The sequence below is a fragment of the Podarcis bocagei genome (genome assembly GCF_964188305.1).
Source record: "Podarcis bocagei genome assembly, chromosome: 11".
Lineage (NCBI taxonomy): Eukaryota > Metazoa > Chordata > Lepidosauria > Squamata > Lacertidae > Podarcis > Podarcis bocagei.
In genome coordinates this window covers 502,960-744,649 of record NC_138136.1, presented here as the reverse complement: position 1 = coordinate 744,649, position 241,690 = coordinate 502,960, and the positions used below count along the sequence as shown (strand labels likewise).

General features: G+C 44.2%; 3 protein-coding genes across 17 annotated transcripts; 2 read left to right on the top strand and 1 right to left on the bottom strand.

Annotated features, from left to right (window-relative positions):
• Positions 1 to 3,077: 3,077 nt before the first annotated feature.
• LOC308597728 (zinc-regulated GTPase metalloprotein activator 1A-like) lies at positions 3,078 to 44,887 on the bottom strand. Of its 12 annotated transcripts, none has more exons than XR_014013124.1 (16): positions 44,567 to 44,881; positions 43,322 to 43,474; positions 42,124 to 42,210; positions 41,204 to 41,300; positions 36,153 to 36,244; positions 33,207 to 33,266; positions 32,066 to 32,103; positions 28,205 to 28,251; positions 27,103 to 27,189; positions 26,052 to 26,096; positions 22,119 to 22,175; positions 16,016 to 16,067; positions 6,181 to 6,249; positions 5,904 to 5,940; positions 4,540 to 4,669; positions 3,078 to 3,302 (listed from the first exon to the last, which is right to left on the bottom strand). XR_014013124.1 is itself a non-coding variant. In XM_081213771.1 (16 exons), the coding sequence occupies exons 1-16, from the start codon at positions 44,799 to 44,801 to the stop codon at positions 3,229 to 3,231; spliced, it is 1,347 nt and encodes a 448-aa protein (XP_081069897.1). In that variant the 5' UTR covers positions 44,802 to 44,876; the 3' UTR covers positions 3,078 to 3,228. The 12 variants fall into 12 exon arrangements, 10 of the variants coding, with proteins under 10 accessions (XP_081069897.1, XP_081069894.1, XP_081069895.1 ...); XM_081213771.1 differs by having other exon boundaries at positions 5,875 to 5,940; positions 44,609 to 44,876; XM_081213768.1 differs by having other exon boundaries at positions 5,875 to 5,940; positions 44,567 to 44,871.
• A 25,146-nt stretch (positions 44,888 to 70,033) lies between these two features.
• Positions 70,034 to 228,985, top strand: DOCK8 (dedicator of cytokinesis 8). 4 transcript variants are annotated; one of them, XM_081213508.1, is made up of 49 exons: positions 70,034 to 70,181; positions 79,330 to 79,432; positions 82,959 to 83,134; positions 95,198 to 95,269; positions 97,334 to 97,457; positions 99,072 to 99,284; positions 100,979 to 101,064; positions 102,807 to 102,873; positions 105,010 to 105,159; positions 109,537 to 109,617; positions 115,794 to 115,953; positions 127,496 to 127,635; positions 130,063 to 130,156; positions 130,890 to 131,052; positions 135,337 to 135,454; positions 135,877 to 135,947; positions 149,462 to 149,600; positions 150,422 to 150,523; positions 153,807 to 153,902; positions 155,096 to 155,330; positions 155,559 to 155,723; positions 156,540 to 156,715; positions 157,951 to 158,046; positions 159,631 to 159,726; positions 160,862 to 161,011; positions 164,036 to 164,149; positions 166,198 to 166,353; positions 168,421 to 168,549; positions 177,349 to 177,488; positions 177,968 to 178,137; positions 183,836 to 183,984; positions 184,624 to 184,806; positions 185,155 to 185,290; positions 187,862 to 187,949; positions 191,618 to 191,714; positions 192,309 to 192,443; positions 195,168 to 195,320; positions 197,185 to 197,343; positions 199,158 to 199,258; positions 200,477 to 200,669; positions 202,210 to 202,353; positions 206,936 to 207,067; positions 212,442 to 212,576; positions 214,672 to 214,761; positions 224,783 to 225,019; positions 225,371 to 225,514; positions 226,780 to 226,886; positions 227,170 to 227,340; positions 227,720 to 228,985. In XM_081213508.1, exons 1-49 carry the CDS (start codon positions 70,129 to 70,131, stop codon positions 227,778 to 227,780), a joined length of 6,450 nt encoding a protein of 2,149 aa, XP_081069634.1. In that variant the 5' UTR covers positions 70,034 to 70,128; the 3' UTR covers positions 227,781 to 228,985. The 4 variants fall into 4 exon arrangements, with proteins under 4 accessions (XP_081069634.1, XP_081069636.1, XP_081069635.1 ...); XM_081213510.1 differs by lacking the exon at positions 160,862 to 161,011; XM_081213509.1 differs by lacking the exon at positions 168,421 to 168,549.
• A 2,176-nt stretch (positions 228,986 to 231,161) lies between these two features.
• LOC308597800 (indoleamine 2,3-dioxygenase 2-like) lies at positions 231,162 to 238,491 on the top strand. The gene is made up of 3 exons (XM_081213940.1): positions 231,162 to 231,238; positions 236,763 to 236,911; positions 238,011 to 238,491. The coding sequence occupies exons 1-3, from the start codon at positions 231,219 to 231,221 to the stop codon at positions 238,361 to 238,363; spliced, it is 522 nt and encodes a 173-aa protein (XP_081070066.1). The 5' UTR covers positions 231,162 to 231,218; the 3' UTR covers positions 238,364 to 238,491.
• Positions 238,492 to 241,690: the final 3,199 nt, after the last annotated feature.

The following is a 241,690-nucleotide window of genomic DNA, read 5'->3' as shown; positions in this document are numbered from 1 at the left end:
CATTTACAAATAGAAAACAAAACAACCAAAACAATTATGCCCAAACAAAACCAATCCCCGCCCCACTCAGTGTCCACCCCCCAAAACAAAACAAAATGGAACAAACAAAAATACATAAATAAAAACCACCATTCACGGTGGTACAACAAAGTAAACAATAAAAGCACCTTTAAAACACCTTAAAATATATAAAAACATCTTTAACATTTGCAGCAGATAATGAAATAATATAATATTATAAAAAACAACAACCCCCATTTAAGGTGCTGCAAATTAAAAGCAATTAAAACATTTAAAACTATTTTGTCCATTGCTGCCGGTAGCTGCTCTGTCCTCTAAACTGTGATGGTAGTGCAGGCCCCGCCCCCTAGGCCGGATGGAGTTGGCAGGAGAGGGAGCGGTCTTCCCAGCACTCACGAAGCAGCAACAGCAGTCGTGTCCCGGGGGCCTCTCTCAGGCCTCTTATGCTGTGGCGATGAGTGCAGGCCCCGCCCCCTAGGCCAGATGGAGTTGGCAGAAAGGGAGCGGTCCTCCCAACACTCACGCAAGCAGCAGCACCAGCAGTCGTGTCCCGGAGGCCTCTCCCAGACCTCTTATGCTGTGGCGATGAATGCAGGCCCCGCCCCTTAGGCCAGATGGAGTTGGCAGAAAGGGAGCGGTCCTCCCAACACTCACGCAAGCAGCAGCACCAGCAGTCGTGTCCCGGAGGCCTCTCCCAGACCTCTTATGCTGTGGCGATGAGTGCAGGCCCCGCCCCCCAGGCCAGATGGAGTTGGCAGAAAGGGAGCGGTCCTCCCAACACTCACGCAAGCAGCAGCACCAGTTTGGATCCATTGCTCCGTGTCCGCTTCTCTGGAGCAGCAGAAAACAACCTTTCTCCCTCCTCTATGTGACATCCTTTTATATATTTGAACATGGCTATCATATCACCCCAGACTTGCTGGATTTGGAAGGTTTTGACCTAAGATTCGGGTGGCATGCTTATCTTTGGCAGAATAAGGAGAAGGTGCATAAAGGCTTCTCAAATCACATTATCAGAGGTGTATTGTTAGAAGTGTGGGAAAAGAACAAAAAACTATTGGAAAAAAATACCCCCTGGTGGCTATCGCCTATTGATATATTAACTATCAAAAAAACGAATATGGAAGCTGAAAGATTGACATATGAAGATCTTCTTGAAAGAGCGGGAGGAAGATGGAAAATCAGACCTTATGAAGAGTTGAAAAGTAAATTGATAGGTTGGCTGCAGTACTATCAGATTAATGCCCTATGGAAGGAGGATAGGAAAATTGGAATGAACGAGAAAAAATCTAAATTTCAGGTAGATATAATAGAAGGTAAAACTAAATTGCTATCTAAAATGTACAATCAATTGTTAGATTGGGATACCAAAGATGTAGAGGTTAAAGAAGTAATGTTAAAATGGGCCACAGATATTGGATATAATTTGGATTTTGAAAAATGGACGAAGCTGTGGTCTAAAGGAATGAAATTTACTGCCTGTACTGCCCTCAGAGAAAATATGGAAAAGATGATGTATCGTTGGTACATCACCCCCGTGAAATTGCAAAAAATGTATAAGACTGGGGACAGAAGGTGTTGGAAATGTAAATACAAAGAGGGTACCTTATACCACATGTGGTGGAAATGTGAAGAAATTAAAAAAAATTGGGACTCCATCTACAACGAACTAAAGAAAATACTCAAATATACCTTTGTTAAAAAGCCTGAAGCCTTCCTCCTGGGAATGATAGGAGATGAGATTAAGAAAGAAGATTATGTAATGTTTCAGTATGCGACCGTAGCTGCCAGGATTTTATTAGCACAAAATTGGAAAACCCCAAACATCCCGACTATCAAAGATTGGCAAATTAAATTATTCGAATATATGGATTTAGCAAGAATGACGCAGAATATTAGACAGCAAAAAGGTAGAAAGTTTATTGATGAATGGTCTAAATTTATAACATATATAGAAACAAATTCTAGAGACATAAAAATCATAGTAGGCGTAACATAACTCTTGCGACATGATGATGCTGTATAATAAAAAACTGCAGATTGGATTTAGCATTGACATAACCCAAGACAGAGATGGAGGGAAGTCAACTGATATTTATTGTAATGTTTGTTTTGTTTGTCTCTTTTTGTTATATGTTTGTGTTTGTTATTGTTGATTTTGTTGTTGATGTTCGATATTAGAAAATGAATAAAAAGAATTAAAAAAAAAGAGCATTGCAAACAATTAAAAACTTTGGTAGGATTAGATTAATACTTGTAACATAAAAACAGACAAGGAAAAGATGACAATATTAATAACAATTTAGATAAAATTGGATAAGCTGTATGGAAAAGGGGAGGGTAATGGAAATCAGAGAGGGGTGGTGGGAAGTCAAGGATTAAGAGAATCCTATGTGTAATGGTGAATGATATGCTTTGATGGAAATTTTATTTGTAAAATTCAATAAAAAATTTTTTTTAAAAAGAAATAATATTGATAATAATAATAATAATAATAATAATAATAGTAGTAGTAGTAGTAGTAGTAGTAATTATAATAGGGTTCTACTGTGCAAGAAGACAAGAAGACCACATCATCTCCATTTCCTTCTAGCTTTGTGATCTGATGGCATTTGATTGTGACAACTGATAACTTACCTTCTGTTTTACCATTATATCAATAGCCATGACAATCTTTTTTTCAGTCACTCTTCAAGTCAATATAATAAAGCAACACTAGACCCTGGTAACTTGGGGAAGCTAAAGTGAATTAGGTTGTGCATGCACGCAAGCCCATTCTTTCAAACAATAACTACAGACGTACCTGGGTTCTCAAACGCCTTGGTACTTGGATGTTTTGGCTCCCGAATGCCGCAAACCCATAAATGAGTGTTGTGGTTTGCAAACATTTTTCAGAAGCCAAACGTCCAACGCGGCTTCCGACTGAGTGCAGGTTTCTGAACCGTTTCAGGAGTCAAACAGACTCCCGGAATGGATTAAGTGCAACAACCAAGGTTCGACTGTACTCTATTATTTAAGTATACATTCCAATGTCTGTGAAGAACCAGTTTACGAAATTAATTTAATGAAATTTAATAAAATAAAATATGCTAAACTGTAGAAGAATCAAATTTTAACAGCAGTGCAAAAGCTGAAAACAGCTCCAGGACTCTGGCTCATTCATTATAGAAATGAATTGTTGAAAGGTACTTTCTTCAGAAGATGACATTAACCATTTCCTCCTCTCTTAGTCACAGTAGCTATAAAGGCATCTTTAAGGATATCTCTATCCAAGTTTCTACCTATAAAGAGGACAACACAAAAAAGAAAAACATTTTTAATCAATATTTTGCATTGTTAAATAAGCAATAATCTACACTATTGAAAGAAAGCAAGCACTTAGTACACTTAGTACAGCCAGGTTCCACTCAAACGACAGATATAGGGATGCAGGGCAAGTGTCCCAGCAAGAGAGCAGCATAGCTCCATTATCTTGTCTAACCTGCTGCAAAAATTTTCTTTCCCACCTCAATACAAGGATATTATTGCAAATAGCTGAACATATAAAATAGGGGGATGAAACCTCTCATATTTCCTAACCCTTCATTCATATTGGGAAAGTTCATTTTGTTACCTAATCTCCCTGCTTGTAGTTGAGCAGCTATTGGGGGAAGGAAAGCAGGTAGTTAAACGAACAGCAAATGGTGCAAAAGTAGCTACGGCATGATGCTTTGTTATTTTTCTGTCCAGTGTGTTCCTTGGATCTGCCTCAGCTACAGACTCAGGCACAATCATCAACGGCACAGGTTGTATTTCTTCAACACTCTGACAGGGCAAGATAGATGTTCACCCCAAGCTTGTTTGCACTGCCTCCACCCAGGTGAGAGAAACCCTGGCATCCGGAGTTACCATACTTCAAAAGGAAGAAGTCTGCCTAAAAAATCAGTGAAGCTACTCTGCTGTGAACCAATTGCTACTGATTGAGGTCCATGATAAAAACTTACTTGTGGATAACGACAGGTCCAAGTCTTTAGATAAAAAACTGTCCAGATAACTTATAAGCTGAGGAGTGCTAAACCATGATCCCCGCCAACACATTATTCACTTCCCTCTAGGTACATTTTTCTACTAAAGCTTATTTCTAGTTTTAGAACCACACTGAAGGAAAGAACGGTGTGCAAACTACAAATAGGTAGAGAACTTGTCATTCCCTGTTCATGTGTTCTTTTTGCTCTTTTAAATAGCTCTTCCCCACAGCCTGCTTTATATGTCATTGGAAGACGCCCCACATTTTAAAACACTCTTCTGTAGCTTGGGCCACAGAGAGAAAAATAGACATGCCAAGAAGAAACAAACAGCACTACCGAAAAGCCCATAATAGCTTGATAGAAACTTGACATTATCTCAGTTTTTAGTAGATCTTGCACAGTACTGTATCAAGAACAATTTTATGAATTATCATTATGTTTTTGTATAATCATTTGGCTTTCTTCAGTGATTTTGTACAATAGGCCTATGAAATGTATATACTGCTCTTACCTATTACAACCAATCTATTTGTTCGTTCAGCCTCCTCCTTCCATCTTACAGTGGTTTCTTCTAGATCGTACAGCTCATGAACACCTTGGACTATCACCTGATGAGGTTTGTTTTTGATAGACACAAGTCCCTGGTTAGAAAGAATATAAATAAGTTACTGGAAAAGGAAAGTATCTATAGATTTAATTTGAGGTGTAATATTATGTAACCAACACACACACAAAAATAACATTGCCTGGTGTTCATTCTAATTACTTTGAAAGATTGAGAAAAGGTTAAGCTCATTACAGTAAATACAGAAAGTATTTCTGATGCAAGTGAAAATATAATTCTATAACTATTTGATTATATAAAATTATATGATCTATTATGATATAACATTATTGTTGTACTTTGGGTTTTTTAAAAATTCCAATATAACTGGGGAAATGTTGTCCTCACATTAAGAATGGTGGATTTAGCAGACCTTGGAAACTGGGGCATGGGAGGAGGTAACAAGTACGCACAAATCTTCTACTGGACAACAGTATAGAATGATAGAATTATAGAACTGGAAGGGACCACGAGGGTTATCTAGCCCAACCCTCTGTAGTGCAGGAATCTTTTGCCCAAAATGAGGCTCAAACCCACAACCCTGAGATTAAGAGCCTCATGCTCTACCGACTGAGCTATAGGTTAAGAAGGCCTGCTCAGTGATCATGGCATGCCCCTCTTCTACAACACTGGGTATTAGTAGAAGTCCTGGGCTGCCTTGGAGGAGCCCACAACATGGTTTCTTCCCACACCACCACTGTCCTAGATTAGAGGTAATGCTTATACAGTGGTACCTCGGGTTACATATGCTTCAGGTTACATACGCTTCAGGTTACAGACTCCGCTAACCCAGAAATAGTGCTTCAGGTTAAGAACTTTGCTTCAGGATGAGAACAGAAATCGTGCTCTGGCGGCGCAGCAGCAGCAGCAGGAGGCTCCATTAGCTAAAGTGGTGCTTCAGATTAAGAACAGTTTCAGGTTAAGTACGGACCTCGGGAACAAATTAAGTACTTAACCCGAGGTACCACTGTATAGGGAGGAGTGATATATCACAGATTTCTCCCAGAAGGTTTACAGATTCAGATGCAGGAAAGTGCCATGCTGATGGCTCCAACAGAACAAACCTAAATCTCAGTATTCAAATACTACTGATTCAACAGATACATCTGAATTGACACACACTACAGTAATTTATGCTTATGTTTGCTGTGCATGTATTCACTTTTTGTGCCCAAGCAAAATAAAATAAAATAAAATAAACAATACTTCTGAAAACAAGTTTGGTAGGACTGAATACTGAACCTTGAGTCTTATTACTTCCATGGGGTTACCTCTCTTGTCTTTTACATTCTTCTCCCACAGAAGATCCTATAAACAGAAAGGGGCTTTTAATAATGAGGCATTCATAATGCGATACACAGGAGTGTGCATGTTCCCTTTTCTGTTCTCTGCCTAGTGGATGAATAACAGTCATAGACTTGTAGAGTTGGTAGGGACATCCGAGTCATCTAGTCCAACCGCCTGCAATGCAAGAATCTCAACTAAAGCATCCATGACAGAGAAATTCACAAGTGATTATGCTTCAAAAGCAAAGTATATAGCACTTACTTGAACAAACACATTTAGCTCTTCTTCAGTTGTGCTTCCTAGCACTTCAAATGTGAATGTAACAATACTCTGAAAATAGAAATGTAAAACTTGCTGTGATCAGCTCTTTAATAAGGGCAAAATGCACCTTAATTAAAAAGTTTTAATACATATTCATGGCAGTGTACAAAAACAATATGAAATAGGACTTCCGGGTTGGCGCCATCGCCGAATGGCGGACTCCCTCCGAGCTCCGGAGGGAGTCTGCTCGGCAGGGGCAGGGTCCTACCGCGCCGGTGACGCGGGGACCCTCAAAAACCACGGGCACGGAGCCCGTGGACATGGGGACCCGGCTGGCACCGCTAGCGCCCTCCCGACTCGTGAAAGAGCCTTTTTAAAGGCTTCGGATCGGGTGCCGGGGAGTGGCGTGGTGCTTTGGGTCTATCGCTTCCCCTGCCGAGCGCAGCCGCATGCCATTCGACGGAGAGCGCTGGCTTCTTCCATTTGAAATTCGGACTATCAACAACAACCCGTGAGTAATTGGGAAACCGGGCACAAAAGGAGAAAAAAAGAATTTTTTTTCGGATTCGGCACGAGCGGGGGCGATCTTAAAAGGAAGTCAATCCCCCCCTGACTGTAAACATTCTAAAACAAGGACTGGGTAACCAAGATCGATTCAGAAGTTTACCGCTGATAAAAATCATTAATTCCACGATGCGAAATTACAAGAATTGTGCTGGAGGAGAAGAGTGGAGGGTGAGAGGGAAAAGGCAACCCCCCCTGGGAACCGGGGCGATTCGCAAAGCCTGGCGAAGAGAGACGGAGACTTTGACAGCTGTCAAAGTAGCTGTCAAAGCTTGAGAATATAAAGAGGACTTTGTTACAAGTATTTTGTTGGCTAACTCTGTTACAAATTGACATTATTTGGACATAAATTGTCGGGAAGAAAAGAAACAACAACTTGACTTTTGGATTAGAGGATACAAAGTTACTGCAATCCCCCTAGAGGGGTTTCGGGACATTACAAGTGGTCGTATGTGGAAAATTACTCTGGGCTGAGCACAGGACTTATTTTCTGGGAAAGCGGCAAAACGGAAACAGTATTTTGTCTACAGAGGTGTTTACACTAAAAGGAGACAATAGAATTTTCTATTGAAGAAAGGAAGGGACTGGACGTAAGTTTTTGTTCCTGAATAACAAACCTCTGTAGAGATACCAGAATTCGGAAAAAGAACGTTTTAGCAGCTGAACAAGATAAGAAACCTGAGAAAGTAAGGAATAAAAAGATCAAAGGACTAATTATGACACGGAAAGAACAATGGGAGGAGCAACAAAGACTAAGGAAACTAAAGGCCTCTATTTGACTAGATTTTTGAAGTTAAACATCATTAAAATAAATTAAAAGAAAACCGGCAAGGCGAAACGGGGAAAAATCTGGCTATGGACTTGAGATCTCCAGACTGATAACATATAGACTGATGGACATGGGGAATTCAAACCGGGGAAGGGAGGGGGAGTTTTGGAATCCAAAGGCTATGTAACCAACTTTTTGATTTCTTATATCTTTTGTCTTCTATTTGTTCATATAACTTTGGTATTTTAATTTAACATGTTTTAAAAAAAAGGGGGAGCTCGTGGAAGGAAATTGGGACAGATCTTGGGGGAAAAATCTTTTTATTCTTTCTGTTAAAGATGAGGAGTGATGGTAAGATTGTATAAACTTTGGCTAATGGGTTAAACATATTGGTTTTAAATTGGGAATGAGAGCTTGTGGAACCAACTTAAGGAAAGGGGAATACAGTCGGGAGGGGAAGGAGGGAGTCCCAGAAAGAAGGTTATGAAAGTAAGGATTTAAGCTTCTCTCTCTTTTTCTTTCTTTCTCTATCTTTTCTATCTTTCTTACTCTGTTATTATTGGAAAATTTTAATAAATATGATTTTAAACAAACAAACAAAAACAATATGAAATAAAGCCATAAAATATATAGAACGTGTGTGTGCATGTGCGCTTTTGTAATACCCTGGAATGCTTTAAGTCTGAAAGTTCGTAACTAAACATAAGCATAGTTAGTATCAGTACATGCCCCATCCTCCTAGTGCTTTGTATCAGCTGAAATCCCCTGCCAATACTTTCCTATCATATATTGAATTTGTAGTTTATACTGAGGTAGTTATCTGAAAAATATTTCAAGTGGCGTTTCACACATTTCTGAACCACACGACAGCTTTATGCAATACAGCACCAAGCAATGGTGTTTACTTCAGTATGGCAACATTGAGGAACATTGCAGTACTAATGCAAATCCACATGCCATGATGATGTTTATTGTGAATCCAATTCTGATCACTTATTTGCTAGTACAATATATTATTATACAGCCTTATTAAAATTGGAGATTTTTCATAAATTAGTTTCCATTTGGTCCACATAAAATTGTGCCTTTGAAATAAATGGTATACCTGATGAAGTGTCTCTACCCCCATCATCCAGCCCGGACACTGAGGTCCAGTGCCAAGGGCCTTCTGGCAGTTGTCTCACTGCGAGAAGCCAAGTTACAGGGAAGGAGGCAGAGGACCTTCTCGGTAGTGGTGCCCACCCTGTGGAACGCCCTCCCATCAGATGTCAAGGAAATAAAGAACTACCTTACTTTAAGAAGACATCTGAAGGCAGCCCTGTTCAGGGTAGCTTTTAATATTTTATTGTGCTTTTAATTCTGTTGGGAGCCGCCCAGAGTGGCTGGGGAAACCCAGCCAGATGGGCGGGATATATAAATTTTTATTGTTATTGTATTATTACTGTATTATTATTAGGGACGTGGGTGGCACTGTGGGTTAAGCCACAGAGCCTAGGACTTCCCGATCAGAAGGTCAGCGGTTCGAATCCCTGCGACGGGGTGAGCTCCCGTTGCTCGGTCCCTGCTCCTGCCAACCTAGCAGTTCGAAAGCACCTCAAAATGCAAGTAGATAAATAGCTCCGGCAGGAAGGTAAACGGTGTTTCCGTGTGCTGCTCTGGTTTGCCAGAAGCAGCTTAGTCATGCTGGCCACCTGCTCCTGCCAACCTAGCAGTTCAAAAGCACCTCAAAGTGCAAGTAGATAAATATTTTTTTTTTTATAAAATTTTTATTGGTTTTACGAAATTTTTAAAAAACAAACAAACACTTAAGAGAACAAACATACACGTATAATTTCATAACATATTTTCATAAACCTCTTTTCTAAGACTTCCCCATACCCCCCCTTTCTGCATCCCAATGTCCATAATTTTATAGCAACTCCCAATTGTTACTTTCCAACCTTAATCATCTTAGTCATCTCTATATTCTAACCTTATGTCACTGTATCCCTTTGTTCCTAAGAACCAAAACATTCTAACATTCATTAAGTTTATAATAGTCCTTAAGATATCTTTTAAATTTTCTCCATTCTTCTTCCGTTGTCTCTTTTCCTTGATCACGGATTCTGCCTGTCATCTCTGCCAATGTCATATAGTCCATCACTTTCATCTGCCATTCTTCCAGAGTGGGTAAATCTTGTGTCTTCCAATACTTTGCGATGAGTATTCTTGCTGCTGTTGTAGCGTACATGAAAAAAGCCCTGTCCTTCTTTGACACCAATTGGCCGACAATGCCCAAGAGAAAGGCCTCTGGTTTTTTAGGAAAAGTACATTTAAGTACCTTTTTCATTTCATTATAAATCATTTCCCAGAAAGCCTTAATCTTCGGGCATGTCCACCAAAGGTGATAGAAGGTACCTTCAGTCTCTTTGCATTTCCAACATTTGTTATCGGGCAAATGATAAATTTTTGCCAGCTTGACTGGGGTCATGTACCACCTGTATACCATTTTCATAATGTTTTCCTTTAAGGCATTACATGCCGTAAATTTGATACCGGTGTTCCATAACCATTCCCAGTCGTCTGACATAATGTTATGACCAACATCCTGTGCCCACTTAATCATGGCTGATTTGACTGTTTCCTCCTCTGTATTCCACTTCAGCAACAAGTTATACATTCTAGATAAATTCTTAGTGGTAGGTTCTAGCAATTCAGTTTCTAATTTTGATTTTTCCACCTGGAAGCCGACTTTCCTGTCCTGTTTAAAAAATTCCATTATTTGACGGTATTGAAACCAATTTTCCACTTTATGTTTCAATTTTTCCTGGCTTTGTAATTTAAACTTATCTCCATCCTGTTCTAAGATTTCCCAATACTTCGGCCATCCGACCTCCATATTGAGTTTTTTCACAGCATTAGCCTCCACTGGTGACACCCATCTAGGGGTTTTATTTTCCAATAGATCTTTATATCTTATCCAAACATTAAACAATGCTTTTCTAACAATGTGATTTTTGAAGACACTGTTAACTTTATCATACCAAAGATATGCATGCCAACCAAAAGCATTGTTGAAACCTTCCAGATCCAAAATGTCTGTATTCTCGAGGAGCATCCATTCTTTGAGCCAGCAAAAAGCTGCTGCCTCATAGTACAATTTTAGGTCCGGCAGGGCAAAACCCCCTCTTTCTTTAGCATCTGTCAGTATTTTAAATTTAATTCGGGGCTTTTTGCCCTGCCAGACAAATTTCGAAATATCTTTATGCCACCTCTTAAAACATTCCATCTTGTCAATAATCTGCAAGGTCTGAAACAAAAATAGCATTCTAGGCAATACATTCATTTTAATTACTGCAATTCGGCCTAACATTGACAGTTTCAAATTTGACCATATTTCTAAGTCTTTTTTGATTTCTGACCAACATTTCTCATAGTTATCCTTATACAAATTCTGATTCTTGGATGTTAGATAAACCCCTAGATATTTGACCTTTTTGACCACAGTCAAACCTGTTTCCTCTTGAAATTTCTCCTTTTCCATATCTGTTAGGTTTTTCCCTAAAACTTTGGTTTTTAGCTTGTTCAACTTAAATCCAGCTACCTGGCCAAACTGTTGTATTATTTCTAATACCTTTTTCGTACTAGTGTTTGGCTCTTGCAAAGTCAATACTAAGTCATCCGCGAACGCTCTTAATTTGTAATGTTTAGCTCCGACCTGCACACCTTTAACCTGCTGGTCATTTCTTATCATATTCAGCAAGACCTCCAGAACTGTAATAAAAAGTAATGGGGAGATCGGGCACCCCTGTCGTGTTCCTTTTTCTATCTTAAGCTCCTCAGTCACCACATTATTTACAATCAGTTTGGCCTTTTGTTCAGAGTATATTGCAGCCATACCATTCTCAAAACCCGAACCTACCCCCATCCTATGCAGATTCTTCTTCATAAAACTCCAAGAAATATTGTCAAAGGCTTTCTCCGCGTCTACAAATATCAATACTGCTTTAGTGTTTATATTCACCTCTAGCTTTTCCAGAATGTCTATAACATTCCTTACATTGTCCGCCAGGTGTCTTTTAGGGAGAAAGCCTGCTTGGTCCTTATGGATCATCTCCATCAAAACTCTTTTAAGTCTTTTTGCCAAAATGTCTGCAAAAATTTTGTAATCCACATTGAGCAGTGATATTGGGCGGTAGTTCTTGAGTTGGGTCTTTTCAGTCTCTGACTTTGGTATGAGTGAAATGTAAGCCTCTTTCCACGATTCAGGTGCCCTTTTTCCCTCAAGGATCTCATTGCAAACTTCTCTTAATGGTTGAATCAACCATTCCTTCAGCGATTTGTAGTATCTAGAAGTCAATCCATCTGGTCCCGGAGATTTGCCCAGTTGCATATTCTGAATGGCAGCCTCTATCTCTTGTTCTGAGATTCTCTGGTTCAAGTCCATCTTACTTTGCTGAGAGATGTTTTGTAATCCATATCTTCCAAGGAATTTGTCTATATCTTCTTCATTTTGCGGGCCTTGAGTATAGAGTTTTTTGAAATAACTTAAAAAGCAATTTCTAATTTCATTGGGTTTAGATATGTTCTTTCCATCCACCTCTAGGCTTGTAACTGTATTTAGTTTCTGCCTTTTCTTCAATTGCCAAGCCAAAAGTTTACCACATTTATTTGCTGATTCAAAAGTTTTTTGCTTCATTTGCTTTATCTTCCATTCAATCTCTTGGTTCATCAATTCCATATATTGGGTTTGATATAACTTGATCTCTCTTAAAATGTCCTGAGACTTTGGTTTTATTCTTAATTTCCTCTCTCCTTCTTTTATCATTTCCAAGATCTTCTCTTTTTTCTCATTTTGTTTTTTCCTCTTTATTGAGTTTTGTTGAATCAAAAGTCCTCTCATAACCGCTTTACTTGCATCCCAGATCACTCTTTTCTCGACGTCGGTCCTCAAGTTTATTTCAAAATAGTCTTTTAGGGTCTTTTGGGCCTTCGTGAGAATCTCCTTATCTCGAAAGAGGGTGTCATTCATTCTCCATCTAAATTGACCAGTTATTGTGGGTTTCATCTCCATCTTCACGGCGTTATGGTCGGAGCAAGTTTTTGGGCAGATTTCCACTTTCTTAATCTTTGGAGCCAGTCCACTAGTAACCCAAATTTGATCAATTCTGGTCCAGGTCATCATTGCTTGGGAGAAAAAGGTTCCCTCTCTCTCCAGAGGGTTCCTTGTTCTCCAAATGTCTATCAAGTCCATATTTTCTGTCATTTCGAAAAAAGTCTTAGGGAGTCTCCCTTCTTTAGTGACTGTTAATCTTTGTGCCTTGTCCATATTAGTGGAGACCACGCCATTCATGTCTCCCATGATTATCATATTGTAATCCAAATAGTCCGTCAAGGTTTCATGAAGTCTCTTAAAGAAGTCAGATTTGCCTTCATTTGGTGCATAAATTCCAACAACTAAGAATTTTTCTCCATGTACTTGTATCTCCACAGCCAGATATCTCCCTTGTTCATCTTTAAATATCATTTTTGGAGCCCATTTCTCCTTCACATATATTACAACTCCTCTCTTCTTAACTTTATCTGATGAGATAAATTCTTGTCCTAGCCTTTTATTTGAAAGTAATCTCCTATGGGCTCTGGTTATGTGAGTTTCTTGTAAGCATATCAAGTCCAATTGTTCTTTATTCAATATATGAAATACTTGTCTTCTCTTCAAAGGCCCATTGAGCCCATTACAATTCCAACTAAGGAATTGCAGAGCCATCTTGTTATTTTCTTAAGACTCCTCCAACAGCTCCAAGTTGTTGCTCTTCTTCTGATGGTAATGATTTTTGTCCAGGCAAGAGATTCAAGATGTCCAATGCTCTCCTCTGTTCTGCAAGTACGTCCACAGTCCCCTTCTGTAAATCCTCCTGGTATCTTGCCAAAAATTTGTCTTTGTCTTGAATTGTCTTTATTTTCACTTTCTTTGCCTTGTAGTCAAATGACAGTCCTTGTGGGAACTCCCACCTAAAACGAATAGAGTTCTTCTTTAGCAAGAGAACCAGGTCCTTGTAAAAGTTTCTTAAGTCCAGAATGTATTTTGGGATGTCTTTAAAGATCTGTACAGCTGAGTTTCCAATTTGCAGGGCCTTTTCGAAGTGTAATCCTAATATTTTGTCTCTTTCCTCCTTGGATCTGAGTGTAATCAAACAGTCTCTCGGTGTCTTTCTATCTTGCTTTTTACCCAATCTGAAGGCAGTCGTAATTTTAAATTCGTCTTCCTCAAGGTCCCAACAATTCACAAACTCCCGTGTCAAGTATTCCACAAGGCTGTCTCTTTCGTTCTCCGGAATCAGTCTTAATTTTAAATTTCTCTCTTTCCTCTGTAAGTCCCACAAGGCCAATGTTGCATCATGCTCATAGACCTTCTTGGCAAGGGGTTCTAGCTTCTCCTGTGTCTCTCCGGCAGTGGCTTTGGCCTCCTCGGCAATTTGGCGCGTGGTGGCGTTCTCCTGTACCAATCTATTTATAGATTCTGTATTCTGATTCAATCTTGCTGATATTTCTGTTAATTTTTGTGTGTTCTCTGAAGTCTGTTTTGTCAAAGACTCCAGGGTTTGGTTTATTTTAAGCAAGGCCTCTGTCACAGCTTCCATAGAGACGGCTGCTCCTTTGTCTTGACCTGTTGTTCCTACTGATCCGGCTGTTGCGCCTGAAATTGAACCTCTTTTCTTTGCTTGTTGCAGCTGCAGCTGTTGTTGTTGCTGTTGTTGCTTGATCTTGGCTCTTGTCACTATCTCTTCTTGTGGGCCACTCATGTCAAGGTCAATTCCCACGGGATTTGTTCTCCCTTGGAAAATTCCACTGTCTTAAGCCGTGCCGAACTTTACTTTATCCTCTAGAGGGAGCAAATCAAAATGGCCATAGAACAAAATTTCCAAGTACCAAAACAAAGGAGACAGTCCAAAAAGTGAGAAAAAGGGGAAAATTAACACAGTCCAAGCCAATGTTACTAAATCAAATTGCCACAGTTGCCCAATTTATACTGTTTCTTCTTGTGATATACAATAGTCAGGCAGTGTAAAAACTTTGTATCAAAGTATCACTTCACAGGGAAAAGTCAGTTCAGTGTACTAAGAAGGCAGACCGTTTCGTAAAATCAAACAGATGAGACAGCAGATGTTTTTTTTCCTCCAAATAAGTCATGCAGTTAATGGTCAGATTCGCTTCCCCTCTGCCCTGCTTGCTAGAGGGGAGATCAAAGGTTTAAATGTCCGGTTTAGCTGATCAAAGGACAGATTTAAACGGATGCAGGTTAAAGTTCCGTTGCTTTCGCTTTCATGCAGTCGGGGGGAGGCAGACTTCCTTTGTTTAAATCTCCCCCGTTTTTAGCCCAATTTTTAAAAATAAAAGAGTCCCAGTTATTTTTCAGTTCTTACTCACGGGGAATCAGTCCGAATTTCTTTTCAGGAAGGAATCGGCGCTCTCCGCTTATGGCGACGCGGCTTCACTTCGCAGGCTGGGTAGCGACTCTCAGCACCGCGCTCACTCCCGATGTCGATCCGTAGCCTTTAAAAAGGCTCTTTCACGGTACCGGGGGGCGCAAAGGTGCCCACCGAGTCTCCTTGTTCTCAGGCTTCTGCGCCTGGGATTTTAGGGGTCCCCCGCTTGCCGTAGCGGGTAAGACCCGAACTTGCGAAGCAGTCCTTCTCCGGAGCTCGGAGCTAGGACCGCCATTAAGCGCTGGCACCGACCGGAAGTCAAAAGTGCAAGTAGATAAATAGGTACCGCTCCGGCAGGACGGTAAACGGTGTTTCCGTGCGCTGCTCTGGTTCGACAGAAGCGGCTTAGTTATGCTGGCCACATGACCCGGAAGCTGTACGCCGGCTCCCTCGGCCAATAAAGTGAGATGAGCACCGCAACCACAGAGTCGGTCACGACTGGACTTAATGGTTAGGGGTCCGTTTACCTTTTACCATTATTATTATTATTATTATTATTATTATTATTTCCTTTCAACTCTCCTAATGTAAAAAAATCCCATTTGGTTCTAAGGCAAAGAAGGTCACTCAATCCTCAGGAGAGCTTGATACACACAGAGGGCTGCAATTGGGTGTGGAGAAGGACTGTGCAAATGGAGTTTTGCTTGCTCTTCTATGTATCCAGCCTTAAGACTGAAAAAACCACAAAAAAATGTAAATACATTAGCAGTTAATGTCTTTAAAATGTTGCAGGTTAAAAATAAGCAATATGCTGTAAAAATATACCTGTACATGTGCACAGAACTACTAAGTTTTCAAGCTCTTATGTGCTTCCTCCCTTTTTACCATTCATTAGACTGACTTTAGCACGTTTCCCTGTATCCCAAGATGACTGATCAAGTTATGAGGGGTGAAAAAGAAAAGATTCAAATGCATTGTTATGTACATTTTATAAATGAAATAGATACATAAATAATGTGTAAATAGTTACAAACACTTGCCTAGCAAATCATGCTTAATGTAGAGCTGATAGATGGATATAAGATAAAATAATTACCTTATCAAGGTGTGGTTTAGGTACTTCCTCAAGCTGCAGCTTCTGCTGCAAACTTAAAATAAGTAGAGCACTGTCAGCGTTATGTTAAGCAGAAATAAATACAAAGTATCTAATATTGTGAATATAAAATTCATTTAAAAAGCATTTGCAAGATATTATGATGAGCAGTCAGAGGTAAATTGGCAAGTGTAGAGTCAAGATACCACCAAAGACAAACATTTTGGCTGTGTACAGATGTTCCATTATCCTGGAGCAATGGAAACTCTGCTGTAGTGACATAGATTCTTCCACCCAGGTCAATCTTTCATTGCAGGGAATACAGCAGCATATCCCCAGCTGAAGGTTAAATGCAATTTCCACCTTTGCTTTTCAGGCTACTGCATGTTAAAGTGATTGTGCATCTGACTAATTTGAGCCTGTGACCTCAATAATTAAATGGAATTCACACCTCCACCCCCTAGTCCTAATGGCTTACAGGTGAAGATGGTGACAAATAAGACTGCTTGTCTTTGAGCTCCATGGTTTTGTTTTAATCTTGAATAGTTGAAAAGTCTGTTGGCTCAGCAGTTAAGGTTAATTCCTCTAATGAAAGCTTAGCTCACTGGTCACTTGATACAGACTTGTAAGGAGCAGATATATATGCTCCCAGGCAACCTCAGCTTCCTCCATAACAAAAACTAGGCATAATCTCAATCTTGGCATAATAGAATCGACCACAACAGAGCCTGAAACTCCCTCACTGTGGGAACTTTTATGCGATCCTGTCTAAACAAACAGCAGAAGGAATCTTTAGCAGAACTGATGCATTGGAAAAGGAAGTTTGGGATTTGAATGCTATAATTAGTACACTGGTTGGTAGGTCTGGGCAATATATCATTCAAAACTGGTTTGAAGTCCCTATCATGATACTGATTTCATAATTTTTGACCTGGCAATATATTGTGAATCATGGTATATATGTGTGTGCTAAGCAAAAATCATAATGTGGGGAAAACCATCCTTATTTTAGATATAATGATATATTGGTATATTGCGATGTTTAGCTGGTGATATATCACAATGTTGAAAACCAGATATCGTCTAGCCCTACTTGGGTTAGTGGAGACAGGAATTCTGACTGTAGTCCTGCAGATAAGGCCTACCAGCAAAGAAACTGAAGTTAGTGATGTTTTGAAGGTACATCAAGATGGGGATAAGTCTGAGTTCATTAAGTGCTTATCAGATTCAGTAACCAAACAAAATTACCTCTATCAAGACTGGAACTTGAACACAGAAACCTGATTTTACACCAATATGAATGTTCAAGACATGGAGTTGTTTTCCACTCTCAACTTAACTTCTTCAGATCCAAATGGATAAGTGTGATAATAACCCACTTGCTGCCTTCCAAAAAAATGATCTTGGCTGGTCACCTAATCTAATTTGTTCAAGTCCCAATCTGGTATCTTTCGATGAAACCCTGAAGGCTTTAGGTAGGTACTCCACTACTCTACAGTGCAGCCAGGAGCAAAAGGAAGTGAATGGTGGATTAATAAATGTACTTGGAAAGGTAGTGAATGAGGGGGAAAGTCTTGTTTTGGAAAGAGGTCCCCAGATGTTCTAGAGGTGATCATTCATGAATGGCCAATGAAGAAACCCAGCAGAATAGTGAAAACAGGATCTGAACTGCAAGCAGGAATTCAAGCCATTATAGGGCCTTTCCTGGATTTCAGAAATGGTTTACATTGTAAATACCTGTCTAATTGTGACCAGAAGAGCCAGTATCAAACTAAACTTTCAGGGATCCTGATGCATGGGTAAGTTCGGATTTCTAATTCATATGTTTGCTGAGAGAGCTGTTATTTGAATTAAAAGGTGGTTCAAATAACCTCACCACAATGACATTAGATATCCATCCTCATTTCTAGAGATAGGGAAGCCTGGAAAAGGCAGTTTGAGAGAAAGGAGCAGGAAGTTCTCAAGCTACAAGATTTCTGCCTTTGTCATCTATCCTAATATTACTCAGATATGCTCCAATAAGCAAGAAGGGAAGATTCATTATATTGACTTGAATGCAGGTATTGGGGGGAAATATGCCCAGGTTAGAGGCTCAAAACTCCTACCCTGCCAGCAATCCATTTCCCAGAAATCAAAGGGATTATCCATTAACAAACGATCAGGATAAGCCCAGGCCTAGTGGTAATTATAGAAAAGCAAATGCTCTCCTCTAATATACCATATGGGACGCGGGTGGCGCTGTGGGTTAAACCACAGAGCCTAGGACTTGCTGATCAGAAGGTCAGCGGTTCGAATCCCTGCGACGGGGTGAGCTCCCATTGCTCGGTCCCTGCTCCTGCCAACCTAGCAGTTCGAAAGCACATCAAAGTGCAAGCAGATAAATAGGTACCACTCCAGCGGGAAGGTAAACGGTGTTTCCGTGCGCTGCTCTGGATCGCCAGAAGCAGCTAAGTCATGCTGGCCACATGACCCGGAAGCTGTACACCGGCTCCCTCGGCCAATAAAGCGAGATCATAGAATCATAGAGTTGGTATAGACCACAAGGGCCATCGAGTCCAACCCCCTGCCAAGCAGGAAACACCATCAGATCACTCCTGACTTATAGTTGTCAAGCCTCTGCTTAAAGACTGCCAAAGAAGGAGACTCCACCACACAAACTCCTTGGCAGCAAATTCTACTGTCAAACAGCTCTTACTGTCAGGAAGTTCTTCCTAATGTTTAGGTGGAATCTTCTTTCTTGTAGTTTGGATCCATTGCTCCGTGTCCGCTTCTCTGGAGCAGCAGAAAACAACCTTTCTCCCTCCTCTATATGACATCCTTTTATATATTTGAACATGGCTATCATATCACCCCTTAACCTCCTCTTCTCCGGGCTAAACATGCCCAGCTCCCTTAGCCGTTCCTCATAAGGCATCGTTTCCAGGCCTTTGACCATTTTGGTTGCCCTCCTCTGGACACGTTCCAGTTTGTCAGTGTCCTTCTTGAACTGTGGTGCCCAGAACTGGACACAGTACTCCAGGTGAGGTCTGACCAGAGCAGAATACAGTGGCACTATTACTTCCCTTGATCTAGATGCTATACTCCTATTGATGCAGCCCAGAATTGCATTGGCTTTTTTAGCTGCCGCGTCACACTGTTGGCTCATGTCAAGTTTGTGGTCAACCAAGACTCCTAGGTCCTTTTCACATGTACTGCTCTCAAGCCAGGTGTCCCCCATCTTGTATTTGTGCCTCTCATTTTTTTTTATTTTTTATTTTTTGCCCAAGTGCAATACTTTACATTTCTCCCTGTTAAAGTTCATCTTGTTTGTTTTGGCCCAGTTCTCTAATCTGTCAAGGTCGTTTTGAAGTGTGATCCTGTCCTCTGGGGTGTTAGCCACCCCTCCCAGTTTGGTGTCATCTGCAAATTTGATCAGGATGCCCTTGAGTCCATCATCCAAGTCGTTGATAAAGATGTTGAATAAGACCGGGCCCAAGACAGAACCCTGTGGCACCCCACTAGTCACTCTTCTCCAGGATGAAGAGGAACCATTGATGAGCACCCTTTGAGTTCGGTCAGTCAGCCAGTTACAAATCTACTGAATGGTAGCATAGTCAAGACTGCATTTTACCAGCTTCTTTACAAGAATATCATGGGGCACCTTGTCAAATGCCTTGCTGAAATCAAGGTAGGCTACATCCACTGCATTCCCTTCATCTACCAGGCTTGTAATTCTGTCAAAAAACGAGATCAGGTTAGTCTGACATGACTTATTTTTCAGAAATCCATGCTGACTATTGGTGATCACAGCATTCCTTTCTAGGTGCTCACAGACTGTTTGCTTAATGATCTGCTCCAGAATCTTCCCTGGTATTGATGTCAGACTGACTGGGCGGTAATTATTTGGGTCCTCTCTTTTCCCCTTTTTGAAAATAGGGACATTTGCCCTCCTCCAGTCTGCCGGGACTTCGCCTGTTCTCCAGGAATTCTCAAAGATGACTGCCAGTGGTTCTGAGATCACATCTGCCAGTTCTTTTAATACTCTTGGATGCAGTTCATCTGGCCCTGGAGACTTGAATACATCTAAACTAGCCAAGTATTCTTGTACTATCTCCTTAGTTATTCTGGGCTGTGTTTCCTTTGCTGAATCATTTGCTCCAAATTCTTCAGGTCAGGCATTGTTTTCTTTATCAGAGAACACTGAGGCAAAGAAGGCATTGAGGAGTTCAGCCCTTTCTGTGTCCCCTGTTTGCATTTCACCATCTTCTCCTCTGAGTGACCCCACTGTTTCTTTGTTCTTCCTTTTGCTACGAACATACCCATAAAAGCCTTTTCTGTTGCTTTTAACCTCTCTAGCAAGCCTGAGTTCATTCTGTGCTTTAGCTTTTCTGACTTTGTGTCTACACATGCTGGCTATTTGTTTGAATTCCTCTTTGGTGGTTTCCCCCCTTTTCCATTTTTTGTACACATCCTTTTTTAATCTTAACTCAGTTAAAAGTTCTTTAGATAGCCACCCTGGCTTCTTTAGGCACCTTCCATGTTTCCGTCTCATTGGTATTGCCTGAAGTTGTTCTTTTACTATCTCCCTCTTAACAAACTCCCAGCCATCATGAACTCCCTTTCCTTTTAGTCTTACTGTCCATGGCATCTCACCTAGCACTTCCCTAAGTTTTATGAAGTCGGCTTTCTTAAAGTCAAGAAATTGAGTCCTAGTATGCTTGGCTTCTCCTTTCCGCTGTATAGTAAACTTCAGAAGAGCATGATCACTCGTGCCTAATGATCCTTCCACTTCTACCCCACTAACCAGGTCATCAACATTGGTTAGGACCAGATCTAAAATGGCTGTTCCTCTTGTTGCTTCTCCCACTTTCTGGACAATGAAGTTGTCTGCAAGGCCAGTGAGGAATCTGTTTGACCTTATGCTCTTGGCTGAGTTTGACATCCAACAAATATCCGGGTAATTGAAGTCCCCCATTACTACTATCTCCGTCCCTTTTGCATGCTTGGCCATCTGTTCCAGGAAGGCATCATCTATGTCCTCTGTTTGGCTTGGGGATCTATAGTAAACTCCCACAATGAGGTCTCTGTTATTCTTCTCTCCCTTAATTTTGACCCAAATGCTCTCCCTTTGGCTTTGAGGTTCTAAATCTTGGATCTCTTCACAGGTGTACACATCCCTGCCATATAACGCCACTCCTCCTTCTTTCTTGTCTGGTCTGTTTCTCTGAAATAGATTGTATCCCTCCATTATTACATTCCAATCGTGGGACTTATCCCACCATGTTTCAGTGATGCCTATTATGTCATATTTAGTTTGCTGTACCAAGAGCTCAAGCTCATCTTGTTTATTTCCCATGCTTTGCGCATTAGTGTACAGACATTGAAGCCAATTAATCATTCCCCCGTGTCTCTTATTTAAGGATTTTTTCCTCCCAACCCCAGTGCCGCAACCCCAGAGTCGGTCACGACTGGACCTAATCGTCAGGGGTCCCTTTAATATACCATAACTGACTAGAAAGCATCCAAAAAAGATGTTGGGAAATTGGATTTTTTAAAGGCAAAATAATATTAGAATTGATGCTGTCTGAGATGTACAAGGGAAACTGTGTTTTAATGGTCAGGAACTTGGTAAAGTTTTTTTTTTGTTTTGTTTGTATTATGGATGTATTTTCTGTATTCTTTTATTAATACTATTGTTAATAATGTCCTTTGGCTGGAACTGAACTGAACTGATTTTAATGTAATATTTGCAGTTGACTAATCTTTGGTGAATTTATGTTTACAGTACAGTATTAAAGTAATTAACTACATTTTCAGCTCATTCCTTCTCTAACTTGGGTACCTCTGGGTATAGAGTGGTATATAAATTCAATTAATAATAATAATACCTAAAGACCATGGGTTGTATCTAATGCTAGGTGTACTCAGAGTCGACTCACTGGAGTTACTAGACATGACTAATTTAGGTTCAATTAGTTGGATATAACTGACTAATTATGGCAGTTCTGAACCTGGGTGTGTACCTGAGACTGTGCTACAAGTTGAATTCTAAATCATAACTATACATAATTCTTATGTAAAAGCTAGCAATCTGCTGATCAAGTAACAGTGTAAAATAAAATCTTACCTTTTTCCTGACAAACTATCAAAAGCATGAAGATCTAAGACATCAGAGATGTCAACTCTAAGAAAAAAACAAATAAATTTACTTTTCCCCTACTGAAGTGTTTTATGGGTTGCATACAGCCTATGGATGAGCAGAAGGCCTCTTTTATAAAAAGGCTTTTCCACTTTCCTTCTCCCCCCCCCCCCGCAGCCCCTGAAAAGCTTCTCTTGATGGTCAAGGGACTCTCAATAAATGTCTGGGATCTAGTGGGGAGAGGCTGTCATATTAAAAAGACAACTGCAAAACAGAGAAAGGAGTTTAAAGCAAGACCTTTTTCTAAGAGAAATCACTGTAATGCACAGATAACAGCATAAGCAAATACCATATTTTTCGCACCATAGGACGCACCGGACAATAGGATGCACCTTGTTTTAGAGGGGGGAGAACAAGAAAAAAAAAATCTCCCCCTCTCTGCCCAGCGCCCCTTCAGCGAAGCGGCAGGAGGCACTGCGCAGAGAGGGGGAGAATTCCCCCCCTCGTTTCCCCCCTCTAAAACAAGGTGCCTTCAGGCGGCTACCTTGGAAGCCTGGAGAGCGAGAGGGGTTGGTGCGCACCGACCCCTCTCGCTCTCCAGGCTTCAGGTTCCTTTTGACCTGCTCTTTGGGGCTGGCGGGGGGAAGCCCGCCACCAGCCCCAAAGAGCAGGTCAGGGAGCAGCGGAAAGGCGCGCAGTGGAGAGGCTGCTGCCATAGTCGCGCATCACCTCTCCAGCTGGGAGAGGGTCGCAGGGCTATGGCTTCTTTAGCCCCGCACGCGCTCTCCCAGCTGGAGAGGTGGCGTGTGGCTAAAGAGGCTGCTGCAATAGCTGCGTGTCACCTCTCCAGCTGGGAGAGGGTAAGTGGGGCTTCTTTAGCCCCGCACGCGCTCTCCCGGCTGGAGAGGTGGCGTGCGGCTAAAGAGGCTCCTGTCATAGCTGCACATCACCTCTCCAGCCGGGAGAGGGTCGCGGGGCTATGGCTTCTTTAGCCCCGCGCGCGCTCTCCCGGTTGGAGAGGTGGCGCGCAGCTATAGAGGCTCCTGCCATAGCCGCGCGCCACCTCTCCAGCCGGGAGAGGGTCGCGGGGCTATGGCGTCTTCGCTCCATAGGACGCACACACATTTCCCCTTCATTTTTGAAGGGGGAAAAGTGCGTCCTATAGAGCAAAAAATACGGTATTCTCTTTCATTTATGGCCAGCTGTGTTTGAACTATCTGCTCTCTGCAGTGCTCCAAAATCTGTATTCAATAGAAGAAAGGAAGCATGAATGGAATGTAGGGGCTGAAAAAAGCATATCACGGTTACAAGTAGTAAGGATATTTTGAGTTCCTAAGGCTCAGTTCAGACATAGGAGGAAACACAGGCACCAACTCCTAGGGGCCAAGGTCCCTTCAGAGCCCACCCTAAAATATTTGAGGGGGCCAGCCCCCAGTTAATGGGCATTGCCATTCAAATGGTGTGTGCGCACCATAACTTGTAACTGATTATACAGGGCAGGGCTTACCTGGGCTCCCTCAATATTTTATTCAAGTTGGCACCTGTGGTAGGAAAATACAGTTTCCTGGACTGTATGAGTTCAGGAAATGAGCCGCTGTGAGCCTTGGACTTGCATGCTCCCGCTCCTCCTCTTTTGAGCTTTTGTAAAAGAGAAGTTTTTCGTTTTAAACTAGCCACAGTACCCTGTCACATCAAAACCTGGGGAACTGCAGTTTTAATGCTGGGTTGAGAACAAGTCAGGATCTTAAACTTTGATTTTAACCTGGCTTGTTCCTACGAAGCAGTTTAAATATAGTTTAAGAACTAGAAAAAAAATCTTTAAGTTTGTTATTTAGTTTTAAAATATACAACAAAAAATCATATTTCTGTCTCAGTTTTTAAAAAATATATTCAACAAGCAACTACATATCACTCTTAGAAAATATTCTGCTTTGGACACACAATGAAATTATCAGATCTTAAGAATTGCTCAGCACCTCCTACCAACTTCTACTGCTGGTTCTGGAAGCTGAACTCTTTTGAAAAGTGTCATATACATTGGCCATATTAACAATACTGTTTATACAGTGTCCTGTGGGAAGAATAGTTCTGATCAACAGAAAATGTAAAATATTGGCAAGGTAATATACCCACAGAATAACTGTGCATTAAAAAAGGTGAGCTATAGTACTTTATATTTCGAGTCCCCTTTAATAGAATTTTAAAAAGTTTTTGAAACTATTTTAACACTTTCCTCCTTCCTACCTGAACAAAAGAATTGCAAGGACAGTAATCCATATAAATTAACATGGCCATCACTACAGAGAAGAATCTTCATAGAGCAACTGTTTAGCACAGGGCAAAGCCTCCAGAATGGAGCAGATTGAAGGCAGAATTCCTAATAAGTTATATCAATGGTTCTGTTAACAGGATTAAATGTCTTGAAATGCAGTATTCAGCTGATTACCTTGAGATATACATATACATATACATATACATATACATATATATATATATATATATATATATATATATATTGCTTGTGAACTCATGTATATACACCAGCAAAAATGTTTGTTGCACTGTATTTTGGTGTTGCTGTCAGGTAAAATATAGGATTGTCACACATGACCTTTGATGCCCACACAATTGCCTACCTCAGAAAATATATAAAATATATTATCTCGCTCCACTTTATACTGTTCGATTCATACAAAAAGAGGCCTGCACTGCTATAAAGTCCATTATGCTTGCCTATGGTGCTTAGGAAAATACTTCCTGGAATGAATAGGATAGTTAATATGATACAACGAAGAAAATTTACTAGCTTTAGAAGCATTTCTAGCTTTAGAAGCTTACTCCCCCCATGACTGTTGCAGTGATAATAATGAGACACAAATTACCCTACTGAATGTTTGAAAAACTAATTTACAAAATACAAACTATTTAAGGCTGTATAAACATATATATGACAGTATCTAGTGACTGCTAATTTTCAGCCTGTTTTGCATTGAGCTACTCTTTACAACATTTAGGATGCTGATTATGTTGGTCTGAATGCTCTTCTCTCAAAAAAATGATTTATTTGAAACTTTAACCTTATATTTACTGGACTATATGCTTTTTATTCCTTTCCCTACCAGTGTTAGGTTTTAAAATCTGACATTATAACAAAAAATCAGCAAATATTCAGTCATTGGATTATAACAAGGAAGTTTATGTAAACTTTCAATAGGTTTCCTCATTAGTTTTCCTCTGCCCCTTTTTGGGTGGGGACGACATTTTCAATCCAAAGTAGCAAGGCTACAAAGACTTTCACTGCGAAACAGCTACATAACGGCCACTTAAATTATTGGGGGGAGGGGAAAATAATATTTTTTCATATTTCTTTCAATGTATCTACTTTCCTTTGATGTAATTCTTTAAGCATACTTATAATGGATCTTGAGATCATGATTTATGAATTCCCTATGGAACTCTGAGCTGCTAGCTAACCAAGGGGCTTTTAGAGTAGGACTTTTTAATTTCTGATACCAACTCCTAATTTGCAGATAGGACTTAATTCAAATTAATATGGAGATTACGGTATTTACAAATGACCCAGTTGGACACTGTTGGAACAGAACATCTGAGTAGGCAAGCCTTTACTTTGAATAGTGTAATGTGGGGTAGCCTACAAAAAGCTCTTGGAAGGCTACACCAGCCTTGCTATGGTCCTTAGTAAAGCGGAACAGACAAAATAATCTTCTTGTCTTCCACACAGTCTCCAGCTTCCAGGCAACAGGAATAGTGAGAGAAGAAAACCAAACCAAAACCAACTGGGTACTGCCTATGGGCCATATGTTGCCTTTCTTGATCAAATATACATTTCAGATCAATATGTAGCAATCACAAGAGGAAGGAAAAGTGGCAATAACTATTTCTGATTTACATTATCATTACCTGGATCTCTTCGTTTCTAAAATTTTGACAACTCCATTTATTGACCTAACATCATTGAAAAAAGAGAAGAAACATAAATTTAGATTGTGACAAGAACATTTGTACCCAGCCATATATATCTTTACCTATATCTGATACTCTTCAATGCTGTGAGCGTAAGTTCTCAAGAAGTAAAGACACTAACAAAACCCTGCAAACTCCATGCACAGTTTGTGAGGATCCGGGGCAAGTCAAGGAAAAACTGGGGGTAGAGGGGTTTTCGGCCTAATGGTGTCAAACTTCAGAATCATGGTGCACTGTGATGCACTGTGAGTAAGCATGCACACATCTGTCAATTTAGTTTTCAATACATTTCTCATTTTTCCGTAAGTTCAGTTCACTCCTGTTGCATTTCCCCCCCCCCAAAACGTATGCATGAAAATTTGTATGCATTCTTCTGCACAGAGACATTTCTGCAAGTAATGTTCCCTAATATAATGTGGTTTTGTATGTTGTGCATACTTATGCATTTTGTGCATACTTTTTGGTTGCACTAAACATTTGGATAAGTTCAAATTTTGAAGGATACCTATTTTTTATTCATTTATTGGTTAGGGATGTAGAATATAGGTGCAAACCATTTTTTATTCCACCCCCAACTACACGCAACATTTTACACTCCTTAAATTGTGTCCAAATCTGTTAGAACATGCCACTGCCCCTCTTTTTATAAGGCCACAAATGCCTGTATTTCAGAATAACTTGAGTACTGATCATTTCTCCTTGAAAGACTGACACTGATCCATGTAAAACCCATCAGAATTAAGAAAGGATTATGCAGCTACTACACTAACACTTTAGTCTGCTTGATGCAAGCAAAACATCAAGCTTGCAGCAAGTAAATGCAGCTTACTGCTCTCAAGAAAGAAAGCATACACTTTCCTCTTGAGTCCTAACCCATACTGTCATAGTAATCATGCAATCTGCAATTCTAGTTGCTACCAGGCATAGATAGGAAACAGGTAGGAGTCGAAGAAAAATTCACCAGCACCTATAATTTATTCTTGCTTACCTGACAGCTGTTCTCAGTTTCATCAGTGCTTCTTGAGAAACCAAATCAGTTTTATTGAGGATTATAAGATCTGCTAATGCAATCTGTCTACACAAGAAAGAGTGAACTCATGAATAGGAGGCGCAGGAGTGAACTCTTCATTGTCTATCAATACAGGATTGATCTTTTTGCCACTCTTAACAGAAATTCCATTTATACCGTATTGGCCTAAATATAAGCTGCACTTTCCCCCCAAATTCCAACCATAAAAAGTTAAATGTGTGGCTTATATTCGCAACCTCATGGCATGCAGCCTGGAGTACAGGGCAAACAGGGCCAGGAGCGTGCGAAGCAGCACATAGTTCCACATCCTCTCCCCCAAGGCAGGGAAGGGAGAGAACCAGGGAGGGGAAAGGCCGCTGGCAACGCAGCACAGCCCCCCGCCCCAGGTATGCAGCCAGGAGCAGCGAGGAATGGAACGGCTTATATTCGGGTATTTTTTTCTCTCCTCCCCCCCTCCAATTTTAAAGCTGCAGCTTATATTTGGGTGCAGCTTATATTCGGGCCAATATGTTATATCAAGACTAGGGTTGTGTTATGATGCTGCAAAACCCTTCACATAAATTGCCCAAGTAAACTTTACCAAGCTCAGTAGACTGTAGATGGGGGTGGGCTGAAGTTGAGAGAAGGTGTCAGAAGTATTTATGGAGTTCATGACTAAAGTGAGATTTGAATCAGGGATATCCCAGTTCACACTTTTAGCCACTGTCCTATGCAGTTTTTCTCTTATTCATGTCCTTAAGAGCAATTTGTCTAAATGGCTAGCATCCATCATTTTAAAAAAAGATATAGTGAAATGCTGCTGGCAACTTGACATTAAATTGGAGTACAAATCAGAAAAAATGAATACTGGAAATGAAATTTAACAAAATAAAACTACCACAAAGAAACTGGTACAACAGGATAAATCCACAAAATGAAAACAGCTAGAACAAGCGAGTCAGGTCTAGAAACTAAAACTCAAAATTAATAATGTCCTTGGTCAAGGCTGCCTTACAATACTATGCTTCCCAATAAACAGTTCAGGATTCACACACATAGAAAATGGACATTGTAGTAATACCTAGCTGCTTCATTGATAAGGCCACTGGGTTTTTCTTCTAAGAGATGCTAAACAAAGATTTAAAAAAAAGACAGTTACAATAGGAAAATTGATTTTTTTATTAACTGAATTGCTGACAGATACTGAAGGCACTTTATGCCGCAACTATTGAGGGCATCATTTAGCTCTTCTGTTCAGACAAAAATAACTGATTTAGAAGGAAAGCTTGGGTTACTTGCAACCATGAATTTACACATACAAAGTCTTAAGGACCATGTGCTTCAAAGGATGTGAACTAGCTTAAGAGACAGTATGCAAGGTGAAATGCTTTGAGGCTCATGTTGTCCAGCTGTCATAATTCAAAGACTTTTGGATCTGTCTCAATACTTCTGACTTCGAAACGTTTACAGATGGTTTTTGCACAGAAGACAAAATCCATGGGTTTGTGTGTCCACAGAAGTAACAAATTTATTAATTCAACAGTGTACGGTATTGGGACTAGATGACCCTTGGGGTCCCTTTCAACTCTACAATTCTATGATTCTATAATGTACATACTACGTCATTATGTTCATGCCTGTTTAAAAGTAATTTCTATTAAGTTCAGGGAGAGCTTCCCCCATGTAAATACATATAGGACTGCACAGTTAACTTATTCATCTACGTGATTATCCATGTTCCAGGACCATAATTGAAATAATTTTAGATTTATGCATATGCTTCAAGCTTTACATAGCAGTGAGAGTGTGTGCATGCACACGAAAGCTCATACCAAGAACTAACTTAGTTGGTCTTTAAGGTGCTACTGGAAGGATTTTTTTTATTATAGCAGTGAGAGTTATACTAACGTATATCATGGGCACCCAAACTGTAACAAGTGCGCTCTATCTACAAGCTCCGAATAAATTTATTTACTTTTCACTAACTTTAGGTAAGGAGTAACTTATTTACAAACAGCAATGTTTCAATAAGGAAATTAAATATAAATATTTTTCTAATGTAGGCAATTTTTTCAGCAGCCCCTGGATGGGGAAAAAAGAGCAAACTTCTTTTAACTAGTAGAGGTTGCTGCTACTTTAAATGCAAACGATTTCATTGCACAATGTCTATTTTCCTGACATCTCCAGTCAAAACTGTTATCTGACTAAGTGGTTTGAAGAGTTTGTGCAATAACAGGATGACAAGAACAAGACCTCTCTTTTGACCTTTTCTCTGTAACTCCAACATTCGTTTATTCTTCTGCATGAAATACTGTCAGGCTTTGTAGATTTGCAAAGAAGAGTGTTAATAGCATCGCTTTAGGTCCTCAGAGTTGTGACCTGTCACTGCAAGTTGTCCAATCGTTTGCCTTTTGATTAAAATATGAATATTTCAGATTGCTGGGTGACAATCCCATTAGAGTGACAGCCCATGATATCAATTACCACATCCATTTCAATTTGGCTTGCAAGCCACAGGGTACAATTTCTCAGCTTTACATGGACTAGGCTAGATCCATGAAGCATGACACCTCTAAATTGCTGCCTATTATCCTAGTGTATTGCCTCAGAATTCTTTAAATCACAAGCCAAGGTGGACGTCAAGCTTTGAAACCGGAGGAATTGGACAAGGGCACAAAGTTTCTACACAAAGCAAAAGTTATTTATTTGGCATATAACTGACAAAATTTAAAAGCTGCTATCACACTGACAGCATGTCAAGCTTTGTATCTGTTTATTGATTTAAGAATGCAAGATGATGCATTGAATTCCAAAGCTACTGAATGTGTTGTTGTTGTTGTTGTTTAGTCGTGTCCGACTCTTCGTGACCCCGTGGACCAGAGCACGCCAGGCACTCCTGTCTTCCACTGCCTCCCGCAGTTTGGTCAAACTCATGCTGGTAGCTTCGAGAACACTATCCAACTATCTCGTACTCTGTCATCCCCTTCTCCTTGTGCCCTCCATCTTTCCCAACACCAGGGTCTTTTCCAGGGAGTCTTCTCTTCTCATGAGGTGGCCAAAGTATTGGAGTTTCAGCTTCACGATCTGTCCTTCCAGTGAGCCCTCAGGGCTGATTTCCTTCGGAATGGAGAGGTTTGATCTTCTTGCAGTCCATGGGACTCTCAAGAGTCTCCTCCAGCACCATGATTCAAAAGCATCAATTCTTCGGCGATCAGCCTTCTTGATGGTCCAGCTCTCACTTCCATACATCACTACTGGGAAAACCATAGCTTTAACCATACGGACCTTTGTTGGCAAGGTGATGTTTCTGCTTTTTAAGGTGCTGTCTAGGTTTGTCATTGCTTTTCTCCCAAGAAGTAGGCGTCTTTTAATTTCGTGACAGCTGTCACCATCTGCAGTGAGCATGGAGCCCAAGAAAGTAAAATCTCTCACTGCCTCCATTTCTTCCCCTTCTATTTGCCAGGCAGTGATGGGACCAGTGACCATGATCTTCGTTTTTTTGATGTTGAGCTTCAAACCATATTTTGCGCTCTCCTCCTTCACCCTCATTAAAAGGTTCTTTAAATCCTCCTCACTTTCTGCCATCAAGGTGTCATCAGCGTATCTGATATTTCTTCCAGCAATCTTAATTCCGGCTTGGGATTCATCTAGCCCAGCCTTTCGCATGATGAATTCTGCATATAAGTTAAATAAGCAGGGAGACAATATACAGCCTTGTCATACTTCTTTCCCAATTTTGAACCAATCAGTTGTTCCATATCCAGTTCTAACTGTAGCTTCTTGTCCCACATAGAGATTTCTCAGCAGATAGATGAGGTGATCAGGCACTCCCATTTCTTTAAGAACTTGCCATAGTTTGCTGTGGTCGACACATTCAAAAGCTTTTGCATAGTCAATGAAGCAGAAGTAGATGTCTTTCTGGAACTCTCTAGCTTTCTCCATAATCCAGCGCATGTTTGCAATTTGGTCTTTGGTTCCTCTGCCTCTTCTAAATCCAGCTTGCACTTCTGGGAGTTCTCGGTTCACATACTGCTTGTGCCTACTTTGTAGAATTTTAAGCATAACCTTGCTACCGTGTGAAATGAGTGCAATTGTACGGGAGTTGGAGCATTCTTTGGCACTGCCCTTCTTTGGGATTGGGATGTAGACTGATTGTCTCCAATCCTCTGGCCACTGCTGAGTTTTCCAAACTTGCTGGCATATTGAGTGTAGCACCTTAACAGCATCATCTTCCACTGCCCTTGTTATTTGCAGTGCTTTCTAAGTCCCATTTGACTTCACTCTCTAGGATGTCTGGCTCAAGGTCAGCAACCACACTACCTGGGGTGTACGAGCCATCCATATCTTTCTGGTATAGTTCCTCTGTGTATTCTTGCCACCTCTTCTTGATGTCTTCTGCTTCTGTTAGGTCCTTACCACTCTTGTCCTTTATTATGGTAATCTTTGTACGAAATGTTCCTTTCATATCTCCTATTTTCTTGAACAGATCTCTGGTTCTTTCCATTCTGTTGTTTTCCTCTATTTCTTTGCATTGCTCATTTAAGAAGGCCTTCTTGTCTCTCCATGCTATTTTTTGGAAATCTGCATTCAATTTCCTGTATCTTTCACTATCTCCCTCGCATTTTGCTTGCCTTCTCTCTCCCGCTATTTGTAAGGCCTCGTTGGACAGCCACTTTGCTTTCTTGCATTTCCTTTTCATTGGGATGGCTTTCGTTGCTGCTTCCTGTATAATGTTGCGAGCCTCCATCCATAGTTCTTCAGGCACCCTGTCCACCAAATCTACTGAATATTATACATTAATTATTTCAAAGCCTTTTTGGAGTCTTTCTTTCTTTGCTCACTAGGATAAGAATAAAATCTGTTTTTATTTTTGTGTAGTCTAGAAAAAAGATGCAAGGAACAAGTACTTTACTGAGTAATGATTGCAGTCTTACTACTTTACCTGTAGTCCATACTTTGCATCAACAACAGATATGATACCTGCAAAAAGAAGTTTGTAGATAGGAATTTGAACTTGAGAAGCACAAACAGCAAAGTGAAGTCAAAGTTGCTCTTCAGCTTTTCTACATAGAGATAGGAAAAACCATCAGAGATCTCTAAACCAGTGGTCAGCAACATATGGCTTGGCTTTGGCCTAGTTTTATGTAGGTGATAAGGAGTCTAAAAGAAGAGAAGGAAAAGGGAGTGGGAAACAGGATTGGGGAATCAAAGTGAATGGAGCAAAGGAAGGAAAAGGGAAGAAAAATCCTTGGCAAGTGTCTAGTTCAGACCTCCAGCAAGAATGTAGTGTCCCTCATCTATCAGCCTGTTGGAAGGGGAGGAAGAGAAGAGAGAAATGGGATGACCCCGCCCACTTTTGGTTCTGGTCCTGCCCACTGCTAGAAGGCAGCCCTGACAAAACTAACCATAAGACAATGTGACCCTCAACATAGAGGCTCCCTATCCATGCTCTAAACTATAGAACCTAGTCATTTTACCCACCTTCACGCATACTGTCTAAATCATTAGCACACATTATGCACATTGCTATCTTGAACTCATAATGCACATACACTAGATCATGGGTAGGCAAACTAAGGCCCAGGGGCCGGGGCCGGCCCAATCATCTTCTAAATCCGGCCCGCAGGCGGTCTGGGAATCCGCGTGTTTTTACATGAGTAGAATGTGTGCTTTTATTTAAAATGCATCTCTGGGTTATTTGTGGGGCATAGGATTTCACTCTTCTTTTTTTCAAAATATAATCCAGACCCCCACAAGGTCTGAGGGACAGTGGACAGGCCCCCTGCTGAAAAAGTTTGCTGGCAGAGGCTTGGGAAGAGGGAGAGACCTTTGACACCAATGTAAGCTGGGGAGGGAAGAGAGAGGGGAAGGGGGGAAGTATGTGTGAATGGATATGTGAGGGGTGAGAAGAGTGTGTGTGTGCATGTATAAGAAACTACAACTGTGCCCCCACCCACTGTCTGCTCTGTGCCAACACACTGCAGGGATGTATCCTCCCCCCAAAGAATGTGGCCCCTGTGGGAACAAAGTTTCCCAAACATGCACTAGAAAAACAATTGAGTAACTTGGATTTAATTTCTTACCATCAAGATAAATGTCACTTCCTAATTCAGCATCAACCCAAAACATGGAGGCAACAGCACCTATCAATACATAGCTCAGAATATATATGCATCACAAAAGGCAGGTTTTTAAAAACTGGTTGAAAAACTGTTACTTTTCTGCAATTCTTAAAGGCTAAAGAAAATCAGAAAGTTGGGGGGGGCGCAACCCAGTGGCTATATCTAGGCCAAATCAGATTTTACTTGCCCTAAATTATTCAAAGGCACATAGAAACATATATTTGATCTACATTACCAGTACTGAAAACCTCTGGCCAGTATCCTGGGCAGTTTTTTTGCACTTAAAACAGCACCATTGTTAAGAAGGCAACATTTTTAGCCAGCCTACCTTCAAATTGTGCATTGATAAACACACCATGGCTTAGATATTACAATTGTCATTTCTGACTTGTAGCTGCCATCTGTATGTATGGGAGTGCTCTTTCCCTGGATTTAAAACAATGTTCAGGACAATTGTCTCTTAGAAGTTATGGCTATAGATATCAATGATACATACTTTCAACCAGGCATGTAACACTATTATGGAACAAAAGTGTTTAGAAATTATGAACTGAAGAATGCAATTACTAGGTCTGAAATCACACACTACTCTTACCCATGACTGGAGTTAACTATTATATACAGAATTAAATTCTTCTCACCAATACGATTTTATGGGAGCAACTCCAACCTACAGAAAGAACCACGGCTGCAATCCTAACCATGTCTACTCTGAAGTAAACCCCACTGAATTCAATGGAGCTTACTCTTGGGTAAGTCAAGTTAGGATTGTAGTCCAGATCATCACACCTGTAAAGTTTTAAAACATATTGGATTCCCTGGAGTTAAGGGATACCCATTTTTAATAAAGAACAGTCTGAAAATTATTTAGTAAGAATCTGTAAAATTCTTTATCTTTCCTTTGTGGAAAAGTGTGAATACATGAACATTTATTACTGAACAGTAAAGAAATAACAAAACTTCTGCAGGATGCTATATTTTGAAAAATAAGAAATCAAAATTTGTATTGACGTTCAACATGCACTTATGTCACAACATGAAGGATGCAAGAAATAGACAGCAATGAAAGTATTATTTTTTTCAAAAGCTCACAAATATAATTGATTCCAGGGCTGTCTTAAAAAACGAAACACACAGGCATAAACAATAACAGCTGAAGACTGCTGTCCACCCGAGGTGACAAGATGTGGTCTCCCAAGCATCACTGGGTGTCACGACTAAAATACCTGTCAGCTGTTTACAGTGATTACTCATGCAATATACAGCAAGGGCCACAGAATCTATTGATTTCTTTCTCAAATGCCTTAATAGTTTTCCAACTAAACTGAAATAGGATTTGTGTATAACAGAAACAGAATCAATGTTATTTCTTTTGAAGAAAATTATTTTACCATTACAATTATTTTGCTTTGAAATGTAGAGTGTCAGTCTCCTTAACATGAAACAATTGAATTGCAAAAAGGAATTTTATTCACCCTCCTAGCCAACAGCTCAGAGGTTTAATTAAAATGGCCCATAAAATATTTAGGCAGCTTTTATTCATCACAATGACTGTTTAGGCTTTATTTTTTGCAAGGACTATGTACTGCTGGACTAGTAAACAACAAATATGCAACTTCAAGCAGGGTTTAAAAAGCATATTATACTAGAGTACATTTGATTTCACTGAAGCCCCCAAGGGGCTAGAATTAAATAAGAAAGATTCCATCTAGATTCTGTATCTTGTTATAGGTCTAGACACACAGCTTTTCCCATGGAAAACAGGGCATACAGCCAAATCATAAATATGAATTCTTAAGCAATTTTTTTTTATCCTGGCTTTCTCAGATTAGCTTTTAGACCAAATATAATTATAGCTGTTGTGGGCTGGTCTGAGATATTTTGTCACAGTAAGCAAAATGCTCAAAAAGGTAAAGGTACCCCTGCCCATACGGGCCAGTCTTGCCAGACTCTAGGTTTGTGCGCTCATCTCACTCTATCGGCCGGGAGCCAGCGCTGTCCGCAGACACTTCCGGGTCACGTGGCCAGCGTGACAAGCTGCATCTGGCGAGCCAGCGCAGCACACAGAACGCCGTTTACCTTCCCGCTGGTAAGCGGTCCCTATTTATCTACTTACACCCGGGGGTGCTTTCGAACTGCTAGGTTGGCAGCCGCTGGGACCGAACGATGGGAGCGCACCCCGCCGCGGGGATTCGAACCGCCGACCATGCGATCGGCAAGTCCTAGGCGCTGAGGCTTTGCCCACAGCGCCACCCGCGTCCCTCTTATGCTCAAAGCCACCCCCAAAGTTGCCACACAAGTGTCCCCTCACCTGCCCCCACGCTACTGCCAATGCAGCAGCAAGGGCGCAGCAGTGAAGGCAACAGTACTGTGTCAGCAGTGTGAGCCAAGGTGTAGCAGGGCTGGGGGGCAGATCTGCCACCCAAGGCAAATGGCTTCACCTTGCCTCACTGAGAAGCCACTCCTGGATACCATAAATGTGTGTGTGACTAGAGGTTTGAGAGGAGCAAGAAGATTTTGCATTGATGTTGCTCTTTAGGTTTCAAAAAATGCTCTCTCTGTTTGTGGTTGGCCAGTGTGAGAACAGGATGCTGGACTAAATGGGTCTCTGTTCTGATCCAGCAGATTCTTGAATTGCAGGGGTTATAAGATGCACTATGGACAGAAAGGATGGTTGTTGTGGAATCACCTTTGGCTGCTCTTGTTTCCTGACAATTCCATTCTTTTTCTTTTGTATCCAAGCTACATCTACATCCTGACAGACAGGCACAACGGAGTACCCAATGCATTTCTGCTCATCCCATAAAGAAAAATTTCAACCCAGATTCTCACAACACAATCCTAACCACATCCTACTGAATTCAATGGGGCACTCTTAATCCATCCCCTTCCCCAAATTATATTTACCTGGATCTGCCAATCCAGTTGTCTCTAGCAAGATGTAGTCAAACTTGCCTTTCTTCTGCATTAAATTTTCAATAGCCTTCAAACCATTGTCCCTGATAAAAAAAGAAATGATTTAAAAGGAATTATCATTATTGCTATTTATGCTACAGTACTTTCTAAATGAAACACAATACTATCCTAAAACCTATTTAGTATCCAAATTAGAAATCTACATGGTAATAAATTTTATTGTAATTCACTCATAGAACTTTGATTAGGCAGTAAAAAGTGTAGCAAAGTGTAGCAAATAAATAAAATAATAATAAAATAATAAGTTCATCAGGGCTTTTAAAAAACTTTTACGAACTGCAGTACCTCATACCCTGTAATTGGAAGCTTGTTTTAAAAATCCATCCTAATTTTTTTTTTTAAAAAAGTGCTTCCACATATCCAACCTTCAGCACATTTCTGCTATCTTGCATCTTCTTCAGTATACAGTGGTACCTCGGGTTAAGATCAAGGGAAGTAATAGTGCCACTGTATTCTGCTCTGGTCAGACCTCACCTGGAGTACTGTGTCCAGTTCTGGGCACCACAGTACAAGAAGGACACTGACAAACTGGAACGTGTCCAGAGGAGGGCAACCAAAATGGTCAAAGGCCTGGAAACGATGCCTTATGAGGAACGGCTAAGGGAGCTGGGCATGTTTAGCCTGGAGAAGAGGAGGTTAAGGGGTGATATGATAGCCATGTTCAAATATATAAAAGGATGTCACATAGAGGAGGGAGAAAGGTTGTTTTCTGCTGCTCCAGAGAAGCGGACACGGAGCAATGGATCCAAACTACAAGAAAGAAGATTCCACCTAAACATTAGGAAGAACTTCCTGACAGTAAGAGCTGTTCGACAGTGGAATTTGCTGCCAAGGAGTGTGGTGGAGTCTCCTGCTTTGGAGGTCTTTAAGCAGAGGCTTGACAACCATATGTCAGGAGTGCTCTGATGGTGTTTCCTGCTTGGCAGGGGGTTGGACTCGATGGCCCTTGTGGTCTCTTCCAACTCTATGATTCTAAGTACTTAATTCATTCCAAAGGTCCGTACTTAACCTGAAACTGTTCTTAACCTGAAGCACCACTTTAGCTAATAGAGCCTCCTGCTGCTGCCGCGCTGCTGGAGCACAATTTCTGTTCTCACCCTGAAGCAAAGTTCTTAACCTGAAGCACTATTTCTGGGTTAGCGGAGTCTGTAACCTGAAGCGTATGTAACCTGAGGTACCACTGTATTCATTGGTTTCAATATGAAATCATTAAAAAAGCAACTAATTTTCAGGTTTGGTCCTACAGAGGCTAATGTTATTTATTTAAAACACAAATGAATTTGATTCATCTAGCTCAGCTTGCAAAAAATATTATTATTAAGTCTCCCTATAAGCCATTTTTCTCATATTAAAAAAGAATAGAAATAATGAGAAAATGTACACAAAATCAAAGTCCTTGATGCTTCTGAGCTTCCTGAAGGAGGCAGTGGTAAGGCCCCATCCCCAGAAGACCTTCTCGACACAGAGGTATTGAATAATGCCTGGACAAAAATGCCCCCTTTTGCATGGTGAGCTCCAACAGCATCTGAATGAAGCTGTCCAGACACATTTCAATCTGGACTCAGACCCAGGTTCAGAATTAAATAGATTTGGTCTCTCAAACTGATGACCTTTCTGAAGAAAGGGATGGAGGACTGTGACCCTGTTAATTCTCCTCAATCTCTCCATGGCTTTTTATGCAACTGATCCTGTATTCTCCTAGGCCAGCTTCTGTGGGCTGGGAGTTGGAAACACCATACTACAAGACCTCTGCTTTTATTCGCAAGACCAACACCAAAGAGCAGCACTGGGAGACCTTTGTTTAGTTCCCTGGCACTTGTGCTGTGGGGTCCTGCAATCCCATCTTATCTCTTCAGCTTTTTAGCATTTATATGAAGCCGTTGAGATCTGTTGCCCAGCTGCTTGGAGTATAGTACCATCAGTATGCTGATAACATGCAACAAGTCAGGTGATAGACTTGTATCTGCAGCAATGGATTCATGAGGACCAATAAATGGAAGCTGAATCCTGGTAAGATGAAGAGATTGATGTTGAGTGGTTCCTCGTGTTGGGAGATGTCTGCTCTGAAGAGAGATCATTCTTTTGATGTTTGTAACTTGTGGCTGTTGTTGGAGTCATCACTGCCACTTGGAACCTAGGTGTCTTTTGTGGCAAAGGAACACCTATGCGTATCTCTGGCTGGTTCACTAGCTTTTTCTTTACCTGAACCAAGATAGCATGGCTATAGTACTAAGTGCTCTTACAACCTCTTGCTTAGACTACTGTAAAGCTCTCAACTTGGGGCTGTCCTTGAAGGTGGTCTAAAAACTCCAGGTGGTGCAGAATGTGACCTCCAGCTTGTTGACTGGCTCCACTGACTTCAGGTCCAGTGTTGGACCATTTCGATCGGATACTCCCTACTGATGTGGATAGATTCCTCCAAGTTGGTAGGCCCACCACCTGCCTCCTTGATCCGTGCCCGTCTTGGCTGGGAGTGTCCAGATGTTGCGCGGACCCCCCTGGTTGAAATTATCAATTTGTCCCTTGACACGGGGACATTCCCAGGGGAACTGAAGGAAGCAGTGGTGCGTCCACTCTTAAAGAAAACTTCATTAGATCCCTTAGACCTATCCAATTACCGCCCAGTTTCAAATCTTCCATACCTGGGTAAGGTAATTGAGAGAGCGGTTGCTGAACAGCTTGGTAGGTTTCTGGAGGAAACATCGGCATTAGATCCATTTCAGTCCGGTTTCCGTCCTGGTTTTGGGACGGAGACGGCTCTGGTTGCCCTAACAGATGATATCCGTAGACAACTGGATCGAGGCGGGTCAGGACTGCTGATCCTTTTAGATTTGTCAGCAGCCTTTGACATGGTTGATCATGATCTTCTGGACCATCGCCTTGCAGACGTGGGGATACAGGGCACAGCCCGTAACTGGTTGTGCTCTTTTATCTCTGGTCGGGGACAGAGGGTGGCACTGGGGAGGGAAATGTCGTCATGCCACTCCTTGGTGTGTGGAGTGCCGCAGGGCGCAATTCTCTCCCCAATGCTTTTTAACATCTTTATGCGCCCCCTTGCCCAGATTATCCGGAGCTTTGGGCTGGGCTGTCATCAATATGCTGATGACACTCAGCTCTATCTGCTGATGGATGGCCACACCAAATCGGCCCCTTACACACTGACCAGATGCTTGGAAGCTGTGGCTGGATGGTTTCGTGGGAGCCGATTGAAACTAAATCCTTCAAAGACAGAGGTCCTATGGCTAGGTCGGGATAGCATGGGGATGAGGGACCAACTCCCTTCTCTTGCGGGGGCCCAATTAGTGCCATTGCCTTCTGTTAAGAGTTTAGGTGTAATCCTTGATGCCTCCCTTTCCATGGAGGCGCAAGTCACAGCAACAGCCAAGGCGACATTTTTCCACCTTCGCCGCATCAAGCAGTTGGTCCCTTACCTTTCCCGCCCCGACCTGGCCACAGTGATCCATGCGACAGTCATCTCCAGGCTTGACTACTGTAATTCGCTCTACGCGGGGCTGCCCTTGAAGCTGTCCCAGAAACTCCAGCGGGTACAGAATGCTGCAGCGAGGCTCCTCACGGGGTCTCTGCCATGGGAGCATATTCATCCAGTGCTTTTCAAGCTACACTGGCTCCCGGTGGAGTACAGGGTCAGATTTAAGGTGCTGCTTTTGACCTTTAAAGCCCTTCATGGCCTAGGACCCTCGTACCTACGGGACCGCCTCGCCTGGTATGCCCCACGGAGAGCCTCAAGGTCCATAAATAACAACACCCTAGTGGTCCCAGGCCCTAAGGAAGTTAGATTGGCTTCAACCAGAGCCAGGGCCTTTTCAGCACTGGCCCCAACTTGGTGGAACGCTCTGTCTCATGAGACCAGGGCCCTGCAGGATCTGATTTCTTTCCGCAGGGCCTGTAAGACAGAGTTGTTCCGCCTGGCCTTTGGATTGGAGCCAATTTGATTCCCTCCGCCCCCTTTTTCTTTTCCTTCTCCTGCAATGAGGCTTCATTTTAATATTTTAATGTTCCATTATTTTAATGTTGTATTTTATTTTTGTTTTTAGTTGTAATCACTCATCTTGTTTTTATTATTGCTTGTAAGCCGCTCTGAGCCCGGCCTTGGCTGGGGAGGGCGGGGTATAAATAAAAAATTATTATTAATTATTATTATTATTCACAAAATGGGATCATGGAATAGCTCAGTCAGTAGAGCAAGAGACTCTTAATCTCAGGGTAATAGCACAGAACAGGCACTCTTGAATAATGGCACCCCAAATGCAGAGCTCCCTCCCCACATTTGTCCTCTACTGTTTTTAGGCATCAGCTTAAGTTGCATTTGTTACTTCAGACCTATGGGAATTGATGTATGATCTCAACTGCTGCTAGACTGTTTGATCTTTGAGGTTTTTTCTGATACTTATTTTCTTTATTGTTGGCTCTTATATTCACTGTGTTTTAAGTAGGTTGCTATGTACTGCCCTGGGAATCTTTGGGTTGAAGGCAGAACACAACTTTAATAAACAGCAATATATTATGTATTTTTTTTAACACTGGAATTCTCACCAACTGGTTCCTGCCACAGGAGAACTACTTAATAACTACAGGAGAATCATGCTGAACTATGAAGACACATGAGTTAAAAGGAAAAGGATCAATTTTAAAGTCAGTGGTTGTTGTTTTAAAAGGTGAAAGGTAAGGTAAAGGACCCCTGGACAGTTAAGTCCAGTCGAATTTGACTATGAGGTGCAACACTCATCTCCGCTTTCAGGCCGAGGGAGCCGGCATTTGTCTGCAGACAGCTTTTCCGGGTCATGTACTGGTATGCTTTCGAACTGCAAGGTTGGCAGGAGCTGGGTTTGCAAACTAATGGGAGCTCACCCCGTTGTGTGGATTTGAACTGCCGACCTTGCGATTGGCAAGCTCAAGAGGCTCAGTGGTTTAGACCACAGTGCCACATGGGTCCTTTACCTTACCTTAAAAAAAACCCTTACTTTACAGAACAGCATAGACATCCATTTCTGAGTTCCAGCCATTCTTCATAGAGTTCTCCACCCTGACTTACAGCCAAGGATTTTTCCAAGGCGCTTCCTGAAAATACAAGAAAAATACTACCGTAACATTGTGTCTTACACTCAATTTTCATTCTGTCTGATAAACGTGAGAGAGCAGGCACAATGATCAAAACTCCAGCAGTCACAAAGCAGAATCCAAAATGTCTTGGCTTATATTCTTCTCGGACTAAGACATTATACCTTTAGCCATGGGTGGCCAAAAAAATCCTAGTCTAAGTCCAAATCAAACTCCATTTTAATTAGTCTGAGAACCTTTCATACTTCATACCGTCTTCAGTTATAACATGCTAACATGAATAAGAGGTAAAAGGAAAATATAGTAAGAAAGAGGAAACTCTTCAGACAATTTGTATTGCTGAGCCTTTCCTCTAAACTAGATGAAGACCATGGATTGATGTCTGAATGAAGACGTGACAAGTGAGGTGTGCACCTTTTACCAAACAAAATGAGAATTCAGGTAGGGTTTAATTTTGTTCCACACCTCATAAAGAGCAGTCTAGATTATAATATCCTATAACAATGCCATCCAAGCTGATCAAACAAGGTACTTCATACCTTGAAAAGTCAGCTGAGAACCTTTGTGCTGGTTGAAAATACTATGTACTCAGCCTACAGGGATTAGTCTAATACCAAAGAGCACCCAAACATATACGGCTGGGTGAGCAGATGTACATGTTTCTAAGCAACAACTGTACTTCAAATAATTTAAAAGATAAAAAATGAGTTTTTTCCTCTCTCAAGGATGTAAGTGTGCAAAGTGTTTCAAGAACATTTTTATTTTTACAAGATTCGGGCTCTGATATACAAAACCTTTTTGTTTTATGCATAGTTATACATACCTTCACCAAATTCATTTAGAATAATTGCTATCCTCTTGTTGTGCTGTTCCGTCAAAATATAATTAAGAAGAGTGGTTTTTCCAGCACCTAAAAAAACAGAACAAACTTTTTATGCAAAGAAAATGCGTAAATACATATACATATACAACTTAGAAATAAAAATATGCTTTCAAATAGAACTTTACAGGCAGTGACCAGAACATCCTGAAATGTTAATCTTAATTCCTGATCTCTTCACAAACATTGCACATATTGTCTTAAGATGGACCTCATGTTCTTAATATAAATTTATGGGACACAGCACATTTTTCAAGTTACACTAAAAACATTTCTTTCTTTGCTTCATCATGTAATTTTAACACCCACTTTTGATCACTACAAACTCATTTCCCAGTATTTATAAACAACTACACCGAACAATGGAAAACTCCTAGATTTGATATCATGGTATATCTTCAGAAACTTATGAAACCAACTTTGAAACTAGGAAATAAACTTCAATGTACTTTGGTCAAATTTCTGGGGGCTAAAAAAATACAATTTTAATAAGTTCTTGATTCAGTTAAAGTTATAGAAATGTCTTTGAGTTAAAAATAATGTTTCTTCATGGTCAAGAAGCACACCATGACTCTAGCCCCTTAAAAGATACCAAGGCACCATCATCACCTTGCTGTCATAGAACTCAAAAACTTATCTGTGATAGCAATTTAGCCCTGTACAGATGCTCAAATCCTGCAAAGTAGGGAATCAGCATCATGACTGATATTTGCATCTTGACTTCTGATTTACCTAGAGATTATACAATGCATGTAAGCTTCTGTGCAAATTTAGGTGATGGGCTGCTGCAAACTAATTCTCCATCTCACAAAGAGAACCAGTATAAGGCATTTCTTTGCTTTTAAATGCAGGCTTGATGCTCCAACAACTGACCTGAACATCCTTGCTCTCTAATCACATCACGTCAACAGCACAGGGATTTAATTCATAACACAATTTATTTATTTTTTTACATTAGTTTAAATTTCTTACATGAACTCTACTATACTCTTCTCTAGTATAGAGCATATACAAGGAAAACAAGACAAGTGCAAAAATTGATGTAATGCTACTTTTAAATAAAACAAATCATAGTTCCATATAATAATAAAAATGCATTATTAAGCACCCTACAGTGACAATTTGGCATACAGTTTATTACCTAAATAGCCAGTAATAATGGTAACAGGAATCTTATATGGAATATCCTGTCCTGCATGGTCCTTTATCTGCTGTTCTCTTATTGGAATCAGCTCAGGGCAATCCTCTTCTTCCTCCACAGTAGAGCCTTCCATTTCTGAGTCACTATAACCACCTGCCAATCAAAGACAACAGTTAAAACCAATGGGGAAGGGCTCAAGAAGGGAAGCCTTTAAACACTAGGAACCAGAGGGCTGTGAATAAGAGACCCTGAAACCCTAACTCTTCACAACCATTTACAGGTAGGTAGCCGTGTTGGTCTGCCATAGTCAAAATAAAAAAATTCCTTCCAGTAGCACCTTAAAGACCAACTAAGTTAGTTCTTGGTATGAGCTTTCGTGTGCATGCACACTTCTTCAGATACACTGAAACAGAAGTTGCCAGATCTTCACAACCATGTGTGCTATGCCTCATTTTTGCCCCTCACATATTCCTCATTGAAGCATCATGCAGTTTCCCCCTAAATCTATATAAAAGCCAGTCTCCTACCTTGCAGCACAATAAAGCAAAACAATCCAGAACGGAGCCATTCAGATAGGAAGAGGCCAGTTGCTCAGTGCCTTAGGTTTCAATCGCTGCATGACTAAGAGCAGGACTTGGTGTGAAGAAGTGTTCCACTTTACTTTCTCCCACAATACTGAATGGCTGCCATTCACTCCTATGGGATCAGGTCAAGTTCTGCACTTGAACACAGCCTCACAGCAAGGAAAAACCTGCAGACCATGTGATCGCTGACATCAACAATGTGTGCAGTACCTATCTCCACTGAAGGCATAGCTGGGGGGAGGGACGTGCACCTGTCACCATTCTGTCTAGCTCTCTTGCAGATTTGGAATGCCTCAACAACAGTTGTTTTAAACTACTTTCTTTTGACCCCAAGTGTTCAGAAAATTCTGTCAAAATCCTCAATCATTGAAAACTAGGAAGTTACATCAGGGGGAATCTTTCATGCGGCTGAAATATTTTGCAAAATTACAAAGAACATGATTTTTTCCATCTTATTTTAATAAGTCTAAAGTAAAATATTTAATGAAAGTATTTTGCAAAAATATATTCTGATTATTTCTACTTTTAGTTTAGCGTTTTTATTTGTTTACTTGATTGGGGGGAGGCCGCTGGCCCCCCCCCCAACCCTTCCTTAGTAAAGGGCAAATATCCAGCGCTCCAGACGGCACATTCAGAGGGTGTTCTCACCAGGGGCGAAAGCTGAGAGGAGCGAGGCCTGGAGGCTGAAGAATAATGTCGTCACCCTTTTCGACTCTTCGGAGCCAGAGAGAATGCCTGAGGTGAGGATTAGATTCCGAATCGGGTCCCCGAAGGCGGGGGGTCGGGTCCCTCGGGGAAATTCCTCTCTCCCTCGCGACCCCAAAGGAGATCCGGAAGCCCCGCGCAGATCTCGCGGGACCCCGCTGCGCGAGGAAGCCCCGCCACACTCTGCACATGCGCAGGAGTTCGCGCAGAAGAGGCACCTATTGGACGGACAGCCCCCCTGCCTTCTCTCGCGCACCTGCAAGCTCCGCCCCGTCGCCTCGCCGCTTCCTACCCAGCCATGCAGGCATGCGCGCCTCAGCTTCCTTCCCAGGCGAGGAACGTCGGTTCCTTCCTGCTGCCGTACAAGAGGCTGCGAAGGGCCGCGTCATCGGAGACGTCAGAGGGCATCTTGCCATGTCGGCATCGGCGTCACAGGAAGAAGGTTCGGGGAGGCAGCGGACCCCTCCTCTCACTCAAGGAATTCTGGGCCCTGTAGTTTACAGAGCTTCAGCTCCCGGCGAAACTTCACAAACCAGAATTCTATAATTGCACCTTTTAAAAAGGAAACACACACACCCTTCAGTGAATTTTTTTTAAAAAAGATTTTAAAATCAATTGTGAAAGACTTGGGTGCTTGGGTGGATTGTTCTGCGCGGCAATACCCGGCCCCTTATTGTGGATGGAGCACAGTGGGGTTGAGGTTCCTGCAGAAAAGGTGCTTTGCCCATAGCTAAGGGTGGAAAGAGCAATGGGTTGGTAGCATTAGAAGCACCCATCTGAAATGGCAAATTCTTCCATCCAGCCATATGGAGCTATGCTCCATTTCTGAATCAGAGAAGCTGGTTATAGTTTGGTCATAGCTGCCAACTTTCAGATTTGAAAATAAGGGATCAGCAGCCTCACCTGTCCCGGGGACAGTCTACAGGTTATCTAACAATCCAGGATAGCAGCGGGAAACAGCACTGGAATAAGGGGATTTCCCACAAAAAAGGGAAGGTTGACAGCTATGAGTGGTTTTCACGTGGCTTTGAAAAAGTGCCAATAGTCTCCAAATCAGCCCCACACGGAAAGACGGCTGCTCATGAACACTGCTTCGTGTGAGTCCCGCCAGGCAAACTGTGAGTGGGGGTGTAGCAGGGGCAGGGCCGCAGGGGTGGCTGGCCATCAATGGTCAGAGAGAATTGAGCGGAGGCAGGGCCCAGTGAAAGCAAGGAAGATCTTATTTTTCATTTGCAACAGAGGAGTGAGGAGGACCTGGAACAAGGGTGTGCAATAACTTTTAAAGATTTTGGAAATTGCCCAGTCCCTTAGTCAAAGACTACCCAAACGTATCTGTCAGAGCTGCTTGAAGATCCTAGCTCACAGAGGATCACGCTAGCCAGCGATCATTAAGTAAAAGTCTTTATTGAATTGCAGTTTCCATTCTCACGCTGCTGCGCGCAACTCTACGTCTAGTAGCTAGATCGGCGAAGCTCCGTCTGAGTCTCCGCCCCTTGTGCACCAACTTAATATCCTAGCCCTGCTCCACCTTTTCCGCCTGACTGTCCTCCTCTGGGTCCCTCTACCCCCCGGGGTTTCTTCCTTCCTGGATTCTTCTGACGCTGACCCGGACCCTCCTGCCTCCTTGCGCCGGGCTTTAGGACCTGGTTCCCTTTCCGGGCTGCTTACTGCGCCGCCTTCCTCTGCATTTGAACTTGGCGCGCGCGCCCAACCTTCCACTTTCCTCTTAACCGTTTCTTCGCTCCCCGATGGAGGTGTGGCCACTCCTGACTCATGCCCTCCCTCCTGTGGTGAGCTGCCAGCGCTTGCCCCCTGGCTCCCTTCTTCTTCCCTGCTCCCTGGCGGTGACGCTGGTCCCGATTTCCAACTGCTCTCCCCTGAGTCCCCTCTGGCTCTATCTTCCTGGGGTGCCCCCCTAGACTCCCCCCTTGCCCTGGCCACTGGTGCTCCTTTCTGTGAATCCTCTGATTCACTGGAAAGACTAGGAGATCTCGGGTCGTCGTCATCACTCATCTTTTCTTCTGCCTCCTCCCCTTCGCTCTCTGTTTCCTCCCTTGGCCTTGCCTCTGCTCCTAAATCCCTGACATCCATCCCCCCCTCGAAGCCCCCCATTCCCCCCTCCCCTCCTTCCGGTGCTGGAGCTGGGTGCTGCTGTTGCAAAGGGACGAACGTCGGATATCGTTCGCTTCCCGTGGCGGGCCTCCATCTGAAGTCTCGCGGGTCTTCCTCCCTGCTCTCGTCGACGACGGTCACCTCCGCTTCCATCTCTGTGCCGCCGTGCTCGAAACCAGGGTCGTCCCCGAAAACGTCCATGTCCGTTTCTCCCTCACTTCCTCCTGGCGGCGTTGCTCGTCCTGGGCCTTCCAGCCACCTTCTGCGGAACTGCTCCTCTGGTCTATCGTCCCACCAATACGAGGGTTCTGATGCAGATCCCGAGGGTGACCCCTCCGGGGAACGGACGTCTTGTGTCGGGTCCTCTTCCGAGTCGAACCCCCGGAAAGTGCTGGCCGAAAGCGTGGGCGTGAAAAGCCAGTCGTCGAAAAAGTCTGCTGGCATAGGTCTATGTGGGAAGAGGGCATGAAACTCGTCTTTGAGTAGAGGTTCGTCCAAGGCGTAGCCCGGCACCCAGCTGTTCGCACTGGCCGGGGTGCCCTCCTTGGCGAGAAAGTATTCTACCCCCTCTTCCCCCCATCTGGAGTCCAAAATCTCCGTGACTTCGTTGATGCGCTCCTTCTGTGCCACTCCCACGTGCCCTGTTCTGTCTCTGACCGGACTCGGCGCCGTTCCGGGTTCCTGGAACCTGTGCGGTGCCTTGTAGGGAGTGAGCACCAATCTGTGGAACACCGGATGCATTCTGGAACCCTCCGGAAGTGCCAGTCTGAAAGCTACCGGGTTGACCTGCTCTTCGACTTGGTAGGGCCCCAGTTGTTTATGCCCTAGTTTCTTCTTGGCCAACGACCTGGCCGGCACTGCGTGGGCTGCTAACCAGACCCAGTCTCCCACGTGGAGCTCTTCGCCAACCCTTCTGTGTCTGTCCGCTTGTACCTTGTATGCGTGTTTGGCCAGCTCCAGGTGGCGCCTCAGCTGATCGTGGACTTCCTGCAGCTCCGACGCGAACGCATCTGCCGTCTGCGGCTCCCCCTCCCCCATTCTTTCCAGTCCCGGGAAGGTTCTGGGGTGCCTCCCGTTGTTGGCGAAGAACGGCGTGACCCCCGTGGACACGTGCTTCGTGTTGTTGTAGGCGAACTCGGCAAGCGGCAGGTAATCCACCCACGTCGCAGGCTGTTGATTCGCATAGCATCTCAGGTACTGCTGCATGATGGCATTGACCCGCTCCGCTTGCTCGTTGGTCTGCGGGTGTCTCGCCGACGCCAGGTTGATCTTGACGTTCAGGAAGCCCATCAGCTTCTGCCAGAAATTCGAGATGAACTGCCGCCCGCGGTCGGACAGAATAGACCGTGGCAGACCGTGAACCTTGAACACGTGGTCTATGAACAGTTTGGCGGTTTGCTCCGCCGTGGCCACCTTAGCACACGGAATGAAATGGGCCATCTTGGAAAACAGGTCCACCACCACCAGCACTGCCGTCTTGCCCCTCGAGCTGGGCAGATCTGTGACAAAGTCCAGAGCCACCCTTTCCCAAGGTTCGACCGGAGTTTGCAGCGGTTCCAACAGTCCGGCTGGCGGTCTGTGCACTGGTTTGGCCCTCTGGCAGGTGTCACACCTCGCCACGTAGTCTGCGACCTCCCCTCTCATTCCAGGCCACCAGAAATCCCTGGCTACTAATTCCACCGTCTTCTCCTTGCCAAAGTGCCCGGCCGTGGGCGCGTCGTGCAGCTGCTGCAGCACCTTGGCGCGAAGGTCGTCTCCCGGCACGTAGATGGCCCCTTTACGGATGAGCAATCCATCTCGTAGCTGGAAACCGTCGGCCACAGCCTTGCCCCTTTGCACCTCTGCCATCTTTGCTTGCGCGAAGGAGTCATCCTGCAACGCTCGTCGCACCGCCTCCAGGTCCACGGTGGCCGCGGCGCACGCCCATACTGTTGGTGCGAAGATGTGCATGGCTGCCGCTGGCGTTGCGTCCTCCAGATACTGTGGCTTACGGGAGAGGGCGTCCGCCATGATGTTAGTGTCCCCCGGGACATACTCTATGCGGAAGTCGAAGTTCGCAAAAAACTCAGCCCAGCGTATCTGCCTCTGGTTTAGGAACTGTGCCGTGCGCCAGTGCTCCAGATTCTTGTGGTCCGTGCAAACCTGCACCGTGTGCTTGGCGCCGATCAGGAAGTGCCGCCACGCTTTGAACGCTGCATGAATGGCCAGCAACTCCCTGTCCCAGATGGTGTAGTTCTGCTCGGACTTGCTGAGCTTCCTGGAGTAAAACGCTCCCGGTCGCCACACCCCCTGCTGGTCCTTTTGCAGCAGGACCGCCCCCACGGCTCTGTCCGAGGCGTCTGTCTCCACCCTCATCGGCCTGCTGGGGTTGACGTGAAGCAGCTGCTCTTCCGACGCGAAGAGACGCTTGAGTGCCTGAAAGGACTGCTCCGCCTCCTCCGTCCAAACGAACTTCTTTTTCTTGGAGCTAAGCGTGTCTGTGATGGCCGCTGTCTGCATAGCGAAGCCCTTGATAAACTTGCGATAGAAGTTCGCAAAGCCGACAAACCTTTGGACCTCTTTCCGGTTGCGTGGGCTCTTCCAGTCCAATACCGCTCGAACCTTGGCGCTGTCCATGGCGAGCCCCTTGTCAGACAACTTGTAGCCCAGAAAATCCACCTCCGTCACGTCGAATTGGCACTTCTCCAGCTTGGCGTAGAGCCTATGTTGCTTTAGTCTGGTCAGCACTTCCTTGACGTGCCTGTCATGCTCCTGCTGCGATTCCGAAAAGATCAGGATGTCATCTAAGAAACAGACGCACGTCTTGTAGAGAAGTCCCGCCAACACGTGATGCATGAAAGCTTGAAAAACGTGGGAGCCATTTTGCAGTCCAAAAGGCATAACTCTGTATTCGTAGGTACCCAGTGGCGTGAACATGGCCGTCTTCCACTCATCCCCCTCCCGCATGCGAATGAGGTTGTACGCCCCTCGCAGGTCTAATTTGGTGAACACTTTCCCCTTCCGCACCTTCGCCAGGAGGTCGTCGATTCGGGGCATGGGGAAGTCCGACGGCTTGGTCACACTGTTTAAAATGCGATAGTCCACGACCCGTCTTTTTTGGGGCGTGTCTCGCTTTTTAACAAAGAATACAGGACTGCCCCCCGCTGCCTTGGACTCTCGGATGAAACCGCGCTCCAAATTATGATCGATGAACTCTTTGAGTTCCTGCAGCTCGTCCTCCGACATGGAATACAGTTTCCCTTTAGGCAGCGCCGCCCCCGGCAGCAGGTCAATTTTGCAGTCATATGGTCTGTGAGGGGGTAGCCTGTCCGCCTCCTTCTCGCAGAAAACTTCCAAAAATTCTGCGTACTTGTGGGGAATCGCTTGCAGCGTGCCTAGCAGCAGCTGTGACTCCTCTTCCTCTCCTTCCTGCCGGTGCATGATGCAGTGTTCAGCACAAAAGGAAGAGCCGAAGACCAGCTGCCTCTGGTACCAAGCCAGCGTTGGGCTGTGCTTGTCCAGCCAACTCATTCCCAATACAATGGGCGTATCCGATAGTTGAGTGACATTGAAGCTGATGATTTCTTTGTGATTCCCAAGTCGCATCGCCATTGGCGGCGTCTGCTTCACCACTTGCACCCCTAGCAACTCCCTGCCATCCACCGTGACAACCTGCAGGGGCAGTGTGGCCGGCAGCAACTGTATAGCGTGCTTGTCGACAAAGTCCTGCCCTATAAAGTCCGCGTTGCTGCCCGAGTCCACTGTGATGGGCACGTCCATGGTGATTCCATTGGGCAGCTGGAGAGATGCGGTGAGCCTCACCACTGGTTTGGGCGGGAGGGGGTTCACGGGCTGTAAAATCTCTGGGGACTGCGGCACTAACACGTCTGGCTGGGCCCCAGGGCCTCTTCCTCCAGCCAGACTGCTTCGTTTCCCTGCTGTGTTCCTCCTTGCTGCGTTGCTGCAGTCACCATTGCCGAGGCTGCAGTGAGCTTGTGGAGCCTCTGGGGACACTCTTTCGCCATATGCCCTGGCTCCTCACAGACGTAACACTTCCTGTTCCCTCTAGGAGGCTTCGCTTTCACTGCTGCCGGTGCTAGGGCTCTGGTTGCTGACTGAGCCCTTGCACCTCCAACCTCCATAGGTTCGGCTCCTCCTCCTGGCGGAGGCGTGGATTGCGCCCGCGCTGCTTCTCTGGGAAGGAAGGAGGGGCCCCTGGCTGGTTCGCGCCCTCCACGCCCTTCGTCCCTGCTCCACGGGCGTTCTTCCAGCCTCACCCCCACTGCCAGTGCCCTCTGAACGACCTCCTGGGTGGTTCGGGGTCTCTCCCCCCTCGCGATCTCATCTTTAATCGAGCTGTGCAACCCCTCCCAAAAGAGGTCTCTTACAGGGGCCGAATCTCTGTCCCATTCCAGGGCACTGACCAAGGCGAAAAAGCGGGCATGGTACTGCCTGACGCTGGCCCTCCCTTGTCTTAGCCCATGCACCTCCTTCCGGGCAAGATCCACGTCAATGCTTGATAAAAAACACCCATCCATCGCTTTAATAAAGGCATCTGCATTCTGGAGCGCCGGATCCTTATCTCTCCATAAATTGCGTAGCCATGCTTTAGCATCCCCATGCAAATGAGACATGATGAATCCCACTCTCTCTTGCTCATCTCTAAAGTCTTTATGCAGCAGTTGCAGTGCGCACAGTACGTCTGCTCTAAAGTTGGGATACTGTTGCAGGTTCCCATCGAAGTGAGAGACCAGCCCGCCTGTGCGTCTCGCCAACCCAATTCCCTCCTGCCGGGGTGTCTGCTTTGTCAGCACATCTAACCTGACCTGGAGATCCCTGCAGGCGGCAGCTGCCTCCTCCTCTCTCTTCCTGGATGCGAGAGCCTCGGCATTCAGTTGTGCCACTGCTTTTCTGAGTTCCTCTATCTGCTGCTCAGCCGTCATGTCGTCTGCCGTTCGTGAGCTCGCTAGTGGGCACCTGCTTCTCTCCCCTCCTCGAGGTTGTAGATGCCCACAATTGAGTGAGACGGAGCTTACTGTCAGAGCTGCTTGAAGATCCTAGCTCACAGAGGATCACGCTAGCCAGCGATCATTAAGTAAAAGTCTTTATTGAATTGCAGTTTCCATTCTCACGCTGCTGCGCGCAACTCTACGTCTAGTAGCTAGATCGGCGAAGCTCCGTCTGAGTCTCCGCCCCTTGTGCACCAACTTAATATCCTAGCCCTGCTCCACCTTTTCCGCCTGACTGTCCTCCTCTGGGTCCCTCTACCCCCCGGGGTTTCTTCCTTCCTGGATTCTTCTGACGCTGACCCGGACCCTCCTGCCTCCTTGCGCCGGGCTTTAGGACCTGGTTCCCTTTCCGGGCTGCTTACTGCGCCGCCTTCCTCTGCATTTGAACTTGGCGCGCGCGCCCAACCTTCCACTTTCCTCTTAACCGTTTCTTCGCTCCCCGATGGAGGTGTGGCCACTCCTGACTCATGCCCTCCCTCCTGTGGTGAGCTGCCAGCGCTTGCCCCCTGGCTCCCTTCTTCTTCCCTGCTCCCTGGCGGTGACGCTGGTCCCGATTTCCAACTGCTCTCCCCTGAGTCCCCTCTGGCTCTATCTTCCTGGGGTGCCCCCCTAGACTCCCCCCTTGCCCTGGCCACTGGTGCTCCTTTCTGTGAATCCTCTGATTCACTGGAAAGACTAGGAGATCTCGGGTCGTCGTCATCACTCATCTTTTCTTCTGCCTCCTCCCCTTCGCTCTCTGTTTCCTCCCTTGGCCTTGCCTCTGCTCCTAAATCCCTGACATCCATCCCCCCCTCGAAGCCCCCCATTCCCCCCTCCCCTCCTTCCGGTGCTGGAGCTGGGTGCTGCTGTTGCAAAGGGACGAACGTCGGATATCGTTCGCTTCCCGTGGCGGGCCTCCATCTGAAGTCTCGCGGGTCTTCCTCCCTGCTCTCGTCGACGACGGTCACCTCCGCTTCCATCTCTGTGCCGCCGTGCTCGAAACCAGGGTCGTCCCCGAAAACGTCCATGTCCGTTTCTCCCTCACTTCCTCCTGGTGGCGTTGCTCGTCCTGGGCCTTCCAGCCACCTTCTGCGGAACTGCTCCTCTGGTCTATCGTCCCACCAATACGAGGGTTCTGATGCAGATCCCGAGGGTGACCCCTCCGGGGAACGGACGTCTTGTGTCGGGTCCTCTTCCGAGTCGAACCCCCGGAAAGTGCTGGCCGAAAGCGTGGGCGTGAAAAGCCAGTCGTCGAAAAAGTCTGCTGGCATAGGTCTATGTGGGAAGAGGGCATGAAACTCGTCTTTGAGTAGAGGTTCGTCCAAGGCGTAGCCCGGCACCCAGCTGTTCGCACTGGCCGGGGTGCCCTCCTTGGCGAGAAAGTATTCTACCCCCTCTTCCCCCCATCTGGAGTCCAAAATCTCCGTGACTTCGTTGATGCGCTCCTTCTGTGCCACTCCCACGTGCCCTGTTCTGTCTCTGACCGGACTCGGCGCCGTTCCGGGTTCCTGGAACCTGTGCGGTGCCTTGTAGGGAGTGAGCACCGATCTGTGGAACACCGGATGCATTCTGGAACCCTCCGGAAGTGCCAGTCTGAAAGCTACCGGGTTGACCTGCTCTTCGACTTGGTAGGGCCCCAGTTGTTTATGCCCTAGTTTCTTCTTGGCCAACGACCTGGCCGGCACTGCGTGGGCTGCTAACCAGACCCAGTCTCCCACGTGGAGCTCCGGAGGGAATCGGCTCCGCAGGATTTGGGTCTAGCTGCTGCGGCGACGCGGGGACCCTTAAAAATCACAGGCGGTGAGCCTGTGAACCTGGTGACTCGGCGGGCACCATTTGCGCCCCCGACCCGCGAAGGAGCCTTTTTAAAGGCTTCGGAACGGGGGACGGGATGAGTGGCGCGGTGCTGAGAGTCGACTGCTTCTCCTGCAGAGTGAAGCCGCATGCCATGGTCGGAGAGCGCTGACTTCTTCTTGTGAACAATTGGATTTTAAAGCAGCAACCCGTGAGTAGTACGGAAATTGGATTTGTAAAGAAAAAATTTTCTTTCTGAATTAGGCACGATCAGGGAAGGCGCAAACAGGAAGTCCGTCTCCCCGTCTTGTATATAATCTAAAGCAAGGACCAGCTAACTAAGGTCGAGAGGATTTTTTCTTTTTTATTGGGTAAAGACATTAATTTCATGATTTGGCAGTTTAAGTAATCTTACTGGAGGATAAGAGCTAATTTTGGGAGCTGAAGTGCCACCCCCCTGGACCCGGGAGTGATCCGCGAGAGAGCCTGTTGAAGAGATATTGAACAGTTTGACAGCTGTCAAATTAGCTGTCAAGACGGGAAAAGAGAACTTTGTTTTCTATTGTCTCTGCTGGTTATATTCGTTACAATTTGGCTATATTTTGTTGAAAACAAGGAAAAACTGATACAAACTAACTTGATTTTTGGATTTGAACTGGAAGGAATACTATGTAACCAAAATCCCTCTAGAGGGGGTTTTGGGACATTACAAGAATGGCTGAAGGAGGGAAAATTCAAGCTAAATTGGACAGAGTTTTTTTTCTCTTGGGAAAGTTACAAGGCCAAATTGATGTTTTGGCTACCAACATTGCAACTCTGGACTTAACAGTAAACAAATTCATTGAATTTGATAAGGACTTGATCCAGGAAGTTCATGCAGCTGGACAAGAGGAGAAATTTGAGAACTTTGAGAGTGTGGAGAAAGAGATACATGTTGTTTCTGAGGAAAAGGAAGGAGGAGATGTAATGTTGCAGATGACAAAGGAGAGCCAGAGGCCTGACATGATGGCTATAAAGGAAAATAAGAACTTGATGATGAAAATCTGGTCCGAACTGGAGATTGAAGAATGGAGAGATCTCCTTATGTGGAGATCTGAAGACCCAAGGATTACAAATTTGATTAAGGTGAAAGTTGGAGCTTTGGGGACATTTGGACTTGAAAGGAGTAAGAAACAAGATTTGGACTCCACTTTTAAGTATGGAGGTCTGGCTGGAAGAAACTTTGTCCCTATCGGGCCAGAGCGTCTCCGAGATCTGGTGTTTAATACTAAAGACTATCAAAAAAACCGGCAGAGAGGAACTGAGAGAGAATTAAGAGCCTCGGACGTGAGATCTCCAGGCTGATAGCAGATTAAGACTGATGGATATTTGTTGGGGATTGAAACCGGGAAAGGGGACGGGGTGGGGTTTGGGGATCCAAAGGGTGCATAATTATAATCCGTCTTTTTCTTTTTATTCTGTTTTGTTATTAGTATGAAAAGTGGGGAATTCGTGGAAGGGAATTTGGGTCGACTTTAGAAAAAGGATTTAAGAATGAGCACTGATGTATAAATTTTGACGTTGTAAAACTGGTTTTTTAAATTGAACTAAATATAAAAAGGTTAAAAATTGGGGATAAGAACTTGTTGAATTAACAATTTGAATTGGAATATAAGAAGGGGAGGTGTGGGGAAGTCAGGGAAATATGTTATAGAAAAATAAGGATTGTAAACTGTATATGTTTTCTTTTTTGTTTTTTGTTTTTTCTTTTTTAATGTATTAAAATGGAAAATTCTCAATAAATATCTATTAAAAAAAAATTCAATAAAACATCAGTCATTAAAAACTTCCCTAAACAGGGCTGCCTTCAGATTTCTTCTAAAGTCAGATAGTTGTTTATCTCTTTGACATCTGATGGGAAGGCGTTCCGCAGGGCGGGCGCCACTACCGAAAAGGCCCTCTGCCTGGTTCCCTGTAGCTTGGCTTCTCATAGTGAGGGAACCACCAGAGCTGGATCTCAGTGTCTAGGCAGAGCGATGGGGGTGGAGACGCTCCTTCGGGTGTACTGGGCTGAGGCCGTTTAGGGCTTTAAAGGTCAACACCAACACTTTGAATTGTGCTCGGAAATGTACTGGGAGCCAATGTGTCTTTCAAGTCTTTCAAGACCGGTGTTATGTGGTCTCGGCAGCCTTTCCCAATCACCAGTCTGGCTGCTGCGTTCTGGATTAGTTGTAGTTTCTGGGTCATAGAATCATAAAGTTGGAATAGACCACAAGGGCCATCAAGTCCAACCCCCTGCCAAGCAGGAAACACCATCAGAGCACTCCTGACATATGGTTGTCAAGCCTCTGCTTAAAGACCTCCAAAGAAGAAGACTCCACCACACTCCTTGGCAGCAAATTCCACTGTCGAACAGCTCTTACTGTCAGGAAGTTCTTCCTAATGTTTAGGTGGAATCTTCTTTCTTGTAGTTTGGGTCACTTCCAAAGGTTGCACCACGTAGAGCGCATTGAAGTAGTCCAAGCGGGAGATAACTAGAGCATGCACCACTCTGGCGAGACAGTCCTTGGGCAAGTAGGGTCTCAGCCTGCATACCAGATGGACCTGGTAGACAGCTGCCCTGGACACAGAATTAACCTGTGCCTCCATGGGCAGCTGGGAGTCCAAAATGACTCCCAGACTGAGCATCTGGACCTTCAGGGGCACAGTTGCCCCATTCAGGACCAGGGAGTCCCCCAAATCTGCCCCCTGTCCCCCAAGAACAGTACTTCTGTCTTGTTAGGATTCAGTCTCAAGCCATTAAATCCATCCTCCAACCGCCTCCAGACACTCACACAGGACATTCACTGCCTTCACTGGTTCCAATTTGAAGAGAGGTAGAGCTGAGTGTCATCCACATACTGATGAACATCCAGCCGCAACCCCCTGATGCTCTCTCCCAGCAACTTCATATAGATGTTGAAAAGCATGGGGGAGAGGACGGAACCCTGAGGCACCCCACAAGTGAGAGCCCAGGGGTCTGAACACTCATCCCCCTCCTCACCACTTTCTGAACACAGCCCAGGAGGAAGGGGTGGAACCACTGTATAACAGTGCTCCCAGCCCCTCTAGACGGTCCAGAAGAATGTGATGGTTGATGGTATCAAAAGTCACTGAGAGATCCAACAGAACTAGGAAACAGCTCTCACCTTTGTCCCTAGCCCGCTGGAGATCATCGAGCAGCGCGACTAAGGCAGTTTCAGTCCCATGATGAGGCCTGAATCCCGAATGGAAGGGATCCAAATGGTCCACATCCTCCAAGCATGCTTGGAGTTGTTCAGCAACCACCCACTCAATCACCTTGCCCAAGAATGGAAGATTTGAGACTGGGCAATAGCTGGCCATATTGGCCAGGTCTAGAGATGTTTTTTTAAGATGCGGTTTAATGACTGCCTCTTCCAGCAGGTCTGGGAAAGCTCCCTCACAAAGAGAAGCATTCACCACCCCGCCAAGCCCATTGCCCAGCTCTTCCTGGCTCACTTTTATAAGCTAGGATGGGCAAGGATCAAGGAGACAGATGGTCAGTTTCACTTGTCTAAGCAGCCTGTCCACATCCTTGGAGGTAACAGATTGGAATTGATTCCATGCAACTCAACCAGACAGGGCTCTAGCACTCTCCTACCCTGACCCTTCTCCCACGGTGGAGTCTACCTTTTCCTGAATCTGAGCGACTTTATCTGCAAAAAACTTTGCAAAATCGTTGCAGGAAATATTTTACCAGACCCCGGTGGCAAACGTGGTTCAGTTAAATTGTGAACCACCTGAAAGAGTCTCCTGCTACTATTTTCTGCAGATGCAGTAGAGGTGGTGAAGGAAGTACACTTTGCCCTCGCTATCACCACTTGGTAGGCTCGACGTTGAGCTCTAACCCATGTCTGGTCCGGTTCAAAATGAGTTTTCCGCCACCGGCACTCTAGCCATCTCAATGACTGTTTCATCGCCCTCAGCTCCAGGGAAAACCACAGGGCTGTCCGGGCTGCATACAATTGGAGGGGGCGCTTTGGAGCAAGACAGTCGATAGTCCTGGTTAACTCTGCATTCCAGCGGGCCACTGGGGAATCAGTTGAAAGGCCATCAACATGGGATAAAGCATCCCTTACCACTCTCTGGAAACCATTTGGATCCATTAAGTGCCAGGGGGCAGACCATCTGAATTGATCCCACCTCCCTGCAGAGGGGAAGGGCTGCAGAGAAGTCCAGTTGCACCAAGAAGTGATCTGACCATGGCACTTCTTTTGTTTCGCTTTTACTTATTGTCAGACCATCCACATCCATAGAGGTAAATACCAGGTTTAAGGCATGTTCGTGACTATGAGTTGGGCCAAACTTATTCAGGGACAGCCCCATGGAGGCCATGCTTTCCATGGAGTCCCGAGCAGCCCCTTGTAAGGTTGTGTTGACGTGGATGTTAAAATCCCCCAGGACAACCAATCTACGTGTCTCCAGGAGAACATCTGCCACGACCTGAAGCAGCTCGGGCAGGGAATCCTTGGTGCAGCAGGGAGGTCAGTATACCAAAAGGAATCCTGCACTGCCCCTATTGCCCAACTTCCAGAACATGCACTCAGAAAACTGGGTCTTCCCAATAGGATGCCTGGTGCAAGCTAATGACTTCCTAAAAATCACTGCAGTCCCCCCTCCCCACCCACATGACCTGGGTTGCTGTGCGTAAGAGAAACCTGGTGGAAAAGCAGCAGCAAGAACAGGCCCATCTGCTTCACCCCACCAAGTCTCTGTTACACATGCCAGGTCAAGTCCTCCATCCACGATCAAGTAATGGATGGCAGTGGTCTTATGAATCATTGACCTTTCATTGCACAGAAGCACCTTCAGGTCATGTGTTTCTCCCTTGCTGATTCCAGTATCCATCCGGTCAAGACCAGACCTGGAGGCAGGGATAGTCCTCAAACAGCAACTAAATCTGCTTCCTTGGTAATGACATGGTCTGGTCTTAGCGTAACTCTTCCTCCTACTTGTGACCACCGAGATCAGATGCCCCAGTGCCCCCCCCCATGGAACCTGCTCCAGCCATTCTGTTGGCTGGGGCCCACTCCCATCCAGCCTTGACCCCGCCCCTTAAAACAAAATGCAAACTATACAACAGCTAATACAACAATAAAAAACAAATAAAACAGTAACAATTATACTAAAATTAATCCCCAACCAGTTGTTCATCCCATCCCCAACAAAGCAAAAGGGGAGGGGGAAAATTAAAAAAAACTTTAAATGCCACAGACTACTTAAGAACATTTTAAAACACATAAGACACTTGGAACAGGGAAGCAATCCGAAGGCAATATCATTGACTAACCTAGTATAGTTATTTTAAAATATTTCTATCCCACCTGTCCACATTTCAGCCTGTAAAGCGGTTATAAGAATAAATCACATATCCAGGATTCCTACTTGCTTAACAGAAATCAGGGGGGGGGGTTGGTTTGGTAATTTTGCTTCTCCTCGTGCCCTCTCCTAACCAAGGCTAGGTGGTGAGAACAAATGGGGAGAGCTGTAACCTTGAAGGACTGATAATAATAAGCTGAAATAACTATTGTTTTAAGAACAGGCCAGGAAACTGGCTGGTATAGAAATAGTATAAAATAATTTAGAATAACCAGAAAACAGGCAGCCGCAGCTACAGCAACCAGAAGGGCATCTGTGCAGGACATACCTGATAGACCTGTCTCCCCAGAAATGGCAGACTTTTTGTTAGAATTTTTAAAAGATATGTTAAAATATTAGGAATTAATTGGCGAAATAATACGCAGGATGAATAAATTGAAAGTAAAACAAAGTGGAACTATGAGGGAAGTCCAGGGGAGTGGGGCAGGAAAAAATGGAAATATTTCATAAAGGATGTATATATTGAAAAAATAAAAACTATTTTTTAAAAAAGATATGTTAAAAGAAATGCAAAAACATTCTGAAAAGATGGTAGCGGAATTGGGAAAAAATACCAAGATGGTCACAGAGATGACCAATAAACTAGAGAATTTGACAAAAAGAAGAAGAAGAATCTTTGGACCTCTCTGTGAAAGGTTTGGAGGCCAAATCTCAAAAAATTGAAAGTGACAACACTGATTTGAGAAAAGAGCAGGCAACAATAAGGGGGGACATGGCAGAACTCTCTGGTAGGATCAGTCTGAAGACAGTTTAGTAGTTTTGGAGATGAGGCAGAAATCACAGGTAGTGAGAAGGAGGGGCGTGCCAGATGAGGGGGAAGAGGACCTCAAAGTTTATCTAGCCAAGGCAATTGGCTAGGTGAAGAACAGGATTACATTTTGGATGCAATTGACAGCTGTTTTGGGGCGAGGTCTAAATTGGTTAAGGCCAGGAAATTAGCTGGAGACTGTTTAGTGACTTTTAATTCCAAGAAGTTAAAGGACGCTATAGTCCAAAATAATTATACACAACAGACTCCAGATTGAAGGAAACCCGATTCTCATGCTGAAAGAAATTCCCACTTGTTTGTTACAGAAACGAATTCAGTACAGATTCCTGACAGATGTTTTGAAAAGAGTCAACATACAATCAGGGACGCGGACTTAGAAAAAATATTGGGGGGGCCCGGGAAAGCTCATGAATAATAAATAAGCTCATGAATATGCAAATAAAGTGGCTCCGGCCCTAAATAGGGAAAGCCACGCCCCCCCAGCCAGCCGATTGGCTGGCTGGGAGGTGTGGCCAGTCGGGATTCCCCTGTTCTCGCGGGATTTCCGGCAGTGCCTCCGATTAGGGCGCGCGGCTGGCTGGCTGGCGAAGGAGCCGGTGAGGAGGAGGCGGGGCGGGGGACGGCGGCGGCGCTCTGCTGGAAGGGCGCCCGCCCGAGATTATTGGGGGGGCTGAGCCCCCCCCAAAATTTTTTTGAGGGGGCTCGAGCCCCCTCAAGCCCCATGGAGTCGGCGCCTATGCATACAATATAAATGGGAATTTCCAAAAGGAATTTCCTTTACATATAAAAGACAAAGACACAGATTTACCAACATAGATCAAGCACAGGACTTCTGGCGAAGACATATGAGAGATTGTGACAACCCATATACACCAACTGAACCAGAGGGAGCAACAGGAGGAATAGGAGAGGGGACAATGGGGGGAAATAGATAATTTCAATAATCAAGAAGAGAAGGAAAAAAGACTCTAGGAAAAAATGGCAGATTTAAAAGTGTGGAATTGGAATGTAAATGGTCTAAACAATAAAGCTAAAAGAAACAAAATTGAACATATAATTATAAAGCAAAATATAGATCAGAAGTCAGCAAACTTTTTCAGCAGGGGGCCAGTCCACTGTCCCTCAGACCTTGGGGGGGGGGGGCGGACTATATTTTGAATAAAAAGATGAACAAATTCCTATGCCCAACAAATAACCCAGAGATGCATTTTAAATAAAAGCACACACTCTACTGATGTAAAAACACCAGGCAGGCCCCACAAATAACCCAGAGATGCTTTTTAAATAAAAGGACACGTTCTACTCATGTAAAAACACAGATTCCCGGACCATCTGCGGGCCGGATTTAGAAGGCGTTTGGGCCGGATCCAGCCCCCAGGCCTTAGTTTGCCTACCCATGATACAGATGTAATATGCCTACAAGAGACCCATGTAGCAAGAAGACATAAAAGAGTTTTAATTAATAAAAAGTTAGGAATGGAATTTATAACAGCAGACAAATAAAAAAGAGGCATGGTTTTGTACATTAAACAACAATCTGAGCCTTTTTAAAAAAAAGATGAGGAAGGAAGAGTGATTGCAGTACAGATAGTAGTACAAGGTGGAAAAATCTTATTAAATGGAATCTATGTCCAAACTTTTTCAAAGAGGGCCAGATTTGATGAAGTGAACAAGTTGACTTCTTAGGATTGAAGTGAAGCTTTTTGGGGGGATTTTTGCCCAGTTATTGAGCTTTTTTTAGAAAAATGATCTTAATAGGTGATATTTTTAAAAAATATATATTTATTGAAAAAAGAATTTTTTTTAAGTTACAAAGAAAAAAGACAAAAACAGAAAAAGAAAAAACAAACCCATCATTTTCAAATTCTCCACTTTCATTACCTTCTTTCCACGACCTCCTCCTCCTCCCATTTCTTGTATCTTGATTAATAATTGTTACAGCAAATCCTTTCCATAATTCATAATATTCTGTCATTACATTACCTTACTCTATTTTCATCTTATCTTATAAAATACCTTAAAACTTAAGACTTAAATCTTAATTTTTACCAACTTCTCATAACCATTACCATTTTACCTAATTCTTAAAACATTTTTACAAGAGCCAAGTAATTTCATTTCAACATTTTTCCAACGTTCATCAATTTTATAAAACATTTCTAATGATAAAAACAATCCAATCTTCTTCCAGCGTCCCCTCCCCCCGGTCCCGGGATTGTCAGTCCTTTTTATCCCATTAGTCTGGCACATTAACCTGGTGATCTTATATCCGAGGCCTTCAAATCTCTTCCATGTCCCTTCCACAGCTCTTCTTCATATTTTCCTTTCACTCGTGGGAACTCCAGCTTGGTAGTGTTTTTGACCCTTTTCAACAAATCAGCCCCTTTCCCATAGTCCAGACTAGACTCCATGTGGTATTTTAAGACATGTTTCAAATTCCCTCCAAATTTGGAAGTCCCAACAGCTCCAAACCTCTGACGGCCCATTGCCAGACTCGGAAAGTCCAAACATCCCTGCAAAGGGGGGGTCAATCCAACCCCCCATTTCCAAATCAGTCCAAACTTTGTCTTTCCAAATCTGGTTTTTTCCAAGTTCATTTGTCAAATCCAAAGGCTCATTTTTCTGCTGGGCCAAAAGTCCCTCCATCTCTGGCGCCCCAGATTCTGCAACATCCTCTTCTCTCATCTGCTCTGTCAGGACACACTCCTGTTTAAGTTCCTGGGTGGGCTCCATATAGTTTCCCACTACCTGTTCAAATGTTCTGGCCGCATTAGTAATCAAATCCGTCTTCTAACTTAACTGATCCAATAGGGCATTTATTTTACAGAAAGCACCCAACAGTACTTCTGAAAACATTATCCTGCAAGGTCACAAGTCCTTTCCCACAGTTGTAATCTGTAGCAGCTGCAAGCTCCCTAGAATTGGTTACAGTTTCACGGTCCCCCTCTAGGGGAAAAACTTCTGGTTGTTCTTTCTTTTAAGGACAATAGCAACAAAATTTCTTTTTTAAGATATTTTGTCAATATTTGTTCCTTTAAGATGCGAAAGGAAACAATGGAATCACAATGTTACTCTTTTAACTATCTGTCAAAAACCTTTGTCTCTGGTCAATGAGCTTCAAAACGTCAATTTTCACCCCGCTCCAGGGTCAGGACGGTGGAAAGTTACTTTACTTTAAACTCACTCCTGCAGGTTTAAACAGTCCAAGAAAGATCCCCCTTCTTCTCCTGCTACCGAAGGGGGGGTTCAACGATTTTAAATGGTGACAACCGATCCTTTGAAAGTGATTTTCTAAGCTCTAGTGTACGTTATCTTTGCTTTCTTCTAACTACAAGGAAACGGAAGGCTGACTTCCTGTTTAGACCTTCCCGTTTCAGTACCAAATTATGGTGAATTTTAAGTCCAATTCCTTTCTAATCGCCAGTTCTTATTTGAAGTCCAATTGTTCAATGTTTAAGTACTCACGGGTGATTATGTTAGATGCCAAATTGTCCCAGGAAAAAGGCAGCGCTCTCCGGCAACGGCTATGCGGCTTTGCTCCACGGAAAAAGCAATTGACTCACAGCACCACGCCACTTCCCCCTCTTCGCTTCGGAGCCCGTTAGTGGGTTCCTTTGTGGGTTGGGGGGTGCTAAGGGTGCCCGCCCAGTCCCACGGTCACAGGCTTCTTCCGCCTGTGGTTTCTGAAAGGGTCCCCACTTCGCCGCAGCGGAAAGGACCCGTTTCACGCGGAGCTGGTCCCTCCGGTTCAGAGGGAGTCCGCCATTGCCGATGGCGCCACCCCGGAAGTCCTTAATAGGTGATTTAAATAGGGTGTTTTCACTTGAAATGGTCAGAACAATTATAAAAAAGAGACTAAAGAAGGGAGACTCCCAACAAGTTTGTTTTATTTGGCATACATTTGATAGATGTACAGTGGTGCCCCGCAAGACGAATGCCCCGCAAGACAGAAAACTCGCTAGACGAAAGGGTTTTCCGTTTTTTGAGCTGCTTCGCAAGACGAATTTCCCTATGGGCTTGCTTCGCAAGACGAAAAACAAAAACGTCTTGCAAGTTTGTTTCCTTTTTCTTAACACTGTTAATACAGTTGCAACTTGACTTCGAGGAGCAACTCATAGTGGTAGCCTTTTTTGAGGTTTTTGAAGACTTTGGTGATTTTTGAAGCTTTTCCAAAACTTCTTTTAAACTTTTAAAACTTTTTTTTGGGGGGGTTGGATTTTGGGTTGGGTGTTTGGAATTCAAGGACTTGGTGTTGGGGAGGGGTTTGCAAGAATCTGGAAGCTTGTTTTTTTCTGCATTTTTATGATTTTCTGTGACCATTGGGCCACTCTGCTGTTCTTTTAAAAAAATTCTGGATTTGAATTTCTGTGTGGTGGGTGGCGGGGGAACAGTTGAGGAGGGGTTTGCAAGAATCTGGAAGCTTGTGTGGGTTTTTTCTGCATTTATATGATTTTCTGTGACCATTGGGCCACTCTGCTGTTTTTTTTTTTTAAAAATCTGGATTTGAATTTCTGTGTGGTGGGCGGCTGGGGGAACAGTTGGGGAGGGGGTTCTTCAGCAAGAAGCAAAGAGTGGAAGAGGAACCTTCTTCGAGTTGTCCCCCAGAGTCTTAGAAAATGTACTGTACACTTTGTTGATTTTTAAATGTTTTTCTGTCATGTTTAGAAACTTAATTTATTGTTCCTTCAATTTTTGAAATGCTCTTTACAGTATGTGTGACTTTAAAGAGCACTTAATAAACTCTTGTTTTACCAAATTTGGCTTTGTTTAGACTTTTTTTGACCATAGGAACGCATTAATTGAATTTCAATGCATTCCTATGGGATTTCGTGCTTCGCAAGACGAAAAATTCGCTAGACGAAAAAACTTGCGGAACGAATTAATTTCGTCTTGCGAGGCACCACTGTATGGAGAGTCAAACATCCTCTAGATAGAGAGTTCACGTTCTTCTCACATGTGTTTGAAAGTAGTGTGAGAATTAATGCAATGTGGCTCCCTAAAGAATTAGAACTAAGAGTAAAAAAAACAGAACTATTGCCAAGAACATTATCAGACCACAATCCATGAATTTTAGAATTGCAAAATGAAAAACATTCCACTTTTAGATGGAAATTAAATGAAGATCTGCTAGACAACCAGAATATGTTAGAAAAGGCAGAAAAATATTAGGGGACCATTTTGAGTTAAATTTAAATCAAGGAATTTTGCAGATTTATATAAGATAGGATCAGAAAAAAAAATTGAAATAGAGGAATTATTGAGAGCAAGTAAATTACCAAAAATTCCAGAAGAGAAGTTAGTAATTCTAAATGCCCCCAAAACATGTTCGGAGGCATTGGAGGCATCAATTTGGCAAAAACAGGGAAAATGCCAAGACCAGATGGATTGGCAGCTAAATACAGTGGTACCTCTGGTTGCAAATGGGATCCGTTCCGGAGATGTAATAATGAAGCAAAATTTGGTATAGAACTGATAATAAGAGTATTAAGTTATAAGGTTATAAAAATAAGATAATAATTACCTAAGCAGAAGTAGTAAATATTTAAAAGGTTCTTTAACTCCTCCTCACTTTCTGCCATCTAGGTTGCGTCATCTGCATATCTGAGGTTGTTGATATTTCTTCCAGCAATCTTAATTCCAGCTAGGGATTCAAACAGCCCAGCCTTTCGCATGATGAGTTCTGCATATAAGTTAAATAAGTAGGGAGACAATATACAGCCTTGTCGTACTCCTTTCCCAATTTTGAACCAATCAGTTGTTCCATATCCAGTTCTAACTGTAGCTTCTTGTCCCACATAGAGATTTCTCAGGAGACAGGTGAGGTGATCAGGCACTCCCATTTCTTTAAGAACTTGCCATAGTTTGCTGTGGTCGACACAGTCAAAGGCTTTTGCATAGTCAATGAAGCAGAAGTAGATGTCTTTCTGGAACTCTCTAGCTTTCTCCATAATCCAGCGCATGTTTGCAATTTGGTCTCTGGTTCCTCTGCCTCTTCTAAATCCAGCTTGCACTTCTGGGAGTTCTCGGTCCACATACTGCTTGAGCCTTCCTTGTAGCATTTGTTTTGATCTACAAGGCCAAACTTGCCAGTTGTTCCTTTTATCTCTTGATTCCCTACTTTAGCATTCCAATCCCCTATAATGAGAAGAACATCCTTCTTTGGTGTCATCTCTAGAAGGTGTTGTAAGTCTTCATAGAATTGGTCAATTTCAGTTTCTTCAGCACCAGTAGTTGGTGCATAAAGTTGGATTACTGTGATGTTAAAAGGTCTGCCTTGGATTCGTATCAAGATCATTCTGTCATTTTTGAGATTGTATCCCAGTACAGCTTTCGCCACTCTTTTGTTGACTATGAGGGCCACTCAATTTCTTTTATGGGATTCTTGCCCATGGTGGTAGATATGATGGACATCTGAACTGAATTCGCCCATTCCCGTCCATTTTAGTTCACTGATGCCCATGATGTCAATATTTATCCTTGCCATCTCATTTTTGACCACATCCAACTTACCCAGGTTCATGGTTCTTACATTCCAGGTTCCTATGCAATATTTTTCTTTACAGCATTGGACTTTCCTTTTGCTTCCAGGCATATCCGCAACTGAGCGACCTTTCGGCTTTGGCCCAGCCTCTTCATCAACTCTGAATCTACTTGTACTTGTCCTCCGCTCTTCCTCAGTAGCATGTTGGACGCCTTCCGACCTGAGGGGCTCATCTTCCAGTGTCATAACTTTTATATGCCTGTTGTTTTTGTCCATGGAGTTTTCTTGGCAGGGATACTGGAGTGGCTTGCCAGTTCCTGCTCCAGGTGGATCACATTTGGTCAAAACTCTCCACTATGACCTGTCCATCTTGGGTGCCCTGCATGGCATAGTTCATAGCTTTTCTGAGTTATTCAAGCTCCTTCGCTACGGCAAGGCAGTGATCCATGAAGGGGATTAAATTAAAGAACCTTTTAATGAGGGTGAAACAGGAGAGTGCAAAATATGGTCTGAAGCTCAACATCAAAAAACGAAGATCATGGCCACTGGGCCCATCACCTCCTGGTAAATAGAAGGGGAAGAAATGGAGGTAGTGAGAGATTTGACTTTCTTGGGCTCCATGATCACTGCAGATGGTGACAGCAGTCATGAAATTAAAAGACGCCTGCTTCTTGGGAGGAAAGCAATGACAAACCTAGACAGCATCTTAAAAAGCAGAGACATCAGCTTGCCAACAAAGGTCCGTATAGTTAAAGCTATAGTTTTCCCAGTAGTGATGTATGGAAGTGAGAGCTGGACCATCAAGAAGGCTGGTCGCCAAAGAATTGATGCTTTTGAATTATGGTGCTGGAGGAGACTCTTGAGAGTCCCATGGACTGCAAGAAGATCCTACCTCTCCATTCTTAAGGAAATCAGCCCTGAGTGCTCACTGGAAGGACAGATCCTGAAGCTGAGACTCCAATACTTCGGCCACCTCATGAGAAGAGAAGACTCCCTGGAAAAGACCCTGATGTTGGGAAAGATGGAGGGGACAAGGAGAAGGGGACGACAGAGGACGAGATGGTGGGACAGTGTTCTCGAAGCTACCAGCATGAGTTTGACCAAACTGCAGGAGGCAGTGGAAGACAGGCGTGCCTGGCGTGCTCTGGTCCATGGGGTCACGAAGAGTCGGACACGACTAAACGACTAAACAACAACAACATTGATGGTAAAAACAAAATCCTTGCGATGGTCCATGAATCCACTAGGTCTTATTCAACATCTTTATCAACGACTTGGATGATGGACTCAAGGGCATCCTGATCAAATTTGCAGATGACACCAAACTGGGAGGGGTGGCTAACACCCCAGAGGACAGGATCACACTTCAAAACGACCTTGACAGATTAGAGAACTGGGCCAAAACAAACAAGATGAATTTTAACAGGGAGAAATGTAAAGTATTGCACTTGGACAAAAAAAATGAGAGGCACAAATACAAGATGGGGGACACCTGGCTTGAGAGCAGTACATGTGAAAAGGATCTAGGAGTCTTGGTTGACCACAAACTTGACATGAGCCAACAGTGTGACGCGGCAGCTAAAAAAGCCAATGCAATTCTGGGCTGCATCAATAGGAGTATAGCATCTAGATCAAGGGAAGTAATAGTGCCACTGTATTCTGCTCTGGTCAGACCTCACCTGGAGTACTGTGTCCAGTTCTGGGCACCACAGTTCAAGAAGGACACTGACAAACTGGAACGTGTCCAGAGGAGGGCAACCAAAATGGTCAAAGGCCTGGAAACGATGCCTTATGAGGAACGGCTCAGGGAGCTGGGCATGTTTAGCCTGGAGAAGAGGAGGTTAAGGGGTGATATGATAGCCATGTTCAAATATATAAAAGGATGTCACATAGAGGAGGGAGAAAGTTGTTTTCTGCTGCTCAAGAGAGGCAGACACGGAGCAATGGATTCAAACTACAAGAAAGAAGATTCCACCTAAACATTCGGAAGAACTTCCTGACAGTAAGAGCTGTTCGACAGTGGAATTTGCTGCCAAGGAGTGTGGTGGAGTCTCCTACTTTGGAGGTCTTTAAGCAGAGGCTTGACAACCATATGTCAGGAGTGCTCTGATGGTGTTTCCTGCTTGGCAGGGGGTTGGACTTGATGGCCCTTGTGGTCTCTTCCAACTCTATGATTCTATGATTCTATGGCACTTCATACTGAACATTTCTACATTATGAATCACACCAACCTTTTGTTTATCCCCATCTGTCATTCCAAGGCATTTTGTTCATCCCGGCATCTGCAACCACACACAGACTTTCTTGGTGGAATGTACAGGATTAGGCTGTGAAATTGTTCCTGGTTAAAAAAAATAACCATGCTATGCGTGTTATGGGAGTTTCTCACTGGAAATAATCTGAAAATGTATTTTTATCTTTTTTTTACTGTCCTAGGTGGACCAGAAATCCAAGTAATTTAAAAGCCAGGTGGTTAATTTTTTTCTGTAGTAAGACAAATGTGTGCAGTTTTGTTTATTCTTTGACTCCCACACAGTTAGCTCTAGTCTAATTTATCTTAACTGATCCACATCACAACCCTATACATGCCTACTTCACTACAAGGTTTAGGATTGCTATCTCAGTATTTTGTCTAGAAGTGCAAAGGAATTAAACTTTTGTATATGCTGTAAATCTGTATTCTCTGAGCATCAGAGCCGCTGCGCAAATCGAAAAGTCAATGGATGAATGCTATACTTCAATATACTAGGTCCCATTGTGACCTGGATAGAATGGGAGGTGGGGTAATAAAATATAAGGGTGAACGGAGGCAAAAAAGATATTATCCTGGAGTCGTTTTTATTTCCTCCGTGCTGTGTAAAATACATGTTTAAATTGCATGGCGGCTTAGGCTTTCCCTCCTGTACTGTGCTAGACTGAGTGCATAACTTGCTCACATGCCTGGATTTGTTTTCACAGCCTGTGATTAATTTGTATTTATTTGTCTGTTAAATCCCCACCCTGGGCAGTTGCTCTTCCCCCACCCCCAGGCACAGAGACGCCGCCTTTGCAACCCACGGGCGCTGCTTCGTGCTATCGGCGTTTTGCGTTTCGCACGCGCTGCTGCATGTCCAGCCGTCCTTCCCGAACTCCGTCCCGAGGAGCCCCACATCCCGCCGCCCAATATTTCCCTTGGTTTGAAACCCGAATCTTGTTCAATGAGCGATCTTCTCGAGCTTTTCCCCGCAGGCGCCGAGACTGAAGGGCGGCGAACGGAAGGCTTTGCAAAAGAGCGGCTTGTGCAAGCAGCGGACACGTTCTTGCAACGGCAGCTCGGCTGCCAAGGGCGGCTCGGTCGTTTTTGCACCTTACGATGCAGGACAGTCCCAAACTGCGCCCCCGCCCCGGTCCTCGGGGAAGGCAGGACGAGAGCTCCCAAGCGGGGCCGACTTCTGAAAGGCTTTCTCAGAAGGAAACAGATTCCTCCCGAAACGAAAGAAACGTGTTCGGTGTCACTTAGAAGCCGTTAAAAAAGAGTACTGTAATAATATTATAAAATGGCGCAACGTTTTAACAAGCTGGGCAGAGCAGGTCTGGAGTCCGGTCAGCGGCCGGCCCTGTGGCAGGATCCATCCCATGCGGGAAGAAAGGTATGAAGACGACGCCGCCCTCAAAATGGAAAGCCAGCACCTCAGGGGACATGGTTCGGCTTCGTCTTCCCCCTGATGAGCTAGACTTCTTTTGGACTTGCAGGGGTGTTTTGATCCAGGCTACGCCACGTTCCCAAATGGGACGCCCCCTCCCGCCCGCCCGCGTGGGGGACCCCGGCTGCCTCCCGCCGCGGCAGAGGCGTCGCTGGCCCCTCCCCGCCCGTCGCCTGCGGATTTCAAGGAGGAAGACCGAAAAGGCGGAAGTTTCTTCTGCCGAGGAGGCGCCGGAGCAGGGCTCGAGAAAGAGGCTTCCTCCTCGGCGGAGCGGGATCCCGCGGGGCGATCGCCATGGCCACTCTGCCCAGCGCGGACAGGAGAGCCTTTGCTCTGAAAATCAACAGGTAAGGGCACCTGGGGGCATTTCCCAAGAGCGGCTCTTGACTGGCCTCGCTGGCCGGGGAAGCTCCGGGAGAGACGCGCCCGGAGAGCAGATCTGCTGCCGCTCGCCCCACCTGCCCACCGCCCGGGACTCCGCCGCAGAGCCGCGGTCCGCGGGGCGTTAAGGAGAGGCGAAGCAGAGCGCGCGCACACGCACGCGCCGAAGGAATTTGCTTTTTGGCGGGGGGAGTTGGAATCAGTCTCCCTCATTCCAGACTTGTTTGCGCTTGGCATTGGGTTAGAAATCTAGATGCAGCTTGTTGATTGGTCGATTCTGAAGGAGAAAGCCTCACCTCCTGGGGGGGGGGGAACCCTGATCATATTATTATTTGCACAGAGAGGTGGTAATAAGTTGATAGAAGGTTTTCATAGCTCTGAGAAATAGGAAGTGTCAAAAACTTGGTCAGAACTTGTTCTCAGCATAGTTCTAAACTGCAGCAGTGGCATAGCGTGGGTTGTCAGCACCCGGGGCAAGGCAAGTAATTTGCGCCTCCTAACCCGTGGATTTTAGCACTCGATTGCGAGTGCGTCCCCCCAAATGTTGCACCTGGTGCGGCCGGCCCCCCCTGCACCCCCCATGCTACGCCACTGAACTGCAGTGAATATATGTTTGGCATACTTCCATTAAAAAAAATCCTGGTGAAAATCCTGGGATTATGACAATTGAGTGCAATTAAGGCTGTAACTTGTGGCTTGCTGTTGCTTGAATGTTTTGCTTTTTCCATACACCTTTAATAACTGTACAAGCAGAAATTCAACAGGCACTACTTTCCTAGGCATAGAAATACAGTAACGGGCAGACTCACCTGCTGAATATATGGCTCACACAAACTTTAACCAACTCTTGACCTGTTAAGGCCCAGGAAATGGCTCGGGGTAAAAAAAAAAAAGTTATTTGAAACTCTGCTCAGTTTTGCTCCCCCCCCCGCCCCGCCCCTTTTTGGTATCTAATAATACAACCCTAATCCTATTAATCCCAGTAGAGCATACTTTCAGGCAAGGCAAATTTTCCTACTAGAAAAAAGTATGGAATTAAATTTACTTTTTGTGGATGCATACTTTGATCACTTACTATATTTCCTACTGTCCATTTCAATAATCTTGTTTGTGGATGAACTAATATAACATTTTATTAAATCCTTTATGTTGCTTTACGTGACTAACTACCTACTGAAATCAGAGACGTGGAGAGCTTCCTTCAGTTCTTTTATTTAAATCAACAGAAATACATGGAGACCACGGAATATGCTCCCTCAATCTTGAGCCGCTGATCTGGCAGTTACTTCCTAGCTTCCACACCCCTCCTGCCGTCTACGGTGGCCAGCAATGAAATCTTTCTGTCCAGATACAGGAAGGGAGAGCCTAGTTCTAGGAGGAGGAAGGGGCTCTCCCAGGCTTTCAAGTGGCTGTACTGTTTCTACTACTACTGACTCCTCTCTCTGTTCAGGACTAGTTACAGATAGGTAGCCGTGTTGGTCTGCCATAGTCAAAATAAAAAAATTCCTTCCAGTAGCACCTTAAAGACCAACTAAGTTAGTTCTTGGTATGAGCTTTCGTGTTACAGTCTATTACAGTCGTTAAGAGTCGTCAACAGACTCATCTCAGCTATCTGCCAATCTCCCATTCCCACCACCCTTCTGAGTAATACCCCTCCCCACCTTCTCACTATATAGAAGGATCTGGCAACTTCTGTTTCAGTGTATCTGAAGAAGTGTGCATGCACACGAAAGCTCATACCAAGAACTAACTTAGTTGGTCTTTAAGGTGCTACTGGAAGGAATTTTTTTTATTTTGTTCAGGACTAGTGCATCTGCTAGCTTGCTCCTGTTCCTCACCCTCCATTATTTCCCAGCTCTTTGCTTCTTCTTCTTCTGAGGTGTGCCACCACCACGAACCTGGGCCCATTCTATCTTCATCTGTCTCCTGCCTGGAAGCCTCCAGGGATGGCAGTCTGCACCACTCCTCATCTGCCCAGTCCCTGACACAACAAGATGGAAGGCTTTCGTTCTTTTAGATAAAACTGCAGATAAAAATGTTAAAGGTTTTTCCCAGTCTGAAGCATTTCACACCTTTTGATTCTTTTCTATGTGTTGTCAAATTCAGTAAGTTGAAGGATAGAACAACCGGGAAATTCTGCAGTTGTGCAATTGCAAAAATGTCTTTGTATTGTGGCAGTTGGGGACGCGGGTGGCGCTGTGGGTAAAAGCCTCAGCGCCTAGGGCTTGCCGATCGAAAGGTCGGCGGTTCGAATCCCCGCGGCGGGGTGCGCTCCCGCTGCTCGGTCCCAGCGCCTGCCAACCTAGCAGTTCAAAAGCACCCCCGGGTGCCAGTAGATAAATAGGGACCGCTTACCAGCGGGAAGGTAAACGGCGTTCCGTGTGCTGCGCTGGCTCGCCAGATGCAGCTTTGTCACGCTGGCCACGTGACCCAGAAGTGTCTCCGGACAGCGCTGGCCCCCGGCCAATAGAGTGAGATGGGCGCACAAACCCCAGAGTCTGTCAAGACTGGCCCGTTCGGGCAGGGGTACCTTTACCTTTACCTTTATTGTGGCAGTTGAGTAAAAGTCACTGCAGAAAATGTAAGTGATTGTAGAAACTCAACTGTTGGGACCTTTCAGATGCTTCAGTGCTCTCCCTCTAGCATGTCCAGGTATATGTTTAGCTAAACAAATCTAATTCCAGTTGCTAGGATAAATGAAAGGAGATGACTATTATGGGGCATCTTACTGGTCACAGGTATAGAATAAATGTGGGTATAGAATAAATGCACTTTTGTCTACTCCAGTAATGCAATTAATATTTTCATGCTCTTTTGTCAAAAGTGTAGTGTAGTGTAGTGTAGTGTAGTGTAGTGGTTAAGAGTGGTGGACTCATAATCTGGTGAACTGGGTTCGATTCCCCGCTCCTCCACATGCAGCTGCTGGGTGACCTTGGGCCAGTCACACTTCTCTGAAGTCTCTCAGCCTCACTCACCTCACAGAGTGTATGTTGTGGGGGAGGAAGGGAAAGGAGATTGTGAGCCGCTTTGAGCCTCCTTAGGGTAGTGATAAAGCAGGGTAGCAAATCCAAACTCTTCTTCTTCTTCTCCAATAATCACTGCCATCAGACTGAAGAATTCCAGGTTGTACTACAAGGTTATCCTGCTTTTTGTACCAGAATCATGCACATTCTGTGTTTATAGAGTAAGGCATCTTGGGGAGCAGAACACAGATAAATGTTTTAAGAATGACTGTCACATGCAGATTTTATTTTTGAGTTTTCATGATCTTATCAGATCTTATGAATAATGAGATCACAGTGTATAAATAGCAATTGTTCTTCAATATGTGATGAAAGTTACCGATCAAGATAAAGACAAATTAATCTTGTTAAAGAGCCCATTTTAGTTTTCCGTTTTACAATTCATGTTCTTAAGGGACTTCTGATCACCTGTGATTATTCCTCAGGAGACTCATATCTCTGGTTATTATCTAGTAAAATGTGTTTCACTGTACATGCAAGATTAAATTGTCTTAATTATTTTAACTGTTTTTAACTGACAACTTATTTGTGGTCAAAGTCAGGTCTCTTTGTTGGATGTGCCTGAGAGGAGAGGAGTGAGGGAGAGCAGGGGGCCCCAATCACAGTGGTTCAAGGTAGGGGGAGGTATGGCATGGGGGGGCAGGCCGAGTAAGGGGCACACAACACAGGCAGTTGGTGACTGTGCCGTGGTCCAGCCCCTCCTCCATCCTGGGGAATTGCAGTTGTCCTATCGGCCAGCCCTCGGGTCTGTGGCTCCTGTTGCTGAATGCCAGGTCCTTGGCTCAGTCAGGGAGACCACTTGCGCTCTGGACCCTTGCCCCTCTTGGCCTATAAAAACCAGCAGGGAGGGGACAGCTGGCTGGGCCAGGGAGATGGTTAATGCCTCTTCACGAGAGGGGGTGGTCCCTGCCTGCTTGAAGGAGGCAGTGGTAAAGCCACTTCTCAAGAGACCTTTCAGTGGCTTTTGATACCCTCAACCATGGTATCCAAATTAGGGGTGGGTGACACCGCTTTGCGGTGGTTGCAGTCCTACTTGGATGGTCATTCCCAGAGGGTGTTGCTTGGGGAGTATTTTTCAGCCCCGTGGAAGCTTCGATGTGGGGCTCAATTCTCTCCCCTGTCCTGTTTAACATCTACATGAAACTGCTAAGTGGAGGTTTGGAGAACGTTTGTCAGCAATATGCTGATGACACACAGCTCTACTTCTCCTTTACATCCTCAGGTGAGACAGTGGAAGTGCTGGGCCATTGTCTTGTCTTGATAATGGACTGGATGAGAGCCAGCAAAGTGAAGCTCATTTCAGATAAGACGAAGGCACTGTTAGTGGGTGGTTCCCTAGACCGGACGGCTGGGAGGTTGCCTGCTCTTGATGGGGTTACACTTCCTCTGAAGGAGCAGGCTCGTAGCTTGGGGTTGGCTGGTGGCCCAGCTATGCCCCTATCTGAACAGGGATAGCCTAATTACTGTCGTCCATGCCCTGGTAACCTCAAGGTTAAATTACTGCAACATTATATGTTGGGCTGCCTCTGAAGATGGTTCAGAAACTTCAGTTAGTTCAGAACTCAGCAGCGCACTGGGACAAGACCATTTGAACGTATTGCACCAATCCTGGTCCGACTGCACTGGCTGCCAATTAGTTTCTGGGCCCAATTCAAAGTGCTGGTTTTGAGGTATAAAGCCTTAAACAGCTCAGGGCCGCAATACTTCAAGGACTGCCTGTCTCCATATGAACCTACCGGGACCCTGAGATCATCCTCTGAGGCCCTTCTTCATGTGCCTCCTCCTTGAGAGGTCCAGAGGGTGGCAACACGAGAACGGGCTTTCTCTGTAGAGGCTCCTTGTTTGTGGAAGGCTCTCCCCAGGGACGTTTGCCAGGCACCTTCATTATACACCTTTAGGTGCCAGGCAAAAACGTTCCTCTTTAACCAGGCCTTTGGCTGATAAACATCTAGGTAAAGGTAAAAGTACCCCTGACCATTAGGTCCAGTCTCGGATGACTCTGGGGTTGCGTGCTCATCTCACTCTATAGGCTGAGGGAGCCGGCGTTTGTCTGTAGACAGCTTCCAGGTCATGTGGCCAGCATGACTAAGCCGCTTCTGGCGAACCAGAGCAGTGCACGGAAACGCCGTTTACCTTCCCACCATAGTGGTACCTACTTATCTGCTTGCATTTTGACGTGCTTTCGAACTTCTAGGTGGGCAGGAGCTGGGACCGAACAACGGGAGCTCACCCCATCACAGGGATTCGAAATAGAATCATAGAATCATAGAATCATAGAGTTGGAAGAGACCACAAGGGCCATCGAGTCCAACCCCCTGCCAAGCAGGAAACACCATCAGAGCACTCCTGACATATGGTTGTCAAGCCTCTGCTTAAAGACCTCCAAAGTAGAAGACTCCACCACACTCCTTGGCAGCAAATTCCACTGCCGAACAGCTCTTACTGTCAGGAAGTTCTTCCTAATGTTTAGGTGGAATCTTCTTTCTTGTAGTTTGGATCCATTGCTCCGTGTCCGCTTCTCTGGAGCAGCAGAAAACAACCTTTCTCCCTCCTCTATGTGATCGGCAAGCCCTAGGCTCTGTGGTTTAGACCACAATACCCCTTTAAAGTGTGTGTGTGGGGGAATTATTGGGGTTTTAAAATCATATATTTAGGGCTTTTATATTATATTTTTATGTTGTGAACTGCATCTGGTTGAATGCCTACCAGGTGGCAAGCAAAACAGAGCCATCTTAAAAATAGGTTATGGCTTCTACATGTTTGAAGGATTCGCTACGTATATAGAAACGTATAAGTTTGTCCGTTAAAAGAAAAACATTTTCTTAAAATGGCACACAAGGAGCTTTGAGCTTCCAGAACGCCTACAATATGTTGAGATGTTGTTGGGGGAAGAGGTGGGATAAGGAAAGAGAATGCGGTTGTGCTGCTTAGGCCTGTAAGCCCTATGGCAAACGTCCTAGGCATAGTCAAAATAAAAAAATTCCTTCCAGTAGCACCTTAAAGACCAACTAAGTTAGTTCTTGGTATGAGCTTTCATGTGCATGCACACTTCTTCAGATACCTTTGGATACCTTTTATCACGAAAGCTCATACCAAGAACTAACTTAGTTGGTCTTTAAGGTGCTACTGGAAGGAATTTTTTTATTTTGACTATGGCAGACCAACACGGCTACCTATCTGTCCTAGGCATAGAGGGTTATGTTTGGTGGGGGATCTTTCAGAGAAGGGGAGGAGGAAATGGCACCTTTTCTGTTTCACAGTATCCAGATCCACACCCACCTGCCACCATTCAGAATTACATAGTTATAAAATACTGAGATCTTGAGTTGGCAGCTAGTCCATCCAACCTCCTAGTAGATTTTGTTTTGTATAGGATTTCTTGAGTCTACTGATACGTTCAGGGACACCCTGCTATTATGTGATACCATCACAGCAAACTTAACTGCTGGCCGCCTGATTTCATGACAAAACCATACAATTTTGAACAGTAAGGGTTTTTTGAACAGCTTTGTGGTCACTGCCAGCATTTCCTGTGTGCTGTCTTCCACAACTGTGTGTCATGAGGGATACGACTTGTGCGCACCAGGGACCCTGGTGGATTGTTGTGACATAGCAACTTCCTATTTCTGAGTTTCCAGTTTTGAACAAAATTCGCATGACTGGCAAAACATTGTACCAAATATCCATCCTGCTGTTATGGTGCTGGCAGTAATAATCTACACAATTTTCTTTGGGGTTTTTTAAAAATATTTTTTATTGAATGATTTTATGTTACAAAAAACAATACAGCCATACTACCACTAAATATAATTAAGAAATAAAAATTACATACATCGATATTTAGTTTGTTATTTGTTATTTACCGTCTTATTTCCTCCCAAACATTGCATACAACAACACACATATATGCAGACACCCACACACCCACACCCACACACAAAATGATAATAATGAAAGTAAATATTTTCCCCCTTTTATCTTCCAAAATCTTTTTTTCAACTTTGACTTCCTGTCAAGTCCCTTTGCATATATTTTATCTTGCATTTGAATGTACACAAAACAATAAACCTTTCTATATAATTTTTCTAATACCTTCTGAAAACATAATAAATCCTTAATTGTTGTCCACCTCCTTTTAGTTCCTTTATCACTCGAATGCTAGCACGGAGTCAAAACTATTATTGTATTTTTGAACATATCTTCTATAACCACCCCATTTTCCCGCAAATTTTTGCTTTAAGTTTCCTCTGGGTTTACTAGTCAGTTGAGCTGTCTCCACCAATTCCTGTAATCTACACAATTTTGAGATGTCTGCTACTTTTGTGATCTTGCCTCATGTCTTGCCTTGGTAATGGACTGGATGAGAGTCAGTAAACTGAAGCCCAGTCCAGATAAGACAGAGGCACTGTGAGTGGGTGGTTCCCTAGACCGGATGGCTGGGAGATTACACTCCCTTTGAAGGAGCAGGTTCATAGCTTGGGGGGAGGATCTTGCATCCACTACTGTCACTTGAGGCTGAGGTGGCCTCAGTGGTGTGCAGTACCTTCTGCCAGCTTTGGCTGGTGGCTCATCTGCCCCTATCTGGACAGGGGTAGCCTGACTTCTGTGGCCTATGCTCTGGTAAGACCTCTGAATATGTCTCAGAAACTTCAGCTGGTGCGAAATTCAATGGCCAGATTGCTCACCAGAGCAAGACGATTTGAGCATTTAACACCAATCCTGGCACAACTGGACTGGCTGCTGATTAGGTTCTGGGTCCAATTCAAAGTGCTGGTGTTACCTATAAAGCCTTGCACGGCTCAAGACCTCAATGCCTTAAGGATCACCTTTCCCTTACAAACCGACCTGGACCCTGCGCTTGTCATCTGACGCCCTTCTCTATGTTTTCCTTCCCAGAGAGGTTTGGAGGGTGGCAACAAGAGAACGGGCCTTTTCTATGGTGGCTCCCCAGTTATGGAATGCTCTCCCCAGAGAGGCTTGCCTGGCACCATCATTGCATGTCTTTTGGCACCAGGCAAAAACATTCCTCCGAATAACTACCAAAGGAACTTCCTGCTTCGAATCTGTTGCTTCCTCTTTGCAGACAGTAGATTCACACACACACACACACACACGGTTTTAAATATTTATGTAAGATACAGAATGAATGGCACATACTTCTGAATAAATTAAGATTGCTCAGAGTCTTTTAAATCCATACTTGATGTAGTATTGTAATCATTTTCTTTCCACCATGGTCTTAGGAATCAACTCCCACCAGCCTCAGCCACCTTGGCCATGGTTGAAGCATTCTAGGGGAGGGACACAAATTCCTCACCCATGATAAAAGGGATTGTTTTGCTTCGTAGTCACTAGAGGCTAGACACAGAAATATTGAGAATTCACGCTCTGCTAAACATATCTGCTAAACATTTTTATGGGATTCTTAAATTGGTGGTTTGATTTGACTTCTCCCTCCTTTCTCTTTTCTGCACTTGCTATATAGGCATAGAAGCTCCACTTGATTTATCTTGCTGTGAGTTCATTATGCCTAGTTTAGAGGCCATGAGCATATTTTTATACAAATACATGCAGGTCTCACTATCCAAACACAATGTGTTCTCAGGAAATCATTTGTTAGGCAAACATTTACATAACGAGTCTGCAATTTCTGTGGATTCCTATGGGGAAATTTCTAATGCGTACCTAACCACAGAATGTTGACCCTGAAAGGATGAAAAAACCAGGGGAAACCATCTGAAACCTTGCAAAAGCTAAACAAAGAAGGAAAAAATGCTCTCTTATTTGTTGAATCTCCCCCCCCCCCGGGTTTCTGACAAAGTGGCTGCTGAGAACCAGTAAAACACAAAGAAGTAAGGCTTGTTTACTGTGCTTATTTGTTTATAGTACTACATGCTAAACAGTACATGTTTGGAAATCTGAATTTGTTGTCTGTATTTTTGGGTGCTAACTCCTCATGTTTGGATAAGTGAATTTTTGTATGACAAATGTTTGGATAGCAGGACTTGTGTGTATCACGTGTCAAAATACTTAAAGTAAAATAGGACCTAATTTGGGAATGGCTGGTATCTTCTTCCTTTTTATGTCAAAGGCATTCCTCGGCAGAAATAAGACGACACTTTGTGCAGCAGGCCAACCATGAACAGTTGTCTCAGCGAAGTATCAGCAACCCTGGTTTCTCTTCCCTTCAGCTAGTAAGTATGGAGCTTGTGGTGTATTTCTGTGCTCTTTACATGACGTTAGCTCCAGTTAACACAAGGAACAGAGCCTTTGAGTGTGTGGGATGGGCTATAGGAGGGAATTTGGAGTGGAGAAACATGGTTCTGCCCATGAGTCAACATTGGCCTGGGGCGGGGGGATGGAGATAAAGTTTTTGCAAAACATAACTTCTTATTATTTCTCAAAGTGGTTTACAACAATCTAGAATAAAACATGACTGAATAAAGTAAAATATAAAGTATACATTCAAATCACCATAATTAACAGGAAACTAAAATATTATCTTAAATATTTCAAAATAAAACATTACAAAGGAAGACAACTACAGACTGCACATTTAATGCAGCAAAATTAACAATAAATAATAAACAAATAAATACTGTGTGACTGGATATTGCTTTTGTTTGTTACTATGTTATATATTTTTGTGTTTTTATATTGCATACTGATCCTGGGATGAAGGGAGGTATAGACATTTAATAAATAAAAAGAAATAAAAATTATCCTACCCCCACTTTAGAGTTATACAATCCTAAGGTTCTACAGAGTATTACTTTTTCTAGACTGTCCCCATGATGTTTTGAAATAACATGGAATCTTTCAGAATAGCTGCCTATTATAAACTAAACATGACAACCCCTATTATTCAGATATAATTATTCCTTTCTGTTTCATCTAAATGTAAAGGGTATTTTGTCATTGCATAGTTTTTGCTGAATACAAGATCTTCAGACTTTTAAAACTACATTTTCTTAAGCTACAGCTTTGGAACGCTATAATAATTGTATGCTTCCTGTCTGTCAAAGCTAACCACCATCATTTTACTCACTTCCTCAATCTGAGAAGTTGTGGTGTTTAACTTGTTCTTTGTGGGTTATTCGTTGGGAGGGGGTGTGTGTCCATCTTTTGCTCTCAAATGTTTCTGCTAAGAAGCTTGCTAAAACTGTTTGTTTCCTGTATCCGCCATTTTGATTGCTGGTGACTGTACCGTACAGAAAAGGTATGTACCCAATTTGTGTGATCCTTACTTTGCTTTTCACTGGATAAACCATGTTTCTTAAATAGGTTCAGTTCTTCAGCAGCTGCACTGAACTTCTTTTTTTGACAGATTTTCTTTTATAATTAATACTCTTTCAACCCTTTTCTCATATTTTTTATTCTTGCCTCAGAAGTTTGCAAAACTTTCTCTCTGGAAGTGACAAGCACACAATTTTAGAGCAGCAAATTATGCACAATTTACATGGATGGAAAGCAAAAACACATGGCACAGCCTGTGTTTATCCACAAGTACATTTAGATTTTGTTTATTAATTTTAAAACTCTTTGCAGCCTAATGTGTGCCTGATATAAATTCCAGAGGGGCCAAAAGTGGATCCAGTATACAAAATCTGACCCTAGAGTACTGTATATTTGTTAGTCTTTAACCTCATGGTGTCATAAGGTATCATAGTACATGGTTCTTCTCAAGGAAAATGGGAGTGTTCAGTTATGAACATGTAAGTGCCATTGACTTAAAGAGGATTTAAGCTTGGAGAACCAAGCAATGGATTGCGAAGCAAAAGACTTCTCAGATGGCTTCCCTTGATTATACCAAAACAGTTAAAAGATACATCTAACGTAAACCTTGTTTCCTTGAAAGAAATCATTTGACTGTGAAAAATGTTATATGGTGAAATAATATTTTTGGCTACTGTCCAGTAAATGAATGGGATTTAAGCACCCTAACACATTGTAAGTTTGTAGTCTCAACAGTTAACTTATCTAAAGCTGCTTAAGAACCTCAAGTGGCATTGTACTTCTCCACAAGAAGGGTTTGGCAAGAGACAGAATAAGAATGCTTTTTTTCTGTACACTATTTCTCTTGGTCACATTTCTTGAAGCATCTTTAAAAAAAAAAGAACTCACTGAAATGCAAATGCACTTTACTTTTCATTTTATACTAGCAGTTAAGCAAAACCTCAGTGAGATTGAGAAAAGAAAACAAGGACTTGAAAAAACACACCTTAATTATACTTATCAAAATATTCAACCCAATAAATTATTGACAGGACTGTTTAAAAAACTGGTGAGGTGAGCAAGGATGTAGAGAAGGGCTCACTTTTTAATACTATCTCAGGATAGAGAATGAGTTTCCAGTAGCAGGATAGAAAACTGATGCTAATTTCTAGGGTTTAATTTGAACCCAGGCTCAGCAGGACTAACTGTGCAAGCCTAACAATGTCTATTCAGAAGAAAGTCTTATTGAATTCAGTGGGGCTTCCTCCCAGGTACGTGGGGATAGGATTGCAGCCATGGTGCTTAAACCAGTTTCCGTATGAAGGCAATTTTGAAGAACATATGAAGTCCTGAAAGTTCCTATGGGCAGAATGATTGTCCCTCTTCATTAACTATAAATGCTTGTTCACACATCCTTGGATGTTTTTAGTCACTACCCTTTTCTTGGCTAGATTGCACAGTGATATCTAACCCATCAAATAATGTTGCCCTTTGCAGTCTCCCACCATTGGGAACTATGTGAAAAGTAATGTTTTTAGAAACAACTTGCTTTTCTTCTGACTTACAGTTAAGAATACAGTGGTACCTTGGGTTACAAACTTAATTCGTTCCGGAGGTCTGTTCTTAACCCGAAACTGTGCTTAACCTGAGGTGCGCTTTCGTTAATGGGGCCTCCCGATGCCGTTGCGCCACCGTTGCACGATTTCCGTTCTCATCCTGGGGCAAAGTTCGCAACCCAGAGCAACTACTTCCAGTTTAGCAGAGTTTGTAACCTGAAGCGTTTGTAACCCGAGATACCACTGTAGCTCCTTCTACCATAGGCCTTTTACCCTCAAAATGTCACCCACTCACTTTTCATGACACCTCCAGATGACATTGCTAAATTACTGCATTCTTTTTTTATAAACACAGTTGCTGTGTCATATTGCCTACTTATTGTGGAGAGGCTTTTGAGGATTTTAAGGGCTTCTGTTTCTTTAATCAAAAGCTTCCTGTTTGAAAAGTTTCACTGCTTCCTGTTAATTGCTGAGGGGTTAATATTAATTCCCTTGTAATTATCCAGCATCTGGGGATACTGTTATATTGAAGTAGTGCTATTTGTCCATAAAAAGAAAGAAAAGGAAAAATGGTTGAAAGGAAGCAAATAATTAAAGCCAGTGCTTTTTTCCTGGGGGGATGCAGGGATACGTATACCCCTAAACATTTTGTGAATCTAAGCTTCGCCTCATTGAGGGGCAGTATTTCAATATGAGTAGGATAATGAGAGTACCCCTAAACATTTTTTTTTATAGAAAAAAAGCACTGATTAAAGCCCACCCACCCAAGAAAGAGAGGGCTCATCCATGTTTGCCCTTCTGCTTTTCTTCAGGAAAACTTGGAGGCACCATTAATTTAATTGGGTTTACCCTAAGTAAAACTTAACTGAATATGATCCATAGTCATTGGCTGTACTTAGAACATTCCTATATAAAAAAGTTATGAGCCACTTGTTTCTGTTTCATCCAGCCTCAGTTCTATGATGCTGTAGAACCAGTGGATTTTGAAGGTTTCCTAACAATGCAGCTGAATAACTTGGATTTGGAACTCCTCCAAGAACTTGGTGACTTTCCTGAAGATGATTTGGAGGTAGTCTTTACTCCAAAGGAGCACAGGACCTTGCAGCCATCATTGCCAGAAGAAGGGTATGGAAACAGGGATTACTTTTTTATATAATTATTTTTATTCAATTTCCAATATAAAATTTAAACATACATTTTCAATATTATCACAAATACAAATTTTGACTTCCTTCGACTCATCCGCAAATCTTCCGTTATCAAATCTTCTATCCGCAATTCTAAATTTAACATTGCCTTTTGTTTTAAATAAACTTACTCCCTTTCCCCCCTTTTTACAGTGTTTCTAATATTATTTCTTCACAAAGCTTCCTGTAAACCCACAAACGTTGTTTGCTCATCACATATGCTTTTCATATAATCCACAAATTTACTCCAGTCCTTGACTTGAAACAGGGATTACTTTTTAAAGAAACTCCCAACAGGTTTGCAGCCCACCAGAGAGATAGTACACTTTCCGAGCTAAGAAGCATCTCCCCTTAACCATCAGATGATGTGTAGAAGTGGGCTGTGAGTACTCAGTGGCTTAGGGAATAGACTATTATTATTACTCTCGTTTGGGGCTTCACCTGGTATTGAAAATATGTTCCAGGGAAACATCTGGAGAAGAAAGGCATGTATTAAATTCTGTGGGCACATTACTGTATTTTTCCATGTATAACGCCCCCGTGTATAACATGCCCCCTATTTTTGGGGACTCCAAATTGAGAAAATGGCCCAGAGTTGTTGAGCCGCCAGTTGCACGCCCTATTGCTGCAGCAATAGCCAAGCAACCCCAGCCCTTGACACAGCCACCAATAACATGCCAAATAGCCGCTGACAATCTCTGATTTGCAGCAGCTACCAATCCCACGTCCTCCCTAGGCACTATCCATGTATAAGACAACCTCAATTTTAAAACATAATTTTTAAAGACAAAACATTGTTTTATACATGAAAAAGTATGGTAATTGCCACAATGAAACATTTTGTTCCTTCAAGGAAGGCTTTGTGTTCAATGCCGTGTTTCCATAGAGAACCAGCATGGACTGAGTTAAGTGATAGTGGAGGATGGTGGTTTTCAACTAGTGTGCCGTGGCACCCTGAGGTGCTTTGAATGATGGTCGGGGTGCTGCGGACAACACAGCCTCTGTCCTTCTTTCCTTCTCTCCCTCCTCGGATGCCCTCTCGCATCTCGGCCTCCAAAGCTGTTCATTGCAGCAGCCCTGGCTACAACCTCCCCAGGTGCTGGGTGCCAGGAGCTGAGGCGGCTCAGAGTAAGCAAGCAAGCAAGGGAGCCCAGCCAGCCAGCCAGTCCGCCAGCCCTTGCCATTGGGAATGGACAGACTAGTGGGAGTCTGGGCAGGCGGGCAAGCACTGCATTGGCCTTTCTTGTGCTTGCTGTATGCAAGGCCTGCCTGGGAGCGAAGTGCCTGGTGCTGACGGGGAGCCTTTCCCGCACACAGGCCCAGCAGCACCTGCTGCCTCCACTGCCGCCTCCCAAGGTGAGTAAGGTGCTGGCCTCACATTCATCTTTGGCCAGTCTCTGTTGGGCCACTAAGGCTGGGGAGATCCCCTTGGCAGGCCCCTGTGGGGCAGTGTGAGGAGGCACCTCTCTTTGGAGCAGGGGAGGGGTAGGAGACCGGGGGGGGGGCAGCAGCAGTGAGAGGCTGCCAGCTCTGCAGGCAAGGGGGACATAACTGGGCTCCTGGGCCCCACAGGGGTGCTGCAGAAAGAATGTAGTTGGTCAAGGGAGGTGTGAACTCAAAAAGGTTGAAAACCTCTGCTTTTGGGGATTCACCCCTCATCCAGCAAAGCTGCAGAGATTGCATTTTGAACTGGAATATCTGTGTAGGATGAAGGGAGAGATGCACTCACGTACTCAGATTTGAATGGATGTATAATTATCAGGATTTGGAGTGATGTATCACCCTTACAAAAAGCAATAAGAGGGAGATTGGTGGAGATGCTGCACTCCATCCCGCCCCCTTCATGAAGCTAACAGCAGTTCCCTCTCCCTGTCTCTGTTACGGTGGAACTTCAGTTTTTGAACTTAATCCATTCCGGAAGAACGTTCAAGTTCTGAAATGTTCAAAAACTCAACACAGAAGCCTCAAAACAATAGGGAAACTCAAAATGGAAGCTGCCTTGGAAGTTCGACTTCCAAGGCGCGTTTGAAAACAGAAGCATTTACTTCTGGGTTTATGGCGTTTGGGTTCCAAAATGTTTGTGAACAGAGACATTCGAAAACCGAGGTTCCACTGTAAAAGCTAGATGTTGTACCTCTCATTCTACCCACTCCTCCTTCAGAATTAGTAGCTATAAAAGAAATTATTTAGATTATTACACTGATCCCAGCCCAACTGCATTGGCTGCCAATTAGTTTCTGGGTCCAGCTCAAAGTGCTGGTTTTGAAATATAAAGCCACAGCTCAGGGCTGCCTCTCTCCATGTGAACCTACCCAGACCCTGCAACCATCATGTGAGGCCCTATTTTGTGTGCCTCCTCCGCGAGAGGCTTGGCTGGCGACAACTTTTCTGCAGTGGCTCCTCATTTGTGGAATGCGCTTTCCAGGAAGGTTTACCATGCGCCTCCATTACATACCTTTACGCGCAAGGTGGAAATGTTCCTCTTTAACCAGGCCTTTGGCTGACTGACATCAAATGTGTTGGAGGGTTATTGTTTTGGGGTTTTTTATTATGTATTTTGTGTCTTGTATTTTTATGCTGTGAAGCTCCCTGAGATCTGTGGCTGAAGGACAGTTTCCAAATCTAAATAAATAAATAAATTTTAAAAATAAGGACAGGATTAGACACCTTCTCCTAGAGTGCCACTGCCCTAATCTAAAAACATTTGCTTAGAGTTACTATTTAAATCTTCCAAAAAATATATGTGGGGAGGAACCTAGTCACAGCCCACATATTACATAAGGTATAGGCCCTCAACCTGGATGCGACACTTGAAGTGCCACAGTCAGCGCATAAAAAAATCCCTTCTGGATCAGACCAAAAGTCCATATTCTCTCAAAGTGGCCCCCCAGAAGCCCAAGGGGAGTCCACAGGCACGACATGAGTGCAGCAGCACTCTTCCCACTTCTGAGTCCCAGCAACTGGTATCCAGAGGAATATTGCCTCTGACAGCATTTTAAAATTGTTAATAGTCACTGAGAGGGTGGGTTTTCATCAGAACCCAGTGACGATCCCAGCCCCACTTCCCCACTAGTACACACACCGTGGCTGTTCGTCTTCAAAGGCATTATTCCACTGGAGGGAAAGGAAAGGTTCTCCCCTTCCTGTACAACATGGGTCAAACTCCATTGAAAGTCAGGACACAAACCTGACAGCGGTTAGGAATTTACAAGGCCCAACTAAGTTGTGTCAGGGGATGTATTTAGCATCATGTCTGGCCCTCAGTCAAGGGCAACTTTCAGTGAGGGAGCCAGGCCCCCTCAAGGTTCTGTGGCGGCTGTGCATGCGCGCTGTGGGGCATGCGCGCATCACATGCGGAAGATGAGTGATGCCTGCAGGACACATCAGCATGCCCTGCAGTGTGTGCACCCACTGCGTGACCCCAGCCCCCTCAGTTGTGGAGGCAAGGCAGTGCATGTGCCCTCAGTTTAGACCATTGAATGACTGGCTTATAAAACATGTAAAAAGTGAAGTATAAATACGAAGCTATCTGTGAAATAATATTGATCAAACATGTCTCTCAGTTAGGACAGGTTTGTTTTAAAAATTAGATATAAGTTTCATTAGTCTTAAGAAAGCAGAATATATATATATTAACCCACAGCGCCACCCGCGTCCCATATATATGTGTGTGTGTGTGTGTGTGTGTATATATATATATATATGCAGGTTTTGGTGTCTTCGGGTATCTTCCCGTGTAAGAGTTGGGGTGTCTAGGCGACGTTTCGACGAGGTCTCACTCATCATCTTCAGGCTGGTGCTTTCGGCTTCTTGTTACTAGAACAGAGCTCTGGTCCAGTTAGAAAACCAAGGGGTCCATGAGGGTCCAGTTAGAAAACCAAGGGGTCCAGAGGGTCCAGTTAGAAAACCAAGGGGTCTATGAAATACCCTGCAAAGTCTGCCCAGCCACGTACATTGGACAAACAAACAGACGAATAAATGCACGTATCGCAGAACACAAGAATGCCGTCAAAAAAGAAGAAAAAACTTCCTCTCTTTACCAACACATGAAAGAAACAGGACACGAAATTAATTTTGCAGATTCCAAATTGCTCTTTAACATGGAACATCACCACAAGAGAATAATCATGGAAGCCATCGAGATAGAGAAACACCCTCACAACATGAACAAGCGTGACGACACGTCCCGCCTGCCAGACATCTGGAAATTAGCCCTCCCCACAAAAACCGACACCAGAACCAGAGGCACACAGAACGCCATCTCCAATCAACCACACCAGACCCAAACCCAGACCCTCTCCACAGATAAATTACAGACACCATCCAGTAGCCAAACCATAGTGGCACCTCCGGATGCTGCACCCCCCTGCAATCCCTACACAGATCTGGCTGGCACAGGGCACAAAACCACAGCTCGCCCCTATACACGAAGCCAAGCCAGAGCACAACTAAGTGCAGTACAGCCATCTTCTCAGAAAAACTCTTTACAAGGTCAAGAGGTCAAGACACGAAAGCTTTAGCAACTAATCCACACCTAATGACCCTCCTAAGTGGTACTCAGAATATCACTCAAGTAATCACTCAAGATATCCCTCAAGTAATTAATGAACAAAAGAAGAAAAGGCACATTAACCTAGGAACTTCCTCTCTGCCCAGAACGTTGGAGGCTATACACCACACCCCCTCAACAGTATTTATAGGAACTCAAACACTGAGATCCTGCTCTGTTCTAGTAACAAGAAGCCGAAAGCACCAGCCTGAAGATGACGAGTGAGACCTCGTCGAAACGTCGCCTAGACACCCCAACTCTTACACGGGAAGACACCCGAAGACACCAAAACCTACATTCCTGTACCCGTGAAAATCTACGAAAGCAAATATCTCACCTCTACGGGGAGGAAACCTTCCAGCTGACAAGAACCTACGAGAAACTAGAAATCCGAAGAGCCACCATCTTATGTGATCTCTTGTTCCTACGCAACTGCCGAGACAACAACTTAATTCCCACATGCTTCCAACTTAAATTCCACTCTAAAACCCCAGCTACCGAAAGGATCCTGAAACGAACTGAACTATCCCTAATCAGAAACGAACTACATAAGAAAAGATACCTACTAAACCAAACCAACAAAGATCTGCTCACTCTTCACCTCAAACTCTGTAACAAAATCCACCCTGCACTCTGGGACAAATGCAAACAACTAGCCGTTTGGAGAGCTGAAACAGAGTCCTCACATAAGACAGACATACACACCAACAAACTCCACAAACTAGAGAAACGCCAGAAGCCCAGCCACCCTCCACAACAACCCATGAAACAAACAGTACATAACATATCAGACAGGATCCTCACCTCAACTGAAACCAAAGTACTCTCCAAAGGTTTCAACTTTGCAGTCGCCCCGAGACGCATCCCCACGGAAAACATAATATGCGGAGTCGAAGCTAGCCTAACCAAAATCAACCCAGATGAAGCCAATAAAATCAGACTTGAAGTCACCAACATCCTCTGCTCCAGCAAACCACCCAGAAGCAATTTACACAAAGAAGAACAGAAAGCACTCACCAACCTGAGGAAAGACAACAACATAATCATTCTCCCAGCAGACAAAGGTAATGCCACTGTTGTGATGAACACATCGGACTACCAAGCAAAACTATCAAATCTACTCCAAGACCCTACCTACCAACCTATAAAAACAGATCCCACCACCTATCTGGAAAAAACCACCAAATCCAAAATAAAAGCCTCTCCTATCAGTGAAGAAATCCAGCTAAGAATCATCCCCAGAGAAAAATCATCCAGATGCCCCAAACTCTACGGCCTCCCCAAGATACACAAAGAAGGAACACCACTCAGACCAATAGTCAGCTCCATAGGCTCACCTCTACAAAATCTCGCTAAATTTCTCGCTAAGCAACTTCAGCCCTATGCAGAATCTATCGCTTCACACGTTACAAACTCCTTCCAGTTCATAGAAACAATAAAGAAGCAAAACCTACATCCCGATGACCTACTTGTGAGCTTCGATGTTGTATCTCTCTTCACACAAGTGCCCATTAATGAAGCCTTGACAGCCATTCAAAACAAATACAATCCCCCCGAATACATCCTGGACCTGACCAACCACTGCCTAACCAACACGTACTTCATCCACAATGGACAAAGATACAAACAGATAGAAGGAGCACCTATGGGATCACCCCTCTCACCGGTCATCGCAAATCTGTACATGGAACACTTTGAAACCAATGCTTTAGACAAGTCAGAACACAAACCCAAACTTTGGCTCAGATATGTTGACGACACCTTTGTAATTTGGCCACACGGGAAGGAAAAACTAGATAGCTTCCTCACACATCTCAACAGCCTACACCCCAAAATACAATTCACTATGGAAATAGAAGCCAACAACCAACTTCCCTTCCTTGACGTCCTAATCTACAAAAAACCTGATGGCACCCTAGGACACACTATCTACCGGAAAAAAACACACACCAACCGCTACTTACATGCACAATCACACCACCACCCTGCACAAATAAACTCCGTAGCCAAGACTCTCATCTCCAGAACCAAACGCCTGGCTGACAAAGACCACTTGACAACTGAGTTACAGAATCTCTCAAATGTGTTAATCGCCAACGGATATCAGCAAAACAGGGTTACGAAGCTAATCCAAAAAGAAACACCCCCCAAAAACCAAGACACAGAAGAAAACAATGGCATGGCCCTCCTTCCTTATATCAAGGGCACTACAGATAAAATTAGCAAAATCCTCCATAAACACAATATCAAAACAGCCTTTTGCACCAACCAAAAAATAGCCAATATCCTCAGAAACCCAAAAGATAAAATCCAGTTAGAAAACCAAGGGGTCTATGAAATACCCTGCAAAGTCTGCCCAGCCACGTACATTGGACAAACAAACAGACGAATAAATGCACGTATCGCAGAACACAAGAATGCCGTCAAAAAAGAAGAAAAAACTTCCTCTCTTTACCAACACATGAAAGAAACAGGACACGAAATTAATTTTGCAGATTCCAAATTGCTCTTTAACATGGAACATCACCACAAGAGAATAATCATGGAAGCCATCGAGATAGAGAAACACCCTCACAACATGAACAAGCGTGACGACACGTCCCGCCTGCCAGACATCTGGAAATTAGCCCTCCCCACAAAAACCGACACCAGAACCAGAGGCACACAGAACGCCATCTCCAATCAACCACACCAGACCCAAACCCAGACCCTCTCCACAGATAAATTACAGACACCATCCAGTAGCCAAACCATAGTGGCACCTCCGGATGCTGCACCCCCCTGCAATCCCTACACAGATCTGGCTGGCACAGGGCACAAAACCACAGCTCGCCCCTATACACGAAGCCAAGCCAGAGCACAACTAAGTGCAGTACAGCCATCTTCTCAGAAAAACTCTTTACAAGGTCAAGAGGTCAAGACACGAAAGCTTTAGCAACTAATCCACACCTAATGACCCTCCTAAGTGGTACTCAGAATATCACTCAAGTAATCACTCAAGATATCCCTCAAGTAATTAATGAACAAAAGAAGAAAAGGCACATTAACCTAGGAACTTCCTCTCTGCCCAGAACGTTGGAGGCTATACACCACACCCCCTCAACAGTATTTATAGGAACTCAAACACTGAGATCCTGCTCTGTTCTAGTAACAAGAAGCCGAAAGCACCAGCCTGAAGATGACGAGTGAGACCTCGTCGAAACGTCGCCTAGACACCCCAACTCTTACACGGGAAGACACCCGAAGACACCAAAACCTACATTCCTGTACCCGTGAAAATCTACGAAAGCATATATATATATATATATATATATATATATATATATATATATATATATATATGGGACGTGGGTGGCACTGTGGGTTAAACCACAGAGCCTAGGACTTGCCGATCAGAAGGTCAGCGGTTCGAATCCCCGTGACGGGGTGAGCTCCCGTCGCTCGGTCCCTGCTCCTGCCAACCTAGCAGTTCAAAAGCATGTCAAAGTGCAAGTAGATAAATAGGTACCGCTCCAGTAGGAAGGTAAACAGCATTTCCGTGTGCTGCTCTGGTTCGCCAGAAGCGGCTTAGACATGTTGGCCACATGACCCGGAAGCTGTACGCCGGCTCCCTCCGCCAATAAAGCGAGATGAGCGCCACAACCCCAGAGTCGGTCACGACTGGACCTAATGGTCAGGGGTCCCTTTACCTTTACCTTACATAGGATTTGGTTGCAATAACTCTATAAATAATTCCATGTCTGGCATGAGAAACTGTGCTAGTAGCTAAGTGCAGAGATAAAAGTACAAACCATCTTTGATGCAAGTACCGTATTTTTCGCACGATTGGACGCACCGGACCATAGGACGCGCCTAGTTTTTTTGGGGGGAAATAAAGGAAAAAAATTTTCCCTTTATTTCCCCCCCAAAAGCAGGTCAGGGAAACCGAACCAGGTCGAGGAACAGCGGGATAGTGGCGCTGCGCCTCCCTGCTGTCCCCCGAGCTTGTGGGGCTGGCTGATGTCTGCCTAGCGCGCGGGGCGCTCTGCTTCAGGGCGCCCTACCCGCCGGGCGGCAGGCTGCTATCCGCAGCTTGGGGAGCCTTGTGGGGAACTGCTGCAGGGCTCCCCACGCTGCGGATGTATGCCTGGCGCGAGGGGCGCTCTGCTTCAGGGTGCCCCACCCGCCGGGCGGCAGGCTGCTATCCGCAGCGTGGGGAAGCTTGCGGGGAGCTCCTGCAAGGGTCCCCATGCTGCGGATGTGTTCCCAAAGCGCCGGGAGCTCTGCTTTCAGGGCGCCCGACGCTCCGGGAAGCAGGCTGCTATCCGCAGCCTAGACACGGCTAGCGGAGCGCTAATCCCGAAGCTTGGGGCGTGCGGAGCTCAGCGTGCCCCAAGCTTCTGGGCGCCGGCAAGGTCTCCGCTAGCCCTGGGAGAGCCCCGCGACGTCGCGGGGCTCTCCCAGGGCTAGCGGAGACCTTGCCAGCACCCAGAAGCTTAGGGCGCGCTGAGCTCCGCACGCCCCAAGCTTCGGGATTAGCGCAGTGGTCCGCTAGCCCTGGGAGAGCCGCGCGACGTCGCGGGGCTCTCCCAGGGCTAGCGGAGACCTTGCCGGCACCCAGAAGCTTGGGGCGCGCTCAGCTCCGCACGCCCCAAACTTCGGGATTAGCGCAGTGGTCCGCTAGCCCTGGGAGAGCCGTGCGACGTCGCGGGGCTCTCCCAGGGCTAGCGGAGACCTTGCCGGCACCCAGAAGCTTGGGGCGTGCTGAGCTCCGCACGCCCCAAGCTTCGGGATTAATGCAGCGCTCCGCTAGCGGTGGGAGAGCTGGGTCTCCCTCTGCTAGCAGATAGCTTCCTGAAGCCTGGAGAGCGAGAGGAGTCGGTGCGCACCGACCCCTCTCACTCTCCAGGCTTCAGCGAAAGCCTGCATTCGCTCCATAGGACGTACACACATTTTCCCTTGCTTTTTAGGAGGGAAAAAGTGCGTCCTATGGTGCGAAAAATACGGTATATTTTTAAATACCTGACAGTGAAGCTTCAATGATAGCATCTCATATGCAACAATTTGCCCTTGTAAAAAGATTGGTCAGCAGACTCCAGTGTAGTTCAGCTATTCAAAAACAGGTATGGCTGGACAGAGATAGAGACTTTACATTGCAGAGATCACAGGTATCTTGCAGGGAGCCAGTCTATGGTATTACTGCACTTTCCTATTAAATTCGAATTCTCTCACAATAACAACACCTTCCAGATCAGTACAGTGGTACCTCTGGTTACAAACTTAATTCGTTCCGGAGGTCCGTTCTTCACCTGAAACTGTTCTTAACCTGAAGCACCACTTTAGCTAATGGGGCCTCCCGCTGCTGCCGCGCCGCCGGAGCACGATTTCTGTTCTCACCCTGAGGTAAAGTTCTTAACCCGAGGTACTACTTCCGGGTTAGCGGAGTCTGTAACCCGAAGTGTTTGTAACCCGAGGTACCACTGTATTCTAAAGGGGCTATAAATCTTCTGAAATATTTGAATCTGAGAGTTTCCATACTTTATGACAGATCAAGCCTGGTACACTCAAGCCTGTATCAACAGAGGATACAGATGGAAGCTGGAGTGCGATCCATTTCAGATACTGTATCACTGTTCACTATTGACTTAGGAAACCAATGAAAACATTTTGAAATGCACTTTGAGTGAGAATTTGATGCTGTGCTGACACCTTGTGGTCTTTTTCTGCTATTATATTGACACATGCAAGCATCTGCCACACATGAGCCACTCACTTCATTTGAGCTCTGTATTAATATAGCTGCTCCCTCCTTTATCCACTAATCACTATATTCTCTTTTCACTATATTGTGGGTGGGACAGAGTGAGAATGTAATTCTAACCTACCTGTGAGGGAAGTTTAGAAGAAGTTATGGATAAAGCTGACTGGCACTGCATTTTGACATTTGCTGAGTTACCCATTACTGCAAACATCAGGGATGGGCAACTCAGCAAATTAAGTACTTAGCAGGTGCAGCGTTAGGCCCTGGCCAAATAGAAGAGTGAACAGATGAAGATGTCTGGTCTGTCTTGTTCCGTTTAGTACTGCCTACTTTCCAGATGTTGCTGCATCTGTAGCTCCTCTCCTCCCTGACAACTGGCCCTGCTGGTTAGGGACTGCTGGAAGTTGGAGTGTGAGAACACCCAGAGGGCACTAGGCCGGGGAAGGTTGCACTGCCTGGTCCTTTAAAACCTAAAGAGCCTGCAGAATCAGGCCAATGGTCCATCTAGTTCAACCATCAGCTAGATGCCTCTGGGAAACCCACAAGCAGGACATGAGCACAAGACCCCCAACTGGGATTCCCAAGGAGACTGCCTCTGAACAGGGAGGCAGAGCATAGTCACCATGGCTAGTAGCCACTGATAGCAAAGACCTGAGCATCACTTAGCAATTCCTCCTTCCAGGCTTGAGATAAATGAATGTTTATCTCATTTGAGGGACGCAGGTGGTGCTGTGGTCTAAACCAGTGAGCCTCTTGGGCTAGCAGATCGTAAGGTCAACAGTTCGGATCCACGCAACCAGCTCCTGCCAACCTAGCAGTCTGAAAGCATCCCAACAAAAGTAGATAAATAGGTACCACTGTGGCAGGAAGGTAAGTATTTCCATGTGCTCTGGCTTCCTTCACGGTGTTGTGTGTGCCAGAAGTGGTTTAGTTATGCTGGTCACGTGACCCAGAAAATCTGTCTGCAGACAAACGGCGGCTCCCTCAACCTGAAAGTGGAGATGAGCGCCACATCCCATAGTCGAATTCGTCTAGACTTAACCGTCTAGGGGTCCTTTAGCTTTTTTACTTTTATCTTATTTGAGTCAGAATGCATTCTCCCTCCACTCCAATTTTTCCACTCCAAGAAGACCAATCATTTAGTCTCCTGCTGCTCCTCACTTCACTGGCTGGAGATTGCATGGATTATGTTTTGGAGTTTAAACAATATACTCCTTTAAAAAAATGATATTTTTATTTGTGTGGTTTATTATTTGGCTTTGCATGGTTTGTTCCTTTTTAGCTATAATTCAGGGGTGGGGAACCCTTTTAAACCCAAGGACCACATCCTCTTCTGGACCATGTTTGAGTGGGGACAGTTGCCGATGGGGGATGGGGCCAGAACAAGAAGCGGGCAAAGGAACAAATGTAAATTTTACATTTGTAATGGTAGGAAATTTCTGCACACACTCGCAAGCTCCTCAGTATCTCCCTTGCAGACAAGCTAGGGGCATACTCAAAGTTTAAAGATGCATTTTGGCCAGGACAAAACACTTGGAGAGTAAATTAGGGCTGTTGAGGGATGTGACTTGGGGAAAGTTCTGAAGGCTAGATAAAGAAATTTAGCAGGTTGTGTTTGGCCCCCGAGTCTGGAGTTCCCCATTCATATTCCTAAAAAATAAGTTGTGCATTGTAATTAGCTATGCATATTAATATTCTTGTACCCTCTCTAGGGCTGAGTTGGATCCACATGTCCGGGATTGTATTCAGACCTATATTCGTGATTGGCTGATTGTGAATCGAAAGTAAGTGCCACATTTGCAGCAGAGTGTCAAAACAATGATTTTTAATATTTTTTCTTCCCAGAGGAATATTAACATCTTTTGTTTTGACTAGTCCCTTAACTTGTCAAGATGTAGGATTAGTCTCTCACAAGATATTCTCACTGGCTCAGTCTAGAAAGGCCTGGCAACTAGAAGGAGGAAGGACCATAGCTCAGTGGTAGAGCATTTGCTTTGTAGGCAGAAGGTCCCAGGATCGATCTCCAGGCAGGGCTGGGGGAAAAACTCTTGCCTGAAACCCTGGAGAGCAGCTGCCAGTCCGAGTAGGTAGTGCTGAACAAAGATGAACCATTAGTCTGACTCAGTATAGGGCAACTTCCAATGGTTCCAACTTGATGGTTATTTGCCTATCCTGGTATACTGTAGATTCTGGCAGTTGCAGTTGCCAATTTGGTGGTTCGTTTTCTAAGTCCAGTTGCCTAATACGCTGGGCAGCTCCGTGCCGGGAGAAAGCCACCCAGCCCGAAGCGGAGCCCACCACCTGCTGCTGCTTCGGCGGCAGCTTTGGCAGCTTCCGAAGCAGCAGTGGGTGGGCTCCACGCCGGGAGAAAGCCGTACCCGGCATATAAGACGACCCCCGACTTTTTAACCTCTTTTCCGGAGTTTAAAAGTCGTCTTATACGCCAGAATCTACGGTATTTTGAAACATGAAAGCAGCAAAGCATTCAATGCTTACAAAGGAACTATCTACATTTTCACCACATGAAAACAATTCTCAGACATTATAGCTTCATAATAAAAACTATCCAGCACTCTTGTCTTTAATGCTGTGTAGTTAAGACTGTTTCCCAAGCAAGGTCATGCCCAAGGAGAACAGGGCTTCATTTTTCATTCTCAGTCAACTGGCAAACAATTAAAATGCAATCTATTAAAAGACAACCACCAGTGCATATAATTCATTTACTCCCCAAAAATATAATAAAAAGTGTCTTTGTGATCAATAATTGCATGACCTCCAACATTTCTCTGATGCAAATAGGGACATCCCATTCCATAATGATAATTTTACTATTTATACCCCACACATCTTACTGCAGCCACTCTGGGCAGCTTTCAACATATATAAAAACATAATAAAAAATTTAAACACTTTTAAAAAACCTATACAGGATTGTCTTCAGATGACTTGGGGTTCAGATAACTCCATAACCTGCAAATTTTCTCCAATAAAATGGGGACATCCTAAGGAAAATTGGAACATTTTAGGATCAAATCAGAAACCAGGATGTCTTCTCTAAATCAGGGATGTCCCTGGAAAATAGGGACACTTGGAGGGACTGCAATTGTTTATTGTGGCATATTTGTTATGCAAGACAACAAAGCATTTCAGTGTATTGTTGTTGCTTTGGAAAGAAAGAAACCTGAATTAATCAACATGGTGTTGCTTAGTAGGCCTGGCTGCAAAAAAGTGTTTTCTCAATATCTCAAAATGAAAGCGGCTCTGCTCTGGTCATAGCTATGGGGCACCCATGTAGAGTCTTGGGTTTCAGTCTAGCAGTAAATTAAGCTGCTTGTAGCAGAATCTCAATAAAGGGCAGAATCTATGATGTTTAAGGGTGTGCTATGGGACCTAGAGCTACAGGCAGATAGTTCTGGTGAACCTGCAGTGGAGACGGTCAGAACTCAGAGGGGCTGTCAAGTGGCATGGGATGAGTGAGTCTGACTGGTAGGTTCAGATGATCCTATTTATGGCCTTAATAGAGCCCTGCATGGAAGCAAACATTAGAAAGTCTAGAGATTTAGAGCGGGTAACTAGGCCAGAAGTAAGACTAGATACAACCAAAGCAGTGGCAGTAGTCTCTTGGTGGCTTCCGCTGGAACACAAATTGTGGCTTGGAATGTTATACAGAGTCTGGCATTGCATGGAGATATTCCATTTAAGCACATATGTTAATTCATTAGACTGGCACTATTGTATGGATGCCATGATATTTCAGCTGAACTTATTTATTTGATAGCAATTGTGCTTTCATCCTCCCCCCCCCCCATTTTAATTGAAATCTAACTTGCTATTTTTTATTATTTAAGAAACCAAGGAAGTCATGAGACATTCATCATAACGAAGAGGGGATCCCGGAGTGATTTCCACAAGTCCCTTCAAAAGCAAACATTTGAATCTGAAGTTTTAGATGACAGTGATTCAAATTATCAGGTATTTTCCTTTGAGATAGCTTCTCACCTGGGCTGAACAGGGAAAAGGGGTAGAACTATCAGCAGCAGTATCATTTATTTATACCCCTCCAATCTGGCTGGGTTTCCCCAGCCACTCAGGGCAGCTCCCAACTAATTGCATTCTTGCCCGCTACATACCAAATATGTATTTGGTATATTAGGCACACTAGATATTTAATTCATCACTTGCTCATTGGTAAATCTAATGACTCTAAAGGGCAAATCACTTGAAATTTTTAATAATCCAAGCAATGTGAGATTCCAGGGGTTCCAGGCGCTTACGCAGGGATTGTGTTTCCTTTGGGGAATGAGGCACGGTGGAGACTGGTATCTTTGTGATGTATGATTTATTTACATCTATATATAACATGGGCCTACAATGTAGAGGTTCACAGCATCAACACCCCAAAAGGGTCTTGTTTCTCTCATAGCTGCAGCCTTGGATTCAAACAGAAATCAAATATCCTTCTCTCTCCAGCTTGCTGCTTTTCTTCTAGGTCACATCACTGCTACAATTCTTTACTACTCCAAACTCTGACTTTATCTGTTGAAGGAGGAGGTCATCTCACACCAAACACCTTAATATCCCATCACCTCACCAGGAAATTAGCTTGACTTGATTAGATTTTAACACTTGCTGGATCCAGGGATTAGAGGGATCTGGCACCCCCCCAAAACCCCCTCATAAACTGAGCTTTTTTTTAGCCACTGGAACTCAATTCTAGCACCTCTCAGTTAGGCACCATTGTCATTATAAGAGAACAAGGGAGTTCCGGCATCTCTTTTTCTAGAAAAATAGCACTGTTCATAGCAATACATGCTCTGGCACCGGGGGGGCGGAGAGCAGGCGGGGCGGGGCTGGCACATGTCCCAGAGGCATGGTGCGCTGACTGCAGGGGCGTGGCGTGCGTTCTGGGGGTGGGGGCACTGCCTGCGGGAGCGGGGCGCCCAGCATGTGAGGGGCACAGCCGCAATGGAACCCCACCAGGATCGTGCTGGTGGGGGCGGTGCGTCCCCCCCCCACTCCTCTTCCTCTGCCAGTGCCCAAAGCCCATCTTTATCCATGTGTGGCTACTTGCACTACAACTGGGGAGAGGGCATTTCACATGACAATGCTTTCATGTGACTGGCTCTCCATATGGTCCCAGTGATTTCACCCCTGAAATATCAGTGCACCCTTCCCTTTTCCAGTAAAGGTTGCAGTTCATAAATATCACCAGAGCTTCTACCCTATCTTTCATTTTTTGAAATAATAATAATAATGAAATAAAGAAAAAGGAGAAACCATGCCACCTTTTCTTTACCCCCCTACCCTAAAGTTATTAGAATTCAATCACTTCTCTTGTGAGAACCCAAACTCCTGCCCGTTTTTTGCAGGGGAGAAACGATCCCACAAAAACGAAAGGGGAAATATTTGGCTTGGCCTTAGTCTGTCAGTATCATCTGTTACTTGTTTTGGAGAATAGTTCTTTCAAAGGTATTATTGCAGTGAGTTGAAAAAGAATTATGGCAGAGAAATACTGAGTATCTTTAACATCTGCAAACTAAAAAGTGATTAATGATGTTGCCTCCTACTTCATGCCCACTTGAGCAGACAGCTCCCAGGCATTTAAAAGTCCTCTGTGATGACTCCAGTCGAGCCACACTGACATCTGGGGACTTTGACCTGCGCAGCCTACAGCCAGATGCTCGTCTGGCAGACCTGTTGCAGCACATTAGTGCAGAAGACTTTCGAAGGCAAAATGAGGAGCAACGACAAGCCAACAGGCCTGCCGAACTGTTTGCACTGTATCCCAGTATAGATGAGGTGAGCCATAAACCTGCATTGTGCAGTTGCATGCTTAACAAGGAAATATCTCACAAAGAATTAAGATTCAAACAAGAGTTGTGAGCTTGCCTCAGTCTGTGCCCACAAAACATCTCACCAATGTGCTTTGCTTGCTGTCTCTGTGTTGACCACGTTATGTTAGTGCAGGCTTTGCCAACCTGGTCACGCCAGATGTTTTGGGCTACAACTTCCAGCATCCCTAGCCAGAGCACCAGGTTGCCAGAGGCTGTAGAAAGGCAACATGCTCTTAGAATGTGTCTCTGTTGGTGCAGTTATATTCCTCCTTAAGTTGAATTGGAACAGTAGCATGACACAATGTGTAGTTCCATGTGATGTTTAAGAGGAACCAACTCAGGTTAACAGCAGCTCTACATGCTCTTGTCAGTGGTGCACATAGATAAGTTTAGACTCTGAATTTAATATGTTTTTCGGGGGGAGGTTCTTTCTATAGTAACATTCATTGCTTCACTTGCTTCAAAATGTGGTCATCCAGCCTTCTGTCCTACATTTAGGACCCTCATTCTCATGATGTCGAATATAGCCTTGGGTATCTTTGGAACAGATAGTACATCTTACCATGACTGTCTAGGGGAAATAAGTGTCACACACAGATCCCACAGGCTAGAAGTGTGCCAAGTGTATCCAGTAAAGAACCTCAACCTGTGGAAAACCAGAACCTCAGACAAAGCCTGCAATGTGGCTTTTTGCCGTGATACTAAATCATTACCTCTGAGCTCTGATGGAGCGCTCAGATTATCATGCAGCCAAATTCACTCCAACTTCAATGAGAGCTAATTAAAAGTTGCCATTCCACAATCAAATGAAAGCCTGTTATGGCCTTGTGGATCAGCCTTACTTTCCTTAGGTTTCATGTGCAGATATCGCATTCTTTCATTAGAACTAGAAGGGTTTGTGAGGTGGGTTGGCATTTCCGACTTCAGCTGAAGGAATACATTAAAGGGATTAGCATGTAGGTTATAAATTAAATTTAAAGGATTAATGGCTTTGCTCCAACTTGTTCATGGCAGACTTGTTGGTTGAATTGCCTGAAGCATATGGTTTGGGAGATCTGTACAGTAGTACCTCGGGTTACTTACGCTCCAGGTTACATACGCTTCAGGTTACAGACTCCGCTAACGTAGAAATATTACCTCGGGTTAAGAACTTTGCTTCATGATGAGAACAGAAATCGCGCGGCGGCAGTGGGAGGCCCCGTTAGCTAAAGTGGTACCTCATGTTAAGAACAGTTTCAGGTTAAGAACGGACCTACAGAACGAATTAAGTTCTTAACCCAAGGTACCACTGTATGTGAGTATCTTACTGAATGTTACCAAACTAAGTCATGCACAAAGTCAAGACTGGGGAGCCTTTTCAGAGGGAGGACCTATTCTGCTCTTGGAAACATTCCAAGTGCCACATGCCAGGCCAGAGGCAAAATTAAGGCCTGAGGTTCCCCACCCCCTTCTCAGAGGAGACCCATTGAAATCAATGGACTTAAGTTACTTGCATTCTTTGATTTCAGTGGATCTGCTTTGGATATGATTTAGTTGGATATCACCCTTGTTGTTTTGTGTGCAGCCTGGGTTACGTCTGCTTTTGTTGGGACTGATAACACAGAAGCATCATAAATATTTGGATCAAAAAGAACTGTTCCATAATGTGTTTGTTAATAGGAGGATGCTGTGGAAATACGTCCGGTGCCTGAGTGCCCCAAGGAATATCTGGGCAATAGGATATTGGTGAAAGTACAGACTCTGAAGTAAGTATCTCTGTGACTTCTGGTTCCACAGGGCATGTTTTCAGGTTTGGATATTGTTCCATAATGTGACCTTCAGAGGTTGAGGTTACACCTGCACATGCAGTAGAATGAGGTGGGACACTTCTGAGATGGTAGAATAGACTCTGCAACTTCAGCCTGCAGATGTGAGATCATATTGGTGGATTCTTCCCTTATTTACCTTTTTCTTTAGGCAAAAAGAAAATTAGCAGATCAGTGAGAGGACAGGTGTTGAACTTTTCTCTCTAACGTGGTAGTCTTTTGCTTGTGTGAAATGTTTCTGATTCTCTCACAGTCAGTACACCACCTACAGAGGTAGCCTCCTGAAATATTTACCCGTCTAGTATTTTGCAAGCCTTGTCTCTACTTCAGGATATTTTTAAAAACCCTCTCATGTCTTAGTTTAACTGAATTTTTTTTGGCTTTGAAGGCCATGAAGAGGGGAGAAACCCACCTACGGATCTGCTCTTTTCTGCTGGATTGAAAATAATAATACCATATTGGCCTGAATATAAGCTACACTTTTTTTTCTTCCAAATTCCAACCATGAAAAGTTAAAGTGCGGCATAAATTCACGAACTTACAAAAATTGGCTTCGCTGCTGAAACAGACATACGGTAAAATGGAATGGGTGTGAGTGCCTGTGGAATTTTAAGGGAGTGGCTTATATTTGGGCCCATACGGTAATATGGAAAAATTGCCAAAATGCACTAATAATAGTGAACAATTAATAGTAACCCATATATTCCTCTTCATATTATCACTGACAACCATTTTGCTTGTATCTGACAATGTGCTCTTCTTTTTAAAAATGGAACAAATTTAAGCTAACAAAGATCAAATGTAATATCAAATGCTATTTTACTATGGCAGAAGTCAAAATGTAGTGGAGTGATAATCAAATGTGTATCTCAGATTTTATCATCATCTTCTGTCAGGGACTGGACTTAAGGTGGGGGGAGATTGAGGAGACCGCCCCCCCTCCTGAAGCTTCCAGAGAAGAGGAAGGCAGTATTAATTTACAGCAGGGGTTTGAGGAAGATCACAGCTCAGAGACAGGCAAAAAGGAAGAGTTGGGAGGTGTTGGGAGAAGAGAAGGGGGAGACAGAGCCAGAGCAGCCAGCTGACATGTTGTCACTGGAGAGTATAGCTGACGCCCCATCTCCTAGAACTCGGCGTTTGTTAAGAGTGCGAGAGCAAAGGATGCAGAGACACTTGGCCTCGGGCAGACACCGTAAGGGGAGGTGCTGTTGCTAGGAAGGGAGCAGGGAGGAACTCAGTTGGAGCAACGCCATCAATTTATTTGTCTCTCACCGTGATGATTAAATAAACTCATTAGTCAGGACTCTCTTTGATATTCCCTGCTTCTTGCTGCCACCAGGGGAGGGATAGAATTCCCCGAGCCTGACATCATCGTCTACAGTTGGTCATAGGCAGAAACAGCCAGGTCTCTGTCCCCGAGGAGCTTACAATGTAAAAAGGACAGTGGAGAAAAACAGAAGGAAGGATGGAGGGAGACGGGTTGGAAGTGAAGAATATGCAAAGCACATACATTTAAAGTTTGGTTAGAGTAGGGAAGGAGGATTAAAGGGACAAGCCAGAACTTGAGTTAAATTAATGTTGCCAGTGCACAGATACTGCACATTAACCCTTGTGTTGTGTTTTGTTTACATGTGTCAAATGTGCGTAGTTATTAATCAGTACCCCATCTTTTCCTGTTTCAGATTTGAGATTGAAATTGAGCCATTATTCGCAAGCTTAGCCCTCTATGATATAAAAGAAAGGAAAAAGGTAAGAGTGCAGATGAACAAAACCAAGGGTAATAATAAAACAATGTAAACAAGGCATTAGTTAAAAACATCACCCCCTCCCTCATTTCAAAATTGTTCACATATGAATTGTTGGGACTGTGCTTTGGGTGGCTACAGATGACTGTGGGAGATAGGAAGCCACATGGAAAGTTGAGGCAACGTTTACCAGAGCTCTGCAATCAGTTGAAGCAGTAAGGTAGCAGAGGCATGGGACGTGTCCGAATGTGATAGGTAGCCATAGATTTCCCCTTAGCTGCATGCATGCTGCAACAATATATTGACAAATGGTCACCACACGGTAAATATCCTTTGGATGTACCCTATCCTTAAGTTTGTGCAACTCAACATTTTCACAACTGACTGTAGTTTATGAATCATAATAATCAACCATAATAAGCTGCTTGCCATGTTTTGCAAAATAAAATCAGTCATTATGAAATTAATTCAGCAGTTTCTAAAATATGCTTTGAGAAAACCACCACCTTATTTATCCACTGCAGTTAATTAGACACAGTGATGGATGAGTGAGAACTACCGTATTTTTCGCCCCATAAGACACACCGGCCCATAAGACGCACCTAGATTTTTTGGGGGGAAATAAAGGAAAAAAAAATTATTTCCCCCCCAGGTGCGCTGCGCTACACCAGGAGCTTGGGGCGTGCGGAGCTCAGCGCGCCCCAAGCTTCTGCGTGCCGGCAAGGTCTCCGCTAGCGTGGGAGAGCCGGGCGCCTCTCCCAGGGCTAGCGGACCCCTGCGCTAATCCAGAAGCTTGGGGCAAGCTGAGGTCAGCGTGCCCCAAGCTTCTGCGTGCCGGCAAGCAGTCCACTGCCGCCCCAAGCCTCGCGCACCGGGCAGGAGGTCCCACCGGGTGCGCGAGGCTTGGGGCGGCAGCGGACTGCTTGCGCGCACCTAGAAGCTTGGGGCGTGCTGAGCTCAGCGCGCCCCAAGCTTCTGCGTGCCAGCAAGCAGTCCGCTGCCGCCCCAAGCCTCCCGCACCCGGCAGGAGGTCCCACCAGGTGCGCGAGGCTTGGGGCGGCAGCGGACTGCTTGCCAGCATGCAGAAACTTGGGGCGCGCTGAGCTCAGCACGCCCCAAGCTTCTAGGTGCGCGCAAGCAGTCCGCTGCTGCCCCAAGCCTCGCGCACCCGGTGGGACCTCCTGCCGGGTGCGCGAGGCTTGCAGACACTCGCACGAAGCAGGGGGAGCCCTCCAGAGAGCTCCCCGTGCTTCGAGCGACAGGCTGCCGCCCCAAGCCTCGCGCACCCGGTGGGACCTCCTGCCGGGCGCGCGAGGCTTGCAGGTATTCGCCCCATAAGACGCACCCCGATTTCCCCTTCATTTTTGGAGGGGAAAAAGTGTGTCTTATGGGGCGAAAAATACGGTAATTTTGGTGGACTTTTGAGATTCTGTCTCTGGGTTGTATCCAGAGCTAATTAACTTGAGAGCAGGCCTGTTGACGGGCGTAACTAATTTAGGGCAATTGATTTCAGTGGGTCTGGTCTGAGTAGAATTTACTTGGCTAAAAACCAATATTTGCATTTGTGTGGTTCTTTCATTTTAACCTCACCAAAATCCTGCAGAGGGACCTTTGGGATTAGAGAGAGTTCCTGAGTGTAAAAAATCACATTTCTCTGACTCCCCAGAGCCAAAATGTCCTCTGAAGCTGTGCAATCTCACCTCTAAAGCAACTGGCTCTGTTCCAGTGCTTAAAACAACACCCACACCAGAATTCACACACACATTAGTATAATAATAATAATAATAATAATAATAATAATAATAATAATAATAAAAAAAAAAACAACTTTTATTTGTATCCCGTCCTCCCCGGCTGAGACTGGGCTCAGGGTGCCTAACATCAAATATATAACATTGATATAAAATCAAACAATAATTAAATCACCTCTTAAAAACAAGTCAGGATCAAATTAAAATCTGAATTAGATGGCTTTCCGCAGGATTAGAGTTGGGAACAGTAAATGCTCATCAGTCCCAACTGTGTACGCTGATCTTTTATGGGCCTGTGAGAATGCTGTGATTATTTACTTATGATAGGTTGTGCACCAGTTCCTGCAAAAGTTGTGAAATATCTTTTTGTTTTTATATTTTTTTTAAAGATCTCAGAAAATTTTCATTGTGACTTGAACTCTGAACAATTCAAAGGGTTCTTGCGATCACATATACCATGTATTGACTCATCTAGTCAGGCAAGGTCTGCAGTATTTTCTGTAACATATCCATCTCCGGATATCTATCTAGTAGTGAAGGTAAGTCATATTTGTGGATTTTAAAATCGTATTTTCTGACTCTAACAAGAACTGATGCAGAATAAGCAAACTTGTGTATATTAACTTTATGGAAAGATCGGACTCGATAAAATTCTCTTGAGTCTACTGAGCATGACTGTAAGGGGGGGGAGGTTTGCCCTTCGCAATAAATCCCTCGGCTTGACGGTAGTGGTATTTACAGTCTTTATTGTACAAATATTTACAAAGTACAGAGCATCTCTTCATGCATCCGAATCATCGGCAACCAATCCTGGCAGTGGGGGCTTCCGGCTGCGCCTCCAGCAAAGCAGTCTGGGTAATCTCATATGTCTGCGTTGTTCCCTACACTTTAACCCCCTCCTGTCCTTGGCAGGACAGTGGTGTGCCTTCTCCCTCTGTGCCAGAGCTGGAGTGGTCTGGGGCTCCCTAACATCAGGCAGCCCTGCCTCCACCTCCCCTTGCTCTCCCACTCCTTCCAGTGCTTCCTCTTCTGCTGGCCCCTCTCTTTCCTCCTCATCCAACTCAGGAGCCGTCTCAGCTAGCTCCGTGACAGTGACCTGGTTCCCACTAAGCCAAATGCAGACTTAGCAACACCATGTACACTTGCAGGCTCCTGGAGAGGAGCACATGGCCACTTGGGCTCCTGCTCAGTCTTATTTACTGCCATACCGTTTGGAGCATCGGGGCACATGGTTAAGCTTTTTCTTTACTAACCAGATGTTGTAACGAAGATCAAACCTGGTCAGGGAGTTGAGAGCTTAACTGCAAACCTCGGTTCAGATCATGCACTAAACCAAACCTTGGCCTAGCTTAGTGTAGTATAACAGTGAAAAGGATTGGGGAGACAATCTCCCTGGGTCCTTGAACATTCATGCGGCCTCTCTAAGCCATAGTTTGACTTACTGATTTATGTGGACCAGCCACCTTTCTAAAGCAGGGGCAGGCAGTTAGGGCCCATGATCCACATTTGGCCCATTAAGTATTTTCTCCAAAGATAATCTCCCCCCAGCCCCAGAAAAGTTTCATAGGGTGACAGTATATAGATAAGTTGATGCTGTCCATGGGCTTATCATGCTTCCAATTATTTTTATTGATTTTCCAAATTACAGCCCAATTTTTACAAATTATTAGCAAATTAATACAGTTTTATTTAAGTGACCTTCCACTCGCCGTTGTCAATGCATCCTTAGTTTTTGATGTTGCTGCAATGAATATTTTAAATGATTTCCAATTGCAATCTATTACCCAAAATTATCACTTAATCATCAGCTGTATTCTTGGCAATTTCCATTCATGTTGAAACATTATTTAAGAGCTTCCAGTTCCAGTCTGAATTTACAGAGGCAGCCCCCACGACAGCAGGAGAATGTCGGCAAACGAAAACCAAGGATGATAGAGGGTAAATCATTCTTGCAAATTCCCCCAGGGATGGGGGTAATGGGCTTCACTTGCAGTCTGTCTTAGAATCATAGAATCATAGAGTTGGAATAGACCACAAGGGCCATCGAGTCCAACCCCCTGCCAAGCAGGAAACACCATCAGAGCACTCCTGACATATGGTTGTCAACCCTCTGCTTAAAGACCTCCAAAGAAGGAGACTCCACCACACTCCTTGGCAGCAAATTCCACTGTCAAACAGCTCTTACTGTCAGGAAGTTCTTCCTAATGTTTAGGTGGAATCTTCTTTCTTGTAGTTTGGATCCATTGCTCTGTGTCCGCTTCTCTGGAGCAGCAGAAAACAACCTTTCTCCCTCCTCTATGTGACATCCTTTTATATATTTGAACATGGCTATCATATCACCCCTTAACCTCCTCTTCTCCAGGCTAAACATGCCCAGCTCCCTTAGCCGTTCCTCATAAGGCATCGTTTCCAGGCCTTTGACCATTTTGGTTGCCCTCCTCTGGACACGTTCCAGTTTGTCAGTGTCCTTCTTGAACTGTGGTGCCCAGAACTGGACACAGTACTCCAGGTGAGGTCTGACCAGAGCAGAATACAGTGGCACTATTACTTCCCTTGATCTAGATGCTATACTCCTATTGATGCAGCCCATAATTGCATTGGCTTTTTTAGCTGCCGCGTCACACTGTCTTGGCACCTAGCTCTCGCTCCAGCATGGATTGCAGGGGCCAGGGAGGCTATGAGTTCAGAAGCACTTTGCCTGGTGAAAACCCTCCTACGCTGCCATTAGGAAGCAGAGGTTCTCCGTTAAATAGGATTTTTAATTGGCTTTAAAGTACCGGCACGTGCTGGAAAAGGATTGCAACAACATATTGCAGATCATATCAGCTGCATGGATCAAAGGTTTGGATTGTGATAAGATTTTCTTCTGCGTGAGTCAGAAGAGGGAAGCCTATGGTTTGTTTATTCTAAGTTTCTTTTATATATTTATGATTCTGCAACCCTCTCCAGAATATAAGATAAAAAGATATTTACAAGTGAGGCAGAGACTTAGAGGTAATATTGATATTAACAAGCAAAAATGGAAACTGTGTGTGATCTGAAATGAAGAAAGGAGGAGGAGGGGAAGCTCAAGTATGATGTGTTGGAAAGACAGAGTAATTCCCCTCACCTCTGTTTAAAAAAACAGACAAGGAAAAAGAGACAGATTTGTGTGTTCTACTGACAGAATGTAATATAAGATAAAGTTTAACAGAGCCATAAATCTCTTGCTGGAAGGAAAATAATTTGGGGGACTGTGATAAGAACGCTGCAGAGATTCTGGGAGTTGGAAAGGAGTATTAAATCCTGTGGAGGACAGAAGTGCCTGGCGTGCTCTGGTCCATGGGGTCACGAAGAGTCGGACACGACTAAACGACTAAACAACAACAACAACAATTAAATCTTCAGCGTGTTCGAAAACTGCCCACCTTTTTCTAGTATGAGGGGAAAATGGCGAAGATCTGCAACGTGTTTTATTAGTGAGACAGAATGGTTTCTAGCAGACTGTCACCTGTTCTGAAGACATCGAAGCAAGGGATGGAGAGATAAGACCCCTGAGAAACTTGGAGATTCAGTTCTGCCAGTAGCAGTGATGGGAGAAAACAACAGCTGGGAAGTAAAAGAGGCAGTGCCATATATGGAAAGAAGGAATCTCCATGAATAGAACAGTTTTCACACACAGGGCAAAAGAAAGATAATAGTTTGAGTTCCTCACTTGAAGCTTTATAAATTTATATATTTTAACATAATGAATGGAAATCATTAATAATGGAGCTGTTCTGGGGTTAGAATGGTGTCCAGCACACTTTCCTGTGCCTCTCTGAGTCTTCAGACTTCTTCCTGGCTCCAAGCAGAGTATCGCAGCAGCGGTGTGTGCCTTGTGTAGGTGCAATAAATCATAGTCTGTACGCAAGCTTCTTGCTAATCTAAGAAGGCTTTAATCATGTATAGAAAAACACAATAAATCAGCCGGGAGATCGAGCAGACATTCTCTCTGGCTCATCAGCGAAAAGTGAAAGTAACTCACATACAAAGAAAGATTCCCGTATGTGAAAGAAACCATGCCTCAGTATGCAGAGACGTCACACAGAACTATTTAACCCTGTAAATTCCGATTCTCCTCACAGCTGTTGGCTCATGGATTATTATTATTACTGAAATGTAACTGATATTAATTAAGATTATAGAACACAGTGATATAACTTTCGGAAATGCACCCAAACCGTCGTGCAGAGAGCCACTTTAACTAAAATGTATTAATTGGAAGTAGATTGGCATTTTGAGAATTGTATAATTTGGGAATTGTTATAATCTGGCTATTATTGGAGGTATATTGGAGAATTAATTTTAAAAATTTACAAAAAAAGAGAAACACAGATTTAAAGCATTTACTGGTACATACTTCTGTAAAGCTTCAAGTGATAATATAATACTGCTTTCATTTCATTCTGTGTATGACAATTCTAGTATATAATTTTCATTGACCTTATCCTCTGCCATTTATATCAATCATCACCATTTCCAGAGATGATGAGCGGCATTCCTCTCTGGGTGCCTGCAGTGCTCTTGTGGTTGTTATTCAGTGCATAGCTGGTTTCTCAAGGTGAACTCAGCCCCTCCACTCCCCAGCTCAGCACTGCCTCCTCTTTCTTTGTTAAATAATTTTTATTAATTTTCACCAGTTTAGCACTTCCATCCCATAATACTCCATGTACATCTTTTTCAACGTCTGAATATCTCTCCATTTTCTCCTTTCAATCTCATCAGCACAGGAAGGGAAGGTATTTCTCTCAGTACTGACCAAGGTTGTAATTAGTAACTATAGCTTATGTTCCAAATTTTACTATGTTGACATATACTAGCAATGCACTTTATTAAATTTCATTTTCTTTTCGGTGTTTTGAAATCTCTTTTTTCTTTTCTTTCTTTTTTGGTAGATTGAAAAAGTCCTTCAACAAGGTGAAATTGGAGATTGTGCAGAACCCTACCTGGTTCTAAAAGAAAGTGAAATTGGGAAGGTACATATGTGTGATGGGATGATTAGCTGCTTGTGCGTAAAATCGTGGTCCCTCAGAGTTTGTGCAACTCCACAAACCCCTGTGTGTGACAGAGCTCCTCAAACATGTCTGCCCTAGTCACTTGTAGATTCCGACAGTGGTTTTTTTCGGAATCGTCTCCAGCATAAGAGCTCCTTAACGGAAACCCGCCTTCTGGACTCACGGCGTGACAGTTTCCGGCGAGGCGTGGGTCTCCCTATGGGAGCTTCAGATACCTCCCCACTGTTCTCGCTGGAAGCGTCTCTGAGCCCTCCCTCCTGCTCGCATTCCCTCAGAGATCCACTCCTCCCCCTGCTGGTTCCTGCTTCGGCTGTTGAGTCTCTACCTTCCTCCCTGAGCCCCTCCACCACCTGTTCCTCCGATGGCAGTTCCCTGACATCCACCTCCCCTCCAGGGCCCCCCTCACCCCCTCCCATTTCCTCTCCTCTGGGAGGTGAAGAGGTAAAACCCCGAAAAGAATCTTCTTCATCTTCAGACGTCTCGAACAATTCCCTCCATCGATCGCCGTCCTGGCTCGCTGAATCCTCCTCCTCCTCGGAATCTATGAACCCCTCCAACTCCTCTTCTTCGTCGGTGGTGGCAAAGTATTCCCTCCAGAACCTCGCTACAGGCTGAGGTTTACGTGGGAACCTCTGATGAAAAGTTTCTATTAAAACTTCGTCATTGACATCCTCTGCCCTAACCCAGGTGTTTTCCGACTCCGGTTCCCCTTCCCACATTACCAAATACTCTACTTGATCTCCCTTCCACCTGGAATCGAGGATCTCCGCTACATTGTAGCTTTGTTCCCTTTCCTCCATTGCTGGTCCCCGAGTGACCCTCCCTTCTCTGTCCCCTTTATACAGTGACAGCAATGACCTGTGGAAAACTGGGTGCAGCTTCATGTGGTTCGGTAACCGGAGTCTGAAAGCCACTGGATTGACCTGTTGTGTGATTTCAAATGGGCCCAGTCTTTTGGGTCTTAACTTCTTACAACCCCCTTTGAAGGGTAACCCTTGGGTTGACAGCCACACTTGGTCCCCCACCCTAATGGTTTCACCTTCTCTCCTGTGTTTGTCTGCCTGCCTCTTATATTCCTCCTTGGCCCTGTCTAAGTTAAGTTGGAGCTGGCGATGGATCGCTTCCATTTCTTCTACGAACTGTTCGGCAGCTGGAACGCTCCATCTCTCCCCTTCCCCCCCTGGGAAAGCCCTGGGATGGCACCCGTAATTTGCCAAAAAGGGGCTCATCCCCGTGGACACGTTCTCCGCATTGTTGTAGGCAAATTCCGCCAATGCCAACTTCTCCACCCAATCATTCTCTCTGTCATTGACGTAACACCTCAAATATTGTTGGAGGATGCCATTGGCTCTTTCCGCCTGCCCATTGGTTTCAGGATGCCGGGCAGTCGAGAAATTTACCTCTACATGCAGTAAGCTCATGAGCTTCCTCCAGAACCTGGAAGTAAATTGTTTCCCCCGGTCTGAAACCACCCTCAAGGGGGCGCCATGCAACCTAAACACATTTTCTACAAACAATTTAGCGGTTTCTTCTGCCGTGACCGCATGCGAGCAGGCTATAAAGTGTGCCATTTTGGTTAACAGGTCTACCACAACCATGATGGCTGTTTTCCCTCTGGACCTTGGCAGATCAGTCATGAAATCTATAGCCACTGCTTCCCATGGTCTTTCTGGTGTGGGTAGCGGTTCTAATAACCCTGCCGGCGCCCGCCTTTCCCCTTTGGCTCGCTGGCATTGGTCACAACTCCTCACATACTCCCGCACGTCTTCCCTGACCTTAGGCCACCAAAATTCCCTGGTCACCAGCCACATGGTTCTGTGTTGCCCAAAATGCCCCGCTGTGGGGCTATCGTGCAGCTGCTTGAGTACCTTCCCCCTCAACTCTCCTTCAGGTATATATAACGCTCCCTTGTAGTACAACGCCCCGTTTCTCTCCTCAAAACCTCCGGGTTTATCTCCCTCCCTCCTGAGTCCCCTGAGTTTGTCCTGTGCGTATTCATCGTTCTCCGTTCCCTCTACCAGTTCTCTTTGCCCCACCAATGCCGCCCCACACACCCAGCGGTCCTCTGGAATGACATGTCTCTCTTCGGGTGCTCCCTCCCCCTCCAAATATTCAGGTTTACGTGAGAGAGCGTCCGCCCTAACGTTCTCTGGGCCTGGCACATAACAAATCTCAAAGTTAAATCTGGAGAACTCCTGGGCCCATCTCAACTGCCGTTGGTTGAGCACTCGTGCCGTTCTCCAATACTCTAGGTTCTTGTGGTCAGTGCACACTTGCACCTTATGTTGTGCGCCAATTAGCAGGTGCCTCCATCTCCGAAAAGCCTCATGGATAGCAAGAAGTTCTCGATCGTACACCGTGTAGTTCCTCTCGGATTTGTTCAGTTTTCGCGAAAAAAAAGCACACGGTCTCCACTCTGACTCCTCCCCCCCGGCTGCAGGAGAAGCACCGCCCCAATGGCTCTGTCTGATGCGTCTGTTTCGACTCTCATCTTTTTTTGTAAATCCACATGCAGAAGTTGTTCTTCAGAGGCGAAGGCCCTTTTTAGCTCCTCAAAAGCTCGCTCCGCCTCCTCAGTCCAAACAAATTTCTTCTTACTGCTGAGACAGTCCGTTATGGGCGCCGTCAGGTGGGCAAAGTTTCGGATGAACTTACGGTAAAAGTTCCCAAACCCTAGGAACCTCTGCACATCCTTCTTTGTTTTGGGAGTTTTCCATTCCAGCACTGCCTGGACCTTGCCGGGATCCATAGCCAATCCCTTGTCTGACAGGCGGTACCCCAGGAACTCTACCTCCTTGGTATGAAACTGACACTTCTCCAGTTTCACCCACAGCCGGTTGTCTAGCAGCCTGCGCAACACTTCTCTGACGTCCCTCACATGCTGCTCCTCATTCTCAGAATACACCAACACGTCATCCAGGAAGGCCACGCAATTCTTGTAAAGCAAAGGCCCTAGTACGTGGTTCATCAGCGATTGAAAGCACGCTGAGCCTGCTTGTAATCCAAATGGCATAACGAGATATTCAAATGCCCCCAAAGGGGTGAACATGGTGGTTTTCCATTCATCCCCTTTCCTTATACGTATCAGATTGTACGCCCCCCTTAGGTCCAGCTTGGTAAAAATCTTTCCCTTCCGCACCCTGTTCAAAATGTCATCTATTCTAGGCATGGGAAAGGCCAATGGTTCTGACACTGCGTTTAAGGCCCTAAAGTCACACACAAGTCTCGGCTTGTCCGTGTTTTTTTTATCCACAAAAAACACTGGGCTACCTCCCACTGCCCTTGACTCTCTGATGAAACCCCTCTTCAGGTTCTTGTCAATGAATTCTCGTAACTCCTGCATTTCTCTGTCTGACATGGCATACAACTTGCCTGCGGGGAGCTGCGCCCCAGGCAGTAAATTGATTTGACAATCAAAGGGTCTATGCGGGGGTAGTTGGTCAGCTTCCCTTTCGCTGAACACATCGCTGAGATCTGCGTATTGTCGTGGTACCTTCACCTTCTCCGTTACTTCCGTCCCTGCTAGGGTAGCTTGGACTCCTGCTGAACCCTTTCCCTCCCTGCAGTGTTCTAAGCAATGTGCGGAACCAAAGGAAACCACTCTCTGATGCCAGCCCACCAGTGGATCATGTAACACCAGCCAGCTCATCCCCAAAATAATGGGAGCCCCTCCCAAGGTAGCCACATTAAACGCTATCAGTTCCGTGTGCCTTGCCACCTTCATTGTCATTGGGACGGTCTGCAAGCTGACTTCCCCTCCCAACAGCTCCCTGCCATCGATCGTGGTCACCTGTAGGGGGTTGCTTAAAGGGATCGTCTGTATCTGGTGTTCAGCTGCAAACTCCTTGCTCATGAAATTGCAGGAGCTGCCTGAGTCCAACAGCGCCTTAATCTTCAGAGGGTATCCGTTTTGCAACTCTAGTGACACCTCTATCACTAGGGCAGGTTTGGGAGGTTCTGGCGTGGGCACTTTCACTGCTCTTTGGCCTGGCTGCTGTGCCCCGACGGTGGCAGCCAGGCGTTGGCTTTTACTTGCTCCGATATCTCTTCCACTCCTCCCTCAACAGCTCCCACCATTCCTTGCCATTCCTTCCTCTGGGGGCAGACTCTGGCAAAGTGACCTGGCTGTTGGCAGAGATAGCATTTCCGGGCGCCTTTTCCCTCCTTCCTACCCCCTTCGCTGGGCTTTGAAACTGCACGCGCGCGCGCTGTTCCGATTTCCATCGGCTCTGCCGGCGGGAAAGCTGGCTCAGGAATGTCTGGAATGCGGAACTCCTTCCAACGTTCCCCTTTACCTTCCCGCCTCTCCAAGGCTCTCGCCTCCTGGCGCGCTCCTATGGTCAGCGCAGATTTGGTCAGCTGATCCATAGACACCGCCCTGGGGCTCCGGGACAGTTCGTCTTTCACAGCCGAAGAAAGACCTTCTTCAAATAGCATCTGAATGGGTGCCGCCGATAAGTCCCACCCCAATCTGTGAACCAGCATGGTGAACTCAGTCCAGTACTCACAGACAGACCGGCTTCCCTGCTTGCAAGCCATTAGCTGTCTGCGCACCACTCCCTCCTCAATATCGCTGGAAAACATGAGATCCATTGCACGAAAGAACTTCATGGTGTCCTTTAGGACGTCATTGTGCGTTGCCATCAGGGGTCTAACCCAGTCCTTCGCCCCCCTCTCAAGATGCCCAATCACGAAAGCAACTCGCGATTCCTCGTCAGGGAATTCATCAAACTGCACATTGAGGGCATATTGCATCTCTGTCCTAAAGGCATGGTAGTCCTTGGGGTCCCCCCCAAACTTCTGCACCAATCCTGGTACCTTTCTGGTGAACTGGGTGGCTCTCCCCTTCTTGTCTGCATCCTGAGCCCTTCTCTCCTCAAGCCTCGCCGTCTGCAGCGCAAGTTGGATTTCCAACGCTCGGTACCTTTCTTCCAAGCTTGGACCAGCTCCAACCCCTGCTCCTTCGGTTCCGGCTGGGTCGCTCATGATGCCTTCTCCTGCACAGGCAGCGTACAGAGACTGTCGGAATGCTGTGATGGGATGATTAGCTGCTTGTGCGTAAAATCGTGGTCCCTCAGAGTTTGTGCAACTCCACAAACCCCTGTGTGTGACAGAGCTCCTCAAACATGTCTGCCCTAGTCACTTGTAGATTCCGACAGTGGTTTTTTTCGGAATCGTCTCCAGCATAAGAGCTCCTTAACGGAAACCCGCCTTCTGGACTCACGGCGTGACAGTTTCCGGCGAGGCGTGGGTCTCCCTATGGGAGCTTCAGATACCTCCCCACTGTTCTCGCTGGAAGCGTCTCTGAGCCCTCCCTCCTGCTCGCATTCCCTCAGAGATCCACTCCTCCCCCTGCTGGTTCCTGCTTCGGCTGTTGAGTCTCTTCCTTCCTCCCTGAGCCCCTCCACCACCTGTTCCTCCGATGGCAGTTCCCTGACAATATGATATAATAAAGATTTTTACATGAAATGCACACCTGCTTCCCTGATACATCTGTCAAAGATGGCTTGCGAAAGCTTAAACCAGAAATATTATTAAAGCGCTCCTATTCCAGTCTAATTCAGTGCCTCAGGACTGTTGTTGTTTTTATCTATGTATAATAACGGTGTGTGTGTGTGTGTGTGTGTGTGTGTGTGTGTTCCTGCTCTCCCTGCTTACACGCTCCACCTGCCATTCCCCCACATTTTGGCTTAGTCATTTTTATCTGTTTTTCTACTGATGATTTTGGTTTTTTTATAAACCAATTTGAGGCTTGAGTCCAATCAAAACAGTATATAAATCTTGTGAAATATATAGATTAATAAATAAAATAAAGTAATGAATTAGCAAACTTTTCTCCTTCTCAATCCCATTTCTGAAGCTATTTCTCTCTTCTATTCTGCCACTTCACTTTTCACTCCACCCCTGTTCTAACTACCTTAATTTATGGCATCCATAGAGGAATTAACAGAGGTTGCTAGTGTGTGTTACAAACTAATTTTCACAGTCAAAATAAAAAAATTCCTTCCAGTAGCACCTAAAAGACCAAGTAAGTTAGTTCTTGGTATGAGCTTTCGTGTGCATGCACACTTCTTCAGATACACAGTGTTTGGATCCATGTCTTATTTTAGCTAATCCCCTTTTCTGCTTTCTTTCAGACTAAAGAAAAAATTGAGAAATTAAAAGTGCATGCTGAGTCCTTTTGCCAACGTTTGGGAAAGTATCGTATGCCTTTTGCTTGGGTTCCAATAAATTTAGCAAATTTCTTCAGTGTTTCAACACTTGAAAGAGATATAGCAGAGTTAGAAGTTTTAAATGGTAAGTTTAAATGTTGTGTGTATGTGTACAAAAGAATTAATATTGAAACAGGAAGTTTTAAATATCATGTCAAGGAAGTGGCTTTGCTTCAGCCTCTAGATTATAATGTAATTTGTGTCCTGTATTTGTAAAGCACATTTTGGAAGATCCGTGAAGTTGGCAGTTTACAAGGATATGAAGGAGAAAAAAGTATGGCAAAAAATAACAGGTTACTCTCCAAAGGCAATGCATCCCTCCACAGGAAAATAAAAATTCCAGTCTTCAATTGGAGCTTAAAAGTGCGCTAGATAGGCACAGTCACCCTTTACAGCAGCATTGCTAAGATGATTTTATTAACACTTGTTGTGAGAGTTGGATGGGAAGCCATTGACTCTGTTCAGACCCAAAGGACTAGTACTAAACTTCTCAGTGAGATGTAATTCAGCAATTTCATGCTGCTGCCTTCACTGATGTGTTAGTTTATAGCGATGAGAGGAACAAGCCCTTATGGGAAGGCTTTCTTCCCCTGTGGCAATCCATAGCTTGACCTTTAGCCCTGCAACAGGGGAATTATAATCTCACAGCCTCTGGTTATATTTCCTGCAAGGCTGTTATAGAAATGAATAAAGTATGGAGGTGTCAGGACTGGTCGTTGTCCTCTTCAGATCACCACACAAATGCTTCTTGTTCTTTTATAACTTTTTATTGCGTATTAACAAAACAATCTTATAAACGGTTCTTAACTTTAACTATTCTTCCTCAGAGTCACTTCTTTCAGATACCTTCTGAGCTCTGCTTCTCCGTGACCAGCCACCCTCAAAATGGGGAAGGCGCCCTTCCCTTCGCTTTCCTGCTCTTTTTCCTACCCTCCTGGCTAGAGCTGGCTTGGATCTCCCCTCCTCCGAATCTGAGATAGGACTTAACTCTTGCCTTTCCTGGGAACAGCCGGTCCCTCCCTGTTCATAGAATCATAGAATCATAGAATCATAGAGTTGGAAGAGACCACAAGGGCCATCGAGTCCAACCCCCTGCCAAGCAGGAAACACCATCAGAGCACTCCTGACATATGGTTGTCAAGCCTCTGCTTAAAGACCTCCAAAGTAGGAGACGCCACCACACTCCTTGGCAGCAAATTCCACTGTCAAACAGCTCTTACTGTCAGGAAGTTCTTCCTAATGTTTAGGTGGAATCTTCTTTCTTGTAGTTTGGATCCATTGCTCCGTGTCCGCTTCTCTGGAGCAGCAGAAAACAACCTTTCTCCCTCCTCTATGTGACATCCTTTTATATATTTGAACATGGCTATCATATCACCCCTTAACCTCCTCTTCTCCAGGCTAAACATGTCCAGCTCCCTTAGCTGTTCCTCATAAGGCATCGTTTCCAGGCCTTTGACCATTTTGGTTGCCCTCCTCTGGACACGTTCCAGTTTGTCAGTGTCCTTCTTGAACTGTGGTGCTCAGAACTGGACACAGTACTCTAGGTGAGGTCTGACTAGAGCAGAATACAGTGGCACTATTACTTCCCTTGATCTAGATGCTATACTCCTATTGATGCAGCCCAGAATTGCATTGGCTTTTTAGCTGCCGCGTCACACTGTTGGCTCATGTCAAGTTTGTGGTCAACCAAGACTCCTAGATCCTTTTCACATGTACTGCTCTCAAGCCAGGTGTCCCCCATCTTGTATTTGTGCCTCTCATTTTTTTGCCCAAGTGCAATACTTTACATTTCTCCCTGTTAAAATTCATCTTGTTTGTTTTGGCCCAGTTCTCTAATCTGTCAAGGTCGTTTTGAAGTGTGATCCTGTCCTCTGGGGTGTTAGCAACCCCTCCCAGTTTGGTGTCATCTGCAAATTTGATCAGGATGCCCTTGAGTCCATCATCCTGTTGTTCCTCTTGCTCTCTTCTATTAGATTCACTGATCTCTCTCCCCCCCCCCTTGGGGAATGCTTTCTCCCTCTGGGAAACCGGAAACTGGAAACATCTAACTCTAACTCTTCCCTGACATCACCCCATCCCATAAGCCCCCCTTCATCCTCCTCCTCACTGTCCTCTGTTTCTGAAGGACCGAACCCTATGAACTCCTCTTCCTCGCTATCTGTCTTTTCAAAAATTTCTTGAAGATGCCAGTTATGGGGTTTTGGCTTGTGGTGATATTTTCTATGAAATTTCTCTGCAATTCCGGAATGTTTATTTTTTCTGTTGGTTCCCATGAGTTCTCATTTAACCCTTTCCATGCAACCAAATACTGTAATTTCCTCCTACTTATTCTTGAGTCTAATATCTCTTAGAATCATAGAATCATAGAATCATAGAGTTGGAATAGACCACAAGGGCCATCGAGTCCAACCCCCTGCCAAGCAGGAAACAATCTCTTCCACTTTGGTCTCCTCTTCCCCCATCATGGTGGGTAAAGGAGGTGGTTCCCTTGAAATTTGATACTTATGTGCTGGTACAAACACTGACAATAAAGATCTATGAAATACAGGGTGTATTTTCATATTTTCAGGTAAATGAAGCTTGAAAGCGACTGGGTTAATTTGAGCCTTTACTTGGAAAGGTCCCAATCTTCTTGGCTCTAGCTTTTTACACCTCCCTTGTATTGGTTGTCCCTTGGTAGACAGCCATACCCAGCTCCCTACTTGGATTTATTCCCCAACTCGCCAATGCCTCCCTGCAGCTCTCTTGTAAACCTCTTTACCTTCTTCCAAATCCTCTTTCAAAATCTCATGAATGCACCTCAACTCATCTATCATTTGTTCTGCTGCTGGTACTGCTAACTGCTCCTCTTGACCCGGGAATGCCCTTGAGTTCAAGCCATATGTGATGGGATGATGAGCTGCTTGTGCGTAAAATCCAAATCCCTCAGAGTTTGTTCAAGTCCGCAAACCCCTGTCTGTAACGGAGCCCCTTAAGCATGGCTCTGTCAGTCACTGGCAGATTCCGACAGTGGTTGCTTTCGGAATCGCTTCCAACATAAAAGCTCCTTAACGGAAACACGTCTTCTGGACTCACGTCGTGACAGTTTCCGGCGCGGAGTGGGTGTCCCTATAGGAGGTCCAGAAACCTCCCCACTGTTCTCGCTGGAAGTGTCTCTGAGCCATCCCTCCTGCTCACTTTCCCTCAGAGACCCGCCTCTCCCCCTGCTGGTTCCCTCTTCAGCTGCTGAGTCTCTCCCAACCTCCGTGAGCCCTTCCACACCTGCCTTTCCGATGGCAGTTCCCTGACATCCACCTCCCCTCCAGGGCCCCCTTCACCCCCTCCCACTCCCTCCCTTATGGGCGGTGAGGAGGTAAAACCCCGGAAAGAATCTCCTTCATCTTCAGACGTCTCGAACATTTCCCTCCACCGGTTGCGGTTCCTGGTCTCTAAGTACTCCTCCTCATCGGAATCTATTCCTCCTTCCAACTCCGATTCTGTGAATCCTTCCAACTCCTCCTCCTCATCGGTGGTGCCAAAGTATTCCCTCTGGAACCTCGCTACAGGCTGAGGTTTCCATGGGAACCTTTGATGGAACGTTTCTATTAAGACCTCGTCATCAACATCCTCTGCCATGACCCAGGTGTTTTCTGACTCCGGTTCCCCTTCCCACATTACCAAATACTCCACCTGATCACCCTTCCACCTGGAGTCGATGATCTCCGCCACATGACTGCTATGTTCCTTTTCTTCTATTGCTGGTCCCCGGGTGAACATCCCTTCCCGTTCCCCCTTATACGGTGACAGTAACGACCTGTGGAATACTGGGTGCAGTTTCATGTGGTTCGGTAACTGGAGCCTGAAAGCCACTGGGTTGACCTGTTGCGTGACCTCAAAGGGACCCAATCGTTTGGGTCTTAACTTCTTACAACCCCCTTTGAACGGCAACCCTTGGGTTGACAGCCACACCTGGTCCCCCACCCTAATGGTTTCACCTTCCCTTCTGTTTTTGTCTGCTTGCCTCTTATACTCTGCCTTGGCCCTTTCTAAATTGAGTTGGAGCTGACGATGGATCGCCTCCATTTCTTCTACAAACTGTTCGGCTGCCGGGACGCTCCATCTCTCCCCTCCTCCCCCGGGAAAAGCCCTGGGATGACACCCATAATTGGCCAAAAAGGGGCTCATCCCTGTGGACACATTCTCCGCATTGTTGTAGGCAAATTCCGCCAGCGCCAACTTGTCTACCCAATCATTCTCTCTGTCATTGACATAACACCTCAGGTATTGCTGGAGGATACCGTTTGCCCTTTCCGCCTGCCCGTTAGTTTCCGGGTGCCGGGCCGTCGAAAAATTTACCTCTACCTGCAGTAAGCTCATGAGTTTCCTCCAGAACCTGGACGTAAATTGTTTCCCTCTGTCTGAGACCACCCTCAAGGGGGCGCCGTGCAACCTAAAAATGTGTTCTACAAACAATTTAGCTGTCTCTTCCGCCGTGACTGCATGCGAACAGGCTATAAAGTGGCACATTTTTGTTAATAGCTCTACCACGACCATGATGGCTGTTTTCCCTTTGGACTTCGGCAGGTCAGTCATAAAATCTATTGACACTGCCTCCCATGGTCGTTCTGGCGTGGGTAACGGTTCTAATAACCCCGCCGGCGCCCGCCTCTCCCCTTTGGCTCTCTGGCATTGGTCACACCCTCTTACATACTCCTGTACATCTTCCCTGACCTTGGGCCACCAAAATTCCCTGGTGACCATGGTCTTATGTTGCCCAAAATGCCCCGCTGTGGGGCTGTCATGCAACTGCTTGAGTACTCTCCCCCTCAATTCTCCTTCGGGTATATACAGTGCCCCCTTGTAATATAATGCCCCGTTTCTTTCCTCAAACCCTCCGGGTTCCTCTCCCTCCCTCCTGAGACCTCTGAGCTTATTCTGGGCGTATTCATCATTCTCCGTTTCCTCTACCAGTTCTCTTTGCCCCACCAATGCCGCCCCACACACCCAGCGGTCCTCTGGGATGACATGTCTCTGTTCGGGTGCTCCCTCCCCCTCCAAATATTCAGGTTTGCGTGAGAGAGCGTCCGCCCTGACGTTCTCTGGGCCTGGCACGTAACAAATTTCAAAGTGGAATTTGGAGAACTCCTGGGCCCATCTCACTTGCCGTTGGTTGAGAACTTGTGCCGTCCTCCAATACTCTAGGTTCTTGTGGTCAGTGCACACTTGCACCTTATGTTGTGCGCCAACCAATAGGTGCCTCCATCTTCGGAACGCTTCGTGAATGGCGAGTAGTTCTCGGTCATACACCGTGTAGTTCCTCTCGGATTTGTTCAGCTTTCGTGAGAAAAAGGTGCACGGTCTCCACTCCGACTTCTCCTCCCCAGGCTGCAGAAGCACCGCCCCCAACGCCCGGTCCGATGCATCGGTCTCCACTCTCATTGGTTTTTGTAAATCCACATGTAGGAGTTGTTCTTCAGAAGCGAACGCCCTTTTCAGTTCCTCAAAAGCTCGCTGCGCCTCTGCCGTCCAAACGAATTTCTTCTTACTACTGAGACAGTCCGTAATGGGAGCCGTCAGGTGGGCAAAGTTTCTGATGAACTTCCGATAGAAGTTTCCAAACCCTAGGAATCTTTGCACATCCTTTTTCGTTCTCGGTGTCTTCCATTCCAGCACCGCCTGGACCTTGCCTGGATCCATGGCCAATCCCTTGTCTGACAGGCAGTACCCCAGGAATTCCACCTCCTTGGTATGAAACTGACATTTCTCCAGTTTCACCCACAGCTGGTTCGCTTGCAGTTTGCCCAACACTTCCCTGACGTCTCTCACATGCTGCTCCTCATTCTCTGAATACACCAACACGTCATCTAAGAAGGCCACGCAATTCTTGTAAAGCAAAGGTCCCCAGACGTGGTTCATAAACGATTGAAAACACGCTGAGCCTGCCTGCAGACCGAAGGGCATAACGAGATATTCAAATGCCCCCAATGGGGTGAACATGGTGGTCTTCCATTCATCTCCCTTCCTTATCCGTATCAGGTTATACGCCCCGCTCAGGTCCAGTTTAGTAAAAATCTTTCCCTTCTTGACACTTGTCAAAATGTCATCAATTCTGGGCATAGGGAAAGTCACTGGTTCTGACACTGCATTTAAGGCCCGAAAGTCCACGACCAGCCTCGGCTTGTCCGTGTTTTTCTTGTCCACAAAAAACACTGGGCTACCACCCACCGCTCTGGACTCTCTGATGAAACCCCTCTTCAGGTTCTTGTCAATGAACTCCCTTAACTCCTGCATCTCCCTGTCTGACATGGCGTACAGCTTGCCTACAGGGAGCTGCGCCCCAGGGAGTAAATTGATTTGACAGTCAAAGGGTCTATGCGGGGGTAGTTTGTCTGCTTCCCTCTCGCTGAAGACGTTGCTCAGGTCGGCGTATTGTCGGGGCACCTTCCCTTTCTCCGTTACTTCCGTCCCTGCTAGAGTGGCTTTGGCCCCTCCTTGAGCCTCCCCCTCTTTGCAGTGTTCAAGACAATGTGCTGACCCAAAGGAGACCACTCTCTGATGCCAGCCCACTAGCGGATCATGTAATGCTAGCCAGCTCATTCCCAAAATAATGGGAGCTCCTCCCAAGGTAGCCACATTAAACGCTATTAGCTCAGTGTGTCTTGCTACCCACATTATCATTGGGACGGTCTGTTGGCTGACTTCTCCTCCCAACAGCTCCCTCCCGTCAATCGTGGTCACCTGCAAAGGGTTGCTTAAAGGGATAGTCTGTATCTGGTGTTCAGCTGCAAACTCCTTGCTCATGAAATTGCAGGAGCTGCCTGAGCCCAATAGCGCCTTTATTTTTAGTGGGTGTCCGTTTGGCAACTCCAGCGACACCTCTATCACTAGGGCGGGTCTAGGCGGTTCCGGCGTGGGCACTTTCACTGCTCTTTGGCCTGGCTGCTGTGCCCCGACGGTGGCAGCCAGGCGTTGGCTTTTACTTGCTGCGGAACTTCTTCCTCCTTCTCCCCAACAGCTCCCACCATCCCTTGCCATTCCTTTCTTTGGGGGCAGACTCTGGCAAAGTGACCTGGCTGTTGGCAGAGATAGCATTTCCGGGCGCCTTTTCCCTCCTTCCTACCCCCTTCACTGGGCTTTGAAACTGCGCGCACGCGCGCTGTTCCAATTTCCATCAGCTCTCCTGGTGGGAAGGGAGGCTCTGGAATCTCTGGAATGTGAAACTCCCTCCAACGTTCCCCCTTCCCTTCCCGCCTCTCCAAGGCTCTCGCCTCCTGGCGTGCTCCTATGGTCAGCACAGATTTGGTCAGCTGGTCCATAGACTCCGCCCTGGGGGCCCGGGAAAGTTTGTCTTTCACAGCCGAATAAAGCCCTTCTTCAAAAAGCATTTGTATGGGTTCCGCCGATAGATCCCACCCCAATCTATGGATCAACATGGTGAACTCAGTCCAGTACTCACGGACAGATCGGCTTCCCTGTTTACAAGCCATTAACTGTCTGCGTACCACTCCCTGCTCAATATCGCTGGAAAACATCATGTCCATGGCACGAAAAACTTCATCGTGTCCTTTAGGATGTCATTATTTGCTGCCATCAGGGGCCTAACCCAGTCTCTCGCCCCCTTTTCAAGATGCCCAATCACAAATGCCACCCGCGATTCCTCGTCGGGAAAGTCATCAAACTGCAGATTGAGGGCATATTGCATCTCTGTCCTGAAGGCAAGATAGTCCTTGGGCTCCCCCCCAATTTCTGCACCAATCCTGGCACCTTTCTGGCTAGCGTGGTGGTTTTCGCCTTCTCTGCATCTTGAGCCCTCCTCTCCTCAAGCCTCGCCGTCTGCAGCGCTAGCTGGACCTCCAACACCCGGTACCTTTCTTCCAGGCTAGGACCAGCTCCAGCTCCTGCTTCTCCGGTTCCGGCTGGGTTGCTCATGATGCCTTCTCCTGCACAAGCTGCTTTCAAAGACTGTCGGAATGCTGTGATGGGATGATGAGCTGCTTGTGCGTAAAATCCAAATCCCTCAGAGTTTGTTCAAGTCCGCAAACCTCTGTCTGTAACGGAGCCCCTCTAACATGGCTCCGTCAGTCACTGGCAGATTCCGACAGTGGTTGCTTTTGGAATTGCTTCCAACATAAAAGCTCCTTAACGGAAACACGTCTTCTGGACTCACGTCGTGACAGTTTCCGGCGCGGAGTGGGTGTCCCTATAGGAGGTCCAGAAACCTCCCCACTGTCCTCGCTGGAAGTGTCTCTGAGCCATCCCTCCTGCTCACTTTCCCTCAGAGACCCTCCTCTCCCCCTGCTGGTTCCCTCTTCAGCTGCTGAGTCTCTCCCAACCTCCGTGAGCCCTTCCACACCTGCCTTTCCGATGGCAGTTCCCTGACACCATAGTTTGCCACAAATGGGGCTCTGCCCGTAGACACATGTATTGCATTATTATATGCAAACTCTGCTAGACTCAACTTCTCTAACCACCCGCTTTGCTGACAACCAGCATAACACCTCAGATATTGTTGTAGTGTTGCATTCGTTCTTTCAGCTTCCCCATTGGTTTGCGGGTGTCTCGCTGACGTGAGGCTTAGCTCCACATCTAGTAACTGCATTAACCTCCTCCAAAATTGTGATGTAAATTGGGCCCCTCTATCTGAAATGATTTGTGATAGCAAACCATGCAACCTAAAAATATTATCTAAAAACATATTTGCAGTTTCCTGCGCGGTCGGAATTTTGGCACATGGTATGAAATTTGCCATCTTGGTTAGCATGTCAACCACCACAAAGATCACTGTTTGCCTATGCGATGATGGTAGATCCGTTATAAAATCCATAGACACCACATCCCAAGGCCTTCCCGGCGTGGGCATAGGTTGCAACAACCCTGTGGGAGCTGCTCTGGGTGCCTTGGCTCGTTGACATACTTCACAACCTCTTACATATTGTGTTACCTCCTCCCTCAACTTTGGCCACCAGAACTGCCGTGTGATTTGATACAGGGTCTTTTCTCTACCAAAATGTCCTGCAGTTGGGTTATCATGATGTTGCCTCAACACTTTACCTCTTAATTCACATTCAGGTACATACATCACCCCTCTCCTGTACAACAATCCACCTTTTCCCTTGAAACCTTCCTCTTCCCCTCTACCTTTTCTCAGTTCCTCCATTTTCTCTTGTGCAAACTCATCTGTTACTGTCAATCGCTGGAATTCCCTGCCGTCCACTACTACAGCTGCACACCCCCACTGATCCGATCTCAGCATTTCTTGCAACTTGGGAGGTGCTTCCCCTTCCATATACTCAGGTTTGCGTGATAGCGTGTCTGCACGAACATTTTGATGCCCAGGTATGTACTCAATCCTAAAATTAAACCCAGCAAAAAACTCTGCCCACCTAATTTGCCTTTGGTTTAGCTGTCCAGCAGTTCTCCAATACTCTAAATTCTTATGATCCGTTTGTACCACTACATGATGTGATGCCCCTTCCAAAAAACGTCTCCACACTTTAAAGGCAGCATGCACAACTAAAAGTTCCTTGTCAAATATGGTGTAGTTTTGTTCTGATTAATTTAATTTTCTAGAGTAGAATGCACAGGATCTCCAGTCCCCTTCCTTGTCGTGTTGCAGCAGAATAGCCCCAATAGCCCTATCAGAGGCATCAGTTTCTACCTTCATACGTTTACTTGGATCTAAGTGCATAAGATATTTTTCTGAAGCAAACACCGCCTTTAATTTATCAAAGGCCTTCTGTGCTTCCTCAGACCATCTGAATGGCCCCATGCCTCTTAGACAATCAGTCAGTGGCGTTGTGATTTTGGAGTAATTACCTATGAATTTATGATAGAAATTAGCAAATCCTAAAAACCTCTGCAGATCTTTCTTAGTTTTAGGTGCCTCCCATTCCACCACTGCCTGAACTTTACTGGGGTCCATGTGCACCCCTTTGTGGGAAATGCAATATCCCAGGAACTCTACCTTTTGTGTGTGCAACTTACATTTCTCTAACTTCACATATAACCTGTTGGTCCTCAATCTCTCTAACACCTGCGTGACATGTTTTACATGTTCCTCCATACTTTCATTATATATTAAGAGGTCATCTAAATAAGAGACACAGAACTGATCCAGTATACCTGCTAAGACGTGATTGATGAAAGTTTGAAATACCCCTGAGCCATTTTGCAAGCCAAAAGGCATTACCAAGAATTCAAACGCACCATATTTAGTACAAAAACTGGTTTTCCACTCATCTCTGACCCTTATCAGATTATATGCTCCTCGTAGCTCAAGCTTGGTAAAGACTTTGGCTGACCTTGCTCTCTCTAAGAGGTCATCAATACGTGGCAGTGGGCACACACGAAGCTTCATTTGGCTGTTAAGGATTCTGAAGTCACATACTAATCTCGGTGCCCCTTCCTCCCCTTTCTTTTTGAAAAAAAAGACGGGAGCACCCCCCGAGGCTGTGGACTCTCTAATAAAACCTCTCTGCAAATTCTTTTGCAGGAACTCCCTCAATGCTGCAGATTCTAATTCCAACATGGCATATATCTTGCTTGGTGGCAACTGTGCCCCAGCGACTAGGTCTATCTTGCAATCATAGGGCCTATGTGGTGGAAGTTTATCTGCTTCTTTTTCACAAAAAACATCCTGATAAGCAATATATTGTGATGGAATCTCACTTTCATTCCCCATCAACTTCCCTTCCACCTCTGTTCTCATTACTTCCACCAAGATTTTTCCCTTTTGCCCCAAACAATGTGTCATACAATAGATCAAACAAAAAACCAAAGACCTTTGATGACAGGCAATCACCGGATTGTGATTGAGCCAACTCATGCCCAGCACCATTGGGTACCCAGCTAGTTTGGTCACATGAAATGCCCTGGTCTCTTTCCCATATCCATTTTCATTGGTAGAGTCTCGTAAATCACTTCTCCTGACAGTAGCGGCCTGCCATTGATTGTTTTCACTCGCAGTGGGAAATTTAAAGGTAACAAAGAGATTTTGTGTTCCTGTACCAATTTCTGGTCTATGAAATCTGCTGACGCTCCTGAGTCTAACAGCGCCTCTACCTGGACCCTATGTCCATTGGGTAGTTGTAGTTGCACCTTCACCATTAGTCCTGGGATAGGTGGTTCCGCGTGAGAGCCTTCTATTGCTCCTCCACCCAGCTGCAAGCTCCCATTTCCAGCCGGGGACATTCATTTCCCTGATGCAGTTCCTTCAGGCAATTGTCTCCTCCCATGTCTGCTCCCACTGCTCTCCTCCCCCCCTTGGGGAAAACATTCTCCCTCTGGGAAACTGGAAACGTCTAACTCTAACTCTTCCCTGACAGGAGGTGTTTACAATTTTCTTGAATTAAGTATGTGATAGTCTTTATTTATTTATATACTACTTAAATGTAACACTTGCTTCTATGAAATATATATATGCATATGTTAATAAAATTTGCAATCTTATCACATGCTAAAACATAGGATACAATAGTTTGATTCTGCATTAAGTGATATCTTGCAGCTTCAAGATGAGGTGATGGAAAATGTAAGCAAATGAGGAGGTCTTTCAGTTTTTTACATCCCGAAAGTGTGCAACATAACAATAGTAAAGTGATTCATTTTTTTATTGAAACTAAGATGCATTTGAAATTTTTTCTCTGAAGGCAAAGGCTCCACTGGTGACAGAAAATCAATGGCAATGCAAGGTAGAAGACTTTCTGAAAGAAGCCTTGGATTGGAGGATGTTCCTGCCTTGCCAACCTTCAAAAACACCACTCTGACTTTCAGCACATTTTTTAAACAGGTATAGTATAGACTGACATCTTCAAGATTTTTATGGTTTCCCCCCTCCAGTGACCTAGAAACAAGTAGCCTAACAAAATAGCATGAAAAGTAAGAGGAGTACTTTTACCACTGTATTTTTGGGTAGTAATGTAGAGGAAATTGAAAATACCAGTATGCAGTTTTTGAGTTTTTCTTGTCTAATAAATATTGAAAACTAAAAAAGTTAAGCATTTTTAATTCTGTTGCAGAATTATGAATTGTTTAAGCTGTAACTTTAGCCCCACTTCCCTGGGAATAAGCTCCATTGAATTCAGTAGGACTTATTTTGAGTAGACAAAAGTTCTCCTCTGTCAAGGCAGTTAAAATAACTTGGCTCCCATCAAACCTACTTTTTCAAATTATGTACCCATTATGTCATGTTGTTGTTTAGTCATTTAGTTGTGTCCGACTCTTCGTGACCCCATGGACCAGAGAATGCCAGGCACTCCTGTCTTCCACTGCCTTCCACAGTTTGGTCAAACTCATGTTTGTGGCTTCAAGAACACTGTCCAACCATCTCGTCCTTTGTCGTCCCCTTATCCTTGTGCCCTCCATCTTCCCCAACATCAGGGTCTTTTCCAGGGAGTCTTCTCTTCTCATGAGGTGGCCAAAGTATTGGAGTCTTAGCTTCACAATCTGTCCTTCCAGTGAGCACTCAGGGCTGATTTCCATCAGAATGGAGAGGTTTGATCTTCTTGCAGTCCATGGGACTCTCAAGAGTCTCCTCCAGCACCATAATTCAAAAGCATCAATTCTTTGGCGATCAGCCTTCTTGATGGTCCAGCTCTCACTTCCATACATCACTACTGGGAAAACCATAGCTTTAACTATACGGACCTTTGTTGGCAAGGTGATGTCTCTGCTTTTTAAGATGCTGTCTAGGTTTGTCATTGCTTTTCTCCCAAGAAGGAGGCGTCTTTTAATTTCGTGGCTGCTGTCACCATCTGAAGTGATCATGGAGCCCAAGAAAGTAAAATCTCTCACTGCCTCCATTTCTTCCCCTTCTATTTGCCAGGAGGTGATGGTCCCAGTGGCCATGATCTTAGTTTTTTTGATGTTGAGCTTAAGACCATATTTTGCGCTCTCCTCTTTCACCCTCATTAAAAGGTTCTTTAAATCCTCCTCACTTTCTGCCATCAAGGTTGTGTCATCTGCATATCTGAGATTGTTGATATTTCTTCCAGCAATCTTAATTCCGGCTAGGGATTAATCCAGCCCAGCCTTTTGCATGATGAATTCTGCATATAAGTTAAATAAGCAGGGAGACAATATACAGCCTTGTCGTACTCCTTTCCCAATTTTGAACCAATCAGTTGTTCCATATCCAGTTCTAACTGTAGCTTCTTGTCCCACATAGAGATTTCTCAGGAGACAGATGAGGTGATCAGGCACTTCCATTTCTTTAAGAACTTGCCATAGTTTGCTGTGGTCTACACAGTCAAAGGCTTTTGCATAGTCAATGAAGCAGAAGTAGATGTCTTTCTGGAACTCTCTAGCTTTCTCCATAATCCAACGCATGTTTGCAATTTGGTCTCTGGTTCCTCTGCCTCTTCTAAATCCAGCTTGCACTTCTGGGAGTTCTCGGTCCACATACTGCTTGAGCCTTCAATAAACTTGGATTACTGTGATGTTAAAAGGTCTGCCTTGGATTTGTATCAAGATCATTCTGTCATTTTTGAAATTGTATCCCAGTACAGCTTTCGCCACTATTTTGTTGACTATGAGGGCCACTCCATTTCTTTTATGGGATTCTTGCCCACAGTGGTAGATATGATGGACATCCGAACTGAATTCGCCCATTCCCGTCCATTTTAGTTCACTGGTGCCCATGGGCACCAATATTTATCCTTGCCATCTCATTTTTGACCACATCCAACTTACCCAGGTTCATGGTTCTTACATTCCAGGTTCCTATGCAATATTTTTCTTTACAGCATTGGACTTTCCTTTCGCTTCCAGGCATACCCGCAACTGAGCGACCTTTCGGCTTTAGCCCAGACGCTTCATCAGCTCTGGATCTACTTGTACTTGTCCTCCGCTCTTCCCCAGTAGCATGTTGGACGCCTTCCGACCTGAGGGGCTCATCTTCCAGCGTCATACCTTTTATATGCCTGTTGTCTTTGTCCATGGAGTTTTCTTGGCAGGGATACTGGAGTGGCTTGCCGGTTCCTGCTCCAGGTGGATCACGTTTGGTCAAAACTCTCCACTATGACCTGTCCATCGTGGGTGCCCTGCATGGCATAGTTCATAGCTTCTCTGAGTTCTTCAAGCCCCTTCGCCACGGCAAGGCAGTGATCCATGAAGGGGCCATTGTGTCATAGTGTTTCATATATAGTTAGCTGCAAAAGAAAATATTTGATTATATATATAATCGTGAGACTGTTATCAAATTTCTCGCTGTTTACAGGAAGGAGATCGGCTGACTGATGAAGACTTATTCAAGTTCTTAGCTGATTACAAGAGATCATCTTCTTTGCAGAGAAGAGTGAAATCTATACCAGGTACTTTTAATAATAAAGCTAGGTCCAGCCATATACAGTGACTGGATTCAGACAGGCTTTCCCAGCTCCATGAGCAATGGCTTATTATCCTGGTTTGTTCACTGACATTAAGCCGCTGTCCACCATTTTGGACGCAGTGAGGAAATTGGGATTAATACAAGTCAGGAATGAAATACCTAAAGATGATGGCTGAAGGAAGAGCATCCCACACAGCACGCATTCCCTGCTTCATAAACCCTGGTTTGTCAAGCTGAGAAAGATTATCCAAACCTGGCCAAGTTTGTTTCTTGGGATTCCTCAGGTGTTGGAGCAGGCAAGCAGTATTCCTGCTATTGGGGATTTGCCTTGAAGGATTCATCTGTTCTCCTTGCCACCCCGGGCTTCTCTTAGCATTCCTTCTCCTGGGCTGAGGCTGAGGCTACCTTACCTCAGTTCATGTCATGTCATTATAATTTTCCCTAATCAATGCTTTACCTTTCCTCCCCATTCCCATTTGTTCCCCACTGCATCAAATGGCAGGTGGTCCTGTGAGAATCACCTCATGCTAAATATCCTGTGGAGGATGGTGTACCCAGTGTTCACACTCTCAGCCATCTCAGGCTGTGTACATGCTGAGACTATATGTGAATCAGAGTGTATTGACCTGTCTCATTTGTTAGATTTGGCATTTTCTTCTGTCTTGTTTATTTTTAATAAAGCATTTGTCTTTCATGTTACTATATTTTGTTTAAAGGATTGCTCAAGTTGGAGATCTCCCCTGCTTCAGAAGGTCTCAGTTGCTGCCTCAGCCCAGAGTTGTTGCTGGTGAAGCCATTCCCTGAAAACCGCAGCCGGCCTCATAAAGAGATTCTGGAGTTTCCAGTACGAGAAGTCTATGTCCCCCATACTGTATATAGGTAAGAGGATTAACATGATCAAGGTACATCCATTCTCTTCCTGGATTAGGACCCACATCTAAATCAAATGAGCTAGACCTCTTGTCTAGTTGGCATTACCAGGTAATGCTGTTGAAGACATACGGGGAAAGTAATTCATAGCAAAGTTAATCAGACAATAAATGTTGAAGTATAACTAGCTGAGGTTGCTGAATGCCTCCTCAAACTTTATTTGTGGTAATTCTAGTGACAGAGAACAGCTATTGCATGTGGGGTGGGGTGGCCCAGTCAAGATGCACCCTGGGAGAGGATTTGAGAAAAGTCTCGCCCCTTTCCTGGGAGCCACTGCATTTCCATAAAAAAATCTGCCTCCTTTTCTGAGGCAACTGTGAACAATCGGGATAAAATGTTAAGTGGTTTTTGAAAGGATTGAAAATGTCCTCCTTGTATGTTCAGTGCCCCTCTGCAAATATCCCAACTGTCTTCATTTACCCAGGATAGCCACTGACTTCTGGTTATGTATGGTTGTCCACATTTGGAGAGATTGGGAGTGGGGGGGGGGGTGCTCTTCTAAAATACTGGTAAGGAGAATTGCTTGGACCTCCTGGTCTTGAAAGGTTAAATCGGTGAGACTAGGCAGGGGGTATGGAAGACAACTGCCATCTGTCCTGAGTCTGTGTGCATGCCAATGCGTGTTCATGAACACTTAATACACAATCCAGCACGCTGCCTGCAATTGCACAATTCAACTGATGAGGTTTGTTTTGAATAGTCAGCAGCCTATCATCAGGCAAATAAGTAAAACACTTGTGTCTATTCAGTGTGCTGTTTGCTTATACGTGCGTGCAGAATAGGCTATGAATGAATGAATACAGCTTATAAATGGCTGAGACTTTTGGAATGTGTAGTGGATGGGCAATGTGGTAGTGATCCTTGACACGAAAACAAGAGTCTTACACAGTACATTTTGTGCTCATTTCCACCTGTGAAATGTTAAGAGGGTGTGCATGCCAGATATTAACACCCATTGCATTCAAAACAACAACAACAACAACTTATTTATACCCTGCCCTGGACACAGAATTGACCTGCGCCTCCATGGACAGCTGTGAGTCCAAAATGACTCCCAGGCTGCGCACCTAGTCCTTCAGGGGCACAGGTACCCCATTCAGGACCAGGGAGTCCTGCCCACCTGCCCACCTCCTGTCCCTCAAGAACAATACTTCTATCTTATCAGGATTCAGCCACAATCTGTTGGCTGCCATCCATCCTCTAACCGCCTCCAGACACTCACACTGGACCTTCACTGGTTCTGATTTGAAAGAGAGGTAGAGCTGGGTATCATCCGCATACTGATGAACACCCAGCCCAAACCCCCGATGATTTCTCCCAGTGGCTGCATGCAGATGTTAAAAAGCATGGGCGAGAGGACAGAACCCTGAGGCACCCCACAAGTGAGAGCCCAGGGGTCTGAACACTCATCCCCCCCCCACTTTCTGAACACGGCCCAAGAGGAAGGAGCGGAACCACTGTATAACGGTCCAGAAGGATGTTATGGTCGATGATATCAAAAGCCGCTGAGAGATCCAGCAGAACTAGGAAATATCTCGCACCTTTGTCCCTAGCCCGCTGGAGATCATTGACCGGTGCAACCAAGGCAGTTTCAGTCCCATGATGAGGCCTGACTCCCGACTGGAAGGGATCCAAATGGTCCACTTCTTCCAGGTGTGCCTAGAGTTGTTCAGCAACCTCTCGCTCAATCACCTTGCCCAAGAATGGAAGATTTGAGACTGGGGAATAGTTGGCCATTGTGATGGCCTGGGATTCGAACTCGGAGGCTGAACCTGAGGGATCCCAGCCTGCACAGGATTCCCCGCCTCCAGGACCAGCTGAGCCGGGGCTGGAGCCTGAGCCTGAAGGGTCCTCACCTGTGCTGGATCCTCAGGTGCAGGCACCAGCTGAGTCTGCTCTGGCCCCTGAGGTGATGGAGGACCCATTGCCTGCAGGTGCTCCACTCTCAGCCCCGTCAGGGGAAGAGGAGGTTGCCTCTGGGTCCGGTAACCCTCCAGCCTCTCCTGAGCTGCAGAGGCTCAGGGCAGAGAGGTGGAGGGAACTGAGTTCCTGCAGGAGGAGGGCTCGCCTCCAGGCCAGGAGAGGCGAGTCACCTGTGGACCGGGGCCTCCCTATGCCTCGGGGGAGATAAAAGCCAGCCAGCCCCAGTCCCAGGTTGCAGGAGCAACATTGTTGGTAGCCTGTTCCTGCTCTTCTGCCAGAGTTCCTGACCTCACCTGACTCCCTGCCTTGGACCCAGCTTCAGCTTTGACGGACAGCCTCCATACTGCACCCTTGACCTCGGACTGGACTCAGACCTTGCTGCACGGTTAACCCTCAGGACCAGCACAGCCATATTGGCCGCATCTAAAGATGTTTTTTTAAGAAGCGGTTTGATAACCGCCTCTTTCAGGGGGGTCTGGGAAGGCTCCCTCACAGAGAGAAGCATTCACCACCCCGCCAAGCCCATTGCCCAGCTCTTCCCAGCTTGCTTTTATAAGTCAGGATGGGCAAGGATCAAGGAGTCAGGTGGTTGGTTTCATTTGTCTAAGCAGCCTGTCCATATCCTCAGAGGTAACAGACTAGATGGGTCTCTAGCACTCTCCCACCCTGGCCCTGAATCTGAGTGACTTTATCTGCAAAAAACTTTGCAAAATCATTGCAGGAGATCATGTGGCCCGTACTGGGCCCCGATGGAGCAGGTGGTTCCACTAAATTGTACACCACCTGAAAGAGTCTCCTGCTACTGTTTTCTGCAGATGCAATAGAGGCGGTGAAGAAGGTCTTCTTCGCCATCACTGTCGCAACTTGGTAGGCTTGACATTGAGCTCTAACCTGTGTCCGGTCCGATTCAAAATGCCACCAGCACTCTAGCTGTCTCAGCAATTGTTTCATTGCCCTCAGCTCCGGGGAAAACCATGGGGCTGTCCGGACTCCATGCAATCGGAGAGGGTGCTTCGGAGCCAGACAGTCAATAGCCCTTGTTAACTCCGCATTCCAGAGGACCACCAGGGAATCAGCTGAGAGGCCATCAACATGGGATAAAACATCCCCTACCCCTCTCTGGAAACCATTTGGATCCATTAAGTGGTGGGGGCGGACCATCCGAATCTGTCCCACCTCCCTGCATAGGCCTGCTGAAGTTTTATTTCTCTAGTAGAAATGACTGAAATTGCCTAACCTACTGTTTCCATACCACTGTTCTGTGTACTCAGTAATTTGGGGTGCAAATCCTAGAATACAGATGAAGATTATTAATTTTTGCTTGAAGGCCAGATTTCCTCTGGGGGTCGCAAGCCAGCAGTGGGTGTGACCAAGTCAAAAGTGGGCATCCCCATCTTACTCACTGTGTGTGCATGTACACACACACAGTGCAGCACATCCCACCCAAATGCATGCATTCATCACACACAGAGACATACATGCATAATTTGCATTCAACACACACATTCAGAGAGTCTCCCAGCATAATCTCTGCAATCCCTGTTTCCTTCCTGCAACTTCTGCTTCTAAAATCAATAATTTGGATCAAAGTATACATTCCTCTGTTGCCCACCCCCAAATAATCCAGAGAAATGCCAGGGAGGCCAGCAGCCTTTGTCTGGCTCAGTTCTCCAAAAGGATATGGGAGAATGGGATGCTAATGTCTAATAGCAAGATGGAGGTCTATCAAGCTGCTTTATAGAAGTGAGTCATGGGCACTGGTGCCAACTTCAGTGGGCACTGGGTGCCTGGCACCCACAATTCTTTTGTTGTGGGTGCCCAGCCTCTGCCGCCCACTAGCTTTGCCCCCCCACCACTGCGGCGCCCCAGCACCACCCAGCACTCCGCCCTGCCACTACCGCCCAGCCTTCTTCCCCTGCCACCGCCACTCACCAGCACCGCCTTAACTCCAGCACTCAGGTGGTGACTGGGCTGGGGCCTGTGTCTTCATCATGGGGCCTTTGTTGGGGCCCACTATGGCCACAGATGGAGGTTGCGCAGCGGCCAGAGTCCTCATGGCAGAGGTGCAGGCCCCGGTCCAGGTGGGTGGCACTGGAACACGCAGTGTGTGCATGCTGGGCACCCACAGTGTGGGGCCCAAGTTGGTGCAGTGTGGGTCAAGTTCAAACCGTCAGGAGTGACACCTCAACTCCTTCCATATGTGCTGCATCAGGAATATTTGGGGTATCAAATGGCAGGACAGAATTCTAAACAAATACAAAAATGACATAAAATTATCTCTTGGTTTTCTGAAATTTCATTTCCCCCCAGAAATCTTCTATATGTGTATCCACAACGGCTGAATTTTGCAAACCGCCTGGCTTCAGGCCGGAATATTACCATTAAGATACAGTTTATGTGTGGAGAAGACCCTGCCTGTGCAATGCCGGTAAGATTGTTTATTGTACGTTTCTAGCCAAAATAAAAATAGGCAGCATTTTAAATTTAAAAGTAGTCCATTAATTTCAGGGTAAGACTGAACCAATTTATAACAACATATATTTACTAGGTGGCAAAACAGATCAGATAGTAGCCGAGCTAATAAAAGCTGAAATCAACTATGGTGAGATCTAAATGCAATAATATATATTTTTAAAATGTTCATGTACTACCAATTAAAGCCATTTCTGTTAACAAGTCAACTTTAGTTTTTATATTTTAAATTAGCATTTACATGACCTGAGCCTGATTCAAACCTGACCCTGTCTTCAAATGAATGCTCAATACTGACGCATTATGTTATAACCATATCTTTATGTCTTGGTCATTTTTTAATTCATGTTGTTTAATGTATTCTGTTTTGTCATGTAGGTCATTTTTGGGAAATCCTCAGGTCCAGAATTTGTTGCAGAAGTTTGCACACCTGTTACATATCATAACAAGTAAGGTTATCATTACCATCTATGGCATGGGTCGGCAAACTAAGGCCCGCAGTCCAGATCAGGCCCAATTGCCTTCTATTTTTTATTTTATTTCTTTTATTCAAAGTTATAACAAGACATATTATCCAAAAACATATCCTTACCCGCCCCCCAATTCCCCCCCCCCAGAACCCCCCCCCCACCTCTCGACTTCCCTCAGTTCCAGTCTTTGGTTTCTCTAATATTGCTATTTTCTGCATGTTACTCAAACTTTTTAGCTGATTATTATCAGTAAAAAGAATTGTGGATGTTTATTCAAAACCTGCCAAGGAGTCCAATTCGCTTTGTTGCGTCTTCAGATACTTTGTAAAAGGTTCCCATTCATCCTTAAAGTTACAGTTAACCTTGTCCCATAGCTTATATGTCAATTTTGCCAGTTCTGCATAGTCCATCAATTTTCCTTGCCATGATTCTTTAGTTGGGCCCAATTGCTTTCTAGATCCGGCCCACGGATGGTCCGGGAATTGCCACGTGGATTGCCAGCACGCACGTACTTTCCCTCTCCCTCACATGGCGGCGATTTACTCCTCAGGGACGGAGCAATCTTGTCCCATGCCGGGCAACGCTGTGAAGGGGGTGTGTGACACTGGCTGCCAGCTGCTGCTCCTGCGCTTTCCTCCTCCTCCCTCAGTCTGCCCTTCCTTCCTTCTCCGTGCCTCTTTTCCACACGCTTTCTTCATTGCCACCTGCCTGCCTGCCTCCCTCCTTCATTCCTCCCATGGCGTTCAGGTGGGTTGTTGCAGTGGCTGCGGCCGTCGCTTGTGCGTTGGCGGGTGGCTCTGTCTTCTCTGTGATTCCTCTCAGGAAGCAGCAGCAGCAGCAGCAGCAGCAGGTGGTGAGTAAAACCTCCATCCACGGCTCCTCCGCCGGGGCTGTTGCTTCTGTCTTCGCTGGCCAACTCAGCCTCCTACCCAGCCATGGCACCTGGCTGGCTGGAGAAGCCCAACTGCAGCTATTGGGACGACAACTGGAGCAGGTAAATCAAAGCACCTTCAGGCCTCTTTGCGGGCAGGTGAAATTTGTTCACTGCCACAGCTTAAGAGGCTCCAGAGATGGCTCCAGAGCACTGCTGCTGCTCCTGTTGGTGTTTGGGAAGACCGCTCCCTCCTCCAGCCAATTCCCCGCCTAGGGGGCAGGGCCTACACTCACTAGTACCCTGAGCAGCTCTCTGCAGCAAGTGGCAAAAATGTTTTCAAAATTTTAAAAAGTGTTCTTAATCTGCTGCACCTCAAATGGTGGGTTTTTAAAAATATTATTTTATTTTATTATTTTCTTTTTGTTTGGGCAGGGACAAATGTTTAGTCGGGGTGGGGAGTAGTTTAATTTTAGCATAACTGGTTCTTGCTTTGTTTTTACTTTCACTATTTTGTTAAGTTATTGTATAGTTTGTATTTTGCTTTTTAAGGGGAAAGGCTCAGGGCTGCCTGGGTGTGGGCCTCAGCCAACAGAATAGCTGGGGCAGGTGCCACGGGGGGATGTATTGGGACACCCGATCTCAGTGATCACGTGCAAGAGGAGGCGTTATGCCAGGACCAGACCGTGTCATTACTGAAGAGGCAGGTTTAGTTGCTTTTTGAAGACTATCCCTGCCTCTAGGTCTGGTCCTGACCGGAAAGATACTGGAATCAGCAAGGGAAACGCACATGACCTGAAAGTGTTGCTCTGCAATGCCAGGTCAATGATTCACTGCCATCCACGACCTGATTGTGTATGGTGGATTTGACCTGACATGTGTGACAGAGACTTGGTTGGATGAAGCAGATGGGCCTGTCCTTGCCGCTGCTTGTCCACCAGGTTTCTCTTACACACAGCAACCCAGGTCATATGGGCAGGGTGGGATTTTTTGCAGTGATTTTTAGGAAGTCACTACCGTAGTTTACACTGGGCATCCTATTGGGAAGACCCAGTTTTCTGAGTGCATGTTCTGGAAGTTGGGCAATAGGGGCAGTAAAGGATTCCTTTTCGTGTACCAACCTCCCTGCTGCACCAAGGATTCCCTGCCCGAGCTGCTTCAGGTCGAGGCGGATGTGTTCCTGAAGACATCTAGTTTGGTTGTCCTGCGGGATTTTAACATCCATGCCAAACTTACAAGGGATGAACTTACAAGGGGCCACGCGGGACTTCGTGGAAAGCATGGCCTCCATTGGGCTGTCCCTGAATAAGTTTGGCCCAACTCATAGCCGTGTACATGCATTAGACCTAGTGTTCACTTCTACAGTTGTGGGTGATCTGACACTAGGTAAAAGCGAAACAAAAGAAGTGCCATGGTTAGGTCACTTCCTGGTGCAACTGGACTTCTCTGCAACCCATCCCCTCTGCAGGGAGGTGGGACTGATTCGGATGGTCCGGCCCTGCCACTTAATGGATCCAGTTGGTGAGGAGATTTCACCCCTCCCATATCCAAGAATCTCCTGATGAGTCTGCTGATTCTCCAGAGAGGAGGGGCGGTGTTCTGCTCTCTACTTATTCTGCTCCAGCACCAAATCAAAGAGTCAGTCAGTCAGTGTCGGAGAGAGAGAGACTGAGTGTTAGAGATTGTGTGTATAGATAAGGTTGCTGCTAAGAGCAGCTGCAGACACTCAGTGCAGTTTAGCATTCATTTATGCTTAGACCTCATTAAGCTCTGTATATAGTTGTATAATAGTTGTAGATACAGTGGTGCCTCGCAAGACGAAATTAATCCGTTCCGCGAGTCTCTTCGTCTAGCGGTTTTTTTGTCTTGCGAAGCAACCCGATTAGCGGATTAGCGCTATTAGTGGTTTAGCGGCTATTAAAGGCTTAGCGGCTTAGCGGCTAAAAGGCTATTAGCGACTTAGCGGCTTAGAAAAAGGGGGGAAGCGGAAAAAATCTCAAGATTCACAAGACTTTTTCGTTTTGCGAAGCAAGCCCATAGGGAAATTCCTCTTGCGAAGCGCATCGAAAAAGGAAAACCCTTTCGTCTAGCGGGTTTTTCGTCTTGCGAGGCATTCGTCTTGCGGGGCACCACTATAGAATAAAGAAGATATTCTACAGAGCTGCATTCCGAGTCGTTTATGCTCTGCTAGACTCTGCTGTACTCTGCTGTGCGGCAACTGTCTTCTTGTGGAAGTGAATCTGGTGCTCACAACTCTAAGCTGTGAGTCCACAGCACTTTGACCTGTTCCTGTGCAGAAGGTGGTCTCTGGAAGCGCTACCCAGCTTGCCTAGCCCAGTCAGGGCTGAAGTGGATGAGTCCAGTCGGTGGCACTGGCTCAAGGGCGATGCTGACAGTTGGCTTCCAGAGAGTGGTAGGGCATGTTTTATCCCATGTTGATGGCCTCTCAGCTGATTCCCTGGTTGTCCTCTGGAATGCGGAGTTAACCAGGGCTATTGACTATCTGGTTCCGAAGCACCCTCTCCGAATGCATGGAGTCTGGACAGCACCATGGTTTTCCCCTGAGCCGAGGGCAATGAAACAATTGCTGAGACAGCTAGAGTGCCGGTGGCGGATAACTCATTTTGAATCAAACCAGACATGGCCTAGAGCTCAATCTGGAGCCTACCAAGTGGCAATGGTGATGGTGAAGAAGACCTTCTTCACCACCTGTGTTGCATCTGCAGAAAACAACAACAGGAGACTCTTTCAGGTGGTTCACAATTTATTGGAACCACCTTCGTCGCCGGAGCCTGGTACAGACCCCAAGATCTCCTGCAATGCTTTTGCAAAGTTTTTTTGCAGATAAAGTCACTCAGATTCAGAAGGAGGTAGACTTCACTGTGGGAGCAGGGCCGGGGTGGGAGAGTGCTGGAGTCCTGTCTAGTCATGTTACATGTGATCAATTCCAATCTGTTACCTATGAAGAAGGGGACAGGCTGCTTAGATAAGTGAAACCGACCACCTGTCTCCTTGATCTTTGCCCATCCTGGCTAATAAAAGCGAGCCGGGAAGGGCTGGGCAATGGGTACTGCGGGGTGGTGAATGCTTCCCTCTGGGAGGGAGCCTTCCCAGACCCGCTGAAAGAGGCAGTCATTAAAACGCTTCTTTAAAAAAAGATCTTCACACCCAGCCAATATGGCCAACTATTGCCCAGTCTCAAATCTACCAATCTTGGGCAATGTCAGGTTTAGCGCTTCTCCCACACAAGACGCTGGCAGTTTAAGTAGCTGAGGTTTATTTCTCAATAACAGGCTTACAGCAGTCCAAGCTCATCCTTCGCCATGGGAGTCAGTTGACTCGACTGGCTTCTGACCCTTCCCAGGCCAGATATACGCCACGTCCTTGCCCACCTCTTCTCTAATTGCCTCCTACTTCTTGGTGTCTCAGATGCAGCTAATTCCTCTTCCTCTGGAGGTGGAGACTCAGGTGCAGCCAATTCCTCTTCCTCTGGAGATTCCTTGCTACTAGTAACCTAGTCTGCTTCCTTGCTACTAGTAAACTCCTCCCTCCACCCTCTTTGTTTGGGCTTGTGCAGGAAACAGTGGTGGAACTCTCTCTGCAGTAATGGGGCATGCACATCCTCTGCCTTCTGCCAATAATTATCCTCAGGCCCATAACCTTTCCAGGCAACTAAGTATTGCAGCTTCCTCCTGCAGAGCTGAGAATCCAATATTGCTTCTATCTCATATATCTCCTCTCCCTCCATTACCTGTGGTGGAGGAGGTTGTCTAGGTTTCTGATATTGATGGGCTGGTGTGATCGGTGATAGGAGAGCCCTATGGAATATGGGGTGTATTTTCATAGAATTTGGTAGTTTGAGCTAGAACGATGCAGGGTTAATTTGTTCCACAACCTCAAACAGCCCTACCCTTCGTGGTCCTAACTTCTTGCACCTCCCTTTCTGAGGCAAGTCCTTGGTGTACAACCATACTTGATCTCCCACCTTGATCGCAGGCCCTGACCGTCTATGCTCGTCTACACTCCTCTTGTACACTGCCTTGGTGGTGTCTAGCTGCTCCCTCAATAATCCGTGTAAGGTCTGCATTTCTTCCACAAGGTGCTCCGCTGCCGACACCGACAGGTTACTCCAAGGGTCTGGGAATGCTCTTGGGTGTTGTCTGTAGTTGTCTGTAGGCTACAAATGGAGCTTGCTGGGTTGACGCGGCACAGCATTATTGTATTTTTTTTTATATAAAATTTTTATTGGTTTTACAAAATTTTAAAGAACAAACAAACACTTAAAAAGACAAACATACACGTATAATTTCATATCATATTTTCATAAACCTCTTTTCTGGGACTTCCCCATACCCCCCCTTTCTGCATCCCAATGTCCATAATTTTATAGCAACTCCCAACTGTTACTTTCCAACCTCTGTCATCTTAGTCATCTCTATATTCTGACCTTATATCACTGTATCCCTTTGTTCCTGAGAACCACAACACTCTAACATTCATTAAGTTTATAATAGTCCTTAAGATAACTTTTGAATTTTCTCCATTCTTCTTCCGCCGTCTCTTTTCCTTGGTCACGGATTCTGCCTGTCATCTCGGCCAATGTCATATAGTCCATCACTTTCATCTGCCATTCTTCCAGAGTGGGTAGATCTTGTGTCTTCCAATACTTTGCGATGAGTATTCTTGCTGCTGTTGTAGCATACATAAAAAAAGTTCTATCCCTCATTGACACCAATTGGCCGACAATGCCCAAGAGAAAGGCCTCTGGTTTTTTAGGAAAAGTACATTTAAGTACCTTTTTCATTTCATTATAGATCATTTCCCAGAAAGCCTTAATCTTCGGGCATGTCCACCAAAGGTGGTAGAAGGTACCTTCAGTCCCTTTACATTTCCAACATTTGTTATCGGGCAAATGATAAATTTTTGCCAGCTTGACTGGGGTCATGTACCACCTATAGACCATTTTCATAATGTTTTCCTTTAAGGCATTACATGCCGTGAATTTAATACCGGTGTTCCATAACCATTCCCAGTCATCTGACATAATGTTATGACCAACATCCTGTGCCCACTTAATCATAGCCGATTTGACTGTTTCGTCCTGTGTATTCCATTTCAGCAACAAGTTATACATTCTGGATAAATTCTTAGTATTGGGTTCTAACAATTCAGTCTCTAGTTTTGATTTTTCCATCTGAAAGCCAATTTTCCTGTCCTGTTTGAAAAACTCCATTATTTGATGGTATTGAAACCAATTTTGTACTTTATGTTTCAATTTCTCATGACTTTGTAATTTCAACCTATCTCCATCCTGTTCCAAAATTTCCCAATATTTCGGCCATCCGACCTCCATATTGAGTTTCTTCACTGCCTTGGCCTCCACTGGTGACACCCATCTAGGGGTTTTGTTTTCCAACAGATCTTTATATCTTATCCAAACGTTGAACAATGCTTTTCTAACAATGTGATTTTTAAAGGCACTATGCAGCTTGATTTTGTCATACCATAGATATGCATGCCAACCGAAAGCATTGTTAAAACCTTCCAGATCCAAAATGTCTGTGTTCTCGAGGAGCATCCATTCTTTCAGCCAGCAAAAAGCTGCTGCCTCATAGTACAATTTTAAGTCCGGCAGGGCAAAACCCCCTCTTTCTTTGGCGTCTGTCAATATTTTAAATTTGATTCTGGGCTTTTTGCCCTGCCAGACAAATTTCGAAATATCTTTCTGCCACCTCTTGAAACATTCCATCTTATCAAGAATCTGCAAGGTCTGAAACAAAAATAACATTCTAGGCAATACATTCATTTTAATCACTGCAATTCGGCCTAACATTGACAATTTCAAATTTGACCATATTTCTAGATCTTTTTTAATCTCTGACCAACATTTTTCATAGTTATCCTTATACAAATTCACATTTTTAGATGTCAAATAAACCCCTAGGTATTTCACCTTCTTGACCACCGTCAACCCTGTCTCCTCTTGGAATTTCTCTTTTTCCGTATCTGTTAAATTTTTCCCTAAAACTTTGGTTTTTTGTTTATTCAACTTAAATCCAGCTACCTGGCCAAACTGTTGGATTATTTCTAGGACCTTTTTCGTACTAGTGTTTGGCTCTTGCAAAGTCAGTACTAGGTCATCTGCAAATGCTCTTAACTTATAATGTTTAGCTCCGACCTGCACTCCTTTAACCTGCTGGTCATTCCTAATCATATTCAGCAGCACCTCCAGAACTGAAATGAAGAGTAATGGGGAAATTGGGCACCCCTGTCGTGTTCCTTTTTCTATCTTAAGTTCCTCAGTTACTACATTATTTACAATCAATTTAGCTTTTTGTTCAGAATATATTGCAGCCATACCATTCTCAAAACCTTGGCCTACCCCCATCCCATGAAGATTCTTTGTCATAAAGCTCCAAGAAATATTGTCAAAGGCTTTCTCCGCGTCCACAAAAATCAGTACTGCTTTAGTATTTATATTCACCTCTAGCTTTTCCAAAATATCTATTATATTCCTTACATTGTCTGCTAGGTGTCTTTTTGGGAGAAAGCCTGCTTGGTTCTTATGAATCTTTTCCATCAGCACTTTCTTAAATCTTTTTGCCAAAATGTCTGCAAAAATTTTGTAATCCACATTAAGTAGTGATATTGGGCGGTAGTTCTTCAGTTGAGTCTTTTCAGTCTCTGTCTTTGGTATGAGTGAAATATATGCTTCTTTCCACGATTCAGGTGCCTTTTTTCCCTCAAGGATCTCATTACAGACTTCTTTTAGTGGTTGAATCAACCATTCCTTCAGCGATTTGTAGTATCTGGAAGTCAGTCCATCTGGTCCTGGAGATTTGCCCAATTGCATATTCTGAATGGCAGCCTCTATCTCTTGTTCTGTTATTCTCTGGTTCAGATCCATCTTACTTTGATGAGAGATTTTTTGTAATCCATATTTATCAAGGAATTTGTCTATATCTTCTTCATTTTGCGGGCCTTGAGTATAAAGTTTTTTAAAATAGCTCAAGAAGCAATTTCTAATTTCATTAGGTTTAGATATATTCTTTCCATCCACTTCTAGGCTTGTAACTGTATTTAATTTCTGCCTTTTCTTCAATTGCCATGCCAGAAGTTTGCCACATTTATTTGCTGATTCAAATGTCTTTTGTTTCATTTGCTTTATCTTCCATTCAATCTCTTGGTTCATCAATTCCATATATTGTGTTTGATATAACTTAATCTCTCTTAAGGTCTCCTGGGACTTTGGTTTTACTCTTAATTTTTTCTCTCCTTCCTTTATCTTTTCCAAAATCTTTTCTTTTTTCTCATTTTGTTTTTTCCTCTTTATTGAGTTTTGTTGAATCAAAAAACCTCGCATCACCGCTTTGCTTGCGTCCCAGATCACTCTTTTCTCCACGTCAGCCCTCAAATTTATTTCAAAATAGTCTTTTAAAGTTTTTTGGGCCTTCATAAGGATCTCCTTGTCTCGAAAGAGGGTGTCATTCATTCTCCATCTAAATTGACCAGTTGTTGTAAGTTTCATTTCCATCTTCACGGCGTTATGGTCGGAGCAAGTTTTTGGGCAGATTTCTACCTTCTTAATCTTTGGAGCCATGCCACTAGTAATCCAGATTTGGTCAATTCTGGTCCAGGTCATCATTGCTTGGGAGAAAAAGGTTCCCTCTCTCTCCAGAGGGTTCCTTGTTCTCCATATATCTATCAAGTCCAAATTTTCCGTCATTTCAAAAAAGGTCCTAGGGAGTCTCCCTTCCTTGGTAACTGTTAGTCTTTGTGCCTTGTCCATGTTGGTGGAGACCACACCATTCATGTCTCCCATAATTATCATATTGTAATCCAAATAGTCCGTCAGAGTTTCATGAAGTCTCTTGAAGAAGTCAGATTTACCTTCATTTGGTGCGTAGATTCCAACAACTAAAAGTTTTTCTCCTTGTACTTGTATCTCCACTGCTAAATATCTCCCTTGCTCATCTTTAAACATCATTTTTGGGGCCCATTTCTCTTTTACATATATCACAACTCCTCTTTTTTTTACTTTGTCTGATGAGATAAATTCTTGTCCTAGTCTTTTGTTTGTAAGTAATCTCCTGTGAGCTCTGGTTATGTGGGTTTCTTGTAGACATATCAAGTCCAATTGTTCTCTGTTCAAAATGTGAAAAACTTGTCTTCTCTTCAAAGGCCCATTGAGCCCATTACAATTCCAGCTAAAAAGTTGCAGGGCCATTTTGTTATTTTGTCTCCAACAGCTCCAAGTTGTTGCTCTTCCTCTGATGGTGGTGGTTTGTGTCCAAGTGAGAGATTCAGAATGTCTAGTGCTCTCCTCTGTTCTGCAATTGGGTCCACAGTCCCCTTCTGCAGGTCCTCTTGATTTCTTTCCAAAAATTTGTCTTTGTCTTTAATAGTCTTTATTTTCACCTTCTTTCCTTTGTAATCAAAAGACAGTCCCTGTGGGAATTCCCACCTGAAGCGGATGGAGTTTTTCTTTAACAAAAGAGCTAAGTCCTTATAAAAGCTTCTCAAATCCAAAATATATTTTGGGATGTCTTTAAAAATCTGTGCAGCTGAGTTTCCAATTTGCAAGGCCTTTTCAAAGTGTAGTCCTAGTATTTTGTCTCTTTCTTCCTTAGATCTAAGTGTAATCAGACAGTCTCTCGGGGTCTTTCTGTCCTGCTTTTTGCCCAGTCTGAAGGCTGTTGTAATTTTAAATTCGTCTTCCTCCAGATCCCAGCAATCAGCAAACTCCTGTGTTAAAAACTCCGCAAGGTTGTCACTTTCGTTCTCTGGAATCAATCTCAATTTCAAATTTCTCTCTTTTCTCTGTAATTCCCACAGAGCCAAAGTTGCGTCGTGTTCATGGACCTTCTTGGCAATCGGTTCTAAATTCTCTTGTGTCTCTCCAGCGATAGCTCTCGCTTCTTCAGCAAATTTACGTGTAGTAGAATTTTCCTCAACCAATTTATTTATAGATTCTGTGTTCTGGTCTAATCTTGCTGATATTTCTGTTAATTTTTGTGTATTTTCTGAAGTCTGTTTTGTCAGAGACTCCAGGGATTGATTTATCTTGAGCAGGGCTTCTGTCACGGCTTCCATAGAGACAGCTGTCACTTTTTCTTGTCCTGTTGTTCCTGCAAGTCCGGCAGTTATGCCTGTGATTGAGCCTCTTTTCTTTAGCTGTTGTTGCTGCAGCTGGTGTTGTTGCTGTTGTTTGGTCTTGGCTCTTGTGACTATCTCTTCTTGTGAGCCACTCATGTCAAGGTCGTTTCCCACGGGAGCTGTTCCCCACTGGAAAATTCCACTGTCTTAGGCTGGGCCAACCTTTACTTTACCCTCTAGGGGGAGCAAATCAAAATGGCCAAATATAAAATGTCCAAATACGAAGGCAAAGAGAATATCCAAATACGTAGGAAAGGGAGAAAGAGAAAAATTAAAGCAAGTGTAGCTGGAGACTTGTAACTGCAAATTGCCACAATTTCCCAATAGATACTGTCTCAACTTACTCTGATGTACTGTATCCAGTCAATGCAGAAACTTTATATCACAATGTAACTTTCACAGGGAAAAGCCAGTTCAGTGTCCTATTGTCCTAAAAGGCAGACCGTTTTCATGCTCTTAGACAGCTGAGGCAGCAGAGGATTTTTCTTTTAAATAAATCATGCAGTTGCCAAAGTCACTTTTGCCTCCCCTCTGCCCTGCTAGCTAGAGGGGAGATCTAAAGTCCAAATGTCAGGTTTGATTAAATAAAAGCAAAGTCTTTAACGGATGCAGCTTTAGAGTTCCGTTGCTTTCACTTTCATGCAGTCGGGGGGAGGCAGACTTCCTTGATTTTGACCTCCCCGCTTTCAACCAAATCTCCAAATTTTAGATCCAAATAAAAGTTCTGTTTTACTCACGGGTTTTTTCTGTCCGTAATTTACAGGAAGGAATCGGCGCTCTCCACTAATAGCGACGCGGCTTCACCCTGCGGGCTGGGTAGCGATTCTCAGCACCGCGCTCCCCCGATGTCGTTCCGGAGCCTTTAAAAAGGCTCTTTCTGCGGTAAAGGGGGGCGCTTTTGGTGCCCACCGAATCTCCTCGTTCACAGGCTTCCGCGCCTGTGATTTTAGGGGTCCCCCGCTTGCCGTAGCGGGACAGACCCGAACTCGCAGGGCAGTCCTTCTCCGGAGCTCGGAAAAAGGACCGCCATTAGCGCTGGCGCCGACCGGAAGTCTGGCACAGCATTATTGTAGGCGAACTCTGCCAGTCCCAACTTGTCTACCCAGCCCTCCTGCTGATAATTAACATAACAGCAAAGGTACTGTTGCAGCGTCGCATTGGTTCTTTCCAACTCTCCTTTGGTTTGAGGGTGCCTTGATGAGGTCAGGCACACTTCCACGTCCAACAGCTGTATCATCTTCTAAACCAGCGTAGTGAATTGTGTACCTCTGTCTGAAATAACCCTCAATGGCAATCCGTGCAACTTAAGCACGTGGTCCACAACATCTGCGCCATTTTTGTGAATAAGGCCACCACCACCCATATCACAGTCTGTTTCCTTGACTCTGGCAGATCTGTGATGAAATCCATTGCGACTGTCTCCCAAGGTCCTTGCAGGGTGGGAAGCAGCTGTAGCAATCCGGAAGGTGCTTCCCTCAGCGTTTTTGCCCGCTGGCAGGTCTCTCACACTCTCACATACTCTTTTGTCTCTTCTCACACTTTTGGCCACCAGAATCGCCTCGTGAGCTGATACAGTGCCTTGTAGTATCCAAAATGACCCGCCTCTATAGCTGCGCATCACCTCCCCAGCCGGGAGAGCGCGCACGGGGCTAAAGAAGCCATAGCCCCGCGACCCTCTCCCGGCTGGAGAGGTGACGCGCGGCTATGGCAGGAGCCTCTCCGCTGCGCCTTTCCGCTGCTCCCTGACCTGCTCTTTGGGGCTGGTGGGGGGCTTCCCCCCACCAGCCCCAAAGAGCAGGTCGAAAGGAACCTGAAGCCTGGAGAGCGAGAGGGGTCAGTGCACACCGACCCCTCTCGCTCTCCAGGCTTCCAAGGTAGCCGCCTGAACGCACCTTAAACGGCACCTTGTTTTAGAGCGGGAAAACAAGAGGGGGAAAGTTCTCCCCCTCTCTGTGCAGCGCCTCCTGCCGCTTCACTGAAGGGGCGCTAGGCAGAGAGGGGGATAATTTTTTTTTCTTGTTCTCCCCCCTCTAAAACAAAGTGCGTCCTATTGTCCAGTGTGTCCTATGGTGCGAAAAATACGGTAAACAATCTGTGGCTTTTTTAAACATATTGTTTTGTTAGTTACTAGGTTATGTATTTTTGCGTTTTTATATTGTAAACTACCCTGTGATCCTCAGATGAAAGGCAGTATAGAAATTTAAATGAATGAATGAATGATTATTATTGGGTTGGGTTTTAAAAAAACAGGCCAATTTATGGAAGAAAATCAGTGATTAAGATGGCTGCATCAGTTGCTCTTAAATATTAGATGGCAAAGGGAAGAAAATAATCAGTCGGGAATAGTCAATCTCAAGCCCCCAGTCAGTGGCAAACCAAGGTCAGGTGGTACCCGATGCGGAAAATTTCTTGTCCCCCCCCCCACATTGGGGGGGGGGATGACTGCAGAAATGCTGCTCCCTGCCTGGTAGGAGGGGGAGGGGCAGACGCCCCCCCATTAGGAACTGGATCCTAGCCTGCACCCTGTTTTGGCAAATGGGGGTGCAGGCTGGGACTTGGGCTGTGCCAGGGGGCGGAGCAGGCAGAGCTGATGGAGGCAGCATGTATTTTGTTAAAAATATTGATTTATAACTAACCAGGTTTTATGGAAGCGACTATCATTTGTTGTTATTTTTATCATAAGCTCAGCCAGATATAATATGTTTAAGTTGAAGAATGACAATGGGAGAGTGTGGTAGATCACTACCAGTTTTTGATATTGGAAAGTGGATCAAATCTTGCTGGAAGTTGGACATGCCTGGTCTAGGACATCAGGTGCTATTAAACAAGCAATACCAGTCTTGATGGACCACTGATTCACCCTGAGGCTATGAATCAGTAGAGGCAGGAATCTTCAAGGCAACATTTTTAGCATGGAAGCATTCTCTTTACTTTTCTCCTAGTATCAGACTCTTTATCAGGAAGGGTCACCTGGGTAGAGCAAGGCTTGCTGCTTCTTTTTGCTGCTTTAGTCAGAAGGTTTTGCCCAACTGTTCCACTGCCAGAAGGCTGTGCTCGTTTGCCAACATGAGAGGCTGGACAGCCATCACTTGGGAATTTCTGGATGGAACATCTTCGTGATGGATATTGAGTAGTTTGGTGGGACTGGTTGTGTTGGTGAACAAGGTGTATGAATTACCGTCTTCCTGAACAGCGAATATTTCTGCAAAAGGAGAAATTGATGCAATAAAGTTGTTCTTCTGATCCACCAAAGATTTTTTGAAAAAAATAGTGGCACTGAAATATGAAATCCTCAGAGGTGGCTGGTGAAGGTACAGTGCTGCCAATGGCTGCATAGTGCTTAAAAAGCCAGGAGAAGGCTGCAGGTTCACAGGCTCCTCTCCACCTCCTCTGTCAAGTTGGAATTCTGCTACTTGGCTTTAACACTGCTACGTATATTTGTTTTGTTTTATATTTTCAAATGTAGATCTCCTGATTTCTATGAAGAAGTGAAAATTAAGCTGCCAGCTAAACTCACAGAAAAACATCACCTGCTATTCACATTTTACCACATCAGTTGTCAGCCAAAGCAAGGAGCCTGTGTAGAAACTCTCCTGGGATATTCAGTAGGTCAATTTTGGTTCATGTTGGCAAATTCTTAAGGAAATAGACATTTTCCACAAAGCTCAACGTTCCACTGTAACAATTTCCCCCTGCAAAACTTGCAAAAGATTTTTTTCAACCAAAAGCAAAATTATTTGAATTTCTTATGCATGGATGCAAGATTTCAAAGGAGCATGAGTGAAATATAACCCACCACACTATCATGTTTGTAATATGTGTGACAAAAGCGTACTAGAAACACAGTTGCAATACACTTGTATATATGTGAAAGGCATATGTAGCATAGTTCAAATGACAAGAAAATGAGACACGCATAGGTCACAGACATGTGTGCCAGTGTCTGTTGCATCTGTTGCATGTATGATAGTGAATGGACTGGGTACATGTCTTAGATCCCACATATAACTCATGGTTTACATGTATATCACACCTGTCATATAGGCATGTGGCATGTCATCTGTCATCCCAACTAGGAATGACTCTGTCTAGGGGCAGCTGCAGCTCTGGTGTATAAATGTATAGCCTACCAAGAAGAGTAATCTGCCTTCATTTGGTTGGACTCTTAAAAAGCTATTCGTAATTTTCGGTTCAGAACTAATCACTTTTACAGAACAAAAGATGGTGGCAGTGATCCAGATAACATGTCTACAAAGTAGCTATCAAAGAAATTAGACTGTAAAAGTCTTTACATTATCCACTATAGGAAGGAATACAATCTCAGTTGGTATTTAAATCTTTTACTCAAGAATATAATTAAGCCAGATCAGTATCCAGCATCACATGAAGTAATGATATAACACTGTTTTTCTATTCATTTCTTCAGTGGCTGCCAATTCTGTTAAATGATCGTCTCCAGACAGGCCATTATTGCCTCCCTGTTGCCTTGGATAGACTGCCTGCCAACTATTCCATGCACTCAGCAGAGGTAATGGGGAAAACCACAGAAAGAAACAGTCTCCCCTTTTAAACAGACATGATCGACTTTATTTTCAGTATAATGCAGAGGTGGGCCACTTTCCCTCAAGAGTGGACCCAGAGACAAAAGTGTTCTGCATTATCTAACATGGAATATAGATTGTCCAAGTCAATTGATTGACTTTCTCCCAAGTCAAGCATCCAGAATAAAAGACGGGGGTGGCAGGCGCACCGAGTTCCACCCATTATTGGCACACATGCATGATGTCACATGGTGGGAGGAAGCCCGACGGGGCCTAGTTGCAGCTGCAACCTGACGGGGCCTGCCAGGCTGCGGAATATTGAGGGGGCCCAGCCTCCTCTGGCATGCTGGGGGGGGGGCATTTATTTTTTATCAAATAAAATACCACTCCTTCCAATTGTTCTGAAACTTATTAAAAGGAAGAAGAAAACACTTTGGGGAAAATAAGGAGGGAAACAAATAGGAAGGAAAGAACTCTGATGAGATGGAAGACTGAGGAAGCTTCCTAGGCCCTTTTAAAATGTGGGGTTTTTTAGGGGGGGTGCTTTTGTTTTGTTTTTATTTTGATTATGTATTTTGTGATTTTGTATTTTGATTTTGTTCTGTGAACCGCACTGAGACCTCTGGGTATAGGGCAGTATATAAATTCTAACAACAACAACAACAAGGTGTAAGGGGCTGCATAAAATGAAGTCCAGGCCACAAGTTGCGTAAAGGTAAAGGGACCCCTAACCATTAGGTCCAGTTGTGGCTGACTTTGGGGTTGCAGTGCTCCTCTCACTTGATTGGCCGAGGGAGCCGGCATCCAGCTTCTGGGTCATGTGGCCAGCATGACTAAGCCGCTTCTGGCAAACCAGAGCAGTGCAAGGAAACTCTGTTTACCTTCCTGCTGGAGCGGTACCTATTTATCTCCGTGCACTTTGACATGCTTTCGAACTGCTAGGTTGGCAGGAGCAGGGACTGAGCAACTTGAGCTCACCCCGTTGCAGGGATTCAAACCGCCGACCTTCTGATCGGCAAGTCCTAGGCTCAGTGGTTTAACCCAAAGCACCACCCACGTCCCACTACAAGTTGCCAACCTGCATTCCAATATTTGCCTTACTTAAATAGAGTATCATATATACTGTATTTTTCGCCCTATAGGACGCACTTTTTCCCCTCCAAAAATGAAGGGGAAATCTGGGTGCGTCCTATGGGGCGAATGCAGGTTTTCGCTGAAGCTTGGAGAGCGAGAGGGGTCGGTGCGCACCGACTCCTCTTGCTCTCCAGGCTTCAGGAAGACATCCGCAGCCTAGGTAGCCCTGCGGGAGTTCCCACAGGGCTGTCTGGGCTGCGGATAGTAGCCTGCTTCCCGGAGCGCCGGGCGCGCTGAAAGCAGAGCGCCCGGCGCTTCGGGAACACCTCCGCAGCCTAGGCAGCCCTGCGGGACCGGTCCCGCAGGGCTGTCTAGGCTGCGGATAGCAGCCTGATTCCCGGAGCGTCGGGCGCCCGGAAAGCAGAGCGCCCCGCGCGCCGGACAGACATCCGCAGCATGGGGAGCCCTGCAGGAGTTCCCCGCAGGGCTCCCCACGCTGCGGATAGCAGCCTGCTGCCCGGCGCGCGGGACATCCTGAAGCAGAGCGCCCCGCACGTCAGACAGACATCCGCAGCGTGGGGAGCCCTGACATCAGCCAGCCCCACAAGCTCGGGGGACAGCAGGGAGGCGCAGCGCCGCCATCCCGCTGTTCCTCGACCTGGTTCGGTTTCCCCGACCTGCTTTTGGGGGGGAAATAAAGGGGAATTTTTTTCCCCTTTATTTCCCCCCCAAAAAACTAGGTGCATCCTATGGGACGGAGCGTCCTATGGGACGAAAAATACGGTAAATGCAAAATACGGTAAATACACTAGGGGTGGAATTCGACATTGCACTAAAATGAATTTATCAGCTTGCAAGGCAGAATAATCCTCTTCTGCCATGTGCTGTTCTTGGGGTTCTCTTGGCACCACCAGAGCCACACAGGATGGAAGAAAGGTTGGAAAATCCCTTCCATAGAAATCCCATTGAAGGGGTTCATTAGGTGGATCCTGCCCTATGTATGTTAAATCTCAGCAAAGTCTCTGGAAGTAATATGGGGAAAGGCATAATCTAGTTCTCCAGCATGAAACAAAACAGGGTCTTAATTGCCGGCCATTTAAAAAAGACATGTATCTGAACTTTGTTATTTTCATAATGGGACTTATGACTTGGTCCTACAGCTCAGTAAGTTTCATGTTAAAAATTATGGAATTATTTGGTTTGTTCCTCTAGGTTAGCAAGCAAATATGAGGCTCTAATATTCAGAGGAATGTTGCAGCTTATGTTCCTTTGGGACATTGTTTGTGGGAGAACTTTCTAGGAATACAAGGTGTAATGGATATAGATTTCAATTCCACCACTGCAACGCGAGAAGTAGTCCAGACACTGCTTTATTTTGTTTTAAAACTTCATCTGCCCCCACCTTTGTGCTTACACAATCATATGTAATCATGTATAGACTAGGAGATCATGATTATTTCCAGCAACTTGCTCATGAGCACTTTCTTAGCTAATGTCTTGGTCAGTTTCAAGAATGAGCATTGGTAAAAACTTAACCCAGGTGAATTAATTACATACTGTAAAGCCATATAAAATGCCGTGCCATAATCTCAGCAACGTGATAGGCTGAGAATGACCTGCACTGGATTGCAAATGTTAATGTTGGGTGTGAGCTGTCTGAGAGCCAGTGTGGTGTAGTGGTTAAGAGCGGTAGTCATGTAATCTGGGAAACCGGGTTTTTGTCTCCGCTCCTCCACATACAGCTGCTGGGTGACCTTGGGCCAGTCACACTTCTGTGAAGTCTCTTAGCCCCACTCACCTCACAGAGTGTTTGTTGTGGGGGAGGAAGGGAAAGGAGAATGTTAGCCGCTTTGAGACTCCTGAAGGGGAGTGAAAGGCGGGATATCAAATCCAAACTCTTCTTCTTCTTCTTCTAAACATTAATAATAATAATAATAATAATAATAATAATAATAATAATAATAATAATTTATTATTTGTACCCCGCCCATCTGGCTGGGTTTCTCCAGCCACTCTGGGCGGCTTCCAACAAAGATGAAAAATACACTAGAATAGAATCATAGAATAGAATCATTATTCACTAAAGTGTTAATTGCAAAAAAGGCCAAAAACTTAGTAGAATTGTATTGGCATCTTGAATACATTGTGTGTATGTGTGTGTGGTTTGATCAACAAGTTGTTTTATCTTCATTACAGAAAGTTCCTCCACAATCTCCTCCAGTTAAATGGGTTGAAGGACACAAGGGAGTGTTTAATATTGAAGTGCAAGGTATATCATCAGTTCACACACAGGTGAGGATTTAATTTTTACCTGGAGACTGGCAACTGAAATCCCAAGCGTAAGAGAAGCTACTTCAAGTTCATAGCTTGGATAAAATGACTTGCTTAAAAAAATTCTGGCATTAGAAAAAAAAATGTGTTGGAATACCTGAAGCCTGAGTTACAGTTGTCACCAGCTTCCTATTCAAGGAAACCCAACTTAAAATATAATGCAACTTCCTTATTTGTGTAGTTCCATAAGACTTTTTTTAGAGTCTTAAAAACAACAATGCAGCACAGGTGCTGAGCAAGACTGGTTTGTAGTCCTGTTGTGTTCCAAACAAAGTTCTCAAAGAAGCCCCCTAGATGAAAATGGTGTCATAACTTCCAATTGAAATCATGTGCATTGCCCTTACAAGTATCCATGAAAAGAACCAGGGAGAAAGTGTCAACTTCCAGTAAACTTGGAGCCTGTTCATATACCAGTATTAGCGGAAGGGGTGCTTCATAAGCCTTTCCCATTAGACCATTTTAGGCATGAACCCCCAACACACGTAAACCAGTTCTTCTGCTACTTCGGGTGTGTGTGTGTGTAATGGAATATGGGTGCCCATTAAGTTCAGCAAAGTTTATTCATGTCTATCTTAGAATAGGTTTGCACTTCAAATGGGGAAATAAAACCTGTTCCAGGATAAAAGGAATGATGTAGTAGTCTCCAAATGTAATCTTAGTTTCATTGCTTTGTTGGCTTTTTCACTTTAAACTACAGTGGTACCTCGGGTTAAGAACTTAATTCGTTCTGGAGGTCTGTTCTTAACCTGAAACTGTTCTTAACCTTTAGCTAATGGGGCCTCCCGCTGCCATCATGCCGCCAGAGCATAATTTCTGTTCTCATCCTGAAGCAAAATTCTTAACCCGAGGTACTATTTTGGGGTTAGCGGAGTCTGTAACCTGAAGTGTCTGTAACCTGAAGCGCCTGTAACCCGAGGTACCACTATAAAGCAGTTAAGATCACAATCCTGAAAAAATCCTCGTGTATGACGCGTCTAGTCTTGTATTTCAAAGCAGTTTTGAATTTTTGAGAAATATCAGAAATGATTAAACATTGATCCTTTATGATTTCTTACCTTTTTCCATTTTCTGTTTGGATTAATATTTAGTAGTGGAAACTAAATTACGTAGTAGATTCCCCACATCATATACATCTTTCTGGCTTATATTTATAGGACAATCACCTGGAGAAATTCTTCATCCTGTGCCATGCACTAGAAAGCCAAGTTGCATTCCCCATTCGAGTGCTGAATGAGAAGATCACAGAAACCACTCTTGAACATGAACTAAAACTCAGCATTATCTGCTTGCACTCCTCCCGCCTGGAGCCCCTTGTGTTGTTTTTACACTTGGTTTTGGATAAACTCTTCCAGTTGGCTGTCCAGCCCATGGTTATAGCTGGCCAGACAGGTACTTATCATTGTAGTTTCACAAAATGATGCTGTTGATGGCCAAACCCCATCATACTTTCTGCAGCGTTTTGTTTTGGTTTAACAAAAAAATGCTATTTGCTACATCAAGCAAGATTTAAATAAGAAGAAAAGTGATTTGAGGAATGTCTGTGATAAAGTGGACTTGGATCCTTTTATACCTTTTCTTTGATGTATCAGAAACTAAGTATTTCCTTTTTGTCTCCAGCCAACTTCTCCCAGTTTGCTTTTGAATCTGCAGCTGCGATAGTGAACAGCCTCCACAACAGCAAAGACTTGAGCAAGGACCTGCATGGCAGAAACTGTCTCCTAGCATCTTATGTCTACTATGTCTTCCGCCTTCCTGAAATACAGAGAGATTCTATCAGGCTAGGTATTGCTTTTGGGCTTCTAGTAAAAATAAGCTGCTTATGAACTGAACCTTCTGGTTGTGGGCAGCAAGTAAGAAGGTCCTGACATCCTCTTTGCTCATTTATAGCTCAATCCTGTGGATATGTGCTTAAAAATAAATTGCAGTGAGTGCAGCTGGTCTTAACTCCAATTAAGGGCGCACAAGTTAACAGCTTCACTGAGGATAAGGCAGATAAGGAGATGTATGTGACATAGTAAATGCTATGTATGTTGAGTGATGCAATGTCTGAAATTGCATCATCACTAAAAGGTAAAGGTAAAGGACCTCTGGACAGTTAAGTCCAGTCAAAGGCGACTATGGGGTGTGGCACTCATCTCACTTTCAGGCCAAGGGAGCCGGCGTTTGTCCACAGACAGCTCACCCCAGAACTCACCCTGTTGCGTGGATTTGAATCTTGCCAACCTTTTGATCGGTAAGCCCAAGAGGCTCAGTGGTTTAGACCACAGTGCCACCCGCGTCCCTAATGCACCATCAGCACTATCAGGTGGATGTCTAATCTTTCGCCAAGGGGCAATGACATACCCCACAGGCTTCCATGACTTAAGGATGGAACCTAATACATAGATTATAAGCACAGAAGAATGACATAAAAGTATATGTACATCTGCAGTGGCCTTCCAATCCTCCCCCTCCCATGTGTGGAGTGGACAGAAGAGGCTGCCTAGAGAGCCAGGGTATCTGATGAGGTGCTGGATAGCACATGGATGAGCATCACCTCTTGAGTTAGGAGCAAAGGCTGAAAGGACATGAGCTACAATAATGTTTTACTCCTGGCAGGTGCAACAGGCAGCACTAACCTGGCTGAATCTCGTTATTACACTTATGGCCGTACCACAGCTTTCTCCGTGGGCTCTCGACTCTTGCAAAGCCGGGCAACAAGCTGCAGTAATCCAGACATTGCTGGGACACAGGCTTCTACTGATGAAGAAGTCAGGAACATCATGTCTTCCAAGGTAAGAGGCAAGAAAGCTGAAATTCAGGATGGGTTTCATTTTTGGTGCTTATTGTTGCTGCACCCAGTAGCAAATGTGTCTGGCTGTAGTATATTGGAGCAACTAGAGTCGCTTCATGGACTAAGCATATTATAGCAGTTGTTTAACAGTTATAGCGAGCATTATATTGCTTAGGTTTACAGTTATTGGATCACCAAATGGCTAGAGCCATTTACTGATCTCATTTGAGGCTTTGAGGCAGGTAATGCAAAGGATGCCAGTGCTTTTTACAGTGACAATCATTGCTTTGCATTGCAGAATATAGGAAATCACCGGATACAAACAAAAGAGGAATAAAATCCCAAATGCACCTCAAAAGTTCCAAATAACTTCATAATAAAATAGGGCAAAAATACAAAATCTTCACTAACTTTCATTTAATGCCCTTCTGGTACCTTCAGCATTGTTTAGGATCAATGGGCAATAAATACCTATGTTAGAGAGTTGAATATTAAAAGCAGATAACTCCAACTATTTCCACGATAAAGCATACTTTATTCCAGAGGTGTGTCGTGTCTACATAACAAATGAATCTGACCCTAAAGTCTATGCAAGAAAGGTTCACTCAGTGCTGGATGGGATTGAGAGCTAGCATGAAAACTGGGAATACAGTCCTAAACTGAAACGTATGAGGCCAGTTGTGTATTTGCATTGTTTAATTTACTGAGTATATAACAACACTTGCACACTGCGCCATGGGTAATGGTGTTCATGTTGTCTTTCTTTTTAAATATTTGTATTTTATTCAGTTTTCATAAAACATACAACACATAAACAACCATAACCAACTGAAGTACTATTGGATACAACATTGTGATATATAATATCCGGTTGATTTAATTCTGTGTCCCTCCAGAGAAATCCATGAGTCGAAGGTGGCTCTATTGGGGGATCTGCTGTATTAACATTAGAAATGAAACAAATATAGGAATATAGGAAATCACCGGATACAAACAAAAGAGGATGTCAGCATTTGGCCACTTAATTTCTCTGCCAGAACAATTTGTCAGAAATCTAGTATACCATATGCTAGTATACCACCTGTGTAGGGTTAAACCAAGTTTATTCTTCCAGTGTAAGCAAAGTTGCCAAGCAGTCACCATTAAAAAGTCACCATGTCTTTATTTGGTAAGACTGTGTATGCTCAGGCATTCATTCATTTCATTTTATATATGGCTTCTGGTGATTTTATCCAGGTTGCAGATCGGAGCTTTAACCGGATGTCTTGCTACAGTGAGCCCACCAGTGATATGTCAAGCCCCTGTGGAAGCCCTCGGCCGTCTAATAAAAAGGTAGTCTGCAACACCAGTCACTGATGAGGTCTGCAAGCACACCAGTTTTGGCAATAAATATTCTTGTGAAGAAAAAGGAAGGTGTGGAGGATGAACCCTTTGCAAGGAGGGTTGTATCGGGCAGACAGATGAACCATTCCGCAGAGATTCAGGTGATCAGTAACTGAACACCTAAGCCAACCATCTTTGGATAAATTACTTAAAGGGTCCATTTGGACCAGAATAGTAGCATATGAAATTAAAAAAATAAATAAAACCAATGTGTTTATAAAATTACTCTTAAACAAGTGATCTCTACACTGTAACAGAGTGTTTTTTTATTTTAAAAAAAAACTTCTTGGAAATATACTCAATCACCTTTCTCCAGTGCAGCAGAAAAAGAGTGAAAGGCAAATGATAAAAGGACTGAAGTTATTAGCAGATCACCCTGGGGGGCTGCGGGGAGAGCGGCTACGAATGGCAGGAAGCCCAGTGTTCAAGGGAGGCAACGTATGGTCAGGCAAATCAAAAGAATGAGCCCATTTTGGTGTCCAAGCCTAAATGCCCAAGTGCATTCAGCCACATTTGAAATATATTATTCAAAAAATGATGCCTACATTGATTTCAGCATTGCTTTAAATAATGCTAGTGGCTCCCATATTGTTTTCGTGTGACATTCTCCTTGTGCATATATATTTTTATGGAATTAAAGATTTAGAATGGTGTCTGGATTCCATTGAATTCATAGGCCAGCCTGGCTGCACATTAGCCATTTTACCTTCACAAGGTCTCTGGCAGATTGAGCAATATGTACCTAATATTATTGTAATACCTCCAAATTATTTTGGCCTTCAATAAATGAACTTTATATTTAATATATTTATATCTATGCATTTTGTTTTGTTGGCATTGTTAATTCATTTTACCCGAGATGTTAATGATCACCACTGTCCTGTTTTCCTTCATGCTGTTTTGTTTCAAATCTGCTACTTAGGGTTGCAGCTACCTGCTTTTTCATCTACCTGTTATCTGTTTTCATTAATCTTAGTCTATGCATGCGTGTGTGCACTAATCAAAAAAGGCTCTCATTTTAGATTCCCCATGAGGGCAGTGGCGTCGCAATGGGGGGGCAGTGTGCCCCGGGTTCCATGTCTGCGGAGGTGACAAGAAGTCACCCTGCGGGGGCGAGCAGCGGCGTGAGCAGCCATCGCATCGCCGCAGCCACATGTGGAGGATCCTCCGTTTGCGGCTACAGCCGCGAACAGAGGATCCTGGTGCTGGCGGCAAACCACTAAGTACAACACATGCGTGCGATGTAGTTCACAGCCTCTGTTCACGGCTGTAGCGATGATGGAGGGATCCCAGCACCGTCCGTACGACGCTGGAGCGATGGTGGCAGCAAACCACTATACAGCACATGTGCGGCATCACTACGTATGGCGCATGCGTCGTACGTAGCGACGCTGCACATGCGCCCTACGTAGTGACGCCCGCCCCAGGTGTCACAACATCTTCCTTCGCCCCTGTCTGAGTTATGTTGTGTTGAGGTCCAATGTTGAAAACCAGATTATCCTATTTTTGCTTTGTTTTTAATATACTGTGTAGCACTTCCATGAAGAGTTAGCACTTCAAATGGTAGTCAGCACTGGCATCGTGAGAGAATCTGTCTTCAAGTATGCCTGGTTCTTCTTCGAATTGTTGGTAAGATTTTATAACGGTGCTTTGTTTTCAGTAACCAGGCAAGTTCAGTGCATTCTCATTGTTGGAGGTTTTGAAGAGGCCCAGTTGAAGGAAGGTGGAGAATGCTTTAATCCTAGCATGGTTCCTTGGCCCTTGCAGCTATCGAGCCTTTCTCTGTAATCATATGAAAGTGTGAATTATGGGCAACCTATAAATGATAACAGCTTAGTCAGGGAAGGAGCTGTGGTGAGGGAATAGCTTTCAAGGAATCAGGAGCGTTTCTCCAACAGCATAGTAGAGAGTTCTTTAGGCTCTGCTTAAACTCTGGGTCACTGATAAACCTGTGAGGATTTGACTGAAAGGGAGGGAAACTGACTCAGCTGAGCTGATCACTTACACAGCAAGAAACAAAAGGAGATAAATTTAAACATGATGCCAAGTGTGTGTGGTTCATTTTTAAAACAAAACTCTGTGTCTAGTGTTACATTTAAATATGGAAACCATTCACCATGTTTGCACGCCATCATTTTGTGGGCCAGATGTATGCCACACCAGAAGATGCTTGCCTGATGGAGCAGAGCCACAACGCTAGCTTCCTGGCAGTTGTGTCACTGCAGGGGAGGCCAGGACTAATATGGTGCACCAGTGAAGTCAACTTAGCAATGCCGCTGGTGTGCCCACACAGCCCCAACCTCCCTTTCCTCCTCTCACTCAGTAATCCACTGCCATTGCAGTTCTGTCTCACTCGGCAAGCCTCTCATGTGCAGGCAAAGGCAGAAGTACAAATATAGGCCAATGTAAACATGACATCAGTTGCATGAATCCCTGCACTGATGTCTTTGTGATTTTTTTTTAATTTTAAAAAACCACCAGTATTATATTTAAATCAAGCCAGGGAGCTTGTGTATTATTGCATTATATGCAGGAATTCTGGAAATTTGGGTATTGATTCTGAGTTGATGTTTGAATACTTGACATTCCTTGCAAAGATTTTTGGTACAGATTTTAGAGGTTTTTGTCTCAGGTTTCAGGGAATGCAGGAAAAGCTTGAGGAGGGTTTCTTGAAGGGCTCCAGAATATGCTGATTTTCTCAAGTCCCCAGTTTGGCCTCATTTTAAAGCCACACATTTATTAAACAGTGCCTATTCTTTTAAAGATCAAGAGCATGGCTCAGTATGTTGATAACATGAACAAACAGGACACGCCCCGCCGAAGTAGATTTTCCAATCGCTTCAAGGATGACATCACCACTATAGTGAATGTGGTCACCTCAGAGATTGCAGCACTTTTAGTCAAACCTCAGAAGGTAATTTTCTCCCATTAATCAGCTTCATTGGATGACTACTGGCTCTAGTATTATCAAAGGCAGAGCAATTGAAAAACTTCCCTTTATCTGCTTTCTCTACTCTATCGATAAGACAGAAAGACATTCTGAAATTTGGTAGAAATGGTTTGAACACCAATAAATTGCATTCCAAGGTACAGTGGTGCCTCGCAAGACGAAATTAATTCGTTCCGCAAGTCTCTTCGTCTTGTGAGCTTTTCGTCTTGCGATGCACGGTTTCCCATAGGAATGCATTGAAAATCAATTAATGCGTTCCTAGGGAAACCGCCTTCAGACCAGGTCCGGGGACAGTCTGTCCCCGGACCTCTTCTGAAGGCTGGGGGGGGGGCAAGGGCTTTTCTTCCCACCCCCAGCATTTTAAAAAACCCCGGGACAGTGGAGGACTTCTCCGCTGTCCGGGCGATCTTAAAATGCTGGCGGGCGGCATTTTAAAATCGCACCGGACAGCGGAGGACTTCTCCGCTGTCCGGGGCGATTTAAAAGCCCCTGGGAAGGCAGGCAGGGGGGAGCAAAGACTTTCGCCCCCTGCCCGCCTTCAGAAGGTGTTCCCACCCCCCCGCCCGGCTTCGCAGCAGCGCTACGAAGCCCGGCAGCTGGGGCAGGTGCTCCCGCCCCCCCTCCCCACTTCGGAACAGCATTCCGAAGTGGGGCGGCTGGGGCAGCTGTTCCCGCCCCCCCTCCCCACTTCGGAACAGCGTTCCGAAGTGGGGCGGATGGGGCAGCTGTTTCCGCCCCCCCTCCGCACTTCGGAACAGCGTTCCGAAGTGGGGCGGATGGGGCAGCTGTTTCCGCCCCCCCTCCGCACTTCGGAACAGCGTTCCGAAGTGGGGCGGATGGGGCAGCTGTTTCCGCCCCCCCTCCGCACTTCGGAACAGCGTTCCGAAGTGGGGCGGATGGGGCAGCTGCTCCCGCCCCCCCCTCCCCACTTCGGAACAGCGTTCCGAAGTGGGGCGGATGGGGCAGCTGCTCCCGCCCCCCCTCCCCACTTCGGAACAGCGTTCCGAAGTGGGGCGGCTGGGGCAGATGTTCCCGCCCCCCCTCCCCACTTCGGAACAGCGTTCCGAAGTGGGGCGGCTGGGGCAGATGTTCCCGCCCCCCGCTTCGGAACAGCGTTTTAAAATGCTGGGGGTCGGCAGCGAACGCTCCCGACCCCCAGCATTTTAAGATCTCCCCGGGACACAGGGAGATTTTAAAATGCTGGGGGTCGGCAGCCAATGCTTCGCTCCCGCCCGCCAGCATTTTAAAATCTCCCCGGGACAGAGACTTCTCTGCTGTCCCTTGGAGATTTTAAAATGCTGGGGGTCGGCAGCGAACGCTTCGCTCCCGCCCGCCAGCATTTTAAGATCGCCCGGGGCAGGCGGGGGGAAGGCAGGCGGGGGGGAGCAAAGACTTTTGCCCCCCGCCGGCCTTCAGAAGAGGTCCTCTTCTGAAGGCCGGCTGTGGGCGAAAGTCTTTGCTCCCGACCGCCAGCATTTCCCTATGGGCTTTCGTCTTGCGATGCAAGCCCATAGGGAAATTCGTCTTGCGAAGCGCCTCCAAAACAGAAAACCCTTTCGTCTTGCGGGTTTTCCGTCTTGCGAGGCATTCGTCTTGCGGGGTACCACTGTATTTGTTTTATGAATAACTTTTGAATATGTTCCCCCCAACTATTATACTCTGATTTATGTTCTTTCATACTGCTATGTGAGCAGACCAACAAAGGTATTTTAAAATATATTCATTTTCTTACATTTACATCCTGCTTTTCTTCTGTCATGAAACCCAAGGTGGTATCTCAGGTGCTGGGCAGACCTACTTGGCTGTAGCAAGATGGTGGCTTCATGTGTTCAGAACATACCATGGGACCTAATCATTAAACGTAAATGGCATTTACATGTGCTCTGGCTTCCGTCAGTGTCCCGTTGCACCAGAAGTGGTTTATTCCTGCTGGCCAAGTGACCCGGAAAGCTGTCTGTGGACAAACGCTGACTCTCTTGGCCTGAAGCGAGAGGAGTGCCACACCCCATGGTCGCCTTTGACTGGATTTAACTGTCCCGGGGTCCTTTACCTTTACCTTTTTCACCATGGGAACTAATTATTATATAAGGCAGCCAGGTTAAGAACTTTCTATTCTTGCAGGCTTCAACAAATGTAACAGCAACAAATTTGATATGGTCTTATACAGATTTTCTGCATAATTTGTTTTCCAAAAGAGCCCTAAAGTGGCAAAGTTCCAGGGCTTCAAAATAATTTTTTATTTTAAGATGATTTTGAAATTTGAATTTTATAAGACACCAGGATTAATTTTATTGAAGGGTGGATAATAAATTATATAAAGATTACAAAACCCATGGATTTTATAACACCATTGAGATTTATTACTTCAGAGGTGGCCCAATGCATTTTACTACCTCAGGTTGAACAGAAAATGACATTTTCCTCACCACCCACACCTTCACAGGTCAAGGTTCATTGTACTCAAGGCTGGCCAAGTTATTTTGACATGAGGCAGAAAATCAGACAAGTGCTTCTCTCTGGCAGTAAAAGAAAAATAGTAGTATGTTAAACAAGGAACAAATACTGCCCATTTATGACTTTCTAACTCATCCTCACACTGCTTAATGCTAAGGCTGGCCAATGCCTTCTATTAAAATCAGTCAAGCTTTAGATTGTCAAACAGGTTTTTGCACTTTGTGTTACGTGTTACAAGTATTATCATGATTAATTGCCTTAAATGACACATTGCCATTTTCATTTCCAAATGCTAATATTAAGTTTCTTCCATGCCTGTAAAAGTGGTTGTTTCTGGGCTATTAGCTGCATGGCACTCATGTTATGTGGCTTTCCAGGTGCTTGACAAACTTGCATGGCTGGTCAAGAGGGCACTCACATAAACAATGACCTGAAAAGTCCTCTGGTTATTTTATAGGTTTCCCCCTTCAAAATATGTGTAAAAAAAAAAGCTAATTTTAAGTGTAGTAACATATTTTAATTGTTATTTTAAAGGAAAGTGAACAAGCAGAAAAGATCAACATTAGCCTAGCATTTTTCCTGTATGATCTTCTATCTCTCATGGATCGTGGATTTGTCTTTAACCTCATCAAACACTACTGCAATCAGGTAGGCCTGACTGAAACCTCCACCAGAACATGGAGCACCATCCAAGGAAGCCCCACCATGTTCAGTAGGAAGAGTGTGCCCTCCCTAGTGGGCCTAGATGGCAACCTTAGCTTCACTTCATTCCTTCATATAATTAACTTCTGTTTTAATTATACGGCTGGGACAGTTCCAGCTAATAAGCCCTATTAGCTAATTAGAGCAGGAGAATCAGTTCCTCGAACGCAATGCAACATCACAGTCATCTTGCACATGCGATGCTAATTCGTTTGGCAGAAGGCTTCTTGTTAGGCCTCCTGGTCAAAAAGCCATCTGTGAAGAGAGGTGGGGTGTCTGAACAAGTGAACACCCGGGGGGCTTCTGGACTAGTATACAAACCCATGAGGACTGTGTTATGAGGGCATGGTCTTCCTGAATGTCTGAATCAACTTTTAGTCCAGTGGGGTGGTGTCAAGCAGAGAGCAGCTCCTGCCAGAATCTGTTAGGAGACGAGTCTTTTCCCCCACTCTGACACTGATAGAGCTTAGTTCTTAGACCTTTGTCATTGAGCCACATACTGTATACACCAGGGGTCAGCAAACTTTTTCAGCAGGGGGGCTAGTCCACTGTCCCTCAGACCTTGTGGGGGGGCTGGACTATATTTTTTTGGGGGGTGGGAATGAACGAATTCCTATGCCCCACAAATAATCCAGAGATGCATTTTAAATAAAAGCACACATTCTACACATGTAAAAACACACTGGTTCCCAGGCAGTCCATGGGCCAGATTTAGAAGGCAATTGGGCTGGATCACCTTGGAGAGCCCTGCCTCTCCTCTCACGCACAACGTGCTTACTCTGGAGTAGTTCAGGGACCACAGGCCCCCCTGGGCAAGGTGGCACTTAGCAGAGCCTTCTTTCCTATTGGGCTTACTGGCTCGTTGCACCAGAGCGCTGGCCTCTCAGCGAGTGGGGGAGCTGTGCGGCTTTTCCAGCGGCCTCCCCTTTCCCTGCACACCCGCCAGCTGTGCCCCGTCAAGCATATGGCTGGTGGGTGTGCAGCTTCCTTCCCAAGCCTCCGCAGAGGCTTGGGAAAAGGTCGACAACAATGGGAAAGGGGGGTGGTGCCGGCCGGAGGGATCTTTGCACCACGGTGCCAGATATGCTTAAGATGGCCCTGGCACTGAGAGACTCCTCTCACCCTCGCTGGGCTAGGGACTTTTGGGGGATAGGGGAGCAGGCTTTCTCTTCCACATGCCTCCTTGCCCCCTTCAATGCTACAGATTTCCATCTGCTTGTAAGTTACAATGTCATTCATGGTTTTGGCAATCCTAATTTAAAATATTGATTTCTTAATTTGGGATTCAAAAAAATAGGGGTCATCTTATGCATGGGGTGTCTTATACATGGAAAAATATGGTATTTTGTTTTTATACTTTTGTGCAAAGAAAGCTAAAGTTCTCTCATCAACTTCCTGTATCCAAAATAAAGTGGATGAAAAACACTTTAATGTTTGCTGGTGTAATGCAGTTGTGTGAAGGGCCTTTGGACTCTATGTGTTTACTTTGTTGTTGGTAACAATTGCAAGTGTTATTTTTAATTTCACAAGCAAGGAAACTACTTTCCAGTCAAATTTGCTAAAGCATTGCATTAGTGGAAAGTCGGTCAAGTGATAAAACATTATTGCTAGCAAAGAACATCAAACCATTAGATTCTAATGGATGGAAACTTACAAGAGAGAGCTGTTTGACAGTGGAATTTGCTGCCAAGGAGTGTGGTGGAGTCTCCTTCTTTGGAGGTCTTTAAGCAGAGGCTTGACAACCATATGGCAGGAGTGCTCTGATGGTGTTTCCTGCTTGGCAGGGGGTTGGACTCGATGGCCCTTGTGGTCTCTTCCAATTCTATGATTCTATGATTCTAAGATGCAAGTATTAAAAGGAGTAGTTTACAGTATTTGATGCTCCTTCATTATTTTTATTAAACAAAAAATTATGCTAAAGTGAGGCAGGGTATTTCTTTCTGTTTATACAATTATTCACTCTAGTCATGTTTTCCTTTGTAATTTTTTTTCAGTTGTCAAATAAACTTAATACTCTTCCAACACTGATTTCCATGAGGCTGGAGTTTCTCCAAATTCTCTGCAGTCATGAACATTACCTCAATTTGAATCTCTTCTTTATGACTTCAGGATCTGCTCCAACATCTCCCTCTCCTTCTCTGTCATCTCAGGTAAGTGCCCACTCCTATAGTTTGCTATGTGTGATGAAAGTATGAGTAAACATCTACCGGGTAGTGTTATGAATTTGGGGTGTTAAGCTGTGTGCTAGACTCTTCTAATTCCTGGATCCAGCAAGTGTTAGAATTTAACCAAGGATTCTAATTCTTGGAATAGCCAGGGTAATCTCCTGGTAAGCTTATAGCCTGGGTGATAGCCTGGGATCCATTAAGGGGGGGTTGGTGCAAGATGGCAAATGGGGGCGGCACCTCCCTTAGCAGATAAGGTCAGAGTTTGGAGTAGAGTTAGTAGTGATATGACCTAGAAGTAAAGCAGCAAACTGAAGAAATAGTCTGTTTGAATCCAAGGCTTGAGCTATGGGAGAAACAAGACCCTTTTGGGGTGTTAATGTTGTGAGCCATCATAGGCTATCATAGCCATCATAGGTATACGTGTGTAAATAAACCATATATCATAAAGACACCACAGTCGCCACCATGCCTCATTTCCAAAGGAAACACGAACCCTGGGTGAGTGCCTGGAAGCCCTGGAATCTCACACTGCTTGCTGATTGGGGTGGCAGGCAATACTATAATGGTAAACAGATGGTCAGCTTGTTGTTTTTATTGGTTCATTCTTAGCAGAAATGGCTCAATTGGTGAAGCCACAGCTCTACATTTCTGTTCATGTAGTCACTGCCACATACCAGGAGAGGGAGAGATGGTGGAGAGGTTTGGAGCTGCTCAGGTGTTCTGGCAGGAGCACCAGATTGGCTCCATTGTTGTTCCCTCACAGCCAGGTCCAGAGGGGGTGCTGCCCATCCTGGGTGTCATCCTTGAGGGGTGTGACAAAATGGCGCACCGCGGGGGGCAGCACTTACCGCAGGGCCTGGCCTGCAGCGCGCCCAAGTCACGCTTCTTCTCTCCTGGGAGTGATACAGTGGCTCGGGCCCCGTGCTGCCCAAAACAGCAGTGTGGGCCTTGCGCCCACCAGGCGAACTCCGTGGGCAGGTCTCTGTGCCACCCCCCTGGGCAGACCACAGTGCCCCCGTGGGCGGATCGCCCCACCCCCTGCCGCTCCAGGTACCGGAGCAGCTAGCTACGACTCTGCTCACAGTCCCAACCTCTCCAACACTCATCCCTCCCCCAGTGACTCTGTAGACAAGAGGCCAGATGTGGCGCTGCCCTCCCCCACTGGCCACTACTGATTTGTGCAGAGAATAAAAAGGTTTCACAGTTTAGCCTTGTCTGAAATGCAAGTTCTGTAGCTTTTCAAGCAGGAGAGCTGTTACCAGTTCTAGAACTGCCAGGTCATTCTACATCAGTTCAACGCGGTCATGCCACCCACCATCTCGGATTTTGATGAAACTTGGTGTATGCCCTTCCCTTATGGTTGAAAGAAACCCCCTTAAATTTTCCCCCTCTTTCTCAAACAGTTTAAATTTTATAGCACTTCAAACTTTCTTGGAATCTGTGTTTCTGTCCCTCTTGAGATCCTCGGCCTTGTATACATTTTATTTTTTTTCTCCATAACCAATGATCAGATCTCTTTGAAATTTTATGCAAAGCTCAATAACATGCTGAGAATTTCAGGAAAAAGTACACCAGAACTCAAAAGATTTTATAAATGCCTTAAAAAATTATAAATGTAGTTTTTTTGGTGGGAAAACTAGGTTCAGGAAACCTAAATTTTCAGCATGTGGGCATGATGAAATCAAAAGTTTTTTGATGATGAAAATTATTGCAAAGACATGATATTTCTCAACAAAGAATGAAATTTATGGGTTTTTTAATGTATTGTAACAGAATTTTACATTTTTTGGACATCATGTGGGGAAAATTGCTACTGGGTACAACTTTCGTACTGTAGCCTTTTCAGGCTTTGCCTTCGGGTGGGAAGAACATTGCGCCCAGGAAGGGAAGTGGGAGTCAAACAGACACTCAAGGGTTAATTTCAGAGAAAGAGCTTTATTGCTGGTAGAAGGAGCAAGCGTGATAATTCACAAGCTTAGCACAAGTTTTACAGCCATTGCACAGAGTATATATTCCCTCCAGTTCCCTCCCCTTTCTCCCCCTCCTCAGGAGCCCTGCCTCATGAGTTTTCCTGAGCATACACAGAAACTCCTGTCTTGGGACTCCTGGCACCCTTCCCAGGAAAAAGGGGGGTTGAGAAGCCTGTGTGTCAGCGTGTCCGAAATTTGTTGCAACTGGGTGAGACAAGACTCAGTTCTCATGCCTGCTTCTGCTTGGCATTGACAAAGCCATTCATTAGCTTTGAAGCTTTCTTGTACTGATAAAAATATCGTTTTGCTTATGTAGCAGCATCTTGTGAGAAAGCAGAGAAAAGCTGAAGCTGTAGATTTTAGAAGAGAGAAAGGGGAAATTTGGTTTTGAGGCCTGCGGTGACTTCGGGCCTAGGTGGGGTCACCTGTCCTCACCTCCTTCATTACAATCCATAGCTGTGATAGAAAAAAATTAATGAAACAAAGTTGTTCATCTTAAAATTTAAAATAATATTGGTTATTATAGGTTTGTTTTTTTCTGAAAGTGCAGATTTGTTTTTTGTTTTGTGGTATTTAAAATTATGAAAATTGAAGACTGGAGTATATTTACGCAATGTTTAAAGGATACAGTGGTGCCTCGCAAGACAAAATTAATTCATTCCGCGAGTTTTTCCGTCTAGCAAATTTTTCGACTTGCGAAGCATGGTGTCGGGAAAGTTTTGGAAAAGCTTCAAAAATCACCAAAAACCTTAAAAAAGGCTACCACACCGCGTTCTATGAGTTGCTCCTCGAAGTCAAGTTGCAACTGTATTAACGGTGTTAAGAAAAAGGAAACAAACTTGCAAAAAAACGCAAGATGTTTTCGTCTTGCGAAGCAAGCCCATAGGGAAATTCGTCTTGCGAAGCAGCTCAAAAACTGCAAAACCCTTTCATCTAGCGAGTTTTTCGTCTTGTGAGGCATTCGTTGTCAGGGAAGAGTTAGAGTTAGAAGATTCCAGTTTCCCAGAGGGAGAAAGCATTCCCCAAGGGGGGGAGGAGAGCAGTGAATTGAAGAGAAGAGAGCAACAGGGAGGGACCGGCTGTTCACAGGAAAGGCAAGAGTTAAGTCCTATCTCAGATTGGGAGGAGGGGAGATCCAAGCCAGCTCTAGCCAGGAGGGTAGGAAAAAGAGCGGGAAAGCGAAGGGAAGGGCGCCTTCGCCATTTTGAGGGTGGCTGGTCACGGAGAAGCAGAAGGTATCTGAAAGAAGTGACTCTGAGGAAGAATATTTAAGAAACGTTTATAAGATTGTTTTGTTAATACGCAATAAAAAGTTATAAAAGAACAAGAAGCGTTTGTGTGGTGATCTGAAGAGGACAACGACCAGTCCTGACAGAATACCTTCTGCTCTGCGCCTCTTCACTATAAGTAAAGAAGGAGAAGCCAAAATGGAGGGAGCTGTGGCGCCAGTTGGGCAAAGAGAAACCCCAGGGCTCCAGCTAACATTACAGGACTTATGGCAACAGAACTTACAGTTGAAAAGTCAAATCAACATACTATCAGCAGCATTGGGAGAACATAGAGCCATGTTGCAAGCGACGCAGGGAAACAGAGTGAGTAAAACATTTACTGTACGTCCGCGTAGCTTCAAGGGAGAAAGCTCTGAATACATGGCTTTCAAGACAGAAATTTCTTACATAATAGAGATAAAGGATAAAGAATTTCAATCTGAGCAAGAGAAGGTTGCTTATGTGATTAATTTCTTGGAAGGGAAGGCTAAGGACTGTGTTATACCCCTAATATCTAGGAGGGATGCTGCCCTAGGAAATCTACAAATTTTTCTGCAGTATCTAGACACGATTTTCTTAGACCCTGCACATGAAACAACCACAGCTAGGCAGCTGTTGAGAATGAGACAAGGAAAGGACACTGTGGGAGTTTATTGGTCCAACTTTAGTTTGCTGGTGCAGAAATTCCCCAACAGTTGCAGCCCTTTTTAGGGAAGGACTGAATAATGAGATTTTAGACCAATTGGCCCAAATGCCAGAACCCAGTTCCTTGGACTCTCTGGTCCGAACGTGCCTGCAATTGAGCCTACGCGTGGAACGGAGGGCTAGTGAAAAGAAGGAACAATGGTGGCGGGAAAAGAATATTATCGAAAGTACAGAGAGCAGAGTGGGCAACGTGCCAGGACGACAGCGGCCAGAGCTCATGGAATTAGGAGCAGCCAGACCCCTCCCAGTGACTACCACTTCCATAGTAAGAGGAAATGCAGGGAGAGGAAGAGACACAAGACATTGCTTCGTCTGTGGAAAACCAGGGCATCTAGCACGACAATGTCACAATCGTAAAGGATGGGAGTCTCTATCTGGAGCAGACATGAGAGAAGAAAATTGCCCGAAGGAACTGCATCAGGGAAATGAATGTCCCCGGCTGGAAATGGGAGCTTGCAGCTGGGTGGAGGAGCAATAGAAGGCTCTCACGCGGAACCACCTATCCCAGGACTAATGGTGAAGGTGCAACTACAACTACCCAATGGACATAGGGTCCAGGTAGAGGCGCTGTTAGACTCAGGAGCGTCAGCAGATTTCATAGACCAGAAATTGGTACAGGAACACAAAATCGCTTTGTTACCTTTGAATTTCCCACTGCGAGTGAAAACAGTCAATGGCAGACCGCTACTGTCAGGAGAAGTGACTTATGAGACTCCACCAATGAGAATGGATATGGGTCATCACTCAGAGACCAGGGCATTTCATGTGACCAAACTAGCTGGGCACCAGATGGTGCTGGGCATGAGTTGGCTCAATCGTCACAATCCGGTGATTGCCTGGCATCAAAGGTCTTTGGTTTTTGGTTCAATCTATTGTATGACACATTGTTTGGGGCAAAAGGGAAAAATCTCAGTGGAAGTAATGGGAACAGAGGTGGAAGGGAAGTTGATAGGGAATGAAAGTGAGATTCCGTCACAATATATTGCTTATCGGGATGTTTTTTGTGAAAAAGAAGCGGATAAACTTCCGCCACATAGGCCCTATGATTGCAAGATAGATCTGGTCCCTGGAGCACAGTTGCCACCAAGCAAGATATATGCCATGTCGGAAGTAGAATCTGCAGCATTGAGGGAGTTCCTGCAAAAGAATTTGCAGAGAGGTTTTATTAGAGAGTCCACGGCCTCGGGGGGTGCTCCTGTCTTTTTTGTCAAAAAGAAAGGGGAGGAAGGGGCACCGAGATTAGTATGTGACTTCAGAATCCTTAACAGTCAAATGAAGCCTCGCGTGTGCCCACTGCCACGTATTGATGACCTCTTAGAAAGAGTAAGGTCAGCCAAAGTCTTTACTAAGCTTGATCTACGAGGAGCATATAATCTGATAAGGGTCAGAGAAGGGGATGAGTGGAAAACCAGTTTTTGTACTAAGTATGGTGCATTTGAATTCTTAGTAATGCCTTTTGGCTTACAAAATGGCTCAGGGGTATTTCAAACCTTCATCAATCACATCTTAGCAGGTATACTGGATCAGTTCTGTGTCTCTTATTTAGATGACCTCTTAATATATAGTGAAAGTATGGAGGAACACGTAAAACATGTCACGCAGGTGTTAGAGAGATTGAGGAACAACAGGTTATATGTGAAGTTAGAGAAGTGTAAGTTGCACACACAAAAGGTGGAGTTCCTGGGATATTGCATTTCCCACAAAGGGGTGCACATGGACCCCAGTAAAGTTCAGGCAGTGGTGGAATGGGAGGCACCTAAAACTAAGAAAGATCTACAGAGGTTTTTAGGATTTGCTAATTTCTATCGTAAATTCATAGGTAATTACTCCAAAATCACAACGCCACTGACTGATTGTCTAAGAGGCAAGGGCCCATTCAGATGGTCTGAGGAAGCACAGAAGGCCTTTGATAAATTAAAGGCGGTGTTTGCTTCAGAAAAATATCTTATGCACCTAGATCCAAGTAAACGTATGAAGGTAGAAACTGATGCCTCTGATAGGGCTATTGGGGCCATTCTGCTGCAACAGGACAAGGAAGGGGACTGGAGATCCTGTGCTTTCTACTCTAGAAAATTAAATCAATCAGAACAAAACTACACCATATTTGATAAGGAACTTTTAGCTGTGCATGCTGCCTTTAAAGTGTGGAGACATTTTTTGGAAGGGGCATCACATCAAATGGTGGTACAAACAGATCATAAGAATTTAGAGTATTGGAGAACTGCTAGACAGCTAAACCAAAGGCAAATTAGGTGGGCCGAGTTTTTTGCTGGGTTTAATTTTAGGATTGAGTACATACCTGGGCATCAAAATGTCCGTGCAGACGCGCTATCGCGCAAACCCGAGTATATGGAAGGGGAAGCACCTCCCAAGTTGCGAGAAATGCTGAGATCAGATCAGTGGGGGTGTGCAGCCGTAGTAGTGGACGGCAGGGAATTCCAGCAATGGACAGTAACAGATGAGTTTGCACAAAAGAAAATGGAGGAACTGAGAAAAGGTAGAGGGGAAGAGGAAGGTTTCAAGGGAAAAGGTGGATTGTTGTACAGGAGAGGGATGCTGTATGTACCTGCAGGTGAATTAAGAGGTAAAGTGTTGAGGCAACATCATGATAACCCGACTGCAGGACATTTTGGTAGAGAAAAAACCCTGTATCAGATAACACGGCAGTTCTGGTGGCCAAAGTTGAGGGAGGAGGTAACGCAATATGTAAGAGGTTGTGAAGTATGTCAACGAGTTAAGGCACCTAGAGCAGCTCCCGCAGGGTTGTTGCAACCTATGCCCACGCCGGGAAGGCCTTGGGATGTGGTGTCTATGGATTTTATAACGGATCTACCATCATCGCATAGGCAAACAGTGATCTTTGTGGTGGTTGACATGCTAACCAAGATGGCGCATTTCATACCATGTGCCAAAATTCCGACCGCGCAGGAAACTGCAAAGATGTGTTTAGATATTTTTAGGTTGCATGGTATGCCATCACAAATCATTTCAGATAGAGGGGCCCAATTTACATCACAATTTTGGAGAAGGTTAATGCAGTTACTAGATGTGGAGCTAAGCCTCACGTCGGCGAGACACCCGCAAACCAATGGGGAAGCTGAAAGAACGAATGCAACACTACAACAATATCTGAGGTGTTATGCTGGTTGTCAGCAGAGCGGGTGGTTAGAGAAGTTGAGTCTAGCAGAGTTTGCGTATAATAATGCACTGCATGTGTCTACGGGCAGAGCCCCATTTGTGGCAAACTATGGCTTGCACCCAAGGGCATTCCCAGGTCAAGAGGAGCAGTTAGCAGTACCAGCAGCAGAACAAATGATAGAGGAGTTGAGGTGCATTCATGAGATATTAAAAGAGGATTTGGAAGAAGCTAAAGAGGCTTACAAGAGAGCTGCAGACAAGCACCGGCGCGTTGGGGAAGAAATCCAAGTAGGGAGCTGGGTATTGCTGTCTACCAAGGGACTACCAATACGAGGGAGGTGTAAAAAGCTAGAACCAAGGAGATTGGGACGTTTCCAAGTAAAGGCTCAAATTAACCCAGTTGCTTTCAAGCTTCATTTACCTGAAAATATGAGAATACACCCTGTATTTCATAGATCTTTATTGTCAGTGTTTGTACCAGCGCATAAGTATCAAATTTCAAGGGAACCACCTCCTTTTCCCACCATGATGGGGGAAGAGGAGGCTGAAGTGGAAGAGATATTAGACTCGAGAATAAGTAGGAGGAAATTACAGTATTTGGTTGCATGGAAAGGGTTAGATGAGTCTGAGAACTCATGGGAACCAACAGAAAAAATTAACGTTCCGGAATCGCAGAGAGAATTTCATAGAAAATATCCCCACAAGCCAAAACCCCATAACTGGCATCTTCAAGAAATTTTTGAAAAGACAGATAGCGAGGAAGAGGAGTTCATAGGGTTCGGTCCTTCAGAAACAGAGGAGAGCGAGGAGGAGGAAGGGGGGCTTAGGGGAGGGGGTGATGTCAGGGAAGAGTTAGAGTTAGAAGATTCCAGTTTCCCAGAGGGAGAAAGCATTCCCCAAGGGGGGGAGGAGAGCAGTGAATTGAAGAGAAGAGAGCAACAGGGAGGGACCTGCTGTTCCCAGGAAAGGCAAGGCTTCAGTTCTAGCTCAGATTCGGAGGAAGGGAGATATAAGCCAGCTCTAGTGAGGAGGGTAGGAAAAAGAGTGGGAAAGCGAAGGGAAGGGCGCCTTCGCCATTTTGAGAGTGGCTGGTCATGGAGAAGCAGAGCTCAGAAGGTATCTGAAAGAAGTGACTCTGAGGAATAATATTTAAGAACCGTTTATAAGAATGTTTTGTTAATACGCAATAAAAAGTTATAAAAGAACAAGAAGCGTTTGTGTGGTGATCTGAAGAGGACAACGACCAGTCCTGACATTCGTCTTGCGGGGCACCACTGTAATTGTAATCAATTAACAAATCTAGCAGTATTGGAAAAAGTCTTGTAATGTTTACAATTAGTACCTTTTTACTTTTATTTAAAGATTGAGCTAAATTTAAAAAGAAAGTGTAAATTTAAAAAAATTTATAAATGCGAGGATATATTTTGAAAGCCATGGGTGGGATGGAGGGAAGTTGCTAAGCTTCCCTCCATCAAATGAGCAAAAAATTAATAGAAGGAATAATTTGATTGTATTTGAATATATAAAATGGAAATGCAATGAAATATTTTTAAAGAATTACGAAAAGTGGCTATATTGTGAAATAATAATAAAAAATCGGTCAGAAACTTTAAATGCCGACAAGTAAGGTAATAAAACCTAGCAAGAGAAAGATTAAAAGAATTTAAAATTATGCATTATATTCAATTATGCAACATTACATGATCCCCAATTTGTTTTTCAGAATATTATTGCATACAAAGACATGTCTATCTTGTGGGGGGGGGGGAATGATGTTTGCATGCCAACTTGAAATAATAGATGCATGGAGACTTTTTAACATTTATGTTAAATATATTCAGGCGCAATTCACAATGAGGCAGTTTTATGACAGCAGATGTGTCAATAAGGACAACAATTAAACTAAAGTAAAAAATTACCATAACAGATTATGCTATTATCACAGTTGATTACGTTACAAGTTCAATGCTCCTCAGTTTCTTTGCTGTAGCCTCGGTATCACCTGTAAGTTTTTCATTTTTTCTTCCATCAAGTATGATCATTTTTGGTACTTTGGAATGATATCGGAGATTAATCAAGATGAGGGAGATGTTTTGGTTAAGTTTATTCACCCAAATGGACCTTCACCTTCATTCTAGCCGTGACGATTCTTGTGCAATACCATTTCCTCATATGGTTGGTATTGTACAACGCCCCCCCCCCCCAGACAATAACTGGCAGAAGATACTTCTTTCCCAACGAGTGTATGGTTCTCTCCGTTTGTAGTGATTAGACTAGACCAAAACCAGGCCTCAGATTTTGTGCTGCCCTACAGCCAAGTAAACTGAGCTTCCATGGGTAGATAGTCTTAAGATCCCCTAGGTCTCCATAACAACAACAACAACAACAATTTTATTATTTGTACCTTGCCCATCTGATAGGGTTGCCCCAGCTACTCTGGCCCTTTGCTTGGTTCCCTGTTCAGCAGGGTTAGAGATAGGAAAGTAGCTATTCAAGGCAACTCTTTCTGCTAAGTAAGGACACCATCTCCTTTTGCATTTAAGAATGACTTACAAAGTGAACTTACTGAAGTCAGCAGTGCCTTCTGCTAGAATTGCATGATTTAATACTGCAGCTGGCTACCAGCTGAACAATTCTGGTCTCCTTGCAGAACTTCTGCCAGCTTGGGGCATGCCTGCACGACAGCTAAAAGATGTAGTCCCTGCTTTCTGCAGTATTGGCTAATATGGATTGTTGTGTGATGATCCATTGCCTTTCTGTACAGTCATACCTCTTGTTGCATTCGCTTCAAGTTGCAGCTTTTCAGGTTGCAAGCACAGTAAACCCAGAAGTGTATACTTCCGGGTTTCGCCGCACACACAGAAGCGTTCTGCACGATTTGCACGTGCGCGGAAGAGCTCTATCACGCTCCACACTTGCTCAGAAGCACCAATCTAGTTGCAGACTTTTCGGGGTGCAAATGGCTCAACTTAGATTTCTCCAGATGATTTGTATTGATCTAGAGCAGGGATGGGGAACCTGTAGCCCTCCGAATGATGCTGGAATACAGCTTTCACCAGCCTTGGCCATTGGTTATGCTGTCTGGTGCTGATGGGAATCCTCCCTTCTGAGGCATGTGGAATAAAACTAAGACTCAGGAGGTGGATGCTGTCTGGCAGTGCTGCCCCATGGACTGGTTATAAGTAAAAGGGCAGGCAGGTGAAGGGCTGGATGAATGCAAACTGGTATTCATTTGGTAGGGCAGTTCCCCATTTGCCCTAGTAGACCTGCCAACACTGCTAATAGCTGAATCAAGCAGCCTTGGCTCGCTTGTTGCCCTGTGAGGATATGGGAACTACACACCTAAGACCTATTTCATCTTTTGCACAGTAGCCGATTTCCATGAGTGAATTCTCATGGTAAATGCATGGACTGACCTCCTAAATGTCCAGGAACACCCACTGGAAAGCTCCAATTGGCTGCAGTGGCTAATGGGGCATGAAAATAATAAAAATAAGACAAATTTCATACATATAAATTATTATGTAAACTTTAAAGTCTACAGTTGGGCATGTCCTGTAAAACATCACAAAAACATGACAAATTTTTGCATTCTCAGGGTTCTTCATCAGAATACAGAGAAAGGAGGGACAGACCTGAGTTCATGAGTGCCCCATCGTGGTAAAACAAAATGAAATGAGTTGAGAGCAATGATGTGGACCTTTGTTGAGCTGGACAGTTTTATGCTGATGCTATTTTTTGAAAAGATTTAAAGATCTTATAAGGAGCAATATTTTCAACAAATATTTTAAGTACTTAAAGAATGTTCAATAGTGTGATAATGGCGAGGGCAGCTCTGTTACTACATTTATGCATTTGAATTGAATGCAAGCACCGCCTTTTTTTTTCTTTTGCAGAATTCAAGCTCCTGCTCAAGTTTCCAAGATCACAAATTTGCCAACATGTTTGACCTGACGGCAGAATATCGGCAGCAACACTTCCTAACAGGGTTACTCTTCACTGAACTGGCAGCTGCCCTGGACACAGAAGCAGAAGGGTAGGTTTTGTTTCTTCTTCTTTTTCCGGAGACCTGACTATGTGAGCAGATTATAGGAGTTGACAGTGCCAAATTTTACGCTGCCCATAATATTCCTTGCGCTGAGTCCTTCTTTCTTACTGCACTCTGGGTGATAGTTCGCTAGCAGCTGAAGGGCAGAACTACGTGTGACCTTGAGTGCAGTCCCACTCCACCTGCAAACTGCCAGTGAGGAGGTGAGATCCAAATCAGTACCCTAGTGTGAGGGGTGGGGAGTTTAACCATTTGCCCCGCTGACTGCACTCTGAATCTGGATTGTGTCCTCTCTCCAAAGGGGACTGCAATTTACATTGCAAAAAAAGAAGCCCATTCAATTAACATACCATGTCAATTAATATCATATGTTATTTTCATCTTTGGCTATCGCTTGAAGCCTGCTTAATCCATACTGTCAACATATGCATCAGTCACAAGCGTTGTTCTCTTGTTTGTGCTGACAGAATAAGCAAAGTGCAAAGGAAAGCTGTCAGTGCCATCCACAGCCTGCTGAGCACCCACGACTTGGACAAATCCTGCTTGAAACCAGAAGTGAAAGTGAAAGTTGCTGCCCTTTATCTGCCCCTGGTTGGAATAATTTTGGATGCACTTCCACAGTTACATGACTTTACAGGCAAGATAAGTTTGTTGTTGTTGTTGTTGCTGTTGTTAAAGTACCTAACATTTTCAAACTGTTGCACAAAGATTTTAAAAAGGCTTACAAGCTAACAGACTAGGAAGGAATTGCTGTTTTGGTCAAACTTCAGAGATCATGTATTTTGTCGTCCCCCCCCCCCATGACATCACGGGGTGTGGGACGAATGCCTCGCAAGATGAAAAACGTGCAAGACGAAAGAGTTTTCTGTTTTTTTAGTCATTCCGCAAGACGAATTTCCCTATGGGCTTGCTTCGCAAGATGAAACGTCTTGCGAGTTCTTGCGAGTTTGTTTCCTTTTTCTTAAAGCCGCTAAGCCGTTAATAGCCGCTAAGCCGCTAATAGCCGTGCTTCGCAAGACGAAAAAACTGCAAGATGAAGAGACTCGCGGAACGGATTAATTTCGTCTTGCGAGGCACCACTGTATATTGCATATGCCTCCAACTACAGAGAGTTTTGTAGTAATGGCAGGTTCTTTTTCGTATTCTTGGTGTAGGCACACAAGTGGGGAAACCTGTGCCTGCTGAGTGCATTCCTGAAACAGTGTTAGTCTATAGAGACTTCTTGGTGGCAAGGTCTATCCTACAGTTCCAGTGCATATGCGTGGTTCCACATGCTTAGTTCTTCTTCCACAGCTGCAGTTGTGACATCATGAAGAACATTCCCTTGGTCTGCAGACGAAGTGAGCAAGACACTGAGTCTTTGTTTCTACAGCTCTCTCTCTCTTTCCTTTACATTTCCCCCTCCATTGGTTTTGTGATTTTGTTTTCTTCCCTTCTTTGTTCCCCCCTCCCCTGCGCCTTGTGGCATAGCAGCCTACATTTAAGAAATGCAAAAGTTGAGATGGGAAATTGGCCATCATTGGTCACAAGTCTTTTGAGTAGAGGATTTTGATGGCTTCTTGTGTGCATTTCCAAAAATTCCCTAAGCAGGCTTGCCAGAACCATTCAATCTTTCTGTGTTGTGCTTTGGTTATTACTACCTTATTTGATTCTGGCCAAAGGCTGTGTACCCATTAGTACTGAATCTGGCTCCAGTGCACTCTCACCACTGACTTTTGAATCTGTGTGCACACAACATTACCCATTATGAAGCACAGTGGTACCTTGGTTCTCAAACTTAATCTGTTCCAGAGGTTCGTTCCAAAACCAAAGTGTTCCAAATCCAAGGCATGCTTTCCCATAGAAAGTAATGCAAAATGGATAAATCCATTCCAAACTTTTAAAAACAACCCCTAAAACAGCGATTTAACATGAATTTTACTATCTAACGAGACAGTAGATCCATAAAATGAAAGCAATAAACAATGTACTGCAGTCACACACACACACACAATCAATCAATCAGTATCTGAACTTGGTTCCATACAGTCACAAAACAAAAAAAAGAGTCACAAAAAACGCAAAATAAGTAGCAAAAACAGACTGACCTCAGTGTAACACTCCATAACAGAAGCGTGGCACTCAAATTAGAAGCATAACTCTCAAATCGGAAGTGTAACACTCAAATCAGAAGTGTGGCACTCAAAATGGAGCTTCTGAAAAAAGTTCTCAAACCGGAACACTTACTTCCGGCTTTGCAGTGTTTGGGTTCTAAGTTGTTTGAGTATCAAGGCATTTGAGAACCACTGTAGTTTCTGTGGTAATTCATAGAATCATAGAATCATAGAGCTGGAAGAGACCACAAGGGCCATCGAGTCCTGTTGGCTTTTTGCAGTATGGTAGCGCTGCAGAGAGCTTGCTGGGGAGACCATGCATTAAAAAGGGACTCAAAAATAACTTAAAGAAGGTTTTAATAAGAAAAACAAAAACTCCATTTACACTAAATACATCAACAAACCAGACCCAACCACCAACCCATCCCCCAGGGTAATGGGAGAGCTAGGTGCTGCTCCTTATATACTCTACCCAATTGCTGACACAGCTTAATCAATACAACTCAGCAGCACCTGCTATGTTTCACAGCTGTAAAGCTGGGTCTCGTTAGTTTGCTCTGGCCCTTGCTCTGGCCCCTTAAAGACACACACATCGATGCATGATGAACCTTTACATTTAAAGAAACCATTCAACAAGTCCAACCCCCTGCCAAGCAGGAAACCCCATCAGAGCACTCCTGACATATGGTTGTCAAGCCTCTGCTTAAAGACCTCCAAAGTAGGAGACTCCACCACACTCCTTGGCAGCAAATTCCACTGTCAAACAGCTCTTACTGTCAGGAAGTTCTTCCTAATGTTTAGGTGGAATCTTCTTTCTTTATAAGTTTTTACACAAAGCAGTTCAATTTTCTTCAGTCATATGCATTGAAGCATTTCTAATTACCTCATTCAGTTATTGGATGCTGTAATGATTCTAGAGGTTGCTCGTGCGTAAGCTCGTCCCAACCTCTGGCTGGGTTGCCTGAGTGAACCTTTCCTGTCCGGACAGCCACTCGCCCATGACTGTCTCAATCGCTGGCAGAATCCGCCAGTGGGCGTTTCTTAAACTTCTTCCAGCAAAGAAGCTCTTTGACGCCAAGTCTCCGCCTACTCTCCCTGCATGGAAGCCTTCTGCGCAAGGAGGGCATAGGCAGCGGAGGACCCTTCCTCTCCCCGCTGGTCCCCGGCAAGGAGTCATGTGACCGCCTCTCCGATTCCCCCATCTGCCCCCTTCTCCACTGGAGCTATGCTGATTCCCTTCCCCAGAAGACGGGCTGCCTCTCCCACTCCCGGGACGCTCTCTGGGATCCCTTTGGAGCTTGCTCTCTCCCTCGGACCCTGATGGCAGTTCCTTGACAGATACATTTCATGTTAGTGTGCTTGTGCAAACTTAGCATAAGCATTGGCTGTTTTGCTGTCATCTATATGGCCTCCATGTAGAAACATTGTGTTACCTTTTTTTAGCAAAATCTATTGTGCTTTTGTTGAACCTGCATGTATAGCTGTGTATGTTCTGCAATAAAAATGTTAGCTTCTTCTCTTCCCATGGGAAAGGGTGCTTGCATAACAAAAGCTTTCTCAGCAGTTCCAAAGCTTTTTGCAGTTTCTTAGCATTTCCTTAAAGCAATAGGCTTTGGGGGCCCTTGGGGCCCCTCCCACATTTCTAGCTTGGCACAAGTGTGGGGATGAGTGAGAGAGAATATTTTTCACTGTGAATTACAGTCCGTCCGGGGCTCCCTCTTTTAAGTTCATTGCCCCTTTTTCAGTCAAGCTGAGTGTGAGTGAGTCAGTGGAAGGTGGTTTCATTTGTTTTTCTTGATTACTAGTCATCAGGGTATTATTTAACCCCTTTGAGGTAAAGGCTCCATTAATTTTCTCCCGGCCACGTGGTTGATTCCCCTCAGGTCCCTTGCTATTGTGCCACCAATAACTGGAAGTGACGGAAGCAGCTGCTTTCTTTAACTTTCTTTGGCACCTGTAGCAATTTTAAGTGAAGTGGTGGGAAGAAGCCAAACGGTTGAAGTTCATAGTTACAATAAATATGGCAAAAATAATGGATAATTAGTAAAAGCAAGCAAGCAAGCAAGCAAGCAAATAAATAAATAAATAAATAAATAAATAAATCTATTATTTTGTTGTTGAAAGTTAAGAAGATAGCAATATATCACAGTTTCTATAGCTGTAGGCTATAGAAGGGTATTTAAAATGAGAGTTTGCAACTTCCGGTCGGCTGCAGAGCCATTACAGATGCGGATTTAGCCTCTTGGGGAAGTCCGAGCTTGGCAGGAGATTTGGAGCTACACAACGGCGCTGTGAGCTGCGTTAAAAGCCCCAAAGGGAGTTTTGGGTGCAGGGGATCGGGCGGCGCCCTTGGTGTCTATCCTTTTAGTCGGACGGCTCTGTAAAAAGAGCTCAAATGACCAGGGGGTTGAGGCGCGGGTGCTTTGGATCTATCGCTGCTCCTGCTTTGCAAAGCCTCTGTTTCCGGTGGCAAAAAAGCAGCTGGCTTCCTGATGCAAAAAGACTGAATTTGACTGGATGTGGAGTAAAATTTTGGAGTACTTGGCGAACAGATGGCATAATGGGATGTACACAGGGAGTCCGTCCCATTGCTGGTGAGAAAAGGGCGCAGTAAGAATTTCTACGAGATCGAAAGTACATGAGTTCCTTTTTCCGCAAGCGGATATAATTTTAGTGCTATTCCACTAGCCTCATAAGGCAGGGCTGAATGGATTTCTAAAAAATATATAATTTTACTCCAGATTTATAGACTTTAGATTTCATTTTGACTGAAAGACAGTTCTGAAACGCTGGGGGAGGAGAAACCCCGGCCGGCTCTGCCAAAGGCAACTTTGTTTCCAGGGCTGCTGGCGATCGATACAGACATGTTATAAAGTAATAACTATTCGGACTACTCATTTCTAGCAACGAACGGAGCTAATATGAAAAAGTGTGGGATGAAGTTAAGAGAGATTTGGAAGTGTGGGGAAGAATGAAACTATCACTTATGGGAAGAATCTGGAATTATGGAAGCCAGGGAATGGGGGGGGGGAGTCGATGCTCTGATTGAGCAAAGATGTATGTGATGATAAAATTTTATTTTGATTGTATTAAAAAAAGGAAATTCAATAAATATTGTTATAAAAATAAAATAAAATGAGTGTTGGCAAATGTGTCCTCTTTTTTGCTTCTCAAAATATGGCGACCCTACTTCAACATAACCACAGACTGTCTAACTTGTAATCAAGTTTTTCTGTACAACTTTTAATGAAGTTTTTTTCTTAAAGTATGGAAACTGTTGCCTTGGTGGAGTCTTTAATTGGTGCCAACACAACTTATGCACCATCCTTTCAAACCTTTGGCAGTGTGCCTTTCTCCTTTGTTTTTTGGAGCGTAGCCTTTTTTTGGGCAATTAAAGCTTCTGAGGATGTAGGGTAACTTACAGCTCTGCACTCCAGTCCTCTCTTCCTGACATTATATTGGGACAAGGTAGTCTTCCATCCAGATTCTTATTTTCTGCCAAAGACTTCGTCAAACTCCACCCCAACTTTATATTACCTTTTTTCTTGCCCCCTGCTCTGTGTTGATCTTTGTGTTGATCGTATCTTGTTATCCTAAAAAAAATTAACCCTAATATTTTTCATTGTTAATGCCACTCTGTATAAAGATCACAAACTTTTTCCTCAGTGGGTGGGTTACAAGAGTGCTCATCGTCCCCTGCAATATGGCTTCAGAGTGTGCTGCATGCAGGCTGTAGCTGCCTTTGCAGCAACCAGTAGGATAATGTTAATCCCAGAGCCATGTTGAGCTACAACATCGTCACAGCTCTTGACTTTCAACTTCCACTGTGCTCTTAATACTTCAGCCTGTGCTGATGTATTTTTTGGAACAATAATCCTCCAATGTGTTAACTCTTTAGGACAACCTACTACAAATTTCAGATGAGAAAGCTTGCTATTCTCCCATATGTGCACAGAGACCATGAAGAAGGATGGGCAGCTTGACCTTAACTGAAGTTCTCTTGAGTGATCATATGTGGAGTCACACAACTTTCTCAGCCGCACACTGTGGTTAGATACTGAATGTTGGTATGGTAATTTTTGAACTGAGCAAAACCTCTTTGGACTTGCAAGCTGGAACTTAAGGGGTGGAGTATGTGAAGATGCACTGCATAGACATAAGTATTTCCATATGAATGGTTCTATAGATGACCATTCTCAAGAACTTCAGTTACAAGTATGCAACTTATATTTTCTAATATAGTTTCAGATGGCCGCAATGGGAAAGGCCGCATCGGATCTCCAGATGAAGAACAAGAAGCTGCAAGCCAAATTAACCAAAATATTGCTCTGGCCATTGCTGGGAATCAGTTTAATCTCCTACGGTCCTATGGTTCATCTGTGTCCACAGTGGTAGGTCTACCTACACTATGTGTTTGCATAATTTTTTCTTGCTTTGTTACTCCCCATTACTGACCCAAATTCTAGGAGCCAACTTTTAAGGATTTATTATGTTCTTTCATTTGATCTAGTGGGCATACTGAGCATATTTTCCAGGGGGGGGGGGCGTAGCTCAGTGGTAGAACATGCATAAGGTCCCAGGTCCAGTCAGTCTCCAGCATCTCCAGGTAAGGCTGCAAGAGACTCCTGCCTGTAAGCCTGGAAAGCCACTGCCAGTCAGTGTAGACAGTACTAAGCAAGTTGGACCAAATATCCAGTAGCTTCCTTGCTGTTTGGAGCTGATGGGACTTGTAGTCCAAGACTTCTGGAGAGCCGCAGATTGAGGAAGGCTACTCCAGAGTATTTGATGCTGTTTTTTGTTTCTGCAAGTGTGCCGTTCACACCTGCAAAAAACCCTACAGAGGTGTACCACCTGAAATAGAGATACTCCCAAATCTAAGTGGCTACAGCAGATTTATTAGCTGGAAACGGCACCTTAAACAAAAGAAAGGAGCCCTACCAATTGTGTGACTGGTGACATTCATTAGGACTATTAAATATGCCCTTCTTTATGTCTAACTTTCTTGAACTTCTTATTTTATTTGTTCCAAGCCTTACAAACAATACAACACTTTAAGTCCAGAAACTACACGCCACCTTTTGATCTGTTTCCTGTGGATCATGAAAAACGCTGATCAGAATCTTATTCAGAAATGGGTTGCAGACCTGCCATCTATGCAGCTAAACAAGATTTTAGATGTCCTTTACATCTGTGTTTCAGGCTTTGAGTATAAGGTAAATAGAATGGTGCCCAGTCCATACTTGTTGCTAATTGTTTTGATGCGTTACAGACACAGTGTACAGGTTTCCTTGGATGGAAATATGCTACATTTATTTTACAAGTGTGCTTCACTTTTAACTTTGTGCAAAACTTTGTGCAAAATTGAACTTTTCAAGAGGTACAAAATAATTGGTTTGTAGATTTCTTTGTACAGGGTGAGTCTTTTAAAAGAGGCCCCGTGGAACATGTGTACTCTGTGTCCACAGGCGCCCCTTTTGAAGGACTCACCCTGTACATTTAAAAGACATACTAACCTTTTGATACTGATGGTTTAGCTCACATAATTCTTTATGTCTGTGCAGGGCAAGCAAAGCTCAGACAAAGTCAGCACTCAAGTACTCCAGAAATCAAGGGATGTAAAAGCTCGGCTAGAAGAGGCCTTACTAAGAGGAGAGGGAGCCAGGGGTGAAATGATGAAGCGGTGCAGGATGCCTGCTGGTATGCTCCTTGCTTTTTTTATCTCATTTGTGAAACCAAAAAGAAATTGTAGATATAAAAACACAGTTTTCCATAACAACTTTTGACAGCAAAAAATGTCTGAAGAAATATTTGAAAAGAGTTTGATTATTAATGACTGAGTCAGAAAATTAAGAAATTGCCTTATACTCTACCTTCATCGTTCAGCCCGGTCACTGAGATCCAGCGCCGGGGCCTTCTGGCAGTTCCCTCATTGCGACAAGTGAGGTTACAGGGAACCAGACAGAGGGCCTTCTCGGTAGTGGCGCCCACCCTGTGGAACACCCTCCCTTCCTATGTGAAGGAAATAAACAGCTGTCTTATCTTTAAAAGAATCTGAAGGCTTCCCTGTTTAGGGAAGTTTTAAATATTTAATGCTGTATTGTTTTTAACACTTGATTGGAAGCTGCCCAGAATGGCTGGGGAAACTCAGCCAGATGCGCGGGGTATAAATAATAAATTATTATTATTATTATTATTATTATTATTATTATTATTATTATTATTATTATTATACTAAGGGTGCCCTGGAGGATTGTTACTCTTTTGTGGGAGGGATTCAAGTGCATACCGGAACTTTAGGCTTATGCAATTAAAGTGGCTGAGAGCAAAGAGAAGCAAGAGACCTTTCTGTTGAGCTCTGCCTCATAATAATAATAATAATAATAATAATAATAATAATAATAATAATAATAATAAGTTGTTGTTGTTGTTGTTGTTAAACTTAGCTTCCTACAACTAGATGGGATAAACTGTGCTTATATACTTGAAAATGCCTAGGGGGAAAGTGTCAGCAGTAGACAAGGCACTGCATCTGAGTGGATTATCATTGACTATTCTTTTCCAAGGCCTTTTTTAAGCAAATCACTTCTTTAAGCAAGTAACTGTACTAGTTTGGCTTCTTCTTGATTGCTCTCCCTCTTCTTTCGTCCTCAAGTTTCTTTCTAGAAAGTGACCAGAAAGCTGGTTTGATCATTGTTTCAACTCCCCAATTTGATCCTTACTACAGTATAGGCCAATTGAAGGTGCCCATTTTATGAGGACGTGCATGGAACTAGTCCTCACCTGCTGCTGTTGCTTGCCTTGGCTGCCAAAAGAAGCATACCGGCTGCTTTTTTCTGGTAGCCAGAACAGGTAGCAACCAGCTCAGTAGCACAGCCACTTCTGTAGAAAGGTGAACTGAGTCTTGGGACTGGTTGCCAGCCATTCTCTCTTTCTGCTTATTGAAAGAAGGTGGCTTGCAGGTGTTGGTTACACACATATTTTCACTAAGAGGGTAATGCAAGAGTACATCCTATACCTAAGCTGGTGTGGTAGTCCCAGATGATGTTGGGCTGCAACTCCCATCATCCGTTACCATTGGCCATAGTGCCTAAGGCTGGTGTGAGTTAAGAGTCCCAACAGCATCTGGTAGCACCATGTTGGCTACTCCTGCTGTACCTCACCCAAGTCTGGACTTCTGGGCCTCATTCATTTGTCTGCCTCTGTCCAATATTTTGCTTCGTAAAGGTAAAGGACCCCTGACAGTTAAGTCCAGTCACGAACGACTCTGGGGTTGTGGTGCTCATCTCGCTTTACTGGCCGAGGGAGCCAGCGTTTGTCTACAGACAGTTTTTCTGGGTCATGTGGCAAGCATGACTGAGTTGCTTCTGGTGAAACCAGAGCAACACACGGAAACACCATTTACCTTCCTGCCGGAGTGGTACTGTCAGGAAACTGCTATCAGCTCAGAGGCGAGAGGTGGAAGGGCAGTTGTGTTATAGGGAACCTCTGAAAATCTTGCAAAGCAGTTCCTCCTCCGGCGAAGAGGAAAGCCCCGCCTCCAGTGGAAAGGGGGAGCAGGGAGCAGGGGATGCTAGGGAGAGCCTGAGCAAACCGGAGAGGAGGGAAGTACCCCTTTGCCAGCGCCCATTCTGTGCAGTAGGTTTCGGCGCAGGGAGGGGCAGAGAAGGCTGAGGGTCACGCGACTGTTATGCTGGGGGAGGTACAAAGACCGACCACTCCCAGATTCTGCTAGTGATTGAGCCAGACATGAACTTACGACGCTCTTCACTGTAAATAGTTTGCATTAAGAATAAAGCCTGGAAAAGACAGGTCAGAGTCTTCCCTGTTTGCTCTTGAGCAACCACACCAGCACCTGACAGGTACCTATTTATCTACTTGTACTTTTTGGCGTGCTTTCGAACTGCTAGGTTGGCAGGAGCTGGGACCGAGCAACGGGAGCTCACCCTGTTGCTGGGATTTGCACCGCCGACCTTCTGATGGCAAGCCCAGCGGCTCAGTGGTTTAGACCACAGCACCACCCCTGTCCTGTTTTGCTTCTAGGTTGGTTTTATTTCCTGGCTCTAAGCCCCATTGTTCTCAGGGGCACATGGTTCCCATCTGTTGTATTTCAACAATTCCATACCAAATGTGCTCTTTTAGTTTGTGTGCAAAAAGATACCCTTTCCTTCACTGCTAGCACAATGGATGTAGCCTCTTGCAGAACTCATATCAGTAGGGAAATATTGATATTAAAGTTTCAGTGTGATTCTATGTATGTTGCCCTTGTAGGGAACGATAAATTCCCAGGATTTAATGAGAACCTACGATGGAAGAAAGAGCAGACACACTGGCGGCAAGCAAATGAGAGGCTAGATAAGTAAGTAATTTAATGAATTTTTATTGTTTTAACCAGAGCAGCTTCTCTCTGTGGCCATCTAGTTTCATTCCTGAACCGAGGCAGAAAACTCTATCCTTAAAGCATCCTGGACTGTATAGCTGTATAGCTGTTCTGTCCTTAACATATGTGTCAACAGTGGTTTAGACTGCAGCCCTGGTAGTAAGTTCCATTGAAGTAAATGAACAATATTTCTGAGTAGACATTTAGAAGAATTTACTGTTAGAGCTTCTTGTTTGCTTCTCCCCCGCCCCCCCCAAATAATAAATCTATGGTGGAGGTACCTCTTGTCAGTATTGCAGTGTTTCATTCTCTCGGCCCACACCTTTCAGGTGGTTTGTCAATTTTAGACTTCATGATAAACCAGAGTTATCATAACCATGCTTCGTAAATCCAGACAAGGCACCCTATCTGTCACAGAACGGGACTCTCTGACAGGACAGAAACAGAGACAGTGGAAGAACAGAGAGAATTCCTAAGAGAAGAGGGGGAAGCAATTAGCAAAAGGAATTTGATCTTTGTGCACACAGAGGAAGGAGAAACACAGAGAGCAGGAATACAGCTGCAGAGCTCAGAGAGTGATGCAGACACAGATTAGGGGGAGTACAGTCTCCCAGATCTCATAGAATAACGAGATTAAATGAGAAGCGAAACTACCCAGAAGAGAAGGTGGCATTTTTCCTGTTGGGGGGAAAGGGGGTGGAGCTTAGTTCTGGCAACTGGGTCATCAGAGGAACTGAAATTAGCGGAGCTCCAACCGGAGCTTTTAAAAGTGCCAATAAATTGGGTTCCGCCAGGGGCGCCTTGGAAGATGGCCGACAATACCATCTCTCCAGCTCACACGAGGTAATTAAGAGGCTGAGATGGGAATAATGAGCCTCCCTAGATTCTTCCCGGTGGAAGGGAAGACGCAGTGGACAAGCCTGGTAGATGAAGGGAACGCAGTGGATGTAGCCTACCTTGATTTCAGCAAGGCATTCGACAAGGTGCCCCATGACATTCTTGTAAAGAAGCTGGTAAAATGCGGTCTTGACTATGCTACCACTCAGTGGATTTGTAACTGGCTGACTGACTGAACCCAAAGGGTGCTCATCAATGGTTCCTCTTCATCCTGGAGAAGAGTGACTAGTGGGGTGCCACAGGGTTCTGTCTTGGGCCCGGTCTTATTCAACATCTTTATCAAAGACTTGGATGATGGACTCAAGGGCATCCTGATCAAATTTGCAGATGACACCAAACTGGGAGGGGTGGCTAACACCCCAGAGGACAGGATCACACTTCAAAGCAACCTTGACAGATTAGAGAACTGGGCCAAAACAAACAAGATGAACTTTAACAGGGAGAAATGTAAAGTATTGCACTTGTGCAAAAAAAAATTGAGAGGCACAAATACAAGATGGGTGACACCTGGCTTGAGAGCAGTACATGTGAAAAGGATCTAGGAGTCTTGGTTGACCACAAACTTGACATGAGCCAACAGTGGGACGCGGCAGCTAAAAAAGCCAATGCAATTCTGGGCTGCATCAATAGGAGTATAGCATCTAGATCAAGGGAAGTAATAGTGCCACTGTATTCTGCTCTGGTCAGACCTCACCTGGAGTACTGTGTCCAGTTCTGGGCACCACAGTTCAAGAAGGACACTGACAAACTGGAACGTGTCCAGAGGAGGGCAACCAAAATGGTCAAAGGCCTGGAAATGATGCCTTATGAGGAACGGCTAAGGGAGCTGGGCATGTTTAGCCTGGAGAAGAGGAGGTTAAGGGGTGATATGATAGCCATGTTCAAATATATAAAAGGATGTCACATAGAGGAGGGAGAAAGGTTGTTTTCTGCTGCTCCAGAGAAGCGGACACGGAGCAATGGAGCCAAACTACAAGAAAGAAGATTCCACCTAAACATTAGGAAGAACTTCCTGACAGTAAGAGCTGTTCAACAGTGGAATTTGCTGCCAAGGAGTGTGGTGGAGTCTCCTACTTTGGAGGTCTTTAAGCAGAGGCTTGACAACCATATGTCAGGAGTGCTCTGATGGTGTTTCCTGCTTGGCAGGGGGTTGGACTCGATGGCCTTTGTGGTCTCTTCCAACTCTATGATTCTATAATTAGTCTCATCCGTGGCTGCCCATAAATCACCCCCGAGTTTGAAAAGAAAGAGGGGGTGAGGGCACTGGATGGAAAGCCCTCGAGCGAGCTCGGATCTCCTGGACGCTGTCTCTGTGAGCGCTCCAAGTTCCATTTCTTAAGATAAAAGATTGGATATAAGGTTTATTGGACATGCTTGGAGGAAAGAAGGGGTACTTTATCTGCCAATTAAGCCAGCCACTGAGACGCTAAGAGTGATGGATTGGAAAGAAGATAACATCAAAGAACAACATCTAAGCCAGTATGTTGAAACGGAACGGAAAGGAGGGGGGATAAAACTTTTTTCTTCTTCTACGATACTACCTAACATATCCCCCCCCCCCCCGAAGAACCGTCATACTACCTATACAAAGTGAGATTGGAAAATAAACTCTGTGGAAATAAAAATATTAACTAAAGCCTTTGTTTTTCGAAATATTTGGAAGAAGATAAAAAGACTCTCTTGTGACACACTATTTCATCGGGATCCGTCATTATGAGACAGAATATGTTGCAGAGATTGATAGTCAAAGGGGGAGGCGAGCTTTTACTTTGTTATTATATCTGTATTTCAAGTTCGATTTGGCAAACCTCCCCTGGAAAGACTAATGTTTGGTGCAACTTTTCTGAGAAAATTAACGAGCAAACGCCTAGACTCTATTTCATCGGAACTGAGAAAAGATGGCGCCTGCCACCCGAGAAGGACTTTCGGATGGATTTGGCATAAATACCAGCGCACAAGGATATACTGCAAACAAAAGACTTACCAGCTGCAAAAAAAGAAAAGAAAAAGGGATAGTCATCACAAAGTTCACACAGAGACATAATAATGCTCATTTCTGCTCGCCTGTGGAAGGAACTCAGAGGCTATTAAAGAAGAAGGATAATAACAAGAAGATTTAAAGAAGGGACTTGTGGACACTTAAAGCAGTAGAAATATGAGATGATTGGACCCCACTGACCTCGAACCAACAAAAAAATTATAATTTGGCAAAATATTTGGACTTGATGATATGTATTTGTATAATTTGGAATATTTAATGTGATTTGATTGGATTCTTAAAATGGAAAACTTAATAAAAACTATTATTTTAAAAAGTGCCAATAAATCTGAAATAATTAACTGCCAGAGCCGTCTTGTTTGTGTGGGAGAGACCCAAGCCTTACAATATCCCACCCATGTCATGTACCTAATGGCAGCAAATTTAAGGGGTGCTGGACAGGCTGGCATACACCAAATTGTCTTCCACCATGTCAGTGTCACTAGCATCTACCACCAAATGCAGCTGCCCCAATCCTTCTTATAAAAGGGATTAACTAATTCTGTTAAACTTGTTTAACCATGGATCACAGCATCTGAGCCGAATAAAAGAGAAACAAAGAAGATAAATATTTCTGATGATAAACTAAAAGTAGACCCAGCATTGCAGTTTCAGGGTTAGTGTAGGTCCTGTTTCTAAAGCCTAGTACGCTAAAGTAAGAGGCAATTTGATTAATGAATTAATTTGGTAACTTGATTTGTCATGCTCCTAGAACAAAAGCTGAGATTGACCAAGAAGTGTTGGTTAGTGGGAACCTAGCCACAGAAGCTAATCTGATTATCCTAGACATGCAAGAGAACATCATCCAGGTGAGAAACTGGCTGCATACAAATGTCAGGAGAGCTCTGATGGTGTTTCCTGCTTGGCAGGGGGTTGGACTCGATGGCCCTTGTGGTCTCTTCCAACTCTATGATTCTATGATTCTATGATTCTATTCTATGATTCCTCTACCCTTGGAAAGGGAGGCTTTCTTTCTGCCTCTGTTTTTGTTGTAGTACATGGTATATTTAATTGCTATATGTTGAAATTTTAAAAATGATTCTTTGCTTATTGCCCAATTGTTAAGAGTTAATTGTTTTCATGCTATTCCTGCCACCCTATACTTTCAGATAATATGAAATTGCATCTTTCAGTTTGCTGTTCAGGAGAGTCCACAGACAGGTTTCCTCAAGTCCCATTGACTTCTGGGTCTTAGATCACTACACTCATTGAATGTAATGCTTGAAAATCCCTGTACGTGAATACACTCTTAACAAATCTTTTGTAGCTATATGCCTTCTCCCCTCTACTGTGAAAAGCATCAAGGTAATTTCTGTCTATTGCTTAGGGCTATCTTATTGTGTCAAGACTGGCACTAGTATAGCATAAACTCTGTTTTTTAAGAATCCTCTTCTGTGATGTAGGCGACTTCAGCTATGGATTGCAGAGATAATGTCTTGGGAGGTGTGTTGAAAGTCCTTGTAAATTCTTTGACCTGTGATCAGAGCACAACCTACTTGACTCATTGCTTTGCTACTCTCCGAGCATTAATTGTCAAGGTAAGTACTTGGCTTACTTATGTTATCAGGTTCTTTGTCAGGATCCTGAAGGGCACATTATTGAAGTTCAAACCCCTTGTGATACTCTCAAAACATGCACTGTTATCCCTGTACAAGAGCCCTCAAGGTAACCTTTTCACAAAATTGTACATGCATTTGATAACTCAGTGAGTGGAGACTTCTGTTTCCAGAGTTTGAGTTGCTGGTGGTACACATGGCAGAAAATGAGATAGAATAAGATTGATGGGTTATTACTTAGATTTCTTTAAATTTTAAAATAGCAGAGAAAGACAGGCCTTGTGATCCATCCTCAGAAAGAAAGAAAAACCAGAATACAATAATAAATAATAATAATAAATTTTATTTATATCCCGCCCTCCCCAACCGAAGCCGGGCTCAGGGCGGCTAACAACACTAAAATAGTGCAACGTTTTAAAATACAAACCTGGGCAACATTTTATGTAATGGCTTGCTTAGTTGTCATCAAGGTGAAGTTCAAGAGACAGAACTCATTAGCTACATTTACCATCCTGCAAATGTTTTATTGTTAGGAATAAACCTCTGAATAAATTGTACATACCCAGTGTTGTAGAAAAAGGTCATTGGGTGGAGCAGCTCAGCTTTGTGGAAAGGATACAACCTTCTTAGCTTAGAGAAAAGAAGAGGAAGGAGGAACATGTTAAAGACTTTAAAAAGTATCTGTGATAGAGAATAATACTAGGAAATGTTGTCATCCAGTGAAACTGAATAGCGGGAGGTTCAGGAGAGACCAAAGGAAGCGCATATTCACGTAGTGCCACCAGATTCAGCTGTTGATGACTGTGATGGCTATATGCGACCTCCAGAATCAGAGGCAACATATTTCTACGTACCAGTTGGGTTGGTAAAACAGTATGAGATGGGCTCTTGCCCTCGTGCCCTGCTTGAGAACTTGCTGGAGGCATCTCATTGGCCCATAGGAGTAGTTGACCTTTGGTCTGATCCATCAGGGTGGTTCTTAAGAAATATATTGTATAGGTGTAAATGTAAATGTAAAATCTCAGGATAGCCTTTCTAAATAAGAGCCAGTGTTGCCTGAAATGTGACTTGGTTAACAAGTTACAGAGCAGTGCCATTAGTTGTTTTGAAATTCATGATTAAGCTCTTATTTCATGTTATCTGTACAATCTCTCTTGCAATTAAAATTACTGTACCATTGAAGAGATCTGTCTTCTAGACAAAATGACTTGACACTGTGATTTATGCTACCATTGTAAATAGTTAACCATGCACCATAGGTATGCATAGTTCATTTTCCTTTGACAATGAAATCCAAAGAATTTCAGCAATGTTAGGATAGCCAGAGAAATAAGCAAACAGAATATCTGGTATAGTGGAATTGTCTTACCAGTTTACAGCAGTAAGGGATGGTGGGTGTGCCTATTGTACAAACGTTCATTCTTACCTGTCTTCTTGGTGATAGAACAGTAGAGTTGGAAGGGACCATGAGGACTATGTGGTCTAACTCCCTGCAATGCAGGAATCATTTGCCCAGTGTGGGGCTCAAGCCCATGACCCTGAGATTGAGAGTCTCATGCTCTGCCAGCTGAGCTCTCCCACATGCCAGCTTATCAGAATCATTTTTTGTTTTATTGTATTTATGAAACTGTTCTGTAATTAAAAACATTTTTTCAGAATGTCATGCATGTAGTTAAAACTCACAACTTGCAACACATCTCTTAGAAGAAGAAAGAAGTATAAGGAGTAGCTCCTCCTCCCTTCTCAAGCTTCCAGCTTGTCACAGCATTTTGCTGTGCATTATATATAATGTATTTCAGTAGAACTGCCTGGCCAAGGGGGTTATATCTGATGTGTGCTGTGTTTGTACAGCGTCTGATGTTGTGGTGCCTCTTTGGAACCGTAATCTGGACTGATGAATTCTTCTTGCTGCTGCAGAACATGAAGAATTCAAAACTGGCAGTCATCACTGCTGACTTGATGTTCCTATATCATTAGATTAGATCTAATAAAATTTATGAAATGCCTTATACTGAGACATCTCAAGGCAATGAGCAATACAAAAAATGTTAATTAATTAAACTTGATATTTAATGTAATTTTCCTTTTTTATAAAAAAAAATACATTAAATATCAAGTTAAATTGATTAAGTAGTGAATTTGGTGAAGCCATCAAAACCATCATACACCAAAATCTTCCACAACCATGACATGATTATCACAAAATAAACGTAAGTACTGCAGCCATTCCCAAGAGCAATAACATTCAAACATCTTCTGATAAAGAAAAGTTTTTGCTTTGTTCTTAAATGATATCAAAGATGGTGTCAGGCAAGCATCTCTGAGGAGAACATTCTTTAAATGAAGGGCTGCCTCTAAAAGGGTCCTCTCGCTTGTTGTGACTCTGAACTTCTTTCAGAAGAGATGGAGAATCAATACAGTTGCACTGCCCTTGTCACTTTCCTGGCACAGGTCACCATACAGGGTCACCTTCCATTGGACTCCAATTCCAATCTTCCCTCACTAAAGGCCATGGTCTCTAGGGCTGGTCTCTAGGGCTAGTCCAGCAACATCTGGAGGACCACAGGTTCTGAACCCCTGGGTGAGGTATCCCTTGTCTCAGAAGGTACAGAGGCAACTTTTTAAAAAATCCTCTCGCTACTACCTGTTCATTTTAGAGCTCTTATGATGACACCATCTTACAGTCTTTTCTTCTGCTTCCTTTAGTTTGGAGAGTTGTTCTTTGAAGAGGAAGTGGAGCAGTGTGCTGACCTGTGTCAAAGACTCCTTCAGCACTGCAGCAGCAGCATGGATACCACTCGGATTCAAGCCTGTGCTACTCTTTATCTCCTTATGAGATACAGCTTCAGCTGCATAAGTGTAAGATACTTCCTTAGATACTCACAGCCTAAATCACAGATTCAGTGTTTGCATTTATTTTGTTTTCCCACAGAATAATTACATTACAGTGGTACCTCACATCACATACGCTTCAGGTTACAGACTCCGCTAACCCAGAAATAGTACCTCGGGTTAAGAACTTTGCTTCAGGATGAGAACAGAAATCGTGCAGTGGCGGTGCAGCAGCAGCAGGAGGCCCCATTAGCTAAAGTAGTGCTTCAGGTTAAGAACAGTTTCAGGTTAAGAACAGACCTCTGGAATGAATTAAGTTCTTAACCCAAGGTACCACTGTATATTCTACTTCATTGTCTGTTTGCCTGATATAATTACTTTATATTAGTAGAAGTTATTTCCTTCTAGCCGAAAATGACCTGGCCATGCTACACTGTGCAGCTCTATGCAGTTTGAGGGATACCATGTATGATGAGGCTGCACTGGCCCAAGTTTTTTGGCCTTCATGTACAGGATTTGTAACTCTGAATCCCATAATATGGAACTATATGATACATTAAAAACAGTATGCATGCAAACTGTTAAGAGTAAACTGGAACCTGTAATTGAAAGAAGATAGGAGAGTGTCAGCTGCATCCCATTGCTGACAGAGGGGGAGAGGAGGAGGTAATTAGGCAGGAGGAGCAGTCTAGTAGCAGTAGAAGCCTGAGCTCCGAGAACAAGAAGAAGGAAGGGGGAAGTTCAAGGGGGAAGACTGACAGTTTAAGCTGGGACTCAGAGGGAGGGCCACCGGAAGTAACCCATTCGATGATGTGCACAAGAATTAATGAGAGGTGTGAACAGGTAAGGAAGCGAAAGTGGGGACCAGGAAGGGGCGGAACTCAGACTTGGCAACAGCTAATTTGGAAGCAGTCACTGAGTGACTGAGTTCCAGAGTGATTTGTGTGTCTTGAGCAATAAACTTGAGTTAATTACTGCCGGAGTTGACTCGCTTCTGTGGGAGAGACCCAATCATTACAGGAAGGGAGAATAATAGTCTAGTAGCCTTTGGTTTGAGAAGAAGTAACATTTTAATGATGTAACCTCATTTTAACTTGTTATTACTATTGATTATGGAAGGAGGAAAATATTCAATTCAGTTTGCATTTAAAGGGAAACCTTCCTAATCTGCACTTTCTGAAACTATGTGAGAGTTGAAACACAGCTATCCCTTGAAATTCACACTTGCCAAATGTTTCAATGCAGTTATCCAGTCAATTAATGCATACAAATATGCATGTGTTAGGAGAAAAAGATACATACATTTGTGAAGGTAATGATAGCCAGATGTTGGAAAACTGGTGTTGGGCGGAACATTGATTCTTGGTATAACAAAGTATGGCCAAAAGTATGGCTCTTGGTATGACAGAGTATGGTCAATAGCATGCCAGGTGAGAGCAGCAAGGGGCAAACACAATCCACAATCCTTTTATAACATATAACAAACGTTAATTGAATACATAAATTGTTCAGACGCTTAGAGTAATCAAATGAAACTTTAACACATGGCATGATAAAAGTCTGTAATTTCATCAGGACAAGTTATTTGTTGTTTAATGTTGTAACAATTGTTTTCACAAAATTTATCTTCTGTACCATGAAAATAAATAAAATTTTAAAAAAAGAATTAGTGAGATTCCCAGTGCCTATGAAACTGAATTTTATGTGTTCCCATGACTATTTGGAAGGAAATCCCATTTATTTTAGTGGGGCTTATTTAATCCTTTATAACAAATTCTGTCTAAGCCAAAGGGAGATTTAAATTTCATGCAAACAAAAACCAGCTAACGGAAAATCAGTACAATACATTTCATTTGTACAATCTGACACTCACTTTTCTGTTTTTTAAAAGAACTTTGCAAGAGTCAAAATGCAAGTGACAATGTCATTGGCTTCTCTGGTTGGTAAAGCATCAGATTTTAACGAGGAGTATCTCAGAAAGTCTTTACGAACTATTTTGGCATATGCAGAGGAAGATGTAGACATGCAGCCAACTCTCTTCCCGGGACAGGTAAGGCATTTTGCTACTTTAGTCCAAAATTTGAGTAGGTTACTGGACAAAAGTTAATTATTTGTATGCTCACAAAAATCAGCTGGCATTAATGGCTAAGGGAGCTGGGCATGTTTAGCCTGGAGAAGAGGAGGTTAAGGGGTGATATGATAGCCATGTTCAAATATATAAAAGGATGTCACATAGAGGAGGGAGAAAGGTTGTTTTCTGCTGCTCCAGAGAAGCGGACACGGAGCAATGGATCCAAACTACAAGAAAGAAGATTCCACCTAAACATTAGGAAGAACTTCCTGACAGTAAGAGCTGTTTGACAGTGGAATTTGCTGCCAAGGAGTGTGGTGGAGTCTCCTACTTTGGAGGTCTTTAAGCAGAGGCTTGACAACCATATGTCAGGAGTGCTCTAATGGTGTTTCCTGCTTGGCAGGGGGTTGGACTCGATGGCCCTGGTGGTCTCTTCCAAATCTATGATTCTATGATTCTATTCTATGTGAGGGAGGACGGATGGAAGGAAAGCTGATCATACAGAGCTACCAGAACCACCTGGAAAACCATTTTGTGTCTTGCTCCCAGCCCAAGGGAGAAGAAGCAGGACCCATTATCAGAGGTCAACATTCTCTGGCAACCTACCAAGACCCATGCTCCCAATGTGGGTTCACTGCCAACCCTTTGTGCCTTTTTGCGCCACTGCTGCTTTCTCTTTTGGGCTCAAGACACCCTCTTGAGCATATTGGGGTGTGCTTGCCCTCACGTCACCCCAGCACCCTCCCAATGGCGCAAATCTCCGAGTGATCTGTTTTGGGACACAGCCAAACCAGAAGTCCTTGAAAACTCTGCATGTCTCGTCCTCTGTGGATTGTCTCAGAGGCAGGATGGCAACAATGGTAAGGAGGAGGAGAGCAAAGAACCAGCACTGAACATTGAAAGATCTACCCAACCAGAATCTAGTTGTGGAATTGCTGGCAAAAGGCTCTGATGGATAATGGCATTAACTTTGCTGAGTCTTTGCTTTCTGACATCCTTGGTGTAGTGAATCATTCAGTTCTGAAACCTTAAGGATGGTAGTTGTGTTTACTTGCAGGTCTACCACATTATCTAGTTGTTGCCCACTCCCCAAATTTCATAATTGTCACAAATTGAACACTTCAGAAAAAATATTACGATATGCCATTTTTGTAGATTAACCCAACAAAGAGAGCCAGTGTAGTGTAATGTACTGCCATGGTTAGAGTGTTGGACAAAGACCTGGGAGAACAGGGTTAAAATCCCTGCTCAGCTATGAAAGTCATTGGGTGACCTTGAGCCTTGAGCCACAATCTCTCAGCCTAACCTGCCTCATAGGTATCTGAAGAAGTGTGCATGCACACGAAAGCTCATACCAATAACTAACTTAGTTGGGCTCTAAAGTGCTACTGAAAGGGATTTTTTATTTTTTTATTTTATTTTATTTCGACTGCCTCATAGTGTTGTTGTGAGGATAAAATTGGGGGAAAGGTATGATAATGCAATAAACCAGGGGTTGTCAACCTGGTCCCTACCACCCAATAGTGGGCATTTCAGGATTCTAGGTGGGCAGTAGGGGGTTCTATGGCACAAGCTGAATCCTCCTTCCATTGAGCACTGGTGGGCGGTAAGGAAATTTTACATTTGTGGGCAGTAGGTATAAAAAGGTTGACTACCCCTGCAATAAACAAATATTCAAAATAAAATTCCATCATAAATATGACTTTTCAAATATTGATTATGAAAAAAATATTATATTTATTTGCACATCAGTAATTTGTTCATTTTAATGTTGGACTTGTTTGTTTGCTTAGGTGGAAGAGCTGTTGTATAATCTGAACAGCATATTGTCAGACACAGTGAAAATGCGAGAGTTTCAGGAAGATCCAGAGATGCTCATGGATCTTATGTACAGGTTGAGCTCACTAATATTTCTCTTGAGCAATTTCCGATGAATGATGCAGAACCTTTCAGATTTAAATTTGTCAAAAACAAAATATCTGCTGTGCAATTAAGGGCATACATCAATGACAGATTTATATCAGTTATCAGTACCTTGGCTTCTGACAAACAGTCCTGGGAATTCTCTATACAATATCTCTATGCCCATTTAGAAAATGGTGGTTATCAGATTCCATGGGGAATGAAATCCTGGGTTAATGCCTATTTAACCAGGTTTAGTGTAGATAAACATTTTGACCCAGATATTTTGTTAGTGAGAAAGTCAACATGATGGGGCCAAGCTTTGTGTTGGTGTGTGCCTTCTCGTAGTCCCTTTACTGTGAATACTGTGAATAATATCAAGATTCCTTTAAATGTTACCCTACAGATGTGGGATCACTTTTCTGTGAACGGCAACCGTGCAGTTACACCCCACTTGGTGATCTGCTTCTTCCCCTCTTGTTCTGAAAATGGGATGGTAGGACCAGAGAGATGTGCATGTGCATACACAGTGTAGCTTGGATCATTCTGTATCCACCGCATAGGTTCTCTAGCAGCGTTTCTACTCAGTCAGTTTTTGCCTGGGATGTTACACATTGACAATAACTCAATATTAGCAGGTCTGAAAATATTTTTTATAATTTTTCTTTCCTAATCTATCTAAAGAGAACAAAGAGAGAATATTATGGAAAGTATTAGAAAGGAGGTGCTTGGAAAGGAATTCTGTAGTGTCAGAGTCATTTATTAGTAAAAGTAATGCCAGGTTTGGTGGAACAAATGAAGTATTTACAATGCTATAGAGCAGAGGATCCCAAACTTGAAGACAGGAGTGCCTGGTGTCCTTTGGTCCATGGGGTCACAAAGAATTGGACACGACTAAACGACTAAACAACAACAACATCCCAAATTTGGGTCTCCAGCTGTTTTTAGACTACAATTGCCATCATCCCTGACCACTGGTCCTGCTAGCTAGGGATGGAGGGAGTTGTGGACCAAAAACAGCTGGAGAACCAAGTTTGGTAAACCTTGCTGTAGAGAATATTTAGTTAGGCTTCTGCTATCTTCAAATCCACAATTCTCTGTAAGAATTAAAACCCAGCAAATGATGTGGCATCTCCACAAAAGAAAAGGAAGTGCTTTTAATTTAACCCCAAGACAAATGAAAGATACATCTTTTATGCTCTGTTATTAGAATTGCCAAAGGATATCAGACATCACCTGACTTAAGGTTGACCTGGCTCCAAAACATGGCAGAGAAGCATGCTAAGAAAAAATGTTACACAGAGGCTGCCATGTGTCTAGTTCATGCTGCTGCTCTTGTTGCTGAATACCTGAGCATGCTGGAAGATCATAGTTACCTGCCAGTTGGCAGTGTCAGCTTTCAGGTAAAAACAGACAATTGTTATTTGTGTTTGTGAGCGTTCCCCTGGTGCCCTCCACTTGTTTTTGTTGATTGACAACTCCCATCATCCATGACCATTGCCCTTGTTAGCTGTGGATGGTGGGAATTGCAGTCCAAAATATCTATAAGGTACCAGGTTGATAAATGTAATGTCTTGATTGTGGTAGATGTACTGACCACTCTTTTTTGCCAATTATTTTTATTTATTTTCTGAATTACAAATCAGACCAAATTAATTCAATTTAATACAGTTTCTTGAAAAATGGTTTCCTGCTCTCGATATAGGATATGTCCAAGATGTACCCCCACTGCTCCATCAGTTCTCAGTTACTCTCTAGTTGACAATACTTCACACTTGCCAATATTATTAATTCAGCTGCCCCTTTACAGCCCTGCAAACAACAAATAGCTCAATTAAACCTAAGTATATATAATCCATAACAACATATGTGTTTCCGTTAATCTTTGTTTCTAGACTTGGGTGTCTTATTCCAACCTAAGTCCTCTCGCTCTTTGTTCTATTCATAAATCTTTACCTAGTTGAGTGTTCTATTGCGGTGTCTGTTTTATCTGTGTGCTCCTTCAAGGTCGAATTCCATCTCAATGATAAGACAACTGTCTTATCATCAAGGTGGAATTTGACCCTGAAGGAGTGATCAGTGATCAGACCACGGTCAAACATTTTGGAGGGCGAATCTTCCAGAACTTTTCTTTCAGCCATTGGATACCACACTACTATGCCTTCTCCTCCAGCACAAAACGCATCCATTCTCTCTCAAATTCAGCCTCTCCTCAGCAGTCCGCCCCATTGGAAAGTAGTCATAAATTTCATCCATTCACTCCTCAGTTGAGGTGGGGGAGGGGATAAACGTAGTAAAACCATATTAAATTCCTTGTAAGACATAAATCAAAGGTCTACCTCCCCTTCTTCTTCTTCCAAGAAACAAATGACTACACATGTCTCATTCCATTGTGCAGTGGAGGGCAGAGGGAAAGAAAACTGCATCCGGTAATCATAAGAAAACATAAGGCATCCTGCCCTCTTCTTTCTCTGGTCTTGGCTGTTGCAGGGATTTTCAAAGCTCTCAAATACCATTCAAATACCTTCAAAAGTCCTGATTCTTTCAGCACAGACTGCTTGCATATCTTGCATCAAGAGCGCCTCATGAGTTAGTCAATTAGTCAAATTACGGAGGAACCTTAGTCAAATTAAGGAAGCTCGTTCCTTGGCAGAGGCTCACTCCCAGGTCGCTCCCATTCTGCCTCCTGAAGTAGGAGACATGGGATTACACGACTCAGTGGGTGCCTTAGCACCTCCGGAAAGTTTCAGGAGGGTTCATGCCTCATTTTCTCCCTCCTCACTGCCTGAACTACTTCACAGCCCCCAGAGGGACTGCAGAGAACATCCACCATGAAATGAGGGCATGGCCAGAAACTGTACTGACCACTCCGCTCAGCTAGGCTTCAATAGCAGAAGCAAAGGGTTGAATAGCTTGGAACCAAACAATTGTTCTGTCTTTTAGAATATTTCCTCCAATGTGCTTGAGGAGTCTGCTGTTTCTGACGATGTTCTGTCTCCAGATGAAGATGGAGTGTGCTCTGGAAGGTATTTCTCAGAGAATGGTTTGGTGGGACTGCTGGAACAAGCTGCAGAGCTTTTTAACACTGTGAGTAGTATTATATTCTAAGGCAGAGCTTTCCAAACTGTGGAACATGTTAGTGTGTTGGCTGCTGTGTGTAGGTGTGTCATATAAACACTCTGTGAAATTGAACATCCGGCATGCCTCCACTGCGTCTCAGTGCTTCTCCCGGCTTCTACCAGAGTATAGCGATCAGCAGTGTAACCTGTATGGAGGAATCTCAGAAGGAATCTCAGGCAGTGGCGTAGCGTGGGGGGTGCCAGGGGTGCCGGCCGCACCAGGCGCAACATCTGGGGGGGTGCGAGTCCAGAGGGAAGGGACAAGTTCCTTCCTCCACTGGGCTCCCCGCCGCCACCGCCAGCCTTGCGCCCTAGCGCGCGCGCCCCCCTGCTGCGGCTGCGCTCCACTCACTGCTCGCAGGAGGAGCAGCCGCTGCAGCAGCGCCGACGCCACCACCGACGCCTGGCCGGGCACAGGCAGCCTCCGCACCCCGCCGCCGCCGACATCCCCTCGGCCCAGCCACAGGCGGCGGCTGCTTCTGCCGACTGGGAGGGAGGAGAGCTCCGAGGGGCCTCGCCGCGCCCTGCGCTCCCCAAAACCCTCCGAGAGGAAGCCGGCGGGTGGGCGAGGGTCTCCCGGCAGAAGGGGGCGCCGCTGGCTCCGGCTCTCAGCGCAAGTCTCCGCCGCGGGGGGGGGGCAAGGACGGAGCACGGCTGGAAGCCCCCGGACCCGGCCGGGAGGAGGAGAGGCGCTCGCCAAGCCCGGATCTGGAGCTCCACCTACAGCCCAAGGAGAGGAGGGGGCGGGGAGGCGCCCGAGGGGAGGGGGCTTCGGCTGCCTCGGCCCGCGGGGGCTCCGCAAATAATAAATTTAATAAATTCCTGCTGAGCCTTTGGGGGGGTCCTTGGCTCCTTCGCTCGCCCCCAGCCCCAGTGGCGTAGCGTGGGGGGTGCAGGGGGGCCAGGCACAACATCCGGGGGGCGCGCTCACACTCAAGTGCTAAAATCCACGGGTTAGGGGGCGCAAATTACTTGCCTTGCCCCGGGTGCTGACAACCCACGCTACGCCACTGATCTCAGGCATACAGAATAACACTCCGTACGCAGCTTCTTTCTAATCTAAGAAGCTTTATTTACAGCGGCATAATAAATCAGCAGTCCAGGAAAGCGAGAAGACATGTTGTCTCTCCCCTTGTAGCAAAACAGAAAGTAAAAGAAGCAGAAACCCGTATGTGAACGCACCCTGAGGGACAGGACGTAATTGGAATGTAATAATGGGGGGATACAATCTATTTCAGAGAAACAGACCAGACAAGAAAGGAGGAGGAGTGGCGTTATATGTCAGGGATGTGTATACCTGTGAAGAGATCCAAGATTTAGAACATCAAAGCCAAAGTGAGAGCATTTGGGTCAAAATTAAGGGAGAGAAGAATAACAGGGACCTCATTGTGGGAGTTTACTATAGATCCCCAAGCCAAACGGAGGACATAGATGATGCCTTCCTGGAACAGATGGCCAAGCATGCAAAAGGAAGGGAGATAGTAGTAATGGGGGACTTCAATTACCCGGATATTTGTTGGATGTCAAACTCAGCCAAGAGCATAAGGTCAAACAGATTCCTCACTGGCCTTGCAGACAACTTCATTGTCCAGAAAGTGGGAGAAGCAACAAGAGGAACAGCCATTTTAGATCTGGTCCTAACCAATGTTGATGACCTGGTTAGTGGGGTAGAAGTGGAAGGATCATCAGGCGCGAGTGATCATGCTCTTCTGAAGTTTACTATACAGCGGAAAGGAGCAGCCAAGCATACTAGGACTCAATTTCTTGACTTTAAGAAAGCCGACTTCATAAAACTTAGGGAAGTGCTGGGTGAGATCCCATGGACAGTAATACTAAAAGGAAAGGGAGTTCATGATGGCTGGGAGTTTGTTAAGAGGGAGATACTAAAAGCACAACGTCAGGCAATACCAATGAGAGGGAAACATGGAAGGTGCCTAAAGAAGCCAGGGTGGCTATCTAAAGAACTTTTAACTGAGTTAAGATTAAAAAAGGATGTGTACAAAAAATGGAAAAGGGGGGAAACCACCAAAGAGGAATTCAAACAAATAGCCAGCACGTGTAGACACAAAGTCAGAAAAGCTAAAGCACAGAATGAACTCAGGCTTGCTAGAGAGGTTAAAAGCAACAAAAAAGGCTTCTATGGGTATGTTCGTAGCAAAAGGAAGAGCAAAGAAACAGTGGGGTCACTCATAGGAGAAGATGGTGAAATGCAAACAGGGGACACAGAAAGGGCTGAACTCCTCAATGCCTTCTTTGCCTCAGTCTTCTCCGATAAGGAAAACAATGCCCGACCTGAAGAATTTGGAGCAAATGATTCAGCAAAGGAAACACAGCCCAGAATAACTAAGGAGATAGTACAAGAATACTTGGCCAGTTTAGATGTATTCAAGTCTCCAGGGCCAGATGAACTGCATCCAAGAGTATTAAAAGAACTGGCAGATGTGATCTCAGAACCACTGGCAGTCATCTTTGAGAATTCCTGGAGAACAGGCGAAGTCCCGGCAGACTGGAGGAGGGCAAATGTTGTCCCTATTTTCAAAAAGGGGAAAAGAGAGGACCCAAATAATTACCGCCCAGTCAGTCTGACATCAATACCAGGGAAGATTCTGGAGCAGATCATTAAGCAAACAGTCTGTGCGCACCTAGAAAGGAATGCTGTGATCACCAATAGTCAGCATGGATTTCTGAAAAATAAGTCATGTCAGACTAACCTGATCTCGTTTTTTGACAGAATTACAAGCCTGGTAGATGAAGGGAACGCAGTGGATGTAGCCTACCTTGATTTCAGCAAGGCATTTGACAAGGTGCCCCATGATATTCTTGTAAAGAAACTGGTAAAATGTGGTCTTGACTATGCTACCACTCAATGGATTTGTAACTGGCTGACTGACCGAACCCAAAGGGTGCTCATCAATGGTTCCTCTTCATCCTGGAGAAGAGTGACTAGTGGGGTGCCACAGGGTTCTGTCTTGGGCCCGGTCTTATTCAACATCTTTATCAACGACTTGGATGATGGACTCAAGGGCATCCTGATCAAATTTGCAGATGACACCAAACTGGGAGGGGTGGCTAACACCCCAGAGGACAGGATCACACTTCAAAACGACCTTGACAGATTAGAGAACTGGGCAAAAACAAACAAGATGAATTTTAACAGGGAGAAATGTAAAGTATTGCACTTGGGCAAAAAAAATGAAAGGCACAAATACAAGATGGGGGACACCTGGCTTGAGAGCAGTACATGTGAAAAGGATCTAGGAGTCTTGGTTGACCACAAACTTGACATGAGCCAACAGTGTGACGCGGCAGCTAAAAAAGCCAATGCAATTCTGGGCTGCATCAATAGGAGTATAGCATCTAGATCAAGGGAAGTAATAGTGCCACTGTATTCTGCTCTGGTCAGACCTCACCTGGAGTACTGTGTCCAGTTCTGGGCACCACAGTTCAAGAAGGACACTGACAAACTGGAACGTGTCCAGAGGAGGGCAACCAAAATGGTCAAAGGCCTGGAAACGATGCCTTATGAGGAACGGCTAAGGGAGCTGGGCATGTTTAGCCTGGAGAAGAGGAGGTTAAGGGGTGATATGATAGCCATGTTCAAATATATAAAAGGATGTCACATAGAGGAGGGAGAAAGGTTGTTTTCTTCTGCTCCAGAGAAACGGACACGGAGCAATGGATCCAAACTACAAGAAAGAAGATTCCACCTAAACATTAGGAAGAACTTCCTGTCAGTAAGAGCTGTTTGACAGTGGAATTTGCTGCCAAGGAGTGTGGTGGAGTCTCCTACTTTGGAGGTCTTTAAGCAGAGGCTTGACAACCATATGTCAGGAGTGCTCTGATGGTGTTTCCTGCTTGGCAGGGGGTTGGACTCGATGGCCCTTGTGGTCTCTTCCAATTCTATGATTCTATGATTCTATGACGTCACCCCATGAGCTGTTAACCCTGTAAGCTCTGGTTCTCCTCACACACTCCCCACTAGTGCTTTCAAAAAAAATGTTTAGGGGTACTCTCATTTTGACTCAAGAAAATCACCATTTTATAGTTCAAATCGGGGAAAATAAATACAGTAAATGGACAAAAGTACAAAGATTCATAAAATGTTTAGGGATCTGTGTGTCCCCCAGAAAAAAGCTGGAAAGGGATTAGTTTAACCTCTGGTTTTCTAGTAAAACTGAATTACCTTGTCACAAAATGTTGCATGTCTAAAAAATGTGTCACCAGCATGAAAAGTTTGGAAAGCTATGCTCTAGGGCCATGCTTGTGTCAGGATTTGAGAGGACTTTTATTCATTTATTTAGCCACTTTTACCTTGCCTTCCTCTATTGTTTGAGCTGGCTGACAAAACTATAATGGCGCAACTGACAGCCTGCTTCTTTGTTTGCAAGGATAAACATGAATCTGGAACTCCCATGTTCCAGAAGGTGCAACAACAGTAGAAAAATAGTAGGTGTGAAAAGGGTTAAGCAATCCCTGTCAGCTTGTTGTTGAAAATCTGTCTATGTCATCAGAGACTTGACACCGGTTTTAATTTTATATCTTCACGCAAGGGAGGACTGTGTGAAACTGTGAATGAGGTCTACAAGATTGTCACCCCCATCTTAGAAGCACATCGAGATTTCAGGAAACTTTCTTCCACTCACAGTAAACTTCAGAAAGCCTTTGAGAGCATCATAAATAAGGTATGTTAGCTGCAGCATTTGTTGATCATGAATATAAGACAATCTGTAGTACAAAACTCCCTTGTTTCTCTTCTTAACTACTATTAATGTCAATTTGCACTTCATGGTGTAACTCAGATACTGCCTATATTTTAAAGTCTTGCATCAGCATAGTATAGTATAGAATTGCTAGCTATCTTTGAAGGAGCTCCACAAGCACAGAGGACTCTTTTCCTTGCTGACTAAAAGGACACATGGACCGATTGTTTTTACCCCAGTTAAATACTAAATTATTCATTTTTGGTTTTTCCATCAACAATATCCTAACCCAAGGATATTGAACTTCAAAACCACTTAGCCCAAGCTGATTGTCCCACACTCAGGACAAACAGATTGGCTCCAGTACCTACCAAATATTTGACAAATTTGACCATCCCCAAATTTAGAAAGGCAGAGAAATACTATTTAAATTACCTCTTGTCTGACTGGAATTTGTATGGTACTAGAAATGTAGCTAGATTTTATGCGATAGTCATAAGTCACAGAAAGCAAACGATTACACAGCTGCATAAATTGTTATATGGTTCTCAGTTAAATCTCTTATTCTTTTAAACTTTTATGATGTTGTATTTGTCTGGACACATATTTCAAGTACATTCAATTAGTATATTGATTGTTAAATCCCATATTGATCGTTTTTATTGCTTATGTAGAGAATTATGCAGAAATTCTGGTTTAATATGCTGTCTGTTTGCCATAATAAACATTGATTGATTGATTGATTGATTGATTGATTGATTGATCAACTGAATCAATCTCTTGTAACTGTGTGTTGTAAGAGAAATAAAGCCAGAAATTAAATTAGCAACAGCAATATGTTATATTGGATGAGTAAAGTTTTGCCTTTTCACTGAGCAAGTCATGTTTAACATTAACTCCCCTTAGAATATATGCTTTCCTATTCTTCAGTCAGTTATGCATATTGAAGTCCCCTTGGTTGTAATGGGATTTATGTGCAATGAAATTGAACACAGCATAAGCTGCCTTATCTCATGTCAGACCATTGATCCATCTAGCTCAGTATCATTGACGGTCACTGATAGTGGCTTTCCAAGGTTTCAGGCAGGAGTCTTACCCTATATCGAAACCCCAAGGATTGAACCTGCACCATTTGCAAATAAAGTGTGCACTCTACCACAGAGCTGCAGTCCTTCCCACAAAATTTGAGACAGAATCATTGTTGTTGTTTAGTCATTTAGTCGTGTCCGACTCTTCGTGACCCCATAGAGCAGAACACGCCAGGCACTTCTGTCCTCCACTGCCTCCTGCAGTTTGGTCAAACTCATGCTGGTAGCTTCAAGAACACCATCCAACCATCTCATCCTCTGTCGTCCCCTTCTCCTTGTGCCCTCCATCTTTCCCAACATCAGGGTCTTTTCCAGGGAGTCTTCTCTTCTCATGAGGTGGCCAAAGTCTTGGAGCCTCAGCTTCACGATCTGTCCTTCCAGTGAGCACTCAGGGCTGATTTCCTTCAGAATGGATACGTTTGATCTTCTTGCAGTCCATGGGACTCTCAAGAGTCTCCTCCAGCACCATAATTCAAAAGCATCAATTCTTCGGCGATCAGCCTCCTTTATGGTCCAGCTCTAACTTCCATACATCACTACTGGGAAAACCATAGCTTTAACTATACGGACCTTTGTTGTCAAGGTGATGTCTCTACTTTTTAAGATGCTGTCTAGGTTTGTCATTGCTTTTCTCCCAAGAAGCAGGCGTCTTTTAATCTGCAGTGATCATGGAACCCAAGAAAGTAAAATCTCTCACTGCCTCCATTTCTTCCCCTTCTATTTGCCAGGAGGTGATGGTCCCAGTGGCCATAATCTTCGTTTTTTTGATGTTGAGCTTCAGACCATATTTTGCGCTCTCCTCTTTCACCCTCAATAAAAGGTTCTTTAATTCCTCCTCACTTTCTGCCATCAAGGTTGTGTCATCTGCATATCTGAGATTGTTGATATTTCTTCCAGCAATCTTAATTCCGGCTAGGGATTAATCCAGCCCAGCCTTTCGCATGATGAATTCTGCATATAAGTTAAATAAGCAGGGAGACAATATACAGCCTTGTCGTACTCCTTTCCCAATTTTGAACCAATCAGTTGTTCCATATCCAGTTCTAACTGTAGCTTCTTGTCCCACATAGAGATTTCTCAGGAGACAGATGAAGTGATCAGGCACTCCCATTTCTTTAAGAACTTGCCATAGTTTGCTGTGGTCGACACAGTCAAAGGCTTTTGCATAGTCAATGAAGCAGAAGTAGATGTCTTTCTGGAACTCTCTAGCTTTCTCCATAATCCAGCGCATGTTTGCAATTTGGTCTCTGGTTCCCCTGCCTCTTCTAAATCCAGCTTGCACTTCTGGGAGTTCTCGGTCCACATACTGCTTGAGCCTTCCTTGTAGAATTTTAAGCATAACCTTGCTAGCGTGTGAAATGAGTGAAATTGTGCGGTAGTTGGAGCATTCTTTGGCACTTCCTTTCTTTGGGATTGGGATGTAGACTGATCTTCTCCAATCCTCTGGCCACTGCTGAGTTTTCCAAACTTGCTGGCATATTGAGTGTAGCACCTTAACAGCATCATATTTTTAAATTTTAAATAGTTCAGCTGGAATACCATCACTTCCACTGGCCTTGTTATTTGCAGTGCTTTCTAAGGCCCATTTGACTTCACTCTCCAGGATGTCTGGCTCAAGGTCAGCAACCACACTACCTGGGGTGTACGAGCCATCCATATCTTTCTGGTATAGTTCCTCTGTGTATTCTTGCCACCTCTTCTTGATGTCTTCTGCTTCTGTTAGGTCCTTACCACTTTTGTCCTTTATTATGGTAATCTTTGTACGAAATGTTCCTTTCATATTTCCGATTTTCTTGATCTCTGGTTCTTCCCATTCTGTTGTTTTCCTCTATTTCTTTGCATTGCTCGTTTAAGAAGGCCTTCTTGTCTCTCCTTGCTATTTTTTGGAAATCTGCATTCAATTTCCTGTATCTTTCACTATCTCCCTCGCATTTTGCTTGCCTTCTCTCCCCCGCTATTTGTAAGGCCTCGTTGGACAGCCACTTTGTTTTCTTGCATTTCTTTTTCATTGGGATGGTTTTAGTTGCTGCCTCCTATATAATGTTGCGAGCCTCCACCCATAGCTCTTCAGGCACTCTGTCCACCAAATCTAAATCCTTAAACCTGTTCCTCACTTCCACTGTGTATTCATAAGGGATTTGGTTTAGATTGTATCTTACCGGCCCAGTGGTTTTTCCTACTTTCTTCAGTTTAAGCTTGAATTTTGCTATAAGAAGCTGATGATCCGAGCCACAGTCAGCTCCAGGTCTTGTTTTTGCTGACTGTATAGAGGTTCTTCATCTTTGGCTGCAGAGAATATAATCAATCTGATTTCGATGTTGCCCATCTGGTGATGTCCATCTGTAGAGTCGTCTCTTGTGTTGTTGGAAAAGCGTGTTTGTGATGACCAGCTTGTTCTCTTGACAGAACTCTATTAGCCTTTGCCCTGCTTCGTTTTGATCTCCAAGGCCAAACTTGCCAGTTGTTCCTTTTATCTCTTGATTCCCTACTTTAGCATTCCAATCCCCTATAATGAGAAGAACATCCTTCTTTGGTGTCACTTCTATAAGGTGTTGTAAGTCTTCATAGAATTGGTCGATTTCAGTTTCTTCAGCACCAGTAGTTGGTGCATAAACATGGATTACTGTGATGTTAAAAGGTCTGCCTTGGATTCGTATCAAGATCATTCTGTCATTTTTGAGATTGCATCCCAGTACAGCTTTCGCCACTCTTTTGTTGACTATGAGGGCCACTCCATTTCTTTTATGGGTTTCTTGACCACAGTAGTAGATATGATAGTCATCCGAACTGAATTCGCCCATTCCCGTCCATTTTAGTTCACTGATGCCCAGGATGTCAATATTTATTCTTGCCATCTCATTTTTGACCACATCCAACTTACCCAGGTTCATGGTTCTTACATTCCAGGTTCCTATGCAATATTTTTCTTTACAGCATTAGACTTTCCTTTCGCTTCCAGGCATATCCGCAACTGAGCGTCCTTTTGGCTTTGGCCCAGCCGCTTCATCAGCTCTGGATCTACTTGTCCTCCGCTCTTCCCCAGTAGCACGTTGGACACCTTCCGACCTGAGGGGCTCATCTTCCAGTGTCATAACTTTTATATGCCTGTTGTCTTTGTCCATGGAGTTTTCTTGGCAGGGATACTGGAGTGGCTTGCCGGTTCCTCCTCCAGGTGGATCACGTTTGGTCAAAACTCTCCACTATGACCTGTTCATCTTGGGTACCCTGCTCGGCATAGTTCATAGTTTCTCTGAGTTATTCAAGCCCCTTTGCCACGGCAAGGCAGTGATCCATGAAGGGGGACAGAATCATAGCCTAGTGCTTTTATGACTCTTCAAACCACCATTTGTTATGATGCCTACTTCTCAGTCCCTGCGTAGAGATATTCCATATGGTGACTTAAACTGAACTGTAAGGCTACTGTGAACAAATAACCAGCTCTCCCCATGATTGAAGCTATGAAGCAGGACATGCTTCATGACACTCATGTAGTAAGTGGTAATCTGTTTCACCTATATATAGTCAACTGGCATAATCCTAAATTACACAAGATCAGGATCTTCCAGAAAGGAAGTGGCTTTGCACATGCATCAGAGAATGCAAAAGAGTGATGGGAGTGCATCAACATTCACATAGCTTCACTAAATCAGTCCATGTGTGCAAATAAGCCTTTTTGACAGCAACAAAGAGTGTCTTCTGTGCTTGTGGAGCTCCTTCAAAGATAGCTAGCAATTCAATACTATACTGATGCAAGATTTTAAATTATAGGCAGTATCTGAGTGCAAATGGACATTAATAGTTAAGAAGAGAAACAGGGCAACCCTTATGTCTGACAATGTTTTTATTTTAGGAGAATGGGCAAAGCACACTGGGAGGTGCTTACCTGCAAGCTCAATTTAAATCAAACAGGAGGAGTGCGATGGGGCTTGTATAGGAGGGCAAGCCAGTGGGTTCTGCCCAAGTTTTATTTCTTCTGCTGATGTCTTCCTTCATCTTCTCTTCTTCTATTTGTCTACTTGGACATATAGTGTTTGTTGCTCTTGTGATGTAGAAAAGCTTTTTCAAGTTTGCTTAAATCTTTAATTTACAGACCATATCTATTTCTCTTGGTTTCTTTTAATTATGCTTAGTTCTACTAAGATACAGCTGCTTTGTAGAATAACAAACACAAATGTATAAATTACCATAAAAATTAATTTCATCACTGCACAAAAATAGAAAGCTATGAAAAGAAATTGAAATTTAGTGACTTCATATTCATCAAACAGGGTCAGAAGAGAATGTTTGGCACTTACTTCCGTGTTGGCTTCTATGGAGCCATATTTGGAGATTTAGATGAACAGGAATTTGTTTACAAAGAGCCTGCTATTACCAAACTTCCTGAGATTTCTCATAGACTGGAGGTAAGTGGTTATACTTCTGTAAACGTTAGGACATCATGGCAAAAGGATAGCATTCAAAGAGGAATAACATCTATACCTAAAATGACAGGGAATGAAAGAGATAATGCAGATAAACACTCCACAATTCACTTCTCTAGTTAACCTTCAGAGCCTGGCAGTTTGCAAAAAAGAAAAAAGAAAAGAAAAAGAAAAAAGAGCCTTTCCAAATGGGAAGTAATCCAGCACTATAATTTCCAGTGCTATCTGGTGTCACAGCAGTGTGACAAATATACCTCTACAATATCCTGCACTTATTGTCATCCTGACCAGGATGAGGTGGATAAGATGTGTTGATGGTGGAGATGAGTGGGAAGCTTTTGACAGGAAGGCACTTCTGCATCCATTATTCCCCAAATGAGTGAGGCTGAAAGGGAAAAGCACATGTTTTCATCACATATTCATCCCCTCTAGTAGCCATACTTCTGTGCCTCATGGATGGATGTAGAGGAACAGATTATTTCCAAAAAAATCCCCATGGAAACATAAAACCCTTTCAGATTCTGTTGGGAGTTTCAGGATTTGGATCATGGGGGTGGAATTCATAAATTCAGCCACAACTTTGTGTTGTGCCTTCTATGCAGTGTATCTGAAGAAGTGTGCATGCACACGAAAGCTTATACCAAGAACTAACTTAGTTGGTCTTTAAGGTGCTACAGGAAGGAATTTTTTTATTTTGACTATGTTCATGCAGTGTGTGTGATAATGATTGTTCTCTTGTGGGGGTAAAAAGCCTCTATTGCAGTTCCTAGAGTGCAGTTAACTGCTCCTACTTGCTCTAACTAGCAGGGCTTTTGCAAATTCACCTTTGAATCTTTGTCCCAATCAATTGGAGGTGCAACTGCCCTTTCCTCTTCCATGTCCTGATCTTCTGAGGAACTCTGGCTCCATCTTCAACTTTCCTCAACATGTTTAAGCAACGTACTGACATACTTTTCTTCCCCATAAACCTAGATTAGGTTGTCAGTGCACAAAGGGAGTTTGCCACTGTGAACTCTTTAGAGCAAATCCATTGTTGAAATTGCTTAATCTTTTGCTTATGGTGTTGTGCTTGGTACCTTTGGAGTAGATTTAATCTAAATGGCCAAGTAGTACAACCAGTGTGGCAACTCTGGTATTTTTAGCTTGGATGATGATAATATTTAGCATTTCTATTCCACTTTTTGAACATTCTAAGTAGTTCATATACACAATCACAGTAATTTGTACAACCAAGGTGGCGTTGCCATTTCTAATTTACTGATGGAGGACTCAGGGTCATACTTTATGTATGACTAGTGCATGGCAAGTAGCTGCCTTTATTCATTACAGTTGCGGAGGGAGAAAGAGCTTATGGGGGTGGGGAGGTTTATCTATTCCTACTGTGATTAGAATTAAAATCCCCTCTATGGGGCTAGAATGCTTGGGGGTGGGAAGTGGAATTCCAGCCATCAGGGGAGGCATCAAATATAAACCAAATTGTTAAGGGCAGCCTGCAGTGTTCTGACCATAGACTGATATGTGTTTTGAAGAATGTCTGTAGCAAGATTATGGCCTAGTTCACATGACACATGAAGCCAAACCTTCACGTAGCAGGATTTCACAAACATGCAGCCCCCCCCCCATACAGCTGCTTTACTCCTCTTTGTTATTTATTTATTTTGCTTCTGCACCATGCTAAGCAAAGCCAGAGTTTGGCTTAGTGTGTCATGAGAACCAGGAGTTGCAGCTATGCTTTCTCCTCACTAACCACTAGCTGTAACAAGTGGTTGCACAGCAGCTAAAAGGATTGAGCAAGAGAAAAGAGGCAGCGAGCTCTTCTCACATTCGCCAATTTGTCTTAGTGTGTTGCAGGAACACAGTTGGTTTCACTTTCAGGTTTCACTCTTTTCCACATGGCAGGACTGAAACCTGCAACATTTATATGTGACCTTTTTCTTTGTGAAAACTAGTGTTTAGTTGTAAAGCTATCTTCAGTTAATAATCTCATCTTTTTTACAACTTGTAGACCCAACTAAGTACATTAAAAAGGACTGTAAACAAAAAAGCTCCTCAGCCATAATCTTGTTTTCCTTTTCAGGGCTTTTATGGTCAGTGTTTTGGGGAGGATCGCATTGTAGTGATTAAAGATTCTACTCCAGTTGACAAGAGCAAGCTAGATCCCAGTAAGGTATGGAAGGCATTTCTTCCTTTATTACCATTGAGCTAGGAATTCTGTATTGAGCATTCTTACATTTTACAACCATAAAACTGAAGTCTAAACCTGGAATTGATTATACACATTTGACAAAAATATGTAATCATAGCCATATATAGATTTGCTTTGGCTAGGTTTAAAGGAAGAGTTAAACAGGTACATCCCTTCTCTCATACTCTTTCACCATGATTGAATACAAGCATTTAATTGACAATTCCACAGCTTTGCTTTCACTGGGTAAGTCCAATTAGAGCTATATAGGTTTTTGCAGTGTCCATATGACACTGTCTTGATGACTCTCATGGTCCCTTCCAACTCTAAATTCTATGATCATAAAAATGCCAGCCATTTTTTTTAAAAAAATCTAACCTGAATCCAGTTAGACACCTTCAGTCGCTGCTGATGTGGAAACTCTGTAGTGCACTTGGGGAGAGTGGGGTTTGTCCAATGTGGTGAGGCTTCAGTGGATAGCCTCTGGTGCCACACCCCTTCTTCCTTTTGATCATCACTTGAGCACAACCTAGCCATTTTGTTTCCAGCAGTACAAGCATTCCTGTTTTTGCCATTTGTGGCATGCTGAAGACATGCTTGAGTTTCAACAACCCGGTTAGGAGAAATGTTCTTCTGAGTTTTCCACAGAGGACATCTGGGGGATTACTGTACACAGTACATTGGGCTTTTTTATATATATAAAGAAATTTATCTCTGTATTAAACTATTAATTAATGTATTAATCTCTGTATTAAACTAAAAACCAAATAGAAATAGATATTGCCCTTGGCCCCACTCCAAAACAAGCCTCCCTTTAGCCCATTGTGATAAATAAGGCTGGTAACATTGGCAGTCTTGCACACTTCCTGAGGAGGTGGAAATTCAAAGGTGTACATGCACAGAGGAAGAACAAGTGTGGAAGAGAGCTAAAAAAGAAAAAGGAAAAAACACCTCCTGAAACATTGTCAAATTCCACTGTCTGATGCCAAGTGGGGGAATATCCACAACTGAACAAACAGGAACGTGTGGAAGCTCATATGCCAAATGCACAAAAACAAACATTTTATCTGAACAACCCATTTGCAGTATAAAGCCTCTGCACTTCGGCCAGGGAGGACGGGATATAAATAAATTATTATTATTATTATTATTATTATTATTATTATTATTATTATTATTATTATTATTATTATTCATAAAATCATGCAGGGGCCTGTGCTTGTCTTTATTTAACCACTGGGAGTAAGAACATAAGACTTGGCTAAATATGTACAGTAGATAAAAATGGTGAAACATATTCATGGGTGTAGTACCCCCCCCCATCCTCAAAAAGTATTGAAAAGCATTAAAAATACTTAATTAACTGAAGTTGCCCCTCCTAACAAAAGCCTGCCCCCATAATGTATTCCTTTCATATGGAGTACCATGAGTATTTGCAGGGGCCAGGCCCTGAGCCCAGTGAGGAGTCGGTGCGGCCTGGCAAGGGTGGCCAGATCAAGAGATGCAAGGCCAGCATTGTGCCCTGGTTCTTTGCCACAGCAACGGGGTTTATACCCAGCTGCTGCCAGTTCCTGCTCCTGGCCTTGCTCCAGTGCCTCCTCCTGTTCCAGTTTCTGTTCCTGGGTTCAAGCCTCATTGGGTTTTCGTCCTCCATTGAACTGCTGCCATTATTACCCTGGTCCCGGTGTGTCAGATCTTGAATGCTGCTGCCTACGACCTGGACCGTGACTCTATTGGGGGGAATTTTTACCCATAATCTCCCCCAAAAAGCTTGGATGACCTCCGAAGAAGAAAATCCTGGCTATGCCCATGAACATATTATAGAAATACCTTCTCAAAAGAGAGAGCCCTGATTGGATTGGATTTGGTTGTATCAGGTATGCCTCTTACCTGAGCCTCCTCCTCGTCCTCCTCCTTCTGTGTTCACTCATGGCCGAATTTTAACAGTGAGTCCATACGTGACTGGAGGCCAATTCTGGATCCATACGTGGGGACATTGGTTTCTGGGTTGATCATGGGGTCATTCTACATCAGTTCAATGCCACCCACCGTCTCGGATTTTGATGAAACTTGGTGTACACCCTTCCCTTATGGTTGAAAGAAAGCCCCTTAATTTTTTTTACCTCTATCTCAAACGGTTTTAATTTTATAGCACTTCAAAATTTCATGAAATCTGTGTTTCTGTCCCTCTTGAGATCCTCGGCCTTGTGTTCATTTTATTCTTTTTTCTCCATAACCAATGATCTTTGAAATTTTACACAGAGCTCAATAACATGATGAGGATTTCAGGAAAAAATACTCCGGCACTCAAAAGGTTTTATAAAACCTAGGTTTAGAAAACATAAATTTTCAGCATTAGCGCACGATGTAATTAAAAGTTTTTGATGGTGAAAATTATTGCAAAGAGATGCTCTTTCTCCACAAAGAGACCCACAAATTTATGGGTCTCTTATGCCTTGTAACAAAATTTTACATTTTTTGGACATTGTGGGGGGCAAATGGCTACTGTGTACAACTTTCCTACAATCCATAGCTGTAATAGAAAAAAATAATGAAACAAAGTTGTTCATCTTAAAAAAAATTTTTAAAGTAATATTTATTAAAGTTTTACAGACATTAGAAAATTTCAAAGTTTAAACTTAAAAAATAAAGACAGAGAATAACCCTAATAAAATAAAAAAGAGTTACAAAAAACAAAAGCAAAACACATGAAAAATACAAAATAGAAAACAGTTAACATGAAAAAAAGAAAAGAAAAGAAATCAATAATTTCATATCTTATACTTCATTTACTAGTTTCCTGACCTCCTCACACCTCCCTTTTTGTATTCCAGTTCAGATATTTAATTCAGCAAGTCCTTACCCTCTATCATTTATCCTTACTCAGCATCTTAACCTATAATAAATATATATTTTCCACCATTGTCAATCCATATTTACATATTCTTGTTAATCTTTTTACCAACACCGCTTGTTTTCAATCCAACATCCCTTTAACATTCATTAATTTTACAGTATTTCTGTAAATAGTCTTTAAATTTTTTCCATTCTTCTTCCACCGCCTCTTCTCCCTGATCTTGGATTCTGCCAGTCATTTCTGCCAATTCCATCTGCCATTCTTCCAGGGTGGGTAGATCTTGTGTCTTCCAATACTTTGCAATGAGTATTCTTGCTGCTGTTGTGGCGTACATAAAGAAAGTTCTATCCTTCTTTGGCACCAATTGGCCGATCACGTCCAGGAGAAAGGCCTCTGGTTTCTTCAAGAAGGTATATTTAAATACCTTTTTCAGTTCATTATATATCATTTCCCAGAAAGCCTTAATCCTTGGGCACGTCCACCAAAGGTGAAAGAATGTACCTTCAGTTTCTTTACATTTCCAACATTTATTATCGGGCAAATGATAGATTTTTGCAAGCTTGACTGGTGTCATGTACCACCTGTAAATCATTTTCATAAAATTCTCTCTTAGGGCATTACATGCCGTAAATTTCATACCTGTGGTCCACAACTGTTCCCAGTCAGCAAACATAATGTTATGACCAACATCCTGTGCCCATTTAATCATAGCAGATTTCACCATTTCATCCTGAGTATTCCATTTCAACAGTAAGTTATACATCTTTGACAAAATCTTAGTTTTGGGTTCTAACAGTTCTGTTTCCAACTTTGATTTTTCCACCTGGAAGCCAATTTTTTTGTCCAAATTGTATGCTTCTCTTATTTGGTAATAATGAAACCAATCTCGCACTCTATCTTTTAGTTTCTCAAAACTCTGCAATTTCAATTTGTCTCCTCCTTGCTCCAAAATCTCCCAATATTTTGGCCATTTGGCCTCCATATTGGGCCTTTTCTGAGCCTTCGCCTCCATTGGTGACAACCACCTTGGGGTTTTATTTTCAAGTAATTCCTTATACCTTGTCCAAACATTAAACAGTGCTCTCCTGACAATATGGTTTTTAAATGCTTTATGAGCTTTAACTTTGCCGTACCACAAGTATGCGTGCCACCCAAAAACATTATTAAAACCTTCTAGATCCAAAATGTCAGTGTTCTCAAGAAGTAGCCAGTCTTTCAACCAGCAGAAAGCTGCTGATTCATAGTAGAGTTTAAGGTCTGGCAGGGCAAACCCCCCTCTTTCTTTTACATCAGTTAATATTTTAAATTTTATTCTGGGCTTTTTGCCCTGCCAGACAAATCTAGAGATGTCTCTCTGCCACTTCTTGAAACAATCCATCTTGTCTAAAATTTGTAATGATTGGAACAAAAATAACATTCTTGGCAGTACATCCATCTTTATAACAGCAATTTGGCCCAACAAGGAAAGCTTCAGATTTGACCATATTTCTAAATCCTTTTTAACCTCGTCCAACATTTTTCATAATTGTCTTTAAACAAGTTCCCATTTTTAGCTGTCATGTTTATCCCCAAATATTTAACCTTCTTGACCACTGTTAAACCTGTCTCAATCTGAAACCGTTCATCTTAAAATTTAAAATAATATTAGTTATTACAGTGGTACCTCGGGTTAAGTACTTAATTCATTCCGGAGGTCCGTTCTTAACCTGAAACTGTTCTTAACCTGAAGCACCACTTTAGCTAATGGGGCCTCCGGCTGCTGCCGCACCGCCAGAGCACGATTTCTGTTCTCATCCTGAAGCAAAGTTCTTAACCTGAGGTACTATTTCTGGGTTAACGGAGTCTGTAACCTGAAGTGTATGTAAACTGAAGCGTATGTAACCACTGTACAGGGTTTTTTTCAAAAATGCAGACTTGTTTTTAAAACTATGATAATTGGCTATATCGTGAAATTAATTTTTAAAAATCGGTCAGAAACTTACATGTTGACATGTAAGGAAATAAGACGTAGCAAGAAATAAGACGTAGCAAGAAATAAGACGTAGCAAGAAAAAGATTAAAAGAGTGTAATCAATTTTGTACAACACCAGTTATTGTCTGTGGGTGTTGTACAATATATTCAATTTTGCAACATTACATGATCCCCAATTTGTTTTTCAGAATATTATTGCATACAAAGACATGTCTGTCTTAAGGGGGGCGGGGAGAATGATATTTTTGTGCCATCTTGAATTAATAGATGCATGGAGACTTTTTAACATTTATGTTAAATATACTGAGGCGTAATTCACAATGAGGCAGTTTTATAGCAGTAAGGACAACAATTAAACTAAAGTAAAAAATTACCATAACAGATTATGCTATTCTCACAGTTGATTATGTTACAAGTTCAATTCTCCTCAGTTTCCTTGCTGTAGCCTTGGTATCACCTGTAAGCTTTTCATTTTCAATGCCATACACTCATTGGGAAAGAAGTATCTTCTGCCAGTTATTGTCTGGGGGGGGGGGCGTTGTACAATACCAAGCATATGAGGAAATGGTATTGCACAAGAATCGTCATGGCTAGGCCAGCAGAATGAAGGTGAAGGTCCATTTGGTTGAAGAAATTTTACAAAGCATCTCCCTTGTCTTGATTAATCTCTGATATCATTCCAAAGTATCACAAATGATCATACTTGCAAGCGACAAAACATCCAGGATACAGATCATCAGCATTCACAGAAAGTTTGGGGAGGCTCCTCAGGTTGAAAGTGAGGGAGGGCTCTTTACCAATGCTCATTCTTGCTTCAATTTTGCCTGTATGTGGTTTAAAGTTGTGGAAATTGCGAGTTCCAGGGAGTGTGTGCACGTCTCTGAAATGGATTTTGAAGGAAGAGCGGATTATGTCCATGTCTTCCCTTGCAATATAATGGAATTTGACCTTTTCATATTTTTTTTTCCACAGAAATAAAAAAATGTTTTTGGAGTAGTAATTGCTTGTCAAGACTCTCTTTTCTAGCAGTTCCACCAATACCGTTGCATTCTGACTTGCCATGACTAGCAAAGAAAGACTACTGTGCGTTTATTTGGAAATCTTCCTGATGATGACAGAGATTTAGGAAGTTGAACTTATTTTTGTAGTGTGCTGCACAGCCGTCACTAAAGTAATGTATCTGTTTGATGTGAGGAAAATTATATTCTTGAGTTTTGTATACTGTATTCACATCATGCTTTAAATCATCAGAAACAATGCAATGGGATAAGATCAACTTCTCTCCATCTGGGCTTTTATAATGCACCTCTACAGGATGCAAAGTACAAGAATCAGAAGTCCTTGTACCTTATATTGGATGATGAATGAACAGTTTTCACTGAAATCTAATAGAATAACAGCAGTGTGTGATGGAAGGTTTTCTTTTAAATTTTTAAGGAAGGAAGACTGTGACTTTGCTATGAAAGGAATCAAAGTTCTATTTTGTCTGTTAAATCATCAATGAACTCATCTAATGCTGAAGTGGTTTTGATCACGTGTATTCGATCTGTGGAAATCCATTGAGAATGGTACACACACATATATTGTGGGCTCCACTAGAACCAGCGAAAAACACCACTCAAAGCACAAAACTTTGAGAAACCTACTTTAACACTGGGATATTCCTTCTTGAAGCCTGCATACAGTTCTCAGAGGCTGCCCAGTATTAGCCGCTTCCTATGATACTCCTATGATACCAATGCTGACCACATCTTTCAATCCTGGCATTATTCTGGACTGCTCGTCACTGTGATAAAAGTTTAGAACCTTGCTTACAGTTTCAGATGGAAGCTTTTTTCCACCTCTGGGATCTGGTTCAGCTAAAATTCCTCTTTAAAATGTTTCTGTGCCTGGCGAACTGAATAATCAGATACACTAAGTGTTTATTGAATTTTTCTTCATGGCCATGAAAGAGAAGCAGGAATGGTCAGCATCTGGATTTGCTTCTTCTGCATTTTATGGAATATTTCATCACCTCTACAAGTTTGTCCATGTCACTCACTTTATCTGTAATCACCATCTCTCCTTCAGTCTCTTTCGTTGGGATTTCAACCTGTAGCACTTTTTTCATTTTATCATGAATATTTTCCTCAAACTTTTCTATCTTCCTCTTTCCATAAGATGTCTTGCAGTGTTTCAGGTAAACCATGTAATTTTAAAGGGATGTGTTCAGCTTTTCTATGGCTTCTCTTCTCTCCAAACAGGTCTTTTCTTCAGGTTGAACGCAACTATCTTCAACATCACTTTGATTTACATCGCTGCTATAAATAATTTGTCCACATCTTCTGCACAATTTATGGCCTGGCTTTACTTTAATTCCTGTCTCTAACAAATCTTTAGACTTCTGTAATGTTACAGAGCGTAGATATTTTTTGACTGGTCCTTTGTGCTTTTTAAAAGGATCCCTGTAGGGTTTTTTTGGGCGAGATTCAAATTTCTTCAAATATACACTTTGTTAATGTAAGCAAATAGTTTCTAAGTCTTCAGCTTTAGCTTCAGTTTTAAATGTAACAGCTGTCTGTCCTCTTCGCTTAAACAATTAACATTCTCAATCCCCTTTCTGTGACTGAAAGTTAACTTACGGCATTCACCAGCAGTTAACTCTCTACATATTGAATTTTCCATCTTATTCCAGTTGAAAAACACAGCAAGAACTAGCACCCAAAAAATCAAAGATTGGATAAATTATAAGAGTACACCACACTGATACCAGAAGTAGATTGACTGCAAGGTGGAAGAAGGCCTTGCCTGGTGGAGTCTCTCTCCCCCCCCCCCCCCAGTTCTTCCTTATAAGCGCTCCCTGTGGGGGGCAAGGCAGGGGGAAGTCTCTCCCCTCACCTCATATAGCATAAACAAAAGACTTCTCTGAACTGCAATCTGAGAAAACATATTAAAATGTCTCATATTTTTTATATTTCTGAAATGAATATTTTTTAAAAACATAATTTAAGCCTAATTTGATGTATTCAAATTAGAATGCATAATTTTACATTCTTTTAATCATTTTCTTGCTAGGTCTTATTTCCTTACATGTCAACATTTAAAGTTTCTGACCGATATTTTTTTTTAGATTGATTTCACGATATAGCCAATTTTCATAGTTTAAAATACCCCCAAACTGAAAAACAAGTCTGCACTTTTGAACTCCCCCCCCCCCCGGTAATAACTAATATTTTAACTAATATTTTAAATTTTAAGATGAACAACTTTGTTTCATTGTTTTTTTCTATTACAGCTATGGATTGTAGGAAAGTTGTACCCAGTAGCCATTTGCCCCCCACGATGTCCAAAAAATGTAAAATTTTGTTACAAGGCATAAGAGACCCATAAATTTTATTCTTTGTGGAGAAAGAGCAAGATGATTTTCACCATCAAAAACATCGTGCACTAATGCTGAAAATTTATGTTTTCTAAACCTAGTTTTTCCACCAAAAAAACCTACATTTATACATTTTAAAGGCATTTATAAAACCTTTTGAGTGTTGGTGTATTTTTTTCCTGAAATCCTCATCATGTTATTGAGCTCTGTGTAAAATTTCAAAGAGATCTGATCATTGGTTATGGAGAAAAAGGAAAAAAAATGCACACAAGGCCGAGGATCTCAAGAGGGACAGAAACACAGATTTCATGAAATTTGCTATAAAGTTAAAACCGTTTGTGATAGAGGTAAGAAAAATTAAGGGGCTTTCTTTCAACCATAAGGGAAGGGTGTACACCTAGTTTCATCAAAATCTGAGACGGTGGGGGCGAAACCCTTGTTTTTTGGGTTGATTTGATGTGAGGGTTTGCCGAATGTGCTTTAGCACGTTTCTCCCTTTCGTCCTGAGTTCAATCATTTTCAAAGCCCAAAGGTGTTTGGTAAAGGCTGCTCTCCAGTTGAAGCACTCACAGGACAGTGTTTCCCAGTTTTTGGTGTTTATACTACATTTTTTTAGATTTGCCTTGAGACCTTTAAACTTCTTTTGTTGACCACCAGCATTATGCTTTCCATTTTTAAGTTTGGAATAGGGTAGTTGCTTTGGAAGACGATAATCAGGCATCCGCACAACATGACCAGTCCAACCAAGTTTGCCCAGGCTTTTGTGGAGGGATGAAATGCATGGTGCTATTTCCCACCACCACTACCTCTGCAGCCTGTTAATTAATAACAATTTGCAATTGTTATTAATGTTATGGTGTTGATTTGTTTTGTTTTAAATATTTATTGCTAATTGTGGTTTTAATGTTGTTTGCTCCCTTGGGACTCTTGAGTGACGGATGAACTAAAAATACCTACAGTCTGTCAATATATATGTCCAGTTCTTTAGAACCTAGATGCACATTATACACAGTTCATATGGCAAACTTCTCTGCATAGGTGTAGCCAGAGGGTGCCGCTCCCTCCCCAATTAAGTAAATACATAAAAACACTTAATTAAATAGCTAGATAGCTAGCTAGGTTCTGCCCCCTGCTAACAAAAGTAATACCCTGCAAATAAATAAATAAATAAATAAATAAATAAATAAATAAATAAATAAATAAATAAATAAATAAATCCTGGCTACACCCGTTCTTCTCTGCTTGTGTATAATAAAGAAGACCTGGCTCCTTCTATACACTGTCCCAGCTGACAGAGGCTATTGTCCAGTCATTCCTGGGAAAACCTTTTGTCTTCTGTTGTTTGCCTCGAACTCTTTATCTTCCCTTAACCCCACAATATTTTTATGAGGGGGAGAAGAAACCAGGTTGCAATATAGGGTGCTGTCCTCAGATAGGTCGGTATTCCTCCCACCTCCTCCAACAAGCAGAGCTTGTGCAAATCAGCTTTAGAGCATTTAGCCCTGGCAGTTGGAGAAGCTGTCCTGTTTGGCTTTGGAAAGACAAGCTCCCGCTGGAAACAAGTTGCCTTGCTTGCTCTCAGTTTGGTGCACAAGTGATTACGATGCCAGAGGGAAAATCAAGGGGCAAGCCAGCACTTCAAGCTTCTTTGCTTATAGGGACTGTTTGTAGAAGGATACCTTCATCTAAACATCTTATGTTTGTTGTGTGAGTAGTATAATATGTCTCTCAGTTGCAGGTTCAGCTTCATGCTTAAATAATTTTTATTGACATAAGCTTACATATAAAACATTTTTCCATTTCCCCGTCTTTCCAGGCCTACATACAAATTACCTTTGTGGAACCCTATTTTGATGACTATGAGATGAAAGACAGAGTGACCCATTTTGAGAAAAACTTCAACCTCCGACGATTTATGTATACCACCCCTTTCACTCGGGATGGACGGCCACGAGGAGAACTGAGTGAGCAGTATAAGAGGAAGACCATTTTGACCACAATGCATGCTTTCCCCTACATCAAAACTAGAATCAATGTCATTCAAAAGGAGGAGGTAATGTCTGCTTCCAAAGCAATAGAACTAAAATAAAATGTGCAGTAGTACTGAGACAAAATATTAAATCACAAAAAACTGAGCTACAGCATGCGGGACTGGACACTCTTAAAATTGTCATTTCTGCTTTCCCTACTCTTCTTTCATTTAAGCTGTCTGATGGGAGTGGTTCATTTAACTCCCTCCCATTTAACTCTTTTGCCAGTCTTTTATCAAGTGGCAGAGAGTGGAAAGACCATGCTATCTACTTTTGGCTTAAAAAACAACCACATAAAAACAGCTTGTCATCCTTGTGGCAACTGTTATTTGCAGTTTCTTTGTTGCAACATATCTGTCCCTCTGTAATTTCAGTTTGTTTTGATGCCAATTGAAGTAGCTATTGAAGACATGCAAAAGAAAACGCTTGAACTGGCTGTTGCCACCAGACAGGTGCCACCAGATCCCAAAATGCTGCAGATGGTGCTTCAAGGTTCTGTAGGGGCCACAGTAAATCAGGTATATTGTCAGAATATTGTTGATTCTTCTTCTTTTCTTCTCTCTGCTTAGCCATGTTAGCGGCATAAACAAAACATTAAAATGGCACACACCTACACCTATTAATGGTGTAGATTAATCCTCCTATTAAAGGAGTCTGACATCTCCTTGTCACTAATGCCCCTTCCGATCGTCAGGAGGAGGGGGGGTTGCGGGATCACGACCCCGCCCACACTCGCTCTCGCGAGGCTGGCGCCAGCCTCGCGGGAGGCAGGAATTCCCCCAATTAGCATACCCTGTGGCGCCAGCCAATCGGCTGGCGGCAGGGGCGGGCCTTCGTAAGGCCACTTAAGGTCGGGGCAGCCCTTGGCTCGCCCCTTTCTACCCCTGGAGACCACGCGGTTTCCCACCCACCCGCCCTTTAGGTTTGCCACTGACCTTGCTATGGGCTTCGGCTGGTCGCCGCAAGGGGCCTGGTAGGAGTTTTTCCATTTGGCTAATTGGCTGGTTTTGTGAGCCACTTGGTTTTTTCGCCTACCTCGTAGCAAATCGTCACAACTCCCTCGGTTTTGGCGGTAGGCATTGGCCGGGGTATTGTCATGCAGATGAGGTTGGGGGGGAGGAACGCCATCACCTCCCCCAATGCTTGAAGGGTAGTTTGTTAAAGGACTCCGAGGGGCGACGCCTTGTCCAAAACCTACGGAGGCTAGGGCCTAAAGCGCGCCCCCGAGCGGTAACCCCTCGGGGAGCGCCTAGGGATATGCATCTCGGGTTGCTCCCCCTGTTGGTGTTTAACCCTTCCCGGTTAGACCGGATAGTCAGTTAGAGGCCAATGCCTAAAGCCAATACCCTTCTTTCCTGTAATCAATAAAGTTGTGGCCATTTTCGCCCATTAACCTAAAACTCTGTGTCCGTTGTCTTCATTTATTCCACTGTGGGGGGGGAGGGAATAGCCACGCAATCCCAGTGACTTCTTAGGCCCAACATGAAAACTGCAGCCCAATCATCCTATAATACCTAGATTTCCCTCTCCAGGGGATAGAGAAAGCTGGGTGTCCAAAGGCATTTTCTTACCAATTCCTGTTTTTGAGTACTGTCCCACTGAAATCCTCTCCTACTCCCTCCTGTTGCAACTGAGTTGCCCTGAAAGTTGTGCCTTCCTGAAATCTGACTAGATTTTTTGCCATTTATTGGGTTTTACATGATAGTAATTCTGGTTGATACCTGGTCATCCGTTTCCTCATGAAATATGCTTTATGTAATACAATTTTATGTTCTTCCATAAGGGACCACTAGAAGTAGCTCAAGTGTTCCTGGCTGAAATTCCAGAGGATCCAAAACTTTATCGACATCACAACAAGCTGAGGTTATGCTTCAAAGAATTCATAATGAGGTGAGTAACGTGGCAAAGTAAAATCTGTGTCGGCACATTCTTGTGCGTTAGGTGGCTTCACAGCAAAGATTACACAAATTACACAATCCCCACTGTAGCATGGAATGCAGCCTCTGATCAAATTATTGTCCCATTGGACACTAAATTGATCCTGGTAACGACTAAAAAGTAACTCCAAATCTTCATGTTCAGTCCCAGCCAATAATGAAACTTTATGCACGTGGTCCAATACTGTGCGGTTATATTAATCAGCAAAATTGTTTTCTTCATTTTTTGGGAACAGATGTGGTGAAGCAGTGGAGAAAAATAAATGTCTGATTACTGCTGACCAAAGGGAATATCAACAAGAACTGAAAAAGAACTACAACAAGTTGAAAGAGAACCTCAGACCAATGATTGAGAGGAAGATCCCAGAGCTGTATAAACCTATTGTGAAAGTTAACAGTATTTCAAGGTATAAGAAACTCCCTTTCCCCCACACGCCCAATAACCATAGCAAAATACAGCATAGGACGGGGGTAGCCAGTGTGGTTCACTCCAGATGATGAGTGAACCAGTTATCATGAGTCCAACAACATTTGGAGGGAACCACCTTGGCTAACCAAAATCTGAAGGCAATTCTGTATCAAAATTTAGTGTCTAATGTTTTACGATTTTTTTTGTGCTGTAAGCCGCCCACAGTGGCTGGGGAAACCCAGCCAGATGGATGGGGTATATTATTATTATTATTATTATTATTATTATTATTATTATTATTATTATTACTACTACTACTACTTACTTACTTACTTGTCCAGCCATTTCTATTCTCATTTTCTTCTTATTTATTTTAGGGGCTCTTTCCTTAATTCTAGTTTTAGGAAATATGAAAATCTGCCTCCACAGAACAGTTAAAAGCAGCTTCATGAAAAGGAGCTATCTACTTGCAGTGGATCAAATACAAGAGGATATGCAAATGCTGTTCCAAATCGTAAAATTTCCCCACAATTTCTCATGAACACATTTTGGAAAGATTGCTTTCTGTACAAGACTCAACAAGGAAGAGTTATAACTCATCACATCTTCTAAGGGAGTGGGTATTGAAACTAGTTGCAGAAAAACAAATATTTTATTATAAATTGACATGGATATTTGCTCACACAGAGAAAAGAGTTTTGTGTTTTCTCCAATATTCTAAAGGCCAGTTCACAATATTGCATTGTCAACAGATGAAACTTCATCTGTGGATGTTTTATCATACTAAGCTCATGGAAATGTTCCTGAATGTAACCCAAAGCCCCTTCTGACCAATCATGGATTTGCATCAATGTTACATAAGCACATTCACCAAGCAGCAGATACGAACAGTTAATCAAAACAAGTCAACCCAAGTTTTAGGCACATTTCAATCACATTTATTGTAATAAGAAACTTACAGACATTTGTAAGTAGATTCCAACTTACATAAAATTATTGTTGTTTGAATCGGAATAATCTTACTGCTTGATGGAAAGCATTGTAATGTATCTGGTAAAAACTTTTCTCATGGAAGTGGATGTTGTTATGCTTTTAACAAGTAGGATCACATATTACTCTGCAATATTTAAATCTCATTGGATGGAGGCCACACAAATGCAAAATGGAGACCACTCAGGTGTGACCAATATTCAAATGCTACTATCCTTTTACTGTGGAAGTTATATTTCTTCCTGTGGGCTCCAGAGATGCATTCTAGTTAGAATGTTTTATTATTGTAATTATAACTATAATTGTTATTTAAAACAATTTTATTTCTTCTAATACTTGAAATACAGTGTGTGTTCCTGATGACCTGACTTGTATTTTTGCTTCATGTTGGGTGGGACTCATTTCCTTCACGAGAGGCAAGGTAAAATGTTCACGTGAAATGTTCACACTTTGGAGAGTATTGTGGGAACTTTTAGCACTTAGCAGTTCTTTTGTTCTTAAAGGCCTAAAATTAATCTATGAAATAAAAAAATATAAAAAATACTGTATTAACAGAAAAAACCATTTTATTTCGAGTTCAAACATTACTTTGTTTTTCTCTCTCTTCCAAACACCATGCTTGAAAAAGTTAGAAATAAAGATTAATGTGCAAAGTGTTGTTTAAGTGATCCTGATTGTACATTATGGAGATTACTCAGTGTTAAATAGATTTATAATTGTTAGGAAGCTGATAGTACAACGTATATTTCTTTGCTTCTTTGGAGTTAGTTGTAAAAATGGATTATTTATTTTTGTGGTATGTGCCCAGGAGGTTTTAAGAAAAGGCAAGGCTTGGAGGGAGGGCATTTAGTGTTCCAGATCAATTCTAACAGGGAACTGACACTGAACCATTTGTGTACCATTTGCTTTAATTGCAAAGTACAGCATGTATACTTTTTGCTCTCCAAACGTTTTCCAAGTAGGAGTAGAGGATAAGCAGGGGTACACTCTTGAGAAAATCCGCACTCTAGAAACAGCCACACATGCTGCTCTTATTTCTTTATGCATTTGATTCCATTTATGCATCATTTCCTGTAAAATAAGTTGAGGTGAGTCCACAGTGAAAACATCAAGGATAACTTTTTATTTCATTTATGAATTGCTTCCCACAAGGCATCTTGAAATTATTTAAAATGCAATAAAAGCATATGCAAAACAATTGTATGCATTGTATAAAAGCGGCTAAAACATTAAAAACATTAAAACAACAACACATACATAAAATCAATTCTAATCCATTACAGATACTAACTGGGATAAAAAATCTCAACCTAAAAGCTTGTTGAAAGAGGAATGTCTTTAACAGGCCCCAAAAGACTGGCGAATGCCACTGGATTCTTCCTCTTCCCTGCTGGAAAGGGGAGTGGAAAATTTCATACCAGTGGCCTTAGTGACTCCAAACATCCAAATCACTGAATTTATTTATTTTTTAATTTATTTTTATTAATTTTCCATTAAGAACCTCTAATTTATAACAAATCAAATCATAATCCAATTCAAAAATTAAAATTAAATTAAAAAACAACCAAATTACAATCCAAATTGTTAATTATTAAATTTCACATGGACTTCCCATATTCTGGACCTCTGAAGAACTCACCTCAGATAGTTATATTTCTGCCCTCTTGTTGTTTTCATATTTTCCACATTCTGATCTTAAACTCTCAAAGTCCTCAGTCCCTGGCTGATCGATTCTCAGTCATGTTAAACAATCATGTTAAACATATCCAGTTTAATTTATGTATGTGTATGTCCTGCCGCCCGCCCTCTCCGTCCATGGCTGAACTAGGTTTACCTCAGGGTGCAGACAGCGAGGCTCTGGATTGGCTACAGGAACTTCCTGCAGCCAATCCGGAGCCACGCCAGTGTTGCCGTCCACCCAGAAGCCGTCCCAGCGTCACAGAAGTCAGTCCCCGCGTGGTGAGGCATCTGCACCACGCAGGGACTGACCGAGCATGCGGCAGAGTCCGCAGGCCAGATTTACAAGCCTGGGGGGGCACATCCAGCCCCCAGGCCTTAGTTTGCCAACCCCTACTCTGGACTAACTCAGAAAGCAGGCAGGTGGGGGCTGACAGAAATTATTGGGAGGGTGCCCCATTAGCCCTATAGGGTTATGTAGTTTTCTCTGCTGGAGAAAATGACACATCCAATGATAGCTGCAGCTGCCAAGAAGGGGGTTGGCTAAGGGTGGAGAAGCAGAGGAAGCTGTTGAGGAAGAACTGTTTCTCAGTGATAAAGCATCTACTTTGCCTGCAGATGGTCCCAGGTTCAATCCCAGGTAGGGCTAAGAAAGACTTCTGTCCGAAACCTTAGAGAGCCACTGTCAGTGTAGATAAATAATGGTCAATGTGTGCCAATGGTCTGACTTTGTGTAAGGATCCTATGCTCTTTTATTCTTACTCTTCCCCAATAGTGCTCAGTATCATCTACATTAACTGGCAGCATCTCTCCAGGGTTCCAGAAAGGAGACATTCCCAACTCTTGCTGGAAATGGAGTCCATGACCTTTTGCACACTCAGCCAGTGCTCTACCATTGGGCCTCAGTCCTCTGCCTTTAAGAGAAACAGAACTGTCTCCCAGCGACAGTTCCACATTGCTTGGCAAAAATTCTCAGAATGCTGCAAGGTCTTCCAAGCTGTTGAAAAGGAGCGGGTTTTTCAGCTTGCATTTTTCTTTCTTCTGTATGTGTGTGATCATTTTAATAAAACAACTGCCTAAAAATTGAGCCTTGCTGATCTCCAGAGTCGCACCTAACATCTGGCAGGGGCAGGTGGCAAATGAGCCTGCATACAGCTTGAGTCCTAAGTGAGCCCAATCCTCATTTCTATCTAAAGCACATTTCCTGCAATGTGTCACCAAGCAGAGAGGTATGAAAGCTTTGCAATTCACATCTGTTGCAGCCAGAGAATGCTCTGAAACTCTGCTAATCAGGGTTGCAACTAGGGGCTGGCTCCTTTGCAGATATAGTGGATGTTATTATTAATATTGCTGTTGTTATTTCATTTATGGGAGAAGATGCAACTCTGAAGAAGTTGCACATTTTCTATTTGCATTGAGACAGAATGCTGTGCCTTGTCAGGGAGATCCAGAACGCGAAGTTTATTTTATGCTTTTACTCATTGAGGTTTTATTCTGGGTTTTGTGCATTCATTTTTTCCGTTCTATTTTATTTTAACATTACATAACTTTGTTAAAAGAGGAACATGCCCCCTCCTTTTAAAGGGGCATGTCGCGATCTGCCAGTGAAAACTGGAAATTTAACTTAGTTTAGGTTGTAGTTGGGGAAACCTTGGCCCTCTGGATGTCTCTGAACTACAACTCTTGTGAGCCCTAGGAAGCATGGCCAATAGGATGATGGGAGTCGTAGTTCAGCAACATTTGGAGGGGCAAAGGTTTGTTTGGATCTCGGGTAACTTCATGTTATACTTTCATAGCGGCAAACTTTTGTTTTGTAATGGTCTGATACATATAAACAAATCTACTATACTACTAATTACTACCATACTATTTTTACATAAAAAAGAAAATCTACATTTGTCTCTTCCACAAGTCTCCCAATAAATTTAGAATCATAGAATCATAGAATCATAGAGTTGGAAGAGACCACAAGGGCCATCGAGTCCAACCCCCTGCCAAGCAGGAAACACCATCAGAGCACTCCTGACATATGGTTGTCAAGCCTCTGCTTAAAGACCTCCAAAGTAGGAGACTCCACCACACTCCTTGGCAGCAAATTCCACTGTCAAACAGCTCTTACTGTCAGGAAGTTCTTCCTAATGTTTAGGTGGAATCTTCTTTCTTGTAGTTTGGATCCATTGCTCCGTGTCCGCTTCTCTGGAGCAGCAGAAAACAACCTTTCTCCCTCCTCTATATGACATCATTTTATATATTTGAACATGGCTATCATATCACCCCTTAACCTCCTCTTCTCCAGGCTAAACATGCCCAGCTCCCTTAGCCGTTCCTCATAAGGCATCGTTTCCAGGCCTTTGACCATTTTGGTTGCCCTCCTCTGGACACGTTCCAGTTTGTCAGTGTCCTCCTTGAACTGTGGTGCCCAGAACTGGACACAGTACTCCAGGTAAGGTCTGACCAGAGCAGAATACAGTGGCAGTATTACTTCCCTTGATCTAGATGCTATACTCCTATTGATGCAGCCCAGAATTGCATTGGCTTTTTTAGCTGCCGCGTCACACTGTTGGCTCATGTCAAGTTTGTGGTTAACCAAGACTCCTAGATCCTTTTCACATGTACTGATCTCAAGCCAGGTGTCCCCCATCTTGTATTTGTGCCTCTCTCTTTTTTTTGCCCAAGTGCAATACTTTACATTTCTCCCTGTTAAAGTTCATCTTGTTTGTTTTGGCCCAGTTCTCTAATCTGTCAAGGTCGTTTTGAAGTGTGATCCTGTCCTCTGGGGTGTTAGCCACCCCTCCCAGTTTGGTGTCATCTGCAAATTTGATCAGGATGCCCTTGAGTCCATCATCCAAGTCGTTGATAAACATGCTGAATAAGACCGGGCCCAAGACAGAACCCTGTGGCACCCCACTAGTCACTCTTCTCCAGGATGAAGAGGAACCATTGATGAGCACCCTTTGGGTTCGGTCAGTCAGCCATTTACAAATCCACTGAGTGGTAGCATAGTCAAGACCGCATTTTACCAGCTTCTTTACAAGAATATCATGGGGCACCTTGTCGAATGCCTTGCTGAAATCAAGGTAGGCTACATCCACTGCGTTCCCTTCATCTACCAGGCTTGTAATTCTGTCAAAAAACGAGATCAGGTTATTCTGACATGACTTATTTTTCAGAAATCCATGCTGACTATTGGTGATCACAGCATTCCTTTCTAGGTGCTCACAGACTGTTTGCTTCATGATCTGCTCCAGAATCTTCCCTGGTATTGATGTCAGACTGACTGGGCGGTAATTATTTGGGTCCTCTCTTTTCCCCTTTTTAAAAATAGGGACAACATTTGCCCTCCTCCAGTCTGCCGGGACTTCGCCTGTTCTCCAGGAATTCTCAAAGATGACTGCCAGTGGTTCTGAGATCACATCTGCCAGTTCTTTTAATACTCTTGGATGCAGTTCATCTGGCCCTGGAGACTTGAATACATCTAAACTAGCCAAGTATTCTTGTACTATCTCCTTAGTTATTCTGGGCTGTGTTTCCTCTGCTGAATCATTTGCTCCAAATTCTTCAGGTCGGGCATTGTTTTCTTTATCGGAGAAGACTGAGGCAAAGAAGGCATTGAGGAGTTCAGCCCTTTCTGTGTCCCCTGTTTGCATTTCACCATCTTCTCCTCTGAGTAACCCCACTGTTTCTTTGTTCTTCCTTTTGCTACGGACATACCCATAAAAGCCTTTTTTGTTGCTTTTAACCTCTCTAGCAAGCCTGAGTTCATTCTGTGCTTTAGCTTTTCTGACTTGGTGTCTACATGTGCTGGCTATTTGTTTGAATTCCTCTTTGGTGGTTTTCCCCCTTTTCCATTTTTTGTACACATCCTTTTTTAATCTTAACTCAGTTAAAAGTTCTTTAGATAGCCACCCTGGCTTCTTTAGGCACTTTCCATGTTTCCGTCTCATTGGTATTGCCTGAAGTTGTGCTTTTACTATCTTCCTCTTAACAAACTCCCAGCCATCATGAACTCCCTTTCCTTTTAGTATTACTGTCCATGGGATCTCACCCAGCACTTCCCTAAGTTTTATGAAGTCTGCTTTCTTAAAGTAAAGAAATTGAGTCCTAGTATGCTTGGCTGCTCCTTTCCGCTGTATAGTAAACTTCAGAAGAGCATGATCACTCGCGCCTAATGATCCTTCCACTTCTACCCCACTAACCAGGTCATCAACATTGGTTAGGACCAGATCTAAAATGGCTGTTCCTCTTGTTGCTTCTCTCACTTTCTGGACAATGAAGTTGTCTGCAAGGCCAGTGAGGAATCTGTTTGACCTTATGCTCTTGGCTGAGTTTGACATCCAACAAATATCCGGGTAATTGAAGTCCCCCATTACTACTATGTCCCTTCCTTTTGCATGCTTGGCCATCTGTTCCAGGAAGGCATCATCTATGTCCTCCGTTTGGCTTGGGGATCTATAATAAACTCCCACAATGAGGTCACTGTTATTCTTCTCTCCCTTAATTTTGACCCAAATGCTCTCACTTTGGCTTTGAGGTTCTAAATCTTGGATCTCTTCACAGGTATACACATCCCTGACATATAACGCCACTCCTCCTCCTTTCTTGTCTGGTCTGTTTCTCTGAAATAGATTGTATCCCCCCATTATTACTTATCCCACCAGGTTTCAGTGATGCCTATTATGTCATATTTAGTTTGCTGTACCAAGAGCTCAAGCTCATCTTGTTTATTTCCCATGCTTTGCACATTAGTGTACAGACATTGAAGTCCATTAATCATTCCCCCGTGTCTCTTATTTAAGGATTTTTTCCTCCCACCACTAGGTCTGCGTGCTGTTTGCTCCATTTGGTCTATGACATTTGGATGATCATCTTCATCAATTGATAGACTCCTACCTTCAGGAGCACTGTCTTTGGGGAAAGCAACATCTGATTGGTTGAAAAAAAAATTTGATGTAAGAAAGAACCTTTTATTCTTGGTACTCCTTGTGCCTCTGATGGTTTCAGCTACAGGTTTATATTTCTGTAAATCTTGCAAGCCATGTGTGCCACACCTCTGGGTCTCTCATTTCTTATGATGGTACTCTCCACTTGTACCAATTGTAAATGTAACATTCCATGCCACCCTTGGTTTGGTTTGGTTTAGTTTTTATGTGTTGGTCTCATGGTCTCTATTGTGATATGGGTTATATAAACAAAGTGAAATATACTCAGAGTCGAGAGTGGAGTTTAATAAAAAATACTTTCGATAAAAGAATACTATTTTACTGACAGTACTATTACTACTATGGTCTAAACTACTGAGCCTCTTGGGCTTGCCGATCAGAAGGCTCCCAGTTTCTGCCAATCTAGCAGTTCAAAAGCACAGCAGCACAAGTAGATAAATAGGTGGTGGGAAGGTAAATGGTATTTCTGTGCACTCTGGCACCCATCATGGTGTCCTGTTGCACCAGAAGCAGTTTAGCCATGCTGGCACATGACCCGGAAAGCTGCTGTCTATGGACAAACACGGGCTCCCCCCCCAATGCTTTTCTTTATGTGCCCCCTTGCCCAGCTTGTCTGGAATTTTGGTTTGGGTTGCCATCAGTATGCTGATGACAGCCAACTCTACCTGTTGATGGACTGCCATCCTGGCTCGGCCCCAGACACACTGATCAGATGTTTGGAAGTTGTGGCTACATGGGAGCTGGTTGAAGTTAAATCCTTTGAAGACAAAAGTCCTTTGGCTGGGTTGGGACAATATGGGATGGGGGGGCAACTCCCATCCCTTGTGGGGGTGCAATTAGTGCCAGCGCCTTCCATCAAGAGTTTGGGTGTAATCTTCGATGCCTCCCTTTATATGGAGGCGCAGGTTGCAGCTATAACAAAGGCAGCATTTTTCCATCTCCGTCAAGCTAAGTCTCTCTCGCCCTGACCTCACCACTGTGACTGTCATCTCCAGGCTTGATTATTGTAACTCACTCTACATGGGGCTGCCCTTGAAACACCAGTGTGTGCAGAATGCCACGGTGAGACTCCTTACGGGGTTCTCGCCGCGGGAGCACATTCATCTGGTGCTATACCAGCTGCACTGGCTCCCAGTGGAGGACAGGATCAGGTTTAAACCTTTAAAGCCCTATATGGCCTAGGACAATTGTACCTATGTGACCACCTCTTCTGCTAACGGTCTGTTAACAACAACACTTTGAAAATCCCGGGCCCCAGGGAAATTACACTGGCCTTGACTAGAGCCAGGGCCTTTTCAGCCATGGCCCTGGCCTGGTGGAACGCTCTCCCACAAGAGACTAGGGCCCTGTGGGATTTGACATCTTTCCACAGGGCCTGCAAGATGGAGCTGTTCCGCCAGGCCTTTGGGCAGGATGCAGTTTAACTTAGGTACTTTCCTTTGTATAAAGCAAGCCTGAAAGAGGCCCCCAACCCGCTCACAGGTATGATCAGTGGAAACAGTTGGTCCTGGCAAGTATTAACCACTCTCAATTCCAACCTGATTCCACCTGCTCAGATTTTAACTTGTCTGAATTAATTATAAGGTGTATTTTAATTAATTGATGTCTATTTTTATGCATATTGTGTTGTTTTTATGATGTTAGCCGCTCTGAGCCCGGCCTCGGCTGGGGAGGGAGGGATACAAATAAAATTTATTATTATTATTATTATTACTACTACTATAATTACAATCTAGTATTATTACTACTGCTTATTGGATCTACCATGCAGCTCCTTGAGACGCAATCTCTCACTGCCTTTACTTCCTTTTAGATGGAAGGACAATCCTGCCCTGCCAGAAGGGCTGATCTATGAGGGTATCTCGGACAAGCCTCTGGTGTACCCTGGGGCGAGTGCAGCACAAAGCACCACACTGCACACCTTTGACGAACTTCTTGGAATCCAGCATTGTAGGGAAAGCAGTAAGTCTGTTGCTTTGATGAACTGGAGACATACATGCACTGCATGTGGTTTGTGTAGATGGCCTGTGGCAGGGCTGTCCCAAGACATTTTGGCAGCTGAAGTGAACCACAAAATGGTGCACCCCTGCCCCAGGGAAGAAGGAATGAGTGAATATCTAGATTGAGAACAAGAGGAGGGGGATCAAATCAGCCTTACCTGACAGTTGAAGTGGGACTCAAACTCCATCATGGGGTGGGAAGGGGCCCACTCTGAATCATGCCTATCAGGTGCAGAACCCAGAAGACCCCAGAGGACAGCCGCTGCCAGTTCCTTCCTAACTCTAACCCTAACCCTATTCACTGAGAGGCCACTGTAGAGGCGACACAGTAGAGGAGCCGTGGGTGCCCTGGTGTGCACGTGCTACATCACCCCACATAGCAAGCACATGCCAGGGGGCATGGAGATGTAGAGCGTTTCCCCCACAGCATTTGTGCGGAACCTGGTGATTGCGTGAGGCCCCAGGCACCTGCAGTTGTGGGGGCAGCCGGTACTGCTGGATGAAGGGCTGCCAAGGAAGCAACGGCTCCAGCCTCCAACACATGGCAGCAGGCAATGCATTCATGATCGGGAACCCTGGTTGCATGGAAACCCACATGTATAGGTGACCAGACTTCCCTTTTCAATATGCACAGTCAACATGCACCTTATAAGCACCCTTCAGATGCTGTAGACAACTCCCATCATCCCTAGCTCACATAGCCCAATGGTTAGGGATGATGGGAGTTGAAGTTCCAACTTTGGCTACCAATGTAGGAAAGGATCACAGAAAAGAGAGGAGACAAACACACAGACCTGTGGTCTGAAATGGTATAGTTCACCAGGTATGGTTTTATCATCCTGACCTTTATTTATTAATGGGATGGGGGAAATGTTGAGCCTGCAGACATTGTTGGACTCCCAACTCCCATGAGCCTAAGCAGCATGTCCAATGGGCAGAGATGATGGGAGCTGGAGCAACACCTCCATTCCTGCTGCATAACAGTACAATATTTATTTATTAACACACACACTGTTGAACTATTAATCCTACTCACTCATCTTCTCTGTGTCGTTTGCTAGCCACTTTTTTGCACAGAATGAGGGAGTACATGCCCCCTCACCATCAGGCCTTCTTTGAGGAAATCCAGTCCCTTCCCCCACTGAGGAGTCATGTGCTATCCTCTGGCAAGGAGAAGCTCTGTTCTGCATATAACATGTGTGTGGCAGCCCTTTCTGACTTGAGGACCTACCACATTGCCATGGTCACCAAGTACATCATTTCAGCAGCTCGCAACGCCAAAGCGAAGCCAAGTGAATCCACTTCTCCAAACCCGCCATCTTTCCTGGAAGAGAGAGGGACAGGTGGCTCCGGGGTTCTGAGCATTCTCAAGAGTGTCCGGAACACAACAAAAGAAGCAATTATAACTTTTTAAAAGCTTGCGCTTTTTCTGCGTTGAGGGTTAAGCTAGGATGGCCAATGACGTAGCACTACCCCAAAACAACAACAACAACAAAACCAAATTGGCACAAAATGTTTCTGTGCTCATTTATATGTATCGGTGGAAAGGTAGAAAGACTCTCCTCCCTGCAAGAGAGGGGAGTGGTTGTGGGCGGGAGCCCGGACTCCGCCCTGGCAGGGGCCTTAGCCCCTGCCCCTCCTTACCTGGCCGGCCGGCGCCCACGCCCACCGGGGGGCAGCCAACCAGGTGCCTCCGAAGGGCGTGTTCAGCAGCTTAATGCGGCGGCGCCGGCTTCTCCTCCCCCTCAGTCCTCGTCGACCCGCAGCGAGTCACTTAGTCGCCTACCTTTCGCACATTCGTACCGCACGTGCCCTGGCGGGTGAGACCGCTGCCATAAGTTATGATAAGAAGTTTCGGAGGAAGGCTTCCAGGATCCCATCAGCGCGCTGGGACCAGATTGAGAATGGCATCTGGTCAATTGCTGTGGGCCCATACGTGGAAAGGAGACCTGTAGAGCCCTTTAGATCGGCCGGGGCAGAACCCAGGAGGCGTAAGGTATGCTGGGAGTACAATAGGGGGTCATGCCAAAGGCCGGCTTGTAAATACCCGCACGAATGTGACAGGTGCGCCGGGGCTCATCCCGCAGCTTCTTGCTTTAAAGGGGGAAAGCAGCCCTTTCGTGGAGGCAGGGGGTTCCATCATCCCAGTTCCAGGGGAGCCCCCGCGTCCGGGAACAGAAGATAAGGCGGTTTCGGAATTAGCTTTCACCCCGATTAAGCTTGCCCCACTTTGCGATCTCCTATCCTACTACCCAGATAAACAGGCGGCTTCTTATCTTCGGGAGGGTTTTTCCAAAGGCTTTCGAATTCCGGTATCGGGTCCCTTGATAGCAAAAGATTCACCCAACCAGAAATCCGTTAGGGAGAGGCCGGAAATTGCCGAACGTAAGATAGCGAAAGAGGTTAACGCCGGAAGAGTAGCTGGCCCATTCAATAGTCCCCCAATACCAAATCTACATATATCACCGCTAGGAATAGTGCCCAAGAAAACCCCAGGAGAATTTAGGCTCATTCACAATCTCTCCTACCCAAAAGGGGGGGTCGGTGAATGATGCCATTCCAGCTGAGTTAAGTTCGGTGAAATATGCCACATTTGATTATGCAGTAAAACTAATTAGGCGCTTCGGTCAAGGAGCACTCTTAGCCAAGTGCGATATAGAATCGGCTTTTCGCCTTCTGCCTGTCCACCCCAACGATTTCTGGCTGCTGGGTTTCAAATTTCAGGAGAAGTATTATATTGACAAGGCTATGCCGATGGGCTGCTCTGTAGCTTGTTCGGCATTTGAATCATTTAGCACGTTCTTGGATTGGGCCATACGCTTTCGCACTAAAGGTACAGGGGTCACACACTACCTAGACGATTTCCTTTTCGTGGGAAAGCCAAACACCGGGGATTGCGCCTCTCTGCTTGAGGCCTTCTCAGCTCTGGCCCGAGACCTAGGTGTTCCCCTCGCAGCGGAAAAAACGGAAGGCCCTACTACGTGCCTCACGTATTTGGGCATTGAACTGGACACAGTTGCCCAATCATCCCGCTTACCGGGAGAAAAGATTGACACTCTTAAGGATTTAATTCAGGCTACCCTCTCACTTAGGAAAATCACCCTCAGACAAGTTCAATCCCTGTTAGGCCATTTCAATTTTGCCTGTAGAGTGGTTTCTCCGGGACGCCCTTTCTGCGCCCGACTAGCTAGGCTTTCGGCGGGTCTCAAGCATCCACACCACAGAGTCCGTCTCCCAAAGACAGTCAAGGCCGACCTGGAGGTTTGGGCGACATTTTTGGAAAACTATAATGGAGTGTCCCTGCGGCAGGATTTCCTTAACTTGTCCTCAGACTTTCAGGTCCAATCGGATGCTGCAGGCTCCCTGGGTTTCGGCTTGTACTTCAAGGGTCGATGGTGTGCTCAACACTGGCCAGCAGGCTGGCTAGGCAAGGGCATCACGCGGGATCTCACTTTTCTTGAGTTCTTTCCAATAGTAGTTGCTGTGCATATCTGGATGGAGGAGTTCCGAAATCGCAGAGTGTGCTTCAGAACCGACAACCTTGCAGTGGTGAACATTCTAGCGCGCCAGTCATCCCGGTCAGAGAGGGTCTCCTCCCTCCTGCGGTTGTTCGTCCTCCGGTGCCTTAAGTACAACATAGTTTTTTCAGCCAAATTCATACCAATAATGATATGTCAATAATGATATAGCCGATGCATTATCTCGCTTTCAGATGTCTCGCTTCCGGTCGCTGGCGCCTGGAGCACAGCTGTTGCCTGAACCCTTTCCGGAGCACCTGTGGAGCGTTGGAGACGCAAAGTGATTAAGGGAGTATTAGCGTCTGTTGCACCATCCACCCTCAGGTCTTACAAGAAGGCCTGGTGCGATTTCTTGGGCTTCAGGTCCGGGGCTTCGGGCACTTCGGCATATGCACCTCCCACCACAGATGACGTTCTTCAATACCTTTCACACCTTGATGACCTAGGACGTGCCCCCAAAACATTAAAAATACATGTAGCCGCCATTAGCTTCTTCGCTAAGGCCACGTTCTCCTTTGATCCATGCAGTGACTTCCTGGTCCGTAGGGCTATCGAAGGCTGGGGCAGGTTACAACCCCCTAGGGTTCTAGGCCGTAAGCCAATTTCTTATGGGTTGCTGTCACAAATTCGCAAAAAACTCCGATTAATTTGTTGGTCCCGATTTGAAGCCCGCCTCTTTTCTGCGGCATATGCCATCGCCTTTTTTGCCGCCCTAAGGGTGGGCGAGGTCGTAGCCGAGGGTAGCGCGACGGGTGTGTTGCGGGGCCTCCTTATGGAAGATGTACAGCTGTCCGAGGCGAGCATGGTAGTACGAATACGACAATCCAAAACCGACCAGGCCGGTAAGGGTGTCCTTCTAAAACTCACGGCTTCTGGGGGGCAAGGCCCTTGTCCAGTAAAGGACACCAGGCGCTATCTTTGCCTCAGACCACCTGGTCACGGTCCGCTTCTGATTCACGAGGACGGGTCCCCTCTATTGAGGCACCAATTCACCAGGGTTCTCCGCAAAGCTATTGAAGCTTGCGGTCTAGCTCCCAGGGATTATGCCGCCCACTCCTTTAGGATCGGTGCTGCCTCGACTGCCGCGCACTTGGGCTTACCTGCGGATAAGATTAAAGAAATGGGCCGGTGGAAATCCAACGCGTATAAGGGTTACATACGTTAGTCTGTGCACCGCTATACTGAATTCTACTTACCCGCTTCCCCCCTTTTCCTTTCCTTCT

Bases quoted from the DNA above. Each gene is read 5' to 3' on its own strand.
- LOC308597728 (XM_081213768.1), bottom strand. From the start codon at position 44,801: ATGTGCAGAGTGTGGCGGGGCTTCCTCGCGCAGCGGGGTCCCGCGAGA. The intron at 27,190-28,204 runs GTATTACTACAA...TTTCTTGTGTAG, and splicing joins CTTATCAATGAAGCAGCTAG to ACAGATTGCATTAGCAGATC. The intron at 3,303-4,539 runs GTAAGAGCAGTA...TCCTCTTTATAG, and splicing joins AAATAGATTGGTTGTAATAG to GTAGAAACTTGGATAGAGAT.
- DOCK8 (XM_081213508.1), top strand. From the start codon at position 70,129: ATGGCCACTCTGCCCAGCGCGGACAGGAGAGCCTTTGCTCTGAAAATC. The intron at 127,636-130,062 runs GTATAGTATAGA...CGCTGTTTACAG, and splicing joins TCAGCACATTTTTTAAACAG to GAAGGAGATCGGCTGACTGA. The intron at 158,047-159,630 runs GTAGTCTGCAAC...TATACTGTGTAG, and splicing joins CTCGGCCGTCTAATAAAAAG to CACTTCCATGAAGAGTTAGC.
- LOC308597800 (XM_081213940.1), top strand. From the start codon at position 231,219: ATGTGTCACCAAGCAGAGAG. The intron at 231,239-236,762 runs GTATGAAAGCTT...ACTTCCTTTTAG, and splicing joins ATGTGTCACCAAGCAGAGAG to ATGGAAGGACAATCCTGCCC. The intron at 236,912-238,010 runs GTAAGTCTGTTG...GTCGTTTGCTAG, and splicing joins CCAGCATTGTAGGGAAAGCA to CCACTTTTTTGCACAGAATG.